Source organism: Leguminivora glycinivorella, chromosome 3 (genome assembly GCF_023078275.1).
Source record: "Leguminivora glycinivorella isolate SPB_JAAS2020 chromosome 3, LegGlyc_1.1, whole genome shotgun sequence".
NCBI classification, from domain to species: Eukaryota; Metazoa; Arthropoda; class Insecta; order Lepidoptera; family Tortricidae; genus Leguminivora; species Leguminivora glycinivorella.
In genome coordinates, this window is record NC_062973.1 from 23,051,503 (window position 1) to 23,270,573 (window position 219,071).

The window sequence follows — 219,071 nt, forward strand, 5'->3', positions numbered from 1 at the left end:
ACCAAATTTCAGCTTTCTAGTGCTAACGGTTACTGAGATTATCCGCGGACGGACGGACGGACAGACAGACATGGCGAAACTATAAGGGTTCCTAGTTGACTACAGCACCCTAAAAATGATGTGAGGTTGAGATGATTATTTATCAATACATCCTTATTATAGGCTACTTTCCTTCTAGTCAAATCAGCTTCTTTTTAAACTCTCAAAACGAATTTGAATGATTTGCTGATATGGAAATAAAATGAAAACGTGTCGACTGACATCAAGGTCAACTCATATGATCATTATAAATTTCAATGAGACTTCTTAAATAGAAATTGGGTTTAAAAATATGGCAGATTATTTTTAAAGGCAATTTTTATTTAAGTTTTGCTTTGTCAATCTCCTTGCTCTCGTTATCACTACTGTCATTGTCCGACATTTTGTATTTACTGAATAAAAATACAGAAATAAATAAATGAAGAGAAGGGTAAAATGTGCAAGCTAACCAAATTCCATCGGGCCAAACAAGGTGAGTGAGTGCACTGTCGCGATGACACATGGATCTGCAGTTGGAGAATGGCCTGGCACGAAGTAGCGGGGCTCTGGGCCACAACCATCTGAAATGTCCGGTACGTGGGCTATATAAAACAAGTGCAAATAACAGGGAGGGAGGTGCAGAAACAGTTAATGAGAAAACCCAGGAATATTTATGAACACACACAAATAATTTGCAATTAAATGCACCCAAATATCAAATGCTACGCAAACGCTACACATCTCTTAGGTTAATTAAGCTGAGTTCGGACTATCAAAGGGTCATTTTGGATTATTTACGTGACGTTTTTATACTTGGTACACAATAAAATACAAATATAAATGTTGTAGATAAGATACAAATATTGTACTCTCGACGGCTTTTTATTGTCAAGTTGTAATATCAAGCAATCACAACTGACTACATACCTAAGGGTCACTTGCACCACCGAAAATGGAGGGTTAACCCGAGGCTAACCCACCATTTCATATGGAATTTGACAGTCGAAAAGGGAATCAAAATAGACGTATAAATGCACAACTACCTTTCTAAGCTTGAGAAAGATCCGCCGCGTCATTTGCACCCGACGACTGCGTGATGACTTGATGACGTGGCACTGGGATAGACTTCATTGGCCATTGCTCGCAGGCCGGGTCCTGTTATTGATCGCCGACTTGTCCAGGATGGCGGCAGATGATGGGGCATGGGGCAACAAAAAGAACCCTGAACCTGAACACAGTGAAAAATTATATTGAATTAGAATGTTTAAAATAAATCGCGTAATGCGCCATGTCGGTAGTCCGGTGGCGAGCCTTTTTTCTGTAATATGATATCTTGGGGATTCACGCCGATTCAGTGCGCGCCCCGAGACACGCAACGCTTAAGTGGGAACGCCAGAAACCAACCTAGTCCCACAATAAACTCAATAAGCTATCGAATAGTTAACTGCCACATAGGCTGTAAATGGGTAATTAAATAGCAAATCTCACCATTTTTCCGATCCGGTCAGCTAGCTTCAGCTAGCGGATTTATTTCCAAGTTCACACAGCAGCACAGCACGCACGACACGATAGAAGATGGCGGCATTGGCGTCCGCCGTTTTTTTTTTAATTTATTTCCAGACCATGGATACAAGTCCTTCAGTCGCTCGCGGCGCGTCGCGGTCCGGGGTTGCCAACTCTAAAACCGTTCTCAGAAACAGAGGGAAAATTATATTTATAATATTCAGAGCCCGTAACTTTCATAATAATATTATTTAGTTGCGTCACCGTCAGTGGCGAAAATGCATATCGTGATTTCGCTAGGACGGGTATATACATATAAGTTGTATTTAATAAGAAACCCCCTTAGTAATTAGTCTCTGGCATATAATTTATAAGTGTAGGTATTCAAAGAAGAAAATATTAATTTACGTGAAATGATCAATGAAGGATTTAGAAATTACTGACAAATATTATTTTGTATGTTTTAATGTTTATCTTTTAATATTTATTGTGATTTATTTTCAACACGGAGTAAAAGTGTAAAAGCATCTCAAATAAAATAATTATAATGTATTAAATGATAATGCAAGTTTGAATATACTATACTTATGACGTTTTTCAGTACAAAATCGTGCTTCGAAGTTTCGACCCAGCATAATATAATTCGCTTCTCGTTTTTCTTGAAACGAGTTTTAACTTTTTTTTTCTAAAAACATAATTCTTGAAACGAGTTTTAACTTTTTTTTCTAAAAACATAATTCTTGAAAGATTTTACTTTTCACTTTTTGACATTTATCAATGAGGATAGTGAAACCTCAGTGAAACTAATCTCCATAGTGGCATCAACTCCCTTAAAAAGATCTTTTTTACTGAGTAAGGCTTCCCACAGACAGTCTTAAAAATTCATAATCTTAAAAAAAAATTGTATGCAATTGACACTGACAGATCTGTCAGTGTCTTGTCAGTGTCAGTTTGAACTGTCAGATTGCATACAAGTTTTTTTTAAGATTATGAATTTTTAAGACTGTCTGTGGGAAGCCTAACAATTAGATTTTTTTTCAATTGATAGTAACTCTGAAGCTAAGCGATGTCCAAAAAAGTATAAGTAGGTACATGACAATATAGTCTCTAAAAGTGGTCAGGAATACACTGTTAAAATCTTTTGACGACGTTAAAAATATTTAGGGTCTGTTTAACAATGTCTAACTAAAGTATAGCTAATCAATAAATAAATTAACTGCGAGATAAAACATCCCACAGTTTGCGTTTTGGTCCAAGAGCTGGCAGGATTTTTGAGCAGGTCCTTGAGGCAACCTGGAAAGGTGCTCAGATGCTTCTCCAATCATAACCCACATCAGGTCTGCAAGTCTGGCAGCTGGGGAGTGGGGCTTTATCGAGCTATGAATTAAAGATTTAATTTTTTGGGCCCAAAAAAGGTGTTTGAGGCAACCTGGAATTATTAAAAAGTGAAAGTAGAGTTCCTCAGAAGTCGTATAGTGTTCATGCCAGATAATTTGGCCGGGTTCTTCACCGCGCCAGAACCGTGCAAAGTGGTAAAAAAAATCCAAAAAAGGTTCTTGAGGCAATCTGTCATTTTTACCAGTAAAACATGAGGGTCTAAATAGCCATGAAAAAATAATGCCATGACATGAGGTGGGTGGGTGGGTGCCATGACGTACCCTGCCATTCGATCTTGAAAGTCAATTTTTTAGTTTTTCGTAAATAACTCGTAAACGGTGGCCCATAGCAAAAAAATATGTTAAACAGAAAATATCTATATAAAATTTCCTACAAGAAAGGTTATGTACGTTTTTTCGATAGGATCAATATATAAATGGACTAGTTTTTTAAAGGTGCGCGGGGCCCGAGGGCATTTGATTTTTCCAAAAAAATTTTTCTCATTCCTATTTTTGGACCCCGTTCTTACCACGTGAAAAATTTTAGCGCGCTCGGACCGAAGATAAAAAAATAACAATTCAAAGTCGGCCATTTTGAAATTTTTTAAATGCTATTCGATGGACCTCAGATAACTAACTACATACAACATTAGTTTAAGTACTTTTAACCTTTTTCCTACCGTTACGGAGCTATGGGGATTAAAAAAAACCTCCATACAAATTTCAATCAGTCTTCAAAGGCCACCATTTTGAATTTTTCAAAATTTTGTTTTTGTATACTAATCTTTGGGCGACTGTACACGCATCTGCCAAGTTTCAGTGCGCTCGGACCATTTTGAAATTTTTCAAAAAAAAAGTCGGCCATTTTGATTTTTTAAAAATGCTATTTAGTGGACCTGAGGTGACTGTATAACATTTGTTTTAGCACTTTTCACTTCTTTGTACCGTTACGGACCTGTGGTAATTAAAAGACAAACCTCCATACAAATTTCAATTAGCCCTCAAAGGCCGCCATTTTGAATTTTTCAAGATTTTCTTTTTGAATATAAATTTTGAGGCAACCTTCCACCCGTGTGCCAAATCTCAGCGCACTAGGACCATTTTGAAATTATTAAAAAAAAAGGTCGGCCATTTTGATTTTTTTTTTAATGCAACTTTTTTCTACTCCGAGACCTGTATGACATTTGGTCGAGCACCCCCCGGCTATTTTTTTTAATTTCATTCGAATCAAGGCCGCTAAGAGATTCAACGACCAAAATTTGAGCACTCTACGTAAAGTCGGCCATTTTGAAAAAAAAAAAAGGCGGCGTCAAAAATTTCCCAGGGTCCTCACTGCCAAGAATAATGTTATACAGAATTAATCTACATAAACTTTTTTAATATTATGTAGATTAATTCTGTGTAACATTATTTTTGGCTGTGAGCCACCGTTTTTGAGTTATCAACAAAAAACGGCCCATGTAATCTATTTAAAAATACTTTCCAACTAAAAAAATTATCCTAGCGTAAAAACCTATATAACATTTCTTATAGGAAATTTTATGTAGATATTATCTGTTTAACATATTTTTTTGCTGTGGGCCACCGTTTACGAGGTATTGACGAAAAACGGAGCATGTAATCGATTAAAAAAACTTTCTTACTAAATTATCCATTTATATATTGATCCTATCCAAAAAACGTACACAACCTTTCTTGTAGGAAATTTTATGTAGATAGTTTTTGTTCAACATATTTTTTTGTTGTGGGCCACCGTTTACGAGTTATTTACGAAAAACTAAAAAAAATGACTTTCAAGATCGAATGGAAGGGTACGGCTACGGACCCCACCTCATGTCATGGCATTATTTTTTCATGGCTATTTAGACCCTATCTTTTACTGGTAAAAATGACAGATTGCAACCGAACCCTAATAAAACTTATTATATTATATTATTATTTATTTTTTCCACTTTTTATTTTTGCATCTCAGCAAAAGCAAATTTCAGCGGTTTCCAGTCCAGGACGGACGGGCGGATGGACAGACAGACAGACAAATATGGCGAAACTATAAGGATTCCTAGTTGACTACGAAATACTAAAATAAGCGCCAAATTTGAAACATGGGCGAAGGTTTATTGTGCCATAGAAAATTTGAATTAGGCGCCTTTTTTAAACGACAGTATTTGCTTGGCCATAATTTTCTTTAAATAATTTTATTAATGTAAATGTTGCAAATAATTGTGAAAATAAAGTTATCGAATAATAATACTAAAGCCTGACCAGAAATATATGACTATTATTGTCAAGAGGGCGCTGTTTATTCTGATGTATGGGGTGACATTGCAGTTTAGTATGAAGAATAGTTCTCATATTATATTTCTCTCTTTATTAGGCTCTCAGGCTTTATCAATCTATGACTTTCGAGCCAATTCGTCACTACTTTTAAAAAATTTCGTATCTCACGCTGTTCCTCAAAGTTAAAACGCAGTAAGTCTATATGCATTCCATACATACTTACTACAATTTTCTTTTCATTGATAGACGAAGATATGAGTTTTTTTTTAAAGTAGTGACGAATTATTTATGTCTCCTGATTTTTAGGACACGTGTCTTCTGATTTTATTCAAATTGGACCTGGCAACACTGAAATAATGTCAGAATCTTTTCTTTGACATTATTTACAATTTATATTATTGTACATAATTGGTTTTTTCACTATTCTTAAGCTAAAAAAAACACCTGTTTGTCCTCCAAAGAATACCTTATGTACGTATGAAACATATTCTTTCTTCTAGTATGAATTGTACGCATATTGCCAAACTTCAGGTTTAATTAATATAATATTGTTAATCAAACTACCTCTTCTATTTTGCAGTGGATTCACAGAATGATTGAGGATTTGAGGGAAGCATGTTAAGACTGTGACAATATGGTCTTAAGGCAGCCGGCCTCATTGAGAACAAGAAAATATTCTGCTTCATGTAGCGGTTGTTATTTGTTAATATGACATGTCTCGGCAGTGTAGTGACCCTGTGCTTAATTAAGGCTTCAGGCTCAAATCATGGTGAGGGCATTTTTTTATATGATAAACACTGACATTTGTTTCTCAATAAATGTATTATTATACACGGTCAGAGTATAGCAAAAGGACTTAGAAAAATTTGTGAACAATTTTTTTTTTGTTTTTATGCAGTACTATTCTAAAACATTACTTTGTTATAGGTAAACCAAAATGTAAGCGGCCGGTTGAAAAAGTAGCAGAGTCGAAAATGGAAATTAATGAGCTGCAGAAGTAAATTTTAGAAGAATAATTCTCTTCTTTGTTGTATCCTTGTGGCTGAGGGACATGACGAATGAGGCCATTCTTTACCAGTGCTCTTCACGCCACTCAATCCTGGGCCCGGTGCATGCTAGCCTGCAGTGGTCTTTGTCAGAGATGTTATTGTGTCTGCCCAATGTGTGCCCATGCTGCCACTTCTTCACTTCCTTGCCGTGTCCTGTGATTATGGGAATAATATGCAAATAAAAACCAACAATGGGCCATCGAAGAACAGGAGAGGGCATGTGGGCCTTAGAGAAAGAGTTGTTAATGTGAAGACTAAATAAATTCAACAAATAAAATCTCAACTATAATACTGTCTTTGGTACACCCGCTACCATCGCGTCAAATAGTGAAAGTGCAGTTCAGTGTAAGCAAAGACAGTGTACAAGATATACCACTCACCTATGGCATTAGTGTTACTAGACCACATTAATACATAAAGACTATTTTTCTAAACTTGTCCAAAAATTTTATTAAAAAGGTGTCGGAACGCCTTCTCGGGGGACCAAATAGCGGGTTCCTTCTTTGCTCAGAGGTTGAGTCTGGCGGTGCAAAGGGGAAACGCCGCAAGCATTCTTGGGTCTATGCCGGAGGCAGGGGATCTGAGGGGGTTTTTTATATTTAGTTATAACCTGCTTGTGTTAGTTTTAGTCTTTAGGGTTTTAAAATTTAATTATAAGATTAAATATATTGTTCGTAGTTGTTGTTGAATAAGCAGTGTTTGTGTGTCTGACTAACGAAAATATAAATTCAGATTCTAAACGTCTAAACTTGTGTATAGCTCTGTGTTGTCTTAATAAATCCTATTGGAAACGCTGTTGTTGTTCTGATTAGCCAGGCCTAAACGGTACCCTTCACCATCTTATAAGAGTACCAACTATTGGGAACCTGAACCTAAATGACAGTAAGGGTCACTTGCACCACCGAAAATCCGAGGTTAACCCACCATTTTATATGGAATTTGACAGTCCACTAACCTTGAGTTAAGCGGGTGGTACAAGTGGCCCTTAAGGGAACGCTATCACACAATGAAGCTAGGAATATATTGCGCGGACGTCTGCGATTGCACGTGCATGACCGACAATCGATAGTTTGCACAATTCAGTGTATAATCATTATCCAGATCGCGTCCGCGGTCGAGACCCATAATATGTTCCTAGCTTTACCAGTTCCACAATATAATATATCGTCACTACTTTGAAAAAATCTCGTATCTCACCCTGCTTCTCAAAGTTAAAACACAGTAAGTCTATATGCATTCCATACATACTTAATACAATTTTCTTTTCATTGACAGACGAAGATACAAGTTTTTTTTTAAAGTAGTGACGATACAATATTATGTGGTATGTACGTGGCTTGGCCCGAACCCACTGATGCACACGCCGCTACGTATCAGGGAGGCAAGTATGGTCGCCCGATAAATGATAAGATAAAACATCAACATCGTTCATCGCTCGACCATACTAATGCCTGCCAGGGTGCACACGTAAGGCACCGGCCACATCAGAGCGTCGCGTGTCTCGGGGCGCGCAACGGACGTCGGCGCCACGCCACCTGAGTGTAATTCAAAAAGCGTCTCCTCAGTACATTTTGTATAGGAAGGACGTAAGGCGCGCCGCCAAGCGGCGCGGCGCGCGCCACGCCGCCGCCACGCAACCGGGGGCGCGTCTTAGTGACCGGCCACACCAGAGCGTCGCGTGTCTCGGGGCGCGCAACGGGCGTCCGCGCCACGCCGCTCAGTGTAATTCAAAAAACGCCTCCTCAGTACATTTTGTATAGGAAAGACGTAAGACGCGCCCCAGGTGGCGTGGCGGCGGCGGGCGCGCGCCGCGCCGCTTGGCGGCGCGCCTTACGTCCTTCCTATACAAAATGTACTGAGGAGACGCTTTTGAATTACACTCAGGTGGCGTGGCGCGGACGCCCTTTGCGCGCCCCGAGACACGCGACGCATAAGTGGGAACGCTGCCTTACGTCCTTCCTATACAAAATGTACTGAGGAGACGTTTTTTGAATTACACTGAGGCGGCGTGGCGCGGACGCCCGTTGCGCGCCCCGAGACACGCGACGCTCTGGTGTCGCCGGTCACTAAGGCCGTTTTCACATTATCCGATCCGAATATCGGATGTCGGAAGGATTTTAATGGAAAGTAAACTGCATGCTGGGGATGAATCTATTGAGTGGTTCGTGATGGAGTCGTTGGATATCCAACATAGGTCTTTCAAAAGGTGTAGGGGTTTGAAATGAAATTCGTCCTTGATGTAACTTACCCTAAGACCGTTTTCACATTATCCGATCCGATATCGGATGTCGGAAGGATTTCAATAGAAAAAATCCAAGATGGCGCCGGTAATGTATGGGATATCGGTCCGACATCCGATATCGAATCGGATATTGTGAAAACGCACTAATACCTACCCACCGAGCAGTAAAAAAACAATCTGAAAAATCTAATAGGTATAGCTCAAAACATCTATTGTGTTTATAATTTGCCCTGATGTTATGCTATTTTGATACGGGTAATATTTATAGATTCTAAAATAGATTAATTAAAGGAAATATCAATTTGTGATAACGCAGCAAAATTATAAAAAATATATTTAAAACGGTCAATGACTGCAATATTGATGTTAAATGTTTAATAAACGTTATTATTTAAAATTGGTGCAACATTGAGAAATTAATTCTTAAAAAAAACAATTGCCGTGACATTGTATTTATAATTACCTGTAATGTTACAAAATAAATATACCGGTTATATCAAAAGGTTTTATTGAAGTAAATCTTAATTTGTGATATTGCAGCAACTGCATAAAACCAATATTTCAAGTGGTCAGTTGCAGTAATATTGATTTTGAACATTTGGGAAACTTTAAGTTTAGACATTGAAGTAACATTGAAAACTTGATGTTTAAAAGTTAATGTTGCTGTAACGTTGCATATGTAATATAGCTAATACCTTGTTGCAGCAATGTAATAAATGAACATTTAAATAACTTGTAATCAAAACATCCTTGCAATATTATAATATTAGTTTTCATTTGTCATGTTACAATAATATAGCACTACTAATTTTCTGAAAGTTTCAAATTACCAATAAGTTGAATGTTGTTGTCATATTTCTCCGACCTTACATTCTAAACTTACAAATGTGAGGTATGTAAACTTACTGCAAGTTATTGTAAGTTTCATGCTCAGTGGGCAGGGACTCACACGTCGAGTTTACTTCAGAATTCTTGTATTAAAGATACATTTTTGTTTGTGGTTCTGTTAGTTTGAAAGAAAAAATCATATACTACTTAATACGAAAATCTTAACACCTTTTTGGCATGCGGGACTAAGTAAGTTCCCAAAATCACCCAGTAGATACCTATATCCAGTAAAGGCATGACGGGGATCTGAAGAAAGTGTACGAAAATACTAGTAAAAGCAATACCATGTCTTCTTTAAAACAAAAGTTACAATTTTTTTCTTACTTTTCTGTGTAAGAAATAGTTATTTGTTATACAAGGGGGCAAAGTTGTATTTTAACGCCGAGTGTGAAATTGAAAAACGAGCAAGTGAAAGGATTCTATAGTTGAACCACGAGCGAAGCGAGTGGTTCGAGAATAGAATCCTGAACTTGCGAGTTTTTTAACACACGAGAAGTAAAATACATTTGCACCCGAGTGTAACACAAAACTTTTCCCCTCACTATAGCGAGGAAACTACAACGCAAAAAAAATGAATTTATCACTGCTTCCAGTAGTTCCACAGGTGGTAAATCATCTTTATTACTAGATTCATCTACTTTTATCAATTTTAAAGCAGTTCATTTCATTTTATTCAAGGTCAAATTACTTTACCCACTAGTGGATAAAATGCGTTTTTACCCGCTGGTATTAAAGGACAAAACACGTGTTTCCGAGCTAGTGAGGGGAAAAATATATTATTTCTGACTTTCTGGCAAAGGAATTTCAAAGTGGCCATATAAAGCAAACTTCCCCAACTTTGGCAACTTGTATCTTAAAAAATGCTTATCCGATTTCGATGCGGTCTTCGATTAAAAAAAAAACATTTATCGACATTGTACATTTTGTCTGTCATTCTTTGAAGTTATTCAGTGCGATACGTAAATTTACTTTTTTTTATAATATATTTTTTCCTATTTTTTTTAAATTAGGTACATAAAGCAATTTATTTGAGATACGTTTTGTCAAAATCGGACGATATAATAAAAAGATACAATTTTGTTCATTTTCATAAAACACCTCGCTACGCTCTGCTTCCTAAGGGATGAAATTTCGATATCCTCGGAAAAATCGTTTACGTACTACTATCACCATGCAAAGCGGCTTGCTTCCATCTAAAAGTACAGCTTTTTTTTCATAACTAGTATGACTAGTAGGTAAGTTGATCAATGACCAGGGCCCGTAACTTTCATGCCGATGACATTTTGACGTCACTGCATATAGGATGATTCAAGAGTTTTATTTATTTATTAATCATTATTCATCAATCATTTTAATCATAACTTCAAAACTAATCTATTCATACGTAAAATGGATACCTGATACGTGAAAAGTAAATTAAATTATTTGTTTATTTTTTAAACATACGTTATTAAATAGTTTTGTTACCATATTTCGATAAATAATATAAACAAAACAAATTGTTTGCCTTTTGTTTCAAGTATCAAGTAGGTATTAATTATTCCACGTATGAATAGCTTACTTTTGAAGTCATTTGTGCATGATTAGATTGATTAATGAATAATGATTAATTATGACAATAAAAATCATCCTATATGCAGCGTGACGTCAAATTGATGTCATCGGCATGAAAGTTACGGGCCCTGTCAATGACCAACTAGGTCCTAGTAACATACAGTAGCGGAAAAAATCTATCATACTGGTACATATCGAAAACAATAAGTCGAAAATTCTTAAAATTAGTATTTTATATCAAGTAAACAATTATTGGATATCATTAACACTTTCGCTACCAAGAACCCGACTGTCGGGTACACCGCTCGTAGAAGCGTAGCCGATTACGTGGGTTTCCCCGTATGTAGCGAAAATGTCGTAGCGCCGCGTAGAGCCCGGTTTCGAAAGTGTTAAAATGTGTATTTGAATATTTACGAGCCTTAGGACGTGGCACGTGGCACGTGGGCAGCCACGAGAGCCTGATGCGGATTAGAAACTATACTCACACCGATCGTGTATGTTACTAATATCGAACTTATTATTATAAAAACACAAAATAGCGAATCCTACTAACAATATATTACAAATGATTGGATGTAAATTAACAATCTCAGAAGTCGTTGGTATGAAAATTACACCACATCATTATTTTACTATTCGGGGCCCACAAGGCTACCCTGCATAACTCGGGCATACGAGTTGTTTTAAAATGAACCTTATGTTGACCAAATAGTATTTTTCATATGCACCTGTATTGTAAATTTCATCGACATCGCGATCGCCGTCTTTTTTTAATTAGTGAAATAAGTACGTATGAAAATGGATCCGAAAAAATACACCGTGTTTCACTTAACACTAAAAACCTGAAAACCGTTTGTTCAGAATCGAGAGTAGAATCGATTGAGCTATATATTGATGAGGGTAATATTTTTATTTAAATTAGTATGATTCGTTATTTTTTACGTGCCTATTCTATTGTATTCGTAATACAACATTGTGTATATCGCATTGCTAGAGGTTGTTTACCTTTTTCAGTATTTAGGGGTACTGGCTGGTTACTTGGGCGATTATTTTTTCCGCTACGAGTTTGACGTTGTTTGTCAGTTTAATCTTAATGTTTATCATAAGTCATAACAAATTGAACTCGTACCTAATTACAACCTTGTCATTCTGAATATTGGGTTTAAATTTGCTTACTGCGATTACCTGTCCAATTTGAAGTTTACTGTGACAAAGCTTTAAAGTGTTTTACAATGACATCTTAGCTGTCTATTGGTAAACCTTATGTCGTTGCAGTAACGTACACAAATAAATAGTTTTATGGTTTATGATGGTAGTTAGCAATTATTTTATTGAGTGTAGAGCTAAAAGTCAAGTAGAGCTGTACAGAAATCTAAAAATTCAATTAAAAAAAAAAGTAACCATCACATTAAAAGATGAATACTCTAGATGAGTTTAAAAAAATAAAAATCTGTTGGGGTGTCTGAGGTTTTGAGTGATACCGGAAACACGTTGTATAATACATTATTATCCGCTACTGTATCACCTGATACTTGCGTCATCATCATTGGCCTCTGCATCCCTGACGGATGATTTTTGCAACGTCGTATTAGGAGTGATTGAGCCGACTAACGCATTTCCGCCTATGGCTGTACAAGAAATGTCGAGGAACGATACCTCGACATTTCTTGCCGCATATGTCGCATATGTGATCATCTGATCATGTCCAATTTCTGAAGACGAAACAAGTTCATCGGCTCGACTACGCTTATTTCTCCTGTTATAGGTGCAGTCATAATATAGTTTTTATTTGCTTGATGTCATTTGATTCAATAAATAAAACATTATTCTGTAACTAATGTTTATAATAAAAATTATTCATGATTTTCATTTTACAGAGTATTCATATTTACAAACGGTTTTAACTACGTACACATCTACAATATTATAAATAAAGTTCATTGACTCCCATGTTTAACGCATAATGTACAAAAACATACAACTCCATATCTACTGCATCCGCTGACATAATGACTAAAATTATTTCACTAATAATTTTAGATTAACAAATAACATTGCAAAATATAATTTTAATATCGCTAATGATTACAATATGTAATATTTTATATTGAGCAGAAGTATCTGCTTACAAAATTATATTATTTTAATAAAAGAGAATTTCGAAAACTATTAAGTCCGATTATACTTTCGATAAAATTAGGTCGTAAATTATAATTCCATTATCGACAAATAGTTTCGAAATCTTTCTCTTATATTAAAAATATTACAATATCCGGACCATAATTGTTCATGTCAGTAACATATCTGCCTCTGTCTATCTCATAGTCCTATACTTATGGGCGCAAAGGACAGCATGCGTCCTCGCGCTTTACTTATTTAAGTCATCATGTCGGCCTTACACTACCGTTACTTCTTTAAGTGACTAATATTTTGTTAACTAAAAAGAACCTAATGAAGATTTATAAAATACTGCGCTCCCGTGTTCACGGGTTCTTTAATACCTCAATAAGAAACCCGCAAGCACTGAGGGATATCCAGTTGCATTATTTACAAAATATTTAATCTAAGCAGCGAATAGCGTTTGAACGAGACGAAATTGCCTACATGTTACCGTGCGGCCGGATGAAGCTTACAATTTAATACTAAATCGAACATACAGTGTACACGTATTCTAGTATGCACACTAAGAAATTGAGGTAATTGGTTTTGAAGATAAAACGGGTAACTTATCCAATGACTCTCAGTATTTACACAGCATAATATATAATAGCGAAAGGTCGGACGGCATTCGCGACAGACGAACGAGTCCTGAACGTTCGGTGCTTCCACCCACTACCGGGGAAGAGAATTGCACAAGTAACAAGAACTAGGGAATGAAACAGTCAAGTGTTCTACAACAAACATAACGTACTGTACAATATCGCGCCAATAAAAACAGTGTGTTTTCGTGAAGCGACGTATTCAAATAAACATTGAGCATTCACTATCGTACTTTATGTACAACCGTATTTGGTAACAAGTCACACACACTTCCCAAACGTCAGTCATATTGTCGCAGATAGTTTACGGTGTTAAATATTTTCATAGAAAACTATCTTAAAATAAATCAGGTCACACAAGTGAGAGATACATAGGTACTCTTACATACAGAAGGGTATACGTATTATATATACATACAAAAATAATATAAAAAGAAGTTCCGCCGTCGATCGGGCCGATCGACGTTTCCAGTATAACGATCTAAATACTATAATGTATAGGTAATGTATACTGAATATAATTCGCTATATTGAATAATTTACCGGGGCGCGACGCGTCGAGTCGACGTTAAAATATCTTCGATAATATCTAGCCGTATGTCGGCGCACATCACTCACCGCGGGAGCCCCGAGTCGGCGCTATTTCCGGAGCGCTCTCAGGGGACGGCCGGAGACCGCTCGGAAAACGAAAGCCGGGCACGATCGCTCGGGCGCTCGCCGTTTTTAAAGTACTCTTAGGTCCCTCGCGGTCCAAAGACTACTATGAAAACCTGTCCCGCTCGGCGGGGCGTTATTTGATCCGGTTGAGCACCAGGTCGGTGGTGAGCACGAGCCCCTTCTGGTACACGGAGTCGGCGAGCTCCTGCGCGAGGCGCGCGGCCTCGAGCCCGTGCTTGCGCGCGAGGAAGCGCGTCTGTTCGAGTCCACGAGATTTGTGGACCAGCTCGAAGGCTTTCTCCACGTCGCCCGGCTCGCCGAAGCGCCGCATTATCATGGGGTTCAGTTCCGGGTACTGGAAATAACAAAAATGTCTGTTAGATACGAGAGTTGTTCGAAAGGATAATATAAAAATGAAATCGTCATTAATAAATGGAAGTACACTTGATAGAAGTGATCGCGTCTACCCATGAACATTTTCAAGCCGATAAGTTGAGTAGGGACGATGGCCTAAAGTTCCGTCTCTTTTAGAACGTTCACCTAAATTTGCCTAAATTATTAGACTAAACTAAATCTCAAACTTACCTTTTCGCAAGCGAAGAGTACAGGCACAGTAGCCAGACCGAGCTTCAGGTCTGCAGCTGTAGGTTATGGGCAAACCTACCTTGCGTCGAGGACACGAAGGCCAGCATATTGTCTACCAACTGGAAGAACAGCCTAATGTTTTCCGTCTATACTGGAAACTTTACCTAGAAACTAGCTCACTAGCTTACCTTTTCGCAAGCGAAGAGTACAGGCGCAGTAGCCAAACCAAGTTTGAGGTCTGCAGCTGTGGGTTTGCCCATGGCTTGTGCCGAGGACACGAAGTCCAGCATATCGTCCACCAGCTGGAAAGACAGCCCGATGTTGCGGCCGTACTGGAAGGCGAGCTCGCACGTGCTTTCGTCGGCGCCACTTAGCAGGGCCACCTGGGGACAATGTGCGTGATGAGTTCATATGACGGAAATAAGACTATGACTAATATTTACCAAGGTGTTTGTGCTACGAGTAAGAAGGGATACAAAAATAAAAACAGGCCCATAAGTTTGTTGAATAAGCAACGCGAAGCAATTAGTAAAATACCTGTAACTATATCCTGACCCAATATGTATTACGCTTTTATAAAAATGTGTCCACAGCCGACAATGATCTTTATTAACTAGCTACCTACTGAAATTTCACAATCAATGTCACAATTTCCAAGCTAAATTATGCCGTAAGAATTCCACATTTATTACGTGTTATGCACAACTTATAGGTTGTACACTATCGGGCTTCAATCTTAACGAAGCATTTGATTTCTGCTCTTCATTCATATTTACTTTCCAAGAACCTACACTTGTTTCAGAACTCGCGAACCAAGTAACAATTTAGAAGTCTGTTTCTACCGCATACTTACGTCTTATTTCCTATGGCGATACAACCCTTTGCGGGTCTTGGCCTCCTCTAAAGTCTTTGCCACTTGGTCCTCCAATATGTGAAATTTCCCATTTCTCTGAGAACCTCAATCATCTTCCACAGTCTACTACCGTTTTGTGGCTTGCCTCGATGTCTTTTTTGTTGGGGCTCCCGCTTGGTTATTAGTCCTTAAATCCGGCATTATTTCTAAGCCCGCAAACATGGATGAAGCTTCGATGATACTCACCGCTTTGACGGAGTTGGCGATGAGCGAGGCCGTTTTCCTGTAGGTCTTGGTGAGGTAATGCGCGAACCGCTCGTTCTCGGTCTCCTTGCTGCCCAGTTGCATGAACTCGCCCTGCACCAGGTCTGTCACCACCTGGAATTACATCGAACCTTTTGTTAGCTACTCGTACGTTATAGGAGAGCGTGCAACGACAGGATAAGAAGAGTACCATAGCAGGAGCGTCGAAGACACTAAAGGATGTATTTAGGCAATCTGACGACATTGCGATTACGGTTTGTTACAACCAAAGTTTGTAAATTTTATAATACCATATTCCTAAAACGGCACAATGCCCGATCAGATTATTGTCATAACGTCTAAAACTCGAAATGACTTAAACCTACTTCTCAAATTACCGTATTCCCAAAATGTCTAAAAGTGAAATTAACTTAAAACCAAAACTACACTTTCTCAAAATGCCTTAAATGCAGTATCCATGAAAACTGTATTTTTGAAGTTTTTCTTAAATTGTTGGCTGGATTAACTAAATGAATACTAAAGTTAATAATAAAACACAGTGCAAGGAATGTAATGCACACTGTAAATAAAATTTTAGGTATTCTGAGAAAGTGTCATTTTGAATTTTGGTTATTATGAAACTAATACATTTCGGATATTGCATGTAATAGGCCAATGTCACATTAGCATTTTGATGTACTGGAAATTGGTATTTTTGTAATTTTAGATATTTTACTACTAATTCGTTTTAACATTGCGACATTCTAAGAACATGATATTATAAAATTTGGTTGTAACGAACCGTAATCGACATTGCTACGTTTCGTAGAGAAAAAAAACTAGCGCTATCTCGGTTTCTCAATAAATACAACAAAATGGCCAGAATTGTTGAAAACGCCCATCCATTATTTAGAATAGACAGGCTCAACCCTTGCCTCTAGCCCATATGTAATGGCGATATATCAGCCCTTGGCGGTAGATTGCTTACATAAGAAAGTTTGGCTAGCCGCGATAATGATTCAACCTTTTTTCGAACAATGTTGATTATGCACGAAAAAAAAATATGACATAGACATATGTGCGCAAAAGAGTTCCGTAACATTGTATGTGGCTACAGATTCTTCGCATACCCTAGCGTGTTATCACTCAAGGATACACAGATTGAATTGAGTACCTACACTATCTACATACAACTCTTTATACTTAACAGAATTTACTAGTTATAGCGCCATCTAGTGATACATTGAGAACACACTGCGTAGCATTGTGCATTAATTTAATGCAGCCGCTGCGGTTTCGCTGGTCAATGGCTCATACTACGGTTACTACTTGAAACAGATAGATGTCGCTATAAACAAGTCTGCCCACAACTTTGAAGTATAGAATAAATTGAAATATATGTATTAAGTTGTTTTGTAATTTGAAAAGTATACATTTTCTTAAAACGTAATGATTTTGCGAATCCTTTCATTCACAGTTTGTTTGGCACTACAGTCTGCACGAACGATGAAAAGATTAAGTCCGACCCTTGTTTTCGGTAGAAAGGAGTACCTACTTTCATTATTTTCATCACGTAGGTACAACACTGTCTATTTTTAGTCAACACACATTAGACACTAAACGTTCGAGGTTTTCGCAACTGAATTAGTATAGTTTCATAGTTTGAGTTTTGATTGCTATCATTAATTAGTACGTATTTGAGACGTCGTAATAAATGATTCGGTGTTTTAAAAAGTTATTTATCATTCAAAATACTAATAGGAGCAGTAACCATCAAGAAGAATCTACGAAACAGTAAGCCATACTAATATTGTAAATGGGAAAGTGTGTGTGTCTGTTTGTTTGTCCGCCTTTCACGGCAAAACGGAGCGACGAATTGACATGATTTTTTAAGTGGAGATAGTAGAAGGGATGGAGAGTGACATAGGCTACTTTTTGTCTCTTTCTAACGCGAGCGAAGCCGCGGGCAAAAGCTAGTACAAATATAAAGCTATCAATAATGTATGAGGATTTGAAATCAACATCATTCATACGGAGCAAGGCTGCAACAATTAAGAGCATCTTTTGTTTTCGCAGTAATTACTTTAGTTAACATAATGAGTTATATTATCCTTTTGTGATTTAATCCATTTGAAATGTAATATTCTTATATACCTAGGATGAAATTTTGACTTTAAGACGATACAGGAGGGGTCAATTCTCTATACAAACGCTCTCGACTATTTCCTCCCTAGTTTTTGAAGTTAGAGTAATGACTTTTTCAACACGCATTATTGTTATTTTTAGTTTTTTGATATTCTTATTTTTAAAGACGCTACAGCCCATCAGAATTTTCCAAAAATGGCCTTATTGATTATGACGCAAAGGGTGTGGTATTCTAAATTGGTAACAATTAGCCAAAAGAACTAAACGGTCCGACACAGATTAGTTTATTGTTATTCAGATTCTCAAATTTCGTAACGATTGATTAAGTTTTGAAGGAGGAAACAGTCGAGAGCGGAACCTCGATTTTAAAGATTTTTTCGCAATATCTTTTAACAGAGTTGTTCTGAATGGGCAATTTTTTTTCGATAAATCTAGTTAATAACACTAATAGTACCACTACACACACAGTAGTAACACTAGTATATTGAAGTAAATTCCCAAATTGAAAGGGGGACTCCTTTCCATTTTAGCATTTTCGCTCCTGTAGCATCTTAAATGATGTAACCTAAGGACCTAATATACAAGGCGCTAGAGGTTACTTAAAATTCAGCACGCCAATCAAATATGTACTAAATTTAATGAATATCGCATGCCAGTTCTCGTGCCGTGTAAATGGGTCCTACGATTCGTAAACGCACAACTTTGTTTAATTTGCATTATGTTTCATAGAAAGTATATTCGGTACAAATCTGTGTTTATTTAATTTATTCTACATACATATATATAATCACGCTTGTATCCCAAAAAGGGGTAGGTAGACAGAGTACATGAATTACTCAAGTTTCAGTGCCACTCTTGGCAAAAAGTGGTTGAGAGGGGTTAATTTATTCTGTTGGTAAGTTTTCTTACATATCTATTGATAGTTTTAATATAAGCTTCACTAAAACCAGCGTCATAGTGTGTCTTAGAGGAATATGTATATCTACTATATCGGAGTGACCCGAGTGACGTACGAATCTAAATCAATGAACCATTTACTAAAGATACTTTTTTTTCTACTAAATCCTTATAAAATAATGAATAAACAAGTTATTGTACAGCGGGACAAATCTCGACGTGGGGGCAAATGTACTTGGTCCATTTTTTCCATGTTTTACAATGTGTGCATTATTAAATAGTGTCCACCGGTTATATACCGACGGTAGGTGTGTTCAGTGGATTAGTTACAATTGCCCCCCAGTCGAGATTTGTCCCGCTGTACCTTATCTAAATTCTAGTAGTAGTTGATAAAGCGGTCATACCTGGCTTAGCACGAGTGTGACGTCATCGCTGCGCAGGCGAGCTATCATCATCGACGCCACAGCGAGGATGAAGTCGCCGGCCATCGCGACCTGAAACCAACAGACAAATTCATTAAACACATAGGCTACATTTTGTCTCTTTCTAACCCCCCACTTCCCTAAAATGAGGGGTAGACGTTCGTATGCAGCATTCCGTAATTTTCGATAATAATACTATGTATAGCCATACCGATGTCTTTCATCAAAAGTATACTAGTTATGTAAACACGATTAGAAGTACTTTATAATTAAGTTTTTGCATGCATTTGTATAAAAAAATTATAATTTTGTAACGTTTTGTACTAAAGTAACTTATGTTACACTAGCTTAAATTTATAACTCTGTGCATACTTTTACACATAAGTGTTACCTATTAGTGAAAACTTCATTGGCTTATGATCCACCTAAATGTACGATTTACAGATGTATTATATAATGCTGTTTGTTTTCCTTAATAAAGAAAAAAATAAAAAATAATTTATCGTAAGCATAAAATCAGTAGTGGTTATTGATATGTTCAGAACTTATCACAAATTGCGTCCATCGCAAAACTCGCTTAAAAATTATACATTATGTATGTAGGTAGTGTGCAGTCTAAACTTGGGTACTTACTACGCTATGTTATTAGATGTATATTATTGGGCCATTATTATTGTTGTCTTATCAAATAAATAGTATAAACATTATAAATTGAATTAAATAAGTTACTGATGTCAAGTCTAGCAGACCAATCGTCGAAAAATCGCGTTGATCGTAATATTGCAGAGGGCTTGCTTACGTCGACTTATTCTACTAGCAAAGTTTGTTTATATGAGCCAGGTTTTGATAATCTAGAAGTCCTAGAATGTAAATCTAAAGCTACCCCTCAACCCGGGGCGCTACGGAAGACCAGCGCTGTGGTATTCATATCATAGCATATGCTGAGTGGCGTCCTTTTGTTGCCACTACACAGGCGCCAATGTTTCTTTCACAATCCCTGTTTATTTATTTTTTTTGTTCTACTGATGCACCATCTATCTTTGTGTAACTGGTTTTAGGTGTAATCAGTATCTAGTACCTTAAATGTTTAGAGAGTAAGTTGTTCTTGTAACGTAGGTTAAGGCGCCATATGTAGAATGGTTTATACAATAAATGATTTTTATCTTTATCTTTTATCTTAAATTGTGACGACCAACAAGACTATCAAGAGTTTAAGGTGATAATTGTAATCTTTGTGACAGTTGCAACTGGCCAGACAAACAATTGCGAAAATCAATGATGAAGACTTCGAAGATTGACGTACGCTATTGAGAATGACAATTGAGTGATGCGTCAATGATTTCGGACTTTCTTAACTCGTAGAAAAAGGCTAATAAAAACAATTGTTAAGCTCAGCGATAAATGGGTTAACTTAATGACCTGTCGTTATTTTAATATCATTGTTGTTGATAGTTTGGAATGGCTTCTATTAAGCATTTTGTACCTTTGGCAATCAAATTAAAAAATTGTGAACTGCCGTTGGGAGGTGTCAAATGGAATATGTTTATCTATCGTTGAGCTGCTGTCAATAAATACTATCAGAGATAAATATAGTTGATCGAACCTAAATAATAGCTACAAAATATGACGAAATTCAACTTCACCGTCATTGGATAATTTTCTGCGGTAAGTCAAGTTGAAAATAACAGAAACAAACAATAGACTCCTGGTTGTTTAAGCGCATTTATTGCTTGAGCTTGGCCTTACAGGCTCGTTCGTATAAATGCCAATGCATTTTGTCGGTAACAATAATTTGAATTCTGAGACGTACATAATTTGACTATAATGTCCTTGCACGCAAGCAGCTATTTTTAGCAACATTTTAAGTGGTAATATACCTAATAGCGAGCTATCAGTGCCTAGTTTTAATATTTACGGATATTACAATGACTAAACTAGCAAAAGGTCAATTAAAATTGTCGGAGTCTTATCTTATGGGAAACCAACTATTATAGTGACTATAGTGAGTCTGCTTAAACGCGTCTTAAAAATAAAAGGTGGCAGGTTTAAAAAAAAAGAAGATAGAGAAACAGGATGGCGGGGCTTTTTTAAAAGTCATCGATGCGCTGTAAGTACATTGTAGGGCCTTCGTAAATAAGGATACAACTGAAGTTTATCTTATAAATGTAAACTTTATGTTATTGTTAACCGCTTACTGCACTCCTCGTTTATTTTGCCTTTTTAACACTCGATCATGTTTTGTAATTGAGGACATTACACAGATATCTGAAGGCGAATATTTATGTTAATAAATTAAGTAGTATAGCCGCCAATTATTTTAAGTACCGGCTTATAAAATAAAAATTAAATGTAGGCAACGGGCTCCATTCAGGCCATGCTAGTTTTCCGGGATGATAATCGATCTCTCATCCACATTGCAGACATTCAATAAAGGTAGACGCGAAATTTGCGATTATATTTATGTTTTTAATATTTAAGTTTTTATATGTCTATATAAAGCCTATTGTCGCGAGTATGCGACTTTTATACATGCGTAATAGGTAGTTTATATGTTAAACGAACGAGGAACGAACATAAAATTATTACAAAAGCGAATGCATTAATAAGTTTTTCACAAAATAAATATGTACAGTACTCTTGCAACAGTTGCGACAAACGCTTCCTTTGGCAAATTTTGAAGCGATGTAGCAACTTATGCCTTCAGCGCCCAAAAATGGCATTATTTCTCCTCTCCGCACCCCTTTTTTCATCTCCATCTTTGCGCCACAGAACATGTCCTGTACTACGTAAAGTCAATACGTAAACGCTTTATTCGCGTTGCGTTTCGTTGCTCATTTCTCCGCTGGTATCAGGAATGTCGAGAAAGTCGGTGATGCGGCGGCATGCGGCATACTAATGGCGTTTCGCTGCCGCTTCCGACGCCGCTTGGCACGGCCTGGGACTCATTAGCTCACTGGACACTTGTTAGCCTACATCGGGTGGCCGGTCGCACCCACGCGCCTGGGGATCGCCGCCGGACGGATTGCTAACTCGGTGACTTTTACCACATAATAGAATAATAGTAGTTACGTACAGAAAGGACACTTCCTACAAAATTGAAGTTTGACAGCAGTTCAGGGTCGTTCACGCGAAGGGACGTCAAGTTGTGCCAACCCTAATATATTTATGCTACCGTAGCACATGCGAGCCGAAAGTTGCCGGACTGCCCGATCGGAAGAGAGTTTGCCTGCTTTTACTGGGTAATTATCAATGGACTTACAAATAACTATGTTGAGCATTAGAGTGAGACCAACATCAGGCGATCGAGCCAAATTGTTTGGCCAACTAGGTCTTTGAAAACGTAAAGGCAATTATTGTTTATGGTAAATGACGTAAATCGGTAGGAAACTGGGTTTGATTTAAAATGTTATACATAATTGTTCTGAGCTATTGTTATTGTTCAAAATTCATTCAACATTACCGACTAATCATCATTTGCGATTAAGTAGGTTATTCTTAGATATTTGTTATTATTCCGTATATGTTTTGTAGACCTCTAAAAACTGTAAAGTTACGGATAGTATGTTCAATATGTAACACACAATGAAAAGAAACAAACAATGTGTTTTTAACCAAAAGTAAACACTAAACCAGCAGACCAGCATCGCTAAATAATAAATACAACCATTATTTTTCGCACAAAAGGTCAAAACAATATAAAACAAGGAAGCGTATTAGCTACACGCGAAACTACTTTGAACATCCATATAAAGCAGTGTTCATCAGTGCACTGCGATAACGATGTCATGGCAAAATAAATTACACTTTTTTTATTAACAAGCTCATTAAACAGCAGATTTTGAAAGTGACTCAGTGAATAATACGTTATTGGTGTCAATGACAGTATACTCACTATTAGATTAATTGAAAACATTTTCTTTTTCCAATTTGTAGGAAAATACAATCGGGCTAGTGAATCGATTAAGTCTTAATAATATCATTATAAAGCTGGAAATCCGCATACACGCACGAAGACTATAATTACATAAGAAAATAATGTAATGCCATGCATTTTACATTATTTTTAAACATTTAAATATACGGATGTACTCACGTTAAAACATCGCGTTTGGCGACAAGTTTAGAGTCATATGGAAATCAATCATCAGGCTTGAGTGCATTCGGCGGCTAGACTCCATGCCGCCGCTAATATTTGAAATGTCTCACGAAAGTTTAAGGTCTCTAATATTTTCAAGCTTCGGATGACATTATAACCTATTTGAATAGGTCACGTGACATTGTAAAATGTAAGCTACGATTAAAGAGACATTGAAGCAGCCGTATAATTTGATTAGAAACCGAATGTTACCGTGCAAGGTGGACCGTAAAAGTGGTCGTTGTCAATACTAATTAGTTTGACAGCTACATTGAATAGCGAATGACAGCAGACGCAACACATCGCAGAAAGTCTGGCGCGGTACGGATGCCTCCTGCATTTGGAAATCTGTCGACTGGATTCGAACTTTACTACACAAGGCAAATACACTGAGAGAAAATACAACCAGTTTTCATGTTCGTTCAACAAGTTTTTTGGTTAAAATAGCGCCTACGTGCTCTTTGGTTCAAACAACAAGCTACTTGTCATTTGAATCGGCAATATATTTGAATCAACAAGTCGATTTTATAAAAACAACCTGACACATATTGTTTTAAACATACGTTTGGCTGATTCAAACGGATAAACCGCAACAAGTCGAACTTGTTAAATTCACAATGCAAATTTCTCTCAGTGTAAAGACTGTATCGTTAAGTATGAAGACAATTTTGAGTAGCCGTATTTATTTGCTATTATATTTTTTTCTTATAACAAGCCATGGGCTTAATAAGGCACATAATAAGGTACACATTTTGTCCTAGAAACTCGACGTAAAGCATATATATGGTTTAGACAGTATTGACTTAATCCTCCCGAGTACCAATTACGATTCCGGACAAATGCTACTAGAAAATTCACAAAGTGCGTAAAAGACGATACGATTGCGAAAAAAAATTGTATGGTGCGAACCTCAACGACACATGATCCACAAAGCAGAATATCTGGACATAGTCTAGCCACTGTTATTTAAAAAAAATATAGTTCAGGATCTGTGTATGGCGGCCATTTAGAAAATGTGGCATGGTGCTTACTCTAACTCCGACTTTGATGTCGAATTTGACTATCATACATTGTTTATATCGATCTGGTTTAAGCACTGTTCAAACACCATGAATGTCAATTAGACTTTGGCCTATGGCTAATTTTTTTATCTGTTTCTCTCATCCTGCTAGCATCAAAAATTTACGGCAATCCGGAACGTTGCTCAAAATTGCGTTTTTTTAAATTATATAAATTCGCCGCATTTATTCTACAAGTACCCAATTGGAAAAACCATGAAGAGGACTCTTAAAGAATATATTTTGGCAGCATATTAACCTTTGTTTGTTGAAATCGTACAAAGAGTCATTGAAATATTCTCAAATTAAGCCAGATAGGGGTTGTCCGAAATTTATTTGCTAGACCTTGATGAAAGTACCATAAAGTCCCTAAAATAAAAAAAATATCAGGCCTTCTTATATCAAATAGTACTTACCAATACCTTAAGATCATACTCTCGGAACATAATAATACAAAATTATGCACATGTCAACATTTAGACGAGGTTTGTTTTGTCCTTATACTTAACGATACAGTCCTTAGTAACTCTAGGTCTTCGAGTATTTTTGTTTGAAGAAACTGTATTTAGTCAGTGAAATATCTAATTCATATCGTATCTATAGCTAATATTTGACGTATGTTAAAGTTCGAGGTAGACCGTAAGTATATAACTACGACAAGATACTGCACTGAGTCTATTGGTGGAATAACATACAATACAATGACAACAAAAGCTTCTTAGTTCACATTATTAATACCAAACAATAAGAGCAATTGAACTTGAATTGACAACAATTGAATGTCTAGTCGATTAAAAATTGGGTTGGTTTATTTTGTAATAATAATAAATAATCTACGCCTTAGGCCCCAAGTGCGCCTCCCAAAAGTCTGGGACCCCATGGTCCAGAGATATGGAAATAACAAATATTGATAAATTCACTGAATCCTATATTGAGAATATTCAGACTAAGCCAATAGTAAGTAACTGTTAACTTCCTTCGCTACTACGTTTTCGAGTTAACGTAAAACATCAAAAACTTGTGGAAGACTTTGATCGCAAACGTTGCTAATTTTGGCACATTTGATAATTAGTACGATGTGTCGATTCCGTACAGCACTGGCAATATAACGGATCAGTCACGGGAGGCGGTGGCGCATCGCGCGCGGCTGGTTGCGCACATCGCGCACGCATTAGCACACTTTCCGCGACTATCCGGGGTAATAGTGGGGACGTTTATCGACAAAAAGATGCCAAACCTTTTTTTTCTTGACCAAAGCATGAAACTTGGCACAGTTATTCCTTATATCAAAATAAGTCGATTAAGATCGGGAGCCTTCGGGAGCCTCCCCCCTGAGGCTCGGGAGGGGGGGTCAAAGTACCGCTTCACCCGGCTTGCTTTGAAAAATTCTAACATACCCCGTTTAGTTCATAGGTCATGTTTGGTATCGTTTTCGAGTAAATCAATAACGTAGAATTCATTTTTGGTGCTAAAATTATAATTTAATGGTAAATAAAATAAAAAAAAATGAAAAGTTTGAAATTTTCATCTATGATTTACAAATTCAAGTCATCATAAATGTCAAACTGTTTGCTTTTTCTACAAATAAAAAATATAATATGAAAGCCTATTTAATATAGATTATGAATAATATAACTTTTACCCACCTTTACTAACGTTAAGTTTCAGAAAAAAAACCTTTAAGCCGCGCGGCGTCGGGACGCCGCGAGCGTAATTTTAAAATGCCTTTATTTTAAAAAACTCTATTAGAACCCGTTTAGCTATTAGGTCATGTTTAGTATCGTTTTCGAGTAAATAAATAACGTAGAATTTAGTTTTGGTACTAAAATGACCATTTAATGTTAAATGAAATTTAAAAAAAAAAAATTCTGTGAGTTGCAAATTCAAGTCACCATAAATGTCAAACGGTTTGCTTTTTCTATAAATATAAAAATATGATATTAAAGCCTATTCACAAAGGATAGTACGCGTTCACCTACCCGAGCTTAGACTGTGTGCGGGGAACGCGCCTCTTTCATATATTTGATATCCAGTGTCAGAGGTGTGTTAATGCATAAATAGAAAAAGATTCATTATTATTGACTCCGGTGTCGACAACGGCAACACTCGGGTTGGACCACACGATCTAAAGACCGACTGTACCTGTTATTTATTCATTGTAGTGAACCCTGTAAGAAATTTATATAATAGTATTTTATACAATCGTGATATAATACAAAACTTTTCAGTCGAGTCCCATGTGTAGTACGGTACGAGAGTGAAAAGCTTAATTATATCACTATTGTATACAATACTTTTATTACTTTTTCTACGAGTCATCATCTTCATCATCAATAGATGGAAATATCACCATTCATGCAAGTTAAAATTAATGTCAATAGAGTCGTTCACCGTTGTATCAACATCGAATTACCTAGCAACCAATTGTTTGTAATAACCGTCTCTGATTGGCCGATAACGCGAGAGATAAAAAAAATGTGTTTCAGATGCAGTAAAATTTGCCAGATATCGCAAATTAGTATAGAAATTGTATGAAGTTCTATTTTTTAATTTATTATAGTTAACTAAAGTTAATTTTAATGAGCTTATTATAATTGAGTCGGAACTGCCATAGAGTATCCAACACTGAAAAGTTAGCACTTATAGTTTAGTCTGTGGTGTCCTAATTGACAGATTACTCATACTCATACTCATACTATACATTCCCTTCACAGAGACATAGCTGGGTACATATGGAACTGCATAAAGAAGTCTCTACCCTTTTTATGCAGTTGCATCGGTGTTTGCAACCTGATTTACATTTACATCTTGTAACTTCTAAGCATATATTGGCCACTTCAGTGTTGCCTGACTGGGATCTCCAAGAAGACGGACTTGGCAAATTTTGGTGTGGCACCAACGCCTGACTCCAAACAAGAACGCCCTGAGTCCCATTTCTCAAAACTGAAAGTTACAAGTTACAAGCGGAAGTCTCTTTGCAACTTGTCATATTAGACATTGACAACCAGTTGATAATTGTAACTTGTAGCTTCGAGAAATGGGCCCCTGGTACACTGTGTGCAGTATATGCTAATGCAAGGCGGCTGAGGCTTCTGAAGGAGGTATGTTCTCCAATTGTCGATCTTTTCTGGTACCTAAAGAGGTAGGTACTTCGACCACTCATTCACCGTTACGCAACGACTTGGTCTGAAACAATATGTGCATTATCATTTTAGAGTCTACAACTATCAAATTACAACTTTTTGGTGGATCACGTAACCTTCAGTATTACCTACTTACGTTACGTATCATACAAAATTATTACAAACTTTAGTAGAATCTGATTTGCCTCTGATATTGCTCCATCTTGTAATAGTTTGACACCTTGGGTGGCCTGGCTAAGCTTCAAAGCCAAAAGAAAACGTTTCTAGATTAGACATAGTATGGGATAGGTACGATAAACGCAGCTTGAAACGATCAACAAGGGAGAAACATGGCCACGCAAGGCTTCAAACTATTACGAGATGGAGCAATATCATAGATAGGCTAATCAGATTCTACTAAAGTTTGTAATTATTTTGTATGATAGGTAAGTGTGTAATAGTGAAGGTGATCCACCAAAATGTTGTAATTTGATAGTTGCAGAATCTGTTTAAATAAAATGACAATGCACATATTGTTTCAGATCAAGGGTCCTTACGCAGCAGTAAATGAGTGCCGGAAGAACCTCTTTACTAGAAAAGATCGACACTTGGAGAACATACCTCCTTCCGAGGCTGCCTTACTTCATCATATACTGCCATTTGTCTAAGACTGGGGCTAAAGACATGCCAACCACACCCTTGCTGCCGACGCATTAGGGCACCACGGACTCCACTGCCAGTCTAGTGCTGGCCGAATTTTGTGACACGCTGCACTTAACGATTTAATCCGCAAGGCTCTCGGCACAGTGAACATACCGACAACCCTCGAACCTGTCGGCTTGTCAGCAGCAGACGGAAAGCGGCCTGATGGTTGCTCGCTTTTGCCTTGGTTTCTGGGACGACCCTTGGCGCGTGACCTGTGTGGATAACTTGGCTCCGTCCAACGTCTAACGTTCGGCCCAGAAACCAGGGACTGCTGCTGAAAACGCCCAGTTTAAACGCGCAAATATGCATTTTTAAAAAACAACTACATATTTGCGGCAATTGCATTTGAAACATTTGGACCATGGTCATCAGACACCAAGCAGTTCGTGAAGGAAGTTTCCACCAAACTTGTCTGGGTGTTTGGTGACATACGCATAGGCTTTTACATCATATTTTTTATTTAAGGAAAAAGCAAACAGTTGACATTTTTGTTGACTTGAATTTGCAAATCATAGATGAATATTTTTTATTTATTTATTTACCATTAAATTATAACTGTAGTACCAAAAATAAATTCTTTGTTATTAATTTACTCGAAAACTATATCAAACATGACCTAATAGCTAAACCGGGTCTAATAGAGTTTTTAAAATAGAGGTATTTTAAAATTACGCTCCTGGCGGCCCGACGCCGCGCGTCTTAAAGTAATTTTTTTGTGGAACTTAACGTTTGTGAAGGTGGATAAAAGTTATATTTTTTATAATCTATATTAAATAGGCTTTCATATCATATTTTTTATTTATAGAAAAAGCAAACAGTTTGTCGTTTATGATGACTTGAATTTGTAAATCATGGATGAAAATTTAAATTTTTTTTTTTTTAATTTTACTTACCATTAAATTATAATTTTAGTACCAAAAATGAATTCTACGTTATTGATTTACTCGAAAACGATATCAAACATGACCTAATAGCTAAACGGGGTCTAATAGAGTTTCTAACATAAAGGCATTTTTAAATTACGCTCGCGGCGTCCCGACGCCGCGCGTCTTAAAGTAATTTTTTTGTGGAACTTAACATTAGTAACGGTGGATAAAAGTTATATTTTTTATAATCTATATTAAATAGGCTATCATGTCATATTTTTTATTTATAGAAAAAGCAAACAGTTTGTCATTTATGATGACCTGAATTTGTAAATCATGGATGAAAATTTCAAATTTTTTTATTTTATTTTATTTTATTTACCATTAAATTATAATTTTAGTACTAAAAACGAATTCTACGTTATTGATTTACTCGAAAACGATACCAAACATGACCTATTAACTAAACGGGGTAAGTTAGAATTTTTCAAACCAAGCCGGGTGAAGCGGTACTTTGACCCCCCCTCCCGGGCCCCAGGGGGGAGGCTCCCGAAGGCTCCCGATCTTAATCGGCTTATTTTGATATAAGGAACAACTGTGCCAAGTTTCATGCTTTGGTCAAAAAATTTAAGGTTTTGCAATAAACTCCCCAGCTATAAAAACGCGTCCGTTACGCGGGCAGCGCGCTACGCTCGCACGGTATCCCTGTGACATATGGGTGCCTATCCTATAGACCTAGAAGCAATTGTCATTTTTGAATTTAGAATCCTAAGTAACCTAAGTAAGAAAAAATTGTACACGGGGAGTTAGGACTTAGGGCTATAAGATAATGCGGGCTATTCATGATCTGCATGACAGTACTGTTATTCCTGTAGGGAGAAAGTCCATACTAATATTATAAATGGGAAAATGTGTGTGTGTCTGTTTATTTGTCCGTTTTCACGGCAAAACGGAGCGACGCGACGAATTAACGTGATTTTTTAAAGTGGGGATAGATGAACGAATGGAGAGTGAAATAGGCTACTTTTTGTTTCTTTCTAACGCCCCACTTCACTAAAATGGGGGGTGGAAGTTTGTATGGAGCACTCCGCAATTTTCGAATGTAACGCGAGCGGAGCCGCGGGCAAAAGCTAGTATCAAAATAAATGATCATTTAAGGTCTTATTGTAAGTAGTATGTGAAGATAATCAAAGCGATTAAATAATCGCAGTCACGGTTGCAGTTGCACATATTTGATATTCGCGGTTTTGTCGTGGTCGTGGTATAGTGACATTTCACACGACAATGTTTCAAGGCAAACTGTTATCAAACTTGCACATTTAGGACTAGTTACGCGGTATAGTTTTGTCAAATTGTAACTGAAGCGAAGCGAAAGAATAATTATTATAATAACCTAACCACAAAATTCAAATTTTGAAAAAAAAACCCCGACCGTCATAGTAGACCGATTTTCACGAAACATGGTTAAGAACACTCCCGACTAACATAGCTTTCAAATAAAAAAAACTAAATCGAAATGGGTTCATCCGTTTGGGAGCTACGATGCCACAGACAGACAGACACGTCAAACTTATAACACCCCGTCGTTTTTGCGTCGGGGGTTAAAAATACTGTCAAATGATCACATGAATAACAGCAAAAATATTGCTAGTAAATACAATATGTGCGTGAAATTTAATTAGACATAGTAGTCGGCTAAGTAAAATTTAACAGTTATCAAAAGCATGAAGCATAGCGATAGTAATGGAGAGGTCACTCGAGCGAGACTACCACGATGCGGAAAATTGACTTTTTATGCTACCATTACGTTATTCAATCAAAATAATTGATTATATTATTGTTGATGTTTGATAAGATATACTTATATGTGTAATTTAGGACTTCAACGAACGCCTTAGCCACGTGTAACTGACATAATCGCTATATCTTTGTAACTTACTTTCTGTGTATCTCCCTCGCACCCGCATAGTATAGTAGTGCGCCACGCTTGCGTGTATGACAGATGACTAGCAGCAGCCGAACGGTCATTTGGTAGTATATGAAATCCTCTCTACACATCTAACCTAACAGTCATTTGATAGTATTATTCCCACTATCAGTTATTCTTTCCGGAGCCACTATTATGCGCCCTATCCTGAGAATGATTTCCTAGTTATGAACAAATTTTTAATTCGTTATGTTGGATTCCCTCATAAGGCTTGTTTTTATCTTAATACGGGACTAGGACTAAGGTACAGCGGGGCAAATCTCGACTGGGGGGCAATTGTAACTTATCCATTTTTTCCAATATTACACTATGATGTTGAGTTCTACATGTATCCACTGAACACGCCCACCATATATAACCGGTGGACACTATTAAATAATGCAAACATTGTAAGACATGGAAAATTGGATCAGTTACATTTGCCCCCCAGTCAAGATCTGTCCCGCTTACTTAGATTTATGATAATCATCTACTTAACATTTTAAATGTTACTGATCTAGTTCTTACCTATGCAAAAGGGCTAATTAACGTGGGTAGTCACCACATATCATATCGCAATTGGAGCTTGTAGGTATATTTAAAAGTGTGTCTCCCATGATAAGAGTGAAAGGCTTTCTCAAGAACGCGTCGAAAGTCCGCCCAACGCGAGCCACATGAATAATTTACCAGAAAAATCTCTACGATTTCACATGGACTTAATTCTGAACGCGTTGAAGTTTCTATTCCGTACTAAACTAGTAGGTATAATTGTATATTGGCATAAGAGTGACATAAACACAATAAATAGAATAATAATATGAAGGGCCTTATAAAGTTGCAGTTGAGAAATAATTTCAATCGAACTTCAAGGCGACTTAGTGGCAATCACCCCGGTAGTCGAGTCGGTGCGAGAAAAAGAGTGCAGTATTTTTATGTTTTTATTTTCAGTGACTATTTTTCTGCAACTGGCATGAAGGTTATGATTTCGTCATGATTGTGGTATTAAAGACTGGTCCATCATTGTGAGTTTCGCAAGGCAGCCTTGACAGTGGTCGGCAGGTGGCGGTGCTGGTGGCGGACGGAAGGTGAATGTGGGCAATGTGGCGCGGGATGTGTGTCACCCGGTCGGCCTTGACTCCCCCACCCCCTCCCTAGTGGATCTTATAATAATTTATCTATCCGAAACAGGCATAGAGTATGTCTGACCATAGATAGATAGATAGATACATTTATTGGTACGATAGATACATTTATAGACGGGAAGAGCTGAGGAATATCGGCAGAGAAGTTTGTTATTTTATTTGTTAACCGTCTGTAACCTCCTGCCATCGCATTCTGCAATCGGTTATCATCTGCACAGAAAAAAATGGTTTTTTGAAACAAGAACCAGATGTGTTTCACCTAATATTTCTTGAACTCAAATATATATATCTTGAAATAAGATAATCTCACTAACGTTTCAAAAAATTAAAATTCTTCATATTCAAGATCGAAAATCTTGGATGAAAGCAAATATTATTTGAGTCAAAATTTATATCTCAAATCGAAACTAATTTATTTCTCACCTTAAGAATGATTAAGCAGATTTGATTTAAGAATTAATTCTTGTGCCGATGTAGAGTCAAACTTGGCTCAAGATTACATTCAATTCTCAAATGAACAATTTAAAAGTATTTAAGCAAGTAATATGTTACTTGATAGGAGATATTATTTAGTTCACCCAAGAATTATTGAAATATTCAGCCAAGAATTTAGACATTCTTAAAGCAAATAATATATTTCTTGGTAAAAGATATTACTAATTTCATTCAAGATCTAGTTAAATTTATAATCAAGAATTAGAACAATCTAAAAGCAAGTAATATAATTCTCGGTAGAAGATATTACTAGTTTCATTCAAGATTCAGCTAAATTAACAATCAAGAATTGAAACAATCTAAAAGCAAGTAATATATTTCTTGGTAAAAGATATTACTTGTTTCATTCAAGATCCAGTTAAATTTACAATCAAGAATTAAAACAATCTTAAAGCAAATAATATATTTCTCGATAAAAGATATTACTAGTTTCATTCAAGATTCGGTTAAATTAACAATCAAGAATTAAGACAATCTAAAAGCAAGTAATATATTTCTCGGGAGAAGATATTACTAGTTTCATTCAAGATTCAGTTAAATTAACAACCAAGAATTAAGACAATCTAAAAGCAAGTAATATATTTCTCGGTAAAAGATATTACTAGTTTCATTCAAGATTCAATTAAATTAACAAACAAGAATTTAGACATTCTAAAAGCAAGTAATATGTTTCTCGGTAGAAGATATTACTAGTTTCATTCAAGATTCAGTTAAATTGACAATCAAGAATTAAGACAATCTAAAAGCAAGTAATATATTTCTCGGTAGAAGATATTACTAGTTTCATTCAAGATTCAGTTAAATTAACAACCAATAATTTAGACATTCTAATAGCAAGTAATATATTTCTCGGTAGAAGATATTACTAGTTTTATTCAAGATTCACTTAAATTAACAATCAAAAATTAAGACAATCTAAAAGCAAGTAATATATATTTCTCGGTGAAAGATATTACTAGTTTCATTCAAGATTCAGTTACATTAACAATCAAGAATTAGAAATCCTAAAAGTAAGTACCTAATATATTTCTCGGTAGAAGATATTACTAGTTTCACTCAAGATTCAGTTAAATTAACAATGAAGAATGTATTATAATATAATATGACTAAGGACTATACATTTGTATGATAAGAAGCAAATAATTCCAAATATTGACGAAACATTACAATATTCGTTTGTCACGGGTTTTAGTAATGTTTGCTGGAAAAAGAATTAGTACTGGAAAGAATCGAAGTATCGGGAATTCCCGGTACCACGCAGGTACCGGAATTTTTAGTCCTGGTACTGAAGAGGGTACCGGTACCGCAATCTATATACCTAAATATTGGCTTATAAGCATTGTACAAACTATAGCTAGGATTAAATACTGCATCTGATTGCATGTAATTGTATTGTATAGGTACCTAGTACCTATCTTACGGAAAAATTCGTTTTTGTCTCAAGACAGTCGAAATTTTTGAATCTTGAATCAAGACTTTCGAAAACAAAAGCATTATTGCTCCAAGATATTATTTCTTGCTAGTTCTTGCAACAAAATTTACAAATCTTGTCTCAAGAAATTGCATTTTTTGCTATGAGCAGTGTTGCTGTATTCATTTTTTACCCGATAATCTTGGAAAATGGTTTAGCGAACAATCTCCACACAATACCACGCTTTTGATATGTTTTTGAAATAATTGTAAAAGGCATGAAAAATAAACCATTTTATAAAACAACAAAGGCATAGAGCTACTTAGCGTGTTGTTACTTAGTTTTGCATAGGTACTTATAAATTTCGAAAATTTCTTTAGCGTTTTTCAAAATAATGCGTATTTGGGCCAGAGTAAAATATAGTAGTATTTGCGGCAAAATATAATAAAATCTGTTTTTGTTTTGTATGAAACCAAAAAGTAGGTATCTTATTTCAAGGAAACCTTGGGCGATCCCGCCTTCTAACCGTTTGGGCTCTTATTTATTATTATTTGATAGGAGACAAACGAGATGTAAATGAAGAAAAAATGTTTATTTATTAGTTTAGTTTAGACAGTCAAGCAAAACGTGAGAGTAAAAAACCGGCCAAGAACGTATATATCGGGCCCCGCTCAGTGTAGGGTCCGTAGTTTTCCGTATTTTTCTCCTAAACTACTGAACCTATCAAGTCCAAAACAATTTTCCTAGTAAGTCTTTATAATGTTCTACTTTTGTGATTTTTTTTCAGATTTTTTAAACATATGGTTCAAAAGTTAGAGTTAGATTTCCGAAAATATTAATATTATCAAAAAATAATTTTAGTAAACCCTTATTCATTTTTAAATACCTATCCAACAATATAACGTTGAGGTTGGAATGAAAAAAAAATCAGTCCCCACTTTACACTTTTTATTTTTTCACTTTGTCGGAGTGACTGATATAGGTACATATATTGGTACCAAATTTCAGCTTTCTAGTGCTAACGGACGGACGGACGGACGGACGGACGGACAGACAGACATGGCGAAACTATAAGGGTTCCTAGTTGACTACGGAACCCTAAAAATGGTGGCAAATTTGAAAAATGTATGGGCGCGGGTTTAACGTCCCATGAAAAAATTGAATTTCGCGCGTTTTTTTACTCTCACGATTTGCTACAATTTATTGTATTTTTCGCATAATTTAAAACATGAGTATGAAAAATAACCATACAACGAACAATTGACATTTAGATATAAAAAAGTTAAGCCTTAACGCATTGAATTTTAAGTATAGGTATGTACCTCTACCAAGAAAGACACGTTTCAACTTTCAAATCATACAAGTGCAATCACACACACACGACCGGTCTGGCTCAGTCGGTACTGACCTTGCCTGCTAAGTCACGGTCCTGGGTTCGAATCCCGGTAAAGGCATTTATTTGTGTGATGAGCACAGATAATTTGTTCCTGAGTCATGGATGTTTTTCTATGTATATAAGTATGTATTTATCTATTTTAGGATGTATATCGTCGCTTAGCATCCATAGTACAAGCTTTGCTTAGTTTGGGGCTAAGTTGATCTGTGTAAGGTGTCCCCAATATTTATTTATTACATACTGATTATCTATCATGAAGTTATGTTTACTCATAAAAAGTAATATTTCTAAATTAAACATATTTTTGGAGTTTGCTTACAGGTTAAAAATGTCGTTTTTTTATAGAAATGTCAATCATTTGTCGTACCTGCACTTTATTACTATTGATGTATATGTACAGTACATTTAAAAATTTGCAAAAACACAAAGATCTTTGCCTTCCTTAAAAAAAAAACGCCACCTCCAGAAGTAAGGCCGGCAACAGACGAGTCTTAATTTTCATAATCTTAAAAAAAATTGTATGCAAACTGACACTGACAGATCTGTCAGTGTTAGTTTGAACTGTCAATTTGCATACAATTTTTTTTAAGATTATGAATTTTTAAGACTGTTGCCGGGGTAACTCTTGCATGATTTTATACTTTTGACAAGTAGGAAAATAAAGCACAAAAGGTTAGAAGGCGGGATCGCCCAAGGTTTTCTTGAAATAAGGTACCTATTTTTTGGTTTCATACAAAACAAAAACAGATTTTATTATATCCTGCCTCAAATACGCATTATTTTGAAAAACACTACATGACAACTTTTATTTCTTACATAATTTGCCGTCGAATAGCATTTTTAAAAATAGTTTATCCAAAAAAGCATCACATGTTGATCCACTGTGCGACGTATCGCGCCGTGCAATAACATTAAGACGTAAAGAGACTTCGTGCCTCTACTCTTTCCCATATTACAGCTTGGCAAAAAAGAGTAGAAATGGAACTAATTTTTTACACCACTTACTGTTTTCATACAAAAGATAGTTGGAATATGCAAGACGTTTTACATAGACAGTGGCGCCCCTATTATTTTCTACTTTTTTTGCCCGACTGTAATATAGACGGTCAAGCAAATATTATGAGAGCAAAATTCAAATTTTCTATGGGACGATATTAATGTATGGGCACATTATTCAAATTTGCCGCCATTTTTTACTCTCATGATTTGCTTGACCGTCTGTAGTTACATTATCTAGGTTATTAACATGACAAGTAAGTGCCTTACTTGTTATGGCTGATGTATTTATTGGGTAAAATAAAAATCTGGTACTGGCAACATTTTCAAGTTGTCATCCAACAAACCAAATGCTAACGGCCGAATGTGATGCTCGTGTGTTCTTTTTCTTTTCGCTCCTTTTTTGCGTCGTTGTCATTGCAGTGAAAGTGTTTCATTTGAAAATTAACTTAGTGATCGCGATCGCAAGTATACCTACTAAAATAATGGAAGAGGATACAGAAAACATATTGGTATCCTGGGATGTGCCGTCAGAAGTCGTCGAGAACTTCAAAAGTAAGTTGTGAATTTTCTAGTATATCGCTGGCAGATCAGAAGGTAGTGGTCAGGGAGCGGTAAAATAGTTTTCAGTACAGATTGTGTTTTTTTTACGCACTAGTGCGAGAAGTGGTTCATTATATGCTAGGTCGAAACTTTGGAGGCTCATCTGTACAAGATATTTGTTAAATGTTAGGTTAAACAAAATTACCTACATCCATTGAGGTAAAATGTACGTTAGTAAATAGTAATTCAATGCATTTGCTTGATATATTTGTATGTTACTAAACTATTAAAAACTTATTATCTCATCAAAACGAGACAATGGGCATTTTGACACATCAATGTAAATAAAAAAAGTTATATTAATACTCGATCAAGTCCCATTTTGGTCAAATAATGTGTGAAAATCGTGAATGTTTAAATCAAAATAACATGACTGTGCTTGATGCAACTGCCATACATCTCCGGGTTGATCAAGATGTTCATTTGTCTTCTGAAGTGTAACAAATTTAATGTGTAGTTGATCATTTAAGTTGTCAAGAGGCTCAACTTTCCATAAAACTAAAGGTTAAGGACAGATTGTTAGTAGGTACATAATTAGTATCATCATCAGTAGTCTATAAACCGCTCACATATCACATATTGTTGGTAACTACGAGTAGATGGGTAGCAGCCTGTTCTATAGTTCTATTTTATGTCAAGTATTTTGAATTTCAAATAGATTTTGTCACCATGTCGCAGTGGAAGACTTTGATTCAGTCTCTCTTCGACCACAACACTTAAGATATTTATTCTTTTTTGATGCATGTTTCGTTCATTTCCCATTTAAATATACATAGGAGAGGTCCTCGATAGCTATCAAATATGCAATTATTTAAGTTAATTTTTTTTACAGAAAATGATATAAGCAAGGAACAGTTCAAATATTTGGTTTCAAATGATACTTACTTGAAAGAGCTTTGCCCACACATTGGGCACCGAATAAAACTAAAAAGTAAACTACAAGATTACTTAGACTCAGTTACTGATACTGAAACTGCATCTTCCTTCAATGCAGATTTAATGGTTATTAAAGCAAACTATCCAGAAGTGATGCAAATTGATCAAGACGAGTCAGTTATTCTAACAGACATTACATTGGATTTGGATTCCTACTTAAATATACCTAGTAGGCTTTCACTGCCAGAATTTGATTTGAAGACTATCCTCCAATCTACTCCACAAGGAAATAGTGTTCTAAATTATTATCAAAAATACAAACAATTGAACTCGCAAAAAAGAAACATCATTGTTGATGTTTTGGTGAAATATCACTACACATTTATTGTTAACAAGTAATTATTGAACCACTTATAATTATGTTTGCCCGTTGTAGAACTGATGTAGTGTTAGTTTTTTATGTAGGCAGATAGATATTTTTGACAAGGGGTTTATTACATGTGGTCATAGGCATAGGTTATCTAATGTTTGCCTGAATTACATTTGCCATAAGTTAAGTTCTTAGCCAGAGCAGCTAAATACTTATTTTGTTATTTATTTTATTTTGTTACTTCTAGGATACCACAAGTAATTTATCCTATACCTTAGTAGTAGGTTAAGTAGCTATAGTAGTATAGTTACCTGTAGAAATTATATATACAGTAATCATCATGTAGTAGTATCCAATGTAGATTAGTGTAATATAAGCTTATATATATATGCCGCTCAAGTACTTAGCTCATGGATTGTAGGAGACCAGACAGCAGTAGTTTCAGGCTTGGTACAGTCACCTGCGATAATATCTTACACAACGAAGGCCTCAAAAATATCTGATACGCTCTTACAATGTCTCATAAGGCAATTTGATGTATTATATCACAAATAAGGTACTAGTGGCAGATATTTTTGCAGCCTTCGTTGCGTAAGATATTACATATTATAGGTTACAGGTGACTGTACTTGCATGTCAATCCAGATGGATTGACGCCTAGTGCAAGTTAAATATTCTTTCGAGTTAAATATTCTTTCACGGGTAGCAAAATTATGCATTTACGTCAAGGGTGGTTGTGATGGTTTTCTGTCTGGTTTCTATAATTAGTATTAATACCTACTTAAATATGAATGAAGATTATCCAAAATATTTTTTTCTCAGCAACATCAAACCAGAAGAGTTCAATTTGCTAGCTGCAAAAATTGTTTCTCTTTTCCCAACTGAAAGTATATATATCTACTATATGAAAGCTGTGCCAACATGCAAATCTGCTTCAAGAAAATATGTGCCCGCTAAAGGCAAATTAGTGGACAAGGTTCGAAATCTCCTGTACATATCAGGAGCAAAGCGCAGGAGCATTAAATCCACTTGCTCTAATAAGGATTCGGATACAGATGTAGAGTCTGTGGAAAATAATCAAGGTAAAATCTATACTTATTCCGTACTAATAGGTAATATAAATGCGAAATTAACTCTTGTCTGTCTGTTGTCTTTCTTCCTTTAGATTTTCACAAAGTATGGTTTCGATACAATTTTAGGGTTCCGTAGTCAACTATCCGTCCGCGGATAATCTCAGTGACCGTTAGCACTAGAAAGCTGAAATTTGGTACCAATATGTATGTATATCAATCACGCCGACAGTGGAAATAGTTATTTGTTTTACAAGGGGGCAAAGTTGTTTAACCGCACGTGCCAATATTGATATCCGAGCAAGCGAAAGATTCCAATATTGAACCGCGAGCGTAGCGAGTGGTTCAAAAAGTGGAATCTTGAGCGTTGCGAGGGTTTCAAGGCACGAAGGTTAAACAAACTTTGCCACCGAGTGAAACACAAAATTTTTCACCACACCAACACGAACAAAATACTGACTATAAAACATCAAACTAAATCAAATCCATCAATCTATTCAATATTTATGATTCAAAATCATCATTTGGTAAATTCTACCAGCCAGCTTAAGACATAAAGTTATAATTTGTTTGAAATTACTTTGCACTCTTGTGAATAAAATGCAATTTTGCTATCTGTTTTCGAATAGCAAAGTAAGCCTTTACCATTTGGTGTGGTGAAAAAAATGTTTTATTAGGGTACCACCCCCCTGCATGTAAAGTGGGGACTGGTTTTTTTTTTTCATTCGAACCCCAACGTGTGATATATTGTAGGATAGGTATTTAAAAATGAATAAGGGTTTAGGTACTCCAATAGTTTTTTGATAATATTAATATTTTCGGAAATAATCGCTCCTAAAGGAAAAAAAAACTGTGTCCCCTCCCCCTCTAACTTTTGAACATTATGTTTAAAAAAATATGAAAAAGATCACAAAAGTAGAACTTTATAAAGACTTTCTAGGAAAATTGTTTTGAACTTGATAGGTTCAGTAGTTTTTGAGAAAAATACAGAACTACGGAACCCTACACTGAGCGTGGCCCGATACGCTTTCGGCCGGTTTTTTATTTGTTTTATTTCAGAGACTGCCTCAAATGACGACGCTATTTGGCTGAAACATAACAATGAGCCATGGGACCAAGTTTGTGAAAGGTGGAATAACACCTTTGAATTAAGACACAAACAAAAATTTGAAACTGTACATGATTTTCTCGAAACCTGGGCCATTTTAAAAGACGGCAAAGCAGATACTCTGGTAAGACATTCCTAATAAAATAACTAGCCACCTTATATTAATAATAAATTATATACATATTATATAAATAGAATTGATTTTAGTATAAGATTTCTATTACTGGCCATGTTATACTAAAATGAATTCTGTAACCTACGAGTATGACTTACTACACTAAATACATAAAAAATAATATCAAGATAAATGCCATATTTCCTTTAGAACACTTCAAATCATCAATCAAAGTGTCTTATAATTCCCACATTTCCCATACTGATCAGGTGGGAAATCATTTGGAATCATAACTGTGTATTCATATGTAACTCTGTTTCAGATGAAATATACATTACTTAATATACAGGGTGCATTTTGACAGCGGGTCAGTGAGGGCAACTATCAGATCCCGTGGTGCTATTGCTATCTAAGGAGACTATCCCTCGATTTCAAATTGATGGAAATAGTGTTTACAGATTTTGGAAAAAACATACAGGGTGCGAGAAAAAGGTCATTTTTGAGAAACTTTCAAAAGCTTGTATGGGACCAAAAAATATTTCCGTCTAGAAAAGTCACAAATCGCGAAAAACTCTTCCCATACAATTTGTATAAATAATAAATATTATAAAAAAAAAATTACACGGTGATTTTTTGATGCCAATCGATTCCATTCTTAATAGTATTAATAGTTTCTAACGGGTCAACTTACGGTAATGTACCAAAAAGCCATAAACCAATACATTTTACTATGGTGAATAAGTAGAAAAAGTTTTCTTTAATTTGTGGCTCTTAAGTACATTATCGCAAGTTGAGCCCTAAGAAACTATCGATACTGAATAGGAATAGAATCGATTGGCATCAAAAAATCAGCATGTAATTTTTTTTATATTCATAAAAATGGTATGGGAAAAGTTCTTCGCGATTTGTGACTTTTCTAGCCGGATTTTTTTTAGTCCCTTACAAGCTTTTGATCCTGGATAAGAATTAGATCGATTGGCGTCAGAAAAAATGTTTGTCAAAAATGCCCCTCTTCTCGCACCCTATATGGTTTTTTTTCCAAAATCTGTAAATGCCAATTTGCATCAATTCGAAATCGAGGGAAATTCTCCTTAGACCATTTTCGCAAAGGACCACGGGATCTCATGGCTTACTGACCCGCTATCAAAATATACCCTGTATAATTAATAATCCAAAACAAAAACTGAATTAAGTAATATTCATACATACATACATACAATCACGCCTGTTTTCCAGAGGGGTAGGCAGAGATCACGGATTTCCATTTACTACGATCCTGACAAAGCACTTTCGCTTCACACACATTCAATTACGTTTCTCATACACGCGCGCTCGTCGGTTTCGAGTACTTTTGACCTTTATAATATTCCTAGAACCTAAACTACTTACTTATACATAAATTTAACTTAAAAAGTAAAACGTATACAAATATCCCGCTTCCTTCCTTGCCCAAAGGTGCCCACGATGCTTGCGGCAGTTCCGCGTGGGATAGTGATATAATAATTAATACTGTCACTGTTTTGTTATTGTTACAGATACTTTTGGATTTTGAGAAACAGTTTAAAGAGAAGTCGCTTAACTTCTTTAAAAACTGGGAACTATTTTTCTCGAAACTTTTGAAGCTTAGAGAAAGTGTCGTGACAAATGATAATGCAAAAGCATTAATTGAAGGATTAGGGAATATCATTGACGATGGTAAGTACCTACTTGTTTACCTATAGAATGTGTTGTAAGACTTGTAAGTACCCAAATCTTGACTGTTTTCCACTCGTATAATGCGAGTATAGTTTATAAGTTTTTATAGTGTCCATATCGGTATATCATCGTCATAGTTTAGTAGATGCATTCATACTTGATCATTTTATAAAATATGTGTAATTTTCATATATATTTCTTTTATTTCAGACAAAAAAATTCCGGTGCAGATTTACCTGCTAGGTTTTTTAATACCACCCAAAGGCCGAAAATCTAGGAAAGTCAAGTTCTCAACCACTGAATCAATCCAGGGCTTATTAGTTCAGATAGATGTAAGTATTGTATGCATCCAATCAAAATTTAAGTTTTATTCTCTTTATTTTATTATTAATATACATTTATATTATTACCTATAAAAGTTGTGTAATTGTTCAGTTAATGTTTTACTATTTTACTCTTCGAGTCAAGCGAGTTCAATATATTTCATTTAGTTTTATTGCAAAATAATGTTTCTAGCATTATTTATTTTTTAGCATACGTATATAAAATATATCCACAATCACAATTGATAAGTTTTCAAAATATGTAATTATGCTAAATTGAATTATTTTTGGTAAATATGTTCCATTTAATTTTTCCCACTCAATTTTTATGATAATCATTATTACGTATGTAAACTGTAAGGCATGCAAAGTTGCCAAAGAGCCACCATAATGAAGTTACATTTTACTTAACATTTTTTAGAATTCGTTACTTCTTACTTCTTGAATGAAATACTTTTGAATGAAAATTACAATTAAGGGAAAAATCAAAAAACTTTGTGTACATTAAAATTCCATTTTCTATCTGACTAAGTCTCTGTCTCTTAAAAGGAATCTTCTACTTTTGTAGTGGAGCCTCTGCTGAGCAGTGGGATATTCCTGGGAACTATGGCATTACTTTTAAATTATGTTTTTAATGCAGGACGCCGGAGATATCGACAGCGTAATCGCAGCCCAGAAAGCTAAGGCTGCAGCCCGGAAGGATACCGTTCAACCCTTCGTGCTCATACAAGGACCGCTACAAAACTTCGCCCAGATATACATCGTTATTGATGATATCAAATACCACGTGCATTCAGCTGCAAAGGCGTTCGACTTATTGTTTAAGATTTATCACGTTTTCCACGCCAAGTATCCCCAAGTGTGTGAGCACCTCCACATAATTATTCAAAAAAAAGTGTATCAAATCCATACAGCGTATGATACAGTACCACCGTATATAGTTGACGTTTTAAACTTAGATGTGTAAAATTTGGTCTTCGTTTTTTATAAAAGTTCTTGAAATGTAAAAATATACTAAGGTATAGAAATTTCTTTGGTCTTATGTACCCACTTAAAAAGTATTTCATTGTGTAAGGTATTTGCACCATCTACAATTGACGTGATTTGTTCTAAGTTTGTCTTGTAGAGAATACTCTGTGGCGTCAACTACGCCTATCATTCGAAAAAGTTAAATAAATTCATAAAATGCTTTGTTCCGAGTGCAAACTCGATCTTGGTACTTTTAAAAAATACATTTTACATTTGGAACTTATTCATAAAATAAAAACTAATTATCAATGTCCTATTGAAAATTGCCAGAGAACGTATTGTACAAAGTATTCTTTAAAAGATCATTTGACATTTTTTCATAAATTGTTTGATAATCGCCGACTTGATAGTAAGCCAATAGAAAAAACATCGCATCCGAATTCTCCAATGTGTACTAATATATCGATCAATAAAACTATAACACATGATCCTATAGAGTTAAACAGTTCTACTAAACTTAAATCTAATAGTGAGAACTGTAGCCAAGACAGTGAAAATATAACAATGCAATTTAAAAAAGATCTTCACTTATCTGTTATACTTCTTATATCGAAATTATACAGTAATTTAAACATGCCAAGAAATCAAATACAAAACATAATCGATATTTTTAAAAGTTTCCTTACTGATTCAGTTTCTTACATAGAAAGTCAAATTCCAGTGCTTGGAAATATTAATAGTAATAACATTAGTAACGACATATTGCCAATGAAGAACTTAAGTTTGTGCTTGGACATATTTAAAAACTGTTTTCAAGCAATTGACACCGAACATAGACTAATAAATTTGTTTAATGCGAGTGGTAAGTTAGTTAAACCAATTAAGAAAAAATCGGTGTCTCGAAGGCACCAAAACGAGTAGATTCTAAAGTGATTATGACTTTAAAGGATGAATACGTTCATTTGGTGCCTTTGAGAAATAGTTTAAAGCTGTTTTTAGAATTACCACAAGTCCTGCAGACCATACTAGACTATCAAAGATATCTTAGCAGCACAGAAAATGTATTGCTAAACGTTGTTAATGGGGTATTATGGAAACTAAAAGCTGAACATGAACATTGCTCAGATATTTCTATTCCTATATATATTTACTATGATGATTTCGAAAATGGTAATCCATTAGGCAGTCATGCCGGTAAACATAAAATTGGCGCTGTTTATTGTAGTATTGCGACTATTCCACCGCAGTTTGCTAGTCGCCTGGAAAATATTTTCTTGGCTCTACTTTTTTATTCCAACCAGAGAGTAAATTTTGGCAATAAAGCGGTTTTTCAACCATTACTTGATGAATTGAATTTTTTGGAAAATTGTGGTATAGACATACTCTCTAATAATGAAAAACTAAAAGTAAAATTCTATTTGATTGCTTTATCAGGAGATAATTTAGGGCTTAATTCAATTATGGGTTACATGGAAAGTTTTTCCGCCAGTAATTACTGTAGAATTTGTACTATGAATAAACAAGAATGCCAAACTGCCATTTCAGAAAGTGAAGAAAAAATACGGTCACGAGCTAATTATAACCATTGTTTAGCCAATAACATTGGCGTAAAAGAACTCTGTGTATGGAACAGTCTAGACAGCTTCCATGCTTGTGAAAATACCAGTGTAGACGTCATGCATGATTTATGTGAAGGTGTTCATAGATATAGTATGGCATCAATAATACAATCATTTATAAACAAAAAGGTTTTTACCTTGGACCAATTAAATTCCAGAACGAAATACTTCACATATACTAGATCCGAGCATAATCATCCCCACCTGTAACTAAGCAGCATTTATGTAATGGTATCATCATGTTTTCAGCGTCGGAGATGTTATGCTTTGTAAGAAATTTCCGTTACTTTGTCGGTGACTTCGTTGACGAAAGAGACGAAGTGTGGAACTACTATTTGCTTTTATTAGAGTTAACAGAAACACTAACCGAACAAACTATCTCCACAGAACACTTAGTTAATTTGAAACATTTGATAAAAGAACATCATAAAATGTATATAGAGCTATTCAAAAGTTCATTGAAACCAAAATACCATTTCTTGGTACATTACCCGGGTGTGATAAATAAATTAGGACCGCCTATATTTTACTCGGCTTTTAAATTTGAAGCTAAACACAAAGAACTAAAAAGAGTATCACGTTCTATAGCGAGTAGGACAGACTTATGCTATTCGATTTCAATACGGTGCCAATTAAAGGACTGCAGCAGGTTTTTAACTAATGGTGGCTTTGAGAACAAAACAAAGTGTGGAAAGTTAAAGCAGTGCGTAAATATTCCGTGTCATTTAAATGGAGATAATTATTTCACGACTGTTACTTTCGAAAATAACGGATATATTTATGATCATATGTCCGTTGTTTTGTACGAATGTAAAGATGACAATCCAATATTCCTCTTAATTAATGATATATTAATCAGGGATAAAGATTTTAAGTCCGTCATCCTTGCGTGTTCTGTGTTGCAAATAATTAATTACAGTACCCATTTAAAGGCATATCAAGTTAACAAAACGAATGAATACAAATACATATCGTTGATTGAATGTTTTGATCAAATGCCAATACCTCTTCGCTCAGTAGGTGGTAATTTATATGTCTCATTTTATAAATAATAATTATACTAAAGTTTAAGTTATCATTAAAAATGTAGGTATTAATTGTGTTGAGAGGACATTTTTAATTATTTGAATTATTTAAATTTTCTGTACGTAGTTAGCTAGTTAGGTGCAGAACTGAACTGATGTTCATTATTTTTACGTGTAAGTGAGTATCTTCAATTAAGACAAATAGAGTAAGATATTGTTTTCTTTAAATCATTTACTATTAGCAAATATTGTAGAGGTACTCTAACAATTACGTAATTCCAAGTCAGAATATCCCTTTTTATCTACTAGGTTATATTTAGTGCTGATTCAATTATTTTGTAGCGTCCTCTTTGGCCGATAGTCCACTATTATATGTTTACCATAGAAATATGATCATAGGCAACATGCCATCCTTTTTCTTCACGTTGGAGAAAAAGGGAGGCATGATCATATTTCTATGCTAAACATATGATAGTGGACTATCGGCCTAAGTTGTATAATTGATTTTATTAAAAACACAATAATATCATCATTATTTTTATTACATATCAATTGGTGTTCAACATATTGCAATTCGTGAAAATAAAGTACCTAAATATAATTCAAGATTGTAAGCTTTTAAAATAAAATAATGAACCATGACATGTAGCTCAAACATATTATGTATAATTTATATGGTGATATAACACTGATAAGTCAAAATGTATTCCGTTCTAAATTCAATCTTAATACTGTATAGTGACACTGATAAGTTCTGAATTTGTAATTACTTTCTTTAACTGGTGCATAAAATAAACGAGAAACTTACATTTCACTTTTATTCCATTATTTCCGAATAGGTAATAAATTTAATGTGTTTTGAAACTAATTTGGCTTGTATAAATTAGACTGGAATACAGATTACTGTCGAAACACATTCATACTTGAAACACACAAGTCTTTTTGTAAAAAGTTAAAGCTTGAATTGATTAGCACTTGTTTTGGTTAAGATAATTCTTCTTGTATAAACATGTTTATTCTAATTGTAAAATAGAACGCATTCTAATAACATACTTACATTAAGCTTTTCTTTTAAGTTTGTATTTCTGGTTCTTCTTGTAAAAGGACACGCACTCCATTAAAATTTAAAGCTCTCCTTTTAAAGTGTAAATTTGTGTATTTATCCTAGTTATAAAATTACCATTTTATTATTGTTTTATTTAGATAGGTAATTTAATCAAGTCATAACTGCCGCAAAGTCTATAATAGTGATGAAATGACCATATTATAAAGGTAAACAATACTAAAGATGTTAAATAGGTAAAAAAATACATCATAATATTTTCATTTACGACATTAAAATGATAAGAATAAAACAAAAATAAAATGGTAAATTTTGTAAACGCGCCAAATACACAAACGTCGGTATAAAAAGTGTCGTGGCTCATGTTGTGCCGTTCTCTAGAATGTTCTCCGTTTTGTATAAGAAACGTTCTCGCTCAAAGAAACGGAGAACATTCTCGAGAACGGCACACCTTATAGTCGTGGTGAAGAAGAGATTTACCTAATTTGAATGGAATATGTTCCATTTTTACGACAAGAATGACACTTTTTATAAAAAGAATTAAACACTCTTAAAAGAAGAGCTTTACTTCATTTGATTGGAATACGTTCCATTTTACAACAAGAATGACACTTTTTATAAGAAGAATTAAACACTCTTAAAAGAAGAGCTTTACTTCATTTGATTGGAATACGTTCCATTTTACGACAAGAATGACACTTTTTGCAAGAAGAATTAAACACTCTTAAAAGAAGAGCTTTACTTCATTTGATTGGAATACGTTCCATGTTACGACAAGAATGACATTTTTTATAAGAAGAATTAAAGACTCTTAAAAGAAGAGCTTTACTTCATTTGATTGGAATACGTTCCATTTTACAACAAGAAAGGAACTTTTTTGCAAGAACAATTAATGCTCTTGAGTAAATTATCTTGGTTACTTAGAACAAGATATTTTCGTTCTTGGGTCAAACAATTTGGCTTTTAAAAAAAGAGCCTTACATCATTTGACCGGAATATGGGCCATTTGACAACAAGAACTAAACGCTCTTGAGTAAATTAACCAGCTATTTAGATCAAGATATTTTCATTCTTGGGTCAAACCATTTAGATTAAAAAATAAGAACTTAACATATTTGGGCAGAATATGGGCCGTTTAACAACAAGAACAAAACGCTCTTGAGTAAATTATATCAGCTATTTAGAACAAGATTTTTTCGTTCTTGGGTCAAAAAATTTAGCTTTTAAAAAAAGAGCATTACATCATTTGAAGAGAATATGTGCTTTTTTACAATAAGAACTAACACTCTTGAGCCAATTTTTAATATTATTATTGTGAAGTAACACATATTCTCTTCAAATGATGTAAGGCTCTTTTTTTAAAAGCTAAATTGTTTGACCCAAGAACGAAAATATCTTGTTTTAAATATGTTCATTCTTGGGTCAAACAATTTAGCTTTTGAAAAAAGAGCCTTACATCATTTGAAGAGAATATGTGCTATTTTACAATAAGAACTAACGCTTTTGAGCCAATTTTTAATACTATTATAAACAAAATACATTCAATCTTCAATTAAGAAAAGGAATAATTATGTCAAAATGCTTTCTCTCTTGAAACAACAGTTATTAGCTTTTAGTGGAAGAGATATTTAAATGTTGATACAAAAAAGTAGTTCTTGGTCTAAGAACTATAATGCGAAACATTTTATATCTTAATCTAAGTAATTCTCCATTTTCCTTATATCGAAATCCCAAAAGATCTTGACTCAAATAATATTACTTGCTTCAAGTAATTTTTTTTTTCTGTGTGGGTAAACTGGCGACGTAGATTTTATAAGAATTTAAGTACTACCCGAAACAGGCGGGAAGGATGTCTGACGGTAAACGAGAAGAGCTGAGGTGTGCCGATAAAGAAGTTTGTTAAACATTCGATATAATCAGTAACCTAACAAACCGCCCATGCAGACTGGCTCTCCTTCCATGGTCTTGTTTTACAGTCTGAATCTACTTTCGCGTTGTATAAAAACTCGTTGGTGTATGTAGAAAGAGGCACGCATAATGGTATTAAAATATGGTTTAAAACAACAATAAAAGGCAACAATAAAAGTAAAAAAACCTTAACAAAAATGGTAGAGCAAAAATTTTACAACACAGATCAATATTATTCTGTGCCACAAAGAACAGTCGATATAAATTATTTGCGTGCTTTATATACCGTGATTTACCGTTCAAATTGAAGTACAAAAAACAGCCTGTCGAAAAAGAATGTCCAGTTTGTGGAACCGATCTACCTTGACCCATCGCCGGCGAAATATGTAGTTTGTTTACATATCATTTGAATTCACGCTGCGGTCGGAATTTCTGTCCTGGTTTGAGTTGGCACACATAAAAATACCTACCGCCTACCCCAATGTCCTAATTGAGAGAGCTACGCAAGTTTGTATACATTTATAAGATTGATTTTATCGGTTCTACGGGCACAGCGACACAGTAAAAGGTAATTCAAATAATATGTATATTTACTAATAAAAATATAGCTACACTGCAATATTTTAGTTAGCGGAAATTGAAGTTCTATATTAGACATAAAACATAGATTTAGTAGCTTTGAAAAGCCGTAGTTAAAATTATCTTTATGATGTATTTTTATGCAACAGCAGATCGATATAATGTTAATAGTATCGATAAGAGTAGATGCGTTCAAATAACGTTTTATCGAAGTATTTCGTACCGCGCGTGGCCATGGTCCGATCGGTTGCGAAACCACCTCTAGTGGCGATTAATGATCGAGTGGGGCATCGTTTCGACACCAACCAACACGTATTCACTAATCAATTTCAATACAAATGTAAAGCCAATTCACTGTTGATATCAACCCATCGCGCTCGCACACGTATGAGTGAGCATGAGAGCGAACGCGCACATGTGTCTAATAAGTTTTTAATATCATTAGATGCGCGTTTGAGAAAAAGGTTCTGGCTAAACGGAGGGGTATGTATGCTATGCACACGTACCGCTAAAATCCGGTTACAAACGATACCGGTTGAATGCAAATCTCTAATGAATCAATAGCAATATGTTCGAAAATCCTAATGACATAGGCCCGTAGCGTCTAGCAGTGAAAGTCGGAGACGAGCGGCGACCTTGACACGGTGTCGTTCACTTCAATCGAGGATTTTTGTGTGTAAAGAACTACGTAAACATCAATACGACACCTCGTACTTTCACAATCGAATTTTACCGTGTTGTTGTATCGTCATACAGTAATTTGTTACGTTTTTTAAACCGATTCGATTCATGCATACGTTTGGGTGAAAGTTTCAGTTCATTGACCAAAATCGAGCGAGTCAGCGAGACTAATTAGTAATTAATATCCATATTCAATTGTATAGTATTGAGAGTCTTCTAATCGCCATATTTTAAAACTACATGTTATTTAACGTAGTTTATTTTCAACGGCATATTGGTCGTTATTATCTTGAACTTTGGTTCGATCTTTATAAAGAATTGTAGCTGACACTGTCCCAATTATGAGCAGTTGTGTCGCAACGAAATTAAAATATTCAGAAAATGAATATTAGTTTAGGGTAGGATAACAAGTTACGAGGTTACGGCCCGGGGCCGCGCGTCCGACCCACTTCCCCGCGAGTACAGTTAGATATACTGCGACCAGTTTTTGCTCGCACTCTTTATACGACCGGTCGAAAGTGTTGAACGAATTTTGCTTTCGACGACCGACCGGTCGCACAATGACAAACGTATAATGGAAAGTCCTTTCGTTCATTAAGCCGAATTAGGTTAATAGGGTGATGCAAGATATTATGTTAATAAAATTGCGCAGTGCTAGTGACAAGCTAGGTTTTGAGCTACGCGCGGCCGCGAGGTGTCGCGCGCGTCTACTAGATATCAACGCGCGGCAACCTGACTCGCAACTTTGTAGAGGTGTAAATGATAAGTAGGAAATTTATATTCCCGCGGCGGCTGCAGTAATAAAGAGCAAGCAAGAAGAGAATCTCTTGACATATTGGATATGTCCGAAGAAATTATATATTCTCAGTAAATTAGTAACAATCGGCACTGAGTCGTCGTTTTCTGACATATGTACTTTGCCGTCGAAGTAAGTAAGTCGAATATATGACTTAAACTTGCGTGCATTCGGACTTATCAATGTACCTATTCACACATCATTTAGATATCATTCTACGTTCGAATTGGCCTGCTAAATTGTCTAGATACCTAATGCTTAGGTATTTTATTTTACAGCGCCTGTAGCAATTACACAGCAAAATGATTGATTAATGACGCACTGTCAATGAATTAATTTTACTTTTGAATTTAAACAATAAACATTTATATGAATAGGCAACATATTCACATCCCAAGTGTTACAAAGTAGAAAGGAAGCCCATAAAAACGAGGAAAAGTACATTGTTATTATATCATTTTAAACTACGGCTCAACTCAAAATTCCACGAGTCAAATTAGTGGGGTAATAAAACGTGATTTTTACTTAAATGACCACACTCGTATAATTAGTAATAACTATAATGAGGGCTTGAGGGAAAACATCGAATTATTCACGATTAAAAAACTGGTCAATGTGCAAGGAAAGGGCAGGCTGCAGACGAGTTCCCTGAAAGGGGCTTTGGCAACGATGGAAGAATGCTGGTCCATTCGTCATCGCGGCAGGTGTAAAAAGCAATTTACCTCTGCAATTATGCGAATTGAATTATGTTAATTTGCCGTTATAAAATGAATGAACTGTCTGAGTATTGGTTAACAAATCAGCAATTTTATCACTGCGTTTTTATCTCATTTGCAATTATAAGTCGGAGCTATTTTCGTGACAAAAATACTTGCAAGATGATTCGGACGGACACCGTCTTTACGTAACTTGACATTTGTAAAGCTCACGTCAAAATTCTTGGTATTGTTATGGCCAACTGCTGATTATTTTCGATAATAAGACGCCCTACATGGATTGAGTAATAAGGCCCGAGGGATAATTGAACGTTGGATGACAACTTCATTCACCATCTTGGTGGAAACAGAAACAACGTGTAATTTACACAAAATCATTTAAATGTAGAGTTTACATATGCTTAAAAAGTCGGCGCTTTGCGTAAACTGTCGAAAGTTCTCAACAAATATAATTAAAAGCTGTTTAAAAGCAAGAGTTTCGAGCGAAAATACAACATATGAGTTTATGATTCTCATGGAAAAGAAAACGTTGCATCTCTGCAACGATGTACTCGTATTTCTTATTTGGCACACACACACATTTGAAAATTGCCCTGCTTTGTCTTGCTGTAAAAAAAATATTGACTGAAATTTCTTTGACCTACAACGTTTATTGTATCAATTTGAATGGTAAATTACGTCAGTTAAGCCGGATCGTAAGGTTCAGTGACCCTGCGGCAGCAGCACCTGACGCACCAGTGACTGATGAGTGATGACGCCGAAACTCGGAGAAAGCTGCCGCCGTGGCTGACGGACGCGGTTACGTGGCCTTCCGTCCACCACATGTAATCTTAATACGAGCTTTTTGTTTAACCTCTTGCATCATCCGGCCGCCTAGATCATATCTGCGCATCTAGGCCTATAAAATAAATCTGACAGCATCTTAGCTCAATATCAGAAAGCGTCCATAATTAGACAATGACAAATTGCTACACTATGTGGACACCTAATTAGAAAACGTTTCATTGTCCTAATATTGCATCAAATTAGTGAAAAGATTAAAAACCATCAATGACTACTAATGAAATCTTGTCGTAAAATAAGCCGGTTCGACTTCGCAATAGACCATTGATGTTGTAATCAATGAAAATATGACAACACACGAATTATGTAAGTGCTGATTTACTCGTAAATGTAGGTATACGGATATCCGCTGGACGAAAAGGGCGCGGTCAAACCTTGCGTCAGATAGACAGCGCAAAGAAAGATCGACACCTGACGCGCGCAGAGGTCGAAACGAGATACACATAGAAATCGCCGAGAGATCCGCACTTTCCTACGATCGTTACAAAGTATCACGTTACGCGCAACAAATGCAAAAATGTATAAACATTCATAACGCGTATACGGCTCATTAAAACTCGCTATTCTGCCGCATAGCTGTTGGAACAATACGTATCGCGACATATTCTGAACAATGGTCTCAACGATAGGAATCGCCAATTCGACGCTGACGTAGTGGCTTCTTCAACCTTGCCCATTGTGCGCATACGCATCTTTATATAGAGCATGCTTATTATGCGTGTAGGTCGATGACTGTATTACAATTCTTGTTTTAAATATCATAATATTTAGAACGATGAAATGGGAAATGTCACAGAATACACAATGAAAATTCGAGAAAAACTGCGTAGGTACATCCACTCTAAGAAGAGTAAAGCTTTGCAAAACTAAACCTGCTTATCTCCAAATAAATAGGTCGCAACCGCGGCCTTCAGCAGTCCTTATAAAGTCATTGCTTTTAAGTATTAACACAATTCCGCAGTGACATAACGAGGAGAGTACACAAGCCTGTTCAGGCATAGTAACAATGTCAGAAACGTTTAAGCCGATAGGCAAACAGACACGCCTAGCTAACGATGCCATTTACGTACATGACATGTACGTATTTACGTACTGGCGGTCGGTACCTAGGAGGAACTGCCTACAGAATCAACATTTGTGTATTTGAATGACATAACTCAAATACAGGTTATTGGATGAACTTGTGAGACTGATAAAACATCCGCTAGACTGAACTTGGTAGACGCAAATATTGCGACACGCGGGCGACAGGTAGGAGACTGGAAACCTAATGATTTATGGTTATTATTTTAGCTGCATATTTTAACCTCTAACTCCCCGAGTAAGGTCATTCAGACTGGGCTTTAAATGTTTTAATTACAAATTTAAAACTTGAAATTGCAACGTATCGATTAAAATTGCTTTGTCTTTTGAGGTTTTTGGGCATGTGCCAATATGCACTAATTCGTATTTCTGGTAATTAGAAAAGGTATGTTTTATAACATGGGTTCTATTCGTATCAAATAATGTAGATAGCAGCAGCGGCTTGCCTGAAATTGATTACTAGTAAAGTATTACCTAATGTTAAGGTAGGTTTCTTTTTGCTTTTGGTGTTGCCTAGCAGAAAGTTTCACCAGCCGCCACTGGTAGATAGTCAATTGTATCTGGGATTATGTCTTCTGAAGCATGCCTGTTAGATTTTTCTGCGCTTTATCTAAATGTAGGTAAGGTACAGCGGGGCAAATCTCGACAATTGTAACTGATCCATTTTTTTCCATTATTACACTATGATGTTGAGGTCTACATGTATCCACTGAACACGCCTATCATATATAACCGGTGGACACTCTATTTAATAATGCAAACATTGTAAAACATGAAAAAAATGGACCAGTTACATTTGCCCCCAGTCGAGATTTGCCCCGCTGTACCTTACTAAAATTAAAAACATAGAATATTAAATTCCGGCTGCAGCTAAATATTTGACATTAAATGCCGCGAACAGAGTTTACAGCACGTGAACAAATAATAGGCTATATCTATGATAAACACACAGATCGTCTCGCTCAATAGTAAAGGTCGAATCAAATTACTCAATGCGACCTACATAAACCCGAGAAGTAGGTTTTACATATAATTTATAGAAATCACATTATATTTGATCGTCGATATTACGTAGGAGATCACCGGAAGGTATAACTCCAGAGCATTACCGAGCATTTTATCTGTGAAGGACGAATGGAACGCGCAGCGCGTACAAGTTGGATAAATGAACCTTTATAGCTTTAAAAACTAGCTTTGACTTTGTTGGCCGAGCCATCTGTATTCGTACCGCAGCATTCCTTTGTTTGCATCACGATGGAAGCGCATCGGATTCGTTTTTTCTTCCTAATTCAAGATTTGTCGTAGTAACCATGATACGAATTACAAGCATACACTTAGTGCCACGGATGCTTACGAAAATTGCCTTGACGAAACTAATGGCTATAATAGGTTTAACAAATATATTCCTTTCAAGAGGGACGTATTGCATAACGATCGTGTCTCAACGTACCTTCGGCTTCTGTTTTGGAGACACGTGGGGGACATATTCTTATTCACGTTTATTATGGATGAGCATTGTTGCATTGATGGTGGTTCTCAAGAAATGGGAGTGCCGAAAGAACAATTTCATTTCTGGCGCAAGATCTTAACGGTCGTTGATTTGCTAATTACATAGAGCCAGGAAATGACTAAGTTTGTCCTTATGTTGAAATTTGATTAAGAAATAAACTAAGCAATTATAATTAAGTACCGTTCTATCTTATACATCTTTACTGGATTAAGAGTGTTGAACATAGCAATATGTATAATTATCCGTATACGATCATTGGAAGGTGCGGCTCCACCAAAAACAGTTGAAGAGTGGCCGCGGGGCACTTTCACCGAGGGTCGCGCAGCTTTCGTAGGTACCGGGCCCGTCTGAGACGCCGCTCTTAGAAGGTTACAGTACAAACACGCGGTCACCCGTCTCGTTTCTGCGCCCGCGAGAGGGAAAGGGAGAGTGGATCAAATTCGATTACAAACACGAGATAGCCCGCCGGTGACGCGCTCCACTTCCCACAGCTCATAATATTTCTCGTTTCCAGATTGGGGCAATAACCTGTGACCTAAGAACCTACTGCCGGCGTCACATTTACAACTTTCTTTTCAAATAAAAATCGGGCCAAATAATTCGTTGCACGGTTAATGATACCTAACGAGAAAGTAAAAGTTTTTACACGTTGATTAAATATTCAACAGTGAATTGGCAAACGTACGAGTGTGACTGGCTAATACGTCAGTGCAAAAATCGCTTTCTATGAAACTGAAAATGAAATTGAATACGCCTCACATCACATAGGTCGCAAGTTCAATATTTAAATAACAAATGGGTAAATATGTAATGTGGTACGGATCTTGAGCCTAAAATCAATATTGCTAAAGACAACACATGTAAGGTTGGTAATCGTATATTATTTTCGGTATAGCGACGTTTGAATTAAGGGCCAACATTTTTTTAGTTAACCCTCTTTTTTATTTACTATTCACAGCGACGCAGGTAGGTATGTGTTGGAATGAGAATAGCAATATCGCATCCTTCCTCTAACGCGTAACATCGTTATAGCTTGCGAGCTTTGGAACACCACTAAGGGCCACTTGCACCAACGAAAATGGAGGGTTAACCCGTGTTAACCTACCATTTTATGTGGAATTTGACAGTTGGCTGCCCACTAACCCTGAGTTAAGTGGTTGGTGCAAGAAGTGTAAGTAGTAAGTTGGTGTAGCTTGATGTAAATGATTATTTTAAAGATATGTTCATTATCTTCTAAACAGAATATTTTAGAACTATTGCAATCTACTGTTCAAAGTATGGTTAGCGAACCTTTATTGTAAATGGCTTCAATAATTTTACTATGTTACGTCTCGGAGATATCTTCAAGAGACTCATAAATCACGAGGTGACGCATTTACCTCAGGTGACGCATTTACCTCATTTACTCTCGGGAGCAGTAGCGACATTTTACCGTTAGTATGTAAACTGGTAGCGTTTAATTAAAAGTATAGAAAGTTCTTTGTACCGCCGCCGAAGGCCCGGCCGGCGACTTCAATGAGCGGCGTTTGAATGGCGTGATCTTAACCCAGATTTTTCACGATCACGACCCAAATTGTCGTTACGACTTGTGATGGGTAACAATACTCTATTGTAGAATGTGAATGCTATTAAATAGAGTTTGATTAGTACGCGTACGCCTAATATTAGCTTCATTGTAAAGTTGGAATATATAATTGAGTGTGTTTAACCTCTAAGACATAGTCAAATCTAAAAACCACATGGACATAGCAATAAATGACGTAAATTACTTTGACAACAAACCATAGCGTTCTTGGGTGCGACATCTTACAACGCCATTAGGATTTCTATCACTCAAAGGGTTAATTTATGTGTATCTTCCATTATTAAACATTAAAGTAATATTGTTTAATATTACTTTAATTTTTAATAAAGTACCTGATGGAATATCTAACGCCGCTATCTTGAAGTCCATCGATATTGATTTAATAAAAAATCCTTTGTGTTTATTCGAGTCGATCATGTAATTACAATGAAAGAGATATACTAGGGTGCGGTGTGCTGATGACGGGAGAACTTACGGAACTGACTTATTCCGTCTATTGTCCTTTGAGTCGTCGGCAACCCGAACCCTCCTTGGAACTTGTACACTCCTTTTTACTGTGTATTTAACACAGCAAAAGGGAATGTACAAGTTTCTAATGGGGTGGCAACGCGCATGTGACACTCTTTGAGTTGCAGGCGTCTATAGGTTACGGTGACTGCTTTCCATCAGGCGGGCCGTACGCTTGTTTGCCACCGACGTAGTATAAAAAAATCTATATGTGATTGAGACTTCTTAAAAAGTCTAAAGAAATAATTAATGGAATTTTACACAACTCGACCATGAATACCTTTTGCCCGCGACTGATATAATTAAGAGCCATCTAGTAACAGCGAGGCAAATTCGCAGACAGTCCCGTCGTTTCATCAATGACGGCGACGCGCCGCCGCGCATATTAATGACGTGCCAATACGGCCCGCCCCAAACCTATGCCACATAAATCTCAATTGCTGGGCTAAAGTGACGCATCTCATTAATTTCAATCAATAAGTCGATTCGAATTTACACTAACATCTATAGAAATGACATCCAGCTGTTAATCAGTTCTCGTGCTTTTCACTCGTATGGCACTTTTTCTACCAAGAGCTAGCTAAGCGATGAGGCTATCGGCGATGGATAAATGAACAAAGGATAGTCGCTCCTGTGTAAATAAAAGAGACGATAAATGATATTTTATAGTCCGTTGTTGAGCGATGAACTAACCGCTCGCTCTCTATTTTCACACGGGAGCTACTATCTTTTGTGAGCTTCTATTGCCGGTAGCTCATCGCTTACTCGCTTTGAAATGACAATCTTTGACGCTAACGTGTCTAGACACCATTGAAACGCAATCTGGCTCTGTCGCGCCAATACGATAGAGATATGTAGCTAGCTACGATTATGATATCATAAGCGTTTGTGAATTTGGCTACGCTACGTACGATATTGTCCGAATGTGTTGACGCGGTGAGACGCACGATAACATACGTCCCATATTCTGTAGTCTGTGTTCGTTCGAAACGGCTTGTTAAGACTGAGAACGAACTGCTACTTTTCTTCGTTAAAGGTCAGTTTATTAATGTCGTTATCGTAAAAAAGAAACTCGATGCGAATATTGTTATTTACAGGTATTTAACGAGTACCTATACAATTAATCAAAAAGTATGTATAACGTCGGCTACGTTTTCGAAGCAGATATTTTTAAATATGTTTTTTACAACGTCAAACGTAAATGAAGTATAATTACTACCAGATAGTAATCGAATACTCTAAAATATGGACGCATGACATTTTAGTCTGCTTAATAATTATTTGTTATACAAGGGGGCAAAGGGGGCAAAGCACCCGAGTGTAATACAAAATTTTTCTCCTCACTATAGCGAGGAAACTACAACGCAAAAAATGTGTTTATCACTGCTTCCAGATTACTAGATTACCTACTTTTATCAATTTTAAAGCAGTTATTTTGACTTTATTCAAGGTCAAATTACTTTACCCACTAGTGGATAAAATGCGTTTTTACCCGCTGGTATTAAAGGACAAAACTGGTGTTTCTGAGCTAATGAGGGGAAAAAAATATTGCTTCTTGATTGAGCTGTATTTCATATTTGATTCTAATAGGTTTGGCACTAGATTTTTCGTATTTTGTTTAAGCAAAGCGTAACGTTCTCAACCTTCATGCGCGTTTCCTGATGATACGCGTAGATAAGATTGTAATACTTCCCTTTATTATTTTTACGACCAAAGTTCTCACTGTTTAGGTGTTTAGCCAAACTTAACATAAATCTTTTTGCAATGTCTTAAGGTCCACCAATGATCGTGTATTACTTATTAGCACAACGCTTTACGTAAGCTTCTAATTATTCATATAGTCCATGATTCAGCGTCGCATATCAGGCATATTCAAAGTCGTTTAAATGTCTTCAAGTTCATTACGCTTCGTCTTCACGTATACTCGGGTTTTTCTATCTGCATGAGATACCATCGTATGCGATAACTCCCGTCAGAACCATAAATAACTCGATTCGTATTCCGTACCTCGTGTTGCTCTGAGCTTAGTAAACGTATCATAAAATAATAAAAGTCCTTTGTAAATTCCAGAGCTCTTTGTACACGCGTATTAATCATAGGAATATCTACATAGGCCGTGAGAGGCATAAGAAGGGCATATTTTATACAAAACGCGTTCCATGAAAGAATCTAACATTTGCAAAGTGAACTGCAAAGGTCGCCTACCTTTGAGGGCCGCGATATGACAAAAATTCCTTGTTTATCTGCCTCTCTATCGCTTCAATGTACAAAAGCGACAAGACGACATAACAGATAGAGGGAACAATAAAAGATTTGTAAAATAAAAATTCAATTAAGCCAATCGAGCCAAAATGCTTAAAAAAATTACAAAGAAGTATTCACGTGGTTTCTTTATTTATGTCATCAGGTTAATCACGGATGAAGTGCTAATTAATATGCATCAAGTCATAGATGATGATGGCAAAAAGAACAGACTGGTCACGTCAAAAATTTTTCTACGTCACATCAAAGCATGTAATGAAGAAATTAAATAACGCTTATTAGCTTATTACCCACGCAAGCGCAGTTTTCAAGGAAAATCCGTATGAAAAACGACAATACATTTATTTATTCATTCTATACGTTAGTTAAGATTCCTATCCGCGGAATAGCATGCGAGCGGCGTACAGAGCAAATTTGAATAATGCAGAATTAAAATGCACAGTCCAGCTGAAAATAAATAAGTGTGGCTACGCCTTGAAACCTTTAAAGGATTAACATAAATATGTAGGGAAATACATATTTTATGGGACAGTAATTTTATTCGCAGGCGGATCCCCTGGCGAAGTAAGTAGCTTTCAACTTGAATGAATGTAGTTGCGTATTCTGTTTCAAACTATGTTTACAATATAAGGTTCGAGAAAATATGGCACATTATGTACAATAATCCAACGCAAATAATGTGTAAGAAATAAGTAATCAAATTTACTAAGAAAAAATATTTTGATTTTAATCATTGTTATCTTTAAGTTTGGCAAAAAAATATGCTTCCTGCCTTGCTCATTTATAATATAAAGATTCCTGGATTTTATAATTAAGACGATTATAAACGCATCATAGTGACCATAGTAACCTGTTTGGTCACGTCATTGCGATGTAGACCGACAGCAGTGCACTATAGTATGACAAATGACGTACCTTCTTGTGTTTTTACACCACGTTGACGGAACTCAGTGCGACCAGAGAAGTTAACGACGTCATCCTAGATCAACGAAGCTTAGTGGATCATACCAGTGATCATCGAGACCTGTTGCTGTGATGCCAGGGTACGTAGCCGAATGGTACAAACGCTCACGAAAAGAAACAGTCGTAGATACCTATATATCTCTATCGCTCTTGCGTATTGCCGCGACAGAGCCAGACTACTTTTCGCAGCGTTTCGCTTTCGTTTCGCGTCGCAGAAATGCCATTCGGCTAGTGCCCTGTAGAGTGAGAAATGACATACCTTCTTGTGATTCCATAGTACGTTGACTGAGGGCTTGCCGCGCCGGAAGTCGCTCTGGTCGATGACGTCATCGTGGATCAGCGACGCTGAGTGGATCATTTCGCTGATCATCGCAACCTGTCGCTGTGATGCCAGCAGTGCACTGTGGGATGACAAAATATATTAGTTATTGATATAAAAGTTTTATTAATTGTCGAGAATAATCGAATGAAAAAGCGCTGGTGGCCTAGCAGGAAGAGCGTGCTACTTTCAATCCGGAGGTTGCGGGTTCGAACCCCGGGTCGTACCAGTGACTTTTTCGGAACTTACGTGCGAAATGTCATTTGATATATATCTGCAAGTCACTTTTCGGTGAAGGAAAACATCGCGAGGGAACTGGCCTAATCCCAATAAGGCCTAGTTACACTTCGGGTTGGAAGGTCAGATGGCAAGTCGTTTTCGTAAAACTATGCCAAATCCTGGGATGAGTTGGCAAAGCGGACTTCAGGCTGCCATAAGCCGTGACAAATGCCGGGGTAACGCAAGGAGGATGATAATGTCGAGAATGTTGATTGCTTAAAGTTGGTAGATATAGAACTTTCTATAAGCAATACATCAAAACTGTACCTAGCGTAAACTTACTTAGATAGTTCTACCCACTTAGATTATGTAAGGGAGTCCCCTCTGCCAACAAACTGTCCTGCAGTTTGGCAGAAGATTTAATGTTATTAAAAAAGGGTTTATTTTGAGAATAAACGATTTATTTATTTATTTATTTTATTTTAGCCACCTTATTAAGACTCTACTGTAAATAGCCTTTTGGTTAAAAATGGACGTCTCGTCCCTATATGGAGTCTCGTCCAATAACGCAACTTCTGCTCATAGGTCTAGTCATAGTACTCGTAGTAATATAGGCGTAGCGCGACAAGTGTGCTACTTTCAGAAGTAGGCAATAGTTTGTGCTGTGCTACGCTAACAGATTTTTTGTCGATAATCGGCCATGCCTATTATGTAGACCGCATGGTAGCCTGATTTCCTTCCATTGCTTGCCACAATGTACTAATACCCTATACCACACTGTATTAATTTTCTGCTCAACCGTATCATGGTGGGGCGGCTGAACCTAATTAAAATTAGATATAACAGTTATGACTCCTATATGAGTTAAGTTTATGACCAAGGAGATGACCACAAGTACCTAGTTTCTTATGAATTCGGAATCAGGGAACTCACGGTACTCGAATGCTAAGATAGAAAAACCTCTGACACTGTCAATATTATTCCACTTGAATCTTTGTTTCACTATCTTGTATATGTGTATAGCTATTCAATATTCATTCACATCACCAAAAAGCATTTATGATGTAATTTTGCAATAAAATGCTAATGATTACTTACATGTAAGTCACATGAGATCTTATGATCGTAGGCGCAGAAGGTTACGTAAAAAAATTATAATCCATAATTTATTGATGATCTATGTTACGTCAACATATAATGTTACGACCTTGGTCATCACACGCAACTCGCCAGATAGTTTCGCTAGACCCAATGTTACAAATACTAGCGTATTTTGAGGCTCGGTTCATCTAAACCGGTATCTAACAGTTTATAGTTTCTTACGAAAGTATTGTTCAAATAATTATTTAACATTTCTTTTTATTGTGGTATGCATAAGTCTCGTCACGAGAAAGGTATTGAATGAACGTGGAAGGAAGTAACGGGCAGGAAAATCGAGGAAAAGTTGGAAGGACTGTGTGAAAGATATGAAATGAAAGAAAGTTAATGATAAGATGACGGGCGATGATTGAGAGGTATGTATTTTGAGAAAAGACTGAACACTGAAGCATACAGTGTCAGTAAGAGGATCTTATCAAATATTATAGACGAAAATAACACAATTTGCGTCATTATTGAATGCCATGATCATGACTGTCATAAGGGACATAGTGGCACAAAAATACCATTCCTTGACAGTCATCAGTGATTTCTGCAATATTTACAAAATAAAGAAGAAATGCGAGAATTCAAGGGCATGCTAGACCTTGAACGGCGACGTCAGATGACCGAACGCAACTGTGAACTATTGGCAAACGGTTGGGCAACGGCTTAATGGGAGAGTGGTGTAACGCAGACGCAGCGTCCACTCTGAACCTCGTTTAGACAGATTGGTGATAAATCTAGCCTAGTTGATATGGCGTTATTGTATGAAAACAGAGGCTTTTTCAAGTACTTATTATAGTGTCAGTTAAGTGCATGGTTTGTTTTTTATCATGCAGGAACGTCTGCGAGCGATACTACATATTTTATGTCTCCGGCAAAGCCGTAGGACGGGTCCTGCCGGAGGTGTGAATTTTTCCATTTATCCTTTAATTTAAAAGTAGGTAAGTGCATGGTTAGAATAAATTTAAAAGTGGAAAATGTCTGCCTTGGGTGAGACTTGAACTCACGGCCTCTGGATCAATATTCCAGCGCTCTGCCAACTGAGCCACCAAGACTTCAACCAAGCCAGCGAAATTTTCCACTACTAAGGTCAATGGGACCCGTAGCCTAGTGGCATCGATTGCAGACGTTTCTGCTAATCAGAAGTTAAAATTAAGTGCATGGTTGTTCTATGCGATAAACCAACAAATAACATTACATTTGACAGCCTTCTATAGCGCATAGTTGTTTTATATTGTAAATGCAGCGTTGAATATAGGTATGAGATCAACGGAATGTCGGAAAGATGTTCGAAACAGTAAGTGCATCGTCATCACGGTACATTTTTACTTGTGGTTTGCAGATCGATATCTTGGTAATAGCTACGATACAATTTGGTAAACATTTGTTTGTATGTGACTTTGGACAATATCTCATTGATTAGGTTGATTGAACCCAAAACTATCCACTACTAGAACTAGAAGTCTGTTGCCCTAGTACCTATTAAAATAATATTGGTACGAAACCGTAAATTTCAAACCAATTCCACGCTTCGATTCAATTGTTTCAAGGGTAACAAGTAAATTGGATTGGGCTAATTCTCAGTAATTGTACAATTTTCTGTTTCAGTTTATAGCCTCGTAAGATCCACCATAGTTAGTTTTCCGAATTTGAACCTTGTTTTGTAAGTAAATTGGTAAGAATTTCGTTTGTTTCAAAAAGCAATGAAAGAAAAGAAATGCTACTTTATTTGGTCCATGAAAGATTCAAATTAGATTGCAACAACTATGTACATTGTAATGTACATTGGGTCTTACGAGATTAAACGTTAGGTTTGACGCCGCGAGCAATGTTGCTAGAACATCGATTACTCGGACTTGGTGGTAGGTAATCATCTGTAAACGTGACTTATTATTTTCGTGATGGACCAATAGTCATTAACATTTTGTTTAATTATATTAAAGAATCAAGCTTGCGGCAACATTATTTATAGGTACGTTAATATGCTAATATTTTGTATCGATAGTTCGATACCGCCGAAAAAGTATTCATGTTCTACAAAGTACCTACCTACAAAAAATTACCTACGGGATAACGTTTGGTAAATGACCTCAAAATTTGGCGAAGATACCAATTTTTACAACAGCGACTGCCAAGTTTCATGTTATTTTATTTAACTCGAGAGTTTGGTTTCTTCATAATAATTAAATAAAAGTTTGCGATGTGCGAAAATATAGCTAAATTTTATGCATACCACGAGCACGAGGCCATGTTAATATTACGAGTATTAAGATAAGTGTCAAATACGAGAACTGGGTACGTAGCCGAATGGCACAAACGCTCACGAAACGAAACGCTCGTAGATATCTATCTCTATCGCTCTTGCGTATTGACGCGACAGAGCCAGACTACTGAGACTACCTTTCGCGGCGTTTCGTTTTCGTTTCGCGTCGCAGAAATGCCATTCGGCTACGACACCTGGCGACTAATGCAGCTAGTTAAAAAAAAAAAGAAAAACTAAGACTAGTACCAACCATAATACATTGTTGTCAGCCACGTCCATGTATTAGGTAGGTAATTTCAAATTTGGCAATATGTTCTCTCCTGTATGTTTCCCTTGCTAGTCTCACTTGTCAGTGAAAAGGTTCTAATATAACAAAAAACTCGCTTCGCCTCGTGAACTCCTAGATTCCGACCATTCGTGAGTAAACTTAAACTGCACTGAGCCATTAGTTTATTAGGGCCAGTGTCAAACTGCGGACGGTGGATGTCAGTAAGTATACTGCGGTAATGACATCTGGATGTCATGTTTACTTAAACTGCGTTAATGACATGATTTCATATGATGATTATCACAGTACAAGGGCAGAGTAGGCTGCTATTTGCTTTGCCGGGGATATAATATTATATATAGGTACAGTCGACTACAAAGAGATGTATCCACTTTTTCACCTTACTGCATTGTAATAAGGCAAAAAAGAGGATACATCTCTTTGTAGTCGACTGTATCTATATCATACTGATAGATAGATATATAGATAGAATACTCTTTATTGGCACACCTCAGCAAAACATACAGAAAAAATATACAGTGGAGACAAAACAAATGATTATAAATAGAGGCAGACAACAGGCGGTCTCATCGCTAAAGAGCGATCTCTACCAGACAACCTTTGATCTGTATTTATCAACTTTTAATTTAGCAAAACCTAATAATTAGGGTGTGTTTTTATCTTAGGACAAGACACTGTGATGTCTCAGCGTGTTTCAGTGAATATCTTCAGGTATAGCCATTATTCATTCGTTTTATTATTTGAAGTTTCGTAAAACTCAGGGCCTGCAAACCCGACCATCTTCAAATTATTAACGTACAGTCAACCAATTGGAACCCTAGACCACTGTAGAACTATGTCATAGTGACGTTATAAATCAGATTGTAAGAAATCTCTTATTGCTTGTCATTTTAACAGGGTTGTAGAGTGGCCTAGCGTTCCATTTGGTAGACTGTACGGACTGTACCGTCAGAAAATTATCTGATGATTCAGACTAAGAACTTGAAAGACGTGTCCTTGATGCAATAGGTTCTCATTGACAAAGACAATCCAACCACCATTCATGGAAACTTAATGGAATGCGATGGAGTACGACAAGAATCGAGATTAAACATAGCTTAATTAGTATGCGAACATAGTATGCTATAGTGAAGGCGGGATAAAAATATACTGCACATTGAAGACAGACGTTAGACCAATATGTATTGTTTAGCTTTAACAGCGTATCCGGCGATCGAGACGGACCGACATGTATAGCACTATCAGCGTAAACATGCACAGTATAATAAAGAGTATCATCCTCCTTGCGTTATCCCGGCATTTGCCAGGGGCGCCACGGCTCGACTCATGGGAGCCTAGGGTCCGATTTGAGAGCGATTTTGCGGCGTATAATTAAGACGCAATAAATAAAATCCCTCGGTCATAGCACATCTCGGACACTGGCGATCAAATATATGAAAGAAGCGCGTTCCTAGCACACATTCTAAGCTCGTGTAGGTGAACGCGTACCATGCTTGTATGAGTAAGATATGACAGGTCGGCTGTTCGCGTTTTTGACAGGCGGTAACCGAGAGGGGGTGGGCGGCACTTTCAGCGGGGAGCGGAAGTGGCCATACTGTACGATAGTACTCTTTATTATACTGTGGTCATAGCATGAAGCAAACTAAGAACCACCGTTCGTATAACGCAATAAGAACTGCAAATGTACGATGTTCGTGATCTCACAATCTAAATCATTTACTTTACAATCTGCAATGTATGCGTTACATAAGGACAAGGGCATATCGTCACTACTTTTAAAAAATCTCGTATCTCACGCTGTTCCTCAAAGTTAAAAAACGCAGTAAGTCTATATGCATTCCATACATACTTACTACAATTTTCTTTTCATTGACAGACGAAGATACTAGTTTTTTTAAAAGTAGTGACGATATGCCATACCTTCGATTTGCAATAGGTTCGACCGACATTACAACGAAATACTTAGTTTTATTAAGTCATCACACGAAATATACAGTAATAAACTAGTCTATTAAAATTCCACAGTTAAAAGCAGTGTTACTCCTTTTAGAGAGGGCTCGGTAACTTTATAAAATTTACTTAAACTTGTCATACAAGTATATATAAAACGACTACCGGGTTCATAGATGCAACAGTTAAATGTCAACATGTCTACAAAAAGTGGGAAAACCTACACAAAGGCAAAGTCATTTGGCCTAGCAACTGCTATGAAATATTCTTATTATGGTGACGTTCAAAACAAACGCTATATCTAGATTCTCACGTGATGATTTGATGAAACAGAGGTCGATTCGAAACAAGAAATGAATGTAACTCTGATATCTTTTTAGATCAGCTGTCGATGAATTTTTGTGCGGTAACGTTCAGTTACACTTTCTTACCCTCGAGACCATGCCCACGACACTAATATATAATAGTAGATTATGAACAAAAACGCGTGTTCAGATATTTCTGTACGAATGTGTTTAATTTAAATTAAACTGAACGTGACTCCTCCTGACCTCGTATAGTAGCACGCCTAACGAAGACATTTAACTGTCCGTCGGCGGAAATAATTCGTGTATAGGCGAATTTTGGCATAGTTGTAGGGAATGGTGTTCTAATCCACATACTCAAAGTACTGATGGGTAGGGGAGGAGCTAACGGGTGGAGGGGGGTGTAAAGGTCCCTTTTTTTAGTTTTTCGCGAATAACTCTTAAACTGTGGCACATAGCAAAAAATGTTCTGAAACACAAGTAATCTTCATAAAATTCTCTACAAAAAAGTCTTATACACTTTTTATCTGGGACCAATCGTTCATGAGATATGGAAGGGAAAAGATGGACAATAAAGGAATAAACTCATTTGTTTATGAACAATACGTTTATTCTTATAGAGAGTATAGAGACGCGGTAGCGTGTCAAGCCAGTTTCAAGTAATAAAAGTAGCAAGCAGCACCGTGTGTAATGTTACACGAACCGTTTGGAGCCACATTTGACCCCCTTCTAACTCAAAAACTATTTCACATAAACGTGTTATAATGCGTCGTAAAAAGAAACCAACGCGCGTAGTAAAAGTATGAGCTATAAGCGCTCCTCAATAAGCCCGGTACTAGCAGCCCGCCTTAGTGCGTTTTCACATTATCCGATCCAATATCGGATGTCGGAAGGATTTCAAAGGCAAAAATCCAAGACGGCGTCTTAAATGTACGGGATATCGGTCCTACTTCCGATATCGGATCGGATAATGTGAAAACGCACTTATCCCGCGCGCGCGCGCAGCCCTTTATAAGCCACCGCGTGGCCGGCGCTCGCTCATCCCAGTCGTCCTCAAAACGTCGACGTAAGACCGCCCCACAAGGATGGGGCGCGACCAGATACAGCCCTCACAGCGCCCAGCGCGGAAGGGGCTACTCACATCCCAGCAGGGGTGTTGAACGACATTACAGCAGCGCTCGCTCAGTTTGTCTCGCGTAGCGATCCGATCACATTGTAGCTGACTTGACGAGCAAAGCATCACGACCGCCCAGTATTGCTTTGATGGGATAAATTCATAAATAAAATTCCTAACTATCTTCCGTGTCTACTTCGATGGGAGCTCCGTTAGTGCATGCTCCCGAGCATACACCACAGACACTGGAGCAGGCAATTCCTGCTTTTCGGCAGCCGCATCGCACCCCACACCCAGTCTTGCATCGGCAAAATATAGTTTTGAGAATGGAGTCAGGTGCCACTGGGTCGTTGGTTGTCACTGGCTTTAATATGCCATCGCCTCTTCTAGTTCACCCCCATTCAGTAGGTGGTAAATAAATTGTACGTTAAATACAAAAATATTTGTACGCCTTTTTTTTCGGATTCAATAACTAAAATTTTCCTAAAATAGAGGTAAGTTTAGCACGTGCATTCAATATTCAAGCAGGCGTACAAATATTTTGTATTTAACGTACAATTTATTTACCACCTACTGAATGGGGATGAACTAGAAGAGGCGATGGCATATTAAAGCCAGTGACAACCAACGACCCAGTGGCACCTGACTCCATTCTCAAAACTATATTTTGCCGATGCAAGACTGGGTGTGGGGTGCGATGCGGCTGCCGAAAAGCAGGAATTGCCTGCTCCAGTGTCTGTGGTGTATGCTCGGGAGCATGCACTAACGGAGCTCCCATCGAAGTAGAGACGGAAGATAGTTAGGAATTTTATTTATGAATTTATCCCATCAAAGCAATACCGGGCGGTCGTGATGCTTTGCTCGTCAAGTCAGCTACAATGTCATCGGATCGCTGCGCGAGACAAACTGAGCGAGCGCTGCTGTAATGTCGTTCAACACTCCTGCTGGGGTGTGAGTAGCCCCTTCGCGCTGGGCGCTGTGAGGGCTGTATCTGGTCGCGCCCCATCCTTGTGGGGCGGTCTTACGTCGACGTTTTGAGGACGACTGGGATGAGCGAGCGCCGGCCGCGCGGTGGCTTATAAAGGGCTGCGCGCGCGCGCGGGATAAGTGCGTTTTCACATTATCCGATCCGATATCGGAAGTAGGACCGATATCCCGTACATTTAAGGCGCCGTCTTGGATTTTTGCCTTTGAAATCCTTCCGACATCCGATATTGGATCGGATAATGTGAAAACGCACTAAGGCGGGCTGCTAGTACCGGGCTTATTGAGGAGCGCTTATAGCTCATACTTTTACTACGCGCGTTGGTTTCTTTTTACGACGCATTATAACACGTTTATGTGAAATAGTTTTTGAGTTAGAAGGGGGTCAAATGTGGCTCCAAACGGTTCGTGTAATATTACACACGGTGCTGCTTGCTACTTTTATTACTTGAAACTGGCTTGACACGCTACCGCGTCTCTATAAGAATAAACGTATTGTTCATAAACAAATGAGTTTATTCCTTTATTGTCCATCTTTTCCCTTCCATATCTCATGAACGATTGGTCCCAGATAAAAAGTGTATAAGACTTTTTTGTAGAGAATTTTATGAAGATTACTTGTGTTTCAGAACATTTTTTGCTATGTGCCACAGTTTAAGAGTTATTCGCGAAAAACTAAAAAAAGGGACCTTTACACCCCCCTCCACCCGTTAGCTCCTCCCCTACCCATCAGTACTTTGAGTATGTGGATTAGAACACCATTCCCTACAACTATGCCAAAATTCGCCTATACACGAATTATTTCCCGCGAGATAGGCTTCATTGAGTGTGCTATAGTATTAAGAAGCTTGGCACAAGCATCTCATGCGAAGGAATGAAAACCGTGCGGGAAAAGCATTAGAAATCAGGGAAGGAAGTAAGAAGAAATGCAAGGAATTGCTATCTACGAAAGATGAATGGACTTTGCAAGAGACGACATTAAGAATAAGTTAAATGCATCGATCTAAACTACCCTATATGCACCATCACTGCTTAAAATGAGTCCGGAGCAAAATGAGCTTCACCTTTAAATGCATGAAGTAGACAAATATTTATTCAATATTCAATTTTGAATTTTGACATGCTGTCAATAGAGTCAAAAATGCATGATGCACCATCACTATGCATTTAAGGGTTGAAAATGTAGTTTATATCGATGGTTAAATCAGAAGATTAACGACATTGAGGTATGGGCATAAAAACGCTGTAGCAGTACCGACCGTGAATGGGAAAAGGGCAAGTGAATGGTTATCAGATGAAGTGTCAAAACCTAATCAATAACAGACTTCTAAACTCGAATGATGTTCTAAGACAAGTTTATAATGAATTCGCATAGGTTCGATCTAAGTTTAGATTTTTTAGAAATTAACATATTTCTATAGATTATGGAAATGTATGTCCGTCTGACTGAATGTCAATGAAAATATATACCTACCTATTTGTCTGGTAGAAAAGTAGATTGTCTTAGGCACTGGTTCCACCAGAAGCGAGCAAACTGTGAGGTATCGGCGATAGAATAGAACAAAAGATTAGTCGATCCCGTGTAAATAAAAGAACAATATAGTTCATAGCTTGACGACGAACTATTGTCCCGGATTTGTAAGTTCACAGTTTCGACACATTTGTTTTGAAGTATGTTGCGATGTGGCTAAGACGTATTGTTTTCCAAATCTAACGATTAATTTCGAATTGGTTGAATCGATTAGGCCCTATGTACAAGGAGGCGTTTAAACAAATATACGATTTCTATCAACTTACTGAAATGTCATTTGAATCGAAATGACAGACTCTGCCACAGCACTAGTTTAAAAATATAAATGAATGATAAATGACATAATAAGTAAATCCTGCGTGATAAATTAATATCGTTAAATACTCACTAACGAAGATCCGCAAAAATGGAACATGTGTTAGATTATGTTTGAAGTAAGCGAAATATTGTTTTTAAGTACTTGATTTTTTTAAATATTATTACAGGATTTTATTTAAAATTTCATTAGGTTGCGCGAGTTTACGTTTTGTGGACGCTGTCATGTGTCAAAAAGAGGTTCCTACAGCTCTGGGACAATATAGAGGTATAACTCGCTCGCTTTTTTTTTCGCGGTACCATCGCGTCTCTTTTATTTACACGAGAGCGACTATCTTTAGCCCGTTTCTATAGCCAATAGCTCATTTTCACGTTTGTGCATCTGGCTGCGTACCCTGTATTGCATTGTGTTGTATTTACCTGTTTTCACCATATACGTGGTAGTTGACGGCGCGCGCCATGAGTATCGCGACCATCGGCCTTAGCGCCTTGCCCTGTCCGTCGAAGTAGTATGTAGCTATGGTGTTCAGTTCGCTCTGGTTGGTGTTCCGTTCCAATTCCTGTAGGAAAATAATAATTTTTAATCGTGTATGATGTTTGAATCGTGAAATTAATTATTTACAAATCTCAAGTGAGGTTTTTTATAAGACAAGGAAGAGAGAAATGCTCTTCCTCATTATAACTATTATATTATGGATTCATCAGACAGACAGTAGTTCCAAACAACTATTTACTAAATGAGTCACAAATATAGGTTTTAAATTATGAAGGTAATTTGTATATTACGCTTTGTACAAACATTGACTTTAAAAATGTAATAGAATTTTATTAAGACATGTAGGGAAACTTCAAAGTATTTTTCTTGCCTAGTACAAAATTAATCACGAATCTATAACCCCACTTGACCTTATACAATTTTACGGATAGGTATAACAATTAATGATAACCAATGAACTTGTAAGTGGCCTTTGTAAAACATTTATTAAGCATGCATCGATCATACATTTATACTTAGCATAGATACACAATGTAAGAACTTAATAACCAATTTCAGCTACTCAATTAATCAAACCGACAAAAGTAATCTGCACACTTCAGGGTCAAGTCCACACAACATGAAACATAAAAATAATCATCAAAACCACAAAAGCCAAAATAATCAAGCACGTCCGATCAATTATACAGTCTCCGAGAAGCCCATTTATACTGTACCTAATGAATGATGTGCAATATAAAAGAGTCTTCAAAGAAAGATTATGATCGTATGAAAATGCAGAACATAATAGCGGCTCCACACTCTCGGTGTTTGTCACAAACACCAAACACATGCCAAACACCACCGAACACATAGGGTAAAGTCACATCTATCCGCATCGAGCCTACTGATGTGCCTACGAAAAGTTTCCAAAATTCTGAAATTTTCACATAGGAAAACTTCGGAAACATTCCATATTTTGTATGAACAATTGTATGGATAAAAACTTTCCATTTCATAAATTTTGAATTCCCTTAATTTTTCATGAATGTTTCGTGAATTTTTCAAGAAATTAAAGGTTCCTTTGGAAAGTTTCCGCAACTTGCACATCAGTAATCGAGCCGCATTTTGTGCATGATAAACGTTCGTTAGTGTGAAAATGCGCATAAGCATCTTCATAGTTCATACTAACGAAAGATTTGAGCGATAACCCGTATCCCACGTTTGGCAAATGTGCCTGTGTTGTCCAGTCACCGGCAATAAGATCGCACAAAAAGAACACAAAAATATCTGACTCAATCTTATTTCGAGATTCATAAGAGCGTGTCAGATATTTATGCAGCCTTCTTTTGCGCGATATTATTGACAGTGACTGTCCAAAATCTCTTTGATTTAAAACACCTATCCCACGTTCGTGGTCGCTGTTTACCAAGCGTGTGGATGTAATAAAATACCGACATAATAATAACATTCCCATCGCTCCATCACGACCGTGAACTTTATAAGTTTTTAAACATTTTAAGAGCCACTGAAAGTCTCATTCAATAGATTGTAAGCAAACACAATGAAGAATATCGAAAAGGTTCGAGGGGTGACCCTGGTGATCCTACCAATCATGGATACCTTTAACATGAACGAGATTTGACGTTGATTAGATGAATCTGTGAGCGCATTATGTTAGTGCAATCAAGATAGTACTTAATATCTTATCAAACAGTATTCGTAAAATGCAATAGGTACGTTTGCCGGTTATCGGTTCAAGTTTAGAATAATGTTGAGAAACGTTAAATGTTACATCTATATAGATCGATCACTTAAAGTTAGAATCACGCAGTGTATAATTGCCAATAACTGATACGTTTAAAGTTACACACTTGATAAATAACGGTTATGCTGATAGCTCTATTAATAGCGCAAGTATAAAGACATAAAAATATCGTTGCAATGATATCTTAGCCCTGTGTTTATTAGTAGCTGAGGCAACCTTTTTAATGTTAACATGTAGGCTCGTAAAACTATTACAACCTGATTCAAACATTTGTGTACTTCAAAAATTTAAATTTAAAGCTCTAAACACGGTAAAAATATGACTTGTTAGTGTTAAAAATGACGTTTCTTCAACCACAAACGTCAACTTTGACACTGACGGGCTTTAGGCATTTAAATAAAATAAATGCTAACAAAATCTACCCTCAAAAAGAGGGCCAATAAAATAATTACACGACTAAATAAGAGGGTCAGGTCGTTCCGTGACCCGTTTCCTTTTTTTAACCCCCGATGCAAAAACGACGGGGTGTTATAAGTTTGACGTGTCTGTCTGTCTGTCTGTTTGTCAGTCTGTCTGTGTGTGTGTCTGTCTGTGGCATCGTAGCTCCCGAACGGATGAACCGATTTAGATTTTTTTCGGAAAGCTGAGTTAGTCGGGTGTGTTCTTAGCCATGTTTCATGAAAATCGGTCCACTATGTCGCGTTGGGGGTTTTTTCAAAATTTTAATTTTGTGGACAGGTTATTAGTAACTAAAAGTACAGAGGTATTGACCTAGGTATTAATAAAAATGAGACTGTTACTGTAGCAACAATAGATACTTCTTCTCAAAAATATCTGTAATAGTTTATGGATTGTTTGACATTGTGTCAAAGTACATGACACTTTGACACAATGTCAAACAATCTAGTGTACGAAATATGTCTAGTGTGCGAAATAAAGCTTTGGTGTTCTCTGAAAATGGTGTATTAATTAATTACGCATGTGATTTAGTACAAATACAACAGTGACCCAATCATAATAATGTAGAGGTATGATCAAGATCATATCACAACGCATACGCAACGTGCTACGGTTTCGTAGGCCTTGCTACGACGAAGCTACGATGAAGTTTCATTCTAACATGAATCAATTTTGCTACGGCTAGTAATTTATGGACAGATTTAAGATTAACGCATTCACTGCCATGAACTCTGGGTGGGTTTATTTTGTATCAGTAGTAGCACAGTATAATAAAGAGTACTATCGTACAGTATGGCCACTCCCGCTCCCCGCTGAAAGTGCCGCCCACCCCCTCTCGGTTACCTGACAGTTACCGCCTGTCAAAAACGCGAACAATCGACCTGTCATATCTCACTCATACAAGCATGGTACGCGTTAACCTACACGAGTTTAGAATGTGTGCTAGGAACGCGCCTCTTTCATATATTTGATCGCCAGTGTCCGAGATATGGTAGTAGTAAATATAATGGTAGTTCGATACCATTGGAACTGTCATCGGCTGACCATCACAATAATGTCAAAAATACTACCAAATAATTAAGCAAACCTGACACTGCTTGCTGTTTAGAGTAGGTAAATAATTAATATATTCAGATGTAATATTAACAATACCTAACGTGAAAGAGATGAGATGAGACTAGCTCAGGACCGGGACAAGTGGCGTACTAGAAGAGAGGCCTATGCTCAGCAGTGGGCGATAAAGGACTAATATGATGATGATGCTGATGAACGTGAAAGCGGTATTTTAAGCTTCAAAACATGCACGTTACTGATATAAAAACAGTCACAGTGCATTTGTTTCTGTAATACGAGAATATATAACATTGATAAATTAAACATCGCTATCTAAGTTATTCTCAACTTGTTTAAAAATTAAAGATTTTTAAATATTGTTTAAGTACGTATTCCTGGCATAAGATAAATAAATAATATAGGACGATCTTACACAGATTGACTGAGAAGGCTTGTGTTGTGGGTACTCAGGCAAAGATATAATATGTAATATACAAATACTTATATACATAGCAAACATCCATGACTCAGGAGCAAATATCTGTGCTCATCACACAAATAAATGCCCTTACCGGGATTCGAATCCGGGACCGCGGCTTAGCAGGCAGGGTCACTAACCACTAGGCCAGACCGGTCGTCAAATAAATAAGATGTGGTCCCTGAAGTTGTCGTGAACTATTTATACTCTGAATATTAATAGTTATATGCATTAGTATTAGCATATGCAATAGTTCAATGAAATTAACAGGCGTTTTGAATAATTATTGATCATTAGCATAGATCTTTGTACTATTGTTCACAAGCGTAATGTTACGAATCATACAAGAAAATCCATAGGTACTAATATTATAAATGGGAAAGTGTGTGTGTCTGTTTGTTTGTCCGTCCTTCACGGCAAAACGGAGCGACGAATTGTCGTGATTTTTTAAGTGGAGATAGTTGAAGGGATGGAGAGTGACATAGACTACTTTTTGTCTCTTTTTAAAGCGAGCGAAGCCGCGGGCAAAAGCTAGTAATATATAACTACGACAAGTAAGAGTGAATAGAGTTATAACAAGTTCAGAGATTTCGACAGTCCCGCCGGTGCATGTGTTATTTTAAACAGCTAAATTCTATGAAATAAAGGCGTTTAGTAAACCCTTGCACACTCGGGGCAAAATTGCTATCAACTCGGCTTGGAACGACTGTAGTCTGTAAAGAATACATATTTTGAGTTACGTCATAGATTTACCCGAAAAGACTGCACAACCCGTAATTAGGCACAACAAGCGGAAAAAAAGTGCAATGAGACGATCAAAGGCAAGATGGCTACTATACAATAGGTACACGTGCGAAGAAGAAATTCTTAACGTGTGGATTTAAAAAACCTCCCTGCCTTGTTTTAATTTATCGCCACTAGTTTCTAAAATCCACTTTTCCGCGCTTTTAGCAGTTTTATCGTAATGTACTATTATAAATTACATCGTAACTCTTACGAATTCGTGCAAAGAATAAAATAAATGCCCAATAGATAACACCCCTCTTGTCACTTTTAGGTATTGACAACGACTTAAAATTAAAAATCTGCCATACCATCTACCGGTGCACTATCCTACACTGGTACTTTTGCCTTATTCTGCAAGGCTAGCACATGATTGGCGCGAGATTAATTTCGCGAAGAAAAGACGTTTCATCCATGTCGCGGCGAGATACTGTCGCACCAATCAAGCCCAGACCCAGCAGAACAGACCCCCGTAACCGTATGCGGCAGAAATGCAGTCTGGCTCTGTCGCGCCAATACGCAAGAGCGATAGAGATAGATGGCTACGAAAGATATATCATTGTGAGTAAGGTTTGCAAGATCCGCCGATTTTTCGGATCCGGATATTTCGGATCTTAAGATTTGCCGGATCCGGATATCCGGATATTTCGGATAAGACGGATCCATGTTGAAAAGGTCACTTTTTATAGGAGTTTCGTCAAATCAAAGCTGCTGTTACCGAAATAAAATAATTTAAACTCACAAAACGACATAAATTTAGTCTATTATTGCTTCATTAACTTTTTAGACGAACTTTTAAGTCCAGGGATGTAACAGATGTGGTTTTAACGGAACCGGAAGCGGAAGCGGAAGTTTTGAATTTAGTTTAACGGAAGCAGAAGCGGAACCGGAACCAGAAGCGGAAGTATAGATGTTAAAAACGAAATGAAAAAATACCACATAGGTATAACATAAACCAATACTAATTAAATTACCTAGAACTTTTAGGTGTTTACTGTTCAGCCTGTAATCAGCAGTTTGTAATCAGCCTTTAGGCCCACTTAGGTTTTAAAAACGAAAAGAAAAGTTACCTGATATTTTATCTTAAGTATATCATTCATTACAATCCAAAAATTTAAATCACCTTGAACTTTAAGATGTTTAGTTGTTTAGGTAATCACTAAAAACACATAAGAATCCTTTTAAACCTTTATTATGCCGTAAAAGGTTTTAGAAACGAAAAGAAAACTTACTCGTAGGTAGTATAATACAATCCAAAACTAACCAGTAAAAATTATATGTGTAATTGTTAGCACACAATAGGCTACTAGACTCGTATCGAATTTAGAACATCAAGTTATTGTTTTCGGTAGTATTTGACTTAAGAAATCAATATTTATAGCTTGCGGGCATTAAAAGTGCGTGATGATTGCGTATTTTTAATTAAAGATGTGTGTATGTTTTTTTTTAATTATGGACTCCGAAAACGGTGTTGGCCAATGGAGTGACGTCACATAATTCAGATCAACTATGGAAATTAGAGGTAGTAATCTGATCTCCATAGAAGCAACCTCTATTGTATTAAAATTCATAGACGTTGACGGGTGTGACAATGTGAAATATTTTTTTCTAAATATACTGACGTCATGTCATAGATATTCTATAGATTAATATGGCTGATGTTGTTTTTGCCTGATCACGTAAAAGTAAACTTTAAATAATTTTTTTGCGGCTTTTTAAGTCGTAACAAAATATGGTACTATTTTTTTTCGTTTAATTAGACAGTAATTAATAATAAAAGACCACAGTATAAGACATACTTTGAAAAAGGGTCAAGTAGCCTAATTTTTAAATTAAATGGAGTGATTGTAAAAAAAAGTAAACTGTATTTAATAAACAAATTAACAGCTTTATCTCCCGGCAGTTTGCTTCTAAGGGGATCGTAGATAAGCCCTGCACCACTGAATAGTTGTTCACTCGCTACTAACTAGGTGGACAGGACAAATATTGGCGCGCAATGGAATGCAGCGATTGATGTTTAGTATCACAGCACGTGGAAACGGAGAGATGAGCGAATGACAAGTATAGACCTGTTGGTCTTTGATGTACGCCGCTCATGTCCCACCGTCGCGCTAGGTTCCGACATCCGTTATAACTTCCGTTTGAAAAATAACAGAACCGGAACAGAAGCGGATGTGTAAAACAAAACGGAAGTTCCGCAGAAACGGAAGCAGAAGCAGAGCTCCGTTACATCCCTGCTTTTAACATACAATTGTGTCGTTTAACTTCAAACTCGCGTAAATCGATTCAGTTTTAAGGCTGATTATACAAAAAAAAGCAGAATGGATTTACCCGAGTTTGAAGTTAAGCGACACAATTAATGTCACTCCCATTGTACAGGTACAGCATATAACATTAAACAGTAGCCAATATTTTTGGTTAACATACATAAGCTAATTCAGGGTAATTTAGTGTTGTTCACTAATACCTCCGTTTTACTGGGGCGTCTATCTGTAACCACAGCCAATAAATACATCCATGCAAAATTGTAGATGTAGGAAAAAAGATAAAATAATATAATTTTATTGCGTTACACGTATTAGACGTGTAAAATATGTTACACATATTTAGTTATCGTGTACCATTTTCAAATTGTTTTTCTAAAATTATGTGGAAAAGTCATTTGATATTTGCCAGTCGCTTTTCAGTGAAGCTCTAAGGCTGGCAGTGCACCTCCAATCCTTCTGGTGTTTTGGGTGTCCATAGGCGGGAGTGATCGCTTGGTAAGGCGACCTGTCTGCTAGTTTGCCTCCCATTTTATTAAATACAAAAAAAATCGGATCTGGATTCAGCTTATAAAATAATTACGTATATCATATTAATTGCTTCCATAATCTCTAATTCATCATTAAGCTTAAAAACATCCATGGAATACGTTTCTGCTTTATAGAAAATTAATAATTTATCGTTATTCCTGCGGGATGCATCCAGTTAGAAACGAAAGTAGTTTTAAAAACAATGGTTTACTGTTCATTTTATTTAGCTTGTTAACATATAGTTTTATGAGTTCATCGCGTGGCGTAATGTACCAAACCTAACCTAGCTTGATATTCTGGAGTATTTTAATTAAATAAATGTGAATAAACATTTTAGGCGACAAAATACAGGAAATAATTCATAAATTTCATTCGAAAATTCTTTCTGGCGTGGATAGATACCCATAATTAACGGATCCGTATTATCCGATTTATCCGGATCCTATGAGACCTCGGATCCGGATCTCAAATTCAACGGATATCCGGATAATTCGGATATCCGGATATCCGGATCTCAAACCCTAATTGTGAGCGTTTGTGCATTCGGCTACGTACACTGCTGAGTCTAATGCGAAGAGTTCTGCGATCGTGTCGCAAAGCGCAATTTGATGCAACCAAACGCAAGTGTCATCTCCCGACCTTGCCGACGGAGATTGCGAAAATCCACTAAATCTCCATTGTCCATGCATACCAATTTTATTGTGTCTAACCACCGTGGAAGGTTATGGGAGCAATTTAAATTACATCCAAATGTGCATTGTATTAGTTTAAATGACGCGAGCTGTGCTATTAGAATATAATAGAGTGCTTACGCAATTTTATTGCCTTAAATATTTCTGGTTTATGCCGTAATTTTGGGCAGTAATTTCATTTTCAACGCCATATTTTGGTACAAGTAGCGGCACGTATGCAAGTTTAGCGCTGAGTGAAATGTGGAAGGGCATAGCTGCGCATGGGGACGCATACCCTTCGCCCTCTGTAACCCCCTGAGAGACCTGCACGGGTAGCATGGTCGCGCGATAGACGATAAAACTGATGTTTGATGGCCGTCCCTATCGCACTATTAATTTATCATTTATCGCGCGACCATACTTGCCTGCCTGTTTTTGACTTATGCGCAATAACGGTCAGCGCTAGACTATCCTGCCGCTACTTGTACGGCACTTTTATACCGTTATTTTTTCTTCAGTTGCTCGTCGTACAAACTGTCTAAAAATGAGAACCCCTCGAAGCGGGGATCCGTCGACTCTAAAGAATGACAATGGTTGTCATGAATAGCTACTAAGTATATGAAATTTTAGGATCTGCTTAATTTTAGGGTCGGTCGCTTACAGTAATCAAAGGTCAAATAAGACAGAAAATGACACTAATTAGTAGGTATGTCTCACGTCAATCATGCAACCTGCAATGAGCAATAAAAACCGTTAATGAAATCTACGCAACGCAATATTAAAATTTAAATAATTTCGTATTGTGGGATAAATCTAATCATGAATATCATGATATTTTAGCCGAGCCCATCGTTGCTTAATTTAAATATTAAATAATAAAGATGTGTCGGAGGTCAGTATGAAACGCAAACTGCCTTTGCCTAATCGTTGCTGCCGTATTCCCATTGGGCGAACGCGGACCAGTATAAATACGCGAACACACATGCACACACACATAGGGCATTCTCAGAATTTGGGACCCAAATTAGTCGTTAACAAAAATTAACTCGCTGTCAGTTTTGTGACGACAATTAAGCATAAAATCTGTCTAAAAATTAACTTTTTTCACCTCCTGAATGTAGATTATCGCTTAAAGTATGCATGCGTGTGCATAATGTTTGTCTACCCGTTCCTTTTTTGTAAGTAGTGCAATAATTACTCACTTTTTGTGTCAACTTTGTTATTGCGATATTTACCTATAAATTTTAATGTAAATGTAATAAAATAACGTAACTTTACTTTACTATAAGTTTTAATGTAAATGTACCTAATAAAATAACGTAATCAATATAGTTATGTATAAACTAAGCCCTCACGGGCAAAACTGCATGGCATGTATGTAAATACTAATTTGTAAGTCTCAATAAGTGAAATGTATATTTCTTTTGAGAAAAATAAATGTCTTTTACCCGAAGTATATGTAATTAACACAAAAACAATATTTTTATGGAAATTTCATGCTAATTATCGTCACAAAACTGACAGCGAGTTAATTTTTGTTAACGACTTACGTACGCTAATTTTGGGTCCCAAATTCTGAAAATGCCCATTATGACAGTCAGTTATAGTGGAGTTCCCTGAAAAATACTACCTGAGTCTCTTTAAAGCAAGAGTGAATAGCCTATTAATGAATCGGTGAGCTCCATCTTAGACTCTGTCTTCACTTTCCATCAGGTGTGACTAGGGTCAGTCGCCAATCAGTATACTACTACTACTGGCCTTAGCGTCTATTTCAGACGATTTATGGTGCAATGTCCGAGAGACATCGTTTTTGATGACTAAAGAGACTATGCGAGAGCGACATATTTTGCCACATAGCTGACAAGGGAAGCTTGCAACCGATTGCGACGTTCCGCTTTGGTGTTTTCTTTCCCATTTGTCAGCACGTGCCGCAAACCAGGTCTCATCGACGAACTTGCGACCATCTTCAACGCACTTTCGCCACTCCGTTCGCTTCTCCACAAGCTTCTCCCAGTTTTGGTAGTCCATTTTAAAGGCTAATCAGTATATTATTAAAAAAAATATCAAATCGGATCGTTAGTTCCGACTTCCGATTCAATCATTTTCTTTTTTGCCGGGCCTATTTTATAAATATGTATATACTTTATCAAAGAGTTTTTAAAACATTTACATACATGAATATTAACTACACAGTATATTGGTTTGACTGAGCTTTTGACTCGCCCATGGTCAGAATACGCCTATGGGCCGCTTCGCACAATTAACAATTCAAATATAAAATTTTGTAAGAAAGACTTGCCTAAGAAGGATTGACCACACGGCCAAAGTATTTGGGTTAATGTTTGCGTCGAAACTGCGATTTTGCTAGGTCCGTGACTAAAGGAAATTAATCGTATACCTAGTAATACTTTATTGGAAAATGTAAACACATTTGACTATAACTGATGGCATGTGCCGTGCCAATACAATCTAACATTGAGCATGCCCTAAAATTAGTTCATTCTCGATTTTAAAAGGTCCAAGTTACGAGAATAGTGGACTGGGGGAACTGGAAAGAGACTAGAGAAGTAAGTTCAACTACTCAATCTTTACAAAGCGGTACAAAGTTTAGTTGCGAAGTTGTGGCAGACAGAGTAACGACGTAGGGGTGAAACGCAAGTCAGCAATTCAGCATCTACTCACAAGGCACAGCAACGAGACGGAACGGAATTACGCAACATCAGATAAAATTACCAACGTCTTTATTTAAGGACTGTATCGTTAATTATAGGGACAAAACAAACCTCGTCTAAATGTTGACATGTGCATAATTTTGTATTATTATGGTCCGAGAGTATGATCTGAAGGTATTGGTAAGTACTATTTGATATAAGAAGGTCTGATATTTTTTTTATTTTAGGGACTTTATGGTACTTTCATTAAGGTCTAGCAAATAAGTTTCGGACAACCCCTAATCTGGCTTAATTTGAGAATATCTCAAAGAATCTTTGTTCGATTTCGACAAACAAAGGTTAATATGCTGCCAAAATATATTTTTTAAGAGTCCTCTTCATGGTTGTTCAATTGGGTACTTGCAGAATAAATGCGGTGAATTTATATAATTAAAAAAAACGCATTTTTGAGTAACGTTCCGGATTGCCGTAAATTTTTGATACAAGCAGGATGAGAAAAATAGATAAATAAAATTAGGCATAGGCCAATGTCTAATAGACATTCATGGTGTTTGAACAGTGCCTAAACCAGATCGATATAAACAGTGTATGATAGTTAAATTCGACATCAAAGTCGGAGTTAGCGTAAGCGCCATGCCATATTCTCTAAATGGCCGCCATACACAGATAATGAACTTTATTTTTTAAAAATAACAGTGGCTAGACTATGTCTAGATATCCTGCTTTGTGGATCATGTGTCGTTGAGGTTCGCACTGTACAATTTTTTTTCGCAATTGTGTCGTCTTGTACGCACTTTGTGAATTTTCTAGTAGCATTTGTCCGAAATCGTAATTGGTACTCGGGAGGATTAAGTCAATGCTGTCTAAACCACATGCTTTACGTCGAGTTTCTAGGACAAAATACATACCTTATTATGTGCCTTATTAAGCCCATGTCTTGTTATAAGAAAAAAATATAATAGCAAATAAATACGGCTACTCAAAGTTGTCTCCATATTTAACGATACAGTCTTTAGCATCATGATTTGCTTACACCAAAGTAGAAAACTAATCGCATTAAAAAGGAAAACCAATTTAACTAACCTAACCATATAATTACAATTTTGAAAAAAAAAACCCTGACATAGTGTATCGAACTTCATGAAACATGGCTAAGAACACTCTCGACTAATTCAGCTTTCATAAAAAAAAAAACTAAATCTAAATCGATTCATCCGTTCGGGAGCTCCGATGCCACAGACAGACAGACAGACACGTCAAACTTATAACACCCCGTCGTTGTTGCGTCGGGATTTAAAGAGATAACCCAATATAAAAAAAAAACGGCCAAGAGCGTGTCGGGCCACGCTCAGTGTAGGGTTCCGTAGTTTTCCGTATTTTTCTCAAAAACTACTGGAGCTATCAAGTTCAAAACAATTTTCCTAGAAAGTCTTTATAAAGTTCTACTTTTGAGATTTTTTTCATGTTTTTTAAACATATGGTTCAAAAGTTAGAGGGGGGGGACGCACTTTGTTTTCCTTTAGGAGCGATTATTTCCGAAAATATTAATATTATCAAAAAACGACCTTAGTAAACCCTTATTCATTTTTAAATACCTATCCAACAATATATCACACGTTGGGGTTGGAATGAAAAAAAAAATCAGCCCCCACTTTACATGTAGGGGGGGTACCCTAATAAAACATTTTTTTCCATTTTTTATTTTTGCACTTTGTTGGCGTGATTGATATACATATTGGTACCAAATTTCAGCTTTCTAGTGCTAACGGTTACTGAGATTATCCGCGGACGGACGGACGGACGGACGGACAGACAGACATGGCGAAACTATAAGGGTTCCTAGTTGACTACGGAACTCTAAAAAACACTGTATAATTAAGTACAATTGATAAGTAAATTCGTATAATTACAACTTTCAATTACGAACACGAACGTCTATTTTCAATCAGATATATATCTGTTTATAAATTTGGCCATTTCTATTCACCTTGAATAGATATAGCAGGCGGCAGCAAAGATGCCAACGGCTACAAAATATGGTGTGCGCATGCGCGCCATCGTTTAATTGATAAATATTGACGGTTAATTAGGTAAACATGCATTGACGTTGTGCTTCCACAGGCATCTAGGGGAATTACAAACCGCAGTCAATTAGGTATTAAGATTTTATGACATGTTTGTCGAGTGTTACTTTGAAAAATGTATATTTATATTTAGACTTAATTATTTTTAAAATCGGGACTTAATCGCGTATGACTACATATTAAACTCACCTCCAACGTTTCAGGGACGGCGTTGTCCCCGTGGTCTCGGAGAAAACTCAAGAAGATTAAGTCCCGATTTTAAAAATAATTATGTGTAATAATCGTGAAAGTTTAAATCAGTATTATATTCAGACTAAATATGGCCCGTTTCTCGAAAGGTACAAGCCTTGTATTACAAGTGTGTTTCCATACTTTCCATGACAACCCATACGATTTGACAGTTCGCGCACTTGTAATACAAGGCTTGTACCTTTCGAGAAACGGGTCATAGGCCTCATAGTGGAAATAATATACAAAAAACTTTTTCCACTACGAATATTTTTTTTAGGATACAGTTCCTCTACGTGTATCTCTGTCTGGCATTTTAGTCTTTAAATAGGTACAGTCACAGACTATAATTGCTGATCCACTTCTAGTTCATTTTATATTGGACACGTGATAGCTTAACTATGAATTGACCAGTATAAAATTAGCTAGAAGTGGATCAACAAATAAGGTCCGTGACCTTACGATTAAAATCAAAGTTACAATCTTTCTGGTTCCTCGTGATTACGTTAGTAAACAGGGAACAAATAACATAGATAACATAAAACATTCAATAGCGGATTCTGCTGCTATCATTATTACAGGACAGAGGGAAACACGTAGACTAATCAAAACGCCCTTCTGGTAAAACCGTTGATATATTGTATTTGCATGAGTGAAGAAAAGTCATAGTCACTGTGGCAATGGCAATAAATGAAGGTCATTTTTATTATCACATTAGTATGCTTCTAAGTCAAGCAGTAGTAACGATTGAGCAGTTTTAAAGACCTTGTAGTTCTCACAATTTACGATTCGTTAAATCAAAATGATAAATATTTTACTTTTACTCTACTTACAGATTCACACTGTACTGTACCTATAGGTAATAAAACTAATAAAACACCAAAGGATTACGTGTGTTTATTTTTATCCCCCGAATTTAAACTTTTAACTTAAGAACTCAATTGTATAATTCCTAAAACAATACAATACAATATAATTCATACGAATATCATTCTTTTATAAACTAACCTTGTTTTAAGCACATTTTTTGATCTGGGGTCCATTTCTCAAAACTGAAAGTTACAAGTTACAAGCGGAAGTCTCTTTCCAACCTGTCATATTAGACATGACCGATGACCGATGGCCGTTGGGGCGGAAAGGTTCTCGAGTGGCGACCGCGTACCGGAAGGCGAAGTGTGGGTAGGCCCCCAACAAGGTGGACTGATGACCTGGTGAAGGTCGCAGGAGTCCGCTGGATGCGGGTGGCGCAGGACAGGTCATTGTGGCAATCTTTGGGGGAGGCCTATGTCCAGCAGTGGACGTCTTTCGGCTGATATGATGATGATGATGATGATATTAGACATTGACAACCGCTTGTAAATTGTAACTTGTAACTTCGAGAAATGGGCTCCTGCTTTTACAAGTTACGGTGAGTTGAACAAGTTCTCGAGTCGACATTGAATCAACTAGTACTTTTACTATCCACTTGCGGCGTGAAATTAAATAACTGGTATCCTAGCTAAAAGTAGGAAACGCGTAGAAACGTCGGTTCCGACGGGTTTTCCAAACGGAAAGTAGGTAAGCGAGACTCTTTGGATGTCCAATTGCTAACTTCGTGTGGGTTGCATCAAACTGCCTGTCACTGTTAATTCTAAGTCTGTCAAAGTACCTACTCAGTTTAGAATTAGTAAGATTCTTATTACTAAATGAAATGTCTGTATTTATAGAGAAATAAAGCAAATGTAAAAATATCAAAGATGTCAAGTTTGACTACAAGTAACAAGATTATACATTCGAGGTGGTTCAAATGTGGGTTGAACTGGACTCCTTGAAGGAATGGCCAGACATAGCACTGGATAGAAATCAGTGGAGAAATTGGGCCTTTGCCCAGCAATGGGTCGCGACGGGCTCCAAACAATATTAATCTATATAATGTAATACAGTGATACATAGCTACACGCACTGTCAACTATCTACTAAGGCAATAAAAATATTTATAACACGTGAAGGAACTCCAATATTATAAATTCTTCGTTTTTTTTTCAAATGTTTTGGCGTATAACTAGGTACATTTTTCAGTTTCCTATTAGAGATCTACTTTAAAACATGACTCTTTTACTCAATGCGGCAGACACTCAATCATAGTGTAAGTTAAGTACTTAATAAATCAAAATAATTATCAGTGATGCGCGAATTGCACAATCCACGCCCGCGCTAACGTCGTGACTTTGACACACTTGCCGATCAATGGGCAGTCGCCACGATCAAACTTATTATGTGTTATGAAAATATCGAGTGATAAGTGGGCTTTTGTGCTGCTGCTTTTTAAATTAACGGTTTGAATTTCGGTAACCCTGTTCGACGTTTGATTGAGGGTGCCCATTGTTGATTTTGAGTAACAATTAGGACGCAAGTTCATACTTTAATTTACGTAGGTCAAAAATCTGCAGTAGATACGATATTTACTGGATGCGTCACGTCTGTATTTAGATTACAGTGACGTTTTTGTGTGAAGAGTCACTTTCGACACTGATAATACTGACATATCCGAATTTTATCTAATTAATGGATAATTCAGTTCGATTCAGGCCGCAGGTCCGAGTCGTAAGGGGCAATAGGTTATCATCTCGCTTCGTCGAACCTCGCGTCTGTACTTCAGGTATACCCTATATCATCCACATGTAATTGGTAAAGTTACTAGTACTGGAAATAAATAATATCAGATCAAACCGATACGAGTAGGTAGGCCACTTGAGTTTGACATACCTGCCGATCAATGGAAGCCACTTGAAATGATAAAACTTATTTTGCTATGAAAATATGAAAGTGATAGATAAGTAAAGCTCTTGTTCTGATCGAACGATGTTTTCAAAATAACGGTACATTAAGTTCGGATTCAGGACCTGCGGAATGGTAGGTATATTAGACTGCAGTGGTTTCCTGCTTACCTATAGTATTTAATTATTTGAGTACTCAAAGAATAATCCTGCTAAGAAGCAAATAAGATTTGATACGAATGCGAAAGAATCTTCAAACAGAACATGTGAGCTATTTCAACGTTCAGAACAAGGTTCTAATAACATCTAAAAGAAGGTCACTGGGAAATAAAATAAAAATGTTCGCGGTTACGATGTCAAAGTTTACACAGTAATGTCATGGCTGTTCATGGTAAATTTTTAAGCTAATAGCAAAATGTTTTCGCATGGGCGTGGTACTCCGAATTAGCAGCATGAGAAGGTTAAACAAAGAGCCTCGTTAAAGTTATATTGTTTGCTAAACGTCACCGTTCTGGCACATACGAATTTGGTCTTCTATTTAACAGGACACGGTCCGTATATTGAATTATTTTTGGTATTTAATAAAAAAAAACTATTTGATAGGAGAACGGGTGCCGTTGGTCCTTTTATTCGTTTAAGCGCTATTAACAAGAACAAGATTTCTGTGAACAAGATGAAAAAAAAAAATCATGACGAAAACTGGTTTCAGAAGTCATTTTCAAGGATATCAACGTAAAGTCACGTCCACATCAAAAATCTGGGAGTTGTTGGAACGGGAGACTGCTTTCAGGGAGGCGAAGGCCTTAAACTTATTTACACAGAAGCGACTGTCTTTTGTTTGTTTCTATTGCCGATAGCTCATCGCTTACTCGCTTCTGATAGGACAAGTGCCAAATTCATATTGCTATCCCTTTTATTTGTATGCCAATGGCGACCCAGTATGATAGATTTTTTTAATATAGGGCCAAGTCAGTACCGGTCAACTTTACCGAGCCCGACATATGTTTCTCATTTTTATTCATTTCTCAAAACTGAAAGTTACAAGTTACAAGCGGAAGTCTCTTTCCAACCTGTCATATTAGACATGACCGATGACCGATGGCCGTTGGGGCGGAAAGGTTCTCGAGTGGCGACCGCGTACCGGAAGGCGAAGTGTGGGTAGGCCCCCAACAAGGTGGACTGATGACCTGGTGAAGGTCGCAGGAGTCCGCTGGATGCGGGTGGCGCAGGACAGGTCATTGTGGCAATCTTTGGGGGAGGCCTATGTCCAGCAGTGGACGTCTTTCGGCTGATATGATGATGATGATGATGATATTAGACATTGACAACCGCTTGTAAATTGTAACTTGTAACTTCGAGAAATGGGCTCCTGCTTTTACAAGTTACGGTGAGTTGAACAAGTTCTCGAGTCGACATTGAATCAACTAGTACTTTTACTATCCACTTGCGGCGTGAAATTAAATAACTGGTATCCTAGCTAAAAGTAGGAAACGCGTAGAAACGTCGGTTCCGACGGGTTTTCCAAACGGAAAGTAGGTAAGCGAGACTCTTTGGATGTCCAATTGCTAACTTCGTGTGGGTTGCATCAAACTGCCTGTCACTGTTAATTCTAAGTCTGTCAAAGTACCTACTCAGTTTAGAATTAGTAAGATTCTTATTACTAAATGAAATGTCTGTATTTATAGAGAAATAAAGCAAATGTAAAAATATCAAAGATGTCAAGTTTGACTACAAGTAACAAGATTATACATTCGAGGTGGTTCAAATGTGGGTTGAACTGGACTCCTTGAAGGAATGGCCAGACATAGCACTGGATAGAAATCAGTGGAGAAATTGGGCCTTTGCCCAGCAATGGGTCGCGACGGGCTCCAAACAATATTAATCTATATAATGTAATACAGTGATACATAGCTACACGCACTGTCAACTATCTACTAAGGCAATAAAAATATTTATAACACGTGAAGGAACTCCAATATTATAAATTCTTCGTTTTTTTTCAAATGTTTTGGCGTATAACTAGGTACATTTTTCAGTTTCCTATTAGAGATCTACTTTAAAACATGACTCTTTTACTCAATGCGGCAGACACTCAATCATAGTGTAAGTTAAGTACTTAGTAAATCAAAATAATTATCAGTGATGCGCGAATTGCACAATCCACGCCCGCGCTAACGTCGTGACTTTGACACACTTGCCGATCAATGGGCAGTCGCCACGATCAAACTTATTATGTGTTATGAAAATATCGAGTGATAAGTGGGCTTTTGTGCTGCTGCTTTTTAAATTAACGGTTTGAATTTCGGTAACCCTGTTCGACGTTTGATTGAGGGTGCCCATTGTTGATTTTGAGTAACAATTAGGACGCAAGTTCATACTTTAATTTACGTAGGTCAAAAATCTGCAGTAGATACGATATTTACTGGATGCGTCACGTCTGTATTTAGATTACAGTGACGTTTTTGTGTGAAGAGTCACTTTCGACACTGATAATACTGACATATCCGAATTTTATCTAATTAATGGATAATTCAGTTCGATTCAGGCCGCAGGTCCGAGTCGTAAGGGGCAATAGGTTATCATCTCGCTTCGTCGAACCTCGCGTCTGTACTTCAGGTATACCCTAATATCATCCACATGTAATTGGTAAAGTTACTAGTACTGGAAATAAATAATATCAGATCAGACCGATACGAGTAGGTAGGCCACTTGAGTTTGACATACCTGCCGATCAATGGAAGCCACTTGAAATGATAAAACTTATTTTGCTATGAAAATATGAAAGTGATAGATAAGTAAAGCTCTTGTTCTCATCGAACGATGTTTTCAAAAAACCGGTACATTAAGTTCGGGTTCAGGACCTGCGGAATGGTAGGTATAATAGACTGCAGTGGGTTCCTGCTTACCTATAGTATTTAATTCTTTGAGTACTCAAAGAATAATCCTGCTAAGAAGCAAATAAGATTTGATACGAATGCGAAAGAATCTTCAAACAGAACATGTGGGCTATTTCAACGTTCAGAACAAGGTTCTAATAACATCTAAAAGAAGGTCACTGGGAAATAAAATAAAAATGTTCGCGGTTACGATGTCAAAGTTTACACAGTAATGTCATGGCTGTTCATGGTAAATTGTTAAGCTAATAGCAAAATGTTTTCGCATGGGCGTGGTACTCCGAATTAGCAGCATGAGAAGGTTAAACAAAGAGCCTCGTTAAAGTTATATTGTTTGCTAAACGTCACCGTTCTGGCACATACGAATTTGGTCTTCTATTTAACAGGATATGGTCCGTATATTGAATTATTTTTGGTATTTAATAAAAAAAAACTATTTGATACGAGAACGGGTGCCGTTGGTCCTTTTATTCGTTAAAACTGCTTTCAGAAGTCATTTTCAAGGATATCAACGTAAAGTCACGTCCGCATCAAAAATCTGGGAGAACAGTTGTTGGAACGGGAGACTGATTTCAGGGAGGCGAAGGCCTTAAACTTATTTCTGTGTAAATAAGCGACTATCTTTTGTTTTTTTCTATTGCCGATAGCTCATCACTTACTCGCTTCTGATAGGACAAGTGCCGAATTCATATTGCTATCCCTTTTATTTGTATGCCAATGGCGACCCAGTATGATAACTCCCTAACTAAATAATGCCAACTCAGTACCGGTCAACTTTACCGAGCCCGACATATGTTTTAAGCGTTCAAAAACGTTTAAAAGTAGAACTGACGACCTGTGTACCGTAAAGATGTTCTAAATTTAAAATATTTAATAACGGATCGTAAAAAGGAAACCCTAATTTAGTGGCTATCGTAAAGTAAAACTGGAACATTTTAAAAGGATTTCGATGTGAGGTATTAAATGTAACAGATGCGTGACTGAAAGTAATATCAAGAGGACTAATTTAATAAAATTATTATCCCGAGAATAAAGCTAAATCTACTAATGAGTAATACAATTAATTCATTAAGAAAAATCATTGTTTATCATAGCTGTCCGAATTTTTACAAACCCCTATGTGTTCAACACATTTTTTTCCCTATTTTTTGAGGTGATAACCTCATTTTCCTACTTATTTTAATGCGTAAATAGTAGCGAGTTTTCAGCAGTGGAGTCGTAAACGACCCTATGGGCGTAGGTATATGGGCCTAAACTGTGTTTTAATTAAATCTTGGAATTTGCACATATTTCAACAACCATTGCTTATAATTCTCCTTTCGGACTTTGCATTTAGCTAATATTAACAGATTTGCTCAGGCTTTATATCCGCACGCTTGGAAACTTACGAAACGTCAACAAACTCGTACTGCGGTTCTGCTTTAAGAGGTTACTGGTTGCTACAAAACAAACCATCTTGTATCTATCATCTATAAGCTCTAGTTTCAGGCAGTAGGCGAACCAATCTACGTTCAAGTAGGCTAGAAAGGACGCTATAAAAAAATTAGCAGTCAGAGCTATACGGAATAGAGCCTTATAAAAATGCGAACTCGATGATGTACTGCAGACCGAAGACACCACGATCAATGAGCAATGAGGATTCCTTAGCGTCTATTAGTCCGATGCTTCTGGAAAGTTATGTATGAAAATGTTGGCATAATTAATGGAAGATTTTTTTGATTGGGATATGTACATTACAGGCCGAAGTTATTTTTCATCAACCCTCCCCATCCCTCCCCCCTCTGCGTCACCCCTCTTCCCCCCCTTAAATAGCCGAAAATGCGGTTTTTCGCGATTTCTGACAAAACCGTTGTAGATACAGAAAAAGCGTGTAGGAAAAAAGTAATCCTTGATAAATTTACTACAAATCGTTCATTGACACTTTGGTTCTAGCACTTATAGGTTTCGCGTGATCCATCACGAAAGTTGGTCCTTTACTGCAATTTTCTTTAGTGAATGTTAAGTTTTCTCCCAAATTGCTTACGAAATCTGTTTGATATTACTAAAATATTATAAACTGAAAATGAATTTCAGGGGGAAAAATCACTACCATGGGTGGGACTTGAACTCACGGCTACTGGATTGATACTCCAGGGCTCTACCAATAGCTACCAAAAGCTCATCCCCAGTCATAGATACACTATATAGATCAATGGTACTCCTAGCGACTACTACCATGAAAATATTACGTTTTAAATAGTTACTGGAATTCCAAGACATATTGGAAATTCCACCCATGGTAGTGATTTTTCCCCCTTAATTTTATTTTAGTCATGAGTTACAATATTTTAGTTATATCAAACAAATTTCGACGATTTCGTATGCATTTTGGGCGAAAACTTAACATTCACTAAAGAAGATTGTAGCAAAGGACCAACTTTCGTGACGGATCACGCGTAACCTATAAGTGCTAGAACCAAAGTGTTAATGAATGATTTGTAGTAAATTTATTAAGGATTACTTCGTTCCTACGCGCTTTTTCTGTATCTTCAACAGTTTTGTCAGAAATCGAGAAAAACCGCATTTTCGACACTTTAAGGGAGGGTAGAGGGGTGACGCAGAGGAGGGAGGAGTGGGGAGGGTTGATGAAAAATAACTTCGGTCTATAACGTACATATTTCAATTTAAAAAAACCTTCCATTAATTATGCCGTAATTTTAGCTAATTTCCCCCTGCTATATGTGCTCCCCACATCAGCTAGATGTTTAGCCGGTTACTTATTACTAACCGATCATATATCCTCAAATTTGCCAGTGGAGGTATTGAAATTTCATGCTTAATTATCGTCACAAAACAGACAGTGAGTTAATTTTCATAAATTGAAATAGATACCATACACGAAAGAAAAAACGACAAGGGCCACTGGTGGCCGAGCCTGGAATCGAACCCGGGTCTTCAGCTTACGCGGCTAACGTCTTTACCACTAGACCAGCCGCCCGCCGTGGTACCTGACGAAATGTCTCAAGTTTATGTTATCCCTGATAAGGCTAGGCGCCTTTTGACTTTTGAGTTAATTTTTGTTAACAACTTACGCTACGTATGCCTACGTTAGCCTGTGTGGTGACGGGTTAAGAATTTCACCACCCCCTTTCTTCCCGTGGATGTCGTAGAAGGCGACTATGGGATATGGGTTAAATTGTGGCGTAGGCGAGAGGCTGGCAACCTGTAACTGCAATGTCACAGTTTCGTTTTCTTTCAACCCCTTATTTGCCAAGAGTGGCACTGAAGCTTTAGTAGTTTCATGTGTTCTGCCTACCCCTTTATGGGATACAGGCGTGATTGTATGTATATAACTTACGCTAATTGCGGTGTCCCGAATTCTGAAAATGCCCCTACACAGTATGGCTACTAGCACTACCAGCCAGTTGTTTAGTATAAGTAGATAATACTTGGTGTACTCACCGATCGTATGTCCTCGTATATGCCGTTAAGGTCGTCCTCCAGCAAGCGGTAGGGGTCGACGATCTGTGTGCCGTAGTCGGGAAGGGAACCCGTGGATGTGCTCTGAAGGCTGGAGGCGAGGCGGCGGGCCACGCCAGCCACGCTGGGCGCGCTCGCGCCCGCTGAGCCGCACGCTGGGCCACATGTGGTCACACGCTGTAACAACAGAATATTATAAGTATACATTGTACAGGATTTCACTGCACAGCGTAAGAAGATTTTGTGCACACAAAGTCATAAATGCCACCCGACTAAATTACTAACGAAATCGGAATAACCTTTAATGTACATAATAATAATCGAGCCTATTACGGCCTACTGCTGGGCACAGGCCTCTCCTCATGCTTGAGAGGGCTCGGGCTATAGTCCCCACGCAAACCCAACACGGATTGGGTTCACATATGAATTCTTTCGCAGATGTATTGCAGGTTTCCACATGATGTTTTCCTTCGCCGAATAGCTAGTGATAAATATTAACAGTTTAGAGCAAATAAATACTTTTCGGAGTCTTAAGAACTCTTTTGTTATTGAAGCTTATTCTCCCAGTCGTGTCCTTAGCTTTTCCTTAATTTTATTCTAATGCCGTTAAAGCTATATACAAATGCTGTATTTACTTATATGACGTTACACTGCGTAACAGTAAGGCACAGAAAGTTTTCAAACAATTTTGTGAGAGCAAAACACCTAAATGGCGGTAACACGAAATACGGTAGCTAAATTAGCATTAAAATAGACTACGCTCTCAAATTCCACTTGGACGCTCAAAGAAGAACATTATGTTCTAATGGGGTACATAAATTAGAAGAAAGAACTTTGTAGGCATATGTTTAGACAAAGTAAGTAGGTAATTTAAGAGTTATTTAGATTTATTGCTGTCATCGCACTCTGAATGCTTAAGGTACTTGAGTTTTCGTTAAGTTATTGTATTAAATTGTAATTTATTAGACGTTTATTGCTGATTTATATTTACATCATTTCTGCATATGATTTACAACATTCGATTGCCGATTAATAAAGTGGTCGAGAAATATTGTAGGTGTTCGTAAAATGCAAAGTATTCGACCTGAACTTGAGACTACTTCAAAATCGTACTTGAAACATAAACGACTAGAACAGAAGTATGTCAAAAGCAACAATCTTGTTCAATGTCAAGGTGCGAAAAAGCGTTTATATTCTGCGCTTTTGCATTGTAAAGTTACGAGAGCTAGAGGAACTAAGATTGATATTAGAGTATGAAAATACGGATGACAGTATCATCAGCGCTGTATTGGCAACTCTTGAGCACTGGTCCCTCTTTTACTCCGTCACTTATCCCGGTCCTGAGCTAAACTTATCTAAAAGTGCCCTGCAATCTTCCGAATGTGGTCCCCCCAACGGGTGACAGCATAGCATAGGCATGTAGGTACTAAAGTACCAATATCAGCCGCAACAACCAATACGGTAGCAAATTTAGTAGCGAAGGGTGCGGCGAGTGCCCTTAGCTATGCGGCGGCGGCAGTGACCGCGATACGCATTTCGCAATGCATTTATGCAACTGCAGGTGAGTGCAGCCGATGGGCCCCGACCGGGCGTTGCAAAACCGACGCATGTATGCACGCATGCCGCTCAAAGCGTAAACAAGCTGGTAGGAAACGAGAAAAATCAATAACAAAGCAATAGTGCAAATTACACGTAAGTCAGAGAATCTTAATTATTAAAACGTAGACATTACTTTGTATGTTTGCCTCTCAATTAAATCTAAACGTGGACATAATTTTGCATGTTTGCCTTTAAATAAGCTCCAATACCGGTTTGAATACAATATTAATTTGGGTAGTAAGTACTACAATTTTGCGCACTTTCTGGTTTAAAAATAAATAGGTAATATGACAGGAAACCAACCACAAGCGATGGAATTGAGTTAAAGGTTTTCTTTTTATAATTTCAAGACTACATGTTCGCCCACAGTTCGTAACGTGTGTTTAGCAAGCCAGTGTTTATACGTGCTATATGTATGAAGCGAATGAGTGACAGGTAAAGGTCATGAAACATGCCATTCAGGTTGGTTGTCGAGCTAGGGTTAAGTTTGCTTTACCCGGCCTATTCAGTGCAACTTGCAATGCTACACTAATATTGTGTATTAATACTATTACAGTATTAGTACTTGTACTATTATAATTATATTCTGTGGTATTAGTTCAGGCAAGTACCTTCTGTAAGAAGTTTTCTCGATCGCGATTGTTATCTCATCCAAGCTGTACAAAAATGCTTTATAGAAACACTAGCTTTTGCCCGCGGCTTCGCTCGCGTTAGAAAGAGACAAAAAGTAGCCTATGTCACTCTCCATCCCTTCAACTGTCTCCACTTAAAAAATCACGTCAATTCGTCGCTCCGTATTGCCGTGAAAGACGGACAAACAAACAGACACACACTTTCCCCTTTATAATATTATTATGGATTGATGATTGAAAAAAAATCAGGCTAACTGTCAAACTCAAGTCAAAGTCAGGCAAACTCTCAAATTTTTTTTGTTATACATAAAATCGCGTGCTCTGGATCGTAACGTCACAGGTAGAGCAACTTAATTAATTAGTTCGTTGATGTGCGTGATGGAACCCGTTCTATACAATAAGTATACTTACTTACTTACTGTACAGTCTTAAACAGAGCAAAATTAATATTTGCTGAATAATAAGACCTATATTGGTCACTGGAACTCCCATTTTAGTGACATAGTTCTAATAGATATGCATAATTTTTTGACACGTGAATTTTATTATGATTTAATCATAATGGCCTTGGCCTTTAAAATTTTATTATTTACCCGCTAATAATATGAAACTGCATGTTCTCGGTGCTGCAATAGGAAATCCTATTTCATTCTAATAATTGATAATTGTATGACGATACACGAACACGACAGTCCAGGATAATTGAGGAGTGTCTTTTCAAAAGGGCTTATTTCCACTTTGAATTTTTTTGGGAAATCGAGGAAAACATAATTCCGCGGTATTGATTTTGAAATTAATATTTAATTTGCAAAATTTTAATATTGTAAGTTTACGTTAATGCTATGATTACATCAAACGTAACATGTGTACCTAAATAAATATTTAATTACCATATGTTTTTGAGAATTAAGCACTTTTGATGTGAACTTTTGGGAATTAAGCCCCTTTGTTGCGTAAATGTTATTATTTTAAAATAATTTTATTTTTGGATTTTGTATTAACGTTAGTTGATATCAATGTTGTTGTACTACCTACATACATTGGTTTATCCACATAAATAATCAGTACACGTTTTTCAAAATGTGTTCTAAACTTTGATGTTAATCTTTTTTTTAAAGATCAAGGCGAGACTTTTTGAACTTTTATCTCAAAACAACGCGTAATTTTCTATACTAAGAAAAACTGCATTCATAGTTTAAAAAAAAGAAAAAATGGAAATAAGCCCTTTTGAAAAGACACTCCTCAATTGTTCCGTAATATTTTTTTTTATTATTATAAATGTGCTTACTCTTGGCCACAGACTACAAAGACGTGGCCTACGATGGATAGTTAAGGGTGACTATGTTATGGTTAAGGATGACTATTATTAGTGTAACAGTGCTAACCATAACGATTTAACGATAGACCACGCAGAGAGCGCATAATTTACTTAAGTTTTTACAAAGAGCGCGATGTCACCAGACATTTTCGAGACGATTTGAGCGCAATTGAGTAGCATCTTACACCATTACAAGGGGCATGCATGCGAAAATGACCTTCGATTTGAATCCATTGATATTATGATAGTTCCTAAAGCCTAGTGTAACAGTGCTAACCATAACGATTTAACGATAGACCACGCAGAGAGCGCATAATTTACTTAAGTTTTTACAAAGAGCGCGATGTCACCAGACATTTTCGAGACGATTTGAGCGCAATTGAGTAGCATCTTACACCATTACAAGGGGCATGCATGCGAAAATGACCTTCGATTTGAATCCATTGATATTATGATAGTTCCTAAAGCCTATCATATTAACAGCATCGTCTTTAAGCAACATCACAGAATATATATTATATGTAATAGTACAGCAAAATATAGTATCTCATAAGAGTCATAAGTACTTTACAGCTCATTGTTTCTGTGATATATTTAGCATCAAAGTTGAACAATTTTAGGCCCAAAAACTGTTTTTTTTTTTGTCATAACTGTTGTTTTAATTAGTTTAAAATTAAAATCTCTTATGAACATTTAGAAAAGTCGAAGATAAATCCAAACATGTCGATTTCATGTCTGTTAAGACCCTTCACTAAAAGAAAATTTCGAAAAGAGTGCCTGCGAAAATGACCTTCATTTGAATCCATTGATATCATGATACTTCCTAAAGCCTATCATATTAACAGCATCGTCTTTAAGCAAAATCACAGAATATATATTATATGTAATAGTACAGCAAAATATAGTATCTCATAAGAGTCATAAGTACTTCACAGCTCATTGTTTCTGTGATATATTTAGCATCAAAGTTGAACAATTTTAGGCCCAAAAACTGTTTTTTTTTGTCATAACTGTTGTTTTAATTAGTTTAAAATTAAAATCTCTTATGAACATTTAGAAAAGTCAAACATAAATCCAAACATGTCGATTTCATGTCTATTAAGACCCTTCACTAAAAGAAAATTTCGAAAAGAGTGGTTTTTTAGACCATGTTTAAAAAAAAAAAGTATCCATTTTTTTTCAAGATATGCCTCTTACGAATAGAGATAAAAGATTGAAGAACTGATGGCCGTTTATCTTATAGTTCTATCTATAGTATTTCTATAGATATTATCTAATTTAGGAGTTTCAACTCAAAACTTGTCAAAAATCGATGAAAACCGTGTAGAGCCCCTTAACATAGTAGCTATTTTTACAGCTAACGAGGAGTAAGTACAGGAACGCCGTTACGTGTTCTAAGCGATACCGTAACGGTGCATCGGTGCAGTCGGTGCACGCAGCTTTCCTCACGCGACCTGGACCGGTCGTCCTTGATTGCAATGTGGTTCAGTTCCTTCATTTGTTACGATCGTTTATACTAGCAGAGTATAATAAAGAGTACTATCGTACAGTATGGCCACTCCCGCTCTCCGCAGAAAGTGCCGCCCACCCGCTCTCGGTTGCCTCACAGTTACCGCCTGTCAAAAACGCGAACAGTCGGCCTGTCATATTTCACTCATACAAGCATGGTATGCGTTACCTACACGAGCTTAGGTGCTAGGAACGCGCCTCTTTCATATATTTGATCGCCAGTGTCCGTAGGGTGCTAGCTACCTAGTAGAAGCACAAGGAAAGTCTTTAAAAGATAGTATTGACCATTGAGAATGTCATCTCACTTGGTAGGGCGCTGCACAGCGGAGTTCATTCGAAATCCACATTTGAAATAGACCCGGACTGGGGAATCTACATCTTCGTAGAAACCGCACCGAAATAATACTGGAGCCCAATACTTATAGTGTTGGTCCTGAGGGTGAATAAGGATGCCAGAACTCAATAGGAGTGGGATGTAGTAATTACAAAATATTTTAATAAAAATGCTGTTCCTTATGAACAGATAGAACACACGTTCAAAGGGTTTACACGTGCGCTACTGTTTGTCTACGTATTTGGCAGAAAGGATGTTTGACGTAATTATTAGCACTATTGCGATTTTTATTACACTTTCGATTATGTCATAATATAGCCATTACGATAACGTCGAAGGTCAGCTTCGCAGGGCTTTGACAACATGACAATCGTATATCGGCAAACTGAAAATAAAAATGTATTTTAAATGCACATATCGTCAGTTCGTCACTACTTTGAAAAAATCTCGTATCTCACGCTGCTCCTCAAAGTTAAAACGCAGTAAGTCTATATGCATTCCGTACATACTTACTACAATTTTCTTGTCGATATTAATATGTAATGCTGCGAAAAATCGTAAATAAAACGTACAATTACGTAACGACAACGTGAGCTGCGAAATGTGCACTTCATCTATTAAATTAGTGCATAATTTTGCAGTCTGCCGTTGCCTATGCTAAAACAAATAGAGCGTGTCTATGTTATTATGTAAATGCCGTGTTTGAATACGCACATCACCTTTCATTTATACGACGAAAATCGAAATGTCAGCTGCAAAGCCAGTCTGGTGTCTATCATGCTAGGGCCACACTAAGGAGAAATGCCATTAATTTGTGGCGTTTTTCCTTAGTGTGGCCCTTGCATTAAAAATAACAATATTCGGACCTAATAAGAGAATATGTGTATCATGTCGGACACTGCACCCACCCACCTTCTGCTAACTGAAATGGCCGTCGAATTGACAAATGTGTTATTCCATGCCTGAAGTGTCCGTATGATTCATTTGAAGGACGATTTTTTTGCCAGAATTTGCGATAAAAACGACTTTGTATGTACTAGAAGGATTCAAACATTCAATTTACTTTGATATGTTTCGGAAGGGCGGGTCGTACAGTTGCGTTCGTGGCCCACAAACTGATCTCGCTGGAAGATCAGCGTTGACGCCTGGCCTGGAACAGCACTAGTTCTGAGGCTGGACCATTTCATGGTAAACTCAGCAAATATTTTTTTCTTTTTGTAGTAATAGTAACATATAAAAATTGAATCTAAATCTTGAATCCTTTAGGCGTGGAACGCCACAAATTACTTCCAAATCATTAGGTTGAGTTTCAAGGGTTTGCAACCCACGCACGGAACGCTCTGTTAAATTATTAACGATTCCACACGTGTACATTATTCTGCATAATCGATAGAGTACGTTGAAAGTACAGTGCGCGTTATTTGTTGGGTTATTGTGGTAATAAAGTACAATGTAGATAAACTTGATGCTAGTTTTTGTAATTGCTAATTAGCAAAGAAACATTTTGCGTTTCATCCAACAATCGTACAGTCGAGTTCATAAATATGTGTACATTTCTTCACCTTAACTCTATGCAATAAGGAGAAAAAATTTACACATATTTATGAACTCGACTGTACTAGGTGGTTTCAAAAAATATGTAGTATTTAGTTTCATCCGTATACTCTAATAAGATATGGTAAATTAAAAGCACGGCGGTTATCAATCACTCAATCAGGTATCTATTATCATATACGATATTTGTATAGATAAGCTTAAATCATCATTGGCCTTAACGTCTGTTGCAGACGATTTATGGTGTAATATTCGGAGAGCACCTCGTCTGATGACTTATTAGACCGATGCGAGACCGACATAGTCTACCGCAGAACTGACAAGAGAAGTTTGCGGAAATCGGTGCTGAAACACCTTGGCGTCGCTTCGGTCTCTTATCAGCGAGTGATAAGCTTAAAAGGTATTGCCATTATTGAAAATATGTTGTCCTCCGTGTGTGCTTAAAATTTCACCCTCTTTTCTACACTAGATGCTGTAGAACGTAGATTGTGGGAAATGGGTTAAATTGAATTTGTGTTGTGGAAGATGGGCTAGCAACCTTTCACTGCAATATCACAATTGCGTTTTATTTCAATACCTTAATTGCTAGGACTGTAGGAGTGGAACTAGAACTTGAACAGTTTCGTGTGTGATCTGCCTACCCCTTTTGTATCTGTATGTTTGTATGATGAAAATTATTTTCAAGGATGAACCTATACTACATTTTATTCTCGCGTCATTCTGACTATACGCTAAATTATTAGATCACTAAACTGTGGATTGAACTGTCTCGCCTGCGGTATTTCCTGACTTGTCATGACCTAAATTTTAATATTTAAGGTCAGCAACGCGCCTCCAACCCTTGTGGTGTTTCGGGTCCAGAGAGCGGCGGTGGTCGTTTACCATAAGGCGACCTGTCTGTTCGTTTGCATCCTATCTCATAAAAAAAAACAAATTCGTCCGAATCCGAGTGTACAGTGTACTCCCTGTATTCCATAATAAAATTCGCGTAACACAGTGAAACCCGCGTTACGCGCAGTTATCCAACTAAATACGAAATCATAAGGCACGTTACGAATCTTATATTCTCCGTTCAATCATCGCCCGCTTCAAGAATATCAATCGAAAATGTTAATTGTGCCGAGACACACTTTGTCACGACGTGGTAAGGTGTAAAATAGCTGTGTTATCGATGGTGTTTTGTTTTACATGTGTAAATAGCGCGTGCTAAAAGTACATTAGTACAAATGTTCTACATAATTCGGTTGAAACAAAGTTGCTTTTAATTACCTATAAGCGTATTTCAGGGCTGCTTGATGATAACTTTATCGAGTATTTCATATCAAGAACTAGCCAGTTCGAACGTCTCAATCAACCACCATTTCAGTCAGCTGTGTTCGTTTTTGTATTTTTTTTCTGTAAATGTTAAGAGCGAGCGAGATGCCAGCGCGAATGTGTTTGGTTCGGTTGCAATATCGGTTTCATGTCCGCTCACGTCTTAAGAAACATTAAGTATAAAGGTAAAAGGTAGGTAGGCTTAAAGGTAAAAGTTCAAAACGCTATATGCTAAAATATAATATGCCTAAGGTAGAAATAGGAAACCACCTAAAGAATTAAATGATCGTTAAGTGTGTCGCTTAACTTCAAACTCGGGTAAATCCATTAGCTATAAAGTTGACTCTTTTTCAGATTATATATAATTTTATACATAATCAACCTTAAAGCAGAATGGATTTACCCGAGTTTGAAGTTAAGCGACACAAGTGATGTTTTTAAAAGTACTTAAGGATCTTAAGATGGATGAAGTCTAGTTATCTCTTCGCACTGTTTGTTTTTCATACTAATTTTTCTCATCACAATATTCGTTAACATCATAGCTGGGCACCGTTAATCAAATAGTTAACTTCGATAATCGTTAATCCGTTACTTAAAAAGTTAACTTCGTTAATCGTTGAAGCGATACATTTTAAAGTTAATCGATAATCCGTTAACACGTCATAAAAATAGGACTTGACTGTAGGTATTATGTATTTCTATTTACTAAGTGTCCACCAAAAACCATTAAAACCTGTGATGCCAATCGGCAAAAAACCGAAATATAATAATTACGGTCTCTTCGGGCTTTTGCCGCTGTTGATTGGCTAAATCCAAGGTTTTACTTCGGATTGGTAATTATTGGGTCCTTCATGCGGTCGCGATCGTGGTGCGTCGATTCTATAGATTAAGATTTGAGATGATAACTCGATGCCGTGGGCCACGACGATAACTTGGTAGAGTAATCTAAAGCCCGAGCCGGACTCTAACTCGATGCGTCGGTTGCGCGATTTGTCTGCCATGCCTGATGATTGCACTCTATTCTCAGTTTAGTGATCGATCTAGTACGCCTAATAAGATTTGGAAGATCTCGAATAAGTGATCCAAAGTCGCCAATTGGTCTTTAGACTGTTTATAACCGACGGATCTGCTTTTACCGATAAATCCTAGGTATCCTTGCCGTACTACGGGCTTTTACAGTAGCAGTAAGAACGTGGTTTTCGCGGCGCAGCGAGCCGCTTGGGGTGCTGGATTAACGATTAACGGACTCGATGAAATTTAACGGAAGTTAACGAATCCGTTAACATTTTTTAAAGTTAACTTAAAAGTTAATCCGTTAATCGAAATGTTAACTTCGTTAATTAACGATTAACGGATTAACGAGTTAATGCCCAGCTATGGTTAACATTGACAACCCTGCCTCATCAAAAAGCGGGTAATGTAAATGGCGGACAACATAGCCGCACGTAAAATTGCATGCGTACGCGCACATAACAATTAAAACACGATAGAAAGTGAGTTTGTGCTCATCGACTCTTAAAATAGAAGTGAACCGATCAACACGTTCAGGGGCCTACTGCAAACGCTCGGCGTTGCCTCTGTCCCACTTACCACAGAGGAATAAGTAAGGAAGCAGAGGAAAGAGTTGTAACTTCATACATCAGTAATTGCAGGTTATTTGTATAGGCATATTTAAGTGACATCTAGCGACAATCACGCGTCAATATCAAACGTAAACTTAGCGTAAATTATCAGTACTGCTACTTGTCAATAGATGTCGCAACGCAAACGCCTGATAGGAAGTAGTCATCGTCAAAGAGATTAGAGATATAAGCAGACTTTTGAAGAGCTTAAGTAATTTTTAAATGACGCTTTAAAGTCATCCAGTTTTTTTAGCTTTGAGTCAAGAGTCCTTTAACGAGTCTTTCTTCAACTTTGCGACGCGAGCCTTCGGATAAAGACGTCATCTAGGAAATAGGCCTTACTGAATGAGGTCTGCCATAAAAATCTGTAATCCTATCCTTTAAACCAACTATTTTGGCAGATATTTGTTCCTGAGTCATGGATGTAAGTATTTATATATTATATATATCGTTGTCTGAGTACCCATAACACAAGCCTTCTTGAGCTTACCGTGGGCCTCAGTCAATCTGTGTAAGAATGTCCTTATAATATTTATTTATTTATTTATTTTGACACTTTTCTAATTGAACAGTTAAGTGTTGCTATGATAAAAAAGTTAGTTCCATTTCTCTTTTTTGCCAGGCTGTATGAATGAATAACGAATATATTTAGTACAAGAGCGAAAGGGTTCGCGGTAGGCCCTAGTAATGACGTGTCGTACGTGTATCGGTTAGCGGATTCGATAAGCGGTTGCATGCTAATCGGGTTGTGGATGACAATAGATGATGAGTTTGAACGATCTACGATTTAATTGTTTACTGCTAGCAAAGACGTATATGGTCACTACTTTTAAACAAACTTGTATCTTCGTCTGTCAATGAAAAGAAAATTGTAGTAAGTATGTATGGAATGCATATAGACTTACTGCGTTTTAACTTTGAGGAGCAGCGTAAGATACGAGATTTTTTAAAAGTAGTGACGATATGACTGTAGACGGATGAAGTCTAAGAAATAAACGTACCTTAAGCAACGAGTGGGCCGGCGTAATTGGTAGTGACCCTGCCTGCTAAGCCGCGGTCCTGGGTTCGAATCTCGGTATGAGTATTTATTTGTATGATGAATACTGATATGTGTTCCTGAGTCATGGGCGTCTTCTATGTATATAAGTATGTATATCGTCGACTAGCATCCATAGTAGGTACAAGCTTTGTTTAGTTTGGGGCTAGGTTGATCTGTGTAAGGTGTCCCCCAATATTTATTCATTTATTTGTTTATATCTTTAATCCGCTACTATTGATGATGCTTGTACATTGCACAAACCGATCACGAGGATCATGTATGTATAATATATCTCCCATCTCCCAAGAGTCAATTATTTTAATTAAGATTATTATATTTACCGAAGGTACTTATTATGGCGCTGAATTTACATTATTTGTTGAAACACTGACCGGTTAAAAGTTACCTAAAAAGGATGAGATCCCCAATCCGGTAAGTCTTACTTTTTACATATTTGCCGCATAAGATCATAGAATACGTTGTCTTCTTAATTTAATTCTCTGCATTGACAGATGTGAAAACGTGACAAAAACATACAATAACTGTTTATTTAGGTTTCACGAAAAAAAGTAGTCGAAGTTGAGTTGTAGACCGTCTATGTATGATTGTATATAATGCTGTTATGTGGCAGTTTTACAAACAACATTTACCTACTTTTTATGTAAAAAACCATTAAAAAGATCTACAGGAAAAAACTTGCCGAAATTGACCTAAACCCATTTACCTTCTTTACGCCTCAGAAATGAGTACCTACTGTACCTAGATAAAATGTTTCAGGTTTGTCGCGAACACCGTGTATGTATAGTGTAAACACAGCCCCGCTGTGTATCGGCCTTAATTCATAATACGTGCCTATCAGGCCAATTCGAACACTAATATCATTTACATCTAAAGGATATCATTAAAATATCTTGCATTTCGCTCGCGCTTTCACGCAGCTGTATTGGTGCAAGCGAGACACACATCACATCATTCAGATATCGTTCTGATGTCAGTTTACGTTTGTATTGACCTGTATAATTATCTAACTTGATGCTCACTCGGCCTGACGAGGAATCCACTCTCAAAACTAGTTGAAACCGGTTCCGAAATATGGGTCAACGGCAACCCGACCCTTTATAAACTTAGGCACGGAAACTGATTTATGTGATTATGTGACTAGGTATTTTATTATTAGTTCAGGTTTGTTTGCGAATCATTCATCATTTTGACATCTAAACGTGGCGTTCCATGTCTAAGGATCCTTAAGGGTTCTATATAATGGAAACCACACACCACGAGTTATCGACGTTTTATTATAGAATACGTTACTCGATTAACTCGATGGCGGAAAATAGCACGGTCACGGAAATTTTAATATAATTTTTGGTAGGTATTAATTAATAGGGCAGGGGGCATATTTACCACCATAGTATGCTCTATCTTGCTTCGACATACTCTCGCGGCCATCATGTGCTAGGCCTACTGACAAGTCATATATTTCTGGTCAGGATTTAGAATATAACACCCATAGTTGCGTATGCTCGTTTGTGTAGTCTGTGACAAGGCCATAAAATAATTAGCACCATAGATCAGTTAAGCCTGCCTAAATGTGTACGAAGCGTGGCGAAGGTCGGACTGTAATCTTTGATGTACGATTAGAGCAGAACGTGTGGAATGGAATTCACATGATTTAGATTTAATTCTGGGCTTGGTTAATCCTAGGCTAGGCTAAATTGTATGTTTTATGTAGGTATGTCGCGAGAGTTATGAAGCCCGTTCAGATAAATTACACACTAGGTTTAGCCCCCCCAACATCTAGCGTCTCGCGAGCGTAGCCGTCGGGCCAACTGTATGGCAAAGGCTGACGGCTGACGCCGAGTGGGCGCGACGTTGACGCGGTGTCTTTTTCCACAGTTGGCCCGATGCTGCGCTAGCGAGACGTTAGATGTGGGGGGCTAACCTAACCTAAACCTAACCTATGGATTTTAATATTTTCTCTTTAGGCTAACGTGCAATTAAGGATAGGTATATAATATATATTAGGTACCTACTTTAAAAAAAAAAATGGGGAGTTAAAAATTCGTTTAAAACATTTATTGCATAAATGAATAAAACAAATAAAAAACATAATAAATCTACTTAAAACTAAATACCTAACCTACTTATAAATAAAAAATTTGACCTAAATCGCCGTCAATGGGCAAGGTACCCAGAAGGCTGGCAGCATTTCCACGCTGTATAGCGATACTTATACGTTGCGCGAAATACTGGCCAGCCCTCTGGTCGCCTGAGGTCTCTATCAGGCGAGACGACAAATCCTTGTACAAATGACGGGCACTGGGCCCCCATGGCCCCAAGGTCTCAACGCCAAACGCCGCAAATATGTAGCTAGTTCCTAGGGTGGCATATTTGCGGCGTTTGATGCTTTCGGCTGCGGATGCCGCAGCGCCAGCAGCAACGCTGGTGACCGGAACATGGGACGGCGCCAGTGTATCAACACAAGTAGTGTCCCAAACTAACGTCCGACCCATGCTCCAAGGCACCAGTGTCATACCGTCAGGCCTCTTGCCGTCGTCCCTAGCCAGGCCGGTGGGCTCCAGGACTGCTGGCAGTTTCGCGCTGACAAGGGCCCGACGGATAACATCATTGATACTGGCGTGGCGCGGGATCCTTCCAGCGCTTCGGGCGCATGAGAGGCCATGGTGACCCAATGTGTCCACCATGGTACCGCATTGACAGCGATGAGGCTGGTTTGTTGATGCTCCCAAACGCAAGCTAGCTGCTAGGCAAAAGGTGGTGTTATCCAGCAGAGTCCCAATGTTTGGTGATGGTAAGGCCTGTAGCCACAGACCCGACTCCCACTCCGCAGTCGCAAGGAGACTGGAGTTAAAAATTGACATGGGAGTGTCATAAACTAATATTATCAATATTGTCTTCGGTTACCGCGATAGTTACTCATAAAATAAAAGTATGGAAACGGATTAAATCGCGTATAATGATCACATTGATCACCCGTTGACCAAGAACGCAAAGTGTTCGAAACGTCGGGATGAATTGTAAATTCATTATACGCGATTTAATCCGTTTCCATAGTTTTATTTCATGAATATTATCAATATAAAGTAATCGGGGGCAATTTCTTATTCAATCAACTGTACTTAGGTATTATATGTATACTAAACATAATATATGTAGATTAGGCATTCATATCCACAAAATGGTAACTATACATAGATAACCTAACCACAAAATTAAAATTTTGAAAAAAACCCCCGACTGCGACATAGTAGACCGATTTTCATGAAACATGGCTAAGAACACTCCCGACTAACTCAGCTTTCAGACAAAAAAGACTAAATCTAAATCGGTTCATCCGTTCGGGAGCTACGATGCCACAGACAGACACACACACAGACAAACAGACAGACAGACAGACAGACAGACAGACAGACGGACAGACGGACAGACAGACAGACAGACACGTCAAACTTATAACACCCCTTCGTTTTTGCGTCGGGGGTTAAAAATCAGTGATACCGATGTGTCGCGCTAGCAAAAGACATCAACGCGTGGCGAGTTAGATTTGAACACAGTTACCACGTAAAACACATTTTTCCATTTTATACCTATTTTATAAAAAATGTATGAACTGACATGACAAAGTTTAAGACGATACAGGAGCGAAAATGATAAAGTGGAATGGAGCCCCCCTTTCGATTTGGGAATTTCAGTTAAATATAGTAATGAAGTTAAGAACAACTCAGTTAAAAGATATTGAGTTTCTTTTTTAAATCGAGGTTCCGCTTTCGACTGTTTCCTCCTTCAAAACTTAATCAGTTGGAACGAAATTTAAGAATCTGAATAACAATGAAATAATCTGTGTCGGATTGTTTAGTTCTTTTGGCTAATTGTCACCAATCTTGAGTATCGCACCTTTTTTGCGCCATAATGAAAAAGGCCGTTTTCGGAAATTTTTGATTGGCTCTAGCCTCTTTAAAAATAAAAATATCAAAAAAATCAAAACGGTCCGACACAGATAAAAAAAAATCTGTGTTGAAAAAATCATTGCTCTATCTTCAAAAACCAGGGAGGAAATAGTCGAAAGCGTTTATATGGAGAATTGACCCCTCCTGTATCGTCTTAAACTTACCTCTAAAAGGTCATTCCTACATTAACAATACATATTTTTCATATTATCAGGTTGGGAAATGCACAATACATCTACAAAATTTAAGTCGTTGCTGCTGCCAGTATAGCCTCTTTTTAAATGTCATAGTTATTGATTATGGTTCATTATTATAACACGCCCTAATTTTAAGTAATTCCGCGGTACGTTGTGCTACATAAAATTTCATAGCTTGCTTATGAAATTTCATACTCACCTCAAAAGCGTTACTAATTTTGCAAACTATCATCAAGATCATTATGGTTATTATTTAATGTAGCCCATCGTTGTCGTTCAATAAAAATAATGTCTTATAATTACCGAGAGCGTTTATAATAAACTTTCAATATTTATAAAAATATATATACTGATGTCTACATATATGTGTAATTGTGTATCCTCATGACATTTACGGTGAAGTACCGAATATGTTAAATGAATAGCAGTGCGATTCTCTTACACAAAGGCGAGATTCGAGGAGAATGCAATATATAAATTAATCGAGATCGGATATGTCAGATGTCAGTATAATTATTAAAACTATTTTGAGAACAAAAACGTCTTTTGACAGCAAAAAATCCGATCCATATCGTACCTATATAGAACTAATCTGACGTATTATTATAACCATAACATTATCTAGAACTTCAAATCGAGTCGTAAATAAATATTATAAATCTGTTTTTAATGACCCGAGCTAACACCAAGACAACGTTCAGACACTTCAGACATACACTTAAACCTTGTCAATGAAAATGATATCTAATAACACCTTTTCCTGCCTTACTGACAGGCAAATTGGTAATATCAGTACTTGAACGACACTAAACACTGTGCGTGAGGATCAGGGGCGTTCCAGCGTGTACGCATTTGAGTTATATCTGGGTCGAAAAGGGTCAATATCACAACATTATCTCGGTGTAAATTGATGCTGAACATGCAAGGCCGAATGTTGATGCATACGTAAAATTGCATGCGATTTGCTTCGTATATTGAATCCCCCAGGTACGCTTATTAAGCACAATGTTAAGATCATGTACGCTATGACAGCGATGTGACATTACATTATAATTCCATAATATTACTACCAGTGCAGTTTTGTACATATTTACCTGTATAAAATCGGATACGTTATATTTACATAGAGAAAAAAACATTTCTATATGTAAATAGGTTCGTGTAAATAAATGATTTGTATATTACCAGTGCATACACGCACTTGTCTACTCAGTGATAATAATAATAAACCCGTTTATTGTAGACAATATAAGGTCCAAACACAAGTAGGTACAATTAAAATAAATCACAGTTCAAAAATACACAATTTAACAGCAATTTCAACAAAAATAATAGTATTTTATGCAACTGGTGGTTAAAAGAGGTCAAAAAAGGTGAGTGGCGTGGGTAACAATTTGAGGCGAAGCCGAAAATTGTTAATAAAGACGCCACGAGCATTTTTTGACTCAGTTAAACACCGTTGCATACAAACTTTTTCTACGACCAAGCACTTATTTTGAAAGAAAATTATAAATCAACAAATACCTACTTTCAGTCATCTTAGTTATCTAGTGGACCGCCTACCATTTTGAATATGCAGTTTGAGTGCAAACATGAAAATAAAACTGTCTATGGTATGGTTCTTTGAAGCCTGGCCACTAAGACGAATCGAGCCGAGTTGAATCGAGTTCTCATACATTTGAATGCGATTCGACGCGTCGCCAATGAACGCAGCAGAAAACGAAGGAGTCTCGACTCTGCGAATTGGTTTGTTAAGTTGGTAGCAATGTATTTACTGAACTGTAACAGCTATATCGTGCTACTTCTACTAAATGTTTTCAGGGTATAGACTATTAGATAGACTTGTCCTGACATCTTTTATGTAGGGTTTTTAAGTTCTATGCACGACCTTGTAACTCACGAATAACAGTACGGGAGTAGAAAAAAATTATATTTGCGACAATACTGACATTTTTTTTTCTGTTTATACTATCTTCTTCTTCTCGTGTCGATGGTCTCAGACTGTGCGGGCCCAAAAGGTAGCGACATTTATCGCCCTGTCTGTCGCATCACGGAGGTCCTGGTGAGAGCAGGCGAACGGGCACGCTGGACAGGACAGCATGTGCTCCATCGTTTGTGGAGCCGTCCCACATGAGCATTGGGTATCTGAGCCGTGTAGGGCGCCCCACTTCAGCAAGTTCTCCTTACTGCGGCCGGCCTGGGAGCGCAGTCTGTTCAAGGCTTTCCAGATCGGCCACGGCTGCTTATGCCCAGCGGGGAGCAGTTCGGCGGGACGGACGTAGTCGTCGGGAGGGGCGCGGGTACTTTCCCATTGGTCAAGTCGCTTCTTAGGTGGTGGAGTTCGGATGGCTTCCGTACACCTCATAAAGCTCCTACGGCTCTTCAAGCGGGGCGGTGGTAGCTTGTGGCCATGCAGGGGATGTCTTGAGTCTTGTTCCTGCTTCGATTTTTCAACTCTACATGCCACCTCTCTGCGGGTTTCCGGGGCGCAATTCCTGCCAGAGGGTATAGCTTATTGAGCGGGGTCGGTTTAACGCATCCGGTAATTATACGGCAGGTGTTGTTGAGTGCCGAGGTAACTTGGTCTGCGTGAGTAGAGCGGTGCCACACTGGGCACGCGTATTCGCCAGCCGAGTAGCAAAGTGCTAGGCCGGTAGTGCGAAGGGTTTGCGCAGACGCGCCCCAGTGGGTTGATGTGAGTTTCCGCAGCAGGCAGTTACGTGAGTCAACCTTCTGACGTGTTTTGACACAGTGGCTCTTAAAGGACAACGTTCTGTCTAAAGTTATTCCGAGGTACTTTGGGCAGGGGCAATGCTCAACCGCGACGCCATTCCAGGTGACATTGAGCTGCCTGTTTGCTTCCCTGTTTCGTAAGTGGAATACACACGACTGAGTTTTTAGGGGTTCGCTTTCAGGCAGTTCACCTCGTAGTACCTCGTTAGACCCTTTAAGGCCGCCGACAGTGGTTTTTCCGTACCTTCGAAGGTGTCACTTTGGGCCGCTAGTGCTAGGTCATCTGCATATGCGAATCGCTGGGTGTTCTGCTGTACTGGTTGATCGTTGGTGTATATATTAAACAGCATAGGGGCAAGTACACTACCCTGCGGCAGACCATTTTTTTGTGAGCGCCAGCGGCTCTTTGTAGATTGCAGGTGGACTTGGAATCGGCGGTTGTGGAGCAGTTCGCGGAGGATGTTCGTAAATCGAGCGTCGCACGTCATGTCGTTAACCTTTACGAGCAGCCGTTGTACATTCACCGTGTCGTACGCTGCTGTTAGGTCCACGAAGACCACTCCAGTGATCAGGCCCAGCTCGAACCCGTCCTCTATGTGTTGCGTTAGCTTCAAAGTTTGACTTGTGCATGACTTTCCAGGACGGAATCCCGCTTGCTCTGATATGAGTTTCGGTTCAATAATTGGGACGAGGCGGTTTAGGAGTAAGCGCTCCAGCAGCTTATAGGTGTGACACAGCAAAGATATGGGGCGGTAGCTTTTAGCGTCCGACGGATCCTTTCCTGGTTTGGGGAGTGCAATTACTTTTGACTTACGCCATGCTTTTGGAATCTTGAGTGACGTGAGACAGCTATTATATAGTTCCAGAAGCCAGTTCCTGGCTCCTGGCCCAAGGTGTTTGATCTGCTCCACAGTCAGGTCGTCGATGCCGGCTGCTTTACCGTTTTTTAACGACTTCATGGCAGTCTCAAGTTCCTGGTGGGTGAAGGGCTTGCTCAGATTTGTGGGCGGCTGTTGTTTAGTGTCAGCAGGTATTGGTGTCGGTTTGGGCATACGGCCAGTGGGTTTCCCATTGAGCAAAAGTTGTGTGGCCACCTGGTTAGCCGAGACTTGGCCTGAGTTTGTTGGTGGTGGCGGTTCACCGGTGAGTTTGCGCAAGTTCGACCACGCTTTCTTGCTATTGTGAGTCAAGTCGGTATTGCTTACTGCTTCACACCATTTTTCCCTTCTGCTAGCCGATATTTCGCGCATTAGGTCTTCTCCCGTTGTGATAGTATCTTCAGAGAAAGGGTCTTTACGGTACAGTGCTTCGTAGGCCCTCAGAAGATCGGCTGAGGTGGAATTAAGTCCCGGGATATATTGTGTGCGGCAACCCCTTGGGATGGTACGGCGCGTTTATACTATAGCATAAAAAGATAAAATCATAAAACTCACAGATTAAATTAGAATAAGTCTAAGGCATACGCATCTGGGGCATTCCACAAAGAGGTCTATCTAATTTTCAAGGATGTGAAATTTCGAAATGCAACTAATAAAGACACGGTAAAAAATATTTCATATTTTCCTATTATTAGTGTTTAAACTCTACTCATAGAGAAACTGCCGCATTGGTTTTTTATATTCGAATCTACGTTATCAAATGTTACCTTACCATGTCAATTATGGCGAATATGAATTTCTTATCTTTATCATATTCAATATATAGTTGGTTTTTTGCAATTTCCATCTGATGACTTCATGTGATAAACTGTAAATAGACTTTAAAATATTTGAACTATATTCATGAGCAAACTTGCAAAGATAGACACGTGTAACGTCACTTTATAAGGAAAATAGCTCACCCTTTTCGAGCGCTGGCAGCCTGGCAGCCTATATTATACAAAACGGGCATACCTACGGGTAAGTCCCCAGTCCCCACTTCCCACAGTGCATCGCACTTACTCGAACGTACTTGAACTTTGCAATAAGCGTGACGAGAAAAGTCTTAAGTAAATAAATAAGGGCTATAATAGTTCGACTGTACCATGAATCATGATGTAAAGATCATATCTTGGAAAGGGATAAATGGGCTATTTCTCTCCGTACTTTATAGTTTTTATCTCGTTTGTCTGAAAATGCAACAACTTTATAAAAAATGACAGTTATATTTTATGAGCATTTATCGGAATTTATTATAGTATCAGGTTTTACATTGGATACTTTGTACATTATTTATGAACCCCGCCGCTGCTTAATTTTTTGTGTAGTGACTTAGTAAGACCGTTTTTCGGGTTATTCTATTTGTAAAAACTTAGTATTCGGGATATTTGATGAATTCATTAAAATGATACAATAATAAAATTTCAAAAAGTCAACTTAACATGCTTAAATAATGAATTATCTAAATTAGCGGAAAATATTTTAAATTGAGTCAAATTATTAAAGATGAAATCCAATTTATCTATCAAAAATCAAAACGAATGAATTATTGTGATACTAGTTGCCAATAGTCTTATTTACTCATTAAGAATATACCTGAGTGTTGTAGAAATCAATTGTGGGATATGGATTCAATCGTCCGAGCGGCTAGCAACTGCAATACAATGTAGTTTTCTTTCAACCCCTTGCTAAGACTGTAACTGCAACATTTGTAATTGTGACCCCTTTTGGAAATAAGGCGTGAGTATACCTATACTACTATCAATAAAAAAAACCGAAATCTGTTCTGTCACGGTCGCCAAAATGAAGTCTTGACACACATAGGTCAACAGTCAAGCGGCACATCTGCACCTGTCATCACTCGGTGTCACGCGCGCGTGTAACCGCCGGCCTTGATCCGTGACCCGCGACTCCGACCCGAATGCGGGTAATTGCGGCTCCTGAGCGTGTTGGGCTACGCCGTGTTTGGCGTTGCTTGCATACGATTTATGAACCTAGTCAAGATGACTTTGATAGATAACTACTTTGATTTTGTATCAGAGGGTTATTCCATTCTTACACCACAACAAGGGGAGGCGGGTCCTGCTAAGTGTCACAGTACATTTTATTACTGAGCAAATTTTATACTTTAAACTTGAAATTTGGTGTGACCTAAATAAAGAACACCCAAACAGCGGATGCTGCTACTAATCTCTGCTGTCTGCGGATAATGTTACTAAGCTTGGCAATCAACTAAAAGAGGAAACCCTCTTGGGACTTGAACTACCAACACTTAATACCTAAAGTAGTCGTAGCCAGAGACTACGGACTTCCACTTGCCATGCTGATATACCTCTTTCATTTCCTTCACTTTCATAACATTCCTCGTACACGCTCGTCAGTTTAATAAATAATAATAATAATAATAACCTAGCTTAAGAAAAGAGATAAATAAATGATAAAATAATAATAAAATAAATAAATATTATAAGACATTCTTACACAGATTGACTGAGTACCACGGTAAGCTCAAGAAGGCAGGGGAAGTTTAAGCTTTTTTCAAAACCTCACCGATTTGATCAGAAAAGTCAGCCGAAATATATAAAATTTATTTCCCATTGAATTGTCACACGTGTTTCAGGTTTTTGAGTAATAGTCTTAAAAATCTTCGCATTTCACACGTGAGGACAATATTTGGAGTACATTAGTCATCTTGCATAAAACAAATATCTGTTGGATGTATCATCAAATTAGCATGTAAAAGTGTTCCATAAAACGAAGTTGTTGAGATAAAAAATATCCTGTTTAAGAAAGTGAAACTCATCTTCGTCGCGAGTCCGTGTTCGGATCCCGTTATGGCGATCACGTGCTACTTAAAATTAGTACATATTTATAAACGCCTTATATGTCAAAAATATGTAGGCGAGATGTAAATGATTTACTTACTTTCATATAAACATACGTTTCAAAAGATTTGTAGAAATGTAGGCCTAGTATACTTATTATGTATGTATGTGCGACCATCAAGTTAATTTGTTGGCATTGTCACCACATTCTTTAAAATAGGCTTAAATAATGTTTAAATCTAGCTTTAATATAATAATTAAATAGTTCTGACGCTACAGTGGAACTCGTTATACGATTATACCAAATATGACAAATATTATCCTTTTTTAATTTGAATGTCACTGTTACTTTAAAGTTTAAACAAACACTTAAATACAATGTAAGATTTAAAAAAAAACCCTGTAGCACAGACATTTTTTTTTAAATATAAAAACTAAACAATTCACCACATGTTTTTCTCTAATTTTTTATTGAACATGGATGATGTATTACGAAACGATTCTCATTTTACATCGATATTTTTCAGTGTTCAGATTTTTTTTTGCTGGAACATCATCAACAATCGCCTTTAATTTTTCTACTTTACGATAAAAAAATGGTTTGTTACTTAAATACTTTTGAATAGTAAGTAAGGAATAAGTTAGTCCTAAAGAGGGTATTTGCTCGAGATACTAACAAGAGTAACAAGAGAGTTGATAATGATGACCTCACACTTAAGTACAAGTAGGTTAAAAGTTTTAAAACTATTAAACATTTCCTAAACATTTTCCACAGATTGCTACAAAAAGTCACCGTACACCTGGCCTAAAGATGATTAAAGTACAAGCTTCTAATTAGTCACAAAGGCTTAACATGTAGGCAACACGCAGGCGCAGTAAGGCCACAATCCACTATGATTTGCGGATTCTATAAATTATAGAATCAACCATTTCAAACATAAATTAATACAAAATAATAAATTTAATGTTAAATAAATGTAGAACATAAAATAAATTTAATAAATCTAATATTAGTTTCATCCTTGACCATTACACTTTATGAACTAAAACTTTTTTTCACTGATGTAATTATAAACACGCGATAGGCAATGTCTAGATCGAAGTTGGCATGAAATTGTACTGTTTAGATTTTCCTGAAGTAATACAAAAACATAATACATACACTTAGCAGAGAATTGTTTAGAGCACATCACCACCAAACATATAAGCCCTCATGTAGCTTATTTTTTTTTTATATTTGAAAATGTATTATTTCTTGTTTTTATATCAAATTCTTTTCTCAGATAATGTTATGGTCCCATCGAATCTATTGGCGAATGTAATATTTTTGTTTAAACTAAATTATATTCATTATTTCAAACTCTATGACTATGAGGTTTTATGAATTTACATTTAAGCTAGTTTTTAAGTTGTTAAGTTATGCTTAGTTACGTTCTTCTCGTGTGGAAAAATCTATTATTTTCTTTGGTACTTTTATCATACAAATGTACAGTATTAGTTTCTCTTCCGACTACAGAACGATCATTAGCTGGCATTGGCCATACGATTTCGCGGATACATCGCAACGTTATAATGCATCCAATGCACATACGTCGAGTCCACGGCGAGCGTTGCACCGGCATACGTGTTGCCAAATATAACGTCATGCTCTGAATAAAACGCATACGTATTTATTCGGTTGAAATTGGTTTAAGGAATGCTCTTATTGTGTTACCTAATTCTAATCGCTGTGAGGACACTAAGCTAACATTTAGTGTCATTTAGGCCCAGTTGCATCACCTACATTTGACAGACACATCATCGTCACGCAGCAGACGTCTATGGAACTTCCCATACAATACAATAAAATTTAACTAACGCTTTAACGGTGACAGACGGTTTGATGCAACCGGCCCTTAGTCCGATAATCGCACACTAGTGGGGATGTGTGTTTACACACGACACGAATCGGTCTTTTTGAGTGTGTAGTCTATAACTGAATGAGGAATCGCGAAAAATTATTGAAGCTTGAAATAAGTAGGTTAACTTATAATCGTGTTTCTTCTTTGGTTTGAATCTTGATAGCGATATTACCAGTTTTATATCCGGGAAATCAGTGGGAATTTCATACAAATACTGTTTCTTAGAATACGCACCAGTTTGTTATAGTCAATTTATCAATGAGTAATCTAGTTCATTAACAATTAGACGGACAAACCCAAATCTGCCTATGTTAACAAACCCAGAGCACATTCATTAAAAAACCTACGACACCATTTACGCGAAATTACAATCCTAAAGCGTAATTAACGCTTATTTGCGTATTATACAAAAGTGGACAATCTGAGGACACGAATACAAGGCCGGGGATTCCAAATGCTTAGCGAGAGCACGTCAATCAATGACCAGTTTAACTTGCTTAATCCTTAAACTACGCGTAAGAAGCTCACGCATAAACTGGTTTTTCCAAAGCGTAGGTAAGCTAAGCGTTTAGAATAGCCAAGTAAATGACAAATTACACAACACTAAGCAAGCCAGGACCCTTATCAAACACAGCTCACGTGCGCAAACGACAGCAATTAATATTGCTTCCACAGATGATGAGTTCATTGTTTGCGAGTGGCGACCGAAACGCGCTTGCCCAACGGCTGCTTCAAGCAGAAGGACGCCGGCGGTGTACGGTAGAATACATTCATGGCTGTTCATTAAGCTGTAAAGATAGCGGCCATAGCGGGTCTCAAAATTTTGCAGATTTCAGAAGCATTTGCATATCAAACGCAGACCAGGTCGACTGTTGTGGTAGAGTATTAAACATCTACGAATATTATGAATATCGTGAATGATATGAATCATAAGCTATACTATAAGGTACAGCGGGGCAAATCTCGACTGGGGGGCTTATGCTTACTTGTTCAGCAGGGGGCGACAAATGGATAGTATGATGAATGATGCCACTGCTGACAGTTCTGACTAAGGAAGACTAATCAAGAGCGAAATGTACATGCGTTATTGAAGAATTAAAATATTGTTTACTATTACAAACGCGTATTCTAATACTACAGTATACCTAGTATAAATAAACAGTATCTACTTAGGCACTTTGACACACAAAAAAGTTTGGGTTTTGACATAGAATATAGATCCATCAGTCACGTCTTCTAACACAACTTTAGCCCCCTTGCTCATAAACGTACTCTAAAGTTATCAAGCCGATAAAGTTCGTTTGTCCCTTTCTATCACACCAATACGTCGGAGAGGGACAAACGAACTTCATCGGCTTGATAACTTTAGTGTACGTTTATGAATAAGGGGGTAAAATTTTAACCGTTATCTATTTTTTATCCGCTCGAGTGTCAATTCAAATACATAATATTAAATAATTAAGCAACAAATTATTATACACTCTATCTTCTTTAAGTACAAAAACATACCTACAAAACAAAGACCAACATATATAATCTTGATCATTGAAACAAGGATTAGGCACGCCACAGACAGTCTTAAAAATTCATAATCTTAGAAAAGATTTGCATGCAAACTGACAGTTCAAACTGACACTGACAGATCTGTCAGTGTCAGTTTGCATACAAATCTTTTCTAAGATTATGAATTTTTAAGACTGTCTGTTGCCGGCCTTATTCAGCGATTATTTTTACTACTCCGACTTATGTAGGCTCTACGATCAAGGAAAAAGGGCTTTACATATCTTCGGATGGCATCCGAACAGCACACTTTAAGAATAACGGCTAATGTTAACCCGCTTCAGACTCTAGTTGCGTAAAACAGATTTTTACGAATACATACAGCACGCTTTCAAACCTAATGTACCTTTGTATTGTCATCACGTACGTAATTTAGGATACAGCAAAATGTTGTATGTCGAAAATAACATGCGTCGAGCGTTGCCACAAACGCTTATACAATAACGTCTACGAACAAATAGTTGTATGTTCCGCGTTTCTAGTAAGTATCGTTTGAGTTACGTGCGACGGAACGCATTCGACCGATGCGCAAATACCAATGAAATGGAACCATTTTCATTTCACCTGTAATTGCTATGGAAGCTGGCCTGAATTTTATGTAGCAAGGTCTTAAAGAAAAACGAGATAATGTTGATTTTTAATAGCTAGCAAACCTAGCAGTGTATATGAGAACGCGCAAGATGGTCTGCCAGTAAATTTAAAAACTCTTTTAGGCACGCCACATACATCTGTCAGATCAACCTTAAAAAACAAGTGTGTGTGTGTGTGTGGACAGTCGCGAAATTGTATGGAACTCCGTGCACTACTGCACTCGATCTGATTTTTGTAAGATTATGTTTTTTTCAGATTATGAATTTTAAGACTGTCTGTTGCCGGCCTTACTTCTTATCCGCTGAGTAACTTCTGCAGCTGACAGAGAAATAGACATGATATGACACTCGAATTATCAAACGCAGTTCTAATCAATAATAAATAGATAGTACAGGTGAGTAATCATTTGAGGATTATTACGAAGTATTTAAATGGGAAAACTTTTTCTGGAGAAAGGACAAAATCGACCCAATGTTCGCTAATGCCATCACCGTAACAAGAAGATACTAGAAAAGAATCCAAACAGATTATCTACATTTCCAGTAAACTGAATGATTTGAATAGAATAAAACCAACAACATTGATGAGTTAAACAGGTTGTAATCAGGCTAGCAAACGGATACGAGGTTATTTTAGCATTTCCTTCAGAATATCTACTGCACAATTTCACTTGTACTTCAAAACAGGTAATGCTGGCTTACCGAAAGTGTGACAATACATGCGAACATCATAAACTTCAGTTATATTTTCGCTTTATTTTAGTGTAGTAAGGTGCAAATTGGAAACACTGAGAAGATGCGGTATCACTACTATACTGAGAAGATGCGGTGTCATGTCCTATGGTTAAAGTTGTTTGCGACAAGTACGCCATTAGTAGGTTAACTAGGTTCGAAGCAAAGGAAACAATTCGATGTTTAAAGGTGATATTTATATTTTATAGCTAAACATCATGCGAACTTGTTTACAATAGTTTGTCTTCTTCTTTAACCCTCATATTACGCACGGATCTTTAAGTAAAGCTTTAAAGTTTCGACTGACCGGTACGGCGTGTTTAAGACGTAAAAAAGAAACACCTACAGACAGAAATCAACACATAAACAAGGTCAATGTTCCCCAAATGGATTGAAGTAAAATAAGAAAGCCTAGTTACTTCGACAGGTGCCTTACCCACCCAGTTTTCGCGCTAGGTATTAAAAATTCAACGAATCATCACACAACTTTCACTAACGGCGGGCGACTCTCTACCTTTACCATTACGACTTGACGAAATTCCACAAAACTATTGCAAGGACAAACCAATTAAAAACAATTAATAATTAATTTCGTTTTCGTGGTAACGACTGTTTTTGTAATCAGAACACTACGCTATGTATAAAGAAATCGGTTAGCTCCATTGCCAATGGAAGAGTAAATGAAATATTAATGCGAAAAATATTTGTAATGCTTAGAAAGTTTCGTTCGCATCGGGTCGGTATCGCATGCTCGCACGATGCGCGAGAAAGCACGACGCCACCGGCGCGTCTTGCTTCTGCAAATACAGGGTTAATATCCTATAAAATCAGGGAAAATACCCAGCTGACCAACTTATTTGTAGGGGGGACGCTGTCCTCCAAATTGTTTTATTTTCTTAAGCTATTACGACGGCAGTAAAGTAGCTCCTATGACTACAATTTGAAGTTATTAAGAAATATTATGAATAACTTGTGAGTTGTGCTTGTACAAGTAGACTTACAATTATCTGAATGATAATTGCAGTGTTCTATAACAAAGTTGGTTATCTCGATTAGATCAAATAAATCGTGCCCGATTCGGAGCACGATTTATGTTATAAAATTAAAGTCAACACAAAGATCAGCATTGTTTGTCGAAAGTAAGAGTTGTGGTTATGAATATAGTGAAAATCGTTGAACAAACCCAAGAACGGAGCAGCGGCGCGAGCGCGACCCACTGTCCAGTGCCGCCCGCTGCGCCGACCCACGAATAGATTTCACTTTTCACATTTCCATTAATTGACCTTTCATACTATACCACTACAAATAATTAATTTTCTGTCTTATTTAGCCCAACTATTTTCTACATCCCCATTCATAAAACCTAATTTATTTTCATTCAATCAGCTGACATAGAGGTTACTGTCACGCTGTTATGTAAACAGGACCTCTTCAAGAACAAGCGAAATGACATAATAAATTGAGCAATAGTTGCTTGCATGCTCCACAAAATTATCTAGGTCTAAGGACCGGTCCTAGAAAAAATAGGTTCCAGGCAATAAAATAAATTTAATAAGATTTTTCTAACCTGACATGTCTTTCCAAATATCCGCAAGGGAGTTGGTCCAGGAGGTTTCAGTTTCACAAATACAGTTTGTCTGCGAACTTTATGTCCGAATTGACACAGTAACTTATCTTGAACACGAGCACAGAGCCTACTCGGGCTTAAACACGCCATAGCTACAACTGCAACGAAACGCTTGAGGACATGAACTACATAACACTCGAGCATTCGACTTTTCCTCCCCACTTACAGCTGATTGTCAAGCGCCATCTTTGGTCGTGTTGCCAGTATTATCAGGTACAATACAATAGGAATCAAATAAGAATTTTTTAAGCTCTGAAATAATACTATTTTAGGATAAACGTATATAATCGTATTCAATATTAATATATTGTGTAATATTTAGTAACGTAAATAATGTTTTCGGCCAATATTTATAAAAAACAAAAACAAAGAAACTACTACTTTTTTTTTCATGGATTGTCGCTCTCGTCTTTATCATTATCTTGAATGGTTTGATCCACAGTTTTTAATGGTTAAGTTGTCAACTTGTGTAAATGTCATTGTCAATTTGACACCACCTGAAGTTAACCTAACCTGATTTATTTTCGTCGTGATATTATATTTTCCTTGTGATTATTATAAAAATAAGTCGTACTCAAAATGCTACCGCGTATTTCAACGGTAGTCAATATCCTGAGAAATATTGAAAAATGCATTCTTTCTTCCCTCGGTCACCCACCAAACGGTATCTTGGTTATTCCTATCTTCGATTAGTTACCTGATTACTGCTACTTGTTTCCTATGTTAACGATAACTGATTCTTTCTTGCAGAGCTTGCCTTGGCTTATGTTTATGAGCCTAGAGCACCTACACCGAAAAAGTTCTCAATCAAAGACATTGTTGGAGACGGATTTCTGCTTGCTGTTCCTAAATTTCGAAGAACCGTAGAGAAGAGACTTAAGAGGAAGTTCGGCAACCCAGACTACATTTGGAAGCCACTGGTGCCGCAAACTAACATCAGAGTGTGCCGGGACTGTGGACACCACCATGAGAGTGGAAGGCTTTGTGGTTTGTTATTTCACTGTTAACTTATCTTTTGCCTAGACTCTAAATAGTAAACTACGATACAAACAAGTGCAAAAAAAGGAAGTTTGAAACGATTGGCGATAAATTAAAATACAACCAAAGGGAGTAATGTACTATTTCAGTACAGATGGGGCTTTTTTAACGCACTAGTGCAAGAAGGGGTTGAGTTCTTGTCAGGTCGAAACTTTGGAGAGCTGTACTTAACCCTAAAATGCATGGTGATGTATATATGCATCATATATTTGATGGCCTGTGGCTCAATATGTAGCTATCCAAAATCACATTTCTAGCTTAATTATTATTCAGTATTATTATTCTCAGTATTTATTTTCTTTCTTAGGCTAGGCTGTTTATAATATGTTATTGTCAGTATTTATTATTATTTCATAAATAATTAAATAAATTAAATAATATTATAATTTAGTGTTTATTATTTAAGGATAAAGATGAAATGGCGGAAAAGTGTGAAAAAACAGGCTGATAGTGATTTTTAGTATGTGATTTAGGCAGATTTTTTCGAAGTTAGTAATTAGTTTATGTTTAAACATTTTATTATGGGGGTTTCACAAATAGTGTACCTTTCTAATAGTAGTCAAACTTTACAAATAAAAACCAATAATTATATATTTATATAAATAAGTTTTGGCCTATTTAACTTCCAACACTGATTTGTATTAAAATCGGTATTAAATATTTTTTTTATTATTTTTCCCAGAGTCAGAAAACCATTGTCTATCACATATTAATATCTCGTTAAAAGAAAAATTCATGCATTTAAGGGTTAAAAACTTCGTACAATACATGTGCGAAAAGGAACTACTGGTGTTGATTTAAAACACTCCCTTTGGCCGATTTTAATTTATCGCCACTCATTTCGAACTTCCTTTTTACGCACTTGTATTGTAATGTACTATTCAACTTACCTACTAAAACTAAATTTTGTTTGACAAAAAGTTTAGGTTAGCATAATAAAACTTTTTTTCTTATATATTTGGTTCAGTTATTGAAAACTTAAGTTTCTACTGCAATAGGTTCTTTTCTATTCTATTTAGCCTTTTCTTCTGAACGTGGTGTTTGTGATTGTTTGTTTAGATGAAGTCGCGTAGTTCAGTGTGCCTGTTGGCATAGGCCTCCTCCAGCTCTTTCCAGTATTTCCTCTGCCTGGCCAGTCTAGTCCAGAAAGGCCCTACAGTGGTTATAATTTCGTCCTCCCATCGTTTGAGTGGTGGGCGTTGAGCTCTTGAACCATCTCTGGGGTGCCACATGAGGACTTTTTGACTCCATTTTTCGGTCTTACATCTTACAGTGTGGCCGGCCCACCTCCATTTTTGCATGTCTATGTGTGTGAGGATGTCTCTAACTTTGGTTCTTTCCCTTATGTCGATGTTACGGCATTTATCCTTCAGTTTTACACCTAACATATAGGTTCTTTTACTACCTTTGTAATTACATCTAGTCTATAACACACTATGCCGGCCCTCCCGAAGATCTGATCACCCTGTGCGACGAAGCCACAAAATGGCTGACTGCTCTTAGTATAGATATTTAATTAAAATTTTACGTTCTGTTTCTTTTCTAACATGTATGCCGTACGAATAAATAAATTTCAGAACACTGCTACAAAAAAATCCAAGAGGAGACTAAATTGATCCAGGAACAGATTAAAAAGAAGCTGGGTGTCGGACCAATCACAGAAGATGTCGTTATTTTGTATGAAGGAGAAAATCTTCCGGAAAAGGTTATTATACTTCTCATGAAACTAGTGAAGATTTACCAAATATGCAAAGGTTGATATTATTTAAGTTGCGACCATAAGCATTGGATGTCTGCCCGATAATATTTCTTAACCCTTTGAATGCCTGAAAATTAGAGCACTATGTCAGAAACTGGTTGTAATTTATAACTGCCCACTTGTATGGCTAGAAACCACCCAGTGAGTTTTCCGGCATCTGAGCAAAGTTCACGAGTATACACCAGGCGGGTTCTTGGTTGCGAAAAGTGAGACTTGGTTGAGAACTATTCAGCAGGAATGTGTGGGCAATAATTAATTGTAGGAGCAGACATTTTGATATTGAGATCTCATCATATTATATTGATTCTTGTCGCATTGTATATCAAAGATTTTGAAGTTATGGATTTTTTAAATTTCTAATGTAGCTCAAACTATGCAACCTTTGCATCAGGTCTTGTGACTTCAGCTGATGGTGCTCCCACTGGCTGTTATAAATGTTATATAACACTGAGTGAGAGGGTCGGTCCCTCTCACTCAGTGTTATATTATAACATTTATAACAGCTAGTGCGCTCCCACATCATGAAAATTGAACTATTAATTGTTATTTCCTTCCAGGCCAAGGAGTTTTGGAACGGCAAAAGGGTGGTTGAAATGAAGAAGGAAAGACCTCAATGGTTCAGCAAGAATCTACTGCAAAAATCCACACAACAGCCCTCAAACTCGACTGATGTTAAGCCTACAGATTTAGCCTAAAAAACGACACATAATTATAGTTTGTAGAATTTTATTCAATAAATAATTATACTAAAGCACTTAATTTCATTCAGTGGCATTGAAGCAAGTAAATAATAATGTAGATACGGAGTATAATATTAAGGTGAGAGGAGACTAAGTGTGTGATTTAGTATATCGTAAGAAAAAAATCTAGCATTATAGCGCCATCTAGTGAAGTCACTTAAAAACTTGTACTTAATCCATGTGAAAGCATATGGATGGCATTGTAATCCTTACTACCTCCCTAAGGAAGGACGTAAGACGCGCCCCAGGTGGCGTGCGCGGCGCGCCTTACGTCCTTCCTATACAAAATGTACTGAGGAGACGCTTTTTGAATTACACTCAGGTGGCGTAGCGCCGACGTCCGTTACGCGCCCCGAGACACGCGACGCTCTGATGTGGCCGGTGCCTAATGAATGTGCAAGTAACTCCTCCTTTGTTTAACCAAATTATATGAACTTTTTTTATGGATATAGTTTGGCCTCAAGGGCACAGCATGATTCATTTTTATATGTAATTATCAGAATCAGTATCATCCCACAGAAAATCGTGGGCGCAATCTCAACAAAGAATGAGGTATTGCAGACAGCACAATCTAGGTCATTCATTACTTTTCAGAAACATTTATCATTTACTTGCCACTGTAGCCTTTCAAAATTACCTTAAAATACATTACTTCAAACATTGCTTGGCAAAGGCTTCATAGGTATCTAAAATGAGGTAAATAAAATTTATATAACATTATCAAATGAATTAGGAATATTGTCAAAGTCATCAATAATGGAATCTGGCTCAATATCTCCAGTAAAATGGGATTCAACATGAGCCTGAAACTCGTTGAAAGCAATGTCTTTTTGGAATGTTTCCCCACACATAGGGCAAATTCTGTCTGTCGTAGGCGAGACTGACTCTTTTGAGTCCTGCTCCTGGTTCTTCTTGAATGCTGAAGTGTTTAAATCGTTGAAAGTGTCATTGTATGTGCTGGAGTCGACAGGTGTAGCCCAGTTGGCTAGACTGTCACTCGTCTCTATTTCTTTATGCTCTGATGTTGTTATTTTTGTACTATTTGCGATGCATGTTGGGCATTTGTAACCATCTGGAATGAAACACACAAAAATTAAGTACAAAGAAATAACTAAGTATCTTGATTTTTGGCTGAATACTCCTAATGTTAGACAACAATTCTATTATGTGGTGCATAACATTATTTATTATATTTATCATTATATGACACTAAGGTATATTAGCAATTATAATGTAGTTGTAGTTCTGAGGCACCCCAGAGTTGACTTCCAGACGGCCTTTGACTGAGGAAATGCAGCCTTTGCCTTTATATTCTGCTGTTGATGTGGTTGTCCGCTCCACCAATGTCAGTCAATATACTATCTAGGTGCACAAGCTTGAAGCTAAAATAAGTAAAAGTAATACAGGGTAGGTCTTAACAGTGATTGTCAACACCACCAGCTCAATAACTACATTTACTTACATTTCAATACACTTTCTACTTTCGAAATAGCTAATTTAAGGTCTTTTTCCTGCTGAGCCATTTCCTTCTTCAACTGCTGCAGCTTTTCCGTCTGGTTTCGAATTTCTTTTAACGAATCAGTCCCTGGCTCCTCAATATAAGTGAATCCTATAGAATCTACATTCAACATCTCATCGTCTGCATCCTGTAACTCGCTCATTTGCTCATACTGTTCTACCAGCTGTGACTTCTCTTGTATGTAACTGTTTATGACTTTTAAAGAGATCTCTTCTAAGCTTGACTCTGAAAACTTTTCTTGGTAGTTTGAGCTCGTTTTTGGAGTGCTGTGGATATACGTATTCGTCCTGATTAAAGGGTGTTTTACTTGTTCAGCACTAGGCAGTTTTTCAGGACCTTTTATACAGGCAATTTTGTTCCATAAGGTTTTATTTTCACATGATACCATAAATACATGATGCATGAGCTGCGACTTTTGCTTCTTAAGCTCCGCAATCTTTTGTTGCAGCTGATATCTCTCGTCTTCTTGTAAAGGAATGTACTGTGATCCTTGTTTAGATTTTGTGATATCCAGTTTTAACTTCATGTTATCAGTTTCCAATGTATTAATTCTGCGTTGTAACAGCAAACATCGATCTCTCATCGCGTGAAGGGCTAGTTCGTGGACACTTACGTTGTTATATTCTGCTTTCAACGTCGATTGGAATGTAGAATCATTGTTGAAACTAACAATCGATGAAGACTCCATAGTAAAGTTTGTATCAAAACTGCTGATTTTTAATGTATTTTCAAATATGATGCAAATGAGAACAAAACCATTGCAAATAACGAATCACAAGTTTCTCTTTCTACAAGTATATCGCAAAAATATTAATGTTAGCTAGTACTTAGAGTAAATGTTGACGAATTACATTGCATCGAATTGACATTGACAACAGTTTCTAACAAAGCGGGATTTGAACAATAACTCAAACAGCTCCAAAGGGCTATTTACATTTGCGAAAAATTGTTCCCGTCGAGACTGACCCTAAGGCGATCTATCGATACCGAGCGATGTAATCACTAGTAGGGAATGTGTGAATGAATAGGAACGAATGAATGCAAGCTGTCAAGTACATCACTAGCAGTCAGTCCAGTCAGAATAGCGATATTAGTCTTTCTTGTGTAAACGTTTTGTGTTTGGACTGGAATATATTTATATTCGCGATAAATTAATTTAAATTAATATTTTTTCCGTGCAAATAAAATTGGAACTGTAATTGTTAGTTAATAGTGTTTGTGATTTTCATTGTATGAACTAGTTAAAAGTGCTAATCAAATCAATGACGAAGCTACTCAGTGACAAGCATTACGAAGTTTAGCCTGTGTACTTTTCTTGAGTGTTGAATGACTATACCGGAGTAAACAGAAGGTGAATCATTGTTAATAAAGCGGATTTCTTGAATATAATAGTTTCCCTTGGATTCCAAGTGAGTATTCTATGATTCTTGCTAACTATTGTCAATTACAAGACTGTGTGGCATTATTGCAGAGTTTCTGTTTGTGTGCTATTTTCGCCTGACCTCCTTTAGTTCGGCAAAGTAGTACATTGCAAAAATTGCTTTCACATCTGTAAACAACAAAATTAGCAATGCAAAATAATACAGCCAACATACTTTAGTTTAAAGATACTTTTGATGCAGTATTATTAAAGAAAAATCTAGATGAGTGCTGTAAATGTAACCTATTGAGTACTAAAGATCTGAACTGCAAAGGAATGTAAACAACTATGCAGGATATTATTACCCAAGAACCAGTTTTACTCTTGTGAGACATGATTAGCCACAGTTATCTTCTTATTTTATTCCATTCTTTAATCTACTGGTATCTCATGATTTAGCCTTTGTTGACAAATTTTGAAGTTGTGAATAGCAACATCACCTAAAAATGTATACAATATTGTACTTTAAGTAGCTTGATAAATATGGTAAATTACTTTAGTAACTGTGACATACCATAATAAATAAATATGAGAGTTACTAGGGATGAATACTATTGACAGCATCTTTGTAGGTATCTTTGTATCTTTATAGTAAACCCTGTAAACCTAATTACGAATTTAATTTTTATTTAAAATATTCACAGGGAATCAAATTATGTGCACAGATTACTAGATCAGTGGTAGACAAATTATGGCCTGACTTAGACATGAAAGCCATCCATGCAGGACTAGAAATGTACATCTGGCCACCCTCTCAAATTCTTTGAAATTTGGCCGTCAATCTTTGCACCAGTACTGTAGATCACATTCTGGTATTGTATTCATGGAGGGTCATAAAATTGTTATTTTCCATGTGCATGAGATCCCTCTTCTATACTCTGTATTTTTAGTTACTTAAGTAAATGTAAACAAATAATTTGTGCATTTTTGGGTAGTAACAAAATTGGTTTGTTAACCAACCAAATACAAAACCAAATCGAAGGCCATTGGCACAGGGATTGCCCTTAAAGAGCCTTTTGAGGGTAGATTTTGTTTACATTTGTTTAAATGCCAAAAGATACAGACTATAATAGAAAGCTGCAATTAGACACAGTTCTAAGTTTCATTAGGTTTACTGTTGGAGAACAATCTGATAATGTTTTCCTTGTACTCAAAACAATATATTCTCCCAGGCTGATGTTTTCAAAATAATTCAATAGATGATGTACATTCACTCATGTTTATCAGTGGATTGTTGTTTGTACTACTTTTGTTCTGTAAGATGTAAAAACTATACTTACAATTTGTAAACAAGTCTTTTTTTTATTGTGAATAGAATTGCCTTGCACAATCCACATCTCTTTCTTAGGTGAAATGCCTACCTAGATTGTTATTTATTATAGATAGGTAGGTATTTATTTATTTATACAAGGAATTCCAACAGCTATGATATATACATAACACTTTTTGAATACCAACACAGAGCCAATTATAGGTACTCACAAATAGAAACTGGATAGATATTAACACAGTTCACATTATCATAACAAAGCACATGCATACCGGTATTACAATAGGATATAATTAGTACATTGAAAAAAGCCAATATAGGTATAAATACTGTAAGTATTCAAAGCAGGTTTAAAACAATCTGATTTTTATATTAAATATCAGAAATTCATTTTTTTATACATATCCAATAAATGTCCTTTGTAAGGGAATACAGCTTGGCAAAAACAGTATTAAGAGTAGAAAATAATAGGGGCGCCACCATCTATGTAAACCGCTTTGCATGTGGCAACTATTTTGACACTTCTGTATGAGAAAAGTAAGTGTTGCTATAATAAAAAAAATAGTTCCATTTACTTAATATGTTCCACACTTTTTTTTCATATTCATGCTTGTGGGGATTCCCCAGAAATTGAAAATTATCAACTCTAGGAGCACCAGGGAATCCCCATTTTCTTAATTTGAATTTCAATAAAACACTGGCTGTACTATTTAAATACTGGTAAGTTAAAGGGGATTTCCCCAACTTTAAATGAGGATGCCCTTTTGAGAAACAATCTAAATCTATTCTGAATTGTAGTTTTTCACTACATGTTGCCAGGGTAAACATTAATCAGCAGAGAGGGAGCGAGAAGCAGCCGCGGACGCTCTTCCGCTACGACGCAGGTGGCAGGGTCGAAGGCGAAGAGCGTACGCTCGCCTCGAGCCCTAAGCCCCCGATGCCAGCGAGGGGATCAAGCGTTTCTGATCCCCCTCCTCATGCAGGTGCCTTGGCCGTAAGCCCGGGCAATGCCGGAGGGCGCCGTGGTTAATGACATACATCAATCCCAGCGCGCCTTCACGATCGGCAAAGAGGATGAAACGCTGGAGTGGGTTTATTGGGTAGGGCCCCCTCTCGCTGGGTCCCACACATCTTGCGTAACTGCATTCCCACTCCGTCAAAAAAAGGGTAAACATTAATCTCCAAAATGTTCAGTTCATAATAACTATAAATTGTTATACTTATTCTGAATAACATATCTTATACTTTTAAACGAGCAATTCTTGTATATTTATTTATTTATTTATTTACAATGACGATCTCGGAAACCGCTCTAACGATTTCGCTGAAATTTGTTATGTGGGGGTTTTTGGGGGTGAAAAATCGGTCTAACTTATCCTTAGGTCCCGGAAAACGCGAATTTTCGAGTTTTCATGCGTTTTTCTTCGCGCGCCATCTCGTGTGCAGTAGTTGTACTGTTAAGACAAAATGTAAGTACTATTTATTGTCAAGGCTAAAACGAATAGAAAATACACTTGTTCGAAATGCGCGCCATCTCGTGTGGAGTATAAGTAACTATAAATTGTTATACTTATTCTGAATAACATATTTACATAATACTTGAAGGCCTCTAGGACAAAAGACAATATTAACAGTAATTTTAACTTACACAAATCTTTATTTCTATTGATAACATTCTTAGACAGGCCAAGAGTGTGAAAGAGGTACTAATAGCAACACACGTAATTGATTGTTTGAGAACTTTATCTTGCTTCAAGTTTGGACGAACGGAAATAGGGAATCCGAAATAGTCATTAGAATGTATATTGTTTCATACCATGTTTGTGGTTTAGCAATTAGCTTGCACCATGCCCAATGACCAATGATATACAGAACCATAACATTTGAATACTTATTTGCAACTCCATTTGTTGGGTTTTTTTTTTAATCTATCCTATAGCTTTAATGACCTAAAGCGAAACAAAACGTGAACAAACATATTGCATTGTCACATACTTACTCGTACCTACATACAAATTTACAAGTGCAACAGAGATAGAACAACACTGAAGTGAGACAACACATTAAACATTGTTTGTGGTAGGTTTTGTTCCAACGTTGAATGGTTTTTAGATTAAAACAGCTGTTATATATGCCATCACCAGCCCCTCTAGCACAACCTGCCTTGTCGCGCGCGAGTCCATACTTGAAGTCGCGCTTGATGTATGGAGTCGCGCGCGACAAGGCAAGTTGTGCTAAAGGGTCAGATATGTTTTTAGTGGGGATGTACCGACTATTGATTTGACCGACTAGGCCGACTACCGACTAGTCGGCGCTTGGGTGGCCGATTAGTCGGCCGACTAGTCGGCTAGTCGGCCAGAAGATAATTTTCGATAAATTCACATTTTGAATGTCATTTTTGGTCCTTCGTTCGCGCTTTTCATGATTTTTTACAGATGTTCAAAGGTTCATGACAATATTTATACACATTTTCCATTTTTTAACAACCGGCTTGGCTTAGTGGGGTTGGCAATATACTGCCTATGAAGTCGATAATCCTAGGTAGGAAATTTATTTCTGTGGTGATAACAGATATTTGTTGTTTTGACAAAAAAAGAATTATTAGGAATAGCTACATAATACAACCATAATTTTCAGCTGGTAGTTTAATTTTGTACTGTTTTTCTATCACTAATGAAGTGCCGACTAATCGGTCCTTTTTGCCGACTAGTCGCCGACTAATCGCCGACTACAAATGTGGCCGGATAGTCGGCTTTCCCGACTAGTCGGTACATCCCTAGTTTTTAGGCATTTTCAGTTCTTTATAGTAATAAAATAAAAAATAAAAATCCTTATCCTTACGGCTCAGCCACGACATTGGTCTAAGCGCGACAGCGGTGAGCGGCTTCCATACATTGGAGCGAGATACAGCGATGGGACTTTTCATTCGCACGTATGGCTGCCGCTCGCCGCTGCCATGTCGTGGCTGAGCCGTTAAGTTTGAAACACTTTGCTTGAGAATGACACACATCATATTAACCCTTTTAAAACGAGAAATCGAGATTTGATAACTTAATTTCGAATTTTAATGACATTAAAATTTACATTTATTATCTTAACAACCCTCACGATTGTATCAGCTCTTATTTAAAAGGTTAATAAAATATTATGTCAGATAATCCATACTATCCATATGTACTAATATTATAAATGGGAAAGTGTGTGTGTCTGTTTGTTTGTCCGTCTGTCACGGCAAAACGGAGCGACGAATTGACGTGATTTTTTAAGTGGAGATAGTTGAAGGGACGGAGAGTGACATAGGCTACTTTTTGTCTCTTTCTAACGCGAGCGAAGCCGCGGGAAAAAGCTAGTACCCATATGAAACCGATTACTATATTTCAAGTGGTCTTTACCGTCTCCACTTATAAATTCCATGTAATCTATATCTAAGCAGATGCTCTGCAGCTTGAGATCGATTTGTGTTTATTTTTAAAGCCAAATATGACTAATCTTGTTTTAGCATATACAAAATATCGTCACTGAAATTTGGCACACATATGGCAGGCAGGTTTGATGTTTCAACTATGACGGCATTGTATATCAACTTGAATTTGAGTAAAAATAATGTTGTTTGCAAAAATACCAACTCTGGAATTAATACTTCAAAGAAGACGATGCAAATAAGTGATGATTTCTGTACCTTGTCGCTCTAAATCATTTGAAAATTTCGTATGACATTTCAAACGACGTTAATGTGACAAGGTATAGAAATCATCACATATTTATGACGGTGACTGTGACTGTACAGACTTTTAAAAACTAATTAGTCCAATAAGAAGCTATGAGAATAAAAAATCAACTGTTGCAAGATATAATTGCTTAATCACAGTCTTGCATTGTCTTCTTTGCAGTATTAATTCCAGAGTTGGTATTTTTGCCAACAACATTTTTTTTACTCAAAATCAAGTTCAGTACTTATTTAATATTTACAGTACAGATGGTGTTTTTTTTACGCACTAGTGCGAGAAGTGGTTCATTATATGATAGGTCGAAACTTCGGTAGGTCATCTGTACTGAAAAACGTCGTACGATACACGTGCGAAAAGGAAATTCGTAACTCGTGTCGATTTAAAACACTCCCTTCGGTCGTGTTTTAATTTATCGCCACTCGTTTCGAACTTCCTTTTTTACGCACTTGTATCGTAATGTACTATTCTAGTTACAGTAGTTTTTCTTTTTGTATTCTAGAGCATTGGTCTAGCTAGACCAAACTGTGTAAATGAAATGCTAAAATTTGCACAGCTATGTTTTTCTGACCTGTTCGCTTCTTTGGCTAATTTACTAAGAAGGAGGTAATAAGATTCTTCCTAACTCTAATTATATACGGAAGTTAGTTTCTTTAGATGCATTCATTATGTAGGTAGGTACGTGTACGGGTATGTATTCTAAACATTTGTTCCTCAATTAAAATTACGCGTGGCTAAGCGGATTCCAATAAAATTAGGCATACAACTGTAATTCAATGTTTAAAGGACAGTACAAACAATACAAACTCATTTGAACTAAGGAGTCCAGAATCTCTACTATGAGTTTTTAACTTTTTAGAATACGGTATTTACGCACTAGATCCGAAGAATGACGGAAAAAAACCGGATGGCGGAGATCGTATAGAAATAGTTCTACAGCTGCTATTTACGAACCTTATTTTCACGGATTCGAATCGAATTCGGATCGAACGTAGGACATCACGAAATTTTTGGTTCTAATAATAAGTAAACGATTGGCGGTGCTGTTCACTTTCTCCATACAATACATCCGAGTTACAAGCTAAGTGCACTGCATTGCAGTTAGCGCATGTTTAGGACTAGACCGAATGGTGTTCCAACAGCATTTAACCTTCTATATTCCGGTCTATACATATAAATCTAATGAAAATTAAACTCTTATTGAAGTCACAATAGTTAAAATCAAACTTAAATACAAGTCTAAACTTCACGCAAATCTTATTGTTGTTCACACAATGGCCCAGTGAGGGATGTCCCCTCTCATTTTTATTTAATTTCCAATTATTGAGTGTATTATTATCGCGCCCCGGCCCGGATGAGAGTCGCAGCGTCGGGACCGTTACAAACGCATGGCTACCGAAAGTATAGTCGTGACCAACCAGCGTATAAATGATACAGTATCAGATTGAGACAATTCGACCTAGTGCCACAGTCACCTATATGGTCTGGTTTATGAGTCCTAGACGAGGTTATATTAGTATACATAAATTATATTATACGCACAAATAAATGAGACCGGTAACTTAGGGTATTGACCCTCTGACTATTATTGGACAGTGGTGGGCAAACTTTTCATTAGTAGGCAAAATTTGAAGGAGTTTTTGAGGCGGGCCAGAATTACACCTTCTTCTTCCTCGTTCTCTCAATGCTGAGGATCGAACACCTAATTTACACCCAAAATGGATTTTACTAGACTGCACGTGTATCTGTGTATACGGCTGTATCACACAGTATTTTGACGGATCGGTGGCCGGCCGATTAAAATCCTTGCGGCGCAGGCCGTGGGACCACTGCGACCGCGCCGCTGGTCTATGGTTTTAATAGGTTACTTTTCTATGCTTAAAATAAAATATTTTATGCAGCAAGAATAATACGGACAGTGGTTATGTTTAAACATAATTTCTATTTAATAAGTCAAAGAGAAATATATAAAGTAAACGAATTGACCGTGACATCACTCCTCAGTATTTCATAGTAATTCAATATTAGCAAATCGTTTTGACAGTTCTTAAAAAGAAGCTGATTTGACGTAGGAAACTAGCCTATTACTAACTTGTTAATATTAATATGTAGTAACTGAACCCACATTCATTTTGTTACATTTTAGATGTCTTTGCAGCAATGAGAATAAACCCACGCTCGATAGCATTTCTGCCCTTATTAGTATGGAATAGGGTACAAAGTGTTAAAGTTGTATGAAAGGTGACGTACACAGTGCTAGGAATGCTAGGTATCAGACCTATATTGGCGGCGATTGGATGAATCCGCTCCATATTCGTATTCGTTATACTTTGTGTAACGTAAGCTTGTGACAATCAAGGAAAAGAATTCCTAGGGAATTATGGGCCATTTTTTTTTTCAAAGTTGCCCACCCCACGTTTTTTGGATTTGGATTTTTTTATGTGCTTTCTACTCAGAATCGTGAGCTCTTTCAATCCTAATAATAGGAGAAAAAAAGTGTCCCAAGGTTTTTGTATGGAAATCTTGGGACATTTTTTTTCTTCTATCAGGATCGAAAGACCTCGCAATTACCCATGTTACAAAAATTCCCTTATACTGTAGATTTTTTTACACATTTAAAGGCATTCTACAAAAATGTTCTAATAGGTACTTATAACAATTTTTTGTATGACAATAAGGTCAGTGCGGGCAAGACCGGCATAGTTTATTTGAAATAAAGTTTGAGTGGATAAAACTCTATAATTAATGCAGTCTGGCGTAATGCGCATGGTCCTATGGGATAGCAAATATTATATTTTACAAAGCTTTTACAGTATTTTGGTGAAATAAGGTACTTTTAAGTGATAAAAATCACATTTTTTAAGGCTCGGCGGGTTGACCGTTCTCCCGCGATGAGCACGGAAAGACCGTCTAGTGCTTGTTGTCGCGTAATTTCATATGAGACTAGGTTCCAAAATCATGATCATTGTTATTTTACGTAATAACGGGGCAGAATGTGCTAGATAATTATTAAAATAACGTTGAAATTTTGAACATATAAGCATTTTTCTATTTATAAGGCAAGACCGGCATATGTCCCGTAGATGGGGTTCATAACCTTTTCTTTTCAGGTCCAGATATTGCATAATACTATTTTTCCAACGAACACCTGCGAATACAATTTAGTCACGATATTACAGGCTCATATAAATCCAACTACTTATCTGTTTTTGAAACTATGTTATTAAGAAAACGTAATAGGATATTAAGATACGTGAATTAGTTTGGTAACATTTCTTAGCAATGCTTGGTTTTGCTATAGTCACTTCACTACAGTATGAATGTTCGCGTTTTTTTTTTTCATCACACTCGCACACTAAATGTGATTTTGCACGCAGGCGGAGCGTGAGTTATAGAAAAATCGCTCTCCCAAGGGAGTTATGAAATTTCTAGTACCGTATTCAATTTTTTTTTATCTTTTTACATAATTTTATATTGCAAGTGTGATAAAAAACATTGTGTGTAACCCGGGGAGTATGAATATTACAAACTCGAGTCTTTAAATCGCTCTGGCATGCCGTCGCGATTTAACTTACTCTCGTTAGTAATATTCAAGTTCCTTCTCTTGATGCACAATGTACTATTAAATGTTAAATAAAAAAATACTACCCACTATTTATCCATTACAGCCTTTGTTAAAATACGTCAAATTGGCATTGTTAATACCAAGTTATTTTTTTTACAAGTGCGTTTTAAAGTCGTTATTTAATCGCAAGTAGGCTTAGTTCTGTTTTCTGTTCACCACTTATAATTCTTCACAACTATGTTATTTTTATTTAATACTTTCGAATGATATTAGTAACACCATACGAATACGAATTACCAAAACTGTATTTCGAAGTTAAAATCAAAAACGGTACAATTATCATAAGCCAAAAACGTACTTATATATTGATATTGTTTACACTCGACTTATTTCCAATAAAGCCTAAAAAAGGTTGGCAACTCCTTGTTTATCGTATGCCGGTCTTGTCTTTCTCTTTTATGCCGGACTTTCTGAGTAGGCACAATTTCTAAGTTACATATTTCAGAACATAAAACAAGAAATTGAACGCGTTTTGAGTAGATTAATAGTACTAGTCAGAAAGAACGGTTATTAAATGACTACGTTACATATATGATATACAAATATTCCGACTGCTTCTATTTTATTTTAATTTTTTGCGGAACCATGTTGAACTCGATGCTCGAGTTCGAAACACGAATCAAGTTTATTGTTAACTAGTGTTCGTCCTAGGGATATGTATTGTATTGAAGACCAATTTATTTATTTATTTATTTATTAGTAAAAACATGTTTACATGACATTACAGTAAAACCAATGCGTCACGAAACTTAGATTTTAACAAAAAAGAGAGAAAATAAATAGAACAAAATTAAAAATAAAATTAAACAATTGATTTGGGCGATGACGTCACAGCGTGGCTCCGTTGCGTCGTTTGCCCCGGTGTGGGATTTGGCAGGTTGCCCCGGAACCGCCGAAAAACCACACCTTTCGGCCAGAAGTCTGCGCTCGCGATGGTGTCCTGCAGCGGCCGCGGCACGCGCACAACGAACGAGCTGAAGTGCACGTAGTGACGCGACTGCAGCTGTTGCACCCTCAGCGTGTAGCCAGTCTTCCGACGAACGTAGTCCACCACCTCGTCAGCCACGGCGGAGTAATGCAGGCGAGACACGTAGAGCGCCCTACTTGGTGTGGCAATCCGTAGACCAGAATTCACCGGTTCCGCAGAGCCACACATAGTCTTGCGAGCCGCTCTGCGCGCCTTGCTCTTCTTTTCCACCAATGTGAAGCCCTCTTCATCCACATTGGTGCGGGAAGTATTTTCTTGGCAGGTGCCCGTACTTCACATCCCTTTGTAGTTGGTGCATTGACCCGGCTAGTTGCAGTAGACTGGCCGGCGGTGACGTCAGCGTATGCACGCTGACACCGTGATTTCGACGAAATAGGAGTCGGCCGCGCGCGCGGAGGGAGGGGCGCGCGCGGGGCGGCGGCACGTGCAGCACTTTTTACAGCGTCAGCAGCGTGCAAACTAACCGACACGACACGAGTGTCCGTAGGTCGATGATCGCACTCTAAGTCTGAAATAGCTGACCGAGCTGGAGCATAACGCAAACATTTGATTTCGTAAACCAATGGCTTTTTTTTTTTTATTAGCCTACTGTAGTGTCCCACTGCTGGGCAAAGGCCTCCCCTCGCTTCTTCCACTCAACCCTGTCATGTGCGTAATTTTGCCAGCTTGGATAAAATGCGTTCAAGTCGTCCCGCCATCTCTTTTTCGGTTTTTCTTTTTCGGTGGTCAAACCAATGGCTTAAGGATGAAAAACTGATATACCTTCGGAGGTGTGAGAGGCGTAGATATATAAACAAAAAAGTTATAGTCAATAGACGGTCTTTCCGGGTAGACGGTCTTCCCCACACTGACCTTATTTCATGTTCATGAGTTGGGTATATAATCGAGCTTTGCAGATTTTATTGAAGTAGGTGTCATACACGGCTAATGCGTTTCTTAAAGGGCATTCTCAACATTCCCATGGAATTTTGTATGTATTCACTTGCCAAGTGACGCTAAAAGTAGTAAATTTTTAAAGTTAAATATTCTATCAGAACGAAAGTCGCTAAACGCTAAATTATGCTCCATCTATCAATTATCGACTTTGACCTACATGTAGTTAACGGTGATCTGTATTTCTCGCCTGAAACAAAACTTCAACAACGGTTCACAGAACAGTCTACTGCAGCTTGCTTAGTTTTCAGGTGTAGGATTTGTAAATATAATATTAAAATATAGGTCCCCATCAAGTCCCCATAATTTCCATAACTTCTCTTTGAGTAATATTCCTCGAGTAGTAAAAAAGACAGAAACCTAGTTTTGCATCTATGCCAGTAGATATACTAGCCAGTTACAACTGTAATTTTGCACACACGAGTAGTCGTTAATCTACCTAACGGCTTTAAAAGTAGTCTCTGTCTTAGTCAGATTATAAATATTAGCAGTTAACATATTTTACATATTCTAGCATATGATATGAGGCTTGTTTGTGAATATTTTATACCTAAGCTGAATTGAATCACACAACTTACTTTTTTGTTGTGAATTGAGTTGAGGTACTTGAGGTGTCAAAAAACACGAAACATATTAATTGCGCCAAGTCTCGCTGCATGTTTACCCACGCGTTGTTAGCGATGACCTATTTAACTCACTGTCCATTCACAAATCACTTTATCTTGACTTCACTCTTTTTCCCAATGTTACTTGAGCTTTAGATCTATATTAAGTATACGTCATACCATTCGCACTTCGCGCTGGTGGCCTAAAACAAAGCGTTTAATAGAACTTTGTGAATGACACAGGAATTGTTTAAGTGTTTTGGTGTGTTATTCCATTTGCCTTGCCTAGTTGAAAGCTCTGTTTTCGACGTAAAATTTGGATTTTTTTTTAATGAAGGCGTATTTGTGACACTATTTGCCAGCAGACATGCAATATTAATAATAATACTTACATAATTGCATAGTTAAAGCGGGTCACGAATAAATATACCTACTGTTAAGCTACTACTTAGTCGGGTACGAGAATTACAAGCAATGTGACCTTGCTAGTTTCTTGTAGACAGGTTGATTGGTCAAATGGTCACCATATTGTATTGCATCTCGATATTTTTGGAAACTTCAGAACTTTATTTTGCCACCGTGCACCGTTATAAGCCCACTTGCACCAAACACTCAACTCAGGGTTAGTGGGCTGTCATCTGTGAAATTCCATATAAAATGGTGGGTTAACCCTTGTATTAACCCTCCATTTTCGTTGGTGCAAGTGGCCCTTAGTGGTAGAATAGAACAAAAATTGCCATCTAAATGGCACAACGTGGAAAACGTGAAACAGAAGTAGATGTAGCGGGTAGGCTTCTCCCCTCTTTTTTTGTGGAAATAGCCAGTTAAGAGTCCCATATCCCCGGGTCGAAAAGAACTCCCTAAGTGTAAGGCCTGGGGACCGATTTTTGAATCTCACGGCGTTCGAATTCAGAAAATTGTCACCGAAATTGCCTACTATTTTCAGTGACAATTTTCTGAATTCGAACGCCGTAGATTCAAAAATCGGCCCCCAGAGTCCACGCTCATAATATGCATATTATTGCATATAGCGTCATAGCGAGGCGGGGCGTGCGGCGTGCATGTCAAACAATTGAAACTCATACAAGTGTCCTGAGTCGACGATGCATAGGTACATATTACGGCCCAGCCACGACATTGGTCTAAGCGCGACAGCGGTGAGCGGCAGCCATACGTGCGAATGAAAAGTCCCATCGCTGTGTCTCGCTCCAATGTATGGCCGCCGCTCACCGCTGTCGCGCTTAGACCAATGTCGTGGCTGAGCCGTTAGGGTGGACGCAAGCTTGCCCGCCACGCTGCATGCCCCGCCGAACGCTCCGCTCCAAGCGTCCTCTCAGGCCTTACATGTGTCAATGTGCCTTTATCAATAGTATTTCGTGCTACTACAAGCTACTGTCTAGAGCCATTACGGGTCCCCTCCCTGACTCACACTCGCCCGGCAACGCGAACACGACCAGTACGAATGTGTTTTGACAATAATGGCGACCTATTACGCTCGGGTTATGTTTATGCAACGTGATGCTTTAATTGTCCGATGTGTGGGTGACTGTCGACCACTTGATGCTTAAGAGACGGACTAATGAGTATCTACTGGGAATTGGCTACATTTCGGAGTTAATACGATCATATCTTAGATCTGATATTTATAAGAGGCACCTACGTCCTAACATCCAGCCGCAAAAGTGCATGGCCACCTTATAAAATAATTTGTAATTCATCGTACATGCATGGCGAACTGATCAACGAATTAATTCATAATTCACTGTACATAAAGTCACCGGCATAAATAAGTGATGATTTCTGTACCTTGCAGTGGCGGCTGGTAAAAATTTTTGCTAGGCAACACTGAGCAAAAAGAAACCTACTTTTACATTAGGTACTTTACTAGTAATACATATTAGGCAAGCCTGTGGGAATGGGCTTGTACGGATCAGCCGCTGCTGGTACCTTGTCACTTTAACGTCGTGTATGAAATACCATACGAAATTGTCATGATTAAAAGCGACAAGGTGCAGAATTCATCACTTATATTATGCCGGTGACTGTACCTTACTAAAGTTAGTCGTAGAGTTTGACTGAAACCAACGAAAAATTCCAATGAAAATACAACTTATTTTATTTCTCTCACTGAGTAGTCTGGCTAGAGTTAGGTCAGAAAAACTTAGTGTTAAATTAGGCCGATATATTTTAGTTTCTTAATTTTTCGACCCCAGACGACTTAGAGGTCAATGATTAATAAATATAATTTATACTTTATTTCTTTTATTTCACGTTAATCACGTTATTTGCTTTAGTAACATTTTCACATAATTTACCGTACCTTCATCAGACTTAGATCAGCATTTTGCGCAGTTGACATCATTCCCAATTTCGCAGACACCAATAATAATTCCTAGTATCTGAAGTGTGCAACGTTATTTTGACTACGTCCATTTATTTTTGCACGCCCACACACTGTGGAATTGTTTAGGATTGTGTGGTGTAGTGTAGGCATTCGTCTGTGCATACACGTGATTTTTGCAACCTTAATGCAACTGCCGAAATACTATACTTAAAGGGTTAAATAATTATTGTTCAGCCAAAGTCGAGATAAAAACCACACTGACAGTTGTAAAATATTTAAAAAACAATCTAGGTAATACCAAAGTAACTTATGCCTAATTCTATATAAGCTGGGCCCGTAACTTTCATGCCGATGACATCAGTTTGACGTCACGCTGCATATAGGATGATTCAAATAGTTTTATTGTAATAATTAATCATTATTCATTAATCAATTTAATCATGTACAAATTACTACAAAAGTACCTAAGCTGTTCATATGTGGAATAATTAATACCTACTTGATACGTGAAACGAAAAGGAATTTTTTTTTTGTTTTTATAATTTATTGAAATATGGTAACACTATTTAATAAAGTGTATGTATAAAAAATAAACAAATTTAATGTACTTTTTAACCGACTTCAAAAAAGGAGGAGGTTCTCAATTCGACTGAATTTTTTTTTTTTTTTTTTTTATTTTTTTTTTTTGTATGTATGTTATTCGATATCTCCGAGAATCGTGGACCGATTTTCAAAATTTTTTTTTTTGATCGAACCGGTATAACCCCGAGATGGTCCCATTGGCACCAAGTCAGGGTCTGATGATGGGATCCTGGAGAAATCGAGGGAACTCTTCAAATGTTATAGGCACATGTAATGTTTTTAGTCTATTTTTCAAAGGTACACCAGTATTTACGTCTGATGGTAATAATTTTATGTGGCTGAGCTGATGATGGAAGGTCAACTCCTCAATGGTTAGGAGTTTAAGGATAATTCTTTCACTACTGTACATGTATTCGGACTGATACATATAATATCACTAGGAACCACTAAAAATCAACAAATAAATAAACTTTTTAACAAAAAATAAAACCGCCTTCAAAAATAAGCGCGTTACAGAACACGGAGAAACTAAAAAGCCAAAAATAATAAACCTTTCAATTCAGATTTCTTATCGTATTGCAATAAGCTAAACATCCAAATTATAAACAAATCAATTATTTTTGGAGTCGGTACCAGCCTGTGTATGGTTGGGTGGGGCAAACAGGCAATAGCAAGGCGACGAACAGGTCTGGTACCGACTACAAAAATAATTGATTTGTTTATAATTTGGATGTTTAGCTTATTGCAATACGATAAGAAATCTGAATTGAAAGGTTTATTATTTTTGGCTTTTTAGTTTCTCCGTGTTCTGTAACGCGCTTATTTTTGAAGGCGGTTTTATTTTTTGTTAAAAAGTTTTTACGTATCAAGTAGGTATTAATTATTTCACGTATGAATAGATTAGTTTTGAAATCATGGTTAAAATTATTGATGAATAATGATTAATTATTTAATAAAACTCTTAAATCATCCTATAAGCAGCGTGACGTCAAATTTATGTCATCGGCATGAAAGTTACGGGCCCTGTATATAAGGTATTCCGAGTATTCCGACAGGCACAGTTCAAGTCCGTGAGCCCAGGCTGACAGGTCTTAAAATAAGAAAAAAATAACGCAGCTTAAATAAATATTGCTTAAAATTGAATAAGTTATTAATGATATTATCTCTAGTCAGCAGTACGTAGGTACCTTCACGGGCTACACGTGTCAAGCAGATGAACAAAAATGTGTGAAACTATGCGAATATATCTACCTACTGTTTCCAAAACCTAAAGATTGGTGTCAGATTTCATGTTAGCAATGAAATTTCGTAGTAAAAGATTTGTAATATATTGTAGGTACAGTCAGCAGCAGAAGTTCGGTAGCGGGCAAGGTGTTCACAATGATCCTAACACGCTCTTATTGTCTTAAAAATAAGATCGTGTCAAGTTCATTTTGAACACCTTGCCCGCTACGCTACTTCTGCTGCTGACTGTACGTACATTCGTACAGCGAAGATGAAAAGAATATTGACCTCTTCCTTTTATAAAATGCCAGTCTACTTAATAAGAACAAATAATATGTACCTACGTAGGCTCAGCAGCAGCAAGCATTTTCTTGAAATTATCGCCCGTAGACTTCGCTCGTAGGTACAAATAGGACAGGTTCCGCGCAATTCCAGTTACAATACTTACAATCTTCTTGAGTGGAATGCTAAGGGCTGCAGCTTCATAAACAATAAACAACCATTTCATAGGAAAATGATTATGAGTGGATGAACTTATTGTTTTTTACATTCCTTCACGTCAGGCAAGGATAGTCTTCACAGGGGACAGTTTGTTATACACAAAATGTAGGTGTCGTATTCTTCTAATGGTCCATTCATTACAGGACTCAAGCCTACCAAGAAATATTTGTTTAAACTAAACTATAAATAAAATAGGAACGGTAAGTACGTTTCACTGTAGCCATTGCATCAAATGTCACAAAAAGCTGATTCAACAGTAGTAAAAACGTTGCACCCGAGGCGACGGACAAACTATTCTTTATCGCATCGCTGTGATATTTTTAGATGCGTTTAACGTTATCCTGCAGCGCAACATTTTACGATGTCTGTTGTAAAACAACTATGAAAAATTATAAAACAACTATTAAAAAAATATGCTGGTTATGATGCTTTTCAAAAGCCAAATAAATGCATGAAACATATTACGAAAAACCCAAATTGCCTAATAAGGATTTCCTTCCACTTAACGTGTTTACTATATACGTTATCGCATCAGTCAGTCCGTAAAAGTAAGTTTCTACCTAATAATGAAATCTATTTTTCCCCTCACTAGCTCGGAAACACGTGTTGTATCCTTTAATAGCAACGGGTAAAAAAATGCACTTTATCCACTAGTGGATAAAGTAATTTGACCTTGAATATAGTCAAATTTTCTGATTTAAAATTGATAAAAGTGGGTGAATCTAGTGATTAAAATGATTTACCACCTGTAAAGCTACTGGAAGCAGTGATAAACGCGTTTTTTGCGTTGTAATTTCCTCGCTATAGTGAGGGGAAAAGTTTTGTGTTACACACGGGTGCAAATGTATTTTACTTCTCGTGTGTTGAAAAACTCGCCAAGCTCAGGATTCTATTCTCGAACCACTCGCTTCGCTCGTGGTTCAACTATAGAATCCTTTCGCTTGCTCGTTTTTCAATTCCACACTCGGCGTTAAAATACAACTTTGCACCCTTGTATAACAAAATTAACAAATAACTATTATTTATCTTCGAGGAAGTAAGAAGAAAGGAAAAATAAAACTATTATTTTTCTATATACGTGTTTCTGCTAATATATTATAAATAAAATCAAAAACATTTCGGGTTTTCCATAAATTCCAATCTGTGTTTCTCTCGGATTTGGACGGTTGCCATTTTCATGTTGGCTGCATGTTGATAAACATATTGGTGGAGTAGTTATCATCATAAAGGTAAACCAATTATTTACTTGGTGTTTATTTTAAGAACGTTAAGACAACAGATTAGTCCCATTATATGATTGCGATTAGATTTGTTAATTTTGTCAGATAATACGAGCGAATAGAAAGATATTTGGTCACACCAATTAGTTGAAACATTGTTTGAGTGTTTTTAGTGTGTATTAATGTTTTTAGTGTTTATATTGATACCAGACTTATCATTATCGGGTAAGCAAGGCAATACAGCTTCTTTTGGGACTAGATAGATTTGTGTAAAGTTGTCCAAAACACCCTTCAACTTTAATGATTCGTTCGGATCGGATTCGGATGAGAGGTCGTACAAAAGAATCTTCCTTTCTAATTTTAATCTTCTGGATAAAGAGGATTTTTGTTTTATTATGAATGGGCTTACTCTTGACCACAGACTAGCCAAAGGCAAAGACGTGGCCGACGATGGAGTGAGATCGCCCAGAAGATGCCTGTTCACCCTTGATTTATATAAAGAGGTTGAGTAACTAACCTAACCAAAAATTAAAATTTTGAAAAAAAAAAAACATGGCTACGAGTAAGAACATTCTCGACTAACTCAGCTGTCAGACAAAAAAAACTAAATCTAAATCGGTTCATCCGTTCGGGAGCTATGATGCCACAGACAGACACACACACAGACAGACATACAAACAGACAGACAGACAGACAGACAGACGGACAGACACGTCAAATTTATAACACCCCTCCGTTTTTGCGTCGGGGGTTAAAAAATACTTCCTGCATCAATTTTACAAAGACATTAACTCAGTTTTAAAGAAGCTAAGCTAAGAACTTTTCTCTTCGTTTGATTAGTTAGTCATTATTTCCATTGTCTGTTGCATTCACCTTGGCCTTATCTTATTTCCTTTGCAAATTATAACTGCGTTGAGTTGACCACTCCTCAGTTTATTTGTGATATGACAAATGAGTGATGATAAATTTCACAATCAATTGTTTTCACATTAAAAATTTTCTTACGGGACATAATCGACCTAGCTTGCTATAATCTCTGGGAGAAGTGGTACACGCATATTTGAGTTTTAATGAGTTTTTAATACCTGGGTCTTCTAGATATTGTACGGTCAATCAATTTGAATCCTAGGCCACTCTGGAACCCTGTCTTATTGACACCGCGTGTTCTATTTGCCATAGAAATCACATTGACGTTTACTGTGTATAAGCAAAGAGGATCAAGTATAGAATATAGAAAGTTATTGTCAACGTAAAATATGTAACCACAGTGCATAGATGGCCATCTCTCGACACAGGCTTAAAAGTTTTAAACCTCGGTTTTGACAATTTGGCCCATATTCTTAGCTCGACGGCTCGATATGTGTTAAAATGTCAAATAATAATATTAGCGTCATCTAGCCGAGCGTCCCCCAAAGGTGTAACGCCATCTAGGCCACCGTACCTTTTTCTACATGGTTCTGAGGTACGTTTTTTTCTTAGACTGTAGCTGTCTATAGGAGTTACATATGTCTGTGGTATAGGTAAAGTTTCTGCAGTGGCCTAGGATTCTAATTGGTTAACTGTAAATTAATATATATAATATGTATTTCAAAATAAATCCATATATGAAATACAATAACGCGTACTTTTGCGTAAATGTTGCTCTTTCTTTAAATACCTATAAATTGATAACATAAGTTATTGTACTTATTGTTTTAGCATGTGAGCAAAACCACAGCGTGCGTAAATCTCCTTTGTTTTTATTACATGTATTTAATAATTACATTAGTATTAAATAATTGTCATTATATCGTTGAGTTACAAGAATTACCTATTTTAAAATCATTTCTGCACAAGAACAATATATAAGTAGGTTTGTGGCTTTCCTCTACATAAGATGCATACAACACTTTTCAGAAGGAAAACCAAATACATTTATTTAAGAATAAATAGGCATATAAATATGGTTGTTCATATGTAAATAGAATATGTTACATGTTTGTACTTACTAGCCAATTGTTTTATTGACGCGTTCATTCGGTTTGTAAATATTGCTATAAATACTCTAGCCAATTGAAACTAAAATAAACCAATTAATTCAACGCAAGAAATAGTTACAATCACCGTTCAGTACCTACACGGGGACATTTTTGTTTTAAACGTTACAATATAGTTACAATAGTCGATAACATAACCAATAACCCTGAGCTCTGAGAAAAAAGTAAAAGTTGAGTGGAGAAAAAAGTAAGAAGTAAGAAACAAGAAACGCTCTGCCGTGAGTTTTTACTTTACAGAACATAGCGTGTAAGTCACGGAAAATATATTAGGTACTTATATTAATTTATGTTTCACTCATAGTAGAGGTTCTGATTAGTCTAAATACTCTTAATAGTATCTACTTTTCGTTTTCTTAACAGTCAATATTCAGCGTTATCATATGTATAAAATATTGTTTTTGTATGGCTGAAGTATAAAAATGTAGTATGATATTCTTACAGGCAACCGCTCTTGGCACTATATGGGCACTCATGACATGATTCGTTCTATACTTTGTAGGCGCAAGTCTTTCTAGAAACAGTATTCTTTTCCTCGCTCAGAGGGTGCCTGTTCACCGTTGATTTGAAGGTTGCTGGGTTGTATGAAAGGTTCGCCTATTAGGTTCGTTAGGCAGCTATACTACTTGGAATACTATTTGAGAAAATTACGCCTGTTAAGCTGTACGAATTGGGACGTACATAAAAGGAAAATAACTCTAGTGGGGGAAAATGCGAATAGAAAAAACGCTACGCGGAACTAACGCGTTTGGTAACCTGTTCTAGTTACTCCATCCTACACCCAAATAATATTAAGACTTCCATGTATTATTCACGAAAATAACAGCGACTTTTCTTTTCAGGTCTCGCAAAAGCCTGTCGTAACTTCGAATGCACATTGTGACGTAACAGTAAACAATAGTGTTATGGAGCGGGCGTGAGTCGAGATGTGGCCGAAGGTTGTTGCGGTGTTGGGGCTCGTGGCTGTGGCCAACGCCATCCTTGAAGGCCCCAATGTCTGCATGAGGAATGAACCGTGAGTATTTCTTCTTTCTTTTGTTTTTATAGAATACTTTGCCTGAGCGCTTAGCGACTAGCCTAGTAGGTTTCTGGTGCGATGACAACGCTCTTCCATGGGTTGCGGAAATATGCAGAAGATTTCGTAATTTTTATGGCTCGTGACGGCGGCTAACGTCATCTTTAAAGGCCTCAATGTCTGCATGATGATGTCCCTACTATTTTTATTAAAGAATATCTGAGTTGCCGTGACGAAGGTTGTAGTAATTTCGGGGGTTCCCGGCGGTGGCTGCTGTCATCCTTAAGTTCCACATTAAGGCACTTACTGTCTTTTTGGGGTTCCGTACCAAAAAGGTACAAAAGGACCCTTATGGTGCCGCTCTGTCCGTCTGTCTGTCTGTCTGTTTATAGAAAACATTGTGTGATATAAATAGTAGTTGATTTCTAGCTGTAGATTTCTAGCTGGATGATACATAGTAGTAGATTTCTAACTGGATGTCAATCCGTATCATGTGTAATGCTGATGTTTGACGCGATTTAGGGATTTGTGTCCCTACGAAAAATGAACCGTGAGTTTTTATTGTATGTGTAGAAAATAAATCTTGTGTGATTTCTCTCTAGAATTTGCAAGCGCATATGGGCTATGGTGACCGCTATACAAATAGGTAGGTCATATGCGTTGTCACCGAATGAGTCTGAGTATAAAAATGAGAATTAAGTTTGTCATTTGCTGTAGGATGAAAATTAAACTCTCTAATACAAAGCACTGAAATATTAATTGCCTTCGACCCGTCTAGACATTTATTTATGCAATCCCCCCTGCAGTCGACCCATTTCGGCGACATCCGCGCAACGTGGATCTGACCTAACCTTGTACTTGCATTTATATTAGATAACCCAATCAACCCAACACTGGGTTACTAAACTAGTATTAATGGGTTATCTAATGGGCTAATGAGTCATTTTAGTATTAATCGACTACAGGAACATCTAGGGATTCATAAGAAACATTATCACAAAATTTTTTTTTGTAGTCGTAAACGTCCATGTGCCCGTCTCTTTCGTTGTTCATTTCTTACTTTGTCTCAATTTTTTTTTATGTTTAATTTGCCATTATCATCTTTAGTAAATCAATCTTTTAGTATGGCTTAGTCATCTACGTTAGCGTCTATACACACTTTAACCCCAACATGTAGGTAAAGGCCTATTGTTAGACCAAAACATGATTCGTGTTTCAAACAACCACAAGTTGACCCAACATAAACCGTATAGTAAAGACACAAGGTGCACAACATATCAGTTATACTCTACGCCTGTTTCATTCGTCTTTGTTCATTGCGTGCGAATAGGATAAGTTATTCAAGTCTATTTCATTGACACATCCGTGATTCACCCGGCTGGTCGTTATGCTAGGTTTATTCATAACTCACAGACGTAAGAAGTTTACGCAAATTGTCATATTCTGTCAAGTCGACGGTCACATCATTTATAGTCAGTGTTATTAACGAGTTATACAAAATTATTGTATATTTATTTATTTATTTATAATAAACAATATACCGACGATTTTGGAAACCGATCTAATAAATGATTTCGCTGAATTTGTTATGTGGGGGGTTTTCATGAGTTTTTCTTTCGCGTTAGTAAACGCAAAATATAGTCGCTAATTTCGTCGTCTACGCTTCGGCGTTTTTTTTTTGTATTTATAAGTGTTTTTTTTTATCTATCTATTTTTATTTTTTTTCTATCTAGCCTAGTGCCCCCACCCCTGAAACTTTTTTAATTTATCTAAAAATACGTGAACCGGTACTTTTACTTTTATATTACGTGAACCGGTACTTTTATATATTTTGAAAGAGTTTTTTAAATTATTAATCATAATGTGCCTCAGCCAGCTTTGATGTTTTTAAACTATTTATTGTTTGCCAACCGGAATGATTTTGAATGTTAGTTGAGGAAGTACCTAGTGATATCACGTTAGTTATATCTGTTTATTATTGTCAGCTGTTTGTTGCATGATAAATATCGTCCATTGTAAAATAAAATAATAGTCATTTTGACTTACAAAGAATTAACAAATTAGCTAAGCATCAGTTAATGAATTAGCATTATTTTAAAAGGTCTTCTTATCAAAGGACTTTGAGCTGTTACTATAGGTATAAGTCCTGCAACTCGAGATCCATCACAATTGTATGACTAACATAAATAATAAAATGAAGTACTAGTTCCTATAGTCATGGTGTTTGAAATACTTATGTATGTTTGATGAGCCACTTAAGGAAACTGTTTTTTGTAAAGAATAATTCTATTTTAAACAGCGATATAAAAATTCAACTCGAGTACCGGCTTATACTACCAGTGCCAAATAATTATTGTAATTATTATATTGCTAATTCATGATTGCATGCTTAATAAACATTGTCATTCCGAAGAGCTACTTTTTGCAACTATTCAAGAGCGTATTTCAAGAACTTCTGCTATAATAAAATTATACGTTTTTTTGTAAGTAGCATTCAGCTTTTCATATTTTATTAAGACTATTTAGATTCCTTTTGTTATTTGCGTTGTCGTACGAGAAAGCGGGATTTTTACACCTGAATGTTATTAAAGTACATTTTAGATCGAGTGTCATTCATGATAACGTGTGCCTGAGTTAGTATTGTTATACTAATAAAGATAAGGTTTGACAGATTTGCTCGACATCAATAATGACACCGAACTCACGAACGAGTCATGCTATTTCAGTCAGTCTCAGTACAATAAGTACGAAGCTTGACCGAAATAGCACGACAAATACGAACGTTTCCGACAAAATACGATGAAAACTTATTAACTCACTCCATCTGTAGTATCTGTACTCGTAGAGCATCTTTACCAACAATTGAAAAATTATGATGACCTTTTAGTTATGATGACCTTTCTAAACGTCGCCGATAATCGCATGCGATTTTCATTTCAATACATTTCAGCGTTTGATCGATCGTTGAAATTCGTTCTACTACTTAACCGGCAATGAATAAAAAGTAAAAAACATAATCATAATCATAATCATAATCATAATATTTTATTTATAAAACCAATTTACACGTCAACAATAAATAATTCGTAGTAATTAACTACAATATAATATATGAATAATTATTACAAACAATTGCTTTAAGTCGTTCATTCCAAATTACAATGTTAGAGGTATTTTTACATGTGTTATGCCTTATACGCTATAAACTCGTTATAGCTATAAAATGATTGCTCAATAAGCCATTGCTTTAGGCGGAATTTAAAACTGCTCAAGCTTGGAGCATCGATAATATTTTTAGGCAACTTATTGTAGACGGTGGGACCCATGACATGAGTGAGTTTAGACGACTTGGTCAACTTTCGGCCTACACCTATAATCTTATCAGCGTTTCTCGTTTCATATGAGTTTAACATTCCAAATGTTTTGAATGACGCCAGGTTTGCTCTCATGTATAAAGCCACGCGCAGAATGACTATTGCTGGCAGTGTCAATATACCTAGCTTGATAAAAAGCGGCTTCGCGTGGGTATCATGGGGCACTCCAGCAATTATTCTCACTGCGCGCTTCTGTAGGCGGAACGCCCGCTCCCAGTCCGCACAACGACCCCAGAGCTCGGCCCCATACTGCAGCAGTGAGTGCACCGTGGCGAAGTAGCAGGTGCGCGTTGCCTCTGCAGACACCGTCCTCGCGACGCGGCCCAGTGCATAGCACGCGCTCCCCAGTTTTCCACACAGCTTATCCACGTGCTGATTCCAAGCCAGGCATGTGTCCATCTCGAACCCTAAAAAGTTTGTACTGGTGGTCTGTTCAAGTACCTCATTACCTACCTTGACAGTGAGCGGTCTTGTGGTACGACCAGCAAGATTGAAGACAAGGTAATGAGTTTTCTTAAGGTTCAAAGATAGCCCGTTCACATCAAACCACTCAGCCAGCTGTGCTGTAGTCTGGTTCAGTTTTTGCTCGATGCTTTCAACTGTCGGCGCCGTGACAATTGCGGCGACGTCGTCAGCATACATCAGCACCTCGGCCGTATCTATGGACTCAGGCAGATCATTCAAGAGGAGAGAAAACAGCAGGTTGGAGACCGACGAGCCCTGTGCTACGCCCATCGAAGCTTCAAGAGGGTCCGACTTCACTCTGCCTCCATCACCTACGACTATCTGACTTCTGTCGCGCAGCATACTCTCGAACAGTGATAGCGGCGAGCCATTTATCCCATAATAGCGCAGTTTCTCAGTAATCACGCCATGATCTGCGACATCAAAAGCCTTCGAGAGGTCGCAGCACAAGACCGCGACCTGCTGCTTTCTCTCCTTCGCGTCCATGACACGTTTTAACAGCTCACGAGTCAAAGATGTCGTTGACTGGCCCTCTCTATATGCGAACTGCTTATCTGACAGGGCACCTGTAACGGCTAAAAAGGTCGAGAGGCGACTGCTGAGACCCCTCTCCAGAACCTTCGCTATTGCTGGGATTATTGAGACGGGTCTATAGGAGTCCATGTCCGCCCTTTTCCCTTTACCTTTAAAAAGTGGCGCGACCTTGCTGATTTTAAGCGGAGAGGGATACTGACCTTCGTAAATGCACATGTTAAATAGCTTCATCAAGCACACCGCAAGAGACCCTGGGGCCATTCTCAATAGCAACATGTTGACGCCATACACATCCTTGGATGGTTTAGGCGGAATCCGTGACGTTATTATTTGAAGCACCTCGTCATAGGTAAACGCAGTTAGTAACAGAGAACGGTCCGCGGCCGGGCGCGCAGCGCGGAGCTTGCCCAGGGCGCGCGCGACGTCAGCGCGGGGCGCGCCGCACGCTGCTGCAGCACCTAGGAACCCTATGTTAAGGGCATTCACCGCGTCTTTCTTTGTCGAAAATTTTGTTCCATCCTTATTCAATATCACGTCGGTAACGTCAAGTGTCGAGCTATTATACTTACCCCGTTCTTTGTTTACTACATTCCACAAAGCCTTGGATTTGTTTTTATTCATAGCAATAAAATTATTATAGTAAGTCGATTTTGCACGCAGTATTAACCTATCGTAATGAATTTTCATGTCAAGTATTAATTCCATAATCATATTATCATTTGAATATCTATCACTTAATTTTAAGATGTCAAATAATAGCGATTTGTACATTTTGACGTCCTCAGTAATCCAAGAACAATCCTGCGTCTTACGTAAATTGACTTTTTTAAGCGGAAAACAGATATCGTATTTATTAATTATTATGTTTATTATAGAATTTGTCAGACTGGTTGCATTTGAGTTTTTTTGAAGTATATTGTCCCAATCAACACTGTCGATGGCCGCGGTAAAATTAGCTTGATTATTCAATGAGAAGCTCCTAGCGAAGGTAGGGTTACTTTGCGATTCGCTTTTGTTTCTCACTCGCACCTTGGCTAGGACGGCAAAGTGGTCACTCAAGTTTGTGACGACTGGAGAAACACTCACGGACCCCGTACCTAAATTAGAATATAGGTGGTCTAGACAAGTTGACGTAGTTTTAGTAACACGAGTAGGAAAGTCAACTTCATTCACCATGCCATGGGTAGCCAACATATCTAACCATCCTTTCTGATCCGCGTTCTTATCACCTAAACAATTTATATTAATATCACCCACAATCATGCAGCTTACGTTTAAGTCAGTCACTTTATCGAGTAGCCGGCCAAAACAATCAAGAAAGTCACCTACGCTTACTAAGTTAGTCCTATATATGCAGATTATTGTAATATTAAAGTCAACTAGATCAATCGCAGAAACTTCGCAATATCTTTCTGTTGCTAACTTTACTAGCTCGGAATTTTCTACGCACTTTATCGTTTCTCGCACGAATAAACAAGAGCCTCCGTGCACTGAATTTGTCCTACAATAACAAGACACTAACTTATATCCGTCGATATTTACGCATTTTAACTTCCCTATAGGCAGCCAGTGTTCGGTGATCGCAAGGATGTCGCACATTAATTCGCCCTGCAGGAGCACTTCCAAACGTTGTGTTTTGTTTTCTAGCGCGGCTATATTCTGGTGGCATACTGTCAAATGATGATTCATATCATGCGGTTTAGCGCTAACATGCGGCGCGAGTGGTGGCGGGCGCGGGAGTGCGCTCGCGCCGGTCGGCTGAGGCGCCGTCGGTGGGAGTGTCGGCTGGATGCGCCCCGCGCGCCCCGCCAGTTCCCCTTCGAAACCATTCCGCGATCTTAACGCCGTGGGGCCACAAACTCGGCGTGTAAATTTGCGTAGCTACGCTTTCTGGAAAGCCGATTACAAATGCAGCGTGTTTTTCGGTTTTAATAGACCTTTTTTCGACACTTAGGTCATTAGATTCCACACGCTCTAATAAATATTTCAGCACATCTTCTTTGGTTGTCTCAGGTCTGAAAGACCAAGCCTGGACGTACTTTTGCCGTGCAATTCCTTGTAGATTGCTGTCTTTTTTTCCAGTACCCGTCAATATTGGTTTCGACTTGGATCGCTTGCGGCTCACCTGTTCCCTCGATTTCTCCAGGATCCCATCATCAGACCCTGACTTGGTGCCAATGGGACCATCTCGGGGTTATACCGGTTCGATCAAAAAAAAAATTTTGAAAATCGGTCCACGATTCTCGGAGATATCGAATAACATACATACAAACAAAAAAAAAAAAACATTCAGTCGAATTGAGAACCTCCTCCTTTTTTGAAGTCGGTTAAAAACGCATGCTATTTGATGCAATGTTATACAAAACTGTATGCTGTTCACCAACAAACCGGAGATGGCCATAACGGATGACTCATCCTTCATATTGTTTTATGCAAAAACAATTAGATAACCATTGACCTTCAACGTTAACTGCGATATGATAACTTGGTCAGTAGAAGCGACGAAAAGACTGTTCTTGACCTGAGGCGTAAATGCTCTTTTTATCAGCACGAAAGTCGAATGTATTTAAGGAGTTATCTGCATCAAGGTCAAAGTGCAATGGATTATCAAACTGGAGTGTGACTGTTTCGCCTTAATTTATATTAAGTTTAAGATAATTTTGTAATGTAAGTGTTAATGAGTCCAACGTTACGACAAATGTTACGACAATGATCTCTAATCTCTTGTCTTTTCGATATGAGATACATATCTATACATATACATACACATATTCTTCTTAAAATCGGAGTTATTTATGTTAAGTACGAGTGTTATCATCATAGTCATTTCATCATAAAGTGAGCTGAAAGACGCCCAATAGTAGACATAGGCCATCCCAGGGATTTACACAATGAATAATCTTGCGCTGTACTCATTATTAAAGGGCTTGCCTGCCCTTTAATTCATTGCCCTTTATTGCCACTTTTTTGGCACGCAAGAACTCTATTAGCTAATGTCAACAACCTCGGACACTTTATTATCGTATTTCACGTTGGTAACCAGAACCTACCCCACTATCATTAACGTTAGTCTATAAGAACTCATTAACTTCGTTACCTACGCCCTTTTAACTACCCACAACCGTGTGTAGGCATTTCTTTCGACATCACACTTTGTTTGGTTTCCCGCATATTGTCCCACATTACTGTTCATTTTGTTTGTTTTTCACTGATTGTCACTGCTCTGTGACAAAGCACCTTACATTCAATGTAATAAAGCGAATGTACATTTGATACGGACGGTATTCACTCAGGTCATTTAACTCTATATCTGAACTCCCTTCCCGTTATTGTCTCCTTTGTTTTGTCCATATTATGTGGCAGGGAATACAGTGACAGCTCCTGAGGGGAACACAAAGCACTTGTCCCGATTGAGTTTTATTGGGATAAAATCAATCCATCCTACTTATCACAACCCGTTTCGTTCGATTGAGCTGGCTGTATACTTGGAAATAAACATCTATTGCTATTGATTCTGTAACCTAAGTAGATTCCTACTCCGTTGACGGCGTTGACGTAGAATACGTAGGTCACCTAAAATTTTACTCGGGTGTTAAGTGTTAAGATAAAAAGAAAAAAAAAACAGTGCGTGCATGTGCCTGCATAGAGGGAGTCCCTCCGCGCGGAAGAAGTGAAAGTTTTTGCGTTTAGTTACATTAATCTTTTTACTGTTTTATTTATTTTACATTGCTATTTGCTCAAATTATTGAAAAAAAAAACAAATATAAACTCATTTTGCACTCGATCTAAATAAAAGACACACACATTCCAACCAACCATTCCACCATTCAAAACCGTTTTGGGCATTCTGTTCTGTCACTGACTGAGTGAATAAGTGAATTAATAGAAATAGAAATAAAGTCTCTTTCATCCACTAAATTCTCCAATCGTCTAAAAAAATATCTTATCGAGCTGTGTCCACATAGTCTTAAAGAGTACTTTCAGCTTGTAAAATAAAATGTATTGCATGCTAGTTTTACTTTTGTAAACATTGTTTAAATAATGCTACACTAATCTGGTAAAATTGTATTGAAACTTATTAAACATGTACATGTACCATCTTATGTAAACATACAATTTATGGCAAATAAATGAAATGAAACGAATGAGTGAGTCGCGTTCAGCGCAACGAACGACACTGACAGAATTCACAGAATGTTACGCGCTGAGTGAGTCGGCATTTCACGCAACGTAACACTGACTGAGTTTTACGCGCTGTCAGTTGGAAGTCGCATTAGAAGTTTCACTTCAAAAAGGTTATCGGCTTCTTGTGTTCGCTGAGGCCATAAAAGGAAGCTAGAAGTACTGGGTTCGAAAGGAATTTAATTGTGCTCGTATACCGATTGTTATTCTCTGATCTGATGTTTGTTTTCTTGTCGTCTCCATTAACTGGGTACTAACAATCACAATCGTTGCTTATCTTGCGGCTCGGTCAGCCTATGTATGATTATCCTAAATGTGCTTGCTCTGTGAATGACTGTCCTATGGTCTCATCGGAAGATCAGCGCTGGAAGTCACCAGCAACACGCTGAGATAAGGGCATTTCGTGGCACTTCATTCCTTTCTGTTTGTGTGTTATGTATAATTAGATTAATTAGTCTTGTCTGTGTTCACGAATAAATTATATTCTATTCTAAATTTTCTCAAACAAAATAAAGAGTAGATACATATGCTATGTAGTGCCAAGTGTTTTCAAGATCAAAATCGTTGGCAAATATTTTGATTGTGAAAATACAATTTTAATCAGAATTTGCTGCAATGATAGTATCTGAAGGTCAGCCCGTGCAATCAATGAGAAACAAATGCCTCAATCGTAAATACAAGTACGGTATTTCCTTTAACTAAACACGCCAGTAAACTAGTTTCATGTTTGTAAAACAGTTCCTATTCATCATAATTGAATGAACGCTATTGTTCCATTATACTGCAATATGCATATTTCGCTCTGAAACAAACATTATACGTACCTAAAACGTTCGTAATGAGACCATGAGACTAATGAGTAACTCATTCAAGGAACTTGTGAAAAACTGAAAAAGGATGTTTAAAAAACTGAGTAAAACTCAAACACTTACATATGCAAGCAGTGATACATGTATAATCACCCAATTAGAATCCTAGGCCGCTCTAGAACTCTGTCGTATTGACACTGTACTTTATTTGCTATAGAAGTCAATTTGACATTTACTGTCAAAGGGTTCTACAGTGGCCTAGGATTCAGATTGGTTGAATGTATCGACATCTACCGATCTACCTACTGGCAATGTTTTGAAGATTTATCCATCATTACATTATTGGACAGTGCCAACCTCCATTCCTACTAAAGTCAAAGTCGAAATATTCTTTATTCAAATAGGCTGAAAATATCTGGGCGACCGAGCTTCGCTCGGTTCTATTTTAGTATATCACGTCTTTAGATAAAAAAAAACTCTTATAAATACAAAAATAAAAAAAAGACAAAAAACAAAAACTTAATTTTTGGCCGGGATTCGAAACCCTGACACCTACGATCTATCTGCGTACATTAGACCGACCTCGTACGACTGAGCTAAGCGGAATCGATGCGCGCGCGGCGAAATTAACGACCATATTTTATGTTTACTAACGCGAAAGAAAAACTCATGAAAACTCGAAAATTCGCGTTTTCCGGGATTTAAGGCTACGCTAGATCGATTTTTCACCCCCGAAAACCCCCACATAACAAATTTCAACGAAATCGTTAGAGCGGTTTCCGAGATCGTCGGTATATATAAATAAATAAATAAATAAATATACAAGAATTGCTCGTTTAAAAGTATAAGATAAGCACTTCTAAATAGTCAACAATGTACAATATTCATCTTATTCTAAATATCAGAGCAATTTATTGGTGCAATAAACAATATTGTTTTAAAGCTACATTGAATTAATAAAATTATATAAATCTAAATTGTATAAAAAATACTAGTCTAGAAACTTCTAGAATAAATTCTAACATTAACAATACATTGAAATATCAATATCAGTATTCATAACCTATATAATTAATTTTTTCAGCAACACTTGTATCTCTTTTTACTAATTTTATATTGGCGACCATTTTCCATTTAGTAACAATATATTCCATCTTACGGCTCAGCCACGACATTGGTCTAAGCGCGACAGCGGTGAGCGGCGGCCATACATTGGAGCGAGACACAGCGATGGGACTTTTCATTCGCACGTATGGTTGCCGCTCACCGCTGTCGCGCTTAGACCAATGTCGTGGCTGGGCCGTTAGTTTACATCAGGGTAGGTCTAAAGCCTGAGTGGACGCTCGACGCTGAGCGTTCAGCGGGGCGGGCGAGCTTGCGCCCTTCCTATGCAGCGACTACTCAGGACACTTGTATGAACTTCACTTGAATCACTTGTTTTACAATTAGTATGAGTCTTTTATTCTAGATTGGCTAGCCAAATTATGTCATTTTCATAACAAAACATTAATTTGGTGTGACTTCATATCTCAAAATGGTTTAGGATTGATAATAAAACAATGCTGTCCAGTTTTTGTCGAGAAATATTACTTCAAGATCTTAGCTGTTAAGGCAGGATTATAGAGCTTCGCAAAATATTAACATACCTAACATTAACTCGGTTCATGACTTTTCCGAGCAGACTAGGAAAAGAATTAGTCATGCGACACATACTTTAAAGAGACAATGAGATTCGCTGTAAAATATTAGTTTACTGAGAACTTATTAAACGTGTGTACACTCATATTATGTAGATCTATATGTTCTGAGTTTGAACTCAACACGCACTGTATCACTGTATGTAACTCAACACATTGTAATAGACTCAGAAAACTAGATTGTAATTAATAATGATAATCACAGACACTAACACTTAAGTAATCTTGAGTCGATGCATTTAGGTATTTATTAAGTTACTTTGCTCCGTTAGAGATGGCCGGGAGCGCCATAAGCCTTCGGTAATTGTGTCATATACTTGGAAATTTCGTGATCCGACGGCCGAGTGGTTTTACAGGCATCCGTCCGGTTAACGGAGTACGCTGGTTCGATTCCAGCTCGGAACACTTGGAGGCCTTGGTCACTTTTTCTTTGTATATGACATTTATTTAATGTTTATTTAATGTTTGCTGCAGTTTCTAGAACAGGTACTTACTTATTTACATGCTGACAAAATAAATGCTCTGCAGATTATAGAGATATAAGCACGCAAAGTAGCTACCTTCTGCCTAAGTACATTCATATATAAATATTAGGTATACATACTGATAAATCATCTTGAACACAATTTCAGCACAGTTAGCGATAAGTCGATAACACCTAGTAGCTGAACCGCCTTCACCATTTTTTTTAATTTATTATAAATGGGCTTACTCTTGGCCACAGACTTGTCAAAGGCAAAGACGTGGCCTACGATGGATTGAGCTCGCCCGGAAGATGCCTGTTCACCCTTGATTTGAAAGATGCGGGTTATAAGAGCTATTTATTGGGTTATTTATATGTGTTATTTATTGTAAACTAAGACAAAATACACTTAACTCTTGCAATAACTTCGCCAAATGCGGAAAAGTTTGTTGGCGAATGAATAATATCTCAATGTTTGAGAAATAAAGATGCTCTTTACGGTTTGCTTTAAAGTACCCAAATGGTATTCTAATTGTGTCACAAACGACACTGTTGACGCTAAACATTATAAATATTATCAGAATTCCAACAAATGTTCATTCATGCACTTATCGCTTCCATCCTTTCCAGATATACAACGAAAGTGCGAGTGACGGAACAGCAGCCCTACCAAGAGAAAGAGTACTCCTGGTGCTTCAACGTCCCACCACGATGCTCCAAATACAGAGTCAAGTTCCGGACAATCTTCAAGACTCAGATCTTAGTGAAGTACCGGCCAGTTGAGGAGTGCTGTGCCGGGTTTGCGCCGGATGTAAATGGCGAGCAATGTGTGCCTGTGTGCGTGGATAAGTGCGTACAGGGCAAGTGTGTGGCGCCCAATACGTGTGCGTGCGATCATGGATACGGAGGACCGGCTTGCGATATATGTAAGTACATACTGAATAGTTTTACTAGGAGACTAGACTGAGAGAGCTTATAAGTACCTAGCGTATAAGTACCGAACAAGACTCTGGACTAGCGTATAAGTACCGAACAAGACTCAGATCTAAGTGAAGTACCGGCCTGTTGAGGAGTGCTGTGCCGGATTCGCGTGTGTCGCCTAATACGTGTGCGTAAGTAAGTTGATAGGTTTCGTAGATTTTATAATCTTTAGACTATACAGAAGTTTCTAGATAACACACCGAGGCTTTAATCTGCTTGCAAAACTTTATGGCTTAGTCTTAGTGTCAGGACACTCAGGAGTCTCAGGACGTACTTCGCACACTAAGACACATACTCTGAGACATACAAGTATTGTGGGATAAATATACCCAAATTAACAAAGTTTGGGAAACTAATTGGTTTTGTAATTAGTTAGACAAATAGTTTCAATTATTATTGCCCCTATGTGTTGTTAATGATACCGCTATCGTCGGCTGGAGAGCAATTCGACAGATTTTTAGAACAGATCGTAATATAGCTATTAGCTAGTGACATTAATATAATAGGTATTTATTCACATGACATAAAAATGTGAAATCGTATCTATCTGCTGTGTTACGCAAATTATCAATTCATGATGCAGTTAATGACCTACGGAGCTTATGTAGTTATACAGCTGCGATATACAAGGCTCATTATGTCGCGAGCGGTCAATAGACCACGTGGAATTTCATCCTAGCTACTATGTTCAGATATGATCAGTACTGCTTTAGGTCGTATTTATTGTAAGACTTGTTAATGTGTTATTGCAACTTAATACGTTCTACTATGAGTAGGTATTCCTAAATGCAAAATACTTTAGGTACACAGATACAACCTGTCATTACTTCATAACCAAGAGATTAAATTGAAACTCGGTTTATATGACTTAAACTTTTTATACTCAATTCTGTCAGTTAGCTTTGTAAACAAGATACAAAATAATACAGCAATTTATAATATGAGTTATACATACATACATACAATGACGCCTGTATCCCATGAAGGGGTAGACAGAGCACATGAAACTACTCAAGTTTCAGTGCCACTCTTGGCAAATAAGGGGTCGATAGAAAACGAAAGTGTGACATTGCAGTGACAGGTTGCCAGCCTCTCGCCTACGCCACACTTTAACCCATATGAGTTATCTCTTTATATTTTTGTACTATTAGCCGCCGCGCTGTCTTCTAACCTTTAGAAGGAATATTAGAAATTCTATAATAATTTTTTACAAAATATTTCTTAAAACCACAGATTTAGGAAGCAGGGAGATCGGACATGCGGGCGATTTGTATTGAATAAGCCTGTCGCAAGTTCTTGGACTCACACACTTGTAGATGGACGCTCCTGTTGTGCTAAAATTGTGCAATACTCGCGCATCATTTCCATGTAAGTACATGCGAACGATCAGCGAGTTGTGTCATTAGGCACGCACACAACGACAACTGTATGCTCAATGAGCTATCATCTGCGACACGTCCGCCGGCTTGTCCACTCTCTAGTATTGTATGCTCTGAGCTTAAAAGTAATGAAACTAACTGACGAAACAAAATCTTTGTTGCAGCATGTCCAAAAGGCAAATGGGGCCGCAACTGCCAAAACTCCTGCCAATGTCTGAACGGCGGTACCTGCGAGCCTTTGACCGGGGAATGCGCCTGCGCACCTGGTTGGCGAGGCGAAGCGTGCGAGAAAGCGTGTGCGCCCCCGACCTTTGGCGACAACTGTATTGAGACGTGCCAGTGTAGGAATGGTACTTGTGACGCTGCCAGCGGAGCGTGCGAGTGTATACCAGGCTTTACTGGGCCACTGTAAGTGTGTTTTACTTATTTTAAGGCGTAACTAAAGTTTTAACTGGAGAATGTGCTTACATTCCGGGTTGGCGAGGCGAAGCGTGCGAAAAAGCCTGTCCGCCGCCTACTTTTAGCAACAACTGTATTGGGAATTGCCAATGTAAGAATGGTACTTGTGACGCGGGGCGTGTGAATGTCTACCAGGCTTTACAGGGCCACTGTAAGAATATTTTACTTATTAGAAAGCGTAACTAAAGTATTTAACTGGAGAATGTGGCTGCGGTCCGGGTTGGCGAGGCGAAGCGTGCGAGAAAGCGTATGCGCCCCCGACCTTTGGCGACAACTGTATTGAGACGCGCCATTGTAGGAATGATACTTGTGATGCTGCCAGAGAGGCGTGTGAATGTCTGCCAGGCTTTACCGGGCCACTGTAAGTGTATTTTACTTATTAGAAGGCGTAACTAAAATATTTAACTGGAGAATGTGGCTGCGGTCCGGGTTGGCGAGGCGAAGCTTGCGAGAAAACTGACTTTTAAAGTCGTGCCAGTGTGTGGACTTGTGATAGCGGTGCGTGCGAGTGTCTACCAGGCTTTACCGGGCCACTGTAAGGGTGTTTTACTTATTTGAAGACTTACTGCAGTAGTTAACTGGAGTATATGTATGTAAGGTTAGCTGGAATAGATCCCTTATAGGGATAAGTTCGCCTTTGTACCTCTGTTCCTGTAAACTGTGTATAAATCTGTTGTACACAATAAAGTACTAATATGTTTGTGCTTCTGTTTATCTGCTATTTTAAGTTAGTAGTAATAATTTAGCATAATATTATGGTCATTGTAGACGAATGCACTGGAAGAAATGACACTAACAGATATAAAGTATGTTTAGTATGTGCAACATATTTTGTAACCGCACAGATCTTCTTGTCAAATGTTAGTTCCGGCACGCTAGGCCAAGTTATTATCTCAATAAAGATCGAGATTAGTTGACAGATATCTAATAGTATTAACATTCTTATCACGTCAAGCACGATAACCGTTTTTCCTCATCACACACACCATTAAAATTTAACAAAATCACATTATCTACAGGTGCGAAGACCACTGCCCAACGCTAGTCGCCTGTCCGCAAGGTTGCCGGTGTCAAAATGGCGGCAAGTGTCATCCACTTTCCGGACAATGCGACTGTGCGCCCGGTTGGAGTGGGGAGGTTTGCGCTAACAGGTAAGCATTTTGCTAGATAGAGACATTAGAGACCTCAGTAATCAGCAAGAGAACAATCTTATACCTAAGGATGCCGAAGACCGGGCGGAATGGATAAGACTGAGCCGGAAAATGGACTCTGGCGCTAGGCGGGGAAAACGCTAGGTTGAAGAAGAAGAGACTTCAATAATCTACTGAATTTTAAAGCTGTAGACCTTTTAAAACTGTATGTTCTTAGTTTCCAACTTTTCGTTGCTGTGTCAAATACAAGCGCAGTTATTCACGTCCCACATTACCGAAGTATCAAAACTGAGACTCACTTTATCCACGAGAAAATAGCTATGTTGCATTAATCCGTTGTTGGCGTCGAAAAGTTTAAATATAAGGGTTTACAATTTTATATAATATATCCTTAATGAAATAATCGACAAAGAAAGCATAAATATTTCTATTTGTAAATATTGAACCAAGAAAACTTGTACACTTGTACCGAACTTCCGCACCCACTCGCTTATTTACTTACTTACTTGAATAAATATTCTTACAACTAACCACCCTTTAAGAATACCCCTTAGATTTGGCCTTGTGATCGTCTAATGGTAGTAGAAGGACCCCTCGATATGAACCATAGCAACCCAAACTCTTTAATGCGAAGTAGATACGACTATTGGACTCATATGATTAATTATAACTTAACCCACTAATTAAAACTCAGCATAATTTTGTGAAAATTACATTAATTAGGACAAATAGGCAAAAGACGTGGAGATTATGTTAACGCTAAGTAACGCCTGTGAAAAATGTGCAAGCAAAGTAACATACGAACTTGAACAGGAAAAAACCTATAGGCGCCAGACATTTTATTCATAATTTTGGTTTATAAATGGTAAATAATATAAAAAATATTTTAGTAATCATCCACTACGCCCTATTAGTAGTTTCAATTGGGCTCGAAGCTTGCGTTGTGGTTTGAAACTCCTCATCTCAACCAAACTGCTCTGTTGAGAATCCTATGCCAAACCAGAAGGGCTATCTATCTATGAACTAACCCCCCTTTTATTTTGTTTCATTTTCCCTAGCTAAACCCCCCTTTTCCCCAATACTGCTAATAGACCATAACTTCTCGACCCTTTCACTGTTTCAACGATACATCGAGTAAGAAGCTTCCAATTGAAAACCCAAGAAAAGTAAGCTTAATCACTCCTCGGAGTTTTCGGCTTCCCATCAGTGGACGGCGCCCGCATGCCACTGGTCCCTAAACAAACCCCAGCTACCTCTCAATGATCGCTGTCACATGAAGAATCAGAAATTGCTACCACAATTACAAATTACACTTAGATGAATTAACCAGTAATCATTCAAAGCTTTTTCACACTTCGATAATAAATATGATATTGAAGTTTCATTATACCAAGAATAAACACACGATATTATTTATAAAATACCTTCTAACACCCAGTAATTTTGTTCACAGTAATTTTAGATCTTGAATTTAATTTACTTTTACATAATTTATTTTTAGTTATTAGATAAGATAGGTTTTTATACAGAACTTTATTTATTTCCCTACCTATCGATGTGTGTGATTCTACCCTACTAGACTGAAAGTTCCCTACTCTAAACGATAAAAACTCTGTTCGTACTCACCATGGACCCAGAGTTTTAGGACATACGCGGTGTATACCTAAACTGACTACGCTAGAGTTCAGCAGACTAGACTGAAGAAAGCAAACCCTATAAGTCTGTGTATTTATCCCCCCCCGATGCAGGCGTCCGTGGACAGGGAGGCAATCGGGTAGGATAGTTCCCTATTGTGTATATGATATATACTTATGACAATAAATATACAAGGTCTTCAAATACTGCCGCTTTGAACAAGCATGGATTACTCCAAATGACACATATAATGTCCTCGCTCTAGGCTAACAGCTGGGCATTGAAGAACCAGGGAGGGAGAGATATTTTCATTTTTCTATGTTGGTAAAGAGAAAAATGCCAATTTAACCCTCTGTATTGGTAAAACTACGGACCTCCTTGCATCAATAGTTTAACAGCCGCTAGGTTAATCGATGCAAGGCTAAACAAACTGTCTGTCTGGGCAGCGATCTGGCTTTATAATTAAATATTCTTCACTTAATTTGAACGGATTAGGTATTATTTACGTTAACCATTAAATTTGATTATCACAATAACATTGAAACTGACAAGAAGAACCGAATCGTTAGCGGCTCACTTCACTCACATAAATTCCAACTCAATAGCACAAGACAATAAACCTGCACCACCGAATCGGAATCTACCATCCAAAATCAAGCTCTGAAAAGAACATATGTTCTCCACAAAACCAAACAATAGACGGCATGAATAAAATAAACACTCACTAACTTTCAATACTTCTAGTAAAACATAACTTAAACTTAGCAGAAATCACTACCCATTAGTACCAGAGCTAAACAACTCTAAGCACTTATCCCAAATGCTGACTCTACGAGAATAAAACATAGATTTTATTCACAATAAAATCAAACACTTAGAAATTTGGGCAGAGGTTCCTCACTATTTAAAACAATTTACACTTTAAACCAGAGTCGACTGTCGGTCCACGATGCTTGAAAAATAATGAATCAAAACAATGCTCCCGGAGCTATTTATAGGACACGAATCTGGACATTTTTTCTGGACACGCACCTGTGAAATTATTTCTAGACATTTTATCTGGACATGCCGATATCCAAAATAGAAAGATCATAAGTGCTTTGTTTACACCCATACGCTCTACGAATTAAAGTCCACGTTTTCTCAGCAAAAGATGCTTCCTATCACAGGTGTTTCCACACCTGACTTAGAGAGAGACAGATATATCATTGTTTATACCTAATTAAACTACTTATTGCATTGCGCAATAGTTGAAATACTTGAAATACACCGTGTTCCATTTAACACTAAAAATATGAAAACCGCCTATTCAGAATCGAGAGCAGAATCGACTGAACCATATCCCGATGGAAGTAATATTTCCATTCAAATCAACATGATTAATCATCTTTTTACAAGTCTATTCCACCGTACCTGCAACACAACAATGTACACATTGCACCGCCAGAGGCTGCTCACCCCTTTCAATATTTAGGGTTGTCAATACTGGCCAGTTTCCTGGGCGAACTCTCCTTCCCGCTACGAGCCTGACGTTGTTTGTCATTCCAATCCTAATGCTTATCATAAGTCACTACAAACTAAACTCGCACCCAATCACAACCCTGCCACTCCCAATATTGGCTCAAACCCGCCCACTACGACTGCGAAATCCACCGTGACAAAGCCTCAAAGTGTTTTACAATGACGCACACAAATAAACAGTTTTATAGTTCATGATGGCAATTAGCAATTATTTTATTAAATGTAGTGTGAGGTTTTGAGTAATGGCAAAAACACGTTGTATAAGATGTTTTGTTGAACATGCGCCATCTAGCGGAATCGTTTTACAATCGCTCGCCCGCTCAATAACTTCGTTCGCTATTCACCACCCGTGTACGTCTCTCAGTAGTTCTTAATGTTTAGTATTTGCTGAAAGATGGCGCTAATTTCAATAGACGATAACACGCTGATTATTTTTGTGTAACCATTTAATTCATTCGAATTCTGACATACTTTTATATGAATAAATAGATACAAAGTTACATTTAATCATCAATTTAAACCATTTGTTCTTTTATTATGTTTCTTATTTATAGCTAGATGAAGTTGTTCAGTTACACACTCTTTCTTTGAAGAACCCCATATGTACTACATCGGGAATACCTCGACAGTGAGCTCATTCCACAGCCGGAGCGTTCGCGGGAGCAAATTTCTCTGAAACCATTATATTCGACCATTATATCCGGACAGTATGACGAACGGAAGCCCTATTGAAAGAATTATCGTTCAGTCAATATTCTAGTGACCGCAAGTCGTCTTGTATATTTCTTTGTCTCATAAAGACTAGGCTTGACAAGAGCTACCTTTGCTCTGCATTGTTTCATTGAGCGGTCTCGTCGGTTACGCCTTTTATCGCAAAAAGTGTAGGTATTATGTGATTAAACTGACTCAGGCGGAAAATCATCTGAGAAAATGACTTTATTTATTCCTGATGGGGGTAAGATGTTTTGTGCCGTATGTAAAATGAGTATCGAAATCCATATTATCCATACTAATATTATAAATGGGAAAGTGTTTGTTTGTCCGTCTTTCACGGCAAAATGGAGCGACGAATTGACGTGATTTTTTAAGTGGACATAGTTGAAGGGATGGAAAGTGACATAGGCTACTTTTTGTCTCTTTCTAACGCGAGGGAAGCCGCGGGCAAAAGCTAGTACTTTATAAACTGAAATAGATATCATACACGAAAAAAAAAACGACAAGGCCCACTGATGGTGGCCGCGAGCCCGGGATTTGATTTGTTCCCTAAGTTATAATTAAGTATGTATATCTACTTATTGGAAATCATTGATATGATGACGAAAGATCCGCGATGGATGTCGTCAAAACATGTCTCCTATATCTATAAAATAAAAAAGTATGTTTTAATATTTAAAAAGTGTCTACCGAAAATAGATTGCCATGTTACATCGAACTCAGAAATTTCTTTTTCATCACACTCGCTCGTAAACGGTGTTATTACATGCCTGCATAATGACACGTAATGAGTTATTTTACCGCCCCAGGGCGGTAAAGTAAATGCCTGGGTGGGGGTGGGGAATAATTACAAGATGGACGAATGTTCGAAATGTCAGCGAAATTTATTTTAGTTTAAAATTTGGTTATTACTTCGCGAGTGTCACGGGCGGCTGAAGGATTACAAACTCGAGTTATTAAAGCCTTTGGCTTCGGGCTTCAAATAGCCTCTCGTTCGTAATTCTTCACTTTTCGTCCTTAATACATGGTACTATTGGCGACCGGACAATTTCCTAACGTAATCGTACCCTAAATCGTGTCAAACATGCGTTGATCGCACCCAAACACGGATGATACCCGACCGGCTTTATTGCGAAATTCAATATGCAATACTCGTGCAAGTTATGTGCACTTGAGTGACCTGGATTGCCAAATTGATGCGCTGTTGGATTTGTTCAATGCTGTTATTTATTTGACCGTTGGCAAGAGGATATTTTTGTAGCAGAGGTCATGAACCTTTTGTTAGGAATGATAAATAAATAGATTTTTATTTTTCTTAAAATATCGTACAGTTAAGTTGTTCAGACAATATTATAAATAACACATATTTCACCATCATCGGGCATGCAAAAACTTTACTTCAATTCAATAGAATTAACATACAAGAGCCAGACAACACCTTTTAATATTATTACTATTCTCGTCATCTATTTACTAGTATTGGACGATTATTGATTAGGTACAGTGCGATAAACAAATCATTAAGGGATTCGTCTTTTACCCTTCGGCTGAGGCTCTTATCAAGAAGGATCTGCATAAGTACTCAGAGCAAGATAGGTATAAAATATATAAATACTATATACATGAAAACATCCATGACTCGGGAACAAATATCTGTGTTCATCAATGTTTCGGGATTTTGTAGCAGGCAGGGTTTGTCGATGCGCCAGACCGGTCGTCAAAAACCTACTTGTCATTGTTATATTTACCTAATGATTATGTTATTTTCAGATGTCCGTCTGGTAAATGGGGAGAGCAATGCGAGCGGAGCTGCGAATGCGCCAATGGTGCGAGTTGCCACCACGTCACTGGTCACTGCCACTGCGAGGCTGGCTACACCGGAGAAAAGGTTGGTATTCTGTACCTACAATTGCAGATAACGAACAACGCGGGGAGGTGCAGTGAGCTGAAAAATTGCGTGATCAAATTATAAATTGGCCATGAACTTTTGCAGTTCACTGTACAAGTTGAGTTCGTTTAGAATTTATATACATTTACGCGAATAAAAATATTATCTAAGCACGCTTTCGCGTTCAGATGTTTTTTTTTTTCATATGTAGATATATGTATAAACAAATTTGATTCATATTATAATCTCCAAGTTCTGGAGTTGGGTTTAAAAAAGCCTTTAGAAAGTGATCTTGAATTGTTTGATTTTAAAATAGAATATCGCATCTTTGAGACTGATGGGGATAAAACTACACACGGTCGTACTCTTAACACATTGCCTACCAAAAAAATGGCGACGTGAGAAACCAGACGTCATCTATAACCATCCGCTTGTACGACGACAACCCGCTCGGCGGGTTGTCCGGGATCTGAGCAAATGTCACGTCACGAGTGCCCACTGGGTGGGTTCTTGATTGCGAAAGTGGTAATAATAAAGTTTTGGTACGTACATTTTGAACAGCTCTGGTCCATTGTGCATGTTCCTGTAAACAAAAACATATATATAACTCCGTATAGTTAGACAGATAAAGTCTAAGAAAAAAACGTACCTCAGTACTATACAGAAAAAGGTACGGTGCCCTAGATGGCATTACACCTTTGGGGTACGCTCAGCTAAATGGCGCTAATATTAATATTTGACATTTTATCACATATGAAGCTAAGATTATGGGCCAAATTGTCAAAACTGAGGTTCAAAAGTTTTAAGCCTGTGTCAAGAGGTGGCAGTCTACGCACTGTGATTACACATTTTACTTCGACAGGAACTCTCTATAATACTCGATCCTCTTTGCTGTAAATATAACGTGTTTTGGGAGACCTGTGTCGACTTTCCCAACAAACGATTCTATAAACGCACCTAGGATTTCTTGTTTTTATTCAAACAATAGAAGTGCTTGTTGTGTTATGTTAAAAAGGTTAAAGTTGAATTTTTTAAGTCTGTTTAGTAAGTGGAGTACTTGTGGAAATCCACATTACATCATTATTGTTAAACACTAAAACAATGTATAAATAAATATATGTGGTACTTCCCAATTACGTAGACACTTAGACAGGAATTTAGATAAAAGTTATATTTATTGCTGCAAATTTGTATACATAATTATAAATAAATAAATAAATATTATAGGACATTTCTTACACAGATTGACTGAGGCCCACGGTAAGCTCAAGAAGGCTTGTGTTGTGGGTACTCAGACAACGATATATATAATATATAAATACTTATATACACAGAAAACATCCATGACTCAGGAACAAATATCTGTGTTCATCACACAAATAAATGCCCTTACCGGGATTCGAACCCGGGACCGCGGCGTAGCAGGCAGGGTCGCTACCCACTGGGCCAGACCGGTCGTCCACAACACAAGACCCGGAAAATCCATACGTACCTAACCTCTGCGACCTCGGAATTAAAATTCAATCGCTCTTACTTCTAAGCCAACTGAATAATGTTTTTTTTTAAATAATCCAAAACCCTTATTCTCCATCTTCATTTCTATTAGCCACATCATCATCATGTACTTGAGAAATAATCTTTTGTCGGTGGAGTATTTTCCAGTTTTTACTATCGTGTGTCAGCTTTTTGATATGACTCGGCCCCTACTTTTTCTGTGTGTGCTTTCGACCTTTCTTGCGTTTTATCCGCCCCTCCAGACTATTTATAACACAGTGGTCTATTAGCCTAACAGTTATATAAACTTTCCAGTGCATGGAGACCTGCAAACCAGGGACCTACGGTGTCGACTGCAACAGAACATGCGAATGTCTCCACGGTGGCGAATGTTCGCCAAAAGACGGCTCGTGTACGTGCAAACCTGGGTGGAAGGGCGTACATTGCGAGCTCCGCGCTTGCCCTGACGGCAAATATGGGAAGATGTGCGAAAAGGATTGTGAATGTGACCCGGCTAATACTGACCTGTAAGTATCATTTTAATTACTGGAGAAATATTTGTGTAGCTTACCTTCAAACTCGGGTAAATCCATTCTACTGTAAGATCGATTATATAAAAAAATATAATATGATCTGAAAGATAATCAACCTTATCGCAGAATGGATTTACCCAAGTTTGAAGTAAAGCGACACATTTGCCTGAGGCCGTTTTCACATTATCCGATCCGATGTCGGAAGGATTTCAATGGAAAAAAATCCAAAATTGCGGCTGTAATGTATGGGATGTCGGTCCGACATCCGATATCGGATCGGATAATGTGAAAACGCACTGACACGGCTCAAGTAAATGTAAGAGAACTCGTGCATGCCCGGTGCCCGATATCGACTTTTTGCAAAAAATCAATTCGTATACATGTAAATCTATTTGGAAACGTCAGTACATCTTGCTACGTAATTCTATAATTTTTAAATTGAAAATAACAGCAGCAATTGTAATATCTTCATAACATTGCATGAGTATGAAATAGTGCGAAATGATTGACGTACATTTACGTAATTATAAACATACTGGCATTAGTCATTGATTATTTATTGTTTACAACTACTAAGTTCATTGTTGTGGCTTTAAGCTGAAAGTCTAAGAACTGTAAGAGGAAAGAAATAATACACGGAAAGTATTAAAGTGTTATCAATGTTTATTATAATATGAATTATAGGTAAATTGAATTTAAATTAGTGAGCGCAACGACCCAAAGTGAGTCTTGGCCTCCAACACAAGAGCATGCCACTTTACGCGGTCCAGAGCGACCTCTCGCCAGCCCTCGTTGACGCCGAGTTCACGGAGATCTGCCTCCACTTTATCTGCCCAACGATATTTAGGATGGCCAGCAGGACGGCGTCCAGTTGGACAGCCCAGATAGGCCCTCTTGACTGCCCGATCCTCACCCATCCTTATGAGATGGTCAAGCCAGCGGAGACGATGTGCCTTGGTCTCATCTATTATATTCGGTTCGGCTATTAGATGTTAAATTTCGACATTCTTTCGGATTCTCCAACTGCCATCGTCTCTTCACGGGTCCCAGAATCTTCCTGAACACCTTACATTCTGTTGCTAGGAGGCTGTTTTCCTCCTTGAGTGTTATTGTCCAAGCCTCACACCCATACATTAAGATGGGGCGGATCACGGTCTTATAGATCCGTAGCTTTATGTATCTACTAAGAAGCTTGGACACCAAGACCTTATGGAGCGCAGCACTGCAGCGTAAGAAGTTTTGAGTTCGGATGTTGATTTCGTCCTCCATTGTATGTTACCTATAACAAAAGTAAAATAATTAGATCATACAAAATTTTTAACAAAACGTTTTCTTTGAATATGCTTTTAAAAATTCATTTGCTGACGGATGAATTATGCTCTTTATACGATCTCCGCAGAATATGTGTTTCCCCAACTCATAGTAAACAAGTTATTAACCCAGCTATGTTTACACTAAATACCTATTTACTGTTCAGGAAATTTACAGAGTTCAGAAGTCTAATCGATGGAATCAGGCGTTACTTTGCGGAAAATGTACAGAGTCATCAAATATTTAAATTTGAGAGTCATTGCAAAGAAAGAGTTTACGATTCAGAAGAAGTCTGTCAAAATCCCCACACAAAAAAATGCGAACGCTAAACTCGGTTTGGTGCAACCGACCCGACCCTTAATTAACTCTGATAATAAATATTACTAATATATTTCCAGATGTGACCCCTGGACCGGCGCGTGCGATTGCTCAGCGGGTTGGGCGGGAGAAACCTGCTCGCGACAGTGCGCGCTCTTAACATACGGCAAAGGATGCCGCTCGAGTTGCCGGTGCGAGAACAGCGGCCTCTGCTCGCCTGTCAACGGTAATCATTATATGGGGAGTGGTTCAAGAGTCGAGTCTTACGTGAGACTTCTGAGTCGTAAGGGCGCGCGAGACTTAGCGAGTTTTAGCCCTTCATTATCAACATTGACATATCAAATAAAAGTAACGGAAGGACTAAACTAACTATTATGGCTCTGCGATCCAAAGAGAATCCTGTCCACCAAAACGAGAGCACGCCACTTATCCCGATCCTGCACAGCTTCCTGCCAATTATCGGCTTGTAGCTGACACAGATCCGCCATCACATTGTCTTCCCAGCGGTATCTGGGCCGACCCGCCGAGCGGCCACCAGTTGGTCTTCCCAGATACGCCCTCTTAGCAGTCCGATCCTCTCCCATTAACGACTAAAGGCACGTTTAATCTGTAGTGCAGTACATTTAGTTCAAGATTAGAATGGAGAGATTTTTCTTGCTACGGCAATGTCAATTTTGTCGCTGTCCTTAAACTCAGTGTTAGCTTAACATGTTGACCTGTTCACCAGATTTTTTACGAAAATCTGGCGTAGCTTTCAAGGGTCAGTCAATAGAAAATTGGAAAGTCAAATAGTAGATTGTACAACAAGGGCATAAAGTGACGTTCGTTTACTATAAAAAAATCCCTCGGATAAAAACGGACATCACTTCGATTGCGAGGTAATAATTATATTTTTCAAGGCAATTTACACCACGAAATTGTCGTAAAGCAAAAGAACATAATACACAACCAATTCTCGCCTTTCTTTTTTAACATGTGATCAGAGTTTCAGAAGCATGGTTTTCTGCCAAGTCAAACATTTTTGAACGATAATCGAGTCCTATTTTATGTGATTTACTAAATTTAATGGCAGAAAATACGGAATTCTAATAAATTGTAGCAAAAATAAAATAATATAACTGATGGAAGGAAACGATGACTTGGTTATGAAGATGGTTTATTACATGAAGGAGAACGGAAGACACTGATACAATTTAGGATGTTAATAGTAGTAGGATCGAAACAAGAATGAATTCCCAACGCACCAGAACATTCATCTGACTTTTTATTCAAACATTTAAATTATGTTCTAAGTGCGTTTATGTGGTTAGCTAACATTTTCTTTGGTTTACAAAGCATGCTGATTTTTCCAACAATAACAAGTTTTGTCATCTACACAATTTTATTGCTTAGTAAAATTGTGTAATATGTTTTAACTGGCTGTTGAGACCGATTACCTTAGTCTTAGAGAAAAAATATTTTATGCTCTAGAGCATAAAATGCGATTTTATATCATCTACGCACGACATGAAGGTGCACTTTTTGAGCATGATAAGTGAAAAGTCTATTAGTTTATCGATGTTTGTACTCATAGCTGATTTAATAACAGGATCCTGTCTCTGCGCGCCGGGCTACCACGGTTTACGCTGCGAGCAGCCGTGCCAGTTCCCGCACTACGGGGACAACTGCCGCGACACCTGCGCCTGCGCCAACAACGCCACCTGCTCGCACGAGACCGGCCAGTGCAAATGTCCGCCCGGGTAACTGAAGATAAATCTAAGTTGAATTAGTAAAGTGAAAATTACTATGGTACTTACGATTGCTCCCACTCGTCAGGCTATACAAGTACCTCTGGGTGCGCGAATCTTGAGTCGGTAGTAAGGTAACAACGCCACCTGCTCGCACGAGACCGGCCAGTACAAATGTCCGCCCGGGTAACTGAAGATAAATCTAAGTTGACTTCGTAAAGTGAAAATTACTATGGTACTTACGATTGCTCCCACGCGTCAGGCTATACAAGTACCCCTGGGTGCGCGAATCAGGAATCGGTAGTAAGGTAACAACGCCACCTGCTCGCACGAGACTGGTTAGTGCAAATGTCCGCCCGGGTAACTGAAGATAAATCTAAGTTGACTTAGTAAAGTGAAAATTACTATGGTACTTACGATTGCTCCCACGCGTCAGGCTATACAAGTACCCCTGGGTGCGCGAATCAGGAATCGGTAGTAAGGTAACAACGCCACCTGCTCGCACGAGACTGGTTAGTGCAAATGTCCGCCCGGGTAACTGAAGATAAATCTAAGTTGACTTAGTAAAGTGAAAATTACTATGGTACTTACGATTGCTCCCACGCGTCAGGCTATACAAGTACCCCTGGGTGCGCGAATCAGGAATCGGTAGTAAGGTAACAACGCCACCTGCTCGCACGAGACTGGTTAGTGCAAATGTCCGCCCGGGTAACTGAAGATAAATCTAAGTTGACTTAGTAAAGTGAAAATTACTATGGTACTTACGATTGCTCCCACGCGTCAGGCTATACAAGTACCGCTGGGTGCGTGAATCAGGAATCGGTAGTAAGGTACGCCACTTGCTCGCACGAGACCGGACAGTGCAAGTGTTCACTTGAACAAGTTAATTATGAACTTATATTGACCGGGATATAGACCGTGATTACCTTTTTGATTTTTGTCGAGCTCCCGATATTTCGACGCAGTTGCATGCATCATGATCACGGAAAACTGACGAAAAACTGATGCAAGACAAAAATCAAAAAGGTAATCACGGTCTATATCCCGGTCAATATAAGTCTAATGAAAATAACCGTGAATCATTCAAAACTCTTAAGTTAATTATGAAACTTATGCTAGACGTAGTAAGATAGGACGTATTCCAATGCGATAAGGTGAAAAAGTGGATACATCTCTTTGTAGTCGACTGTACAGTACGCGAGATTGGTCCCAGGGGATAGTCCATACAAGTATCCACCCGGATAAGAATCTGAACCTTACGTTAACATAGTATGGTGCAAGTAGCCATGAAATAATACTTGACCTTTCATGGCCCAAGTGATGAAAAATTGATTCACTTTACCAAAGACATATATAACTACGTATAGACAGATAAAGTCTAAGAAAAAAACGTACCTCACTGACCATACAGAAAAAGGTACGGTGGCCTAGATGGCATTACACCTTTGGGGTACGCTGAGCTAGATGGCGTTAATATTAATATTTGTAATTTTAACACATATCAAGCTAAGAATATGGGCCAAATTGTCAAAACTGAGGTTCAAAAGTTTTAAGCCTGTGTCAAGAGATGGCAGTCTATGCACTGTGATTACATATTTTACTTCGACAGTAATTCCATATAATACTCGATCCTGTTTGACTTTACTAAGAAGGCGATCTGTTTCTAAGCATTTCAAATAATTTTATTCCGAAATCGATTAATTGTTTGTTTTTATTTCAGTTACGATGGATTGAAATGCGACCGGCCATGCGACGGCAAGAAATACGGATTGAAGTGTCTACAAGAGTGCCAATGTGAAAACAATGCGCCCTGCAACCCTGTCAATGGTAAGATTTAATTACTTCTGATGATATCATAGAAAAACATACAACATACATACAATCTGTTCATTCTGAAACTACTAAATCAAGGCCACTATGGCCGGTTCCATGGCATTGAGTGACAGGTTTCTCGCCTACACCACAATTTAACCCATATCCCATGTCGCCTTCTCTGGTGAAATTCTTAACCTGTCCCCACACAGGCGATGCACTTCTGATGATATCATAGAAAATATAGAACATAACCTCTTCTTCTACACAATCTATCCGGTCCAGCGTTTTCTCGGTCTGGCTCTCGGTCTTTTTTGTTATGGCGCCCACCCTTTCTTGTCTGGCATCCTTTCAAGTACTTACTTAGGACTTACTAGGGAACACACATACCTAATACGGAAAGGCAGGGGTAATCAAAAAGCGGCCCTATAATTAAAGAGCGATCTCATTAGTTACTGGAGAAATTATTATCTAAATCTAGCTATCTATTAGCAGCCTTTAAAGCGCCCGTCTACGGGCATAGGCCGCCTCTCCATACCTCCACGCTTGTCGGTCCATTGCCATCAGCATCCAGTTATCGCCAGCTAGTTGGCAGATGTCATCTCTCCATCTAAGGGGCGGCTTGGCACCACCGCGGGTGTTAGCGGGCTTCCACACCATAGTTCGTCTCGCCCAGCGACTATGGTCCATCATGGCCCAGCCCATCTCTGTGCCCAATTCTCTAAATAGTCTAAATTAAACTTGTACATTAATTGAACTCTAAGGCACATTTCAGACTATTTTTTTGCCGTCCACTTGGTATCTGATTATTGATAATAGCTTGCTCAAACCACGTTTAGTTTTCATATCGTTTATACTAAGCCCTTCAGATTATTCAAGCCGATGTGGCCCACGACACAACTAGGCATGCGGCAGTAGTTAAACAGCCCCCTAGAGCAGTCAGTAAGACTGTTGTTTTTTCAGATCAGATTGGGTTAGGAATGGGCCCATTATTGAGCTACCAGTTAGAGCAACAAGTGACAAATTACTGTTATCAAAACATTACTTTGTCTCATTTATGTGACCTTATTTCAAAGGGATGTTATGATAGCAGTACTACATTAGTAATTTTATTAGGAAATAGTCTTAATGTAGATAAGCTTAGCATAGATAAATTGATGTCCACACTAAATGTTATTGAAAAATCTGGTGTGGGGAAAATTATATTATGTGCACTACCTTATGCAGAAAATGTATCATATGACTATAATTGTAAGATAGCTTACTATAATTCTTTAATGTACCATGCCATAGCTGTTAATAAAAAGTACCATTTCTTTGACTTAAATAAATTCATTGAGCGCTTCATGCTAGCTCCACGGAAGGTATTTTTGCCAAAGAAATTATTTGTATATTTAGTGGAGTTATTGGCCTTCAATATTGAGCCAAATAGATGTAATAGTGTTATATATAAGTCTCAGTCAGCTGACAAAGCCAAGGACCCCATGCCTCATTTAAACTAGATTGTAAGACAAAGCGGAAAAACACCTGAATATGAACGTTGTTCACCAGAATATTCAGGGTTTTTCCAGCAAAGAATTAGAAGTAGGATTATTTTTAGATAGTAATAATGTTGAAGTTATGTGTATTACTGAACATTGGTTGAAACAAGAACAGTTGATATTTGATTATGTTAATTTTAAATTAGCTAGTTTTTTTGCCAGAAAATCTGCTGCTCATGGTGGCTCCCTTATTATTGTTAAAAATTGTATGAAGTGTAAAGAGCGCAAAGATATTGTAAAATATTCCATAGAAAGAACTATAGAAATTTCATGTGTTGAATTAGACAGATATATTATTGTATGTGTTTATAGACCACCATCAGCTGACTTCAGCATATTTGAATCTACAATGGAAAATGTTCTGAATTTAGTATGCAAGGGCCAAAAACATGTTATTGTATGTGGAGATTTTAATGTTAACTTGCTCGAGTCATCTAGTAATACTGTTAAAATGTTCTGTTTGTTTAAATCATTTAATTTATTTAATTTATTTCTTGAACCTACCCGGGTAGGTGTGACTAGTGCAACATGCCTAGATAATATTTTTTGTAACTGTGAATTTATAGATAAGAAATTATTTAACTGTTTTCATTCCGATCACAGCGGCCAAAGGGCAGCTTTCTTAAACGTTATTCATGATACTCCACAAACAATAACATATAGACCCATTACTGGATCTCGCTTGGAATCATTCAAAAATGAAATTCTACATAGTTTGTCTATAATACCATTTTCGCATTATGACTGTAATCATTTGTATCAAGATGTTTTCAATGTAATTCTTAATCAATTTAATAACAATTTCAAAGTGAAATCTATTAGTGGGTCAAAAGTTAAAACAAAGTTTAGTGAATGGGCTACTGTAGGTATTCACAAAAGTAGAAAAAGACTTTATGAACTTTATGGTGAGAGAGAGCTGAACAAGAATTCAGAATTCCTGGACTATGTAAGAAACTACTCAAGAATCTTCAAGAAAGTGTGTTTAACTGCCAAGAAAAACTTTATTAGTTCTAAATTGAAAGTGTCGGACAACAAAGTGAAAACAACTTGGAGTATTATAAATAAAGAAGCTGGTAAATGTAAATCACGCGATTGTCAAGTCAACATTGTATCAGATAATCAACAAATAGTGTCGAACAGCGATGTTGCCTCGGCATTCGAAGATTATTTCTCAAATATAGCCGTTAACACCACAAAATGTTTACATTCTTCTGCGGCTCAAGCCCATTCATTACTTTGTGCTAATGTTAAGAAATGTAATAATTCATTTGAATTTAGTCAAGTAGACTCTGTAAATATTGTTAAAACATTCAAGTCACTCAATTTAAAGAAAACGGAAGACTTATGGGGAACATCAGTTAAAGTAATTAGTCATGTCATAGATATAATAGCACCTTACTTGGCCGTAATATATAATATTTCAATTTCACAAGGCACCTTTCCAGATCTTATGAAATGTAGCAAAGTCATACCGCTTTTTAAATCGGGTGATTCGAGTGATATAACCAATTTCCGTCCCATATCAATACTTCCTGTACTAAGTAAAGTCTTTGAGAAGCTAATGTTAAATGATCTACTGGGACACTTCAACAGACATAGATTACTTACAAGCAAACAGTTCGGTTTCACAAGGGGCCGTTCCACGACCGATGCTGCTTCGGTACTCATTAAACATATATATAATTTTTGGGAAAATTCTTGTGATGCAATTGGCATATTTTGTGATCTTTCAAAAGCCTTTGATTGTGTGGATCATGGAACGCTCATTTTGAAATTAGAACACTATGGTTTGTCTATAAATGCCCTAAACTTTATGTCTTCTTACCTTAGCAATAGAACACAAACAGTAGTTGTTAACAAAACTCGCTCTAGCGGGACTGTAGTCCAATTAGGAGTGCCACAAGGCTCAATTTTAGGTCCATTCCTGTTTTTGGTTTATATAAATGATTTGCCATGTATAGTGAAAAACTTTTGTGAAATAGTACTTTTTGCTGATGATACATCACTGCTTTTTAATGTTGACCGAAAATCTACGGATTACAATGTAATTAATAGCACGTTAGCTGATGTACTGCAGTGGTTTACTGTCAACAATTTACTTCTTAATTCTAAGAAAACCAAATGTATTCGATTTTCTCTGCCGAATGTTAAACCAATCGATACAAAAATACTTTTGAATGATGAATGCTTAGAGATGGTAGATACAACACTGTTTCTTGGTTTAACATTGGACAAAAATCTACAATGGAGTCCTCATATAAAGAAACTAGCAAGCAAATTAAGTTCAGCCGCATACGCCGTTAGGAGAATCAGGCAACTGACTAATGTTGAGACAGCTCGCCTAGTGTATCATAGTTATTTTCACAGTGTAATGTCATACGGTATTCTGGTTTGGGGCAAAGCAGCTGACATACAGACTATCTTTGTATTACAAAAGAGAGCCATTCGTTCTATTTACAACTTAGGAACACGTGAATCAGTAAGAGAACTCTTCAAAGAAATTAATATCTTAACTGTAGCTTCCCAATACATTTATGATAGTATAATTTATGTTGTTAAGAATTTAGACTGTTTCACTAAGAATTCTGATATCCATAATTATAACACTAGAAACAAAAATAAGCTTGCCATAAAGAAGTTTCGTGTCCGTAAAGTACAGAAGTCATTTGTTGGGCAATGCATTCATTTTTATAATAAGTTACCTGACACTGCTTTGAGATTACCCCTCCCAGCTCTTAAGAACTACTTAAAAAAATCATTGATGTTAAAGGCTTATTACAGAGTCGAGGACTATTTGACAGACAAACATGCATGGCCCGAACCAGAAACTACAAAAAACGAATAGCAATTAAAATAATTGTATTATGTATAGAGGACACAGTTCAGATAAGAAAGCACATCAAATATTTTATATTTTATGTTGTGTAGGTAAATTACATATTTAATGATATTGAGATTCATATTATCTTTTTCTTCTATGACAATTTGATATGTTTTCTCTGAAGAAGAACGACGTATTATTAAGCAATAATATAATTTATTGAAATTGATTTCCATAGAGTACCTAGTCTGTTCATATTCTTTGATGAATACTTTTGCATGTTAAATTGTATGTTGTTATTTAATGCATGTTAATTATAAGATGTAATGTTTTGAAAAGAAGTTGCCCGCCGAGTTTCTTGCCGGTCCCATAGTGGATACCCCCCTCCCAACTGAGGGGGGACTGAAATCTTCTCGAGGCTGAGGCGTAGGGTTAGAGCCGGCGTAGCTTTATTTGACGTTCATATGCGCATTGTAATATGCCTACTTGAAAAATAAATATTTCATTTCATTTTCATTTTCATTTTCACTTCTTCTTACGTCATTAAAGTCTTATTTACTCCACAGGTGAATGTATCTGCGGCCCAGGCTACACAGGTTCCAAGTGCGAACACACTTGCCCCCCACACTACTTCGGTCAAGACTGCCGTTCGCCCTGCAACTGTGGGGCTAACGCTCGCGGCTGCGACCACGTGACTGGACGCTGCCAGTGCGAGACTAGCTGGCGAGGTAAATACCACCTATATAGTCTATAGTGCTAGGGCAGGACATCTCGAGTATATCTGCAGGCTACAGAGGTGACAAGTGCGAACACATGGCTACAACACTACTTTAGTCAAGACTGCCGTTCGCCCTGCACCTGCGGGGCTAACGCTCGCGGCTGCGACCACGTGACTGGACGCTGCCAGTGCGAGACTAGCTGGCGAGGTAATACCACCCTATACAGGATCTTTTGTAGTGCTAGGGCAGGACATCTGAGTATATCTGCAGGCTACAGAGGTGACAAGTGCGAATACACTTGCCCTAATTCTACTTCGGTCAAGACTGCCGTTCGCCCTGCAGCTGCGGGCTTAACGCCCGCGGCTGCGACCATGCGACTGGACGCTGCCAGTGCGAGACTAGCTGGCGAGGTAAACACCACCCTATAGTGACATCTCGAGTATATCTGCAGGCTACAGAGGTGACAAGTGCAAATACACTTGCCCCAATTCTATTTCGGTCAAGACTGTCGTTCGCCCTGCAACTGTGGGGCGAATGCTCGTGTATGTGACCCTGGTGCAAGGTAAATACCCAATTTCATAGACACCGGGACTAAACTGCCTCGAGTATGTTCCACTCAAGGAACATAGGAACAGTACGAGGTCAGGACTGCTGATTCAGCTACAGCTCGCTTAGAATTTTATCTATGACCAGCTGACGATGTGATTCAAGCATATCGCCTTTTTAAATGATGACAGCGGACGAGTGTACAGCGTACATTTGAACAGGTATTTAACACCGCAGTATAAGCACGCTTGCAAGACTATACAAGCTCTGAGTTATCTTGTGGCGCCGACCGCCAATATGCTTACACTTAAAGCATACGACGTAGTGTTTGCTTCTTTTACACTAAACGCCGAAATCATAAGTGACTTGTCCATGTTTTGCAAACAGAAAGAACAAAAGCCTTTATTTTAATTATTCTGCTGTTGATACTTGATTACCACATTTCAAATGCTTACAAACATACAACGGTGACTCATTTAGTGATAAGTAATGACTAATATTCGCAATATTAACCATAATTGTCTACCCAATACAGTTACTTTTATCAAGCTCATCAAAGTTAGGTACTTAAACATGATAGACGTCTAACGAGTAATTAGGTTCAATTGCTTGAGTACCTACTATTAGATAGCTACAAACTATTTCCGCCTTGATAAATTATTACGTCATCACACGTGCTACATAATACTAAATAGTTTACATTCCCTTATCTGTTGTGATTTTATTAATATCGACAGAACATCCAGCACGGGAAGCATGGTCGCGCGATAGACGATAAAATAGCAGGCCGTCCCTATCGCACTATTTGTAACTGCGATAGGGACGGCCTGATATTTTAACGTCTATCGCGCGACCATGCTTCCCGTGCAAGACATGATAAATAGTACATTGTGCAACAAGGGGAGGAAGTTGAATATTACTAACGAGAGTAAGTTAAATCGCGACGGCTTGCCGGAGCGATTAAAAGACTCGAGTTAGTAATATTCATACTCCCCGAGTTGTACACAATGTTTTTCATCACACTCGCAATGTAAAAAATATGTAAATAGATGTAAATAAAAAGTTAAGTACGGTACAAGAAATTTCATTACTCCCTTGGGAGAACGATTTTTCTATAACTCACGCTCCGCCTGCGTGCAATAGCACATTTAAAGTGCGGGTGTGATGAAAACATTAATTTTTTTTTCTTTAGGTATAGGGTCAAATGTACGATCATATATTATTATATTTACTATGCAGGAAATTGCACTTTTGTGCAGCTGATTGACTGACGATTAATCAATGTTATGCTTATAACTTTTAGAGAAACTTATATCGCGATTTACCACTCCGCTTTCCTACACTGGATTAGGCATACAGAAAAAGTTATATAGTATGACATCTGTCATTGACATACATAATTAACTCGTAAACAACATATTTTAATAGGTACTGTTGCGCCGCAATATCTCAGAATAATAAAAATGCTAGTTTTATTACTCATCTCAAAGATTTATCACCATCAGCTTAAAGTAATTCGCCTATAATAATCATTAGTTGCTTGTTACCATTAAAATCATCGCAATCATTTCTGTCATCAGGTCTCACTAGGAAACTAGGTAAGTACCTGCATATCGGGTGTCAACTAATATCGTTTGTACATGTCCCTAACAGATACATACCGTTCTTACGACTCTTTGTATTACGACGAAGACGAGCCTCAAGATTCTAACGAAATCCCCTACGGATCAGACAGTGAGGATTTTGAAACTAATTTTATACAAGAATTTGAGTACACTATGGTTGAACATAAAACTAAATATGATAAAGATCAGAACTATTATAAGATTCTAACTGCGAAAGATAAAAATATAAAAGGCCTGAAAGGTATATCTACATTAGCACAGTGTGTTACTTTGAATGTTAACTATGAACAATCTGACTATGACTCTATTTTACAACAAGTAACGGAAATATTAAGGACATTGAAAATTGAAAATGTCAATGCGGTAGTTGCAGTGTTAGATGTTGAAGATTCGTTTCTTACCAGCCAAGCGGCGTTTTGGACTATTTCTACTGAAAATGGCTCTTTTAATGTAAATACATGTTTAGAGGATACCTAAATAAATTGTTGGGCGTACGTGCTAATAAAACTTGAGAAAAAATTGGGTAGTTTTTATTTGTTACCTGTAATACACTTATTTTTGTATGTTAACTGTTGGATGTAGATGTAGCAAGATTCTTGATGATCAAATATTGCGAAGAAATCTGCTAACATAACATAAAACTCAATATTCTAACATTTACATTTTATGTCCGTAGATATGTGTAAAGTTTAAGTTTTATAAGGAACTTAAACTGTTAACCCTTAAGCTACAATGATTATGTATAGATTACACACATCCACTAGGTTCACATCTTTCTTTATTCGCACAAATAGATACTTAAGTATTCCATCCCTGAGTGATCAAATTATTACTTAATTTCACACAGGCCAAGTGAAACACATATTGTATTCTAATCTATTCTATTCTACATGATACGCTACAGGATTCAATGAAATACCACACGCCTCAAAACATATATTTAAATTCAACACATGCTTAACATACTTCAGTACATATTCAATTAACCCTTAAAACTAGATTTTTAAGCTTCGTTTCTTTACTTACATCAAGTTTAATACTAAAATAATTCTATTTGAATTGACAGACTATAACCTAACATTACACTGTGTGTTTATAAATGGGACAAGCACATACGCACTTTTACCACCACCCTTCAACAGTTTGTTTTTTACACAACACAGAGATTTACACTGGGGCTAGTCAAACACTCAACATATATAATACTGGAGCACATCTTTCAGGTATCCGTTGCGAAACGCAATGCGAGCAAGGTTTCTTTGGCGATGGCTGCTCGGAGCGGTGCCCGTGCGTGAACAACTCTTCGTGCGATGCCGATACCGGCCGGTGCGAATGCTCTGCCGGCTGGACTGGTGTTAACTGCTCGCAGCCATGCTCTCCTGGTACCTATGGAGCTGGTTGCTCTCAAAAATGCGCCCCTGGACCTGGTGGTAAGATTTAAAATATTGTATAATGTTCTAGAAACTGCTGGCATTAGTCTGATATGAGTCTGTGCGAGTGTTCGTTGGAGTGGACTGGTGTTAACTGCTCACAGACATATTCTCCTGGTGCTTACGGAGCTGGTTGCTCTTTAAAATGCGCTCCTTGGCCTGGTGGTGAGTTTAAAAATTTGTTAAAAGTTCTAATCAGCTAGTGTGACTGATACTGGCCGGTGCGACTGCTCTGCGGGCTGGACTGGAGTTAACTGCTCACAACCATGCTCTCCTGCTACTTCAAAGGGGCTGAATGCTCTCGAAAATGCGCTTCTGGGCCTGTAGGTATGTTTCAAAAGATTGTAGAATGTTCTAGAAACTGCTTTCATGACTCTCATACGGGCCAGTGAGAATGTTCTGCAGGCTAGACTAGTGTCAACTGTTCACAGCCATATTCTCCTGGTGCTTACGGAGCTGGTTGCTCTCAAAAATGCGTCCTTAGACCTATTGGTGAGTGTAAAACACTGTAAAATGTTCTAGAAACTGCTGGCATCTGCGATAACCGATAATATTTATGTCAAATAAACGTTGTATTTTTGTTTGTTTCTCTTTTAACAAATAATGAAAGACAATGTAAAACCTCGTCCTATTCCGTAACTCAGTTAATGGAAACAATGACTTAATCGATCAATACCTTAGTACCTACACACAGTTAGCAACAATGGCCAAAATGTTTATAAATAGCTTGTTATACCACTTCAACGCTTAATAAACTTGTTACGTAAAGCATTATTGTTTCCCAAACAACATTTACCCTTTATTATTTTGATTATTATGATTATGTGTATGCAGTTCGTTTGTTCGTCTTTCACGGCGAAAGGGAGCGATGAATTGAAGTGATTTTTAAGTGGAGATAGTTTAGGGATGGAGAGGGACATAGGCTACTTTATGTCTCTTTCTAACCCCCCCACTGCCCTGACATTTCCGAATTTGACGCGAGCGAAGCCGCGGGCAAAAGCTAGTTTGTAATAATTTGCGTGTATCTCAGGTAACACGACATGCGACCCAGTCACAGGCGTGTACGCGTGCCCCAGCGGATACACGGGTGCGTCTTGCGAGTACCCGTGTCCTCTCGGCACTTTCGGCCCGCACTGCGCAGAGAAGTGCGCTTGCAAGAATGGTGCTGACTGCCACCATGTTACGGGTAAGTTCGGTACACTTGTCGGAATAGTTACACTGGTGTCCCCTTGGCAGTTTTGTTTTAAACTTCCAGGGGCAATCACTCACTAAGCAGTAGGTACTTTGTAGTTCTTGTCTAAATGTAGAAGTATTAGGAGTTGTATCTAGAACCTTTATAGTATACGAGTATGTACAACGACATTTTTCACTCGATGTTAATTTGTATTTGTTTCTCTTATCGGTTACTCGGGTGCGTTGTACGAATGACATTTACTTTTCAATCTTACAAACATAGGTACAAGTATTGTGGGGCATAAATAATCTTCTGTGATTTAAATAACTAACTATTTATATTGGCTGATTGATCCAAAGTGAATCTTGGCCTCCGAAATGAGAGATCGCCACTTGTCCCAATCCTGCGCAGCCTCTTGCACTGTCTTGAAGCTGACGCAGATCCGCCGCCACACTGTCCTCCTAGCGATACCTGGGTCGACGGCGAATGTTTATTTGAACCCTTACGTTACAGGAGCGTGTCAATGCCCTCCCGGCTGGCTGGGCCGGCTGTGCGACGAGGCGTGCCCCGCGGGGTGGTGGGGCGCCAACTGCACGCAGCCGTGCCGCTGCGCCGCCGCCGCCGCCTGCCGCTCCAACGACGGCTACTGCCGCTGTCCGCCCGGCTACAGGGGCGCGTACTGCACGCAGTGTGAGTACCTCACTATATGCACGAGTGTGACAGTGTTCTCCAACTGCACGCAGCCGTGCCGCTGCGCCGCCGCCGCCGCCTGCCGCTCCAACGACGGCTACTGCCGCTGTCCGCCCGGCTACAGGGGCGCGTACTGCACGCAGTGTGAGTACCTCACTATATGCACGAGTGTGACAGTGTTCTCCAACTGCACGCAGCCGTGCCGCTGCGCCGCCGCCGCCGCCTGCCGCTCCAACGACGGCTACTGCCGCTGTCCGCCCGGCTACAGGGGCGCGTACTGCACGCAGTGTGAGTACCTCACTATATGCACGAGTGTGACAGTGTTCTCCAACTGCACGCAGCCGTGCCGCTGCGCCGCCGCCGCCGCCTGCCGCTCCAACGACGGCTACTGCCGCTGTCCGCCCGGCTACAGGGGCGCGTACTGCACGCAGTGTGAGTACCTCACTATATGCACGAGTGTGACAGTGTTCTCCAACTGCACGCAGCCGTGCCGCTCCAACGACGGCTACTGCCGCTGTCCGCCCGGCTACAGGGGCGCGTACTGCACGCAGTGTGAGTACCTCACTATATGCACGAGTGTGACAGTGTTCTCCAACTGCACGCAGCCGTGCCGCTGCGCCGCCGCCGCCGCCTGCCGCTCCAACGACGGCTACTGCCGCTGTCCGCCCGGCTACAGGGGCGCGTACTGCACGCAGTGTGAGTACCTCACTATATGCACGAGTGTGACAGTGTTCTCCAACTGCACGCAGCCGTGCCGCTGCGCCGCCGCCGCCGCCTGCCGCTCCAACGACGGCTACTGCCGCTGTCCGCCCGGCTACAGGGGCGCGTACTGCACGCAGTGTGAGTACCTCACTATATGCACGAGTGTGACAGTGTTCTCCAACTGCACGCAGCCGTGCCGCTGCGCCGCCGCCGCCGCCTGCCGCTCCAACGACGGCTACTGCCGCTGTCCGCCCGGCTACAGGGGCGCGTACTGCACGCAGTGTGAGTACCTCACTATATGCACGAGTGTGACAGTGTTCTCCAACTGCACGCAGCCGTGCCGCTGCGCCGCCGCCGCCGCCTGCCGCTCCAACGACGGCTACTGCCGCTGTCCGCCCGGCTACAGGGGCGCGTACTGCACGCAGTGTGAGTACCTCACTATATGCACGAGTGTGACAGTGTTCTCCAACTGCACGCAGCCGTGCCGCTGCGCCGCCGCCGCCGCCTGCCGCTCCAACGACGGCTACTGCCGCTGTCCGCCCGGCTACAGGGGCGCGTACTGCACGCAGTGTGAGTACCTCACTATATGCACGAGTGTGACAGTGTTCTCCAACTGCACGCAGCCGTGCCGCTGCGCCGCCGCCGCCGCCTGCCGCTCCAACGACGGCTACTGCCGCTGTCCGCCCGGCTACAGGGGCGCGTACTGCACGCAGTGTGAGTACCTCACTATATGCACGAGTGTGACAGTGTTCTCCAACTGCACGCAGCCGTGCCGCTGCGCCGCCGCCGCCGCCTGCCGCTCCAACGACGGCTACTGCCGCTGTCCGCCCGGCTACAGGGGCGCGTACTGCACGCAGTGTGAGTACCTCACTATATGCACGAGTGTGACAGTGTTCTCCAACTGCACGCAGCCGTGCGCGTACTGCACGCAGTGCGAGTCATCTTTTAATTAGATATGGACTGTTCTAGCTATCCACGAGTATGCCAAACCGACGACCATCTGCGACTAAGATGCCGTTCGCATTGAACGTTGAATACCTACTCTATTTACCAACACTAATAGTGTCTTGGGCAGCGCTAGAAAATGTCGCGCCAACTTAGCCACCTAGGTAAACTGCAGTCCTTCAGGACGATGCTCCAGAATTTCTAGTATGTGTTAGCCGTTATGGCGTCCATATGTGCGAACGAAAGGCCCCATCGCTGTGTCTTGCTCCAAACTATGGCTGCTCCTCGCCGCTATCGCCTCAGTGCGTTTTCACATTATCCGATCAGATATCGGATGTAGGCCCGATATCCCATGCATTTAAGCCGCCATCTTTAATTTTTGCCTTTGAAATCCTTCCGACAATATCGGATCGGATAATGTGAAAACGCGATTAGACTAATCTTGTGGCCGAAGGTTTCATGTTTAGATATTTAATTCATTATTTGATAACTGAATTATTTTTCCACTAAATTTCAAATTACGTCAACTCATAAATCTATTCTATCCTCCACAGTTTGCCCAGAAGGCTACTTCGGCGACCACTGCATGGAGCCCTGCATGTGTCCCGAAGGCAACTGGGACTGCCACCCGGTGAAGGGCTGCGTGTGCCGCCGCGGCTTCATCGGAGACTCCTGCGACACTCACGCCTCGGGCGCCATCGTGGTCGACCACGCCGAGGGTGGGTATTCTGTACAATTTGTATACGCTACTCACTACTGCACGTGTCTGAAGGCAACTGGGACTGCCACCCGGTGAAGGGCTGCGTGTGCCGCCGCGGCTTCATCGGGGACTCCTGCGACACTCACGCCTCGGGCGCCATCGTGGTCGACCACGCCGAGGATGGGTATTCTGTACAATTTGTATACGCTACTCACTACTGCACGTGTCTGAAGGCAACTGGGACTGCCACCCGGTGAAGGGCTGCGTGTGCCGCCGCGGCTTCATCGGAGACTCCTGCGACACTCACGCCTCGGGCGCCATCGTGGTCGACCACGCCGAGGGTGGGTATTCTGTACAATTTGTATACGCTACTCACTACTGCACGTGTCTGAAGGCAACTGGGACTGCCACCCGGCGACGAGCTGCGCGTGTCGAAATTGATTTCAAAAAAAACCACTTGACACGTTCCCTTTATGACTTTTAGCGTTTCGTCATAAACCGAGCGCGTCCAAACAATTCAGTAGAAAACACTGAATGCGCAGTTAGTGACATACATTTTACTGACATTTATATACAATAAACAAATCATTACTACATGAAACTGATAGATGTAATATTTCCCCATAAAATAAATAAAGAAAGAAAATTGTTCTTACTGTTTATATGTGGGTGCAAATAAAATATATTTTAACAATAAAAAAAATAAACCGACTGTGTGTCAGCAAAAAGGATCAAGCTCATCATTGTGCTCCGGCAGGGGGCTGATTTTCAGATTGCTCCTTGTTGGTGACAACCGACCACGTACACACAACACACAACGGCAGTACAGCAACAAATAAAACAGAATAAAAGCTGATTTCATTAGGCAGAATCTCAAGCACAATGAAAACCAAATGGGCACAATATTATTTGTGAAAAGCCACTTTGCTCAGATGTATTTACTTATTTGTATTCGTTTTGTTGTTTTAATAGGAAGCAGCAACGCAGGCCTAACAGCGACGATGGTCATCCTACTACTTTTATGCGTAGCCGCCGCTGCGCTAATGCTGTTCTACTACCGCAAGCGAGTCAAGAACCTCAAGCGGGAGATAGCCCATGTGCACTACACCGCCGACCCGGCCACGCAGCCAGGTAAATAATATATTATATAATCAATTAATCTTTCTGACTTCCGCTTCCAAACCACGTAATTGGTATAAATACTTGTATGCCTGAACAGTTTGACGTCACGAAAATGTCAATAGCATCGGCTGCATTAGCTGTCATCTAACGTAAAATATTGATTTTGAATAAATACATTCTCTTTGTCAAACTGTGCAAACAGTTTTGGGGGATATTGCATTTATCTTTAAGTTTTTATGTAAGATGTTTTATTCAATAAATAAAGAATAAAAATGATCATACTCCTTAAAATTTTTGTATATCGCTAACAAACGGTTTAGTTCAACTTCGTTGATTTATTTAAAATACTCGTGCTGTAATATTACTCTCACAATTAGTATCTTAGTAAAATATTAGTAAATATTGTGTGATTACTTTAGTAAAATCTTCTGAATCACCTCAGCCAATCACGTAACTTTGTTTCGCAGAGCAACACTTCGACAACCCCGTGTATTCCTACCAAGGCTCAACCCGCAGCGATGAAACAACGCTCCTGAATAACGCTAACCACATTCACAATAATCTTAGCAAGCTCAGCAACACTACTATGGAGAAAATGCGGAACCGACCCACTGGATCCAGTGACAGTAAGTTTTATACTCTATCATATATCTATCTACTCTTACCAAGGTTCCACTCGCAGCGATGAAACAACGCTCTTGAACAACGCTAACCATATCCACAATAACCTAAGCAAGCTCAACAACACTACTATGGGAAAATGCGGAACCGCCCTACTCGATCTAGTGACAGTAAGTCTTGATAAAATGTTCGTACTAAAAGCCACGGAGCCCTGGCAATGTGACAATCGCTTGCGCTACGATAACGACATGCAATAATTGCGTTTCGTTCGTTACGGAACATAAGCGTTTGTCTACGCAAGTATGCACCTAGCAAACGGGCGGACTTTCACGCGACGTTCACACGTATTGACATTGACACATTGCCAAAATCCGTTTTTTTCTGGTTTGAAAAAAAACATGAAAAAAATCTGAAAAAAATCCAGTTTTTTTCTGGAGTATGTTTTTTTTCCTAAGGTACTTACAGAATCTCAAAATTTGCAAAACACTTTATTAACTAGCTTTTATACGGTTTTTAGACTTTATGTTATCTATTAAATGAATTTAATTTAATAACTTTAATTCCTGGTTTTATAAAACTAACATTTACAAAATCTGTAGTTAGTAGTTATCGCTATTTACTGTTGGCAACACCACCGCACCGCCTCTCCACGCTCCAAGCCGCATCGGGGTTTCCCGAATAATGTATAGGTACTGAATGTTTATCGAATTATTGTCCCGGATCTGTATGTTCACATTTTTGACACATTTGTTTTGTAGTTTGCTGCGATGTGGCTAAGACGTATCGTTTGCCAAATCTAACGATTAATTTAGAATTGGTTGAATCGATTAGGCCATATGTACAAAGAGGCGCTTAAACAAATATACGATTTCTGTCAACTTACTGAAATGTCATTTGAATCGAAATGTCAGACTCTGCCACAGCACTAGTTTAAAAATAAAAAGAATGATAAATGACATAATAAGTAAATCCTGCATGATAAATTAATATCGTAAAATACTCACTAACAAAGATCCACAAAAATGTAACATGTGTTAGATTATGTTTAAAGTAAGCGAAATATTGTTTTTAAGTACTTGATTTTTTAAAATATTATTACAGGATTTTATTTAAAATTTCATTAGGTTGCGCGAGTTTACATTTTGTGGACGCTGTCATGTGTCAAAAAGAGGTTCTTACAGCTCTGGGACAATAAAATGTACGTTATTGTTATTGAAACGTTACAAATCACGAATAAGCGTTGTTGTCGTACTCGTATTATTAATAATACGAGTACGACAACAACGCTATATCTATGTTTTTTTTTCTATGTTTAAACATAGAAAAAAAAACAAAGCATCATTGTTTTTTTCATAATTCTGAAGAAGAAAAAAAACCATTTGTTTTTTTTTTCATTTGCTACCCTACACGTACGTCATGCAAGGGTGTCGTATAATGATCGGTATTGCAGGTATCATTTTTTTTACTGAGATTTAATGAAATACCATAATATCTTCCAACATTTCCGTAAAAAATGCTGATACGATACTAAACGTTGCACTACAACTGTAATATATATTCCTTTTATTAATTCCTGTGCAAGATCTTAATTTAAAACGTACAAAGAAAGGTGTTCCTAAATCAATAATAATTTCTTTCACTGTCATGGTTATCACAAGTAAACTATACGATATGTGTCGAATATTCTGACGCGGATCGTACATTGTTACCCTCTATATTTAGACTCACGTGTAAAGCCATTGTGCCTTATGAATTTCATGACGTCAGTTACCGTAAAAGTACCAGCAATGCGTTATGAAGGTGCACTAGTTGTGAACTTTATTACAAAGAGTTGAGGTTCATCCGTTCAAATAAAAATGTTACTGTCAGTATGCAAAATATGTTTTTATTTTATGTTCAATAAGTAGTTATTTAAATTATAATTAGTCACAGAAATTACAACTTGTAGTCTTGATATATTATGCGGGCAGACGGTTGATTTACATACGCACACAGTCTACATATTGAAAAGAATAATTTTATTACTTTTATATATAAAAATTAAGCATGGGCTAAAAGAAGATGTCATGTGTACTTTATACTCGTATTTGTAAGGATTCTTTGTTTTAGTGGCACCTGCCACGGGCCTCCTAGTAATTTATTCCACTATAAATATGGTTCAGTTTTAGTCTTTGTTAGATAAATAACATATTTTGTCAGAAACTGGTATGTGAAATAAAATTAAATGAGTAACTTAAAAAGAAAATAATCTCATACGTCTTAAAAAAATATTTTATATCAAAAATACAATGATATACCTACAAGTATTATTATATCCCTGATAACTTTCCCAATTTGACGTATATTATCATTATCTTTCTCCTCTGTCAATCAACGGAGTAGCAGCCGACGTTAACAAATAATTATAACTTTACAATTTTTGCCCTTAAATTTAAGCAGACTAAGTAATCAGTATGAAAATGGACATCCGGCCGCACTGTTTTCTGTGATCCATTTTTCACGTAATAATAATTAGTGTCCCACTGCTGGGCAAAGGTCTTACCTTTGATCCTGTTGTCTATATTCTCCCACAATTCCTGTAAGTCTGGCTATCTCATCGGTATAGGCTACTAGACTCATTTCGAATTTGGCACAATAAATGATTGTCTTCTGTAGTATTTGACATAAAAAACAATATTTATAGATTTTGGGTACTAAAAGTGTATGATGACTACGTATTTTCGATTTAAAATGTGTGTAATTTTTTATTTATTTATTTTGGCCACGGAAAACGCTGTCAGCGGTCAGAGATGTAGTGACGTCATCGAATTCGAACCTTACTGAATGTCAAAACAATCACTGACATATTGAACTTTATGCGTTCATACTTAAAAAATCAGAAAGTGTTGTTTTCTAGTAGAATGACTCGATGCACAGTTTTCGCATGATTACGTAAAAGTATTCTTTAAAAATATATTTTGCTATTTTTAAGTCGTAATAAAATATGGTAATATTTTATTTCGGTTAATTGGACAGTAACAATAAGACAGACTTTAAAAAAGGGTCAAGTAGACTATTCTTGCTAATAACTTATTTATTTATTTTCCACAGCCTATGACCCGCTGTCGTGTCTCAAGAATAAGGATGCGGACCTGACCAACCCGAATCTGTATCACTGCATCGATGATAACAAGCTCGATCATGTCTACGATGAGATCAAACATAAGGAGGGCTACGGTAAGACAGGCTTTATTATGCTTCCGGCGTATTAGGAGGTTAAGAGTTAAGCTGGATTTACACCTGCAAGTTTTGAAACTAAGGTATATAGGTACAAGAAAGAGATGCAGATATTAGCCACTTACTCTTACCCATAGTTGCGCCTCAAAATTTGCAGTAATAAGTTGCAGGTGTGAATTCAGCTTTAGTAAAAACTAGAGGTAAGCCGAAGAGGTAAATCGGTTCATCTGTTCGAGAGCTACGATGTCATCGACAGACTCATACACAGACAGACAGACAAACAGAGAGACAGACAGTCACGTCAAACTTATAACACCCCGCCGTGTACGTCGGAGATTAAGATAACTTTTAAGGACTTTTATTACAAATTTTATTTTAAAATAGAGAATTCATCTTTAAAATCAAACAATGTTTATTTTCAGAAATGGAATACGACCATCTAAACTACACCCCGCCGGCCAACAAATGGAAGCCGCACTACCAGCGCATGGCCAACGGCCTCACCCCCTCCCCCGCCCCTTCCGCCACATCCAGTTCGACTCCCGGCGCCGTCGTGCCGCCCATCCCGCCGCTGCCCAAGCTCAACGTCGCCCACGTGTCCCCCGTCGCCCGCGCGCCCGTGAGTACTGTAGCCCCGGCAGCCCCGTTGAGCAACGGGGCTGTAGCCTCTGTAGCCCCCGCGTGCAGCCCACTGCCGTGTACTGGGGCCGCGACGCCGCCCGTGCCGCCGCCGCGTGAGACAGTTGAAGATGTGGAGGCGCCGTGACGCAACGAGTGGGTACCGTTTGGACCGGTCGCCGGTGAATTTGTTTAACGGGAGGGTCGTATAACGATATAGATACGTAGGTCATTTCACGAAACCTGGCACGAATGGTATAAACTAGACTTTGATGTGCGGTCACCGGCAGTAACATCGCACAAAAAGAAAAATTATCAAAGTTATTTGACAAAATCTTATTTCTAGATACGTAAGAACTTGTCAAATTTTAATGCAGCCTTCTTTTTGTGCGATGTTGTCGCCGGTGACTGTATAATGACAGGTGTCGGATCGCTGTACAGTAGTAACTATTAAGAGCCACTTTTTATTGGTTAATCTATCACTATCACACACGTACATTTTACATACACTCATTCGTACCAGCTCTTGTGAATTAACCTGTATTTGAATTGATGGTGAGAAAAAGATCTAATTAGAATCACATACATAAACGACACTTTTTTGAGTTTTAAAAGAAATGTTTGCTTTTCAAACTCTGAATTTTAAGCGTTGGTCTGATAACATTATTCCATATCAATGTACGATACAAATGCATTTGAAATAAATTGTTAACATCTTTGACATAATCAAATAAAATTAGAAATAGACACCTTCTTCCTACACCATTTATTCAAAAAATTATATTTTAATACGTAAGTCGTTATGCAAAAGCCGCTTTCTATACCTCCCGTATCACGAACTAGGAAGGGACTGTAAAAAACGCAAGTGATCTCCTGTTTTTGAATGAATTCATACATTTATTACGTCTACTGCGTTAAAGAAATATATCATAAGTCTTACTATAAGGGTTGTGGAGGACGTTATATTTACGTAAACTCTCTATTGAAACGAAATCAGATGATGTATTTAAAATTCTTAAAATGAAATATTTCACATTTTATGAAAAATTGTCATTTATCGGCATTTCAAGTGAAGATCGAATGTTTTGCTGTGTTTTAAAAACGTGAATCATTTTATATTTATTAGGGAATGTTTATTTCTAAAATCATTAATTTTAAGTAGATAAATACTGCCCATCGCTTTAATTTAATACCTAAAGATGTATCATTGATATTTACACTACCATTTTCATTGTAGCTTAAGAAAACTTTTCGCTATTTATCTATTGGTACCGCCTAATCATATGGTCGTTCTATTTATGCAAATGTATAAAAACAACCTATATTATAGGATTTATAGGTTGTGCAAAAGCATTTGTATTATAAAAAAAATTGTGGGAAGGGTACGAAACACTTCAAAATTTTACATAGGTAGCTAAATCTTTATTTTTGGTGGTTGTAAAAATGACGTCAAATTTTTACAACCACCACCTTGTTAAAGAAACGTAAAATATATAATACGTACGTAGTGTATTTAACAATGTTTGTATATAGTTTCATACAATGCCAATAGTTCAAAAATTAACTTTTTAACAAAAAATAAAACCGCCTTCAAAACTAAGCGCGTTACAAAACACGGAGAAACTAAAAAGCAAAAAATAATAAACCTTTGAATTCAGATTTCTTATCGTATTGCAATAATCTAAACATCCAAATTATAAACAAATCAATTATTTTTGTAGTCGGTACCAGACCTGTTCGTCGCCTTGCTATTGCCTGTTTGCCCCACCCAACCATACACAGGCTGGTACCGACTCCAAAAATAATTGATTTGTTTATAATTTGGATGTTTAGATTATTGCAATACGATAAGAAATCTGAATTCAAAGGTTTATTATTTTTTGCTTTTTAGTTTCTCCGTGTTTTGTAACGCGCTTAGTTTTGAAGGCGGTTTTATTTTTTGTTAAAAAGTTAATTTATTTGTTGATTTTTAGTGGTTCTTAGTGATATTATATGTATCAGTCCGAATATATGTACAGTAGTGAAAGAATTATCCTTTAACTCCTAACCATTGAGGAGTTGACCTTCCATCATCAGCTCAGCCACATAAAATTACTACCGTCAGGCGTAAATACTGGTGTACCTTTGAAAAATACACTAAAACATTACATGTGCCTATAACATTTGAAGAGTTCCCTCGATTTCTCCAAGATCCCATCATCAGACCCTGACTTGGTGCCAATGGGACCATCTCGGGGTTATACCCGTGCGATCAAAAAAAAATTTTGAAAATCGGTCCACGATTCTCGGAGATATCGAGTAACATACATACAAAAAAAAAAAAAAAAACATTCAGTCGAATTGAGAACCTCCTCCTTTTTTGAAGTCGGTTAAAAAGCTATATGCCCAATAAAAATAAACCCAAAGTTAAACCGCAGTAACTCTTTATGCACCCCTTACATAGTTACAATACGTCTTTTCATTGACAGAAGATAAGTTTTTGAAGTAGTGACTACATATCGTAATTGTATAATATATCTTATAGCAACAGTACAATAAAACGTAGAAATTTACGCCATTTTCCCGACACTTATTTCATTATACCAAAAGCAATTAACGTATAAATGAACTATTGTAATTGTATAAAACTCATATTTATATCACGATTTCTTCTAGTTTGAGAGAGACACACGATTTTTTTAGTACATGTCATTTTCTATCTTAACATAGTAGGTAGCTACAAACTATACCGACATCGAGGTTTAGTGTGGTACTCGTATATTTCTTCTTTACAAATTAAAATGCTATTTTTTTTGTGCAAATATGTCTGTAACACTTTTACAGCAATATGTCTTCTTTTCATTATCCTAGGGTCCGCTTTGGCAACTGAAGTAAAGGATTTAACGTAGACACTAGTTTTACGAAAGCGACTGCCATCTAACCTTCCAACCTAGAGGGTAAACTAGACCCCATTAGTATTAGAACAGTTCCCTCACGATGTTTCCCTTTACCGAAAAGCCACGGACAAATATGTACCTATATGCGAAGTCAATACTTTTTGTGTTAAGATAGAAAATATAAATAAACATAATCTGTCATCCGTAAACTATAAGTAATCGTGTAACGATATATATTGCAGCTTCAGGAACTGTTTGACGGTCTGAATAAGCAATACCTAGTGATATCCTATAGTATTATAAGTAAGCTCTAATATTCTCACCGTGGATGCACTCGTTACATTCCACATGTGTTTATACTATTTGTTTTAATCATTTTACAGTTTAATATTTTATAATACTTCATATTTCGTTTTTAAAATTTTATCAAATCAAGATTTATTTTTATCCTAAAGTTAATCTTATGAATCAATATCATGTAAATGTAATTTGTAACATATCTTGTAAGCCCTATACGTGTATCTCTATTGTGAATATTAATGTTAAATAATTCAGACTACTCTGTTATGGACTGTTTTTAATAAGATAACGAAAAAATACGATGAATTTAAGGAAGAGTAAAAAATTAGAGTAGAGTTGATATATGGATGATAAGCGCTAAGAATTCCTGACATTGACCAATCCTATCTCTATCTCACGCACATAATTATAGAGCTGTCTCGCTTGCGGAGCAGTATCGCGTATTCGATAGACAAGAAATGAAGAGTCATCGTACGAAATCCTTAGCGCTTATGGTCCTCACTTTACCTTACCACACTTATGTACAAGCTATGAATAATTTATGTCGCTTCCAAGAAAAATATCGCATTTTGTCGCTTGCCATAAGAACGCTTTGACAAGATGTTATCAATACAAACAAATCTCAATTGCATAGTACCCAAGAACCTACGTCTATCCGTATTTCATTGCACTAGGTCGCAATAATATAAACATATGGAAATAGTCTTTTCTGTAGGTGCCTATTTATTCTGAGCCGTGGTTACAGTTGAATACAAATGACGTTGATAATGTCATTTGTATTCAACTGTATACTTCTGTAGCATAAAGTAAAAGATGTATTAATGCAGTGTCTGGGGCCCATTTCTCGTCTAATAATATTAGTGTATTGTCATGGCAACCCATACGACGGTTCGCGGACTGATATTATTAGAGCCCATTGAGATCTCGCATACGAGTTTTATAACATTGCGGTATTTGATGGCTGTGCAAAATTGTATGTAACATCAACAGCCCGCAATGTAACTAAAATCGCATGCGAGTTCGCACGCCGTCAAAATCATTTCGGGAAATGGGCCAGTGGTATTTTTTACTGTACAAGGTGCGTAGTGTGGTAGGTCTGTGATTTAAGTTATATACGCATGTTAGCTGTAAGGATGAGTGATGTTTGCTCAAAAAGTGCCAATCTGTACGTTGTGTAAGGTTTAGGCGTAAAGTACGGACAAGGAATCTCTGCATTTCATTCAAATTGGGCTTTTTTTTTTCATTGAAAACCGTATTGAAAACTACAGTTTAGTAAGTTTTTAATCTCGTCTGTATATCATGTTCATGTCACAATAACTTAAAGCCTGACCAGAAATACACCCTGTTTTTATTGAATTCCGTTAACTTTAAGGGAAGATTATTTACATCAAATACAATTAATTTCTCTAAGAAACTAGCGTCTTAACTCTTGCGGTTATCGAGTTATTAAAAAATAAAGATAATTGCTGAACACGTGTGTCACAGCCTTTACCAATTCCTAATGTTATTTGTTTTGACATGTACCGTCAATTACTTGACACTAACTTGAATGTTATTCTTAATGGTCTCTCACACTAATAAATTAATTTCGGTGATCACAGCGTGCGAGACTTTAGTGTGAGCCTTGAATCTGGCCAGGTTAAGCCAGGTTAATGTCTGGTTAGGCCTTTTACTCGGAGCGAAAGCATGGCGGACAGCTTCTCAGGTATAAGGATGTGCTTAAGCGCCATATGAAGAATTGCCACGTAGACCCATTTTTGTGGGAGAAGCAGGCGGCCGACCGCCCGGTATGGAGATCTTTCGTCGCTAAACAAATTACCCACTTTGAATCCCGTCGACTTAAGGATCTGGACATCAGACGGGATGAGCTAAAAGCCCATCCACCAGCGGCTATTACTTATAATTATGCCAATGGTGTGCTTTGCTGCCCGTCATGTGCACGGGTATTTGTAAACAAACTTTGCTATGCGAGTCACATGCGAGCGCACCAACGAAATGGAGATTGAAACAGTCTCCGTGGTCGAAATCGGCCGGGAGAGTATATAAATTAATTTATTATGTGTGAAAATGATGAAATATTTTTTTTTTGCAAATTAAACTAAAAGTGATATACAGGGTGGTTCCTAAAAATTAACTTAACGACGTGTCGAATTTAACGGAAAACATAAAACACGGTGTATATGACTATTGTCAGGAGGGCGCTGTTATTCTGATGTATGCGGTGACAGTTCATGAAAATAGTTCTATTTAATGAAATGCCCTAACATGGCGCGTAGTCACATGTTTTTAGTCAGGCTTTATATATAACCTACCAAAAAGGCATTTACTCACCGATATTGATAATATGTAAACCATAATTGTAACTTATTCATAACGTTCTGAATACATAATACAATGTATAACATATCTTTATCAACTATAAGTCGGTTATTTTAAATAATTGCCACTCGCGAAGACCCTTTATTCGCATGAGAGATTCGCGTCTTAGTGAAAATCTTGAAAATCGACATCACTGGCCTATTTCACCATAATAACATTGTCACTTGATACCAAAGACATATGTCACTCCGTATAGACGGATAAAGTCTAAGAAAAAACGTACCTCAAAGCCATAGAGAAAAAGGTACGGTGGCCTAGATGGCGTTACACCTTTGGGGAACGCTCGGCTAGATGGCGCTAATATTAATATTTGACATTTTAACACATATCAAGCTAACAATATGGACCAAATTGTCAAAACTGAGGTTCAAAAGTTTTAAACTTGTGCCGAGAGATGGCAGTCTATGCACTGTGATCACACATTTTACTTCGACAGTAACTCTCTATAATACTCGATCCTCTTTGCTTGATACTAACAATTATGTGCCTTTTTCTGGGTCGATAAATAACAATACTCAGTGTCAATATTTCGTTGCTAAACATGCAATGACCGGCAAAGTGTCACTGTGGTGAATCAGGCCAGATGTAGATTATAACATATCTGAATTCGGTTATGGGTCTGTGGCATTCAGATACATTGAATATGTAAATTCAGTCTATCTTTATTAGTAATACGATTTAACTCGTGCATTGATAATTTCTCATGCAATTGTTAACAGCAAATTTTGTTTTAGGCGGCGTACTTTAAAAAAAAAAAAAAAACCTATCCATACAAAATAATTCGGCGTTGAACGGTCGTTGACAGTTGTCATTGATTGTCATCGCAACCACGTTTACAGTACATTGCCGCTGAGAATAATTTTTAAAATTAATTATGTAGTGAAAATTAAAAGTGATTCAAAAACACCTCTCAATTAATGATAACTGTAATGAATAGGCCAGTTTCCTATACTTAAAATAAAATATTTTATGCAGTGTACCAAATAAAGCTCCACATAATTAGAAGCAAAAATATGAACAGTAGTTATGTTCAAATATCATTTCTATTTCATAAGTCAAAGAGAAAAATATATAAGTAAATGAATTGACCATGACGTCACTCCTCAGTATTTCATAGTAATTCCATATTAGCAAATCGTTTTGACAGTTCTTAAAAAGAAGCTATTTTGACTAGTAGGAAACTAGCCTATTCTATACCTGGGGCCCATTTCTCGAAGCTACAAGTTATTTATGACAAGTTGAAAAGAGACTTCCGCTTGTAGCTTGTAACTTTCAGTTTTGAGGGCACTGGTTTAAGTTATCGCCCGTATTACGCTTACATGCTGTATATAGTTCTTATTAATGCATGAGTTAAACCATTTTCAATAGAATTTTCAACAAATTAATTATAGGCTTGAAGTGTACAGTCAACCAGTTGGAACCCTAGGCCACTGTAGAACTATGTCACAGTGACGTTATAAATCAGATTGTAAGAAATCTCTTACTGCTTGTCATTTTGACATGGTTGTAGAGTGGCCTAGGGTTCCAATTGGTTGAATGTACGAATATGTAGCGAGGGCTATGGGAATTGTCAGTTCATGTGTACAAACCAACTGACAATAATTTATTTTGTAAATGTTTACATCGTAGTTAAACCTAAGTAAAATTTAAAATATCGAGCCATTTTACGTTTGGCACTTATATATACCTAGTTTGTGATAAATTATTTTACATGTAAGCAAACATTTGAATAAAAAAGTAACTCCCATTTATAATATTGTTTTCATTCCTTAATCACAGTATAATAAAGAGTACTATCGCACAGAATGGCTACTCCCGCTCCCCACTGAAAGTGCCGCCCACCCCCTCTCGGTTACCTCACAGTTACCGCCTCTCAAAAACGCGAACAGGCGACCTGTCATATCTCACGCATACAAGCATGGTACGCGTTCACCTACACGAGCTTAGACAGCGTGCTAGGAATGGGCCTCTTTCATATATTTGATCGCCAGTGTCCGAGGTGTGCCTTAATCTGTAACCCTATTTATTCATGTCATGAATTAATTTAGTTTAATTCGGATTCTAGCTATTAATATTAATAGTTTCTCTCCTGAGGTTCAGGTTCCCACGATACAGGCTGTGCCTAGTGTGGGGGCCATCAAATTTTTCTTGATTTTTATTTCTTGAAATAAAATATTGTTATTGTTGTTATTCAGATTCGTGTATACAGCTTGGCAAAAAAGAGAGAGGGCTATTTTTTTAACATGGCAACAATTAACTGTTCTCATAGAAAAGTGTCAAAATAGTTGCCACATGCAAAACTGTTTACGAAGACGGTGGCGCCCCTATTATTTTCTCCTCTTTTTTGCCAAGCCATTGTTTTCTTTTGCGGAGCCATGCATTTTTAACGTCACATGGCGGACGCCAGTTTGACAATGCATTATAATTTAATTATGTAATAATATAAGTATACAATCTATAAGTCTTAGAATATAGACAATGTTTTGTCTAGTTAGCAGTTGTTACAAACATGGACGGTTATATCACCTTTAGTATTCAAAAGCAATTCTTAATCTATTTATCAGCATGTGCGGTAGAAGAATAGTAATTTACGATACAACAGATGTGGAAAGTAGGTAGAAAATTTGCAACGCGTCGCGATAATTTGACTCAAATTACGAATCATCTACTAAGTTACATCTACTAGTTCGGGAGACCTCCCCAAACTTATCGACTTGGAAGCGGCTAACCAAAAATCGCTGGCTAACATGCGTCACGTGCACTTGCATTCTTTCCGACGCGTAAGCGTCTTCATCTTCATACTAACGAGAATGAGCGATTCTCGGTTGGCTACAGATTTGGGGAGACCCTTACATGTGTATCGTGCAAAGTTTTACAGTAAATGCCTACCTCCGTTTAAACTTCAACATACGCTACGATCACAAAGTGTTAGAGTATAGGCTACTAGACTCATAATATCGAATTTGGCACAGTAAATTATTGTATTTTGTAATATTTGACATAAAAAAAACAATATTTATAGATTTTGGGTATAAAAAGTGTATTTTGACTACGTATTTTCGATTAAAAATGTGTGTAATTTATTATTTATTTGGCCACCGAAAACGCTGTCAGCGATGAAGTGACGTCATCGAATTCGAATCTTACTGCATGTCAAAACAATCACTGAAATATTGAACTTTATACCTTCATACTTAAAAAGTCAGATATTTTTGCTGTTTTTAAGTCATAATATAATATGGTAATATTATATTTTATTTCGGTTAATCATATAAGGCAGACTTTAAAAAAGGGTCAAGTAGCCTATTGTGATAGTTGTGATTAATAAACGTATGTGCTGTAGACACATACATTTATTTATCTCGAAACAAGAGAAAGATTTACGTCCCATTGTGTCTTAACCTTCCAAAGAAAAGTCGACCTACAAAACATACTAAGTAAGTTATTTCACCGCGTAATAACTTATTAATTAATGGTTAATAGACACTCCGGCAAATATTGACACAGCCGGCCGTGACGCGTGTCTTGATTGAGAAAATAAGGGTTATTCTCAGCAGTTACCATCAAGATGTTACCACTGGTAAAACTAATAGGAATTTCTCCCATTTTGTAGGTAATTTATGGGAAAAGGTCACAAAACATTATGTTCAAAACAAATAAAAGTTTTATAAATAATAAAATATAAACACAGTGTTTTAAAAAATAAGTATGACGTCCATTACATACATGCATACATAAACTCAAGCCTGTTTTCCCAAAAGGGATATGCAGAGCACACATAAGTGCTCAAGTTATGCTGCCACTTTTTGCAATTAAGTGGTTGAAAGACTAAATTGAGCAATATTGACATTGAGTCCATTGCCCAACCACATCCGACAACACAAATATTTTATAACAGAGACAAGGTGCGTCGTAAGGCGTAAGTGCCATCAGCAAAAAGTTTTATAATGCCCATGGAAAAAGTCGTAATAGCCGCTCCGTAATGTATCGTAGTCAATGCTCTCTATCCCTCTCCCGTATTAGCGTTGTGGTGTAACCACTGTACTTACCTATCTTTATTAAATACATGTATATAACATTAAATAATCATCATAATATTTACTTATATACATACCTACTACATAACTACTAAATACCATCAATACTATAAATACTATAATATCTATCACACTAAACATAAATAATAAACACAAATACTTATATAAAAACATTCACTTGTACATTAAAAATTCACATGCAATATAAACATAAATAAACTTACTAAAATCAATATCAATACTTAAATCATAAACTATATATATACTTAAAATATTCATACATTATCCTAGCTACTCTATTGAATCTCCTTCGTCCGCCGCGCGGGCGCGGTGGGCGGGGACATCCGATCAGGTGACGCAGCGGCGAGAGGCCCCGCGCTCGCGCCGGCCGACACGCCAGTATCCATCCAGCCGCGACGCCGACTCCACGCTGCCCCGCGCCTCGCCGGCGCCCGATCCACACTTACGCGAATTGATTGTTTTTCACGTTCTGAATTATCTTTTGTGCTGTGTTGTTTACATGTGACATTTTCTGTTCAAATAGACTTCATAAAGAGAACATTTTTGTGGTTTGATTGAAGCAAGACCCGCTACATAACCCACACTGGTGACCCGACGTTTGAACAAATACCGCAGCTTTCTTCTGGTGAATTTCCATAACAACCTACGGAAACCGTAAGTCAATCATAATGTCTGATAACGAAGAGGAACGTGCTAAAAGTGTGAAAAGTGTCCCACCTGGGAAAAATAACGAACATGTTGCAACCGGCGCCGAGACGTTCCGCGTCGGCGTAAAGATACCTCCATTTTGGCCGCAAGAGCCGGAAGTATGGTTCAAGCAAGTCGAGGGCCAATTCATATTATCGAATATAACTTCGGATACGACGAAATTTTACTACGTTCTATCTCAGCTGGAACAACAATACGCAGCAGAGGTAAAAGACATAATTATATCTCCTCCCGCGTCAGATAAGTACGAAAAATTGAAAAGTGAGCTTATTAAGCGTCTGTCAGCTTCACGGGAGAAGAAATTGAAAACCATGTTGCTCCATGAGGATTTAGGCGACAGAAAACCCTCTCAATTTTTAAGGCACCTGCAACACGTCGCCGGGCCGGACGTCCCTGAGGACTTTATGAAGTCCATATGGACCAGCCGCTTGCCGCATAATATTCAATCAGCTGTAGCTACCCAGCCCACGTCCACCCTCGATTCATTAGCGGATTTAGCAGACCGTGTATGGGACATCGCTCCAAGTACCCCACAGGTAGCAAGCACAACCGGCCATCCTGAATCAGTCACCGACCTCATGGTTAGTAAAATCGCCGCACTCACAAAACAGATGCAGGAGCTGACCAACGAAATGCGGTCACGATCTCGCCCTAGATACAGAGATGGAGGTAAGCCACAGCACCGTGAGCGTAGCGACAGCCAGCGACGTGGTTATAGTCAGCAGCGTTCGCAATCTAGCTACCGCAAATTTCCGGTATGCTGGTATCATTTCAAGTTCCAACAAGAGGCGACGAGATGCGTCAAACCCTGCGACTTCTCATCGGGAAACGAGCAGGGCAATCGATAATAGCGGCCAGCGATTGCCCCAGCCCCAGACCCGGTCGCTTATTCGTCACGGACCGACGGTCAAAGATGCAATTCCTTGTAGACACCGGAAGTGATCTTTGCGTCTTTCCTAAAACCGCATTACGCGAATATCGACCAAAAACCAACTACGAACTGTACGCTGCCAACGAGTCAGTTATCAATACTTACGGTCACCTTCAGCTGAGCCTAGATCTCGGGCTCCGCCGAGACTTCTATTGGGAATTCGTCGTAGCAGATGTCTCCAAAGCCATCATTGGCGTCGACTTCCTATCTCATTACAATTTAGCTGTCGACTGCCGCCAAAAGCGCTTAATAGACTGCACTACACTACTGTCAGCTATCGCCACAGCCGTGACTCCAGAGGACAACGTGTTTTCCGTCAAAACCCTCAACGGTGAGTCGAAGTATAATGATATCCTGAAAGATTACCCGGAGATAACACGGCCACCTGGTATTCACCGCGAAGTGAAGCACAACACTCTGCACTACATCACGACGACTGAAGGACCACCGGTGCACTGCACACCGAGAAGGTTAGCTCCCGATAAGCTGAAAATTGCCAAAGCCGAATTCGAAGCTATGCTCAAGAACGGAACAGCGCGCCCATCGTCAAGCCCCTGGTCTTCGCCATTACACCTTGCACCGAAGAAGGATAACGGCTGGAGACCCTGCGGAGATTATCGTCAGCTGAACGCACGAACTGTCCCAGACCGTTACCCTCTCCGCCATATTCACGACTTTGCCCACCAGCTATCAGGTTGTAACGTCTTCTCTACTATCGACTTAGTAAAAGCGTACAACCAAATACCGGTAAACCCTGACGACATCGCCAAGACTGCCATAGCGACTCCTTTTGGATTGTACGAGTTCCCATTTATGTCATATGGCCTCCGCAACGCCGGGCAGACATTTCAAAGGTTCGTAGACGAAGTCACAAGAGAAATGGACTTTGTATTCGCCTACTTAGACGACTTTCTCGTCTTCTCGGAGAATGAAGAGGCTCACAAAGAACACTTGAAACAGCTGTTCGGCAAGCTACGGGACTACGGCATGGTCATAAACCCCGCCAAATGCACCTTTGGCGTACCGGAAGTAAAGTTCCTTGGTTATCACATCTCTGCGGAAGGCACGAAACCTCTGGCAGCGAAAGTCGAAGCAATCGAGACATTCCCAGCTCCCAAGACCATCAAAGAGCTCAGAAGATTCTTGGGAATGATCAATTTCTATCGTCGCTTCATTCCTCGAGCAGCTCAGTTACAAGCTCCACTGCACAACTTACTGATTGGATCAGTCAAAGGATCACAGCCAGTTGTGTTGCAGGACGACACTTTAAAGGCGTTCAACGACTGCAAGAAGAGCCTATGTGACGCAGCCATGTTAGCACACCCAGACGGTAAAGCCATTTTAGCACTTGTCACAGACGCGTCAGATACGTCGATTGGCGCAGTACTTCAGCAGAAGCAGGGAGACGATTGGCAGCCGATTGCGTTTTATTCGAAGAAGCTGAACCCCGCTCAACAAAAATATTCTCCATATGACCGTGAGCTGCTAGCTATATATAACGCAATCAAATATTTCAGACACATGCTAGAGGCACGAGTTTTTACAGTATACACCGACCACAAGCCTTTGTGCTTCGCCTTCGCGTCACACAAGTCAAACTGCTCACCGAGACAATTTCGCCATCTAGACCTGATATCTCAGTTTACCACGGATATACGCCACATATCAGGAAAGGACAACGTGGTAGCTGATACACTGTCACGGATAGAAGAGCTAGAAAAGCCTGTCGACCTTGAACAACTTGCAGAAGCCCAAGGAAAGGACTCAGAGCTGAAACGCATTTTAGACGGTGACACAACCCATACCATCAAGCTGCAGAAGATGAAGATACCTGGTTCCGTCACCGACATATACTGCGACTGTAGCACCTCAACTCTTCGACCTTACGTGACTCCTGAATTTCGACGACAAGTTTTCAATAGTTTACACTCGCTGAGTCACCCTGGAGTTAGGGCATCAGCGAAGCTTGTAACCGACCGATTTATCTGGCCAAATATGAACAAAGATTGTCGTAACTGGGCACGAGCCTGCACAGCTTGCCAACTTTCTAAAGTAACAAGGCACGTCCAGGCACCCTTAGGAACATATCAACTACCTAAAGCCCGATTCTCGCATGTTCACATTGATATCGTCGGACCTTTGCCGCCATCTCAAGGTTACCGCTACTGTCTCACTGCAATAGATCGCTACACACGCTGGCCAGAAGCTATTCCGATGATGGACATCACAGCCGAAACAGTCGCCAAAGCCCTCCTGTCTGTCTGGATATCCCGATTCGGTTGCCCCATAGACATTGTCACCGATCGCGGAAGCCAATTCGAATCGGCACTCTTCAGATACTTGGCAAAAATCGCCGGATTCAAACACAGACGTACGACGGCATATCATCCTGCCTGCAACGGCCTCATCGAAAGACTTCATAGGCATTTGAAATCAGCCATTGTCTGTCACGCGCAGGAAAACTGGACGGAATCTTTACCACTAGTCTTACTAGGAATAAGATGCGCGTTCAAAGAAGACTTGAAGACATCATCCGCAGAGCTTGTATATGGTGAAACCTTAAGGCTGCCTGGCGAGTTCTTCCAGCCAAGCGAAGCTACGACAACAGACATCACCGATTTCACTGCGCGCTTACGCAATATTACTCAGCAGCTGCACCCTGTACCTACTTCGAGACATGGAAATAAAAATACTTTTATTTTCAAAGACCTGAAGTCAGCTACTCACGTCTTTGTAAGAGATGACGCTGTACGTGGTGCACTAACGCCAGCCTATACCGGGCCACACGAAGTAATAGAACGTGGAGATAAAGTCTGGAAACTAAAAATAAAAGGAAAGGAAACCACCATATCCATTGATAGACTGAAGCCAGCTTATACGCTCGAAGATAGCAGCAACAGCCCAGTCAAAGAACCTGAAAAAGAAAGAAAGAAAGATAAGACGAGTACACACCCCCAGAAGATCACGGATACTGAAAACAATAATCCAAAAACACTTACCCGATCCGGCAGACGAGTGACGTTTCCAGATTACTATAGAGATTATTATCGCCCGTGAGACGGTCTCTGGGAGGGAGTGATGTGGTGTAACCACTGTACTTACCTATCTTTATTAAATACATGTATATAACATTAAATAATCATCATAATATTTACTTATATACATACCTACTACATAACTACTAAATACCATCAATACTATAAATACTATAATATCTATCACACTAAACATAAATAATAAACACAAATACTTATATAAAAACATTCACTTGTACATTAAAAATTCACATGCAATATAAACATAAATAAACTTACTAAAATCAATATCAATACTTAAATCATAAACTATATATATACTTAAAATATTCATACATTATCCTAGCTACTCTATTGAATCTCCTTCGTCCGCCGCGCGGGCGCGGTGGGCGGGGACATCCGATCAGGTGACGCAGCGGCGAGAGGCCCCGCGCTCGCGCCGGCCGACACGCCAGTATCCATCCAGCCGCGACGCCGACTCCACGCTGCCCCGCGCCTCGCCGGCGCCCGATCCACACTTACGCGAATTGATTGTTTTTCACGTTCTGAATTATCTTTTGTGCTGTGTTGTTTACATGTGACATTTTCTGTTCAAATAGACTTCATAAAGAGAACATTTTTGTGGTTTGATTGAAGCAAGACCCGCTACATAACCCACAGCGTGACAGAACCAGAGGCGTTTCATTTGCCACGAATCGTGAACTATTGTCACCTTGGCTATTCCGGCAGGTAACAACACGGTGGTAACCAATGAGAATAACCCGTAATTACTACTGAACCAGCTAGTAACACTATGTAGAGCCTGTAAGAGCCTCCGCGCTGCGCGCGCACCTCGTATTCATAAACGGATTTTCGTTAAAATGAAGGTGCTTGCTATCATCTTGTCGGGATTAGTGTTGCAGGTAAGATTTTCATTTTTTTATTAAAAAAAAATTGCATGAGACACTCATTCACACTCATTTTAAGGGAAAGGAAGGTGAACTAGATACTTAAATTTTAGCCATGATGAAAAGCCGAATCATTTGTTTAGAGAACAACTTTTAGATTGTCCCATTAAAAATTAAATAATAAATAAAAGAACGAAAAGTAGGTACCTATTATTGTATGAAGAAAATACCGGTTCCGAGCATTGTGTGCGAGGAAGTCGCAACCTCGGTCACCGGTGACAGATTTTCATTATATTCTTAATTATTAAGGCATTTTTTGGCTATTGGTAAAATGGGATAAGAGAAAAACATTATCAGTTTCCCCTTTTATATTTAACAATCACATGTTGCGAATGCGGATAATTACATTAAATCGTGACCTTGAACCTATGAAGCGGGTTACTTTTAGTAATCTCGTGCCTAAGTCATAAACCTCATGGTCTTGTAAATCCTGGGCTTTAGCAATTTAAATAATAAGTATATTTTTCCTGGCTTAGTATTAATACATCTACTCACTCCTCGAGTTGTTTTTCACGTAGTGTAAACTATTGATTTAATTACGCAATGAGCCGCATAATTACTTACGAGTTGCGCAAATACGCATTCACTTATGTGAATTATTTCAGACATCTGCGTCATTCTTCGACGAACTGCGCGGCGCGGTGTCTTCAGTGGAGAGCAGCTTCGGGAAACTGCTCAATGACGTCATATATGATGTCAAAGAAACCATCGATTGCACTCTAATGGCAGTCGAGCAGGTGCTGGCATTAGGGGTCTTTAGAGATCCTTCCGATTATGAAGCAAAATGCAAAGGCGCTGCAGAAGCGGTCGCGCAACCACCCCCACCACCACCGCCACCAGTCGTGGTAGCCACCAACCCACCACCACCTGCCCCCGAAACACCACACATCGAAATCCCTCTCACAAAGACGGAACATAGACAAGTCGACTCCTCAATATTGAACGTAGACCAAGTTCTATGCGACGTCTTAAAAAAAGAAGATACACACGCTCAACTAGAAACTGTTAAACTAGCTCTTATAAATGAAACTGAACGATTAACTGAAATAAGTGAATTGCTAAAGAAACAGCTTGAAGAACTGTCAGCAGAAGTGAAAGAAAAGTTCAAAGCGATCGAACTGCAGACGTCAGCGCCTTCTGTTGAAAGCATTTGGAACGACATCAAATTGCTGCACGAAATAGAACACAGACATAGGAATACAGATGAAGCTAAGAAAATCAGTCGAGTCTTAGACCAGATCTTAAATATCCTCGATGCGAATGAAGAAGATCGTTCCGCCGCAGATGATAACAAAATACAAGAAATTATGCGTAAACTTAGCAAGAAAGCTAAAGGCGGTGATAGTGACATTTGGACAGACCTGAAGAATTATCCTAAAGATTTTCGTGAATACGCTAAAAGAGTATTTGATGAAAATAGATCGACTTTCCCTCCTGATGAGACAAGTAAGCCATCCGAACCTGAAGATGTTACAAAGAAGGATGCCGGGAAAACAGACGAGAAAGAAGACCAAACTAAAACTACAAATGAACCTGACAACACTGAAGACCAATGTGAACATTCAAATGAAACTGATAAAAAAGACAATCAGACTGAAAAACCAAAAGAAGTTACCACAGTTAAACCCAAAAGCAAAAAGAGAAAACTAAAAAGAACTACAACAACTACAACTGAAAGACTATTAACCGTCGAAGAGTTGGCAGCACAGTACGGTTCACTGTTTGACGTGATGCCAGACATTGATAGCATAGAACACAAGAAAGCTATTGACAGTGCGAAGAGTATCATACAAGAAAGTAAACTAAACGATGAAGTTATAAACAGTTTGGCCGAAATGGAGTCGAGTAAAGATGCACGTGATCTTTTCGATGACCCTGACCTGTTAGGTGATTTTAAGGGATAAGATATAAAAAAAAAAAAATATAGTTATTCATGTCCAATTGAACTGTTACTGTGATACCGCCTTAAATAATTAAGACAGTTTGTATTGAGTTTATTTAAATTCAATTTACATCTATTAAGGTGCTATTTATTTATTTTTTGTTACCAAATATGATACTTAATTTATTATGAAATATTTCATTTGTTTGAAATACATGATTTTATATTACAATGTTATGAACGCTTTTCAATATGTGATATTGTAACGAAGTTTTGTGACATAAGTAGCAAGCTCGTCTAATCAATAAAACTGTCATTGTTCAACTGTTACAGATGTAGTGCGAAAAGAGTTTCCTTCGTATTTTTCCGGAAACGTTCGTATTTGTCATGCAGGTTCAGTCAATGTCAGTACATCTTGTACTGAGACGGACTGAAATAGCATGACATGTACGTAACGTTCTACATCTGTAACGTTTCTATACCTTCGTATACTTAATTACATGGAAAAAGTTGTAAACTCACGGCCATATGACCTATCAAAAACAATCTGAAATTGCGTCTTACTTTACTAGTATCAATTATATTGGGTTGGTAAGAAAGTAATGAGCATCATAACCAATATTGTATTTTTATTTAATTTATTTTATCATTTATCCTTAACGGCCTCGTTATCTAAAATATCGTTCTTAGAATACATGGCGAAAAAGTTGATTAAAAAAACTCAGCTTGTACTGTCGTAGATGGGCATATGACCTATCAAAACAATCTGAAATTGCGTCTTGCCAAGTCTGGAGAGTACTAGTATCAATTATATAACTGACGTTTGCGTGTGTGATTTATATATAAGACCCATTTTTCATCTCCAGTGATAAGATGGTCCAACCAGTTGAATGTGCGGCGAAAAGACAGAAGTTGTATGCAGATATCGGCACGGCGGTTTAGTTGATCTCTATCAAGTTCGTGCGGTATCCAAACACTGTATTTGTAGTTTTTTCCTAACTCGTGTAAATCTGTTTCTATGGTGACATGAGAGCAGCCTAACTCGGTAGCAAGAGTACGACTCGTTAGCCTCGGATCTCCTTCAATTAAGGTTTTTAATTTGGCTACATCAATCTTCACCGGTCGACCAGACTTAGGTTGATCTGATAATGAAAAGTCGCCACTACAAAACCGCTGGAACCATCGTTTCGCCGTGGCCTCAGACACAACTTCAGGAGCAACACGCTGACATATATTACGCACTGCTTCGGCGGCTGAATGGCCAGACTGAAATTCATATAGTAAGCAATGCCTTACATGCACTTTTAATTCGTCCATTTTCTTCCTTATATTAGCTCGGCGACAGCTAGTGAATGACTGACGAGAAACTGTGCGACTCGCCCTTTATATACTTTCGACCATAGAAGATTCTAGAACTCTCTCAAAAATTTTATGTGGAATTCAATCGATCGCTCATTACTTTCTTACCAACCTAATATATTCTGTGCCAGTATTTAGTTTATTTCAGTAATATATAGGTAGTTAATAGTTATACCTGTGTGCGTAGCTGAATGGCATTTCTGCGACGCGGAACGAAAACGAAATGCCGCGAAAGGTAGTCTGGCTCTGTCGCGCCAATATGCAAGAGCGATAGAGATAGATATCTACGAGCGTTTCGTTTCGTGAGCGTTTTTGCCATTCGGCTAAGTACCCTGTAGTTACTCGTATACCGGTCCGCTCCCAGACAGTAATTGAGTTTTGTACACACCTGTACTAATCGGAGAGGAAAGTCAATCTACAAAGCAAACAGCGTGTTTCTATATTATAACGATTTTATTAACAATATAAATACGTAATTACAAACTTATTATTCTACAATTGAGCTGCGCTACTCTACCGCGAGCAGTCAACGTGCTTACTTTAGTACTAGTTTGGTTAATCTTACTCTGGGATCCTACCATATGTTTATGACGTTTATTATACGTTACTCAATAGAGTAAACGTTACAAAAATGACATTCATTGTATTAGAAAATTAACAGCGCCCTCAAGCGGTTACATAGTTTACGTCACTTTTACGATATCGAGTAACGTTTGTTAAACGTCAAAAACGCATAGTATAATCTCTATTTACGAGGGCTGCTACTCCGCACCTTTACCTCATGACCTCAGCTTACCCTCAGTTGACCGAAGATAACTTGACCTTATGAGTTCTTCATTTACCGTCTCAGTCGTACTAATGTTTTATTAGAATTTTCTGTGACTTTAAAGTACGTATTAAGCAAAATGGAGACGTGCAAATAAAAGTCTCATTCGATCAAAATATTTCTGTCTAAATAGGGTACCTCCTATTCAACATATTGCTTGTAATAACAGATATTCACATCCATATTAATTTACTAATCGACAGCACTTAAGTGCTTCCTTCTCCATTTTTCATATACTCTGTCAAACAACTCTGTCAGTAAATAAGAACAAAGAAAACTATAGGTATCCTTTTCTCTAGCACCCTATAGAAAATGATGCATATAGTTTTCTTTGTTCTTATTTACTGACAAACTTGTTTGACAGAGATTATACTCATATTTTTCATTTACTCTTAACACGAAAAGCGTTATATAATTAGCAATTTTACGTGATTTTTTTAATTTTGTACAAATATATTTTTAAAATTGTCATTTTAATTTCTGTTTGTATTAAAAGTTATGACTTATCTTCAATTCCTCTCCCATAAATTTGGCACCATAATTGTTAAAATATATCCAAATTTTATTTCTCCAATAGAGACTCGGCACTGTTTACTATGTTATCAAGTGTAAGGCTTGGTTTACCTAACTATTTTTAAGCTTGAAATATAATTGCGTCATATCAGTATAACAAAAATATCAACAAAAGAAATAAAATAGTTTTTAATGGGATTAGGTATAGTTAAAGTGAATCTTAAAGATGTCGGAAGTTATTTTTTGTAGAAAGCTTCGTGAAGAAGAGAATGAGTAAAGCTTTTTAAGAAGATTTAGTGGTATTTTTTTTTGTTATTAAATCTATACATCTTTCTACTAAAAAAATGAGTTGATAAGACAACCTATGAGAGTTCAGCAATTTTGATTAAAACAATTACAGCGGGTTGAATTTTTATTAAGTTACAGTATCCGGCGATAATAATTGCACTTAATGCACATCGGTTTTTCGTCTTCGTAGAGCGTTGTCTCTTTCTTGCTTATGTGACGTTAATTGTCTCTTTCCAAAGGCTGATGTGCATTTTTTATCGCCGTTTACTGGCAGGCAATTATAGAGGTAGTCGCGCGATATAGTATTTTATACAACTGGCGTTTAAGTGAGGTCAAAAAAGACGAGTGGCATGAGTAACAATTTGAGGTGAGTATTTTTTGACTCAGTTAAACTAGTTCCATATAATACTTTTTCTACGACCGTCCACTTATTCATAGTTTTCTAGAATAACTTTCGTGAAATTCGCACTATTTCCTATATTTTAACTTGTCGGCCTCCTCTCTGTTCCTGCACTAGCACTCCCCCGCGCCACCGCCAGCCCCCGGCGCCCCGCGCCCCTGCTATATCCATTAAAGGCTTCCTAACAATGCTTTAAGAGCTATATCGTATGCGTGGGTGCGCGGGGCGCCGGACGGAGGCTGGCATCTTTTATGTAGGGTTTTAAAGATCTATGCACGACACTGTAAATGACGAATAACACTACGGGAGTAGAAAAAATAATCAAACATCAGTAGGGCAATCATGGTCGCGCGATAGATGATAAAACATCGGGCCGTCCCTATCGCACTTACAAATAGTGCGATAGGGACGGCCTGCTATTTTATCATTTATCGCGCGACCATAATTGCCTGCCAGGTCGTCCCTATCGCACTATACATGATTGCCCTGCAGTAGGATAATTTATATAGCGACTTGGGCTTTACAGAAGAAATTATTTATAGTTTACATTCAGCCACGTTGGTTTTGAATTGAGCAATCGCTTAACGTAAATTGTTAAATATTGTACTTATTATCATAAGGATAATTTGTTACATGCTAAATGGGTTTTGGTGCGTCTCAAGGAGTGTAGGCATACCTACTCCACGAGGATATGTATGTATGTACAATATTATTTGTTGAAATAAATACATCGTTATTACTTGGTGTTTGATTCTGAATATCTTTGTATAATCATAGCATTTCAATGTAAATACTCGGATGATATATATAAATAAAAATTCAAATATAATCTCATACCTTTCTTTAGTACATGGCGGCATATTGATCAAATTCTACATCTTTCTTATAAATAATAAAATCGATATCTTTAAGTTTATGTACAATACATGTTCTATTCTACGACAATTGTTAGAAATTGCTTAGAAGTTTGAAGAATATAGCTATTCGATAGTAGAATTAATCATTCATCAAGATAGAAGTAGGTATAATTATACTTATGATAATTGCTTAGTTTCCCTAGTCTATTTGATTCGATGTCTACTTATTTGCTAGGTAACAATTAGGAAGGTATGGTACAAAACAAATTCTTAATTAAATCTTACCAGAATAAGCGAGGTGCGAATAGGAGATTACGTATACGTTGAGATGAAGCGTGTCTATTCGGATATGCTCTCAACACTGATTTTCTATACACCGTGTTTTTATTGAGTTCCGTTAACTTCGGCATATAGTTATGTCCATTTTAGGAAACATAGTTAAGTTATAGGAAACATTTTTCTGAAAAACACACCTGCGATAGATGTTACATCAATTGCTGTTAAGAAATGGGCTTTGTGTGTTTGATATGCGATTGACATGTCATACAATACAATACAATACAATACCAATAGGTACTCTTTATTGCACACCTTGATAAAATACAACAATACAAACAAGGAAGTAATAATCATAGTTTTGACATTTACTTAGTGTGAGTTAATTGTAAAGTCCGTTTCTCAACACTCTTAACAATTCTCTTAGCAATTGAAGCAACATCTATCGCAGGTGTATGGTTTTTTTTAAAAAACGAATTTAAGAAAACGAACTATGCCGTTCTGTTTCCTATAATGGCACTAACTATATGCCAAAGTTAACGGAATTCAATAAAACACGGTGTATAAAATCCACCCTGGGATCGAAAATCGGGACTTGCAATAAAAATCAGTCCTGCGAGCATTCCTTATTTTCTAGCTAAGTGTATAAATTACTGGCTAGTCGGGTGCTATCGCTATACGATTTTATTGAACACAGACAATATTTATTTGGTGGTGTTTCGTTTTTATTACTTACAATTATCAATAATTTTGCTATTATAAAAACATAATTGCACTAAACGTTTGTCAGCAATTCTCAGAAAGTTTGTACATTTGGATCACGTCTCCGATTTTGATAAAAATTGGTAGGCTGATGGAGTCCGTGATGCTGATTTGCTGAGCAAGATCCACTAGGTTTCCCAAAATGTCCCAAATAGTTTGTATGAAACTTTCCTTTTATGGGAAACCTAGTGGATTTTGCTAAGCATCATGGACTCTATCAGCCTACCAATTTTTATCAAAATCGGAGACGTAATCTAAATGTACAAACTTTTCGGGAATTACTCTTGTACGCAAATTAAGTACTTAACTCAATATCACAACTTCAAAAAACTACTTAACTTCACGTAAAGGTGTGTAAGAAAACTTCTTTCGAAAAGCTTTGGTCCGCACCCTTTCATGTTCGTCGTAAAAGTTAACCTATCCATTTAGTTGTTATTCGATAAACTCACCCTAAAGATGGACGTTTATCTTTATGTACCGGGACAGATAATACGGCCAAAATGGTATCTGAAGATTAATAGGAGCGATACCAAAGCCCTCGATACAGGGAGCTCGCACGAACCTTCTAACCGTTTTATTTGTCTTATCCTTTGCGACACCATCCTTTTACTACGATTGGTATTGTATGAAGGCCGAATATTTTGGTATATTTTATATGTTTCGTAAGTAGATCCTATCTTTGTGCGCCGTAATATTGTCATAACTTTTCCGAGCGTTGAAAAATAGCAGTCATCTTGGAAAAGGTAAGTACGCCATTTTTGAGTGCCTTGCGATGCGACTCATGCGACCTCTGGAGAATCTGATTTTCCACTACTTTCAGTGTATTGTGCTCAAGTATAGAGAGTATTTATTATATCACATCTGGATATAAGATTTTCCTCAATATCGCTTTCACCAAAATGGCTTCTTTTCCTTATTAAATCATCCAGTAACCGAAATTCGGATTTCGGGAATAGAATCTCACGTAAGTATATTATTCACATTTCCAAAACATTACGATATTAATACAAACTGATCGTACTATCTTGAAATCCTATATTAAACCATAAAAATTGCAGTCGTAGCACAAAATATTCACTACACATTATTGTCATGCCTTTGTATGAACTTTAGAGAAATTACGCAAAACAGCAAGAGGATTAATCCAGAGGTACGTAACCATAGGTTCAGTTAAGTATAACAAAAGGAAATCAGGAGACATAGTGCAGA

The 219,071-nt window shown here is 37.8% G+C and overlaps 6 protein-coding genes and 1 long non-coding RNA gene across 11 annotated transcripts; 5 read left to right on the forward strand and 2 right to left on the reverse strand.

The window, feature by feature from the left end:
- The first annotated feature begins 4,773 nt into the window (after window positions 1-4,773).
- Window positions 4,774-7,017, forward strand: LOC125224628. The gene is made up of 3 exons (XR_007176896.1): window positions 4,774-5,645; window positions 5,755-5,943; window positions 6,102-7,017. It is a non-coding gene; the product is annotated as an uncharacterized LOC125224628 (long non-coding RNA).
- Window positions 7,018-12,730: 5,713 nt separating this feature from the next.
- On the reverse strand, window positions 12,731-122,161 carry LOC125242643 (all trans-polyprenyl-diphosphate synthase PDSS1). Its single transcript, XM_048151479.1, has 8 exons — window positions 121,948-122,161; window positions 94,019-94,213; window positions 71,882-72,021; window positions 61,289-61,430; window positions 19,451-19,540; window positions 16,008-16,139; window positions 15,097-15,291; window positions 12,731-14,678 (listed from the first exon to the last, which is right to left on the reverse strand). The coding sequence occupies exons 1-8, from the start codon at window positions 122,149-122,151 to the stop codon at window positions 14,457-14,459; spliced, it is 1,320 nt and encodes a 439-aa protein (XP_048007436.1). The 5' UTR covers window positions 122,152-122,161; the 3' UTR covers window positions 12,731-14,456.
- Window positions 36,724-44,080, forward strand: LOC125242644. Its single transcript, XM_048151480.1, has 6 exons — window positions 36,724-37,315; window positions 39,432-39,691; window positions 40,739-40,911; window positions 42,438-42,597; window positions 42,808-42,929; window positions 43,561-44,080. Exons 2-6 carry the CDS (start codon window positions 39,514-39,516, stop codon window positions 43,885-43,887), a joined length of 960 nt encoding a protein of 319 aa, XP_048007437.1. The 5' UTR covers window positions 36,724-37,315; window positions 39,432-39,513; the 3' UTR covers window positions 43,888-44,080.
- A 344-nt stretch (window positions 122,162-122,505) lies between the features above and the next one.
- LOC125224857 (39S ribosomal protein L32, mitochondrial) lies at window positions 122,506-125,555 on the forward strand. Its single transcript, XM_048128355.1, has 4 exons — window positions 122,506-122,671; window positions 122,758-122,994; window positions 124,623-124,750; window positions 125,362-125,555. The coding sequence occupies exons 1-4, from the start codon at window positions 122,587-122,589 to the stop codon at window positions 125,497-125,499; spliced, it is 588 nt and encodes a 195-aa protein (XP_047984312.1). The 5' UTR covers window positions 122,506-122,586; the 3' UTR covers window positions 125,500-125,555.
- On the reverse strand, window positions 125,517-127,895 carry LOC125224856 (protein spindle-F). Its single transcript, XM_048128354.1, has 2 exons — window positions 127,007-127,895; window positions 125,517-126,616 (listed from the first exon to the last, which is right to left on the reverse strand). Exons 1-2 carry the CDS (start codon window positions 127,749-127,751, stop codon window positions 126,252-126,254), a joined length of 1,110 nt encoding a protein of 369 aa, XP_047984311.1. The 5' UTR covers window positions 127,752-127,895; the 3' UTR covers window positions 125,517-126,251.
- Window positions 127,896-128,139: 244 nt separating this feature from the next.
- Window positions 128,140-197,019, forward strand: LOC125242613 (protein draper-like). Of its 5 annotated transcripts, none has more exons than XM_048151414.1 (22): window positions 128,140-128,472; window positions 148,376-148,548; window positions 160,703-160,998; window positions 162,597-162,840; window positions 163,911-164,042; window positions 169,683-169,800; window positions 171,610-171,821; window positions 173,537-173,682; window positions 175,045-175,195; window positions 176,904-177,010; window positions 181,924-182,085; window positions 184,203-184,220; window positions 185,471-185,677; window positions 186,708-186,863; window positions 187,365-187,521; window positions 188,074-189,101; window positions 189,743-189,799; window positions 189,961-190,068; window positions 190,861-191,019; window positions 191,478-191,636; window positions 194,722-194,847; window positions 195,270-197,019. In XM_048151414.1, exons 2-22 carry the CDS (start codon window positions 148,460-148,462, stop codon window positions 195,611-195,613), a joined length of 4,176 nt encoding a protein of 1,391 aa, XP_048007371.1. In that variant the 5' UTR covers window positions 128,140-128,472; window positions 148,376-148,459; the 3' UTR covers window positions 195,614-197,019. The 5 variants fall into 5 exon arrangements, with proteins under 5 accessions (XP_048007371.1, XP_048007370.1, XP_048007369.1 ...); XM_048151413.1 differs by lacking the exon at window positions 189,961-190,068 and adding an exon at window positions 190,122-190,229; XM_048151412.1 differs by lacking the exon at window positions 189,961-190,068 and having other exon boundaries at window positions 189,743-189,907.
- A 13,513-nt stretch (window positions 197,020-210,532) lies between these two features.
- Window positions 210,533-212,975, forward strand: LOC125224610 (FK506-binding protein 5-like). The gene is made up of 2 exons (XM_048128030.1): window positions 210,533-210,654; window positions 211,305-212,975. The coding sequence occupies exons 1-2, from the start codon at window positions 210,613-210,615 to the stop codon at window positions 212,601-212,603; spliced, it is 1,341 nt and encodes a 446-aa protein (XP_047983987.1). The 5' UTR covers window positions 210,533-210,612; the 3' UTR covers window positions 212,604-212,975.
- The last annotated feature ends 6,096 nt before the right edge of the window (window positions 212,976-219,071 follow it).

Excerpts from the sequence above, each read along its gene's own strand:
- LOC125242643 (XM_048151479.1), bottom strand. The coding sequence starts at position 122,151 with ATGCTCGAGTGTTATGTAGTTCATGTCCTCAAGCGTTTCGTTGCAGTT. Across the intron at positions 16,140-19,450 it reads TCACACTCGTGCTAAGCCAG|GTGGTGACAGACCTGGTGCA; the intron begins GTATGACCGCTT and ends ATGTAATTCCAG. Across the intron at positions 14,679-15,096 it reads TACTCTTCGCTTGCGAAAAG|TACCCGGAACTGAACCCCAT; the intron begins GTAAGCTAGTGA and ends TGTTATTTCCAG.
- LOC125242644 (XM_048151480.1), top strand. The coding sequence starts at position 39,514 with ATGAAAGCTGTGCCAACATGCAAATCTGCTTCAAGAAAATATGTGCCC. Across the intron at positions 42,598-42,807 it reads AGGGAATATCATTGACGATG|ACAAAAAAATTCCGGTGCAG; the intron begins GTAAGTACCTAC and ends CTTTTATTTCAG. Across the intron at positions 42,930-43,560 it reads GCTTATTAGTTCAGATAGAT|GACGCCGGAGATATCGACAG; the intron begins GTAAGTATTGTA and ends TTTTTAATGCAG.
- LOC125242613 (XM_048151412.1), top strand. The coding sequence starts at position 148,460 with ATGTGGCCGAAGGTTGTTGCGGTGTTGGGGCTCGTGGCTGTGGCCAAC. Across the intron at positions 177,011-181,923 it reads GCCCTGCAACCCTGTCAATG|GTGAATGTATCTGCGGCCCA; the intron begins GTAAGATTTAAT and ends TTTACTCCACAG. Across the intron at positions 187,522-188,073 it reads CGCTGTCCGCCCGGCTACAG|GGGCGCGTACTGCACGCAGT; the intron begins GGGCGCGTACTG and ends GCCCGGCTACAG.
- LOC125224856 (XM_048128354.1), bottom strand. The coding sequence starts at position 127,751 with ATGGAGTCTTCATCGATTGTTAGTTTCAACAATGATTCTACATTCCAA. Across the intron at positions 126,617-127,006 it reads AGTAGAAAGTGTATTGAAAT|ATGGTTACAAATGCCCAACA; the intron begins GTAAGTAAATGT and ends GTTTCATTCCAG.
- LOC125224857 (XM_048128355.1), top strand. The coding sequence starts at position 122,587 with ATGCTACCGCGTATTTCAACGGTAGTCAATATCCTGAGAAATATTGAA. Across the intron at positions 122,995-124,622 it reads TGAGAGTGGAAGGCTTTGTG|AACACTGCTACAAAAAAATC; the intron begins GTTTGTTATTTC and ends AATAAATTTCAG. Across the intron at positions 124,751-125,361 it reads GAGAAAATCTTCCGGAAAAG|GCCAAGGAGTTTTGGAACGG; the intron begins GTTATTATACTT and ends ATTTCCTTCCAG.
- LOC125224610 (XM_048128030.1), top strand. The coding sequence starts at position 210,613 with ATGAAGGTGCTTGCTATCATCTTGTCGGGATTAGTGTTGCAG. Across the intron at positions 210,655-211,304 it reads TGTCGGGATTAGTGTTGCAG|ACATCTGCGTCATTCTTCGA; the intron begins GTAAGATTTTCA and ends GAATTATTTCAG.